The 286966-nt window shown below is 47.4% G+C and overlaps 2 protein-coding genes and 1 pseudogene across 4 annotated transcripts; 2 read left to right on the top strand and 1 right to left on the bottom strand.

Moving 5' to 3' along the window:
- Window positions 1-9151: 9151 nt before the first annotated feature.
- On the bottom strand, window positions 9152-26618 carry LOC124965495 (voltage-dependent anion-selective channel protein 2-like; annotated as a pseudogene).
- Window positions 26619-27625: 1007 nt separating this feature from the next.
- Window positions 27626-129011, top strand: Fam120a (family with sequence similarity 120A). The gene is given in 24 exon segments (XM_047526475.1): window positions 27626-28423; window positions 44500-44746; window positions 47236-47318; window positions 65836-65964; window positions 66750-66846; window positions 80801-80898; window positions 81101-81384; window positions 91261-91315; window positions 91318-91350; window positions 93793-94020; window positions 96557-96731; window positions 106809-107058; window positions 113548-113662; window positions 118727-118936; window positions 119758-119944; window positions 120500-120522; window positions 120524-120601; window positions 120603-120636; window positions 122403-122544; window positions 122957-122976; window positions 122979-123052; window positions 127128-127221; window positions 127224-127300; window positions 127302-129011. Coding segments are annotated over 24 exon segments (3345 nt in total). The 5' UTR covers window positions 27626-27949; the 3' UTR covers window positions 127440-129011.
- Window positions 129012-139252: 10241 nt separating this feature from the next.
- Window positions 139253-234215, top strand: Phf2 (PHD finger protein 2). Of its 3 annotated transcripts, none has more exons than XM_047526534.1 (22): window positions 139253-139898; window positions 190477-190562; window positions 194439-194553; window positions 205343-205503; window positions 208695-208836; window positions 212154-212340; window positions 213368-213530; window positions 214639-214726; window positions 215177-215283; window positions 215762-215853; window positions 216900-216989; window positions 218772-219140; window positions 219756-219875; window positions 220253-220368; window positions 222205-222383; window positions 222482-222552; window positions 223351-223511; window positions 227437-227711; window positions 229392-229487; window positions 229995-230104; window positions 230989-231361; window positions 232189-234215. In XM_047526534.1, exons 1-22 carry the CDS (start codon window positions 139801-139803, stop codon window positions 232275-232277), a joined length of 3288 nt encoding a protein of 1095 aa, XP_047382490.1. In that variant the 5' UTR covers window positions 139253-139800; the 3' UTR covers window positions 232278-234215. The 3 variants fall into 3 exon arrangements, with proteins under 3 accessions (XP_047382490.1, XP_047382491.1, XP_047382489.1); XM_047526535.1 differs by having other exon boundaries at window positions 139254-139898; window positions 213473-213530; window positions 223348-223511; XM_047526533.1 differs by having other exon boundaries at window positions 139263-139898; window positions 223348-223511.
- The last annotated feature ends 52751 nt before the right edge of the window (window positions 234216-286966 follow it).

Raw genomic sequence — 286966 nt, forward strand, 5'->3', positions numbered from 1 at the left:
TTTCCTACTCTCTGGCTTCCTGTCTTACACGTGATCTTATCTCTAGTGCATGTTCCTACCATGATGTCGTCTGCCATGGTGTAATGCAGTCACAGGAGCTGTGATGTGAGCCTGTGATATGTTGTTTGGACTCAGCCTCAAAAAACTAAACTTTTCTTTAAAAAGTACCCAGCCTCAGGCATCTATGATAGTAATGGAACATGGATGAATACATTTAATTTGTTATTTGCTGTTTTTGTCTGTGTGTTTGTTTTTGATAATAGCCATGCTAGTAAATGTGAAGTGGTATTTTCTTGTGGTTTTGATTCATTTCCCTAACTAATGATGCTGAGTGTTTTTTCATGTGCTTGTTGGTCATTTGTGTATTTTCTTTGAAGGAAAATCTGTTCACTTTTTTTTTTTTTGCAGTAGGGGAGCCCTGGGGATCCAGCCCAGGTATGCTTTTACCACTGAGCTACAACTCCAGTCCTTTTAAAACATTTTTATATTGAGACAGAGTCTTGCTAAGCTGCTGAGGTTGGCCTCAAACTTGTCATCCTCCTGCCTCAGCCTCCTGAATGGCTGGCATTAAAGGTATATGCCACCATACCCAGGTAGTTTGTTTTGTTCTTGTTGAGTTGAGGGAACTCTTTATATATTCCATATATTGATTCTGTAGCAATATATGACATTTCCCCCTATGCCTCATACTGCCTTTTCACTCTGTTAAATGTGTCCTTTGATGTACAAAAGTTTTTAATTTTGAAGGAGTCATTTTATCTGGGTTTATTGTTGTTGTTGTTGTTGGTGGTGGTGGTGCCTATCTTTGGGTGTCACATTCAGGAAATCTTTGCAAATCCAATGTCACAGAGCTTTTCCCATGTGTGTGTGTATGTGTGTGTGTGTGTGTGTGTGTGTGTGTGTGTGTATTTTAATAACTTTGTGGCTTTAGGTTTTATGTGTAGATCTTGTATTTTAATTTTTGTATGTAGGGCTCCATCGGGGTCCACCTTCATACCTTTATCATTGGATATCTGGTTTTCCTGTCACCATTTGTTGAAAAGACGGTCTTTTCCCCATTGAAGGATCTTTGTACGCTTGTCCCAAAATGTGAGACCTCATTTCTGGAATCTGTATTCTATTTCATTGACCCACATGGCTGCTTTGTTGCTTTGATTTCTGAAACTTTGTAGTAAGTTTTGAAATCAGAAAGTAAGTCCTCCATGGTCAAGCTTTTTCAAGATTGTTTTGGCAATTCTCAGGAGTTCCCCGAGAATCCATATTAATTTTAGGGTGAGTTTTTTCTCTTTAAAAAAAAAAAAAAAAAAAAAAGGTCATTGTGTTTTGATTGGAACTGAACTTAATCTGTGTCACTTTGGGTAGTATTGCCTTAGCAAAGTTAAGTCTGCCAATCTACAAAATTGGAATATCTTTCCATTTATTTTTGTCTTCTGTCACATGTTTTTTATTCTAATATTTTTTAATTTTTAATTTTTAAAAATTTGTTCTAATTAATTATGCATGACAGTAAAATGCATTTTGACACACTGTACACAAATGGAGCACAACTTCTCCTTCCTCTGATTGTACATGGTGAGTCTTCTGTAATTTGTGTCAGCAATATTTTGTAGTTTTTCTGTTCCTTGGTTATGTTTACTCTTAAGTATTATAATCTCTTATATGCTATTATAAGTGGAATTGTTTTCTTCATTCCCTTTCAGATTCTTTATTGTTAATGTATAGATTGTTATTATTATGTATATATGTAGCCTATTTTGTGTATCAATTCTGTATCCTTCAACTTTTCTGAATTCATTTAACAGTTCTAAAAGTTTTTTCATGGATTCCTTTGAGTTTCTTTAATTTTGTTTTTTAAACACATAATATCATATCATGTACGAATAGAGACATACTGTGCTTCATTCTTTCTACTTTGGATGTCTTTTACTCATTTTTCTTGCCTAATTGCTCTGGCAAGCTCTTCTAACCCTGGATTCAAAAGCTTTCCCGTGTGTCTTATTTCTGCTAATAGAGGGAGTGTTCACTCTTTCTCCAAAGCATATAGGGTTAGGATGGGAGATCTTAGAGAATTGTTTTAGAATTTTGCCTGCCACAAGAAGATGCAGGGTCTAGCACAAAACTGTATTTAAACAAATATCTATAAGTACTTTCTGGCCTCTCTTGCCTTTGCCCTCCAGGTCCTTGCTCCACCCTTTGCTCAGGACCCCCATAGGGCTGCTGCCCTTATGGACTCCACCAATGTATTCTTTTGTCCTCTGGCTTCCTGTTAGGTTGTAGGCAAAGGTGAGTGGGTAGGAGGACAGTGATGAAGGGTATTTATTCCCCTGTCTTCTCCCTTCTGGGTCAACAGGGGTTGAACGTGTACCTTTACTGAAGGCCTTTCATATATCCCTCTTCTACAGTTGTTCTCTGAAAATTCTGGTAACTATTTTTTCTTCTTTCATATTCAGTCCTAGGAACAGTAAAGCTGCTATACCTCCCTTTAATCCTGCCCACACCTTTGTGAACTATCCCCATAGCATTCCACCTCATTACCCCATTAGAGCTATTCCATCTGTTTCCTCTGGTGACTGTGCTGGTAAGACACCTGTATACCAGCTTCTCCAAACCACCCCTGTTCATTTATTCATCATGCAACAAATTTTTTTTGACCATCAACTATATGCTGGGCACTGTTTTAAGTATAGAGAATAAAGTACTTAATAAAAGATTAAAAACCCATTTCTTCAGACTATAAATTCAGATGGAAGATGAGTTAAAAAAAAAAAAAAGCAAAGTATATATAATTATTACAAATAAGCAAAATATATTCTCACAAATAAGTAAAATATATACCCTGATCCCAGATGTGATCAGTGCCATGAGATAGAAGTAAAAGGATAGGGGGCATGTACAAGAATTTAGATAGGGTAGTCAGGAGTGAGGTATTTTAGCAAAAATCTGAAGGAAAGGAGAGGTCATGCCACTTGGTTATTTGGAATAATATCAGATAAAAAGATCTTTTGGCAGAATCGTGCCAGGCCAGTTCCAGAAACTCAGGTGGCCAGTGTGTTGGAAGCAAAGCAAGCGAGAGTAGCAGGAGATGAAGCTGAAGCGATCAAGTCCTCAGAGTGGCTGAACTCCTCCCTAAGAACGGAACATTCAGAATAATGAAGACAAAACTCCATGGGTCACATGATTGACTTCCTGAAATCTATGTGCTTTTCTCTGTTTGGCTGATTCCAGCTCTGACATGGACCCTATCCATAAAGAGATCAGGAGCTCCAGTGGCAGAGCGCTTGCCTAGCATGTGTGAGGCACTGGGTTTGATCCTCAGCACCACATAAAAATGAGTAAATAAAATAGGGATGGGGATATAGCTCAGTTGATAGAGCGCTTGCCTCATAAGCACAAGGCCCTGGGTTCAAATCCCCAGCACCACAAAATAAATAAATAAAATAAAGGTATTGTGTCCATATACAACTAAAAAAAATTTTTTTTAAAAAAGAGAGATCAGGAGCTCACTTGACTGGCATTAGGTCAGTATTGCTTCTAGTTCAACACTGATGCTGAGATCTACTGTGATAACAAGAATGTTCCCTGTACGACTGTGGGCAAGATCTTCATTGAAGTCCACACCTGAGAGCAGGTCACTGACTTCAGCATCATTCAGAAATCCTGGTCTGGCTTCCCCCCATGAGCCCAGTTCCTTCGGTGTGGAACTCTGCTTTTAGAGAAATATAGAGCCCTATGTTCCCACCTTAGACCACTGTACCCCACTGTCCATTCCCCTGCAGGTTGACAGACACATCAGTGACCTTCACGGACCTCCTGCCCCTGCCCCCCCTACCCCCTGTTGAGTCTGTCACTGGACAGGGGTCCAAGGAATTCCCTCCAAGGAAGCAATGGGTCCTCAACTCATCCTGGGCTTGAAAGCAAGGCACAAGCAAAGATGCGCTTTAAGATGGCAAAGGCAGGATGCAGCTGTGCCTGGCCTCTCAGAGAGATGAGTGACACCCCCCGGGGTTGAGTGCTCTGATTACAGAAGTGGTGGGAAGACACGTAGGTTCTCAGGCAAGCTTCTTTGAAAGTCAGATCGCATGATGGTCATTTGATGTTTGGAGCTCATGATGTTTCTTTTTTATTAAGTCTAGTCATTAATCAGTTGTGGGTATGGAATGAAGCCTTTGCATCTGGTGATATTTACATACGTTTTTGTTCTAGTTGACTGTTACAAACACGTGCTGCGAGTATGTTCACCTAACTGAAGGAGCAAGCATGACAGGTCATGCTCACAGATCGGGGTCTCCAACTTCTAAGGGTCTCTTTTTCTCTCTCCTCAAGAACCTTCCTGACTCAGGTTCTTGCCTGTACCTGCCCCGGCCCTGCACAGCTGTCCGCTCTCTGAGTTCTTGTCACCCTGATTTGACCCATCCCATCAACTAGTCAGGTTCCAGCTGTTTTTATTCTCTAATTTTTATACCTTGTCTTCAGTGCAAGAATTTCACTTTTATTTGATGGTAAAACAAAGTTTTAAAAGTTAATACAAGGTATTAATCAGGGAAATTTGAACAATGATTGGATATTATTTTAAGTAGCAGAGTTATGTTTTAAAAATTTTTTATTGTATACTGCTCATAGGGAAGTACTTCTATGTGAAATTATACAATGCCTTAGATTTGCCTTAGAAATGTCTACAATAAAAGGAGAAGTTGTGCTCCCTTTGTGTACAATGTGTCAAAATGCATTCTACTGTCATGTATAACTAAATAGAACAAGTAAAAAAAATATCCATAATAGAGGGGAAGTGGTTACAGATAAAACACAATTGCCCGTGAGTTGGTAGTTATTGAACTGGGTGATGGGCACCAGGAAATTAATTACACTGATCTCTTTGTTTATATATATGGTTGAAATACTCCTGAATTAAAATTTTAAAAGAAATAAGGGTATTAGTGCACAGGTTACCTTGATGGAAAAAATAAAGTTAGGTACATCATACTTCATATCAGGCACCAAAGCAAATTCTAGATTAATTAAAGAATTTAATATAAGTGATACTAAGGCATAACCAGAGGAAAATATGGGTAAATGTTTAAATAAACTCAAAGTGAAAATATTATTTTAAGCATAAACTAAAGGAAAATATCAATTAATCTCACTATGTAAAAATTAAATTTCAACATGAAAAACAAAAACAAAAAAACCCTTTTCAACAAGTCAGCAAAAAAATGTAAGACAAAACATTGTTATACTTAATATAAAAGAGCTTTTAGAGAGTGATAAAAGAATAACATCTCAATATAAAAACTGTCAAAGGACATGAATGGGAAATTTATTTTAAAATACAAAGAAATGACAAAAAAAAAAATATATATATATATATATATATGAGACAAATGTATATATATATTCAACCAAGTATATATATATATATTTGACAAATACACACACACACACACACACACACACACACACACATGTGTTGTGGGCCAAACTATATGTGCCTTGACCAGACAAACTCCATTATCCTGAGACTCCATTTCATATAAGAAATGAAAACCCCACCTCTGTAACCCACCTCCTGCTAAACACACCGTTTGGCAATGCGCAGCGTCTGAAAAATGTTTCTTTTATTCTTGTGCAATGTATTCTTGTGCAGTGTACTCTGACTTGGGTTATTTCAACCTACTTCCTACTTTGCATATTTTTTTCAATTTTTAAATTTTATTTGTTCTAATTAGTTGTACATGACAGTAGAATGCATTTATACATTTTGATAGATCATACATAAATAGAGTATAATAGCCCATTTTTCTGATTGTACATATTGCAGGATCACATTGGCCATGCAGTCATACATGTGCATGAGGTAATAATGTCTGTTTTATTCTACTATCATTCCTTCCCCATACCCCTTCCCCTCCCTTCGCTCCCCTCTACCAAATATAAAGTAACTCTATTCTTCCCTATCCGCCGCCCCCCTTATGACTTACTGGTGGTTTTGGTTTGGGGCTACATAAGATGCGCTCTAACCGCTAATGGGGGTCAAAGGGAGCAAAGTCAACTTGGTCGCTGCCTCTTGGCCTGCTGGCAAATAAAGTTCCACGCCCTGCTTCAAGTCTGACTTGGTGATTTTTTCAAATGTTCCACAATATGTGTGTGTGTGTGTGTGTGTGTGTGTGTGTGTGTGTGTGCATGTGTGTGTGTGGTGTGTATAATGCAGTCTCAGTAAAATAAGAGGCACCATTGTGAATCTATCAGATGAACAAATCTTTTGAAATCAATCTTGGAGTAAGTGGATTAAAGGAACCAGGTACACCATCTCCGGTATTACTTGGTGGTATAATGCCACCTTTCCAGAGGGTAATTTGGCAACGTGCATCAGAAGATCAAGAATATTATCTTGTTGACCTGGAGATTCTATATTGAACTGTATACTTCAGAAATAAGTAGAGAGAAATACATTGATATTTGATGAGGTTTGTTAAAATGCTACTGAAAACAAATGGTAATGTCCCAAAATAATGGTTTAGTCCATTCATAAGACATGACATGGCACATTTATAGGACAGAATTCTATGCAACCATGACACAAGACACAACAAAATCTATAGGATACTCAACGTAAAAGCGTGAATGTCTTTGTGTATCCTGACATATTTGTTGGAAATGTAATTATAATGGTTATCTGGGGTTTCCCAAACACTCAAGAGTTTGGTGGAGTCATATCTTGAGATATTAAACAGCAGTTACTGCTTAGCAGTCAGGTTGATTTTGCCAACTTTCTTTATCACAATTTCTGCTTTTTACAAAATTTTGATGAGCATATAAAGTCAAAAAATAAGGCCATAACTAACACAAGACAGAAAGACAAAGAAAAGATGAATGAACATTTAATGAAACCAAAGGCATTTAGACTTAGGAAAAGATGGCCAATCAAGAGGGATCTTACGTATCCAGCAGAACTCCCCATTTGATAGGTGATGACTCCAAAGCACATGGGGGTGGACTGGTCGGGGTCCCACAGCAGCTTGATAAGCAGCTCAGGCCAGCTGCTGGCTCCAGCATCTGGTCGGTGCCTGCTTTATGGGCGCACATGGAGCCCAGTGGTTTGGTAAATGCAGTTTTATTAAGAAACACATTTGGCAAACTGCTATATTAAGATCTAACAAGTCCTTCATTTTCTTGTCCAAAACTTGGTGGATATTACAAGGTAACCAAAGTACAAAGAGCCAAAGTGCACTTATGTGGAGTCTATATTAGACCTTAAAATGCTACCTTCCATACTGGCCGAGTTATTGATAAGCCTGCTGGTGATTTTTAAATCCACTCAGGGACTCACATAGTACACAGTGATGCCCATTAGGGCTTTTTTTCCCCTGTTATTATTTTTTGCATTTTATTTTGTTTTTATTTTTAAAGAAAGTTAATTTTAATGTTTATCATTTTAATTCTGCCTATCATTTTAAACAAATAGTAATAGAAACAAAAATAGTGTCTCCTGCCCTCCCTCCCTGTTACTCTCTGGTCTTATGCAGCTGTAAGAAATCATGTTCAACCTGTGAGGTCATTTCCTCTGTAACTTACCTCCATATTCCTTAGGTGTATGTATATGCCATTATCCTGTAATCGCTTTATTTCAGATATCATCTTATGTCTTCCTCTCTTGACAGATACAGATTTAGCCCATGTGCACAGGCCCCCAGCTTTGTGTTTATGTTCTTATTTTGTATCCTGTAGATGCTGTTCATGTGAACCAGGTGGACTATGGTTCTTTTTACAAGGTGAATTATCATCTTTTAAAAAATATATTAACTTTCTTTTCTTTTTCGGTTCCAGGAATCGAACCCAGGGGTGCTTAACCACTGAGCAACACCCCCAGTTCTTTTTATTTATTTATTTTATTGTGAGACAGGGTCATGCTCTGTTGCTAAGGCTGGCTTTGAACTTGGGATCCTCCCGCCTCAGCCTCTAGAGTTCTGGGCTTACAGGTGTGAATAGGTTAGCTCTCTACCTACCCAGTCTTTTCATCTTCTGGTGTGCTGTGTCAGCCTCTCTGTAGCAGCGCATCCATTGGTTCTGTTACTTCCCATCAGTTCTCTGCCTTCTTGCTTTGGGCTGACTCGTGAGCCTCCCGGACCTGCCGCCCACTCTCTCTGAGTCCTGTCCCTGATGACCCTCACTTCCCCTGCCCTTGGTGAACACACTGAAATTCCGGGGAGTGTTTCCCTCAGTAGTATTCAAGGACAGGACAAGGACCTTGAACTTTCTTTTTTTTTTTTTTTTTTTTTGCGGTACTGGGGATTGAACTCAGGGCCTTGTGCTTGCGAGGCAAGCACTCTACCAGCTGAGCTATCTCCCCAGCCCTGGACCTTGAACTTTCGAGTGGCTGTGTCCAAAATGTCTTTGGGTTGACAGGAAGTTTGGCTGAATGTGAACTGCTAGGGTGAAAGTGTGGGCAAAGTGTGACATCACCTGGCTTCTGTGTCCTCATGTCACAGGGCTGTCAGCTTCTCTCCACCCTGTACTAAGAGACATGTGACATGTTACATTGTAGCTGCCTTAGAACAGTTAGGTTTTCTAGCAGCCACCTCAAAGTAGAAACAAACAAGTGAAATTAATTTTAATGACATTTTAACTCAGTCAAAAATACGTTGTAACTTCAACATGGGATCCATGATACACATTATTGATAAGACATTTGAATGTTTTGCCTCCAGAATCTGGCGTCTGTTCTACACTTCCAGCACCCCTCAGTTCAGACCAGCCTCCTTCCAAGTGCTCAAGAGTTACCTGATGACTAATGACTGTCACAGTGGACAGCATGACTTTGCATGCTGTCAGCATTTTCTCTTGGTCCCTTGTACACTAAGTTTCAGGTCAATATATGTCAAGATGTGTGTTCTTTGCATTGCTGTGTTCTTTCAACCTAGGCAGATACATTGCAAACCCAATCCCAAGAGATCTTATTGTGGTTTTTTTTTTTTTTTATGTATACTTGTTTTATTCATAATTTATAATGTTCTGGGATACCAAAAGTAATTTTAATGATGGATGAATTTAACAAAAAAAATCTTTTCCTTCATCTTAAAATATCTACTGATCCATCTTATTCAATGGCAATATTCAATGATAAAGGGAACATAAAAACAAACATGCACATGATTGTACAGTTTCCATAAAGGTCTATTTCATTATTGGTGGGTAGCTCATTTAACAGTTAAATACATTTAAATAATGTATAGGTGACTGCATGACTGCAGCATTGGTAACTAGATAACCAATTCAACTAGAAACCTGCTAACAAGTAACTGTCTAAATATTTAAAATACAGCTCTTGTTCAGATCATCCTTGTTTTGATCACCTTCTTGTGGGGGAAAAAAGCCTGCTGGTCACAGTGGAACTATATTAAGGCCAAGTCTTCTAATATCCATTCCCAGAGGGTTCTTTCAGCTGGATTAAGCCTCCAATTCCAGGGCAAGCCCAAGTTTGTGGCCTCCAGCATTAACGCTCTTCCCGTCTACCAGAGCTGATGGCGTAAGCTTCACACCAGGCCTTAGCATCTGAGTGTAGCCCGCTCCAATTAAACTAGTTGTTGACCTTTGCAGAAATGGAAGCAGTGGGATCCAACTGATAGTCAGCTGCAATGCCAAAACGAGTGCTCTTGGTACCTGATGTCCAAGCAAGGTTAACTGGAGTGTCAAGATCTTTACATACTTTCTGATAAATGGATCCTCCAAATTCTGTCCCATCATTGACATTAGTGTGTAGCTGGAAGTCCCCAGTCCTGTAGCCCACTGCAAAGTTATTCCTTGTCAGCTTTGATCTGGCACTGTCAAAGGTCATCTGGTACCCAGCCCTCATAACCAAAGATAGCTGAACCATGAATTGCAGGTCTAGCAAAATCAAAGACAACATCACAACCAAGGTTTATACACTCTTTCTTGTAAGGGACTTGATTCTACCACTTTTCTTTCCTGTGTTTGGTGAAAAGGTAGTATCAAATGTCAGCTTCAAACCTTGACAAATCTGGTCTTCAATTGCGATTTCTGTTCCCAGAGTGTTATCGGTGTTCCATTTTTCTGTGAAAGTCAGACCATACTCACACCATTTGTATTTGGTCTCCAAGGTCCCAGTAACTTTACCAGTGTCTGTATTAGATGGATCAGATGTTGAGGATTCCACACCACTGCATGACTTTGTTTTCATAGCCAGTTTCACCAACCCAAAGTCAAATCCTTTGCTGAAGGATATCTCTAGCAGCTTTGTGAAGGTCAGCATATGATGGATGGAGGAATACACATTGGCTGCTTGCAGCTCTCTCCATAGGTCGCCATGGCGAGGCTGCAGGAAGAGGTGATCTGGCAGTCTCCTGAGGGGCAACACAGCCCCTTGGCTTGCAGCTAAGGCCTCTGGGCTCTCTAGGATGGGGCTGAGCTGCTGGGGCTGGAGGACAAAGTGAAGGAGACACAGTTCTGCCCTCCACAATCCAGTCCTCCCCGAGATCTTATTGTTATTATGCCATTTCCACCCACCCATTTTCTTTTCTCAGTTCCTCTTTCTGATATAGGAATTGGTCAGTTATCAGACTTCTGGATAGATTTTCTAAATTAATTATTCTCTCACTACTATCCTTTCTTTCTACTTTCTTTTATTTTGAGACTGGGTCTTGCTAAGTGGCCCAGGTTGGCTTTGAACTTGAGATCCTCCCCCCTCGCCCTCTTGCATCTGGGATCACAGGCATGCATCACAGGTGCCCGGTTCTATTTTATTTTCTTTTTGTTCTGTACCCTGGGAAATTTCTTTAATATTATGTTTCAACCCTTGGTTGATGTTTCTGGTTCAACCGCCATACTTTTAAGTTCCTTGAGCTTTTTCCTTTCTCTCTTACATCATCACACCTGCTCTATCTCGTGAATGCAATGTCTTCTCTTGTTTGTCTGAGGCTTTCGAAGATTTTAAACATTTTACTCTCTTCTTATGGCCACTCCATTTCCCCTCAGTTCTTTCAGCTTTTCTTTACATAACAGTGATGCTTGTGGCCTCCCCTCATCCCTAAGGGAGTGACTGACAGCTTGTTGGGGGTGGGAGGACAGCCAGGGCTTGTCAGTTGGGGACTTTCGGCTGCAGGCTGAGCAAGCAGCTAGCCATGCATTTCCTTTTGACAGACCCCTGAAATCAGAATTTGGAGAAGTTTCCAAAGTATTTTGAGAGTTGCCTTGTAGGCTTTCCCTCTGGGCAGCCAGGGGTGTGCTGTAGCTTGACTCCCAGAAACAATCCAAGAGCAGATAAAGAAAGAGGGTGAGGATATGGAGTTCAGTATGCAGATTTCATTCCACCCTCTCTCTTTTCCTCCTCCTGCTCTCCCTCTTTCCTCTTTTTTTTTTTTTTTTTTTTTTTTCTTTTCCTGTCTTTTTCCGTCCACTTCCTTTCCTTAAGCTCAGAGCCTTGCCCCTCCTCTGTGTCTGGTCTGTGTGGGGTGCTGTCTACATAAATCTGGGGTCTTTCTCCTGGGCCAGGGGAATGGTAACCTGGTTGCACAGTTTGGGACTAGGGCAGCCAGCGCCTGTCTGGATCACCAGCCAGTCCTGGCTTACGACCGACGCTGTGTCGGGGTCCTCACACCGGAATCCCACAGGTCAGTTTCCTCTGCTCTCTGGAGTCCTCCTCCCCCAAAATTGCTAATTCCCAAGTCTGTGGATGTTCCCTTTCCTGTTTTCTTTATCATTGTAGATTTAAGGTATTTTTTATTCTGCTTTTGTAATTTTAGTGACATCTCTGGAGGAAGAGATGAAAGCAGTTGCTCTGACATCTGGAATTGGAAGTCCTCCATTAGATTTTTGGTTAGGAAAAGTAATAATTATTGCCCGCTATCAAAGCTATGTGTACACGATTCCAATATCATTTGCAAAATGGTCTATAATTATATTAGTACAATATAGAAAAACCAACAAAACAGGAAATGTTTTATTGTGCATAATTATGTAATAAACATATTTGCTCATAGCACTATCTTTTGACAGATATGAACAATATCAAAAAAACTAATACAACTGATTTTTTTCTCCTTCATGATTGCCAACACAATTTAGTTGACAGCAAACCTCCCATGAAAAATGTTCCTACCTTTGCAAAGCATCAGCGAAAATTTGGTTGTCAATTTCATCTGGAAAATTAATTTTCTACAGTAAAAAAATACAAACTAGGGCTGAGGATATAGCTCAGTTGGTAGAGTGCTTGCCTCGCAAGCACAAGGCCCTGGGTTCAATCCCCAGCACTGCAAAAAAAGAAAAAAAAAACAAAAAAAACTAAAATTCTTAGCTTTATCTTATGCAAAATTAAATATTTTTAATTTTTTCAACTGATTTAGTATTTTGTTATCTTTATTTAACTATAATTGAATAATTTTTATGTACTCATCAGAATTCTTCAGAAAATAGGGGGTGTCCTCTGATGATTCAAAGGGAGTCCCATGATAGGCCTGTTGACAGAGGTGTGGGTGGGGCTAAGGGAAGCAGCCAGGAGTGCTAAGGGACCCAGGGTCAGAGTTCTAAGATGGCAAGGGCAGGGAATGGTGCTGGGCTGTTACCTGACAGGCAGGGAGGAGTGCAGTAGGAATAACCTGGCACCACTTGCTTCTTACTCTCAGGCCTTCACCGTTAAACACATTTAGCCAAATGCAAGAGGAAAAGTCTGTGGGACGAAGCCTGCAGGGCTCAGTTCCAGGTCCAGAGCTGGAGAAGGCCATAATGAACAGGACCAGGGGAGGAAAACGGGTACAGAGAGCTGGGCCACAGTGTCGGATTGGTGGTGTGGGCTTCATCCGGAGAGAATCTGGAAGCTATTTGGTGACCATGGACACTTGGGATAATGGTATCCCCTGTTCCAGCTATGGTCCAGGTTTTTGCTTCAGTGTTCTCTTCAGGGTTAGTAATGCCTGTACTTGGTTCTGCTTGAGAGGAACTCAAATTTGCAAATGTAAAAATTTCTAAAGAGACATGAAAATTATAATCTCTTTGCAACTGAAGTAAAATGGAAATGCTTGTATTTTTCCTTAAATGCTTTCTATAGGATTAACAATGCAGTTTAAAACTTAAGAGAGAATTAATTCAATTTTCAAATCTGGATCGATGCTAACCTTCCCATTTAATTTGGCTGATGTGCAGATGTGAAAATCATCTCAGTAAAATGTTAGTGTTTTGTTTTATAAGAAGACAGTAACTTTAGCAAAGTCTTAAGCGTGCTAATAAAATTTGCTTTACTATAGTTTTTCACTTTGAGCTCTCTTGGGTTAATTTTTTGACCCTTCAGTGGGTTTATGTGCATGGAAGAACTTGAGAATTGGGTCTTTGGTTTATTTCCTAAATACTCACTTGAATTGCCTCTGCTTAGTTTTCAAAAGGTGGTTTCCTGGATCTCTATTCATCTGTACACTGTACCCTCTCTTTCCCTTTGTGAATTTGGACAATTCATACCCCTGCTTTCTCTTTGGTGTCCAGAAGTCCTGGTCTATGAAGCATTGTTGCTTAGCAACAGTTTAACGGTTCTTCCTCTCTGTGGCTATGACAAAAGAACTGATCAGAATCTCCACAACTCTTATTTATCCAGTAAAGATAGTTTCTTATGCTATTTTACTAATACTATAATTTTGTCTCTCTTTAAACTGCAACAAGATCAAAAATGTATATTTTAAATCAAACATTTTTTTAAATAGGCATACTTGTTTGCACTTGATTTTGAAACAATCTTCTTGCTTAAAAAAGATTCTTCCTGGGCTGGGGTTGTGGCTCAGTGGCAGACCACTTGCCTAGCATGTGTGAGGCACTGGGTTCAATTCTCAGCACCACATATAAACAAATAAGTAAATAAAATAAAGGTCCATTGCCAACTAAAAACATTAAAAAAAAAAAAAAGATTCTTCCTAATGAAGTAAGGTAAATCCTTTTCCCCTAAAGGAAAACCAAAGAATATAGACATAATTTTAAGCTGATTGCAAAAACTCCTGCATAGTCTTTTCTTACTCAAATTTGCCTCACATAGTATTTGGAATATAGTGATAAAAAAAATCTTCAGTCTGTCTTATGTGAACTTTGACTATTTAGGAAAAAACAATCTGGGATTTGTAAATCCAGAACTGTGACACTTTGAGAAATCAAAAGCTTTTAAAAAACATCTTTAAGAAATTCCAGAGTTAGTCTATTGATCTCTCTCCATCATCTGCTGAGCACATAGCTGTGTCATTTCAGAGAATCCCCCTTCCAGGTCTCTCCTCTCCAGGATATCCTGAGACTTCCTAGCTCCTGGAGGCTCCCTTTCCTGGTGCTCTGGCTAAATATGACCTCCCTACAGTGTTCCCTGGTTTTGCCAAAGGAACTTCTCCCAGGAAAAAATGGCAAAAAATAAACATGGATTCCCTCTGCCCCCTTCAGACCCCAGGACCACTTCCTCCTGCTTCCAGTGGCTGGAAAGTTCTGCTTTCCTTTCAGAGGTGGTAGTTCACTTTGCTAGTGCTTTGGCCTTGGCAGTACCTCATGCCTGGGGTTATTGGGACCAAGAGAGAAAGGGCAATTTGAAAAGCACGACAACTTAAAACAAAAACCCCAAACTAAACAAAACCAAGACAAAACCCAGAAGAAATTAGTGCCATGCTCTCTAGCAGCAGGGACCCCATTTTTTAAAAAGAAAGTTCCAGACTCTTTTCCCACTAGGAATGTCTTAAGAGTTCTCAGCACTTAATAATGAACAGTCTTTTAATTTCAGCCATTCTAATAGGGATGAAGTAGTCATTTCTTAAATAGCTTATTGAGACATCATTTATATGTAGTAGCTTGCCCATTTGAAGAGTACAATTTAATGTTTTTTGTTATATTGCCATTTTAATTTTTAAAAATTATGGTAAAATATATGTAACATAGGTTCCAATTTGATCACCTTCAGGTGTGACATTCAATGGCTTTAATTCCACTGACAGTGTTTTGCAACCATTTCCACCACACAGCTCCCTAATTTTCATTACCTTAAACAAATTCTGTATGATTATGCAGTAACACCCTATTCCCCTATCCCAGACCCTGGTAACCACTGATCTACTCTCTCCTCCATGAATTTGTTTAGTCTTGATATTTCCTAGAAGAAAGAGTTATATATTTGTCCTTTTGTGTCTGGCTTATTTCATTTAGCACTGTGTTTTCTAGTTTGATCATGTTGTAGCTTGTGTCAGAATTCATTCCCTTTTATAGCCAAACAACATTCCCTTGTGTGCTAGATCACGTTTTATTTACCCATTCATCTGTTTAAGGGCACTTGGGTTGTTTCTTATTTTTGCCTATTGTAAATAATGTTGTTATGGACCCTGGTGTATCCATTTGAGTCTTTGCTTTAAATTCCTTTGGGTGTACACATCTAGGAAGGGGAAGCTGGATCAGGGAGAACTAAAGGAACTAAAAAAAAAAAACAAAAAAAAAAACTGTTTTCCATAATGGATACACTATCCTATGATCCTATCAGCATGTATAAGGGCTCAAATGTCTCTATATCCTCAACAATGTCCCCCCACCCCACCCCCGCTTCCCCATTTTTAGAATTATACCATTCCTGTGCATGTATCCCCTGGTTTCGAATTGTTTCTCTGATGGCTAATACCATCATCTCCTCTCCTTACCAAAGAATTCAGTGTTAAGTATTTCCTTCTCTGCATTGCCCTAGCTGACTCCCACACAATTTGATATATTGTATTTTTGTTTTCATTCAGCAGCTCATGTCTTTTCAAATTTCTCTTGAGACTTCTTTGACCCATGAATTGTTTCGAATGTGTTATTTAGGTTTCGAGAATATGGAGAATTTCCTGTTGTCTTTATGTTATTATCTTCCAGTTTGGCCCTACTATCACCAGAAAGTACATTATGTAAGTTTTTAATTCTCTTAAAATTGTTGAGATTTGTTCACAGCCAGCATACAGCTGATCTAGGTTATATGTTCTGTGGGCACTGGGATGTACCTTCTGTTGCTGCAGGGTGGAGTATTAAATGTTGAGCAGATCTTGTTGGTTGTTGCTGTTGAGTTGTTCTATATCCTTGCTGATTTTCCGTTTAGTCCATTCATTGTTGAGAGTGAGGTGTTGTAGTTTCCAACTACAATTGTAGGTTTGTCTGTTTCTTCTATCAGGTCAGTTTTTAAAGTTGGTTTTATAAGTGAATTATAGTTATGCATGATAGTGGGGGTAATTTTGATGTAGTCATACATGCATAGAATTTCATTTGCCCCATTTCACTCCACAGCACTTCCTCTTTCCTTCCCTCACTCCCCCTCGTTTACTCTATTGGTCTTCCTTCTATTTATTTACTGTTATTGTTTAAAGTTGGTGCTCCGTTGACATACATAAATGTGGAATTCACTGCAGTGTATTCACACACACACACGCACACACAGGGTAATTTTGTTCATTCTGCATTTCCTCTCTTTTCCTCCTCCTTCCTCCCTCCCCCTCAATGGCCTTCTTCTGCTCCACTGATCTTCCTGTATTTTTTTTGTGAAATATGCCCTCTGCCTTTACATTACTCTAACTTCTTCCACGACCTGCATAGCTGAACCTGAGGAACTCTCGAGGGGCAATGGGGGATTAAGAAAAATGCACACACAGATATTAAAAGCTGGGATCAGGTGGACCACTGCACTCTGATGGAGAAACAGTGTCTGAGGAGCTGGCCCATCTAGTTTATTTATGTAGGGTCTCGTAATCAAGAAGCAATCACCCTGTGTACATGTATGATTACAGGAATGGTATGAATCTACATCGTGCCCAAGCACAGAAACGAAATGATGTACCCCATTTGTGTACAATGAATCAAAATGCAGTCTATAAAAAATAAAAATAAAACAGAAGAAATAAATACTTCTATAGGCATTGTTCTTTGTGCACTAGAAAGTTACAGGGCTAGAGATATTCTTGTAGCTATTTCCCTGTTGCAATGCTAAAAAGTTACTGTTAAGCCAGCAGGCTTGGAAGTAACAGTGCCAGTGAAACATTGTGGTTGTCTTGTCATGCTCAGAAACCTTGTATCCCAGGGAGCTCTGTGCCTGAGATCAAGGTTGAGACTGATAAGGTGATAACACGAGAGGTGCACAGAGCTTCTTTGGGTGGGCCGTCACCATAGCAACTGGGCATCCTGTACCCTTGCACAGAAACACTCCCAGGCAGCAGGGGTGCCACAGCCATGAAGCAATCAGGGACCCCCGATCTCTTGTCACTGCACTGCACAAACTTCAGCATTTGAGAGGAAACATTTGACTGTTAGAAAATAGAAAGTGTCTTATTTCAATTAGCATGATGTTCTCCAGTCCATCCATTTACAGGCACAGGCAAATGCCATAATTTCATTCTTCTTTATGGATGAGTAAAACTCCATTATGTACATATACCATGTTTTCTTAATCTATTCATCTGTCGACAGGCATCTGGACTGATTCCATTACTTGGCTATTGCGAATTGTGCATTGATGTGGCTGTATCACAACAGTATGCTGTTTTTAGTTCTTTTGGATAAATGCCAGTGGGTAGGATAGTTGTCATATGGTGATTATGTTCCTATTGAGGATCCTCCAGAAGAGTTGTACTGATTTGCAGTCCCACCAACAATGTATGAGCATACCTTTCCCCCCACGTCCTCGCCAGCATTTATTATTACTTGTATTCTTGCTGATTGCCATTCTAACTGGAGTTGGAATCTCAGTGTACTTTTGATTTGCATTTCCCTCACGGTGCAGTTTTTGATTCATATATTTTGTAGCTGTTGTTTGTACATCACACTTAGGATTACAATATCTTCTCGATTTATTTGCCCTTACATTGTTATATAAATCTTTAGTAATTTTCTTTCTGAAATCTACTTCATCTGATATTAAGAAAGAAACTCCTACTTTATGTTCACATGGTATATGATTTTGGTTCCATTCCTTTTCATCCTACCTCTATCATTATATTTTAAGTGAATTTCTTGTAGCTATCATATGGTTGGGTCTGTCATTCTCTGTCTTTAATCAGTATATTTAAACCAGAATAGATAGAAATGATAGAAAAATGGAATAATAGATTTAAATCAAACCCTGTCCACTTCCATTTTTCTATTTGCTGCATACATCCTTTATTTCTTTTCCCTTCCTTTTAAACCTTTGTTTGTTAAGAGTTTGATATTTTGTATGTTTTGGTTCATTTTCTTTTTTTGTTATTGGGGGTTGATACCAGGGGTGCCCTATTAGTGAGCTGCATCCCCAGTCCTTTTCATATATTTTTTTTTTACTTTGTGAGACAGTGTCACTAAATTGCTTAGGGTTTCACTAAGTTGCTGAGGCTGGCCTTGGATTTAGGATCCTCCTGCCTCAGCCTCCTGAATGGTTGGGACTATAGTCATGTGCCACCATGCCCTGCTTCCCTTGTTATTTTTGTAGCTGTTATTCTTTGATGCTTATTTAAGCTGATGATTTAGGGTCACATTATTATCTTTAACTCATCTTAAGTCTACTTCAAATGATACTGAATTACTTCACATAAAACAGTCTTAGGACGATAGACCTTTATTTCTCCTCTCTTCATGCTATTTTTGTCCTATGTATGTTGGTTTACTTCCACACATACTATAAACTCCATAGTCTAAAGTGCTACAGACTGAACTGTACCCTAACCCAAATGTGTATTTGGAGATAGAGCCTGTAAGGAGGTTATTAATAAGGTTCAATGAATTCACAAGGGCAAGGCCCTGATACGACGGGATTAGTGTCCATGTAAGAGACACCAGTGTAATCTCTCTCTTCCCAGCATGAGAGGACACAGTGTGAAGGTGGTCATCTGCACAGGAAAAGAACTCTCACGTGAATTTGATCATGTTGGCACCATGAGCTCAGGCTACCCACCTCCAGAACTGTATGAAACTATATCTTTATTGTTTAAGCCTCCCGGTCTATAGTTATTTTGTTATGGCAGCCCAAGCTAAAACGCATGGTTATTAGTTTGCTTTAAACTTTTGATAAAAAATTGATAAACAACAATTCCTCTGACCCTGGCAGTACTGGGGATGGAACCCAGGGCCTTGTGCATGCCAGGCAAGCAGCCTACCACTGAACTACATCCCCAGCCCTTTGGGTCTAAGTTGCCCAGTCTTGTCTCAAATTTGCAATCCTCCTTCTTCAGTCTACCAAATAGCTGAGTTTATTGAACAAAGCTCTCTTAAAGATTTTAAATAATAAGAAATTTTCATCTAGATGGGTAGTTATCATTTCTGGTTCTCTACATTCGTGTAGGCCAATTTCCATCTGGTATTATTTTCCTTCTGCCTTTGAAGAATGTCACTTAAGCCATTTCCTGCCACAAGGGATGGAAAATGAGTATAATGGCCATGATCATTTGATACAAATAAGGAAGGAGAGTTAAGGTCCCATATGCTTTTCTGGTTTGTGTACACAGTAATGGTCCAAGCCAGTGTCATGGTCCCTGGTGCTTGGACAATGGTCCATGTTCTCTTTACTCATCTTCATAGTCAGTTAAAAATGGATTCACATGAAGGTCATGGAATAAAGTATCATTATCTTCTTCCCCAGGGAAAGGGCTTAGACTTCATATGAAGTTGGGGGTAGGTGATGAACTTGGGTCTCGTGTGCTGTGGTATGATTTCAGAAAAACATTTCACGGTGCTCACTCCTACCCCTTGGAGTGTGAGAAGTAGGTGAGGGCCCTCCACCGATGAGCTGAGCCCTCCTCTCACAGGGCCAGTCAACATAGCTGCCTGGCCTGTAGGCAGGACTGACTAGTAGCCAAGACACTCAGAATGCAGACACTACCACCACCACCCTTTTGATCTGGACCACCTGTCATTTAACATTTTTTACAAGAGTCTTCTACCTTTTCCGTTTGAAAGGGTCCTTCTTTTGCCTTCACTTTTCCCCCCCAAATATATAGTTTTGGGTTGACTAGGGGTTGCTCCACTTTCTCCTGGCCTATATTATTTCTGCAAGAAGTACGCTGTCACTCTTACCCTTGATTCTCTGTACATGATGTGCATTCAGGGTGGGGGTTCCTCTTACCATTTTCTCATCTTCACTGCTTTAAACAATTTTATCATGTTGGGCTTTGGTGTGATTTTCTTCATAGTTCTTTTACAGGGGTTCATGTAGGTTCTCAGATCTGTGGGTTTATGCTTTTCATCAAATTTGAACATGACTTTTTCAGTTCACTCAATTCAGGGAATCCAATTGCATGTGTATTTGTCAACTGATATTGTTCCACACATTATACTATTGGTTTCCCCCCACTTTTTGCTGTTTCACTTTGGGTAGTTTTATTGCAATATATCTTAAGTTTTGCAATGCCTAAATCATCAATCTCATCCAATGTTCACTTCGGATACTGCAGATTTCATCTCAGAAGTTCAATCTGAATCTTTTTAAAAAATATGTTCCAACTACCCACTAACTATGTTCCTCTAACTTCTTGAATATATGGAATATAGTCACAAAACTGCTGTCAATATCCTTGTTTAATCTCACAATTTTTCTCCTTCTGGTAAACAGAAAACTATGCACCCCAAGATGCCCACATCTTTGAACCTATAAAGGTTCCTCTGAATCCATGTTATATGGCAAAAGGGATTTTACATATGTGATTGAGGGGTCTTGAAATGGGGATATTAAGGGGACCTCTGTAATCACAAAGGTTCATATAAGAGGCAGGGAGAGTTACAGAGACCAGAGTGATGTGGGACCATTAGTCAAGGAATGTGGGAAGACTCCAAAAGCTGAAAAAGTCAAGGAAAACATATCCTCCTGGGGAACTGGCAGAAGAAACACAGCCCTGAACACCCAGTGAAAACTTCTGACCTAAGGATCTGTAAAAATAATGTACTATTTTAAGTCACTACATTTAAAAAGCAATAGGAAACACTTTTCATTAGGGTTGTCGTCCAGTTTCTTTGCATGCCTGGTAATTTTTGATAAACAGACATTTTTTACCTTGTTGAGTACTGATATTTTTATATTCCTACAAATATTCTTGAGTTTGTTGTCAAGCTTTATTACAAAGGGCTACCACTGAGTCATCGTTTGGATTAATTTTATCTCATTACTGAGGCAAGATCCCTTTTGGTACTGCTTTCTTTTCTTAATTTTATTTTTATTGTAAACAAACGGGATACATGTTGATTCTCTGTTTGACTGTTAACTTCTGAATGATGTGGTTCTCCAATCTGCTGGGAACAGCGGATCGGCCTTTGATGAGTTTCAGGCACTGTACTCTCATCCTTTGCAATGTCTTTTCCCCCTTTGTCTTGTGCAGCTTCCTTGTATGCATGCACTAATCAATCCTTAACTGAATACTTAAGGAGGAACCTCTGCAGATCCCTGGTGTCCCCTTTCTGTACAGCATCCCCTTTCCAGAACCCTGCTCTCTGAATTCGTGACATTGCCCAACCCTCAACACAGGTAGACTGTGGGGATCTGCCTCATTTCCCATTTCTCACATCATGGCGTGGAAATGTTCTCCTGGCAGTGAGTTAGGTCAATTTTGAGTTCATCTTTTTTCCTAATCTTTCAAGACTCTCTGGCCTGCATTGGCTGAAGATCAAATGTCTCATATATTTTGTTTATTTTGTTCATTTGTTTCAGGTGGAAGGGTGACCCAGTGCCTATATCTTGGTTGGAAGTGAAAAGCAGAAGTTTCTATTTAAAATTAATCTTAAAATAAAATTTTCTTAATTTCATATGATCTCCTCAGGTCTATTCTCTAGTCTTTCTGCAGGCATTAATTATTAACCTTCTTGGCATTACAAGTTATATACGCATATATTTTCATCGTTTTAAACAGTTTTTTTTTTTTTTTTTTTTTTTTTTGCAGTGCTGGGGATTTGAACCCAGGGCCTTGTGCTTAGTAAGGCAAGCACTCTACCAACTGAGCTATATCCCTAACCCTTTTTAAAATAGACTGTGAGCTTCTGGTGGGAAAATAAAAAATTTAGCCCTAATATAGGACCTTACAAATATGAGAAATATGAATGCTCAATAAGCATCTACTTCATGGAACAACTAATACATAGGAACACTATTTGGCCCAGGACTTCAAGTTTTGAAGGTCATGGAAATGGTAGTGTTTTCAAAGCAGTAAGGAGATTCATGATCTTATGAGAACCTCTGTAATAAGATGTATTGATTTCTTTGTGTGTTACCTTTTTTGGAGAAAAAAGGTAAACAAATCAAATCAAAATAAGATGGTTCTTTAGACAAGTTGTCTTGGCAGTTAATCAGTTTCTAAAGAGTGGCTTAAGACTTAGAAGGCATAAGCTTTATAATTTCTGTGTCTTCTGAGGACAGGGTATATAAGAGGCTTACCATGTATGTTGTAAACATACTTTCTTTTTTTTTTTTTAATATTCAACTAAGAGAACCCAGATTTTCCTCTGAAGTTGTATACAGTTCTGGTGAGACTGTCATTCCAGGTATCTGTTTTCCCACATTAAAGAAAAAAAACTTTGGTTTTTCATTGCCAGGCCAAAGACATGTTACATAAGTTTGGTCCATTTTACTTTTTCCATGACTTTGAATCTTAGCAAATGACTACAGGGTAAGAAAAGACTGGAGATCCCTTGTGTTGTCAGCACCTGGGCTATATTACACCTACGAGTTACCACATACTTCTAATAATGGTTCTCTCGATTTCACAGATTGACTTTTGAGTTCTTAATCTTTGTAATAAATTACTTTATGCCTATATTAAGCAGAGTAATTTTTGCTGCCTGTGACCTAAAAGCAAAAAAGCTGTCATAGTATAACATGCAATATTGCATCTCAAGATGGGGGGTTCATGTGGTCTTTTCAGTTAATTTGGCTGTCTGACTAAAAGCCCAAAGTGGGCAACCTGTGAGAGATGTCTGCTGGAATGGCAATTCAGCCTTAGTCTGTACTCATAGACCTACCCAGATCTCAAGGAATAATAACTGCACAGTACTGGCCAGGCAACAAATAGACAATGTGTCTGGTGTTAGCAAGGTATTCTTAATGAACACTAACATAATCTAATATGAAGTCAGCTGGTGTAACTGCCCTTAGGAATTAAGATCTTCCAATATGATAGCCATTAGACTTATGAGGTTATTTAAGTTAAATTTAAACATTTAGTTTTTCAGTTGTTCTAGTCACACATGCTTTTGGACAGTGTACCTCAAGAAAAATGTCGGGATAAATTTATGAAATATATCTTTTTTAGTGACATAGAAAATTTGATCTTTAAACATTTCATAGTGCTTCCTAGTTTAACAAACTGGAGGTGCCTTTGTATATGATGGACTCAAGGTCTCATGAGTAACTGTGCTGAAATTCTCATTCCTGATGACACTGATGTGGTAGACGGATGACCCGGGTGCTCGGATCCCAGCTCAGGCCAGTTCTCCCTGCACCACAAGCTGTAGCTGCAGAGGTTTAGGTGGAGGCAGTTGTGAAGAGAAGAAAGCAAAGGCCATCTTGGCCTCCTCTTTCCTAGGTTCAGGGTATAGCACCACACTGAGGCAGAACTTTCTCCCTGATTAGGGAGTCTTCACTAATCCCAGGATGACTGGGTTTCTGAGTCTGAGACCCCTAAGTACGCTGTGAATCTATTTGTTTATGTCTGTATCCCCTGCTTGAGTGAGCTGCTTGAAAAATATACCATTTTCTCTATGTCCATATCCCCAGTAGCTGGCCTGCATACAGCAGGTGCTCAGTGAGTGAGCCGTTTCATTGACAACACTGACTGGACATGGCACTTTCCCCTGTCAACCTCCACATTCGGATCTCTGAAATGAGTAGGTGGGTAAAGGCCCTTCTATCTTTGAGGAGTTAAATGAAACTTACTGCTTGTGGTGGCAGTACTGAGGAATGCCCAAACCATTACTAAAGTCCCTGTTTCTTCACATCTTTCTTCTGCCTCTTGATGACATTGTAAGATCCAAGAACTCTGAAACAGAACCAACTGAGGGTTGGTTTTCCCTGGTATATTCCCTGGCATGACCCACAGGACCTACAGATGTGGCTACTAATGTTACCTTGTTGCTTCAATGCCTCTGCACACTCAGGAAAGATAATTAGGGTTGTTTTGTTTTTAGATACTTTGTTACTGACATTACAGCTTCTGGAAATCTGAAAAGAAAGAAAAGGTAATTTACACATCAATTATTTGGAATATGAAATGCATGCTGTCATGGTCTAAAGAGTCTGAATGTTGACTAGTCACTATCTCCAGGTAGCTCACCTACCCTAATTCTGGTAAATCACAGCACTGAGGAGGACTCTAAAGATCAACCACACTTCTGAACTACTGATATGCTGGGAAAGAGTGTGATTAGTTACTGATCTTCCATTTTTGATGAAGTTCCAAAGTTTGCAAACAATTTAACAATTTAGGGCTATGATATGAATCACCCTCCTTTGTTTATACTCCAGTATGGGAACTAGGAGGAAAACGAAACCATGGGTTTTATTAGGATAGCAACATACTCTTCTGAATGTCATTCATCATTTGTGGGAAAAAAGTCAGAGATCTACTGATTCAGAAGATCTTTTGTACCAGGATCCTTGTTCTAGTGCAGAGTCAGGAACTTATTCTCTTTTCCCCTTCCCTTTCTAGCCTGGCCCACAGCAATTCAAGTCAGGGAGGCTCTGGGGTAGCAGTAAAGAGCAGGATGCTGGGATCTCTAGCTGCAGCAGACAGAGATGTGGGGAGGAAGAGGTCTTGGATGCCAAGAGATGTGGGGGAGGCTTCTGGGAATTCCCATAGTGGTAGAGGGAATTTAGAAAGAGACACCAAACAGGACCCTATAGTTGTGGACAGAACAGAAGGAGCAATTGTAGTGATCAAGGGAACATAGTGATCCTTCACTAAGATGGTAAACAACTGATTATATAAATTATATAAATGAGTGTCAGCTAAGCATTTGAAGACTATATTCTTCACTAGTGCCAGAATTGTGATTTTATACAGATGCTTTAAACTTTCTCATTGAGTTAAAACTTAAAACTATAAATGTATTTTTCTTTAAAAAATTATAGTTGAAAGAGAAAATGAATTCACATCTGTAAGGAGAACAGGACTCAATCCACACAACTTAAGACAAAAAATACTTTCTAATTTTAGAGTACAAAAAGCATCAAAACATCAAAATCCTCAGACTATAGAGATAAGCTGGTGCTCTTTCAGGTAATTTAAGAGGACAATCAATTAACAGATTAGGCCTGGGGCTAGGTAAACATTAGAGGTTCAAATCCCAAGTATGGATTACTTTGTCTCTTCCATGGTCACAAAGTCCAAGCTTAGCCCCAGTCTGGTGCCCCTAACTTACACTAATGATTATATAGATAGGAGTGAGGTCTCTACCATCTTATTTGAAAAACTGAAAATTCATCTATTATTTCCAGTGAATACAGGACTCAACTAAGTGAAATATAAATTTAAGATGTCATTCTACTATAAAAAACATTGGTTTGGAAAAAGTTGAGCAATTAAAACAACAGTTTCCTGCTCTGGGCTATAGATGAATTGATCAAAAAAACCCAGCTGGTGGAAATGGTGAAAAAGCTCAAAGATATCCCCTTGGTTTGTCACATATTGATAATTTCTGCACATCCTGGGCTGGCTCTATTAATTATCACTTTTTTCTGAGTTTCCAAAATAAATAATTTTTGTGAAGCACGGGGTCATGTACTTTTTAGCATTTTTCTTTATTTTTCTCACTAGTATGGCAATCTCTTCTTGAATTTTAAAGTTTCTCCTATGATTTCCAAAGATTAAGTGGATGGAAATGAAAATCCCCAATCATTAGTTGTTCTATTGTAAACCCAAGCAGATATGACTTTTTATTAAACATTAAGTATATTTTCTTTCATTTTGAGATTTAGAAAATTTAAATATCACCCAACCCCTGAAATTTACATAGCCTCTCTAAAATGTTTTCAGTCATTAATAATGTTACTCAAAAAAGGAGTTTTTTTTTTTTTTTAAATGAAGTTCAACAGTTAAATAGGGAAAGCAAGCATAATTTATGAACATTATAAACTTTCAAAAAGTAAAATAACTGGTCCATGTTCTCAAGCATAAAGTCTACAATTGTAGTATGTGGAAATTGTACCTATAAAACCCAACATTTATTGAGCATTTGTGTAACAACCTGGGAGGTAACACCTTTGAGTATCCTTATTTTACAGATGATAAAAAACTATTAAAGGTTTTTAGAGAGAGCACAGAGTTACGATGAGACAGATTTGGTGGTCTAACTTCAGAATCTTAGCTTTCTACACTGTCTGAAGGTGAAAATAAATTTATTTCCAGAATCCCAGATAATGGCACTAGAACAATTTTTTATTTTTTAGAAACTAAAAGGTACAATATTTTAAAGAAAATGGATGGGTATGTAGCTCAGTGGTAGAGTGCTTGCCTAGCAGGTGTAAGGCCCTGGGGTCGAGCCCCAGCGCCAGGAAACAAAAACAAACCAGTGACGGAAAATATATGAAATGCCACGCTACCAACGAAGATACGAGTGACTGAAACCGCTGGGCAATCTTGTCCAACTGCTCTGGGGCGTTTTTATTTAACGTGGCTTTTTTTTTTTTTTTTTTTTTTTGCTGTACTGGGGATCGAACTCAGGGCCTTGTGCTTGCAAGGCAAGCACTCTACCAGCTGAACTATCTTCCCAGCCCTATTTAACGTGGCTTTAAATAGATAAAAACAAAACAAAACAAAACAAAAAACCTACATAATTCATCATCAATTTTATGCATGCGTGGCAAGTGAGGTTAAAGACAGCTTGTCAGAAACCAAAAGGATTTTACGTACGTACATATCCACTGGCCCGCGCCAGTTTGGCGTAGGAAACTAAAGGACACGGCTTGCCTTTTCCTGGAAGCGCCGGCGGCGGCCGCAGACCTGGCAGACCGACCCGCGGGGTGGAGCCGGCTCTGCGCGCCCGGTCACCTGGGCGTCAGGTGCATCCTGCATCTCCCGGGGTTTCTCCAGAAAAAACAGACGCAGAGTCGAAGGGCAGGCAAAACGCCGCTTTGGGGCTCTACGAACCTTCTCAGGCTTTCGTTCCTCTCAGACGTTCTGCGCGGCCCCGGGTGCACGCGCGTCGGCCTCCTTCGAGCAGCCCGCGCGCACCCGGGCTCCGCAGCCGACGTCCCCTCGGCAGCGCAGGTGCAGTGCCTGCGCGGCGCGCGGCGCCCCCTCTGGGAGCGCGGTGACTGCGGCCGCGCACGGCGGGAGCGGGCCTGCGCTCTCGGCGAGGCCCTCCGCGGTGCCCCCGCCGTGCGCCTGTGCCGAGCGCGGCGCGCCCCGCAGCCCCGCACACCTGCCTCCCGGCCGGGCCGGCCGCGCCGCGCCGCCGCCATCTTGCCGCCGCCGCCCTCCGCAGCGCCGCCCGGCCTCTCAGCGCCCGAGTCCCGCGGGCGGCGCCGGCGGCGGCCGAGGAGGAGGAGCGGGAGGCGCGGCCTCGCCTCTCGGGCCCTCAGGGCCGGCGCGGGCGGGGCGGGGCGGGGCGGCCCGCGGCCCCGGGGCGCGGCCTGCTCGGCCCGGGCGCCCCCTCAGCCCGCCCGGCCGCGGCCCCGAGCCCCGGGAAGCGAGGCCGCGCCTCCCGCTCCTCCTCCTCGGCCGCCGCCGCCCCGGGAGCCGGCCGCGTCCGGCGCCGCCTCTTCCGCCCCGCCGGCGTCCGCGCGGGCGGGCCCGACGTCAGCGCCGCCCCGCCCGGCCCAGCCTCGCCTCGGCCTCGCAGCGCGGCGGCGGCAGGTCCCTCCCCAGACATGGCCCTGGGAGGCGGCAGCACATGGCGGCCGCGGCGGCCGTGAGCGCGCCCCCGGCCCGCCCCAGCCCGCCCTAGAGGCCGCCCGCGCCGGCCCGCCACGGCCCCGCCGCCCCCCGCCCCGCCGCCGCCGGCCCCGCCGCCCGCGCGCGCCCGCCCCGCCGCCGCCATGGGCGTGCAGGGCTTCCAGGACTACATCGAGAAGCACTGCCCGAGCGCCGTGGTGCCGGTGGAGCTGCAGAAGCTGGCCCGGGGCAGCCTGGTGGGCGGCGGGCGGCAGCGGCCCCCGCAGACCCCGCTGCGCCTGCTGGTGGACGCCGACAACTGCCTGCACCGCCTGTACGGCGGCTTCTACACCGACTGGGTCAGCGGCGGCCAGTGGAACCACATGCTCGGCTACCTGGCGGCGCTGGCCAAGGCCTGCTTCGGCGGCAACATCGAGCTCTTCGTCTTCTTCAACGGCGCGCTCGAGAAGGCCCGGTTGCACGAGTGGGTCAAGCGGCAGGGCAACGAGCGCCAGACGGCGCAGCAGATCGTCAGCCATGTCCAGAACAAGGGCACGCCGCCGCCCAAGGTCTGGTTCCTGCCTCCCGTCTGCATGGCCCACTGCATCCGCCTGGCGCTCATCCGCTTCCACGTCAAGGTGCGGCCGGGCCGCGAGGCCGGGGGCCCTCGGGGCTGGGGGTCTAGGGAGGTCCTCGGTGCTCAGGTTGATGGGCCCCGGGTCCTGGGCGCCCGGGGTCAGGGCTGGGGCCGGAGTTCAGGGGAAGCCGGGCCTGGGCCCGCGGTGGTCCTCCCTCCGCAAGGACTGGGTAGTAGGCCGCACCGCCTTCCCTCCAGATCCCAGGCCTCTCCCGGGGCGCAGCGTGTCGCCAGACTGGCGCGCGGGGGACCTGGGAGAGCGTGCCTGGAGCCGGCCCAGCGGGCGCAAGATGGATGTCCGGCGGTTCGGGCAGCGCACTGTTCAAGTCCGCCCCCAGCCGTCGCTCTTCGCTGGCCTGCTCCGGCCGCACGGACATGTGAGGATACCGAGCGTCGGTGAGAGCCCTGCACCAGAGCTGGGATTGGTGGTGTCATCATCGCTAATACCTTAGTATTTCCTCCCCTTTTGGAGGTGGGCAGGCTACCCACTCGCCTTCGATTTGAACAGTATATGAGCATATGCATCTTTCGAATTTAGTCCTTTCTTTCCTAGCAACAGGTTTATGTTGGAAGTCTAAAGGATAAGCAGTAATAGTGGGGGCTTCGCCGGGGCCGGGGGGGAGAAGCAGCTGGAAATGGGCAGTGCTGCCTCCATAGCTGTGGGAGGTGAAACTTGTGTAAGGCCAGTGCCTCCGCCTCTAATTCAGAACGCAGAACCCTGCCTTGTGCCTTTGAAAATGAGATGTTGGGAGTGTGTGTGTGTGATTTCAAAGAATTGTAAAACTTGACAGGATAAGATTTTTCTCAGTTCCGTGACAGACTGTTTTTAAGCTAGTTCCATTTTGTGTATCTGATGCAGAAGGAGTTTAGAATTAGAGGTAAGAGTTTGGGGATCATGCCATTACAGGCCTGAACTTGCAGGATTTATTTTTCTGGTGCATAGCTAAATGTTCAGTGACCTTCAGCAGCGCCCTGACTGGTGGGTAATCAGAGCTCCACATTGTCAGCTTTCTGCTGTTCCTGTGGCAGAGGGTTGTGTGGCCAAAACTGGGCCAGAGGAACCTGAGGACCCATGGTTAACTAGAAAAATAATCACATAAATGATACTGAACTTCAAGTTTTGATTAGTTGCTTTTTCCTTAAAACAGGTTTTTTTTGTGTGTGTGTGGGGAGGGGGGCTCTATTTTCTTTTAGCACTTGCCACTTTGTCTTCCAGTTTGTCTTTTTTATTTCTCTTGAAACTGTGCCTTAGTTCAAAGTTGGTGAAATTCTCCCTCTTCCTGATTGCCCCCACTGCCTGTGATGAGATGGTGGTAGTTAAGCCTAAAATGATAGCGGAAGTCCCACCCAGGATCCTGTTGCAATTGGCGAAATGGATTTTGAGGCCTGGGTAGAAGCGGCTGAGGAGTGGTGATTGGCCCATGAGCCTGGCAGATACTCCATGTGCCATTCCTCAGGAAGTTCGGGTGAGAGGCCGTGTGTGCTGCTCACATTTTCTCAGTGGCAGCCTGGGCTCTCAAGAGGGAAGGTGGTGCCATTTCTCTTCTGTGATCCACTCTGGCAGAGAGAGATCCTAAGCGTTCATAGTTTTGGCTTCAGAGTTGGGAAATACCACTTAAGAGGCAGTGTGAGCTTTACTTACTTGCTTTTGGTGAGAGTACTGGCCATGGCTTTAGTCAGTGACTTTCAGGGGAACACTAAAAATATTACTTGGGCTTAGAATCAGTCTATGTATATGTGGTTGCTGTATCTTTTGAAAGAACTATCACATTTCTTTTTAACTGTAACTTCTCTTTATCTTTGTGCCCCTTGGAAGGCCTCATACACCTCGGACGTGATCAGAATTTTGATCTGTGTTTGGAAACTGGATTTAAACTGCATTTAAGATGATCTTTCCACTTAGATTTCTGGATGCAGAATAATTTTGTCTAGGTTTTGCTTTAGATGAGCTTTTGATTCACAGTATTTGCACAGATTAATATTGTAATGACTCCACCACCTGGTGGCCCCTTCCTTTGCAACCTTACCTTTTAAAAAAAATGCCTGATAAATTTGGCTCCTAGAAATGTCTCAGCAAGCAAGTGAATTGTCAGGAAGTTTAGGTACAATGACAGGAAAAAGTAGCTTTCTCTTTCCTCACTGAAGAACCCTTTCAGCTCCCACTCCCAGTCTGCCCTCTCCTTTTTAGATGTAATTTAACAAGCTTGGTTATCTATTTTCTCGACTCAGCTTGAGAAGAGGGTGAAGAGGAAAGTCTGCCAGAGGCAGGAGCACCATTAATAGCAAGCAGTGACAAGGGAGAAGATTTAAAAAGCTATAAAAAGCAGACATAATTCTGGGGCTATTTTAGAAAAAGAAAAACAGCCCTATGTACTTCAGTAGGCCCTGAGGGTAGTTCAGTGTTTGTAATGATGATTTTGAGTGAGTTAGAATTTATTTTCAGTGTTGTCTGTTGAGGCGAGTGAGGCAGTGTATACTATTATTTTTAAGATACCATTAAAATGGTTAGAAGTTTTAAACCATAATGAGATACCCCTATATGCTTATTAGAAAGGGGAAAATAAAAGACCGACAAAACCAAGTGCTAGCAAAAATGCTGAGCATATGGAATCTGTCACACTTGCTGGTAGTATTGCAAAATGATGCTGTTTCTCTAGAAAATAGTTTGGTGGTTTCATATAGAATTAAGAATTCATTATGTTATCCAGCAATCCCACTCCCAAACTGGAACAATCATATCCTTTAGTAAGTGAGCAGTTAAGCAAACTGTAGATCCATTCTCTGGGGTACTACTTCATAGTTAGAGGGAAGGCACTATTGATATGTGTCAACTTAAACACAAATCTTTTACAAAGGTTTTAGACTGAGGATAAGAAGCCAGCTTCATATGTGTGGTTCTCTTTACTGGACATTCTCGTGAAGATAAACCATAACAGTGGGGGCCAGTCAGTTGCATCAGGAGTAGAGAAGAGGAGGTGTGGACACGTGAACAGTGGAAGTGAGCTTCCTGAGGTAGTGGAACTCTTCTGTATCTTGGAGGTGGTGGAGGTAATGTGTTTTAACATAAGAACTATATATCAAAGATAAATAAAAATTTTGGTGTATGTTAATAACTTTTTTTTTTAAAAAGAAGGTTAAACATTGGCAAAGGAATTGATATGAACACTTAATTGTTGGGTAAAAGACATTTCTCTTACAAAAATTTACCATCTTATTGGTCTTCTGGTGTTCTATAAATTGACAGAAAGGTCTAAATTGCTGTTGCCCTTGCTTAGAGAAATCTTTTTTTCTAGAGTGGTGTGCTTTTTTGTTTTCCTTATGGGGAAGGGACCCAGTGGTGCACTGCCACTGAGTTACATCCCTTGGCCTTTTCATATTTTGAGACAAGGTCTTGCTAAGTTGCCCAGGCTGACCTCAAACTTGTGGTCTTCCTACCTCAGCCTCCTGAGTTGCTAGGATTACAGGCATGCACCACTATGCAGGGACCAAGAGTGTTTCTTTGATGGAGTAATAACTACTTTTTTAATAGTTATAATGGTGTTTTTTTGACCATTACATGTTCACCTATACCTGAACTAGTTTTGTTTAGAACATTGAACAGCCTAATTTGAACTTGGCTTTAGCTAATAACTGAGAGAGTTTCCTCTTGTGTGCCTTGAGTCATCATAACCTTTGAAACTTCAGTGAATGACTGATGTTTATTTTTAAATCTTGGTGGCATTAAATCACCAAAATTTTTATAAATGTTTCTTCTACAAGACTGGTGGTGTAGATGTGAGAGTACATCATGAAGTCCTTCAGATCGTACCTTGAATTTGCTTCCATTGGAATTTTGTTAAATCAGTTCTTTGGTGTGTTGCTTAGATCTTATGTAAAATGGTGCTCATGTTCTAAATTGGTGGAAGAATGTGAGATAAGACCATGGTTTCAGATTTTTTATGGTTAGCATAATAACATGTTTGTTTTTAGAGATGATGACCTCTCCTGTCCTTGTTGGGGGTAGGGTGACCAGGTGCTTGCTAGGACCTTCCACATATTTGCTATGTCATTTAGGCCTCAGGGCCTCCCTACCCCATTTTACACGTGAAGAACCGGGATCTGCTGATTCAGTGACATCTGGGGACAAGTCATTTATCATCCCTTCAAGAGGAAGTGCAGTGCTGAAGTCAGAGTGCATTTGCATTGTGTGAGTGTTTGGGGTGTGCCCACCTGTGCTGCAGTTCCCCTGGGTTCGTCCTGATAGCAGACTGCCCTGTTCTTCCGGTTATGATGGGAGCAGCAAGGTTTCTGTGCAGAAGAAAAGCACCCATTAGTAGACCCTGAGAACTGACTATATTTTTTATTCTTAGGGCTCTTTGGTTGACCAGGAAATACTTAGCGTTCAAAATTGATCATGTTATAACTCAAATCAGTCATCTCTTAAAATGGGTATTTTTCTTCAGTGTACCGGTTTTGCAGCTGTACACGTGTAGCTTAATGACAGGGAAACATTCTGACTAATGCGTTTTTAGGTGATTTCCTGGCCTACTTAAAGGATACAGCCTGTAGGCAGTATGGTAAGCCTGTTGCTTCTAGGCTACAAACCTGTAGAGAGTACTGTAGGCAGTTGTAACGCAGTCGTGTTTGTGTACCTAAACATAGAGAAGGTACAGTAAAACTGCTAGATGACAGGAAATTTTCACCCCCGTGATGATCGCAGGACCACTGTTATTTATGCAGTTCGACATTGAAATGTTATTCGGCACATGACTGTAGTCGAATCCGCTTAGGTAAATGTCTTAAGGGTTCAGTCATGTTGTAGCATGTGTTGAAATTCCGCCCTTTTTTATGCTACATAATAATCTATTGTGCATATATTTCGCATTTTATTTATTCATTTGTCCATTGATGGATATTTGAATTGCTTCCTCTTTGACTTGTGAATAATGAATAGTGCTTCTAAGAACAAGGTATTAAAAAATCTATTTGAGTGTCCCTGCTTTTAATTCTTTTGGGTATATACTCAAATGGAATTGCTGGGTTGTATGGTAATTCTGTGTTTATCCCCTGCCGCTGCCGCGCCCCCCCCCCCCCCCCCCATGCTGGGGATTTAACTGAGAGCCTCACACTTCTTTACCTAACTGGGATATGTGCAGGGTCCTGGGTTTTAACTTTTTGAAAGAATCACTACATGGTTTTAAGAGGGACTGCATAAGCCATGGGTGCTATGGGATACACTGTGTTATCTGTTATTACAATATGGTTCTAACTTTTAAAATTAATGTAATCACAGTGTTCATTATTCAGCAGTTTGCCTTTTTTATGTATAAGAAATGTTTCCATTTTTATACTTAGAATTTTCATTCTTTTTAATGCCTGTGTAGTGTTCCATAATTTGTTCAGCCCACACAGATGGTACACATTTTTTGAAAGCCATGCAAAACTTTCACATTGAGTGAACATTCTCAGATATTCATATTTTTTAAGAAAGTCAGAAATTTGGATTTTATTTGAGATCATTTGAAAAATACCAAGCCAAGCAAAACAAGGCTCCAGGCTATATTCAGTTATTAAACCACCTATTTACTATTTGAACACTGATTACCATCCTTGTCTAAATCTTTTTTTTTTTTTTTTTTTTTTTTTTAGTTTAAAGTTAGCCCTCAGAGCCCACCGTTTGCTTCTCCTGCCGTCTTGAACCCTTTTCGTGTTTTTTGTTTCCTAGGGTTACTGAAAGAACTTGGCATGCTGCAGCCCCCACCCTTCCCGTAATGCTCTCTTCCTTCTTGTGTTCGCCAACCTCCCTTTTCGCGGGGTGGATACTCTCCACCGGCCTGTGCAGTACGCGCTGGCTCCCAGGTCCACTTACTGTCGCGGAGACTCCAGCACCTGGTTTCACAGATCGTACTTGCCTTGTCCCGTGGCACAGGTGTGGCTCCTCTTGTTCCTACGCTGGCCTTCCCCGCAGTCTCCACTTGCTGTCACTATTCCCTCCCCCAGTCTCTGGTTTCACCTTCAGCCCTGACTGGTCTGAACCTCATGGCCGTTCATATTGGAGTAAGTTCCCCGCTACCCAGAGTCATCTTGCCAATTCAGCCCCCACCCCGTGGGTCCCGCAGTAGGGATGTGTCCTGCCAGTGCCGCTCCACTGTCTCCCTCCCCCGTGGCCTTCCTCACTTCCAACATCCCCACACGACCTCAGCGGAGCTCCACTCCAGGCAGCCTTGCGGGCACCCTGGCAGAGCAGGCCCTGCGTTTGCAGGGAGGCCAGCGCCTGTCGAGTCGTGTGGACACCTGTAACGGAACCCATCGCGCCCTGACTCATGTTTCATAATTTCTCTGCTTCTAAAATGCTTCCAGCCTCTGCTTATGTGGTATCCTTGTTTCTAACTAATGCTCGACTTTGGTTTGTCAGAACTTGAGTCATACTTTAGAGCCCACCTCAAACGTCAGCTTCCCCCTCGAAGTCCCTTGGGATTGGGGCGGGGTGTGCCAGAACCGCTCGCAGCCTCCGTGTGCAGTGGGTGTCGGTCTTCTGTGACCTGCTTGCTTTCCTCCCCCACTAAACTGTAAGCTGCCTGAGGAAAGGGGTCGTGTTTCACCCCGCATGGGTCCCCAGCGGGTTTAGTGTAGGCGTCATCCACTATATAGCCAGAATATTCTTGTTATTTTCTTTCAACATCTGGATCAATGACCAAAACTTAAGATTTATTTTGTTGTCATAAATTTCTTATAGTCTTCTTTTTTTTTTTTAACTTGTTTCTCAGGTGATTAATTCTCCTTTTGATAAATGCTTTGAGTGCCTGTCACTCCTGAGGTATGGGAGGTGAACAGAATAGAAAAGAGGGAAACCTTCAGGAAGAGGTCTGGTGGTGGGGTTGAGGGTGGCATTTAAATCATTTTTTCCGTGTTAATGTCTAGAACTTTCTTTGATGCCATAAAACAATATCTCTGAAGGTCTATTAGTGGTTCTCAACTGAGGTTGACAGATGAGACATTTGGCAATGTCTGGTGGCATTTTTGTTTATTATAGCTGGGGAGTAAGGGCTGTTAACTGTAGGCATTGGGTAGAGTCCCCGGGTGCTGCTAAGCATTTTGCAATGCATAGAACAGCCCTCCAGCCCCAAATTATCTGGTCCAAAATATCAGCAGTGCCAAGACAAGGAAATCCTGGTGTGGGCAAGTCAAAGAATTCTAAACCTGGGATCTTCAGAAAGCCAATTACACTAGAAAACAAACAGTACATCTTTTTTTTTTTTTTTTTTTTTTTTTTTTTTAATACCTGGGATTGAACCCAGGGTGCTTAACCACTGAGTCACATCCCCAGCCCTTTTTATTTTTTTATTTTGAGACAGGATCTCTCTAAGTTGCTTGGGCCTTGCTAAGTTGCTGAGGCTGGCTTTACTTGAGATCCTTCTGCCTCAGCCTCCAGAGCCTCTGGAAATATAGGCATGTACCACTGTGCCTGGCCAACTTATTATTATTATTATTATTATCATTATTTTTGCGGTGCTGGAAATTGAACCCAGAGCCTGTGCTTGCAAGGCAAGCACTATAATTTTCTAAATTAAAACACACACATTTGTGCACCCTTATCCCTAAACTATTTTTAGACCCACATTGCTCTTTATTTTAATTTTCTGAAATTTATGTTTTTGGAAAGAAGCTAATTAACACATACTACACATTCCAACCTCAGTAAGCTGTCAACCATAGGGTACATGTCAAATACCATGTAAAGTGAAGAAGAGATATTTTAGAATTTGAACAACTGGACTGTTTAATGGATTTATAGACAAAAATTTTTAAATAGAATTAAGTGAATCAGAGTTCAGATAAAAATATTCTTAAATTCTCTGAATTTCTTTTATAGCTCATCGTTTATTTCACTTTTGCCTTTTTTTATGTTTACCTGAGGAAGTAAGCCCCATGCAGACCTTGCCTGTTGTCTAGTCTTAGAACAATACCTGGTGTGTAACAGGTGTTCAAACAGTGTTTGTCGAACAAGTGTCCTGCACTGTAGCCCCTCACACAGGGCAGTGTGATGGCAGGAAGTGGAGGATTTCAAGTCCAGAATCCGGGCTGACTTCAGAGGTGCGGCTTGGCCACCTGGTGCAGAGGTTTTGTCTTTGATAAGCCTTTTATCCTTCTTAGGGGGCGAGTGGCGGCGAGTGGCAGGCAGAAAGGCAGGACTGCGAAGGCCAGCTGCTGCCATCTCCTGCCATCTCCTGATATCCTGATTGAGTGTGGAGCTGTCACAGCAAGTGACGGTCCTCTACAGTGCAGCACTGAAGGATCGGCAGCTTAGAGGTGGCACTTTTGTGCCCTAGTCACTTTGGCATTTCTCAGTTGTCTCAGGAATAAGTCAGCTTTGGGAGACAGAATGGATTGACCTCGTTATTGGCATTTTACCAGTTAAGTTGGGGCAGTAACTGGAGGGTTGACCCTTCACAGGCCTGAAGTACGTGGGATGGTCTTTGGAACCAGAGCATATTTGCTGAGAGCATGACACGTGGCTTCACCGAACCGGGGGATGACATTTTCCAGCAATACGTTAAATCAGTCTGATGTTCCTGTTTCTGAATTCTGGAAATTAAATGTAGACTAGAATTTAGAATTTTGTATTAAATTTCATTTATATTATTATTAATCTTTTGAGACAGGGTCTCACTGTGTTGCCTAGTCCAATCTCAGACTCCTGGGCTCAGGCTCTCCTGCCTCATCCTCTCTGAGTAGCTGGGACTGCTAGCTTGCACTGCCACACACAGCCTGGAGTGAAATCTTAAACACAAATAATCTCACTATGATTTAGCTGAGTCATTAGGAGATTAAATTAGCAAGCTATTTTAAATAGGTTACAAATATAAGAATTCCTTCTTTTATCTTTTTTAATTTTAAAGTTTATGAAGTTTAATTTGCATTTCTTTTATGACATCTGCTCCCCTAATTTTTTTTTAGAAGGGAAAGGCAGTAGGTTTATTATTGAATAAGCATTGAACCAGACTGCAGTCACACCACAAGCAATCTGATGAAGGGATTGGAAATGAAAAGCACCTCACCCTTAGATACAGACTGGGACACATGATCCCAGGCATGCATGCTGATTGTCATTATCCAAAGGGAAAATAAAACTTGTATGTTTTGATAAGTAGGAAGTTATGTCTTAGAGCCAGGTTATAGCCGAAAAGAGAAGCTTTCTGAGAAGAGTGGGAGACAGTACCCTTCCTATTTTTTAAAATGGTGGCAAAATAGGCATAATATAGTTTCCCATCTTAGCCATTTTTAAGCATTCATTTCAGAGGGATCAGGTACATTCATGGTGTTGTACAGACCCCACCACGTCACCAGCCAGACTGCCCACACCCTACAATGTTTCCTTCTTCCTGAACTGAAACTTCGCCATTAAGCAACAGCCCCTGCAACTACCACTCTCCCCTCTGACTCTGCCAGGGACCTTGTATAATGGGATCACATAGCTTTTGTCCTTTTGTGACTGGCTTATGTTCCTTTTGTAGCATCCTCAGGGTTTTTTCCATGTTGTAGCATGTGTCAGAATTTCGTGTTTTTTAAGACTGAGTAATATTCCATGGTAAGGATAGCCACAGTCTGCCTATCCATTCATGTGTAGACGGATCCTTGGGTCTCTTCCACTTTTCTGTGATTGTTGATCAGTGCTGTTGTGCACATGGGTGTGCAGTCATCTTTTTGAGACCATGCTTTCAGCCCGGAAGTGGAATACTGGATCCTAGGGTGAGTGTTTACCTCATGGGGAACTACCATGTCATTTGCCACAGTAGTTCCATAGCCTTTTACTTTCCCACCCTCGATGACCAAGAGTTCCATTTTCACCACATGCTTACCAACACTTCTTATTACCTGTTTTTAAATTAAGTTTTGGGGTGGTAATCACCCTAAAGAGTACGAGGTGCTGTCTTGGGGTTTTGGTTGCCTTTTCTTAATGACTAGTGAGGTTGAGCATCTTTTCACATGCTGTGCCCTTATTTTAAGAGAAATGCTTTTCCTTGCTTTAAAGATCAGTGCATTTAGCTTTTATGCAGCAAACAAGGTCTATGAGTTAGGATTGTTCAGCTCTGACTTCAGGTTTCCCAAGGGGAGAGGGTTCTCTTTAGAGACACTGTGATGTGTGCCCTAGCATTTGATTGCCCTTTTAAAGTGAGCAGCCACAAACGTCTCCCATCACACCCGAGTGACTTTTCTATTCTCATTCACTAGTTGGATCGCAGTAGAGAACAGAAGCCTGAGAGTTGAGTTTTACCACCTAATACCTGTTGATTAGAGTGCAGTTGAATAAAGGTCAAAGCCTGTTTTTGTTTGTTTGATTGTTTGTTTGTTTTGTGAGCAAAAGAACTGAGGTCAACTTACATCCTCTTATGATCAGGTTAATTTATGTCTCCTAACTTAGGCAGCTGTCTGGAGGATAAGTCATTTTGTTTTTGGAGCTAGTGTGAAATTGTTCAGAGGAAAAGCCACATGGGTGTTGTTCCTTGTGTTGGAAAATCTATGACAAGCCCTGGTGAAAAGTATCAAGAAACCTGTTTCATCTAGCTTCCTTAAAAGATAGTAACTGACATGTATCAAGTGTGAGGTACTAAGAGTGACGGAGCTGTTTGCATGTACTGTGTAGCTACACTGTGAGGGAGAGGACTACTGTTACTTTTACAGATGAAGAAGTGGAAGTACGGAAAGTATTAAGTAGGCAGTGGACACCCACCTGGTACCAGAGTCGTAACCTCATTGTAGCAGTGTCTTCCCTGAAGATTAGGAGTCACAACGGGGCTGTTTTACTTAGACAGGGTTGTTCCCATTATCACTTTTCAGAATTGACAAATAATTGTACTTGTCAAGTAAGGTTGGGAAATTTTTAGCCATTATTCCTTGTAAAATAGGAGATTTGATGTTTCTGTCTTTTTAAAATAATGACATTTAAAACTGTTGATAAAAAGGTTCACCCAGTATTCTGTGGTAATTTATAGTAGCATAAAATTATTATCTTAAACTAAATATAATGAATTTCCTTGGGTCCAAAAATTGGACATTCTGCTGCTGCTTAAACTTTTTAGCACTAACTGTGCCTATCCTTTCTTGGGGAGTGGATGGTGGGAGGAAGAGGCTGCGGGCTGTCCCAAACTGGAGCCTTGTGTGGGATCCTGGCTTCTCCTCACTCCGCCCCAGCTGAAGTGGATGCTCCTCTGGATGTGGACAGGAGTTCTGAGCTTACACCACTAATAATGTGGCAGATGGTCTCAGTGTTCACTGACCTGGGCTTTCCACGAGTGAGGCAGCGCCAATCCAAGTCCGTTTTACTAGCTGGGCCTGGTGACACCCCTGTAATCCCAGTGGCTGGGGGGAAAGGCTAAGGCAGGAGGATCACAAATTCCAGGCCAACCCCAGCAAGTTGCTGGTTTGATCCTGTCTCAAAAAATTCAGCTTCTTGTGGTCATGACCCTTTGAGGAGTTTGGGGGTAGAATAGCCCCGGGGGGGGGGGGGGTGGTCCCTTCTTGACACTGCAGGATCAGCTGGTTAGGGTACTCTCCCTGGCCCTCGGGAGCATCCCCTTGCTTATTTGTGGTATCCTCCTTTGGAGGCAGGCAGAGTCTGGCCCACATTCGGCTGGGGCGGTTGAGGGGGGCGATGGGATTAAACTGCTTCTGTTCTGGAAGGGATTATGCATTATTTGAATTCTTCTATAGGGAAAATTTGTCCCTTTTTCCCCCTTCCTTTATTTAATCAGCATGTAGGTCATAATTTGTTTGTCTGGGACTGTGATCCAGTCAACATTGCCACCTTGTCGCCTGCGTCGTAAAGGTCTCTGCAGCTCTGTCACGTTGCCCTGGGACACACACTGTCCTTTGGTATGGGGGCTCTTCTTACCTCTGGCCCTACAAGATGCCTCAGGTCTCATGGTTCCAGCACAGTCCTGGGCCCAGGGCGGCCTGCAGGTCCCCAGGGCCTACAGCAGCTCCACCCTTGTTTCCGTCTCTCCCGGCTCGCCTGCCAGTTCTCACCAGCATCTCCATGCTGTCCCAGCACTGCCTCTGCCCCTCTGTACCTTCCTCTGCCAGGTTCTGGCATGAGACACTTGCCAGGCAGAGTTGGGTGTTTGTCTGGCCCTAGGGCTTGTAGTCCCCCATGGCTTTCCAGTCACCCAGGCTTCCCCTTCCCTCCTTTTTCAGTGACGTTTTTTCATAGACTTTATAATGTAGTTAGATATATTCGTCAGTCTGTTCCCTCTTGGCAACCCCACTTCATGGTTGGTTTGTTTTTAAATTTGCATACAAGTTTCATTCTTTGTGATGAACAGTTGTTTGAGTTTTGACAAATGCAGAGAGTCATCTTGGCCCCACCTTGTCCCCACACCTCTGGGCTGTCAACTTTTAACTTTTTTCTTCATGCTTTTTGTGACTTTCTTTTATGGATCTTTTTCCCTCTTTAATTGAATAACTGCTGAAGCAAACTCCATTATTCACCCTTTGAGAAGGTTAACCTTGAACTGGGGAGATAGCTCAGTTGGTAGAGTGCTTGCATTGCAAGCACAAGGCCCTCGGATCAATTCCCAGCGCTGCAAAAAAAAAAAAAAAAAAAAAAAAAAAAAAAAAAAAAGAAGAGAGAGAGAGAGAGAAGGTTAACCTGTTGTTATCCTTGTGGGGGTTTTTGTTTTCTTTGTTTTTGGTGCTGCGGATTGGACCCAGGGCCTTGTACATGCTAAATATGCTTTACTGCTGAGCTACACCCCAGCCCTACCCTGTGGTTTTTAATGTCCCATTGAGTTGCATCTTCTCAGAGAAGGCCTAATGAGTTCTAACAGGGGTAGGAACGTATGAGTTCTCAAAAGTTGAAGGATCTTTGGAGCTGTCAGGCTTTACGTTGGTGGTTGGGCAGGTTATCTGGAGGTTGGGTATGGAGTCTGAACTGGAACCCAGACATTTCCACACTTCTTGGTGGCTGTGACTCACAAGATTGAGATGGAAAGAAGAGGGGAGGCCAGAGTGGGCAGGCTCTCACCTTTGAGGTAGGTTGGATGCCTGCCTTCTTGGGAGTAGCTCCTTTATCTTTTGTTCCAGAACATTAGGTCTCATAGTCAGCTGTTTATTTCATGCAGTGTGTGCTTTTGGGGAGGATTAAGGTGTTGTTAATCATTTGCAAATTAAAGTTGTAGTGACTTTTTAATGGTCTGTGCACTTTGCTTTTGAATGTCAATCTGAAATTGAATGTTCTGAATGAACAAGACATTCTGTGTGGGGAAAGGAGGTGACTCTGGAGAGATCTATACCATTTTCCTTTAATAAGGTTCTACTGGATTTCTGTCTTTACCAAAAGAGTATATCTTATTAATCTTTAATAAATCTTCAGGGACCCACAAAAATGTGACAGTTTTTACTACTTTCACTTTTTACTCTGTGTCAGGTGGTATAAGGATGCATGCATTGTGGTCCTTGTCTCTCCTGGAGAGCCAGGTCTGTAAGAGACTGCCCGAAGTGCTGTAGACGGTGAGTGTGCTTTCTAATAGGACTTCATCAGCTTTTTATTAGTTTTTTTTTTTTTCCTGAAACTTTTTAAGCATAATTTTGTCACCCTGATACAACTCCATTGGTTTTGCTTTTCCCTTTATAGACTGGTGCCATAAATACAGTTTTACATAGCTGTACATACATCATCCAATTTTGGTACAGCTGGAAGTTGATTTTGAGTTTAATTTTTCATTCAGTACAGTCACCATTTTGTATTCTGAAATGATTTAATATTTTATTGTGACATTTCCCCTAAGTTTCTCCGTAATGCACTATAGTCACAGTATGTGCCTATCTCCATAATGTTAATTTGCCTTTTTCCTATAGAAGTTACTGTGACCATTTTTATGCTTCTGAGGTTTTTATTTGGTGGTTTGGTTTTTTAGGCTCTATTTCCTGGAGTGGGGTTACTGGGTCAAAGAGTATGAGTGTTTTACAGCTCTTGAGATATATTGTCACCGTTTTATAGTGCTCACAGCATTATTTGAAAGTGATGGGTTAGACTTGACCTCTGCCAACTCTTAGATTTCATCTCTATCATTCACTCTTGATCCCAGGTGGAGTTCATTGTGTGGCTCTGCTGGGAATGTGCGTACCCACTTCTGGGTCATTGCACTTGCCCCAGATCTGTGTGGACAAGTCTCCACTCAGGGCTTCCTCTTTCTTCAGGTCTTAATTGGAAAGCCACTCTGTGTTAGAAGGCTTCCTCAGGGCTTCCTCTTTCTTCAGGTCTTAATTGGAAAGCCACTCTGTGTTAGAAGGCTTCATCTTATTCTGGTACAGCACCTGTGGACATTCTCTATCCAAGCCCCAAGACTACAGAGAGTGAGCAACTGGGAGACAAGCCATGGGCATCTGGACTCCCTCAGCATGGAGGTGGATCTGCTTTCAGACTCAGTTTCTTGGAGGAAGGGTGCTAATAAACCACCTTACAGATATAAATAAGGAATATGCTTACTCCCGTGTTTTCGTTCTGTATGAAAGGTGCAAGGTGCGTGGATCTGAGAACAAGTGGTCATCTGTCTTCTCTAGAACTCCTGGAAGGAGAAGTGGGAGTGGTGACTCACTGTCTCCTCTCATTTTAGGGCCTCTTTATAGAGTGTACAGACTTACTATTAAAGATATTTGGAAAATAGTGATTTCTAGTGATTTAAAAATACTTTAAAACACCATTCTAAATACAAAGATATGTGTAATAAAATGATTTGAGGTAAATAACTTGGACTCAGAGATTACCATTTGTGGAAGTGAGAGAACAAAACTGGCCTGATTTTAGAATTTTTTAAGCTATACTTTTCTGTCATAGCTGGTGTACAATGATTTTAGATTTAGGGGTAAAACAGCATTCTCCTATTCCAAGGAAGAGAACTCAGGAGGTTGTTCTTTCTTTAAATAAGGATCTTCCAATAGGCTTTCTTTGCCTCTCAGTGAGATTTCATTACAGCCAACATTTCAGCAAGATTTGGTCACTACTTTTGTTATGAAAGTCACTGAGAACTGAGACTGAGTGCTGTCCCATGGAATTTTCAGACACGATGGAAATGTTCTGTGATGTTCAATTACTCTGTTAGCTGCTGGTTGTGTCACTGTCAAATTCTGTAAGTTGGTTTTGAGTTTAATTTTTTATTTAGTACAGTCATGCTTTGGACATTTTAGGTTAAGAGCACACGTGTTCCTTCACTAAGGCTCTGTAGAGAGTTAATTTTCCATTGTTAACTGAATCACCTGATTTAGTGTAAGATTTTGTCCTTTAAAGTGTCTTATCTATTATAGAAACAAAAAAACCTTCCAGGATTTTAGTTGGAAAAATGAGTATAAGAAATAACAGAAAAGAAATCAATGGCCTTGGACTTGAAATATTTTAGGAGAACATTTCTTTTCAGAGTTTTGGGGTTTATTTCTGGGACTATGGAGATTCTAGAGGACTTTCTGCTTTTCAAGGCATTGCTTCTATCTTTCCTCCTTGGTGTCCTAGAAATTTGAACTGGCATATGTATGCTTCATGGTGAGAATTCAGTGGAAATAAAGACGATTTGGCTTGCATTTTTCATCACTAAAATGACAGTGATTGAGAGCTAGGTGAGGGATAATACTCGGCCTTTGTTTCTTTTAAAAACGGTTCTGATTATTGTCCCTGTCTGACACATTTGATTTATTTTGAAGAAATTGTTTTGTTTGCATGGGAGGCAAATGACTTTTTGTCATCTTCTATTCTGTTTTCCTCCCTTTTTATCTTCCATCATTCTGTTTCCCTCTCTTAATTTCTTCAAAATAGTATCATGGGTCTTTGCATATTTTCAGGCAAGGTGATCTTTGAACTTCACAAGAATGGAAAATTAATTTGTAGTCTAGATTGGGATCATAAGTTACTGACAAGGAGGTTACTTGAATCTGATTTCCCACTGAGATTTTCTATTGGAACTATATATTGTTATTAAGGACTTTTTGACTATTTGACTTTTTTGGACAGTCTGTAATTTTCCAGCTTCTGTACAAACATGTCTGCTCCTGAGCATGCTGCCAAAGTTTTACCATACATCTGATGAAGTTTTCTTCTCCTCTGCTCAGGTTGCACAGAGCATTGAGGATCACCATCAAGAAGTGATTGGTTTCTGCCGAGAGAACGGTTTCCATGGCTTGGTGGCGTATGATTCTGATTATGCACTGTGCAACATCCCCTACTACTTCAGCGCCCATGCCCTGAAGCTGAGCCGCAACGGGAAAAGTCTCACAACAAGCCAATATCTGATGCATGAAGTTGCCAAGCAACTGGACCTGAACCCAAATCGTTTTCCTATTTTTGCTGCTCTGTTAGGTAGGTGGAACATTGTGAAAAAATATACTGTGAGCATACTGATTTTTGAAATATTTCAGTACTGAAATGATTTGGTTGTATATCTTAAAAGTTCCAATAAATAGGCTCTTCCTTAGCATTCTTTACTTCATATTTTTTGGCACTACTGACAATGGGCTGTTTTTGTTCTTAAGAATTCATTTACATACTGTTGTATCCAGGATGAAAACTTACTTTGTGAATAAACTCAAAAGTTTTGGAAAAATAACATTTCTTAATTACAGGTGTTAATGTATGCCTACTATGAATGTTAGGCATTTAAGACTTTAGCATAAATTATGTTAATAATAGAAGAAAATATGCCACGGAGGTAGCACTGTTATGTTTCTCCATCATCTTTAGGATACTCACTACTTGAAAACATTTTAAAAGGAAAAACAAAAATTAAGTAAACGTATAAATTAAAATTTCTTTGTGGGAACTCTTTATGCTATAATTAATAAAGTATGAAATACATTAATTTCTTTTACTTAATAAGTTTCCAAGAGGTAATATTTCTATCTTTGACTTTGTGTCAGCTTTGTGTAGTTATTTTCTTACTTTTCTCTTTTGTCAACTACTTTCTCTTGCTTCCTGTGTGCGTGTCTCATGCTACTTTAATAGCCAGCTCTGATTTGCTGAGTGTGTAATAATTGTTTCCAAATATAAGTATGTTTAGGAGTGAGGCACTCTTGTGATTAGACTTTCTAATTCTGATGGGAGTTGGGGCTTTTTTGGGCACATGGGAGAGACCCTTTTGGAAATTGCATGGTCTTTTAGTTTGTATTCTATAGAGGTTAGCCGCCTAATCCCAGCCTGCTTGAGGGGGAAATTACATTGCAGAATTTATAGAAATTCCAAGTTGTCAGAAAGATTCCCAAAGCAGTTTTAAGTATTATTATGTAACAGCCAATCAACGAAATTCTGATTTCACAAGTTTGTTTATGTGGATCTAATTTCAAATGTAATTTTTTAGAGAGCTTGTGACTTTTGGGATTTGAAGGTTTAAAACTTCTAAGTATATTTTCAAATATTAAAATATGAAAGGATACTTCCTTTGATGTTAAAAGCGAGTATGTGGGTAGCACATTAAGTTGTGCAGAATGACTTCTGTACATTAATTGTCTTTCAAAGGATATGAAAATTGCATGTTCTTAGACTATGGATGCTTGAACTAATTTGAAATGTGAAAGATACTTTTAATATCTTATTTAAGAAAAATTGAATATGTTTTTTGGGAGGTAATAAATATCAGCTTATACTTTTCTAGCTAATTGTGAAATTTGAAATAAATGGAAAACAATAATAGTATTTCATCAGATTAATTTAAGTCTTGGAATCTCTTCAGAAAGTTTAGGCAAGTTTTAGGCAAATTTAAATTGAGTGAGCTTTTCTATTTTAGAAACTCATTTTTTTCCTTCTGTAATAGAAAGCATAAGCCATATATGTTTTTGTTTTAGGAGTTGTATGGAATAGTTGTTCATGTATTTAACTTGTTTTCAAAAAGCCTGCTGTGGATGTTAGAAGGGGTTTAATATTTTTTTTAATTTGAATCCTCACAAAAGACGTCTGACACTTTGTATTTCACAGTAAAATTCTGTGCAATCCAATAACAGAAGGAAGCAACACAAGACACAGCCAGTCTGAACAGTTTAGCTGGACATCCTGCTAGTTCATTACCTGTTTTATGTGGTTATTGTGTTTGGAATATTATGGTGCAGCAATGTTGCAAATGATCTCAGCTTGTTTTGCTTTCTGTTAGTAGCTAATTAATGAATCTGCTGTCTTAATGTGGAGGTGATTAAGTCATGTTAGAAAAATCAAAGTTGCTTAGGAAATTACTGTTTTTAAATTGCATTTAGATACTTACAGATGGTAGTGTATTGGGCATTTAAGCACAACTATGAAAGTAGAGTATTCCCTCAGAAATGCAGTTTCTCAGTTGAATGCTGTTCTTATTTGGTGACTGACAGCTCTCTAGTGATAGTTGGCACATGTGAGTGTTGTAGGGTGTGCTTTCTCACACGTAATCATGGCTGGTGGTCAGCAGTCATTGTCATTTAATCTTGCTAAGGAGGATTTTAGAATTGTGCTGATTCCACATTTGACTGTTGTACCTAAGTTCACAAAATTTTGAGCCACAGCTGTTTCATGAGAAGGTGAACACTTGGATTTAGTTGGTATTTGGCATCAGGGTGTTACCAGACTGACTTTTTGCAAATTGTTATTTGTTTAACACTGTGCTGGAAAGTTCTTTGTATTCCTAAGTTTGAATGTTGTTGCAACTATACTGGAAATTGACATTGTACTTGAGTTGGCTGTATGTTGCTTTGTGTTAAAAAGTGAAGAAATATTCTCATTTTCTTTTTGGAAGTTTCAGGTGGTATATTGACAAGCAGACATGCAGTGAGTGATTTAGACATTTCCGTGTAATTTATTACTATTTTACGCTATTCATGTTTATATTCCAGGAAATCACATACTACCTGATGAAGATCTGGCTTCCTTTCATTGGAGTTTACTTGGTCCAGAACATCCGCTAGCCTCACTGAAGGTACAGGTTTCATTTGATTTCCAGCATCTTTAACAATCAACTCTAACTTTTGCTTTTACTTTAAGCAAAAGTTAAAGTAACATCCTTAAGCAAAAGTTAAGGTACATCCTTTATTGAAGAAGGAAATAGCAGTTAGCAATGTCATGTTTCCTCGGTCTCAGGAACTGCGCAGCCTTAAAAAAACAATTATCCTTTCTTCCCCCTTTCCAACACCTGTATGTTAGTAAATTTATCAATCCCTAAATTCCCTTTGAGAAATTCCATGTGCCTATGTAGGAGGAAATCTTTGAGCTAAAGTTTCTGTGTATTAATTTTTTTATTTACAATATTAATTTTCAGCAGGTAATGTAGTTATTTGCTACTTATCAATGTCTTTTAGCATGGTTTGAGAAATTGTATAGCTTTCTTACCAGTTTTTTGTAGTTATAAAATAGTGTAATGCCCAAATTCATTAGAGAATTGGTTCGTTTGTACGTTTTAAAAATTAACAGTATATTTTCTTACCTTTCTTTCAATTTTCTCCCTGTTTGTGACAGTAATTGAACATGAGACAAGAGGTACTTCATTCTGATTTTCTGAAGTGAGGAGGTCGGTGTGTTTGATGTGAGCATAATAGTGATGAGTGAAATTAGTATGAGTCCCAGGACACTTCAGCTTGCTCTCGTAGTGATTCCTGCGATTGTAATTGTCACTTGTTGGAGACAAGTACCTTTTGTGACTTGGGGAGTTAGGAAGACAGGGATGTGGACTTTAAGTCTGCTCTAGCTCTGAAACGAGCTTCTTAGTCAGGCAAGGAGGGTAGAATGAATGGTTTCCACAGGTGTGCTTTCTTGTGAAATTCTCAATTCTGTCAGACTGGCCCTCTCTCTACAAACAGATTTAATTGGTGTTAACTTCAAATTGGAATTTTTCTTCCTGCATTTTGATTTATACTTAACTGTTGATTCCTGAAGTTTCAAGCAGACTCCTCTGCAGCATCTTTCATCTTGTTCCATTTTCATCTTTTATTGGTGTGCTGCAGTGTTCTCCGTTTTACTTTAATAGTTTTTGGTTCAAACCGTTTTCAACTTCTGTTTGAAAGTTGGCCCTTTTCCCCCTCTTGTTAGAAATCACTTGTTTTCTTTTGTCCTTGAAGGAGAAAAACTTTCTATTTGCTATGGGCAGTAGAGTCCCTCCTGTATGTTCTCAGGAGTGAAGTGATAGGGTTGGAAGTGTTGACTGTAAGCTCTCCTTGGTACCATGATCGACCTGCAGACTGGGAGAGTGCAGTCTGATCACTGGCACTCCAGAGAGCTGGGCCCGTCCGTGCTCACTGCAGCTGTTAAGCATTGTGCTTTCACAGTGGAGACACTCATGGAGGCTCACTTCTCTTTTATGGTACTGGGGATTGAACCCAGGGCACTTTACCACTGAACTGTATGCCCACGCTTTTTTTTTTTTTTTTTTTTTTGAGTCAGGGTCTCACTAAGTTGTTGAGGGTCTCCTGAACGTGCCCAGGCTAGCTTGGAACATGGGATCCTCCTGTCTTAGCCTCCTGAGTGGCTTGAATTACAAGTGTGTGTCACTGTGACGAGCAGATGGAGGCTTACTTCTTAGAATTTTTATTTTGTTTTGGAGGGCAAGAGTGAGAAACTCTCAGGGTCTCAGGCCATAAGCATGTCTCAGGCAAGCTTGTATTGCTTCATGGGTCACAAGGTTAGAGGTGAGGAGCAGTTTGAAAAATTACTAGAAAACAAGCTCAATCTATAATGTCAATATTGAGTGTTTTCCCAAACTTTTTGAAGAAAAAATTAAGTATATTAAATGTTGAAAGGATAGAAAAGTGTTTTTCCAAATGTCCACCATCTTGGCTCATTAATTGTTGACATCTTGCAATAAAGTATATATATATATATGACTGTTAGGATTTAGATGTGAGTGTCCCCCAAAGCTCCTGTGTTAATGCAGGAATATTTAAGAGGTGAAATGGTTATTTTATGAGAGCTGTAACCTATCACTTGATCCTAATTTGAATGGGTGGTAACGGTAGGCAAGTGGGGTGTGGCTGTTGGGGCTGTGCCCTGGAAGAGTGCCTCTTCCTTGTGTCCCTTTTCCCCTTCTCTGCTTCTTGGTCACCATAAACCTTGTAGTGCTCCTCCATCACACCTCTGCCATGATGTTCTGCCTCATCTTGGGGACAGAGCAGTGGAGTTGGTATTCCATGGACAAAATCTCTGAATCCATGAGCCAAAATAAACTTTTCCTTCTTTAGTTGTCTTGTCAGGTTTTTTTTTTGTTCCAACAACAAAATGCTGACTGACAGTGGGACACTGTGACACTCCCTTATAATCCCAGCAACTCTGGAGACTGAGGCACATTTGAGGCCAGACTCATTCAGCAACTTAGCAAGATCCTGACTCAAAATAAAACATAAAAAAAGGGCTAGAGATGTAGTTCAGTGTTGAAGTGCCCTGGGTTAAATCCCCAGGAATCCTCCCACCAAATAAAAAATAATGATAATATTTAAAATAAAAAGCCTTGTTGAAACTCAGACTGTTGGAATCACGTTGCAGATGTTATAACGCTTCACCTATGAAGACTTCAGTTTGTATCATCCCCACCCAAAAATGACATTCTTTGAGTCATTTTGCTGTTTGCTAATATCACATCAATTGAATTAACAGTAATTCCCTAGTACCATGAATTTGAATATTAAATCCATCTTCAAATTTTTTTCAGTTATGCTCCAAAAGTTATTTATGGTTTTTTTTTTTTTTTTTTTTTTAAGTGTCAGGATCCAGTTAAGTGTTACACATTGTTATTGCAAGTAATTTTGAAATTAGCTGGGTATTTTTATGGCATAATGGAGAAGCAGTCCAAAGGAATTTTTCCAATTACTTGATAAGTTGTAGGATTTTAGTCACATTCTGAAATATAAACACTCTGACTTCGAGATGATTTTAGAAATTGCATTTGTTGGCCACTTCTGTGGGTTTTTTAAAATAATTTTTTTAAGTTGTTGATGGACATTTGTTTTTATTTACTTATATGCAATTCTGAGAATCGAACCCAGTGCCTCACACGTGCTATGCGAGTGCTCTACCACTGAGCCACAACCCCTGCCCCACTACTTTGTTTGGACCTATTATGCACACTTTTGTGTGTAGCACCATTTTGGTCATCTTAATGTAGATAGAAGTGAGTTACATGTGATTTCCCCCCGCCCCATGCGCATTCCTAGTGTGCAGAATTGCATGTATCTCATCTGCTATTTTTTGTCAGTTATAAAATGAATTATATCTTTTGGAAAGTTATATTGTTGTTGCTTATCTTCATATATTGAGAGTTTTAATTGTTTTTTTTTTAATTGGCTTTTTAAATTAGAGCTTTTCTTCTTTCATATTAAGTTACATTTAAAACTTTGTTGATTCCTGAAGGTTTAAGCAGACCTCCTGTAGTGCTTCTTTCATTTTGTTTCTTACTATTTATTTATTTATTCTAGGTACTGGAGATTGAACTCAGAGTCACTCAACCACTGAGCCACATCCCTATCCCTATTTTATATTTTATATTTTATATGGAGACAGGGTCTCACTGAGTTGTTTAGTACCTCGCTTTTACTGAGTTGGCTTTGAACTTGGAATCCTCTTGCCCCAGCCTCCCAATCCTCTGGGATTACAGGCATGTGCCACTGGGCCTGACTTGTTCCTTACTATTTAAAACAGCTTTTCTTTTTAATCACTTATTGTGTGCTGCAGTTTAAGTGCTCTGAATTGATTAGGTAATAAATTCATATAATACCAACCTTCTGTGAATAATAATCTCTTAACAGATTGACTTTGAAAAATACTACATAGTGTAATAAAAGGCATGGGTCAGAAAAGCTCAAACTTGAGGATACAAGACCATATAGCCTTAAAATCATCCCACATATTAGGTTAAAAAAGCAGCTAATAAAATTTATGAGCAAGTTTTTTTTTTTGTACTACAGAGGAAAAATCACAAAATACTGTAGATAGGAAATCATCAGTGGTCTATAATTTATGCAGTTTAGAATCCTCTGAATCGGCAACACTGATTTTTTTCATTGTTTAAAAATTTACCTTGTGTTTAAGTAGCCTTCTTAGACTCATCATTTATTTGTTTTATTTTTTTTTTGATGTGGGGATCAAACATTTCTTTTCCCACTTTACCATATGCCTTTCCGTTCTCTGAATCTTAACCTCTTAACTTTCATCCAACCATGTGCATCAGTTAGGGACCGTGAGGTTCATTCACTGTCCACAGCTCTGGTTCTGCTAAGAGAGTGGTGTGTTTACTTTGGGACTCTCTGGCCTGAAATTGACAAAAAGGATCTGAAACGATCAGGAAAGAAAACTGAGAGGTTTAAATCATTGGATAATATTTGCAAAGAGAAAAGCTGGGGAGGGGACAAAATCTTATTTTGTGCCACCCTATTAATTAGTGGATCGTGCTTATTACTAGATTGTGAATGTAATGCTGGGCATGCTTATGACCCCAAATTGTGAGAAGGCAATAGGAAGTTAGGTGGTTATGCAAGTTTTAAGTTTTTTCCTAGTTCATTGTTAGTATTAAGAACTGCTAGTGGGGTTGGAGTTGTGACTCAGTGGTAGGGTGCTCGCCTGCCACATGTGAGGCACTGGGTTTGGTCCTCAGCACCACATAAAAATAAGTAAAATAAAGGTATTGTATCCATCTAAAACTAAAAAAAAGAAACTGCTAGTAAGGGGGTGTATATTAGTCAGCTTTGTGTCACTGTGGCCAAATAGGAAAAGTTTATTTGGGGTTCACATTTTCAGAGGTTCAGTTCATGGTCAATGGGCTCCATTGCTTGGGGCCCCAATGAGGCAGAGCGTGATGGCAGAGGATATGGTGGGGGAAAGCTGCTTGGTGCCAGGAGCAAGATAATAGTTGTTCCACCCATGCCCCACCTGCCTATGGTTACCATCCAGTAGTGCATTCAGATTATTAATTTAATTCAAATTAATTAATATTTCAGTTTGAATTATTATTCCATTAAGTGGATTAATCTACTGATAATTTTACAGCCCTCATAATCTGTAATCATTTCATTTCTGAACATTTCCACATTGCCTAACAGATGAGCTTTGTGGGGGGTGTTTTTAGATGCAGACCATAACAGTGGGCATCACCGTTTTAGATTTAGAGGTATAGAATATTCCATTTGCGTTCAGGAAAATGGAAAGCCTTTTCATGTAACTCATACAATTCTAGGACAGGGTAGGGTTAGGACCTTCTTAAGATTTGGTGAGCTCTATAATGAAAGAAAGAAAAATGGTGTTGTGTGTTACTCCTTGTTCTTCTGGAGAAGGAGGTCCCTCACTGTAATCCTGGTGGCCCGGTGACTAGGCTAGTCATGTGAGCAGGAAACCTGGCAGCAGCAGAGACACCAGACTGGGTCCAGCTGGGTGGTGCCTGAGGGCTGGTCACCCAAACCTGAGGCTGCATTTTCTTTGCTTTAGGTCAATTACTGTTTCATTGGCTCTAGAAACTTAGGATATTTTACTTACCTGGAATAGTCGAAATGTTCTGTTACTCTAAACAATGGGGAAATCCTCACATTCTTTAACTTTTTCTGATGCAAGTATTTCTAAAAAGGGTGATAGACTTAAAATAAGTGGAACATTCTCTTGGTGTGTGTTTTACTCTGTGATCATGGTGAGCCCTTGCTATATTCACAATAATGAAAACCAGGTCGATGTGTTTTGACTTTTCGAAGCGGTGCCCACTGCTATTCCTACTCTGGACTGCTGTGCCCATTTGCTTGGTCTTGGTGGGGCAGAGTGTTCTGTGAGGGTCATGGAAGACCTTGGGCAGCCTAGGTTTCAGAGAGCTGAGCTGTCAGAGCGTGGGCCTGGCCTCTGCGTTTGTCTCTTCAGATGGCACACCTTTCGCCTACTCCTGTGCCCTGTGCTAGTCCAGCCACTCTGCCTGGGTATGAAGAATAGTGACTCGGGGGTTACTGATGACCTATCACCCAGTGTGCCCGGTGCTCCACGGAGGGCTGTGAGGTGGCTGCTGTCAGCCTTGCTGCAGGGCCTCCTGCCCATAGGCACACTCTAATGAGAGCTTTTAAAAAATGTGCTTTTTGAGTTTTTTTGTTTTTTTGTTTTTAATGATTTTTATGTCCCTAATCAGATACAAGAATTTTTTATCTTGGGTGAAGGTTTTATTGTTTTAATTTTTAAAAAATATTTACTTATAGTTATCTGCTGACTTTAATTATTTTTTTAAATTGTAATTCCTAGTTGCCTTTGGTCTTCCTGAGCCTCATTTTCTAGAATGCTTGATAGGATACTTTTCTTCTGCATTTTCATTTGGATAGGAATGATGCTTAAGTCAGACTGTTACTTACAGATCATTGTTTTCATTTTAATGGTTTTGTGTCCTGAACTTTGTGTATTTTAGTTTCTGCCCCTGTCCGTTGTTCTGGAGCCCTGGTATTCCCTGCTTCCTTGTCTGGACATTCTCGTCTTGTCCTGGCTGTCCTCTACCCTTGCTTCACTGCCAGCAGTGGTTCGGCTTTCTAGGCGACTGCATCTCTGTTTTGAAGATATCCCTGTTCCACTCTTGGAGACACTGCTCCTCCGTCTCTGTGGTAGTCACAAACCCCAGACTCCTGGGGGTGCCTGTCCTTCCCTAGCCTGGGTCCTCCAGCACAGGACTCTCTTCTGCCTGACCCTCTTACCATTCTGGGAGCTCCCTCCAGCTCCTGGCCCTGGCACACCTTCCTCATCGTCTTAAGCACTTGAGTTGAGGTTTATAACTCTGCTCTCCCCGTTGCTAGTTCTCAGTCATCTCCTTTGGGAACACTATCCTGAGGGCAGTCTATCAAGGCAGAGCAGGAAAACTTTGTTTTAATTGTGCTTTACCAGAAGGCATCTCCAACTTTACATTTTTATATCTTCATTGTCTTCAAGCAGGACCAGGGTGTGGCAGTGGGTCTGGTTCTGAGTAGCAGGCAGGCTGGGCATTAGGGTCTCCAGGACCAGGGAATAGATAGCAGTCCTCACCTTGCCTTTCAGTGGGGGTTCATGGTACTTTTGGCACTTTTAACACTTTTTTGGGGGGGGGGGCAGGAGGTTCCTGGGATTGAACTCAGGGGCACTCGATCACTAAGCCACATCCCCAGGCCTAGTTTGTGTTTTATTTAGAGACAGTGAGGGTCTCCCTCCCTGGTTGCTTAGAGCCTCACCTTTGCTTAGACTGTCTTTGAACTCTCGACCCTCTTGTCTCAGCCTCCTGAGCTGCTGGGATTACAGGCGTGCACCACCATGCCGGGCACTTTTAACACTTTTAAATAGATCAAATATTTTTCCTCTTTTTCAAAAATATAACCTGAATATAGAGAAAAAACAGAGGCAGACAAGATGAGGTGGTTTGACCAAACCTCCTGATCTTATTAGTTGCTCTTGATAGTTTTCATATTTCTTTGCTGTTTTGGCTGTGAGTAGAAGTCTGAGAGTAGCTCAGGTCCATCTCTCTCGGCTTTCCCTGTGTGCTGCCAGCATGGTGCTTGCAGCCTCGTGCTTACTGTGCCTGGCTCTTGTGCAAGGAGCTGTGGCTGGAGGAGCCCATGGTCGCTGGCACTGCGTGGAGGCGCCTTCCCTCCCCAAGGAGCTGCCGACTTTCAGGTACTTTGAGGCTTTATTGTGTGAGAGCTACACTAGGTAACCTCTTGGGAGCTAGGTTGGTGATCATGTGGCTTTATCTTTCTGAAATCCTTTTGAAAATTAAGTTGAATATAAATTATAAATCAATAGAAAGATGGTCTTCTTTTGTTTCACCTTTTCATCATAGCAGGGCGCATAGTTTGACTTCATAAACCTTCCAGAGAAGGGACCATTGCTTGCTTATTAGTGTTAATTGAAGTTAATTTAATGCATTCCCTTCCCACTAAGTCATTCTGTTGTTCAGTAAGTAGAGAGCTAAGAAAAACTTCCTAAAAATCTCAGAACTTTGTGAGCTCTAGAGAAAATAATGCTAGGGGCCTGAAAGACAAGTAGATGAAATATTTGTCCCTTTTTGTTTTTCTTTTTACATAACCTGAATGTTGGGGGGGATGGAGACAGACAAGATGAGGTGGTTCAACTAATCCTTCTGATCTTATTTGTTGATCTTCATAGTTTTGACATTTGTTTTCCATTTTTACTGTCTTTAGAAGCCTGTGTTATCTTTTTTTTCCTGATTACAAAAAGAATATGAAAAAAATCGAATAACATAAAAATAGATAATGTGGAAATGAAAGCTACTTACAATCCCACTCCTGGGAAGCAACCACTTCTAATATAGCTATTTGATCTTCCAGAATTTAAAAGAAAATGTACGTCCTGCTAGTATTTGTCATTATAATTATTGTCGTGCACATTACCTACATGTTCTTAATGGTTCTTGTAAACCCTTTGGAATACAACTTGACTGTGCTGGGCTTTAAACTTTGAGTTCTTAGGAACCTTCATTTAGCAAGAAATTTATTCTTTGCTTATTTTTTATTTATATGTGGAATTGTTAAATGGAATAATTTTAAATACAAGGCCAACAAACAAGATTGCTTGTTTATACCTTCTCTGTTCCCTGTTTTAAAATAAAGGTGAAAAGCATGCAGTTCTGAGGAATCTGCTGGAATATATTAGGATGCAAGAGTAGCCTCTCTGACTATGTTTTTGTAGGTTGGGATGGGACCTCTGTCACAGTGCTGGGAAGAGAGGGGCATAGTATATCTTTCAGACGCTCCTGCGTGGGGTGGGTTGGACTTCTGTGTGGTCCTCCTCTTGAAGTGGACAGCTGACCAATAGGGGCAAGGCACCCAGGAGGAGCCCTGCTGGCCCGAGTGGGTCTGAGAGGTAGTGGGGGAGTGTAGCACAGGGGTTAGAGATGGAGCGCAGGGCCTCAGGGATGCTACGTAAGTGAGTGCAGCTCTTCAAGGCCCTGGGAGGAGACAGGAGGAAGCGAGCAGAGGAAGGCTCCATGATAGTGCTTTTACTCTCTCTGCTTATGCTAGAATGTTCTGGTTTCATTTTAAATAAGCAGCATAATATCAGTCTTAAAAATAGCTGTGTAAACATTTTCCAGCTCACTTCCTACCCTGCGAGGCTGTGACCTCTGCCCTGTACCTCCCAGGCTGCCTCTGGGACTTCCTGCTCAGAATACTCACCTGGCCCTGTATGTCATCACAGCACTGCTTCCTTGTCCCTGTCCTGCACTGCCCCCTTGTATCAGGCAGGTGACAGGTACTGCCCTCGCGCTTCAGCCACATACTGGAGGCTCCAGGGCAACTCTCACCCTGGAGAAGGTCACTCTTCTTAACACCAGACCACACGTTGACCCCCCCAGCACCAGCCCTGAGTGTGTGTTCCCTCTGACTTCCTGTCTCTTCCCACCCGCCGTGTCCCAGTTGGCTTCCCTTCCTGACCTTTTGGCCATGTCTTGGAGACATTGGCCTCTCTCACCTGTCTCTGGCACGAACTGTCTTCATCTTCATGGGGTCCCACGGCCTACAGGCTGTCTTTGCTTCCACTTTCTGTAGCAGAGTCCCTTGTTCTACTTGCCCGGGCACTAGGTGCCGTCGCACCAGCTCCCGTGGCTACTGCTAGAGTAATCCTCTCCTTTCGTTAGTAAAAGCTTTATTGAGATAGTTCACATACCATAAAGTCCAGGACTTCATACAATTTAATGGTTTTTAACATTCACAGAGTTATACAACCATTATCCATATCTAATTTTAGAATATTTTTGTTGCTCCCCAAAAAAACCATATGCTTGGTAATGTCCTTTCTTTCCCCACCCCAACCCCATGGCAACACTGGCATACTTTCTGGCTCTATGGTTCACCCGCTCTGGATGTTTCATTATAAATAGAATCACACATTGTGTGGTGTTTGTGTCACATTTCTTTCACTTGGCATAGTGCTTTCAGTTCCTCCTTGTTGTGGCATATCTCAGCACCGCATCCTTTTTATGGCTGACTAACATTCTATTGTATGGCTATGCCACATTTGATTTATCCATTCATCAGTTGGTGGTCATTTGAGTCATTTCTACTATGGAATGATTATAAATAATGCTGCCATGAACAGGTGTACACAAACTTTTGTATGGGCATATGTTTTCAGTTCTCTTGGGCGTAGACCTAGAATTGACTCTGTGGTAGCTCTGTGTTTAATGTTTCGAAGAACCACCAATCTGTTTTCCACAGCAACTGCACAGTTTACATTCCCTCCAGCAACAGTTGACCGTTCTGATTTCTCAACATCCGCATCCACACTTGCTATTGTCTGGTGTTTTATTTTAGCCACCCTGATGAGTTCAGTGAGGTTTCTCATTTTGGTGTTGATATGCTTTTCTCTGATGATAGTGCTGTCGAGCTGCTTGTGTTTAGTGGTCATTTCTTCACCTACTTTTAATAGAGTTATTTGTCTTTTTATTGAGTTGTAAGAATTTTTAATACATTCCAAATGTAAGTCTTCTATCAAATATGTGATTTAGAAATATTTTATCTCCTGTGGTTTTATTTTCTTGATGGTGTCCTCCAATAGCTCTCTGAGATGAGCTCTCTCAGCATATACTTCTGCTTCTGGGCCTACCACTCACTCAGTCCCATTTTGTCATCTATCCTCATTTCCAGCTCCCACAGCCTTTAGCCAGTGCTTGAGGTCACTAGTCCTCTGAGTTGCATCATTCTTGGTCAACTTGTCTTCACCTGGAAGGCTCCACCTCTATCCTAAACCTGAATAGCCTTCCTTTCTCTTCTGCCTCCATTGCTGGCAGAGGTGACTCTTGGTCCTGGCTTTCCAGAGGCCCTCTTAGCCTCACTGGCCTCCTGGTGGAGCATCTCAAACTGGCTATACTGCTTGTCCATCTTACCTGCCCACCCACAACCTCCACCCCCAGAGGTGCCCCAGTCTGTGCCCTCTACTCTTAGAGAACCACACACTTGAGCAGGCAGATGCTACTGTGAGGATACAGTTTAAATGAAAGAAGGGTCCAAGTGGATGAAGAGATGAACTGTCTTCGGGTGTCAGGCAATCCTGTTGTCAAGATGTTCCTTCTTCCCAGTCATATCCCAGCAAGAGTTTCTGTAGACACTGAAAATGCTGATCCAAAAATTCATGTGGAATGTCAAAGGACATGGGATAGCATTTTTCAAAATAAAAAGAATAAATTTGAATGACAATACTATCGAATTTCAAGATCACTCTAAGGCTACCATAATAATTCAGGCTGGTCATATAGATCAGTGGACCAGATTAGAGTCCAGAAGTAGACCCACATATAAATGGTCAATTTCAGAAGTCCTAAGGTAACTAAATGGGGAAAGAATCATTTTTACAACAAATGAATATCCATATGCAAAAATAAGAATACAAGAATAACTACAGGAAAACGTAACAGAATCTTTATGACCTTGAGTTACACAAAGATTTCTTAAGAATGAAAAGCAAACAACAAAGATAAAACTATTTGCAGAATGGAATATCTCTGATAAAGGACTTATATCCAAAATATATGAAGAAGGACACAACAAGAAATCAACCCAATAACAGATGATGGACACAAACTTTGAACAGGCATTTTAGAAAATGTTCAATAACTGCACAAAGAAATACTCCATACAGCCGAGGGAATGCAAAGGAAAGCCACCACGAGATCTCACAACTAACAACCAGTGGACTGAATGAAAACCTAGTGCAGATGTTGGGGAGCTCTCTCCATGGCTGTGAAGTGGAGAGCCTAAGGAGAGGTCAGTTTGAAAAGAGTTTGGTGGTGGTTTATATAGTTAGACATGCCCTCACCATATAATTAGACAATCTCACTTCTCGGTATTTACCCTGGAGAAATGAAAAGCCATGTTCACAGAGACTTGTGTCTGAATGTTCATACCAGCTTTATTCGTTATAACCAGATTCTGGAGTTAGCCCATGCATCTGTCATGTCAGCTGGTGAATGGATGGATAAATAGCAATAAAGGGAACACACTACTGATCTTGCATATGCATGAGTTTCAGGAGCATTGTCTTAAATGAAAAGTCAAATCCAAAAGGAAATACATATGGCTGCCTTTTATAAAATTCTAGCAAAGACCAAACTATAGTGATAGAAAGCAGAGCAGAGGTTGCCTGGGGTTGGAGTTGGAAGGGGTCTAAAGCATTTAGACAAATCAAATTGGTGGTACTGCAATTTCTTTTTTCTTTTCTTTTTTTAATGTATTTTTAGTTGTCAGTGGACCTTTATTTTATTTTATTATTTATATGTGGTGCTGAAGATTGAACCCAGGTCCTCACACAGGTCAGGCAAGTGCTCTACCTCTGAGCCACAACCCCAGCCCCTGGTACTGCAATTTCTTGTAAAATGCAAATGCTTCATGTAAAACTTTTGAATATATAGATATTATTACCTAATTCCTAACAGCACATTGTAAAGTTTCCAAAAAGCAAAATGAAGTATCAAATACCAAGAAATTGTCAAAGACCTTAGGAGGACCTAATTTGTTTCAAGAGAGTTGATATGTAACTGTAATCCTATTTAAACAAAAGCAGCACACATCTGTTTTTACATTTTGCATACTCATTTTTAATTTTACTTCTTAGAGTATTTGGATTTCTAACGTCAAGTTAATATTTTCTAAACATCTTTGTAAGGAGAATATTTTAGGTCTCAAGCTGCTCTGTTCACCATGACTTGATATGCTGTGAAGTACAACATAGTGTAGCTGAATGCACTCAGATTCCCAGGCTCCAGGGCCAGTGTTAGACAGCAACTGAGTATGTACTTGATAAACATTTCCACTAGATGGATTTCTAACTCATTTATGCACATGGGGAAAAACTGAAAAATCTTCCACATACTGCCTTCCCACTGCCAGGGCGTGTGCTCTCCCCCAACACACATGTGGGCAACTAAGCAGTTTTTACTACTTCATAGGCTCACAGTTAGTCACTTTAGTGTCCTGAACATCCACAAATTCCAAATTTCTACCAGTATAAAGACCCAAGGGGCTAAAATCCATATATCCTGTCTAAGGAAAAATGCCAAGGATGAAGATTATTTAAAAAATAAGTAAGACTTGATGACTCTTCTGAGCCACAGTCAGTGACATCAAACTATTTAATGTACCCTCATTTCCAGCAAGTTTCACTGGCTCTTCTTCCCTGGGAGGGGGAACTAACTTTTTGTGTTGAGAAACTCATGTATACAAATGTGTTCATCTGAGTCTTGTGGCCAACCTGATTCAGTTCTTTTTCTTTAAAAATGCAATGTGGATATAAGTAGTGGTCCCTATTCACCTGGTGAAGGACACTAAATGGTAGACAGGTTCAGTTTCTTGTGAGTACATAGTTATGAGGTGTTCTACATAGAAAAACTGACATTAACAGTTGTTTAAAGGAAAAGGGACCAAAGTGAAGAAATATTTTGAATGAGAATATCCATTCTTTAAAAAAGGGAAAGTGTGACCCAATGTAAAAATATAACATTTATTAATTTGGAAAATACTCATTTTCTTTCTTTCCTTCCTTCCTTTCCTTTCCTTTCCTTTCTTTTCTTTTCTTTTTTCTTTTTTCTTTTAACTGGGTATTGAACTCAGGGACACTTGACCACTGAGCCACATCCTCAACCCTGTTTTGTATTTTATTTAGAGACTGGACCTCACTGAGTTGTTTAGGGACTTACATTGCTGAGGCTGGCTTTGAACTCTTGATCCTACTGCCTCAGCCTCCTAAACTGCTGGGATTATAGGCATGCACCACATGCTCGTTTTCTTTGTCTTTAAAAAAAAAAAAAGCAAAAAACAATGTTCTGGATGAGGTGTTAAGGCTACTTAGAATGGAAGGAAGCATCATCTCTACAAACGTGGAACATGGTGCAGTGATTCAACTTTCTGAAGAAGTAAATCCCTGCCTAAAACAGAATGTCAATCCTGATGTATCAAAAATTCAGCATCTGGGAACCCCACTCCCAGTCTTTTTAGGGGGCCGTGCCCCTGTAAACCCTGTGAGCAGTGGAAGCAGATTCCTGGGATTAGACCTATGTGGGGAGAACCTCGTACCTCTGGAGAGGGACCTGCCATCTTGCTTTTGTGCAGAAGTGTCATGTTTTCATCATATGAAAGTCAAGACCCCTTCAAATTATTCTTTCTGATAGTAAATTTAGAAAACTTCAAAGAGTTTTTAATCCACAATATTACATGAAAAGGAATCCTGGATTTAAATGGACTCCTGAGTACTGGGCTATGATAGGCTTAATTTAACAGTTGGAATATAATTTGGTAACTTCATTTAAATGAACTCACAGATGTAGGAAAATGTTTTATTTTTCAAAATATAACCAAGAATGAGACTGCAGAATCACAAGGTGTGAACTACTTGGAAACAGTGAATAAGGACTTAAATGCTTCTTTAGTTGGCTCATCTAATACTTTGCCTTCAGGAACCTAAAAGGGGTTGCTTTCTGTGGGTTTCAGTTACAGGGTACTGTGCTCAGCTGCCCTTAATGTGGCCCTTGAAAGGCTGACATAATTGACTGAGTTCAACAGCTGTAATGAATCAAAGATCTCAATGGAAGTAGTCAGCAAATGGCTGCAGAGAGGGCTTCCTGAAGTCTCCTTTGGTGTGGTCGGGTGGCTAGGGACCACCTTGTGCTCCTGTAGTGTAGGCGCCTTCCTGTGCTCACCACCACCCTAAGGGCATCTCTGCCTCCATCCATTGATGGAAAGCCTGCTGCCTTTCGCAGGTGTGCCTGGGGATGCCCGACTGTGTGTAGATGGGCTGAAACCTCACGCCACATGGCCTCAGCAGAAGTGCCCCAGCCCAGGCCCAGGAGTGTGGCCAGCCAGTGCCCACTTCACTGTCTAACCCTATGACTCTGGTGTCCCAGGTGGTTTTTTTTTTTTTTTTTTTTTTTTTTTTAAATCTGAAATAAAGGTTGTCAAGAGTAGTCAAAGGACAGCTTATTGTGGGTGACACAAGATCATCAACCATGACCTGAGCCGGTGGCAGATTGCTAGGTCAGGTCCAATGGTGGTGCCTGTGTTTTTATAAGCACTTTCCACATTATTCTTATTTGTCAATGATATGTAGAAAATCACAGTAAAAAGATGATACCAAAAATGAAGTCTTTCACGGAAGAATATTTTTGCACAGAGGCAGTGATCATTTTCACATTAACAATGCCTATTTATTACTTAATTTTCTTGCCTGGAAGCAGAGGGTTGAATTAAATATTTTGGAGGTCTTTTCTAGCCCTAATTTTTTTTTTATTTTCTTGCAAAGCAAATAGCAGTGACATTGCCATGAAGTGCCCTGAAAAAGGCAATCATCATAAACATTTGCTGCTGCTCCCCCCGCCCCACGCTGCTGTCGATTGAACTTGGGGGTCTTTACACTGACTGCATCCCCAGGCCTTTTTACTTTTTATTTTGAGACCAGGTCTTGCACAGTTGCTCAGGCTGGTCTGGAACTTGTTCCTTCCTCAGCCTCCTAAGTTGCTGGGATTACAAGTGTGTGTCATCACCACGGTCAGCGCTTGGTTTTTAACGAAACAATTTACCTTCTATTCTAACAGAGAGAAAATACATTTGTTTCTAACTTTGGATCTGTTGCGATTTATTTGATTTTTTTTTTTTTCCTAATGTTAACTTTTTGAGCTAAAATATTTAAAAAACGAACAAAGGGAAGGAGAAAATGGAACTATTATTTAATAACCTATCTCTATGCAGCAAACACTTCAGTTACTTGGTTTTTATGAGTAGACAAGGACAGATTAACCCTCCTGTATGGTTACTGCTGATGTTGAGTCACTTGCTATTTGGGAAGATTTAGCCACATGGCTGGTGACACTTTTTTGAGTAAGCAGGTCTTGATTTTTTTTTTTTCCCTGTTGAAAGTATTTTGATAAGTAACCTTCATCTACATGGTATGTATACCTATATGCCTACCTTTATTTCAGTGTGCTAGAGAATCCTGGCACCACAGTCAGTTGTATGGTAAATCCTGAAGCTCATTGCCTGTTTGGTCATGACAAGAGCGTCATGTAGCATATGCTAGAGGCTGCATGTACACCAAGGTTGTTGGCTCTCGTGTACAGTAAAACCCTTCTAGGTCTCCCTATGACTGTGGTTTTCTGTCCGCTGGCTGCCTGCATGAGGCAGGGTGGGGACTGTAGTAGTGTGAACAGCCCTGAGGACAGTGCCTTAGAGCCCTCTTGTACAGGTTAGATCAGAGCATTCATCCTGAGCTGGATTTAGAAAGCTGGATTAGGAGCCATCCAGAGGAAAAGTGGGTGCTGGCTGCATAGTGGTCATGGAGATGGGACAGAGTGCGGCTGTGCGATCAGCACGTCATAAAGGGTGGTGTTCGCAGTGTGAGCCGAACTAATGCCTTTGGTGCCAGATAGCCGCTCAGAAAAATGTAGGGGACTCTTTAAAATTATAGAATCTGGCTGGGCACTGTGGTGTATGCCTGTAATCCTAACGACTTGGGGGGGGCTGAGACAGGAGGATCGTCGCAAATTTGAGGTCAGCCTCAGCAACTTAGCAAGACCATGAGCAACTTAGAACCTGTCTCAAAATACAAAATAAAAAGGAACTGGGGATGTAGCTCAGTGGTAAAGCACCCCTGGGTTAGTTCCCCAGTACCCCCTCCCCCAAATATATATATATAGAGAGAGAGAGAAATAGATAGGTTCACTTCAAGGGTCTTTGAGCAGCAGTGTGGTGGGGGTGTGCAGGGCAAGACTATACATGGGAACAAAAGCAGCAGATTCTGTCATTTCCTCTTGGAAGCGGGATGGTGTCAGAGCTACCCAGGCACTGAGACACATGAGTAGGTTTGCACCCCCCCCCAACAGGGAATGAAGGGGTTCATAGTTGGGCCATTTTTATGTCTAATAATTTCTTTTCTTGTGAGAACTGTCATGTATTTGTTTTTTTGTGTGAAATTAGCTAAAATGACCAGCATTTACTGTGTGCTGCAGGGTAAGGGAGTTGTTGCTGGCTTGTAGAGTTCAGGATTTGAGTGGTTAGCTGACCACGTATACACAGAGAGAGCAAGGCTGAGGCCTGGCCACCAGGGATCCTCCGCAGATGTGCCGCCCCTCCTGGGGGCATGCTTACTGGGAGTGAAGTGCCCAGTGTCTCCCAACAGGAGCAGGAGAGTAATGCAGTGCGGGGCAGCTCAAGGCCCCCATTCTGACTGCTCCTCTAGTGTCAGGGCAGCTTTCTCACTTACCTGTAGGATTGTTGAAACATCCCTCAGGAGGTAGACATGGACAGTCTGACCTAGGCTGGGCCTAGAGCACTTGCCGCCATGTGTCTGCAGTGAACATGAGTGTGAAGTGACTTTTCACATTCTGCAGAGAGGCACTGGGCTTCTAGGAATGTGTGAATGGTGGTCTACATCAACAAACATTCCATTTTTGCTTTGGAGGCCCTTATAATTCCATTTTCTTCCCCCCAGATACTAGTAACCAAAACAAAGGGAACATGTTGCCTTAGTTGAAGAGCAGCTACTCAAACACAGGGAAACATGTTCTAGAAGTCTAAACTGGTCCTCGCTGGGCTAAAGTCAAAGTATTAGTAGGCTGTTTTCCTTTTGCCAGCTTCAGGGAGAATGTTCCCTGGTCTTTGCCAGCTTTAGCAGCTACCCATATTGATGGGCTTAGGGATCCCTCCTCTATTGTCGAAGCCAACAATGGCTGGTCAGGTCTTCCTCAGGCTGCCTCACCCTGACACTAACTGCTCTGCCTCCTTTCCCACTTTGAGAGGACCCCGGTGATTACATTGGGACAGTACTCTTATTTTAAGGTCAGTTGACTAGTAACTTTAGTTCCATCTTGCCGCCCAGCGTAGCATATTCATTGGCTCTGGAGAGTGGGATGTGGTCAGTGTTTGGAGACTTATTCTGCTCACCCCAAAACTTTTATCAAATATTTTTGCCTTTTTTAACAAATCCCATAACTTTTTCTGATACCAGCTCTTCCTGGCTAATGAGATATTCCTACACTGTATTTGATGTTCTGTCACTCTTCCATAAGACATGCCCTTCATCGGGCAATGGTACCATTGTTCTACAGTTCAGAGCTAAACTTGGCCTTTTTAGTGTCTTCAGGCGCTTGGTAATTACCTTTATTCTTGTAGTTTTTCAGAGAGTCCTAAGCTAGAGCTGCTGATGGCTTCAGGGTTCTCATGGGTTGCTTTGTACTTAGCTTGTAGTGGGTCCGGGTCCTATTATCAGACTTCTCAGACTAACGAAACGTTGTCAGTACTCTTTTAATCTAATAGGGTTTAGCATCTGAATTGTATTTCATCAACTGAAAGAAAAGTCTAGTTCTTGAACTTCAGAGCATAGATAACTTAGGGAAGTTGTAGTGCCAAGATGGATGATAGGCGGCACCAGTAGGAACCTAGAAGGCAACACCATGTTGGAATTTCTGGGCCCTGCATCCTGATTTGCCCTGCTCTGTGTCCCACGCCCATGGCTGACATGTGCATTTGCTTTCCCAGGTCCGGGCCCACCAGCTGGTCTTGCCACCCTGCGATGTAGTGATCAAAGCTGTTGCTGACTACGTCCGCAACATTCAAGACACCTCTGACCTGGATGCCATAGCTAAAGATGTTTTCCAGCATTCACAGGTAAAAAAGGAAACTCATCATAGGCCTTTGCATTGGTGGTATGGCCCGTTTGTGAAGGGGATTCAGTAGGTGCAAGCTGACTGGGTATGTCTGACTGGGCCAGACGGGCCATTCTGAAGGAGCTCTTGGCTAAGGGGCCAGAGGGCTCCCACCAGGTAGTCTCAGTTACTTCACCTTGCTTATCCAAGCCTGAACAAGAAGGTTTAAAGTAGATGATTGCTGAGTTTGCTGCTTCTAGTTCTCTATCGTAGTAAGACCTGTATTCCAGAGTTGGCAGAAGATACACTGAATGAAATTGGTCAGATGGTATTGTGAATTTCTGATTTGTCTCTATCCTTAAGGGGATAGTCAGGGATTTTCTTTTTTGGAAAGTAAAACATGTGAACAAATCAGTTTTAGTAGAATAAGTGAGGTTTGGGAGCACCCCCGTATGTCTAGATCCCTGATCAGTGTGCTGCAGTCTGTTCCACCAGCTGCAGGAGGCAGGTCGAATCTCTTGGCAGGACCAGTTACTGCAGAATTGAAGTCAGAGAAGTCATAGAGCCAGAGCCCAGCTCTGCTATCAGCTCAGAGTTCTGCTTTCTAATTGCATTGCTTTAAAATAATTAATTTTGGGTTTGATTCTTCAGTAGTAATCTCTTGATTTTTCCCTGAAGGTTTTAATGTCATTCTAAATTCTTATCTAACTTGAAAGGCTACAGATTATTATACATGTGCTGAATTATAAAAATATGTTCATACAGATGATTAGTGGCATAACTAAGGTTTTCCTACATCTGTTTCAGTCTAGAACAGATGACAAAGTTATTCGATTTAAGAGAGCAATTGGATATTACTCAGCGACTAGTAAGCCTATGTCATTTCATCCACCACATTACTTAGGTAAGTAAATAAGGCCTCTCTGTGATTGGTATTGACCATGCAATAATGCAGAGGTTTGCTAACTTCATCGAATCTTGTAGGTTTGTTCTTTAGAAGTGTGATTTTCTGCATTTATGCCCATAAGTATAGCTGAACTTGCTAGTAACCCCTGATAATATTGAGGAGCAAGAGCAAACTTAACAGAAACTTAACTTAGAGAAAAGCAGGGACCATTGAAACACAGGCTGGCAGGTCTTAACTATGTGGAGGTCTTGGTGTCTCTGACCCTTTGAATACAGGAGATTCTTGGTCTTAAATGACTTAAGTGCGGTGGATTTGTAGTTTTTTAAATTTTATTTTATTTTTTTCTTTTGCAAAAGACCAGAATTCATTAGTGTCAAGATTGGAGACCCAAAGTAATGATAAGCTTGAAGCCTGCTTACATGTAATGTCTTATAGGAGGCTGCTGAGCACTGAACCATGAGTATGCTCCTCTTTCCTAAATCAAATCTGCCTTATAAAGGTCCAAAGTGGTAAAGTTAATGAAATAGTACCCCAAATCTATTGAAATTGTCATTTGTTTCATGTCTGCTGTTAACAAAAGAAGGCATGTTCAAGAGACTGTTGCAGGAATTAAACTTTTTACTGATTTCTGAAGTTTAATTCCAAGGCTGAAACTGTCCCTAAGAACTGCCCTTGACCATAGGAGCATTTTTCCACAGATTCCTGTCTAGAGCTGCCTATGTGCCAGATGCTTGGGACACAACACAGAGACTTGAAGGCTGGGGGTGAAGGAGGTGGGGCCAGAGAGCCAGGGCTGCCTGGCCATCTTTTGGCGACACAGATAGCACCAGCCTTCTGATAAGATGCTCTGCTTCATTCTTCTTCCCCTGCACTTCATTATCCTCACAGCAGCCAGAGTCATGTTCAAAAATGTGAATCAGATCATGCCTACAACCTCCATTGGCCCACTGCTCTTGGAGGAGACTACCACTCCTCACCCTGCCCAGTCCGTGGCCCAGTGCTCTTCCTGCCTTGAGTGCACTGAGCTGGCTTCTGCCTGGGGCCTTGTCACCAGTTCTTGGACCTGGAAGACTCTCTTCCCTAACTGCATGTGCTTGGGTCAGCCCAGGCTTGCTGGTTTGTCCTGCAAGGTCATTGGGTGTTCTCAGTTACTATAAACTGGCCAGCTATACTGCTTCACCCCTCCCAACCTGAGAATGTAGGAACCATTTTGTATCCCCAGTAGATGAATCCTTACTGAATAGCTTGACTGAATTGACTGTTTTTAAATCAGCAGAGTGAAATAAGGGATATTTGGGATTATTCTTGGAAGAGTATGAGGTGTTAGAAAGGGAGAGGCTATGCTTTTATGGCAGTTGGTGTCTACTGCATACCTTACACATAGAAGATGTGATAGTTTAATAAGTGCTTGTTGAGACAACAGAGAGCATGTATTTGACTCTAGAACTTGTACCTGGGCATTGGACCCCACTGTCTCCTGGCCTCAGGCTCCCTGTACTGTTAGGATGGTGTCATTATCTGAATATTAAAGAGAAAATGTATGTGAAGAACTTGTTTAATAGCAGATGCCATTATTGTTATTCTTATAACGTAAAAAGGCCCCAAATGATTGAATATTAAAGTGAATAGTTAGGAAGCCTGAGCATTGCTTACAGAGGTAGACTGGCATCCTCAAGTATCTCCATTAATATTCTCCTCCTCTTGTGTATTACTTTGTTCTTTTGCTACTATAACAAAATATCTGAAACTAGGTATCTATAAACAAGAGAGGTTTATTTAACTCACAGTTCTGGAAATTCATGGTCCTGTCATTGAGTGGCAGATGGAACCACAAGGAAAGGAGTGTTTGCTGGAGTGAGAGATCATATCACAAAACATGCAGCCAGAGGCATACTGAGGTTCTACTGTCTATTCTGAGGGCAGCAACCACAGTGGCCTAACAACCTCCCACTAAGTTCTGTCTCTTGAAAGTTGCATTGCTTCCTACACCACCAAACCGAGCACCAAGATTCTAGCATACAAACCTTTGGAAGACAAACTACATTCAAACCATAGCATATGGTACAATCTTTGTGGCATACAATTGTAGTTTAAGCAGTTGTAACAGTTCTACTTGGGAGTAGAACTTTTATTCAGGAGGGGAAAACATAGGAAAGTAAGTATGGAGAAACACTGTATAATCAGTCTGCTTATCCACAGGTTCTGTGAATTCAATCAATGAGGTCAAAAGTATTTGAAAAAAATGTCTGTACTGAATATGTACAGAAGTTTTTTTTTCTTGTTTTTATTTTCAAAGTAGTACAGAACAAAAGCTATTTACATGGTATTCTGTAAGTCATCTAGAGATGATTTAAAGTATATTGGAGAATTTGTGTAGGTTATATGCAAATTCTATGCCATTTTATATAAGGGACTTGGACCATGTGTAGTTTTGGTGTCTTTGGGGAACCAGTCCTCTGGGGATACTGAGGGACACCTAACATTTAGCAGTGATCTGGGTTAATGATAAGCAGTTGGAAGATGGTTTTGATAAGCATGTATTATTCAGCTGGTGGCACACGCGGTAATCCCAGCATCTTGGGAGGCCGAGGCAGGAGATTTGCAAAGTTGTGATCAGCCCAGGCAAGTAAGCAAGACCTTATCTCAAAATAAAAAATAAAAAGAGTTTGAGGTGCCACTCAGCAGCAGAGAGACCTCCAGGGTTCAATCTCCACTACCACAAATAATGATAAATGTTCTACAAGTGCTTTCATGTTGTTAATTAATCATTAAATGACATGGTAGGTAAGTTGTTTTATAGATAGGGTTAGCTCTGAATTGAATCTCATTTTCTCTTTAATTACACAGTGGTTTATGGAGGACAGGGGTATAATTGGTAAAGAATTTGAGATTTTAGGGTGATATTTTCAGGCAGACTAGTACAGCTGATAGCTCCCTAGAAGTCCTTCTGTACAGCTTTTCGTTATGGTTGCAGAAATCAGAATCATGCCTGTGGACCAACAGGTGCAGGCACAGAACATTGGGGTAGGGAGTGGAGTGGTGTAGAACTCAGGGTGTCTGCTGTGTGACTGGAGGTGAGACTACAGAGAGATGAGGTGAGATTAGGAAGGCAGGTTTATCCTAATTTGAAACCTGCAAAAATGGAGTCTTTGTTTTTTTCTTAAAACTCTAGAGATACAAGCAGTGTGGAGAGAGTGCTTGCTGGTTTTCACTCTGTCCCAGTGCATCCTCCCAATGAAAGCAACAGGATGAGAAGCTGCATCTAATTCCCTGGGGAGTTACTTCTTGGCATCCCATGTGAGATGAGAGGGGAGCGTTTTTATCAGTGACAGGCAGTTGTAAGTGGTTCTTGGTGAGCGCTCCTACAACAGAGCGGATGGCATCGTGCCATTCCATAGGAAGATTTTTCTGAATTTTGAACAACCCATGTGGGGGCATAATTTTCTTGTTTGTTAGAACCTGTCTTCATTGACTATTTCAGAAACTAGAATGCGTGGAGAATCTTAAAGACTTTTTAAGAAAATCATGCTAGTAGTTTGGATATCTCGGGGTGGAGGGACATGGAATGGGATGCATTGGCTCTAACCAGAGGTTTGTAAACCTGACTGGAATTATAGAGTCTCCCTCGAACTACTATATCAGGAGTTCAGTTGGGACTCAGGTATCTGTACATAATGTTCAGCTTCTTATCACTATAACAAGTAGGGAGTCTACTTATGAAGAAAAGACGCGTATGTAGCTCAGAGTTTGGTAGTTGCCAGGGCATGGTGCTGGCATTGACCCATTTCTGGTGACAGTCTTCTCAACTACATCATGTGGTGGCAGATGGCTGTGTGGGAGCGTGTGGGAGCAGGTGATCACATCTAGATACAGGAAGCCAGAGAGCTGGGTGGGGCCAGGCCAGGCTTGTATAACCACCTTCTGGAGATCACCACCAAGAGGTCACATGAGACTTACCTGCATCCTTTCCAAGGTCAGTGACCTCAGTGAACCTATGCTTTCCCTCCAGACCCCACCCATTAAAGGTCCACACCACCCTCACACCACAACCCTGGGGACCAGGCTTCTAACCTGTCGGCTTTAGCAGGGACATCCAGCATCCAAACCACAGATCTGTATTTAAAGAAGCAAAAATCTTCTTGCTCTGGCTTTCCATTCTGGCATTTGGGAATCACCACTCATCCTCCATTTCTCTCCTTTTTAACCTGTGGGTATTTTATATTGTTGAAAAGAAAACTTGGATTTCCCATCAGTTACTGAAAGTCTAAAGAAGGAAATCGGCAAGCATGTGTGCACATTTTGCTGCCCCAGCAGTGCTGTCAGGAACAATCTGGGTAGATGTGGGTTGTCTGGGTAGATGTGGGTTGTTTTGTATAGTGCTGGGGATGGAATCCAGGGCTTTGTGCGAGCTAGGCAAGTGCTTTACCACTGAGCTGCAGGTATGGGAGTATTTTTAAAATTTAATTATTGTATTTATTTTTTATTATTACTACTGTTTATTTATCATCCACCTATTATCTATCCTGTCTTTCTTTTCTTCCTTCTTTCCTTCTTCCTTTCTGTGCTGGGGATTGAATTCAGAGCCCCATGCATACTAGGCAAGTACTCTGCCACCAAGCTGCATCTCCTGCCCTTTTAACTTTGAGATAGGGTCTCACTGAGTTGCCAAGGCTCGCTTGAATTTGTAATTCTCCTGCCTCAACCTCCTGAGTAACTAGGATTATAGCTGTGCACCACCATGCTTGGCTACAAATATGGGGTGATAGAAGAAGGTGTTTGTGTCTATACTGTCTTCATGAACCCCCCAGAAATGATCTAGTCATAGACTTTTAAGAATAAGTACAGGTGTGATGGGTGCTTATTTTTTATGTGTTCACTGTCAAACAGTGTGCTGGGACCTGCTGCTCCAAGGAATGATTGTAATTTGTCCTATCACAGCACATGGTCTGCTGTATGCTCTAGCTCACCAGTAAGTCCCTCTGAATGCAAGCACAAATAAGACATTTCACAGTTGAGTTCTCAAAAGGTTTACTTTTCTGGTTAAGCCAGTACCTTCAAAATCACTGACAGAATTTTTAAAGTAACAAATAACAGGTTTTAAGGTCTCCCAGATCTGTGGATGTAGAACCTGTGAGCACAGCTGAGTCCTCACGAACACTTTAAAAATGGCACAAGCCCACTGAGGCTAAGGAAATAGCTACTATGTCTTAACTGGCCTTCCTCGTGAAGAGTAAATGAACTTCCAAGATCCACTGGTTAGAATGGCTCAAATACAAAAACTTGACAACACCAAATGCTGGTGAGGATCTGGAGCAACAGGAACTCTCTCTATTGCTGGTAAAAAGGTAAAACGGTGTTGACACTTTACAGGACAGTTGGATGATTTTTCACAAGCGAAACACACGCCTACCATATGTTCCAGTGTTAGTCAGCTTTGCATTGCTGTGACCTGACAAGAACAGCTTGGAAGAGGGAAAGTTTATTTTGGACTTGGTTTCAGAGGCTCCATCCATGGCCAGCCAAGCACATTGTTCTAGGCCTGAGGTGAGGCAAAACATCATGATGGAAGAGCCTAGCAGGGGAAAAATGCTTAGCTCAGGGCAGCCAGGAAGCAGAGTGGAAAGAGCCAGGGACAAATAATGTAATCCTCAAGGCATGCCCCAATGACACACCTCCTCCAACCATGCCCCACCTGCCCACAGTTACCACCCAGTAGTCCTTCAGGTGGATCAGTCCACTGATTAGATTGTGGCTCCTGTGACCTAAACCTTTTACCTCCTGCATTTACACAGGAGCTTTTAGGGAATACCTCATATCCAAACAGTAACATCCAACAATCATGTCACAGGGGTATTTATCCAAAGAAGTTGAAAACATATGTCCACAAAAGTCTGCACATGTATGTTTATAGCAGAGCTTTATTTATAACTGACCAAACTTGGAAGCAACCAAGTTGTTCTTAAGTAGGTAATTGGATAAAGAAACTGCCCTATGTCTGGACAATGGAATATTATTCACTACTAGAAAGAAATGAGCTATCCAACCTTGAAAAGATATGGAGAAACCGTAAGTGCACATTAGTAAGTGAAGGAAGCCAATCTGAAAAGTCTACACAACTGTGTGATTCCAACTGTGTGGCATTCTAGAAAAGGCAGAACTATGGAGACAGTAAAAAGATGAGTAATTGCCGGGTTTATGGAGAGGGAAGGATGATGGGGAGCTCAGAGCTGCACCGGCGGACAGTGCAACCAGTCTGTTTTGTTCCATAGTGGTGGATGTTTGTGCATTACACACCATCCAAAGCCACAGCAGCTCAGCACCCAAAATAAGCTCTAGTGTAAACTGTAGACTTTAATTAGCAATAAGATACCAGTATTGGCTCATCAGTTGAAACAAATGAAACACCAATGCAAAAATGTATACTTCTTACCTAAGTTTTCTGTGAACCTAAAACTACTCAAAAAAATAAAATCTACTCATTTTTTTGTTTGTTGTTGAAGTGAAACTCCTTGATTTGTTTGTTCCATGCAAGCACTGTTGTGGGTGTTGGCCACTGTAGTTAACAAGATGGTCATCATCGATGTTCTCATTGACCAAGTGTATAGGTACTAAAAAGGAATCCTATAGGAGAGAAGACAGGAAACTCAAGGAAGACCAACCTGATGTAATATGTAATTAAATTAGGGATTGATTCTGATTAATTTAATGTTGAGAGTAAGGTTTGCATATTTAGTAAGAGGTTGACAAGGTGAAGATATGGAAGGAAGTATATTCCATGCAGAGAAGATGCATGTGCAAAGGGCCTGAGGTGAGAAGACATGGTGTAAGAAAAGGAAGACCATGAATAACTGTAACCATCACACTGCAGTGTATTTGTCAGTAGAACTCTCTGTGTTCCCCACTCCCACACCATAAATTTCATACTAATCATTCTTCTTGTCTTTTTAGCATGTCTGTATCCCTGGATACTGAATAGGTTCATTTGTGTCATTAAATGAAATCCTATAGCATCCATTCTCTGACTCACTGTTCTAGCTCAATACTCTTATTACTGTGTTTCTTTCTTTTAAAAAATATTTTTAGTTGTAGATATACATAATACCTTTTTTTGTTTATTTTTATGTGGTGCTGAGGATTGAACCCCATGCCCCGTGCATGCTAGGCAAGCACTCTACCACTGAGTCACAACCCCAGCCCTATTATTGTGTTTCTTTTTCTTTAGCATAGTTGATTTTTTTTTTAACTGCTGTATAGCATTCCATTGTATTACTATGTATTACTTTTTGCTGTTAATAGAAAACTGGTTGTTTCCCCTGGATCACCATTGCAAGCAGTGTCATCTGAGCTTTCTTGTATGTGACCGGCTGTGCCCACGCACAGCACTCTGGCAGACTTGCCTGTTCATGTCTGCGCTGTTGCCCAGCATGAGTGCAATTTATTCTTCCAGAAGTAGGGTGCTCTCCAGTTACTCCACGGGCTTTACTCATCTGGTGATCGTGTAATTATGACCCAGGATGGTTTCAGTTTCATTTCCCTGGTTATTAAGGCTGAGAATCTATAACTGTTTATGAACCTGTAGTGTTACCTTATTGAAAATCATGATCATCTTGATTGCCTATGTTTCTGTTGGGTTGTTTTTCTTTTTGTGTCGATTTGTAGGAGTTCTTAATATATGTTGGATACTAGTCCTTTATCACCTTTCTAAGTTGCAAATGTAACCTCACAGTTTGTAGCTTGCATATTTCTTTCTTGATGACATACTTTGATACTAGATTCTTAGTTTTAACATCAGAAGCATATGGTTTTTTCTTTTATTTTTTGTTAAAAATCCCTCTCTTAGCCACCCTGGTGGCACATGCCTATAATTCCAGCAACCCAGGAGGGTGAGAGAGGAGGATTGCAAGTTCTAGGGAAGCCTCAGCAACCTAGTGAGACTATTGTTTAAAAAAGGGGGGGGGGGTTTGGGATGTAGCTCCGTGGTAAAGCACCTCTGGGTTCAACCCCAGTGCAAAACAAAACAAAACAACCCAATAATTCCTTTCTTGTATTTATAAATAAAGTGTTGCTATGCCTGAGGTTTGCTTCAGTCAAATGGCAGTCGGGGGAGGAGGGGCAGTTGGGCTGGGCATTCTGAAGGTGTGACAGGTGCCTGGGGCTCATTGTGCATCCCTTCACTTGTGTGTGTACTTTAGTGTTCAGAAGAATAAAAAGACAGTGTAAAGGAAGAATGCCTATCTAGTCTGAGATCACAAACATATTTTTTGTTTTCTCCTAAAAGTTTCTATGTATGGTTTTTGCCTTGAACCTACCTGCATTGGATTTCGCAGAGTTTACGTGGATGACCCGCTGCCCCAGCACTGCTGGAGAGCAGGCTGCCCGTGCTGTCCTCAGCAGAGTCTCTGCAGGTCTGCCTTGGGCCTGTTGAATTTCTGGCTGTCCCTGTGTCCCTGATACACCATCCTGTCACCTGGCCCTCGGGATAATACTGGATGTCTGATTGGGCAGTTCTGCTCACTTAATACTTCTGCAAGACCTTGAGACCATTCTTTTCTTTTTGTTGTTGAGGTTGTAGATGGGTGGAATGTGGAATGCCTTCATTTTGTTTATTTATTTTTATGTGGTGCTGAGGATCGATCCTAGTGCCTCACATGCTAGGCAAGCGCTCTGCCACTGAGCCACAGCCCCAGCCCCAGCCCCTTGAGACTGTTTTTGAGCTTTCACTTTCATATATATTTTTCAATACTTGAGTAGATTTTCATAGAGTCACACTGGCTCCACAGATCAGTTTGGAGAGAATATTTATATATTATTTAGTATATTGAAGAAAATTTTATATTTCTCTTGATTTGAATTGTCTTGAATGTCTTTATAATTTTCTTCATAAAGGTAAACTCTTTATCTTTTGTTAGATATATTGCTAAGCATTTTATTGTTGGGTGCTATTAGGTATATCTTAAATTATATTTCAAACTGCTTGTGTATTGATTGCAAACTGCTTTTGCATGTTGATTTTATATTGAACAATTTTGCTCAATACTTAATAATTTTCATAATTGGTCTGTAAATTCCTCTGGGTAATTACATTGTCTCTAGTTCAGTATCTTCCTTCTCCCTCCTTCTGAACCAGGTGTGACTTAGGAAACAATATTTATAGATGGTAGTATAGACGGTGAATAATCTTGTCTATCTCTTGGTCTTAAGGGGAGAGTTTAACATTTCACCCTGGTAACTTTTAGCATTGTCTCCCCACATTTTCCAGGCTAAGGAAATCTCCTTGCCTGAGAGTTGTGATCTAGGCAGCAGTGTGCTCAGGTGTTCGTCCTGCTCACTCTGGTTGGCATGGGCAGGGAACTCTTGCCATAGCTGAGCCCAGTCTAGTGAGAGGTAGAGGAACATGGTGACTTTTCATAAACTATGGGGAGACAGAATGACCATGCATTGAACTTGGGTGTGGATCTTAGCAGAAAAGATTCAGGGGAGAGCGCTCCCAGATTTTTGGTGTGAGCAGTTCAGGTGATTGGTATCCATTGTGAGGTAGAGACTGCTGAAGGAGAAGCAGAGGACAGTTTTGGACGTGAATCTTAATGTACATTCTAGGATCCTGGTGGAGGTGGTAAATATGTGTTGAATATATGGGTCTGTGCAGACTATGGAGTCCTGGGAGGGTGCTTCATTGGCGTATGGTGCTGGTGGAGCCCTGGTGGTGGTATAGAGGATGAGGAGCATCTGAGACTGTGGTCTAGACCAGGTATAGGAACACAGGGGGAGGGCAGACTGAAGAGTGGTGCAGCGGGGTATCCCGAGAAGAGCTTCAGGGTAGGACAGGGTGAGGCCGCAGACTGCTAGTTGGAATGTCAGAAGAATAGCCCAGGTCAGACCTTATAGGCACACGTGGCTTCCAGACCTCATGCAGGGACAAGGGGCTCCAGGAGAAATGGTATCTAGCCTTTCTCTTTCTTCAGCACTGAAAGATGTAGAAATGGGTGGGAGGGGTGGCAAACACTGGACATCCCAGTCTGCCTCAGTTCATTTCCATAAAGGTGGGAATTTTTAAATGAAAGGGAGACTTGAGCAAGTTTGAATTGCTAAGGGGTCAATTCTTCTGTCCTCCAGAGCCTAGCTTGCCCATCAGCAGGGCGGGTAGGCCAGTGTGGCAGAACCAGGGCAGAAGCGTGGGACAGCAAGACTGCTCTTGTACAGAAGAGAAAGATAAGCAAGCAGTACTGATTGAAGTAGTTGCCAGTGGCCACTGAGCACAGTCCAGACAGGAGTGGTGCCTGTGCACATGCCAGAGGAGCTCTCTGCCCTCAAGGGCCCGTGTCAGTGCGTAGTCAGCCCTGCTCCAGTTCTGAGGAAGCGCATGCTTCTGCCCACTTGAAATACCCTTCCCTAGTTTAATTTTTAGCATTGTTCCCAGTTTTTTCCATGCCACACAGAATGAGCTGCTCACTTACTTATGGCTTGACTTGTCACTTTCTTGGACTGAGCCTTCTCCAAGCTGACCACTCCTCAGGTCTTTTGGCCTTCCGACTGTGGGCCTCTTCTGGATACTGGCCTTGGCCTTCTCCCCTGGTCTGGCCAGCTCTCATGCTTTGGGCAGGCATTGGCTCCCTGGCTCAGCCTCAGCCTCCTTGGGCACTCACCATGTCCTTGTCTTGATTTGGCCTTGGCCTGTCTGGCTTTCTTATCCAGGGGTCTTCTTGCAGTCCCAGCCAAGCTCTCCCTGCTCCTTCCGCTATGCTCCAGGCCCATCCCTGCCTTTCTGGGAAGTATTTATCTGCAGTCTAATGGAACAGATTACAGGAAGGTCTCCTCTCCATAACTTCGTGCCTTCGTTTCCATTGAATATTGGTATTTAATAAATATATCCATTGAAATATGTTTAAAATACTAGAAAATGTCTGCCTTTTTTTTTTTAATCAAGCATCAAAAACTAGTGTTAGCATATATTGATTTATTTAAACTTTGAATAAAAAATTCTATTGGGGGTAATTCTAGAAAATCATGTCAGCACTTGTCCAAGTTATAGAATTTTGTTTTTTAAAAAAACTTACTTTGTTATTGTTTGTTTTGTTTAATGTAACATTTTGTTCAATGTAACATCAAGTTAATAGAAGAGTCTTTGTTAGACTGGACCGGAGTGTAACTGACTAAGGTTCTATTTTAACGGAGAGCCAAAGCTGGGCAGCTCTGTGTAGGTGTCATGAGTCACCGGAGGAGGTGGGCCTGGAGCCACGCTTAGGAATTGCAGGGAGAGAAGTCTGCCGTGGCTGCTGATTCTCTGTTGCATGCCATGGCAGTCCATAGTATTTAACAAGTGCTTTTAAAGTTATAAAAATACTTTAATATAGTATTTGGACTTTCTTGCTGTGTGTGTGTTGTGTGTGTGTTTTTCCGTCCTGTCTTTGCCTGTCTTTGGTCTGCCTACTTTTCTAACAAAAAAGGCCTGTCCCTCTAGCTTGTGTCCATGAAAGGCAGAGAATAGGGGCCAGCAGCGTTGCCTGTACTCGGCCCAGTGCGTCTTCTGAGAAAGACACTCTTGTCATGGAGAAGGGAGACACTGGTTCTGCTCAGCTGCGCGTGGCGTGGAGAACAAGAACCAATTTAGAAGAAGGCTGCAGGCTTTGGAGGCAGGCCCTGAGAGAGGAGGCATTGCTGCAACTTTCAGGAGAATGTAGACAAATCAGTTCACTTATGAGGGACGATGTCATGAGAGAAGTGACTCGCTCTGTGGAGTCAGAGGTTTGTTTGAGGTTACTGATTTCGATGTGATTTTAGAAAATATTTTTTTTCCTCAGAAATCTTTGGTTTTATGCTATAATATTATTTGTTTATTTTAAGGAAAGTTTGTGCTTTTCAGGGTGATTTAGCATGTAGTGACCAAAGTAGAATGACACAAAAATGATCATCTTCTCTTGAAAGTTGTTGCTGTGTTTTTGATGAGTCTAGCCTTGCATTTTTCTCATTGAAAAGTTAGGTGTGGCCCAACATGGTGGCACAAGCCTGTAATTCCAATGACTTAGGAGGCCAAGGCAGAAGAGTCACAAGGTCGAGGCCAGCCTCAGCAACATAGTCAGACCCTAAGCAACTTGGTGAGACCCTGTCTCAAAATAAAATAAAAAGGGCTATGGGTGTGGCTCAGAGGTAGAGCATCTCTGGATTCAGTCCCTAGTACCACAACACATGAACCCACACAAATGTTTTTTTTTTTTTTTTTTTTAAGTTTGGTGTGGAAGATCAGCTATAAGGGATTATATACCAGACCTTTTATAGTGTTGTAAATTACAGTATTAGAGCTTGGCTGAATTTTACAGTGTCCTTTGGTTCAAATCTGACTGTGATTTGGAATCACCTAAGAATAAGCCTTTCATAATCAAAGCAAATTTCACCTTACACTCAGAGGTGGAAATGAGCGGACTTGCTGCTTGATTAGGAATGCCTCCTTGTGTGCATGTGTGAGTGTGCCCTGTGAGCACACACACAGCCTCACTGTTCCCAGCTTTTTGTACCAGAGTTTTCTTTGCTGAGTGCAAAGGTGGGAGCTGTGCAGAGATTCTCTCAGTGGACTGAGATCAAAGACCCGTGGCATTGCAGACCTTGAGAGCTGCTGGCCCTCAGAGATGGGAACTCCAGCTAGGTGCCGTGTGTGAGGCCAGTGGGTCCTCAGGGTGGAAGGAAGCAGCAACAACCAGCCCTTGTCTCCTAACCTGTGGACTTGGAGCTCAGGAGACCACGGGTCCGCAGGGTCAGGACAGCGTGTCCAGGACAATGTTCACAGTCGTGGCTTCGCCATGCTCATATTAGACAGACTCTTAGCTTTGCACTGGAGTTCACTTTCAGAGAGTGACCTGGGCTCGGGGGACTTCCTGTGTTTATTTACCTGGCGGTAGGCCAGTGGTGCTGTGTGCCGTGCTCCTCTTGTCTAGTGCTGTTCACCTCAGCCCTCCTGCTGCTTAAGATGGAAGGTGGCGATCAGGGAGTTTGGCTTTATTCTATTTTTAAAGAAAGTAGAGGGGACCGTGGCCAACCATGAAGGCCCAGTCAGGGTCTGCTGTGTCTCTTCACAGGCTTTGTTCCTCTGCATCCCTGGCAGTGTGAATCTCTGGCCCTCCCCGGCTGGTTGTGTTCCCAGGCCTAGGCTCCATTGTAAATCCTGTAGGCACTCAGTACCTGGCTTGTTCAGCACAGAGTCGCAGCTCTGCAGGGCCACATGCTCACCTCGCCTGCGTTGGGGCTGCCTCCCGCATGTCACCACAGTCCTGGTGCTGTCTTAGGGGAGCCTGAGCTGCGATTTGCCACTCACTAGTTCCCTTCTGTTAGCTGATGTGGCCCTGAACTCCCTTCCTCTTCTCGGACCCCACAGGAGGGGAAGTTTCTAGGTCTGCCTATCATGGCTTTCTGCTGCTGTGTTTCAGCCGTTCTTCCATGTGGTTTTCTATTCCCAAATAGAATTCTGGAAATACAAGTTAGCATAAGAGAAATGACTAGGAAATGCCACTGTGCATCAGAACATATTTACAAAATTCCCAATCACAGATTCTTTGATGCATGTTACAGTGTATAACCTTAACATTGGTTTAGCTTAACAATTAATAACAACCCAAAAGTACAGGCATCTACTTCCACATGTTTTTTATACTTAGAAACTTGCTAGTTAGCTAAGAATTGAATTTATTGTTAAGTGATTGAGACAAAAGTTTCTCTTGCTGTAGAAGTGTAAGGGAAAGTGCTTTGTCCCTGTGATGCCTGTTGGGGCTTCTGGTTCCCATGAAATTATGGCTCAGGAGCTGTGTGTTAAACCTGTTTATAAAGATCTCTGAGAAGTGGGAACCCTGGTGTTGGCATCTGAGGCGTGTCAGACACAGGGCTGTGGGCTGGCCCCACGGATGTCCTAGAAGATGGCGTTCTGTTCACAGTTGTTTATTATTTTCCTCCTATATCGATGAAACAGCCAGACCAAATCCGTTTGGAATGCCTGGGATGGTGCCACCTTATGTTCCCCCTCAGATGCTCAACATTCCACAGACTTCTCTGCAAGCAAAGCCCATGGTAAGTCATGCCCTGAGATGGGCGGGGCAGCGGGTCTTGAGCATTTCATTTTAATGAGTGCTAAAATGGTTTCTTAAATTCTTGTAATGATATATGAGATAGGTGCCCATGTTGTTCAAATTAAAAAATTACCCAGGAGGAGGCAAACCCGACATGCCTGGGCCCAGCCAGCCTCATGCGATGTCCTGTGCCTATGCTTCAGGCCCCACAGGTGCCCAGCCCAGGGGGGGCTCCGGGCCAGGGTCCATACCCATACAGCCTCGCTGAGCCGGCCCTCACTCTGGACACGAGCGGGAAGAACCTGACAGAGCAGAACAACTACAGCAACATTCCTCACGAGGGGAAGCACACGCCGCTGTACGAGCGGTCCTCACCCATCAACCCAGCCCAGAGTGGCAGCCCCAATCACGTGGATTCCGCCTACTTCCCTGGCTCTTCTACATCATCGTCATCAGACAACGACGAGGGCAGTGGAGGGGCGACCAAGTGAGTGTGCGTGCTCACAGAGCACTCCCGGTGCCTGTGACCTGGGGGGCTCCCTCTGCCTGCAGCTGCTCGGGTGTTAACTCAGAGAGGCGGTCCACTGCAGGTAGGTGCTGCACACTGCGCCCTGGCTGTGGAGGAGAGAGGAAGAGCGGGCCGCTGTGAGGTCCAGCCTGCACCACGCCAGCACCAAGGCCCGAGCTGCTGGAAACCTTTTGGGGAGGGACTGCGCGACATGTAGAACACGGGGTTCATGTGCATCAGCCCCACCATCCCAACAGCTGTAACCTCCGGGTCCCTGGATAGAGGGAGCTCCAAATTCCTCTCCTTCTCCAAACTCAGCAGCTCATAGAACTATTCTTGAAATAACACTGTTTGCCCAAGTAAAACCACAGAAAGTTGCCTGGACCAGACTGGGATTCTTCCAAGAGAGGAGTATTGCAAATACATAGTTGGTTAAAATCTGATGGAGGAAATCTTAAATGGCTACTACCCCTTCCCTTAAATTGTCTTATGTTTCAGAAAAAGGTAAGGAAAAAAGAAACAGGAAGTGTCTTTCCTCTGAGTCTTTTTCCTTAGTTTGAACTCTGCTTTGTAGGGTGAGTGACCAGGGTTAGTTAATAATATTTCAGTTTCTAGCAGGATTGGTGGATGTTATCTCTAGCTCTGATCTCTGACAGAAGAAATTTGAGAACGTTTCCAGTCTTTGAGCAGGTTCTTGCTGATATGTCCAGTGAAGCAAGTGATGTTTCCTCTCTGTCCTGTTCCATGTGTCCACCTGTGAAATGGGAGCAAATGTCTGCTGACCGTGGTGGTGGTCAGGACAGGGTTCACTGCTACCTGGGACTGCACGTCCTTTCCGTAGCAGAGAAATATAAAATTCATAAGTGGCCTGTTGTATATGCATTCCTAAAACTCCAAAATGAAATTAAGAATTGTAATTTAGCATTCCAACTTTTAAATTGGCCTTCCAGTGGGATGATAAATTTAAGACCTTTTGAAGCAGAATTTCTTGGTTGGGACCCAGAATCTGCATTTTAAACAAGGACCTCAGTGAGTCTCAGGCTTACCTGAAAGCCCAGGAACAACTGACAAATGGTCCGAGAAGCCTTTCACTGTGTGTTTTCTTTTTTAAAATTTACTTGTGACAGCAAGATCAAAGTATCTGAACAAATTCTGAAACCTTGGCAGAAGGTAAAAAGACAAAAGAAGTGGGCTGGGGATGTAGCTCTGTTGTAGTGTGCTTGCCTAACATGTGCGAGGCTCTGGATTCATGTCCCCAGGACCCCCCACCCAAAAAAAGGCACAAGGAGTAAGCTCATACTTAAGAGTCATGTGCTGGTGGCAGAGGTGTGGAAACCAGGTTGAGGTGGTTTGTTGGGCAAGGTGGGTGGTGACCACAGACACAGAGGTTTGTAGGTGAGACCACAGGTGCCAACTGATTTGGCATGTTGCCTTCATAGGGTGAGAGCTGAACTTAGAGCGAAGACATCTGCCTGAGCCTGGCCCCTTTCTGTGCATTCAGTTGTTTCCTGTTCATAAAGGTTCTGGTCTCCCTGTGAACTCTTCAAACTCCTGATGCCTTTACCCCAGACATGGCATTTTTACCGCTTTCTGCAGCTGGGGTGTGGACTGCTCAGTCTTGTGGTTGGTGTTTTGCCATCCTCACAGTGTGAAGAGTCAGGCAGAAGAGAAGGCATGGTGCACACACAGCATCACATCAGAAGGCTGGACTCAAGATGTCCCACTCAGCAGAGATTTGATTTCCTTGAATCCTCTCCATGTTTGCTGTAATACACAAGAGGCTGTGTTAGAAGTGCAAGGAAAGCAGGCAGATGAGAAGGGTGCTCAGATTGAACTTCAGGCCCTTGACTGGGGGCGTGTTTTTCTTATGGCAGGCGCCATGGTAGAACTTAAGTTATGTGTGTGGCAGGGGCTGAGGGGAGTCAGCCTTCGTGGTTTTCAGTGAGGATTCTAGTTTATTGAATGTGTTGTGTGTGGTTTATGTGGTGTGCAGTTTACACAGTTCAGTACTGCATAAGAGAACAGAGAATTGATTTTGTAGTAAAAAAAAAAAAAAAAAACCTCAAAAGCCAGTTATAGTGGTATGTGCCTGTACTCCCAGCTAGTCAGGAGGCTGAGGCAGGAGAATCACTTAAGCCTAGGAGTTTGAGGCCAGTCTGGGCAATACATTGAAACCCTGTCTAAAGATAAAACAAAGATTTTTACATGGTGGTGCATGCCTGTAATCCCAGTAGTTCCGGAAACTGAGGCAGGAGGATCACAAATTCAAAGCCAACCTCGGCAACTTAGCGAGACCCTGTCTCAAAATAAAAAATAAAAAGGGCTTGGGGATGTGGCTCAGTGGTTAAGCACCCCTGGGTTTAATCCCCAGTACCAAAATAATAATAATAAACATAGATAAACCAAAAAACTGAGCAGGAATACCAAGTCAGGACTTTAGTTTACTTTTGGTTAGAACTTGAATTAGGACCACAGACCTACTCTGCGCTTTCAGGATGGTTTTGAGGGGAAAGGAAATTATCCTTTACTTGGCCAAGAAATACTTGAGCACTTGCTTTTTACAGTGAACAGGATGGTGGGTGTGTTCTGAGGCAGGTCAGTGAAAACAACTCGCGGAGGAGCGTGTGGGTCGAGTGCAGGAGGGCAGGGTAGGAGGTTGACAGCTGGTCACCAGGGCTGGGCCTTACACAACTGGATGCCTTCAGTGCCACAGGAAACAGCCACGAGTGTGCTCTACTGGGCCCTGGGCTGGAGAGACCTGGTGTTTCTTTGGGCATGAGTTTATTCTCAACTTTGTGCTGTTTTCCCTTGGGTCAGAAAGTCTCTGGGCAGTTGAACAGTTGATCCTCAGAGCTGTGATCTTAACCCCTTCGGCAGATTGACTGTGGAAATACGTATAAATCTCTAGACCACGAATTAGCCAATGAGAGAGGCCTTCTAGTTGCCTTGCAAGTTGTGCCCCTAAGACTGCCTGGGGGGCCAAGGGGTGCTGGATGGGACGAGTGTCCAGTAACAGAAAGCAAAGGCCAGTTTCTACAATTCAGAAATATTCCCACAGTACATGTTAAATGATGCCACAAGGAAGCAGTAAGTCAAATTCAGATTGTGGGACAATTTACAAAAGAAATGTCCTAGTTCCCCCAACAGTAAATCCATGGCATTTTTTTTTTAAGGGTGTTGGTGATGGGTGATGGGGACTGTCACAGAATAAAAGAGGCAACCAAGAAAGAAAAGTGCTTCCTACAAATTAAGATAAATGTTTTAAATGGCAAAAGATAGACGCATGCAATTCAGAGGAAATACAGACATCACTAAACACGTAAAAGGATGTTCACCCTCACTAAGAAGATCAAAGGAATGAAACTTAAAACATAAAAAGGTACCTTTTTTAAAACCCATAAAATTGTCAAACATTCGTTCTTAAACTACGGAGGGTGCCGTGGGTGGAGAGGGTGAGACGTGGCTCTCCTGGCAGGGTCCCCGTGCCCCTCAGCCCTTCCCATAGGTGTCTGAGAGCCAGGGGCACCCATCATGGAGATGTGGCTCAGTACCTGCAGGAAGGTGGGTGTGGGTCGTGTACACAGGGAGTGTCACCCCATGCTCCAGGAATGTCCTGAGAAAGGGCAGCTGCCCGGGAGGCAGCAGAGTGCAGAGGTCCCAGGTGACCACAGGGCAGACAGCCCACACTGCCAGGGGCCATCATGACATGCATTGGGTGGTCCCTGTGCTTATCCCTTTGCTTCCCTTTATGTTTTAAAGTCTCATTCAGCATTTCAGGTTCTTCAGTTGGCTTTTTCCAGATTCTGTCAAGTGGAAGTCATGACAGTTAGGCCAGGGGCTCAGAGCATGGGAGCTGTCCTGCCACACAGCTGTTGCTGTAGGTGTTTGTCCAGCAGAGACTAGAGATGAGCCATGTGGGAAGGTGTGCCTGTGGGAAGCCCAACCTGGGTCTAACTGGAACTTCTACTGTGTGCTATTTGTCCCAAGAGGAAAATGTGCCTTTGGCCATGATCAGACCAGCCAGTTACCTAGGCCCATGGCAGTTAGTTTAGCAGTAGAATAGAAAAGAAATGTGTTGTTCTCTCACTGAATAATTTTCCCTGTTCTTTTTTTCAGAGTAGCATCTGTACACACTTCTTCTATTTTTGGTTAAAATTTTTAAGTTAAGGTGATGGTCTTGTTTTTCTTCCCTATTTGGCCTCTGTCAGACTTAGTAGTCCTGTTATGGTTGAGTCCTTTTGGAGGTGCTTATTTTATATTATTTTTGTAGATTTATTTGGGCTTATGGAATTTGAATAAAAATGAAGTTGCAAAATTTTTAATTCTCTGTTTTACATTCTTCTTTTGAAATTATCATCATGATACAATGTTATATAGAATTGAAACATTGGAAGATACAATAGAGAATCTTCCATATCCCACATCTGGAGAGGTGACTCTCTTCAAGGTATTAGTGAATTTGTGCATCTTATATTTCTCTACATACACTGAAATGGAGTTTTTATAAGACTGAGGTCTTATCTTAGGGATAGCACTTGCCCTTTTCCCTTTTCTTCCTTCTTCTATATTTCATACACTTATGTGAATTTATAAGTTTACTTACTTTTAAGTGTAAATATGTATGTTACACCTGATATTGCCTCGATGTTTTTGCATGTTATTGCTGACATTTTTAAGTGGATAGATGAAAGTCCTATTCAGAGAGAGGACATTTCAACTTTGTGTAGGGTTGTTTCATTTTCTCATCCCTGGTATGTGTGCCTGAAGTGGAGAGGAGGGACCCAGTGTAGCAGGGCGTCTTGGCATACACTGTTGGTTTTGGGTTTGGCTTGCATGGTGGCATCTCCTGTGTACACTTTGCACATACTCACACCCCATAGCTCATTGTGCATGACCCCTGTAAGTCCACGTCCAGGCTGTGGAGGATGAATTGGGAAGGCAAGCTGCTTGGTGTCAGTGTCCAAGGGCCCTGGGGATCCTCTGTACCCGAGTAGTGTCAAGGGCTGACCCCCTGGTCTGTGGTTATGTGGCTTCATACTCCAGTGCACTCCCATGTCTTTGGGAGTCTACAGAATTGTTTGTGAATTATACAAACTGATGAGTGTGCATAATAAATGGCAGCCATCACTATTATTTTAAAGTTAACTATTGAAACAATATAAAACCAAATATTTGCAGCTCTATCTGTGGAACTGCAGATTGTTCCGAATATCATGGTCTTTTCCTGGAAGGGGTTTCTTAATGTATCGTTGTATCATTTTACAGATAATAAACCATTTTATTATTTTTAAAAGCCCAAAATATTGATTGGTTTTTAATGTATTATAGTTGAAGAATTTTTCATTTTGTTAGCTTTGACATGACATCCCAGGAAGTATGCTCTTGAGGTCTTTTTTCCTTTAAGGGGGGTCCAGATAATTTCCTTCCACTTTGAGTCCTTTCAGAAACCTTGTGGTCTACAAAGAGAATTACATGTTTCCCTGGTTTGGGATCTGGGGCCACCAGAGGCCAGGGCCTGAGGGAGTGGCTTACAATGAGCAGCTATGGGCTTTTCTTTTAAATTGTTGGGCTATTGTGTTGGACAGATTTCTGTTTTGACTTTTTAACACATGGTGACCTTTCTACTATCCTCTCATATAAACTGTTTTGAATTTTGGCAAAAAGTAGTTTTGATCTGTGTAGTGAGAGGGTCTGTGTGTGCTCTAGACACCCACTCCCCTCTAAGGCGTTTCTATTAATTCGTCACAGCAGCCAACATCGGCACCCTCGCTCATGGTCTGTAAGGGGCAGCACTGTGACCACACAATTCCCTGATGCCAGTGAGAAAAGGAGTGTGAGCCATGTCTCACCGTTGCCTGGGGAAGTGCTCTCTCTGTTTTCTGGTTATGTGCTGTTCAGCCCTGTTCCATGGAGAAGACTGAGCACAGGGACAATAGCATAATTAGGGACGAGGGGAGTTGTAGGTGTCTGCACGCACGGATCACTTTGCAGGCTTCCTGGTCATCAAGGTTCTGAAGGATGACACCTGACCAGACCAGGCCTCGCAGGAGAACCCTGAACACCAGTGGAGTGAGGCCAGGCCCTCCTGGCTCGTGCCTTGGGGCCCTCGCCCTCCTGCCCCACAGGTCCCAAAGACTTCTCTCCCTTGTTCTCAGTCCTGTTGAGTTAGGGAGCAGATGGCCCTGAAAACGGCTTATCAAAAGTCAGCCTTGCTAGTTTGACCACATCTGACTTTACACACACACACACTTCCAGGTATTTCTACTGTGGATTGTCTTTTACTTTCCTAAATTTAATATTTCTAATCATTGGTATGATTTGCCTTTGCTCTTCCTGTTGGTGGAGTCAGGTCCTCCATGTTCTACTCCTTCTCGTCTCCCTGACATCATACTCTGGGGCAGCGGGGTAGGCAAACCAGCTCATTTGCTCCTGGTACCACTGCCCTGCTATCTAGGGAAATGTGGGGAGGGGATCTTGCAGGGACTAGAGCAGTTTGCTACCTCTGACATGCTTTCATGCAGAAGCATCCTCAAATGTCCCTAGTGAAGCGAGACCTCGTGGCAGCTTTCTGACAACCTGCAAGGCCCGCCCTGCCCTGCTGGGCTCCCTGCTATGTGTGGTCAGGTTGCCAGAGTCCACGTGGTCTTTTCTGTTGCTCACCTGCAGTGTCTTTTTGAGTGTGTGCAGCTTCCATCCACAGCCAACTCTCCTGAGGTTGCGTGTGGTACAGTTTGGAATAATGGATCTCCTTTGAGTCCAGTGCCTTTTCCTATGTGCATGCCTCAATTAGTTCCCTTCTTGCTGAGCCTAACTTATCACCAAACGTTTTTTACTGTGGGGATGTAGATGCGGGTCCGAGGGAGCCACCCTCTGGACGTAACCCAGCACTGCACTTCCTCTTCCCCTGGGGTGGAACAGGAAGAGGTGAAACATCTGATTTAAGTACAGTTTTAAGATGTTATCAGTTGTGTAAGATGAAATATAAATGTATAAGGAAAAGTTCTGAAGTCTGATCCATCTGTTCTTCCAAGTATGGCATTTGGCACATTCATTGTTGTCTTAAGTTGTGTAGCAGTAGTCATCCCACTGAAGTATATTGGACTTCTTTGAAGATTGGCTGTTTTCAGCTGGGTGCGTTGGCACAGGCCTAAAATCCCAGTGGCTTAGGAGGCCAAAGCAGGAAGATTGAGAGTGCAAAGCCAACCTCAGTAACTTAGTGAGGCCCTAAGCAACTCAGCAAGACCCTGTCTTAAATAAAATATAAAAGGGGCTGGGAGTGTGACTCAGTGGTTAAGTGCCTCTGGGTCCAATCCCAGGTACCAAAAAAAGATTGACTGTTGTCAAGACAAGAGACTTTTTGGGAAAAATTTTAGATTTTACAGTATGTTTGTTAGAAGGTTCTGTGAGCATCTAGATGACATTATTTTCAGTTTGATCACCTATGTAGAACACTAAGACTGGCAAGTTATAGGTTCTGTGGGGTCTCTGGTGGTATGGCAGTGGGTCTGGGTTCCAGGGTCAGTAGAAGAGTGAGCCACGAAATTGTGGTGGTCAAGGCAGTTTTTTCTCACTGGTGCTCACAATGACACCAGAAAGATTTCAGACATGTCACTCAGAGTAGTAAGCATGAGTTTACTGAAGGGGTAGGAAAAAGGGAAAAGGGAACACCCCTCAGTGGGGAGGGTGGGTCATCTCAGACAGGAGGACGTTCTTTCTCCTGCCTTGCCCTCCAGTTTTTTGTGGGGGTCCCAGGGAAGTTTCCAAAGAGTCTTGTCCAGGTCCATCTCTTGACTTTTGCCTGATAGCAAGTCTCCACTGTGCAGGACAACTCTAAGTCACTTTGGCCCATGCCAACTGGTTCTCATTGGAATCTGTTCTCAGAGCATTTATAGTTGGGGCAGGTATCCTTGTCTCCCTGAATTCTGGGATGTGATTTGGGTAAACATCACATGAGTCCCCACTTTTGGCATTTTGGGCCTACATTTCTCCTGCAGATAACAGGTTTTTTGCTGAGGAATGTAACCTCTCCTGTTGGCTTTAGCCAGGCAGGGCTGCAGGTAAATTGCTTTTTTAAAAGAAACTTGTGGGGGTCTGCTAATTATTCCTTAACCCCATGTTCCCACTGCTCTGTCACCATCGCTCTCCTGACTGGTGCTTCCCTAATGCACAGCCTTCCCTGTTCCTCTGTCTGTAGTTCCTGATCCTGGGGTGCTAGTTTCCTGTGTGTTCAGTGAACATGCATAGCAGTTAGAGAATCTTGGCTGTTCTTACATCATATGCCACAGTCGTCACAACTTTAGGTGTACAGCTTGATTAAGTGACTTATCCCCCAGGTCCCCATCGCACATACCATAGCAGTTATCAAGCTGCCATGTCTGACTCCCACCCAGATAGCACACACTCAGCCAGCGTTGACAGGGATCTGCTTCCAGGAGCATTGGTCCAGGCCTCATCATGTCGGCCATTAGAGCTGCTTCCTCTTTGCTTTTTGGTGTCCTGGACCCTCACTCTCCAGGGATGCTTGCCCTGGTTTTGATGCCTCCTGGCCATTGCAGGGGTCCTCTCATTTCTTAAGTTGTACCTGAGTTTGTAGAAACCTTGCACAGGAGCAGTGGTTTCCCTTGAGACTCTGAGAACCTGGACATGAGGAGCAATCTTCTTGTGTCAGGTATGTGGTGTCCTGACTAGAAGGGCTTGTTGTGTGAGTGGGATTGAGGAGCTGGAATGAGACTCTGGGGTGTCATCTTGTGTCTTGTGGGATAGTGCTCTTGGTTTAAGATGGAGGGACAGTCTTCTCATCTGTTCTCTTTTCATACCTTCATTTAAAAACTAGGACTTAAATGAAGTTGGTTAGAAGATGGGAGAATTAATGAATATTAAAATCTGTCCATTTGTTCATGCAGGTCAGTTAGAAAGATAAGCCAGGTTTGTGTCCCATGTTGGCATGCCCTGTGGCCAGCACTGTTTTCATGTGGTCCTTTGGGCGCTTAGGCCTGCCACAGAGGACCAAGTGCAGGGTCCTCTAGAGTTGCCCTGGCCATCCCCACCTGGTGTCACCTGTCTGCTGGTTTCTAGTGCGGGCTTGTACCCTGCCCATCCTGCTCAAGGTTCCTCAGGTACCTGCAACCTATAGGATGAAGCTTTTCACTTTGCTGGGGTCCATGGCAAACCACTCCACCAACACCGTGGTCCATAAGCACAAGTCAACAAAGAACTGAGAATGACACTTACCTGACACCTTCTGATCTGTTCCATTTGCATTTTTTAACATGCTCATTCGACCCACTGCGTTGTTTTTCCAGACTATCATGGGGTCACAGCACGGTTTAGCAGATGCTGATGGTTTAGCAGATGCTGATGGAGACAGCTTAGCTGGGCCTGCCCCATCCCTTTCCCTTCCAGGTTTTTTTTTTTTTTTTGCTACTTTGCCAAATGAAACCGTTCCTCCAATAAGTTTCCATTAACTCTCTGTTCTCTGCTCACCAAGTCCATCATCTTCTCCTTCCTGTCTTGCTCTTCCCCTGTCTTCCTGATGGTCCACTTGGCATCTTCCCCAGCCTTGACCACAGAGTAGACTGGATGCCCTACGTGTATATCACCACCTTACACCTATTTATAGTTTTGCCAGGAACATTGAATCTTACGCTGCCTGATTGTTGTCACTTAAATGATGTGATTTCTTATCCCCCTTGACAACAGAAAGCTCTAGAGAATATTTCTGGGGTGGAGTAAAGCATGGGAAGAAGTATTGTTATTATTACAAGTCTGCAGACTTAGTTTGGGTCCTCTTGTCATCATGAACTTGTTTGGATAGTGGTTCACAGTAATCAGTGATGGTGTTCATTTTGCATTCAGCCACATCAGTGGGAACAAGATTGGCTGGGAGAAGACCGGAAGCCACACAGAGGCCTCAGGACACGGGGAGACCCAGGAGACCAAGCAAAGGTACAAAGTCTTTGCCTTCTGTTCTCTAAATTCTGACTCTAGGTATGTTGTCTGAGTGGTCAATTTTAAGAAAATCCTTCCTTTTAAACGAGAGGAAGTAGTTGTTGAGAGCTGCCCCCAGCCTGTCTGTCTCAGCACGCAGGGGTACCCAGTGCACCTCTCTGCTCTGGGGCAAAGTGCCTGGCCTGTCTGAGTTGCCTCTCTTGGGGGATTTCTGTGAGACCCAACTATGAAAGCACCTGGAATGTGTTCATTACAAATGGAAATAACCACCACATACACACATCTGTAATCCCAGAGATTTGGAGACTGCGTAGGGGTATTGCAAGTTCCAGGCCAGCGCTCAGCAACTTAGTGATGCTCTAAGCAACTTTTTTTTTTTTTCTGGTACCAGAGATTAAACCCAGAGGTACTTAACTACTGAACCACATCCCCAACCCTTTTTAAAAAACATTTTACTCAGAGATAGGGTCTCACTGAGTTGCTTAGCACCTCACTTTTGCTGAGGCTGACTTTGAACTCCTGATCCTCCTGCTTCAGCCTCCCAAGCGACTAAGATTACAGGTGTGTGCCACTGCACCCAGTGCCCTAAGCAACTTAATGTGACCCTGTCTCAAAAATAAAAAATAAGGAAAAATAAAAAGGACTGGGGCTGGGGTTGTGACGGAGCGCTTGCCTAGCATGTGTGAGGCCCTGGGTTCCATCCTCAGCACCACATTAAATAAACAAACATACAAACAAACAAACAAACAAATAAATAAAGTTATATTTTAAAAAGCTAAAACAGTAAATTAATCCTGGGGTTGCTGGAGATGTGACTCAATAGTTAAGTGCCCTGGGTTCAGTCCCTGGTTGCTCCCTGCCCCACAAAAGGAAATAAACCAATTCCATTTTCTCCCTTCTTATCTATTTCTACTTGTTCATAATGATCTCTAGAAATATATTTTTAATTTGCAAAGTCACACCTGTCACCTGTGGGCCCTGAGAAGGAGCAGAACACCTGCTGGAAGAGGGTTGGTTTATATACAGGGTTATCTGACTATCAGACATTCATCTGAAACTCAACTGTTACATAGTCTCGCTGTTGAAATGATTGTCCTACAAATAAGTAACAAAAATTCATGCTAGATACCTGTTATTTTCAAAGCACCTTCCAAAGCACTTTTGAGTTGCTTCTGTATTTTTATGGAAGAGGGAGAATGTAGAAACACTTATGAATTATCCATGAGTTAGTCTTTTTAAGACTAATTTTGGCACTTGTATATTAAAGGTAAAATAAGCACTTAATTGCATACCATTGTAAAGACATTTTGTTCCAAAACAGAAAATGTATGCCTTTAGGGTGGCACTAAATCAAGCAATAAAGCAATTCGTATTTCCAACTTTTATTCTGATCAGGAAAAGTTTATTGTACAAATAATAATTGCTCTTGGGCAGTTATTCAGAAGATTCAGATTATGCCAAAGCATCTCCTGCCTCTCTTCCGCCCCACCACGTGGCACTAATCCAGCGATGTGTTAATCATCTGGGGTCTCAGTGTTTCCTTTCTGTGCACACATCCCAGGTTTTGGTGGGTGGTTGTTACAAATTGGGCATTTTCCACCTAACAATAGATCTGAGCCATTCATTGTGTTTGATAGGATTGGCTTGGGTTTGTTTTGTTTCTTCTTTAATTTTTCCCTTTATGTAATTGAGTTTGGGGTTTTGTTTCTCTCTCTCTCTCTCTTTTTTTTCCCCTAAGAGTTGGGGTCTTGCTGTATTGTCCAGGCTTGCCCCAAACTCCGGGCTCAAGCGATCCTCCTGCCTCAGCCTCTGGAGTAGCTGGAACTACACCCAGCCACCACCAGCAGGATTTTGTTCTTTAAATACCAGCTGTGGCGGTGAAGAGCAAGACTTGAGTCGGGCTGGATATGAATCCAGTTCTGAGTTGTTGTTTGCAGAATGATGGTCAGGCTGGGTAGCCTCTCAGAGTGTTAGTGTCTTGATTTGTAGAAATACTAGCAAGATCTCAAGGAAAGCAGGAACATGGAAGACTGGGCTGTGTGGCGATGGTGAGTGAGAGCTGAGTGAGGTAGTGAAACAGCGCCGAGCTGGAGGTCCCAAGGGACAAGAGCAGCAGGTCAGGAGCAGCGTCTTCCCCAGTCGAGCCTCCAGGCCTCCACCCAACGCAGAGGCATGCGGGGACACAGAGGAGGAGCGGGGAGCATAGGACTCTCCTCTGTGGATGGCAATGTTAATGGCATTTCTGTGTGCAAGGCAATCCAAGGAGGGGATTAGATCAGAACTTTCTCTGGTTGCTCTGTCCCTAGTGGCACTAGACCTGGTCTCTCCAGATAGGACTCTGTACCCTCCATGGATGTCAGGTGGACAGGCACCTGGAACACTTGAGAGTGGAGATGTGACACGAACTTGTTTTTCTCCCTCCTGTCCTTTGCCCTGTAGGCAGAAGGTTCCTCCACTGCCTCTTCAGGAAGCCAGCTGGTGGAAGGCAAAGGGAGCCAGATGGGCACAGTCCAGCCAATCCCGTGCCTCCTGTCGATGCCCACCAGGAACCACATGGACATCACCACACCTCCCCTGCCCCCCATCGCACCTGAGGTGCTAAGAGTGGCCGAGCACAGGCACAAGAAGGGGCTGATGTACCCCTACATCTTCCACGTCCTGACGAAGGTATTATCCAGGGGCCCTGGAGTGATTCCCTTTATTTGACAGGTGTTTTGTCCTTTTTTCGTTTTGTGAATCATTTTTCTATCGTAGTAAAATATTTGAAATCAGAGTTTACTTTCTCCTTTCTAAGCATTAAAGAAAAGCTGAAATTTTATTCCTGTATGTACAATTTAAAAATACCTTGCAAAAAGTCTTACTTTCTTCGACTTAGTTTAAAATATTTTTGAAATTTCTAATGAAATAATGACACATTACAGTGTTTTATAACTTGTAATTTTATTCTTCTGATTTCAACTTCAGATTTTCTGCCATATTTGTGCTGTAATGTCAGATTTAATTCTGATGTGTAAGATACAACATCTAAGTTCTTTTTCATTTGTCCTTAGAAAGTAACGTTTCCCCTTATGAGTAGCTGGTAATACTTCATGTATTTTGACTTGTTCGTCTACTTCATTGAGTGCAAATTTAATCGTGCTAATAGCATTGTTGGATATAGGATCTTGTTACCAGATGCATAGTCAGAAAATGCAGTAACCTTTTTACCCAGCGTCATTATTTCACTTTACTAATATCTTTCCAAATGTATTCTTAAATATGTGCATATGGTGTGGCATTCTTTTTTAATCTTGGTGTCTCCAGTGTATCTATGTGTATTTAAATTTCCTCAGTGATCTGTAGTCTTTATGTTGGCATTTATAATCTTGGGCCCACAATTTAACAAGCTACTTCAGTGACCAGAGTTATCACGCAGGATTGGTTTGTTACTATCATGTATTATTTACGTGCTTTCCTTAATACTTGTGCTACTATATAGTAAGGCTTTTCTGCTTTTTGCAATCCATCTGTGGTTTGTAAAATGGAGTCGATAAGTTTAAAAGACTCCTATTCCACAGCACTCATGAGGTGTAAACTGTTGGTTGACTAATCCAAACATTGCTTACTTGTGTAAATTAAAGAACATGAATATTTAGCTAGTAGTATTTACTCAACTCTTTTATTTTTTAATTGTAACTACCTCCAAATCTCATCTTACTATTTGATATTAATATGCTATCACTTTTCAACATTGTGGTTGTAAAGTAAATATTATTTTGGGGTTCAGTGTAAACTAGAAAGGATAAGTGAAAAGTTACTTTGTGAAAAGGTTTTTGCTAAATAGGCTTAAGGGACCAAAATTATGGGAAATAACATGTAAAAAGATGGCACACGTTCTCTGTGGGACTCTTTGAGATGTAGGGTACCCTAGAGTCATCTGCTGTACCCACCCTGCCAATTCTGATTCCTGTCCCCAACAGCTGGTTAGGTCTACATGTAGGATGCAGGCTGTAGTTGACCCTCTTTGGTGTTACAGATTTCAAGGGGGAAATGTTGACGTAATGACTCTGAGAAAAGTAAACCTGTCTTTTCAGAGTTTAGAATGTTCAACTTTTAAAATATCTTAGGGAATAGTTAGGTTATAGTGCATACTATTTCCTACGCACTGAATAGCTCTGGTATTAAATTGTCCAGGCTGACATGTACTTACATGAAGCCTCATAGTAATGCAGAGAATTGTCAAAACTGCATAATACTGAGAGAAAATCCCTAGATGAGAGTGTTACTGGATGAATGAATATGAGAGTATTGGAGAAGGGATGACCAGTTTTGAGATTAAATTTCTATGACAGAAAAATGTTACAAAATTACTAAGTAAATAAATTTAACAGATATTGAAGATCACAAATGTATTTTAACGTTATGAATATACATAAATACAATTTTTCCACAAAATATTCTGAGGTGTATTTTGATGCCTTAAAATACCCAAGACAGTACCAAAGAATTTTGGAACAATCTGGATTGCTGAAGGCCACACAGTTGGGTCCTTTGCCTCTGGGAGGCATGTTCTTGAGTCACATGATTGGCTGGAACTTGAACAAGGTGGGATGCTTTGATCCTTTTCCGTAGTAGCTGCTCATGGCCTTGCCCACAATGAGATGTTCGTTGAGCACCTACCACACTAAGGCAGAGACCTAGTACATATGTAAAATGGAGCGTTCTCTTAGGTAGATTATTTTTAATATGTGGTCATTTTTAGTGAAAGAACCTGACAAAAAAAATCTGACCATTTCATTTTCAGAATACTGAATTCCTTGTATTGCATCAGGTCTTTGAAAATTATAAATTTTATTACATAGGACCATCTTGATCCCTTAAATAAAAAAGTTTCAAGTTCTCAACATTTTCTATTCTATTTGTTGTCTGGCTTGATCTGTTTAGCTTGTTTCAAAGACTTGGAATTTTCTTCTTCTTTTCTTTAGTTCTTGATTTTGGATTAAGAATAGAGTAATGTAGGGCCTATTTTGAGGCTCTGAGCATACATTTAGACACAAGACTGCCAAATGAACTCTCTATACATCTTGGTGTAGGCCAGTTAAGCCATTGATTTGGAATAGAATTGCAATGTCATTAATGGAGATAATACAGTATGTTTCTGTGAGTTGATTGTAAATTCATCATGAAAAATGTGCAATATTATTCTGCTTTCTTCCATGCAAAGGGTGAAATCAAAATTGCTGTTTCTATTGAAGATGAAGCCAACAAAGACCTGCCTCCGGCCGCCCTGCTCTATAGGCCAGTTCGTCAGTATGTTTACGGAGTCCTGTTTAGTTTGGCAGAAAGCAGAAAGAAAACTGAGAGACTTGCTTTTAGAAAGAACAGACTTCCACCAGAATGTATGTACTGTAACAATCCATTGTTTGTTTTCCTCGGTACCTCGTAATCTCTTGTGCATTTTCTAAAGCCTTAGAAGAATCCTGACTGAGTTGACCCAAGAGTCTGCGTGTACAGGAGGTGGGCCGGGCCGTCCACAGGGCGGTAGGCCAGGGTAGAGCCCTCAGGACAGGATGAGAAGCCAGACTTTCCTCAGTAATGTTCCAGTAATGATGCTTATTCAGTAAAATAATAAAACAGCAGGTTTACACTTTAAACTGAATGTTGATCTGAAAGCACTCTTAAATGGCCGTCACTCTCTGTAATTACCCGTCTTAGTAACTGGGACGCTTGTGTGTCTGTGCTGTGGTGTTGACAAGGTGCAGATCTGCTCTCTCCAGCAGTCCAACGTCTGGAGACAGGTCCTTCAGGGCTCTGCATCCATGGCAGAGGTTGTGGGACTTGAGTGGGTCATCACAGGATTGTACTAATTTACCTCGGAGTCTTCTGAAAAGTATCATTTGAAATATTGATCAGAGTTGAGGTCCAAAGCATTTTTTTTCCTCTGCTAGTGGGCCTGTGTCATATTTTGGGAAAAGAGGTCCTTTCTACTCTCAGTAATTTGATCTACTGATGTAAGCAATATAAAACCAGTGTACATTTACTAGGAAATAGAAAAGATCCCTAAAACATGCAGTCTAAAATAAGAATATTTTAAGTTATGGAAACTGTGAATTACTACATCATTCTTTTTTAAAGGAAAAATATTTGATTGCAGAATTCCTGCTGGATGGTGGAGAAATGCAGGCCTCATTAGGGGTGAAGCTCATGGTCAGCCCTGACTGTGGTTCTGAGTTTCAGAACTTGGTTTAAAGTTCAGTAGATTCTTAAATTTTCCGTTTGCAGTTTCTGTGCTAGAATGGTGATCCGTGAGGCTTTAGACAAAGCACCTCTCAACTGCCCTTCCTTGGAGGTGTTTGCACTGGGAACCACTGCTGAGTTGCTTGCATTACCATAGCTGATCAAAGGTGAGGCCAGACCCACAGGGTCCCTGCCTTCTACCCTCTGTCCTCAATGACTGGGAACACCAAGTGTTGGAAATGACATCTTCTCAGAGATGTGGGCACTCTTACATGTACATGTTCTCATTCTTTCCTCATATCATGATTCATTTGCTCACAAAAAAATGGCATTTCTCACGTAGCCCGGCTTGTGCTGGTGGCTGGTGATGCCTAGCCTGCCATCCTGGGAAGGAGTGCTTTGTGGTAGAAGGTATTTGGTTCATTTCTTTAAGGGTTCCAAACCTCAACTTAACTTTCCACAGCAGGCTCTCAAGGAATTTCCAGCAATCACCTGTGCCATCCCACAGAGGCAGCTTGACTGTCCCCTTTCCCTCTGGCCTAAGAGTATTGGGCATCATCATGTGTTGCAGTGCCAGCCATGCTCAGGGGGTAGTATTGACCACCCCCCGCCCCCGCCCCACTGTGGGTGTGCAACCAGCAGGTGTCACGCACAACTGACCTGCCGCTACAGTGCTAACAGGTGTGGGGCCAAACCTTCTGAAGGACTGAAGTGTGTAGAGTGCACAGGGAGTGGGTGTTGCTGGGACCCAGGCAGGGCCTCGGCCTTGGGGGTGCTTGCCTGCTCTTACCCCTGCTCCAAGCCGGCCAGCCCCTGCTGGGGTCAGAGGACATGAGAATGAGCCATCAGAGGAAGGAAAGACCAGGATGGGTCTGGGGGGACTCAGGCAGGCACGTAAGACCTCAGGTAAAGGAAGAAGGGGACATGGGTGAAAGCAAAAGGATGGGGACTACTCCAGGCATCTTCCCTTGAGAGCTGGGTGTGTCTGGTCCCTCCCTTTCCCCACCTCCTCTCTACCTCTGTTTCCTCCCTCTCTTCACCTCCTCCTCCTTGATAAGAAGGGAAATTAATTAGTTTGGTCATTATTGTGGTATTTGATCAGTAGGAAGGATTTAGTAGGGGAGAGATAAAGTGAATGTGTCAGAGAGAACAGGAAACAGAGTTATGGATAAAGACTCAATGGTGGAGGGAGAAGGAGAGGGAGGCGTCCCTATGTTGGGACTTCCATTCGTGGTGAGGGTATCTCAGACCTACTTTGGAGAAGGGAGCCAATTGGCAGCGTGCAAAAGGTTGAGACCCAGCTGGGGTTACACCAGCAATGTGGAGGAGTGAGGACTGCCACCTCCAGGTGCAATTCCGAGTTCCTCAAATAGTACATGAGAATGCAAAAATGGTTTTTAAAACATGTCCATTATTATTGGAGTGTCTAGCAGGTTATTTATAAAAGGGTGAATAATTGATATAGGGACATGGCTGTGGTTTAATGGAGGTGAAGATCTGAAATTTGGTATATTAGAAAATTAAAATTCACGTGTCAGAGAGTACATAATTACCGTGAGGTGCTTCTGAGGGTTGGTGTTGAACAAATCAGTCTTTTCTGCTCGGGTGATTTGGGGACTCTGGTTTTGACTCTTCTGTAGAGATGAGGGAGCCAGGGAAGGTTTGGTGGGAGCCATGCTTTTTAGAAAGGTGAGTTGGAAGGTAGCACACGGTCAGAACTGAAGCAGATGGGGTCATTCATCATTCAGGTGCCTTTGCTTAGGCTGAGTTCGTTAAAGCCCTTGGAATGTAAGTTTTGGGAAAAATGTATTACTGATTGCTGTTACAAATAAAAATTTGCTTCTGAGTGGAAAAGATATGTAAACTTGACCTCTGAGTTTCAGTGTGAGAGACCATAGTACTGTGAGGGCAATGGGTGAGATTTTTATGAGCAGCTTAGGAATCTCAGTCTTCATGGGGAGCTGATAAAAACAGGACTTCCTTCATCCATTACATACATTCATGAGGGGAAAATAAACCTATAAAAAGGATTTTATGTCGGTAATACATCCCCACCCATGATCACCCTAATTGGACCCCAGCTCTCCACTGGGAGATTTTCATCCTGAGACTCTCTTACATGAGTGTTATGTTTGAATGCTGTCAACTTGCTCAGAGCAAGCCTGTGTGACAGCCTTGTGAGTGGCATCTCCTAATGCTAACTGGTGCTGTGCACTAAAACGCCCGCCTCAACCTGCCCATTAGATTGCAGCTGAATAATCGGTGCACAGACCATCAGTTTAGTCTTCATTGCTCAAAATATCTATTAATTGATCACACATTTTACTAGTATTAGGGAGAATGCTGCCGCTTCTTGATGCTTCAAGTGAGAGGAGAAGGTTTGATCATGCTCCAGTGAAACCAAACTAAAAAGGTTTCCCAGGGATTCCAGGGATTCTTGGTTGACTGATGAAGTGATGTTTGTATTTCCACCTGTTGACACTTACGGTCTAACCTAGGGTCACTCCTGGACCACACGCAGACTTTACCATATCACTGGCTCATGGAAGAATAGCCGTAAGCTACAGAGGGTGGGTCCCTGTGGAGGATCATTCTTTCTATGAACTCCAGAAGGAGACTGCTGCACAGACAGCTGGCGCAGCTGTGTCTGAGGCAGTGGTCTGTGATTGGTGCTGTGCAGGTGTATGTTCCTGTTCATGGTCACCAAGAAGAAGAGAATTTTTCAAGAGGACTTTATTATCCAAGGGCATATTGAAGTCTTAAAAGGTTGTTTCAAATTATTTAACTCTCATTCAATGTAAGGCATGAGTTCATTTAGAACCTGGTCTTGATTAAGTCATGTGATCAAAGCGTTCAGTTTTCATGTGACTTAGCCTAGCTATCATTTAAGTTATTACATGGTGGAAATAGGATGTTAGGCCCTTTAAAAATTCCAGCCTTTGAAAATCTAACTGGATTACATACTGGTGTTTTATTTTCCAACCCCTAGGTTTTATCATTTTGCTTTCTTGAAATTCATCAACTCTTTGCTTACTGTGGCAGTGTGCCCCATGCAGCACTAACCCCACCCAGGTCAGGACCAGGAGCGTCTGCTGTTGGGGAACCCGAAGCCCAGGGGCCTATTTCTATTGCTGCTGGAGACAGGGCCAGGCTCTGAAGCCAGATCCTTGACTCTCGATCCTTGGCTTCACCATGGAAATGCAGAGACTCTGGCAAGTTTCCTGGACCCACTCGGGGGGCCGGTGGTTCTGTGCACTTCCTCTTCCTCCTGACCTTCCTCCTCAGAGCTCTGGCTGCCCCAGTGGCTTTTCTGCTCAGGTGCCCTGGGCCACCCCAAGTCTGTGGTTCTCCCCAAGGGTCAGGGGAGGGGATGATGAGATGCAGGGCCTAAGTTTTTAAAAAGATATAGTGCATTGTGGAGTCTCGGTTACAAAAAGAGTGAAAAACTCAGGATGTAAAGCTCAGTGATTAACTTTTTTTTTTTTTTTTTTTAATTTAACATCATCCCATCAATAATAAATTAGCCATTGTTTACTCACTTTGCATTTCTCATAACAAGTCTTTGTCAGTGCCTCCAAACTAAGTAAGTAAAAGAATCAGGCTTATAAAATAGGTGAAAGTAAGTTATATACTCATGATAAATTTATGAAACCTAGGGAGCAGTTTTCTAAGACTGAATGCTATTTTATAAAGGAGTTCCCTGTATAGGTTGAGTGTATCCTTTATTTAAAATACAGACCAGAAGTGTTTCATATTTCAGGGTTTTTCAGATTTTTGGAATATTTGCATAAACTTTGCTGGTTGAACATCTTTAATCCCAAAACTCAAAATCTGAAATGCCCCATGATCTGCAACTTTCGGGGGTTGGGGGCTTCTGGGGGGTCCAATCAAGGTCCTACAGCATTATAGCATGCTTACATGCTTTGCCACTGAGCTACATCCAAACCCAAATTTTGTGACTACGTTGAAACTCAAAAAGTTTTGAATTTCAAAGCATTTTGAATTTCAGATTTTCAGATTAGAAATGTTTAGTCTGTATTTATTTGTGAGTATGTGTGTGTATTGCTGCGGATTGAACTGAGGGCCTCCTGTATGCTAGACAAGCATCCACTGAGCTACACCCCAAGTCCTGTATTTATTCTTATACTTTTCACACTATCAAGAAAAAACGTTATTTGTTTTTCCTAGTCCTGTTTGCTTTAGAAATTTTTTTTTATGCTAACCACTAGGACTGCCAATTAAAGTAAGTCTGCCATTGTAGATTATATCATGAAACAGAGTAACTGAGCAATATTAGGTATGCTGACTTAGTGTGTACAGTATTTTTCTCAAAACCTTTGAATTGATCCAGCACAAGATATGGTTGCTTAGGATCATCACCACCACCAGAGTCTGATGTTACTCTTTTGGATTAGTATTTATTCCATAAGGCCTTGAACTTTTGAGTTGTTTTTTACTTTTTAAAAATCTGATACTGGTGATTAAGCCTTAGGCTGCTTTACCCCTGAGCTATGTCCCCCGCTTTTATTTTTTTTTTATTTTGAGACCGGGTCTCACTAAATTGCTGAGACTGCCCTCAAACTTGCAGTCCTCCTCTCCCAGCCTTCCAGGTTGTTGGGATTACAGGAGCGCACCACTGTGCCTGGCTTTCAACTTCTCATAGAACAGGAAACACATGTGCAGAGAATGAGGATTATGAACAAGTTAGCTATGTATGTGCAATATCAAGTCTACTGTATGCCTGCACCCTACTGATGAGCATGGTATTTCTGTGGACAGTGGGCTGACCCAACCTCAAATAGCAAAGTTTTAAGGAAAGCATTCTCAACCTTTCACCTTTGAGATTTATGGAGGTGCGCCAGCCTGAGTGGATAGAGAACCTTGGGGCTCCCCTGTGGCCCACAGGCTGGTGCTGCTTGGAAAGGAGCAGGCAGCTTTCCTCTTAGAAGGAGAGACCAGCTTCATTGTATCCAACTTTCTCTTCTGCCCTGAGGTGAAGGAGCTCATAACTATCCTAGGAATGCTCAGTAGCACAACAGCAGTGCCTCTTGAAACATAGGCACACATGCCCAGCAGGCTAGCCCTCCAGATCGTGGAAGTCACTCTTCTTACCGTTTCTTTTCCTCCCGTACGTGCGTACACACTGCAGCTACCTCTTCCTGAGCCCTGGGCAAGTATTGATCATCAGTGGTGGTGCCCTGGCACTGAGCTTAGGGACATACCACATAACTTGCCTTATAGGCAGCCACTGTCAGTCTGTGGGAATCAGCATACAAAGAACCATATTTTTTATTCCTAAGCTGGGATAAATTCCCCAAGTCAACATTCTAACAGATTTCCAAGGCAGTCGGTTGTCATTTCAAGTATGGTGCTAGGAAAAGATGATTAAAGTCTGATGGGAAATGTTGTTGTTTTGGAGTTTTTTGTTTTTTGTTTTTAACAGCTCAAGTATGATGGAGTTTTATGACTGAAATTGCAGTTTAAAGGGGTCCTTTCTGTAAAGAAAATGCATTCTAAATTTGGTCTCTAGTCACCTAGAAAGCTGATGTCCTAGAGTTGTTTTGCTAGTGTGGAAGTTGGGTTTAGGATAAGGTTAGGAGGATGATCTCATACTCTGTTTTGGGGCTGCAACTGTACCTCAATGGTTGAGCACTTGCCTTAGCTTGCCTGAGGCCCTGAGTTCCATCCCAGCACCACCAAAAAAAAAAAAAAAATGTTTTTTCCTGAAACTGAATTTTCTTATCAGTAGAAAAGACAAAAGAAATATTTGTTGATGGTGACACCCAAGATTTATTTGTAGATCTTCGGCTAGATGAGCAGACCTCTGGGATTCGTAGTCTTCTATTTTGAAAAGGTAGTATGTGCATGTTTTCCTGCAATACTCCCTGTACAGAATCATCTATACCACCATGCTTTTCCTGAAGCCCAATCTGTGCCCATCCAAGATGTTCTGGTGGTTCATTTCCCTGGCACCCTTCTAGGAACTCCTATGTGTCCAGAGGATTTTCCAAAAATGATAAGAATTCAGCCTCCTTACTATTAACTGACTGCTGTGAGGGAGAGCAGAGAGCTGGGGCACCTTGCTTTCTGGGCAGCAGTGATTCTCGGAGAGCAGTGGGCACAGCCAGCACACTTAGCCCAACTGCCACCCTTTAGCTGCCCACTGCAGAAACTTGCCACGCAGACAGAGCCCAGACTTTTTCTTTGACTCCCAGCACCCTTGAGGCTACTGTAGTCAACCTGAAAATTGGACATCCCTTGGAATTCTTTTATCTGTAAGCACTATTTTTAAGTTAATTTGTTGTAAGTAATATATACAATGTTGGCTGATCTCACAGTTTCCCTTTGTGGTGAGAATTACTAGGTGCTATTTACGTTTAATCATCCAGATTGTGTTGCACTGCAAGGTTGTAGCCCCTTTTTTAATCCCTGCAACCAGGCTAGATCCAAGAACCCAAGAAGGCCCTCCCTCAGGCTCACGCACATGCAGGTCACTGCCTCATCTGTGCTGCCCTAGCCCTGGCCCTGCCTGGACACAGAAGTGGCCCACTGAGTACTTGTTAAATAGTTTGCCAAAGGCTCCACAGCTGAGCTGTTGAGTGGCAGTAAACTCAGATGGTCTCCAAATTATTAGACTGTTTAAAAAGAGCTGAGCATCTTATAAGATAAAGCAAGTCCAGAGCAGCTTTGCATTTGGAGCAAGATTTGTGTTCATCGCCCCTATTTCCTCTGGTATAGACGTGTTTCTAAAGTGGATGTGAACTGTGCTTGTGAATATTGCAGAATGGCAACAGAAATGCTTAGTGCTGTGAGAGAGGGCAAGACTGTCACCTGGCACCCTCTGTGGCCCGCTGGAGTCTGGAGGGATAGCATCTGAGGCACAGTGTCAGGTGAGGCCAACTCACCTGGGAGGAGAGCTGCCAGACCCTGAGCCTGGCGGGTGTTTCTAAGGGCATCAGGCGCAAGTACCTCCCATCCCACCAAAAAGGAAATCAACATAATAAAATAAAATGATTGCTAATTATGATTAAAGAGAGGGGAGAACGTGGCTGATAAAAGGGAAAGAAATGTTGAAGAGAAAGATAGATTTAATAAGAATGCCTCTTTTGAGAAAGTCCAGGGGCTCCTAACGTTTACATTGTGTTTTTCGATTCATTAGAACCCATGGTAGTATGCATGTGTCTGGTGTGTGGACTGGTGTGATGTGTGTGTTTGTGGAGAAGTGAGGGGTACGTATGGAGGGGTGTGTGGGTGTGTGCGTGTATGCACGCTCCTGTGGAGATGTGATGGAAACAGTGCTTTGGTCACCAGCTCTTTCCGAAGCTCCTTGCTCTGCTTTCTCCTCTTGGCCCACACTTCCTGTGGGTTGGGTGCGGGAGGGAGCCAGGGAGGAGTGGGCTCCCAGGATGGCTGCTCATATGACGATGATCCTGTATGTTCTAACACTGCTGCTGGGGATGCTTCTGGAAGCTGAGCTGTGCTGGAGCTCAGTGGGAACTAGGTGGGAGGGGGCACCTTAGATTGTGCGTCTAAGGACAGGTTCTGCTTGATGGAGATTTTATTGGTTTTCTATCTGACACCTAAAAATATTAAATAAAAGCAAATAAGTGTATGTTTATGTATGCATTATCTGTGTTTTTGAGTTGATGGACTTTCACATATTTTTGAGTGTTTTAAATATCCCTTTAACATAAACACAAAGATAGCAAAATGTCGATGGAAGGAATTTGCCTAATGACAGCAGTAACACTTTTGTTAAAGGTAACTTTTCAGTGACTGCCCTGACTTGTACCCCTGATGGTCCCAGTGGGCTTCATGTTCAGAGGCACAGTCTGGAGCCCTTCCCCAAGGCATGTCCTTCCCCAAGACATGTTCCTGTGTGTGACACTGTTACCTGGCTTGTCGAATATTGAAATGTGTTTATTATTTTCTGTTGCTGATAAACTGTACATCCAAGTATCTAACTCCTGACAGTTTTCATCACATTTTAAGAGATTGCTGTATTGCCTGATTATATTTACACTCCAAGTGGAACTGGAGACCATCCAGTTATTCGTGTAACTCTGTCGCATTTCTGGAGTTTTCAGAACCTTTCACCTGCCTTAAACATTACTTTAGAAAAAATGAACCCAGGGGGATTAATGTTATTTGGATAGAAATAATGTGCTGAAGATCAAATTAGAATTCACGATACCATCCTGGTTTCTGCCCCAGCTGCTGGCCTTGTGGGCTGTGCCGTGGAGTATGATAGCCAGCAATGGTACCTTGGACTCTCATGTTGAGCACCTCACTGGGCACAGGACCATGTAGGTCCCTGCTCTGGTTCTGGTGTTTACTGAACTAAAGTGAGCCACTTGTTACTTCTGAAATGCACACCTAAACTTTACCATCCGATTGTCACCTCAGTGCAGGTGATGAGGAGTTTTAACTTGCCACTCACTGGCGGCATGGACGTCTTCATTGTATCTGCATCCTCATAGTTTTCCCCCTTAATTTACTTGGAAATGATTTGGGAAAATGTGCATGTTTCTGTGTTTGTAAGAATTAACACTGTGGATTAGAGGTCATTGTTTTGTATTATATGAACTTAGAACTTCTTGCCTTTTTTCCAAGTGAAATGTTAGAGATTCTGGTACTGTCTTGAGTCTTGCTGGATATAATCATTGTGCTGACCTCATCCAGGATTCAGAACTTGGAAAATTTTTTCTACTTGTGTCTTCCTGGCCACTCTTTAGAGTCTACTGTTTATTCAAGAAGGAAGTCCTTAAGTGAAGTGGTTACCAAATGCAAATTACTTTTCAAATCCAGTTTGTGAAAGTATTTGTGTAGAAAAAATTAGCTATCTTGGTTTCCATGTTAACACAACCAGATAATCTCATACTTCTGTGAATTTTATCTATTGGTATTACTATAACTTATAGTAGATTTAAACTATTGGCACATTTTGTTTAACATCCTTGGCTTATACACTAGGTGTATGGGAAAATCAAGTCGTGATTTACATGTGGCCTAACTACAAATCTGAACGAGCCATTAATCACAGTAGAGGACCCAAAGTACTTGAGCATGAGGGCTCTGTGCTTGGTAGTTTGCTAAGGAGAGGATGCCTCAGTTACCTGCAAGGCCATATCTCCAGGTTTGTGGTTAGAGCAGGTTGTTTTTGTGCAGGCTGAAGGTTGGTAAGTCATGTGCCTCAATGATCTTCTCTGTCTTTTTTTTTTTTTTTTTTTTACCTGTAGTCTCACCAGTGATCATTAAGGAATGGGCAGCTTACAAGGGGAAGTCTCCTCAAACCCCGGAACTAGTGGAAGCCCTGGCCTTCCGGGAGTGGACCTGCCCCAATTTGAAGAGGCTCTGGCTGGGCAAGGCGGTAGAGGACAAGAACCGCAGGATGAGGGCCTTCCTGGCCTGCATGAGGTCCGACACCCCAGCCATGCTCAACCCTGCCAACGTGCCCACTCACCTCATGGTGCTCTGCTGTGTCCTACGGTACGTGCTGGGCCATGGGCAGAGGGTGGACCCAGGGGCCAGGGGAGGGGGCAGGGCAATCAGTGTCCGACCTTCTGGGAAGGATGGAAAGTTCACTCCGTAGGAATTGCGTTGTGTGTTGAGACTTGTCCTGGTACCATATTTATATATGTTCTAGGAATATAATGCAGTTAAGGCAACATATGTTTTAACTTATACTATAGAGAATATTTATAAAATAGGTATGTTTGGCAAACATGCATGGCCTATAAATACATAATGACTTTAGACATAGTTTATTCTTTAAATGTTGACGATTTTGAAGACTGGAAGGGGAATGTATTTGGAATTCTGCTGGGAAAGTTTCTCTTTTTCCCCTTCATTTATTTAGTCATTTATTTAATTGGTATGGGCGCAAGTGTGCTCTGTAGGTCATAATCACATTTTGGGGTTTCCTGGTACTCATTGTCACACTGCCCTGGCTCTGGCCTTGGGAGCACTGTTGGCTTGGCCCTGGGTGGGGCACATGCCATCCTTCGGTTTGGGGCTCTTCCTTGCTTTCCTGCCTGGCAGGATGGTTCTGGCGTGCCTTGCATTTCCCTGTTGCAGTACCAACTAGTTGTCTGCAGGGAACCTGGCTCCCAGTCAGGAGCGGTTGGGGGAGGCGGTTGTGCTCCTGGGGCACTTCTGCTGGGGCCTGCAGCACATAGGAATGGTTGAACATGAGTTTTTAAGTTTATCTGAATTGGGATGCACACTGAATGTTTAGTAGGTTCTCAGAATTTAGTTGGATGGATGGATGGATGGATGGATTGATTGATTGGTGGTACTGGGGATTGAATTCAGGGACAATCAACCACTGAGCAACATCCCCAGCCCGTTTTTATATTTTATTTAGAGACAGAGTCTTGGTGAGTTGCTTGGGGCCTCGCTAAGTTGATGAAGCTGGCTTTGAATTTTCTCCTGCCTCAGCCTCCCAAGCTGCTGGGTTTATAGGTGTACACCACCTCACCCAGCTAGATTTTTTTTTTTTTTTTTAAATCATTTCAGAGTAGAGAGAAGTTGCAAGTACGATACAAAAAGTTGTTTTGTTTTTTGTTTTAAATTTAATCCACAGTCAGTTGTGGTGGGGCACGCCTATAATCCCGGCAGCTTGGGAGGCCAAGGCAGGAGGATCATGAGTTCAAAGCCAGCCTCATCAACTTATCAAGGCCCTAAGCAACTCAGTGAGACTCTGTCTTTAAATAAAATACAAAAATGGGCTAGGGATGGGCTCAGTGGTTAACCCCCTGGGTTTAATCCCTAGTACCAAAAAAAATAAAAATAAAATAAAATAAATCCACATACGTTAGTGTGGTTTTCTAATAAGATTATTTTCCTGTAGGACCACCACATAGCCACCAAGTGAATCCATGTGAATCCTTTAGTTCATTCCATCTTAGGCCCATTTCTCTTGTCCCAAGAGTGTCCTCCATGACAAGGGATCCACTGCAGGTCCTGTGTGCTTTCGGGGGGGTGGTATCCCCTTGGGGGTGCCAGTTTCCGTCTGCCTGGTTGGGCAGTACTCAAGTGCAGAAGGCTTGGCAGGGCATCTGCAGCTTCTCCCCGCATGTCCCACGGGGAGGTGCTCTGATCTCAGGAAATGTTCCCTTCTTTTTGGCTGTCCACATGTTTGTGTCGGTATGGACTGGCCTCCTGGGGCCTTTGGCCCGTGGTACAAGTGTTTATTTTGACACATGTCCCCATGACCTCCACAGTCTCTAACTGCCCGTCATTCTCTCGTCACCTCTTTCTCTCTGCATGTGCTCTCCTTCCTCCCTGCCTCCTTGCCTTAGCTCCAGGAGCCCCGCTTCCTGAAGCTGCCCTGGATCCCTCCAAGTGAATGGGATTGAGAAACCAGACTCCAGCCAGTGACTCCTGATGCCCCAGCCCTCCTGGTTCATGCCTGTGTGTTCTTTTTCTCATGGAAAACAGTGCATTCACCTTGGTCCCTCTGACCTGGCACAGAGTAGTGTCCTGTCCTTGTGTGTGTAACCTGTGGCCCTGACAGTGAGACTTGGGACTGGCCCTCCTGGCTCCCTGCTTGTTCATGTTCCCTGTGTGGTGTCAGTCCCTTTCAGAGGCCATCTTGTCCTCTAGTGGCATTTCATGCAGGTCCTGCTGGCCCTCTGTGCCCCACCTACTTGGCCCACACCACCTCTGTGGCTTTAGGAAGGCAGAGACAGAGCTTTATTTCTTTACTCTTTCTTTCTTTCTTTCTTTCTTTCTTTCTTTCTTTCTTTCTTTCTTTCTTTCTTTTTTTTTCTTTTTGTTCTAATTGTTATATATGTTTTCTATTCTTATTTCCTGAAGTTTCTTAAATTTATAACAAACTTCAAGGCCAATATCTTGTTGAAGATGACTTAGTGAAATAGAGGCTATCAGCTTAGAGCATAGTGTGTTGCTGGTTAACTTTCTTTGACTAGGTTGTTTTGTTTTATTTTTTTAAGAGTCTTCTGGTTTCCCGTTCTGGGAAGTTCAACTCAGAACTTTACATTAGTGAAAAATTTAAGATGAAGACTTTGGGTACTCTGAGATCAAGTCAGCAATTGACTGTTCACTGTCCACCTGACCCAAGGAGTACACCAGACCCCAAGTGGGGTACAGTGTGCAGGTGCTACTGGACATTCCTGGCCAAGAGTGGGTGGAGCTTGGCTTCTGTGCCCTGCCTATGTTTTGACGGCGGCAAGTCCCAGCGTGTGCTCCTTGGCATTGCAGCCTAGGCTACCATTGCCCTTGTGTCTTGCCTGTTCGTTCCCCCAGCCTCTCATTTGGCTAGTACCACACGGAGGCTCACTCGGTGCCTGCTCTCACCATTGCACTGGGATCTGCCAGCTGCAATGTGAACCCTTCCTTAGCGGAAGCTATCTCCTCTTCTTCTCGACGCTGTTCCCAGGAGGCGACCTGGGCAAGGCTGGTTGAATGGGAGAGGCGGTGCTCCAGTAAAAGCTGATTTACAAATGTGGGTGGCCAGCCTGCAGCTGTAGCTTTTCAACTGCTGTGTAAACTGTTCTTCATTTAGGTTTGACAGGTATTTCTTCATAATTTGATTCAGCCTGCACATTTGGGCAGAACACCCCAGAAGGGTGTGGCAGTCTTCTCATTGCTCCCAAAGGCAGTTTTTGTATTTGCTGCTGCTGTACTCTTGATCCTGTGGTAAAGATGGTTGACTTCTGTGCTAGATGTTACATTGTGGCAACAGTTGAGGTACATAAAGGAAAAGTGTCCTTCAGTCTCTAGAGTCCTCAGCAGCAGAGGAGATGGAAGGGAGCCAGAGCTGAAGTTGCCATGGCATGAGTGTGAAGGCAAAAGGTGTTTTGATTTTGTTTGTTATTTGTGGTGCCAAGGATCAAACTCATACCTCATGCATGGTAGGCAAGCGCTCAGTCACTGAGCCACATCCCAGCCCATGGGATGTTTCTTGGCGAAACATGGAGAAAATCAGTCCGGCCCTTCTTCAAAAGTGGAGAGAGCAGACATCCAACAGATTGATACTAACTGGGCAACTCCTGGAAGGGCTTTGGTCAGCCTGAGATATCAGGGAAGGCAGGCCTGAGGCACCAGAGTGGCCCTCAAGCCACTATATGTGCTTGGAGATGCTGCAGATCTTTCCAGCTGTGCTCCCTCAAACGTAGTGCAGGCCATGCTGTCCCCAGGGATGCATCAGGGGCCACTTCTCTGCTCTTGGAGCTCTGGCTTCCCACAGCTTTTCTCTTTGAAAAGGGCTATAGAATTCTCCCGAACAGTCTAGACTGCCCTTATCTTTCCATGGTAAGAAAGTAGAGACAACAAAGTTAAATAGCTTTCCCAAGGTCCTATTGCTGATAAGCTCTTCATGTAACATATTTACACTCTGCTCAGTTGCATGGAAAAGAACATCCAGAGAATCTTTCCAGAATATTCCGTAGGTAGATTTGGCAGTGTAGAAGCCATCTAAAGGCATTCTAAATGTGTAGCCTAAATAAATGAAGTACAAGTGACCTGCTGTGACTGCTGCCTGTGGTTTTCACCAGGAACCTGCGTTCATGTCTGCGTTCTGGTAACATGCACCTGATGGTCCTGTGGTGCAGAGAGCCAAATGAGGAAGCAGACCTTCTGCCCTGCAGGTGTGTCCGTGCAGCTGTGCTAGTGCTCTAGTGCTCGGAGTCTCCCTGTCAGAAAAACAGGAAGGATCTGGAGAAAACCAGCCTGTGCTGGAGCTGGTTTAGTGCTCTGAGGAATTAGTGCCTGAGGGTCAGTTTCAGGTTGGCTTTGGGAAGGTGGAGGGAGGTGATGGCTGCATGACACTGTGAATGTACCTAATGCCACTGAAATGGACACTTGACACCTGGGAAAAAGTGTACATTTAAGCTGTGTATTCTACCACAGTTTAAAAAACAAAACAAAAAAGTTAAAAGAACATAAACATGATCCTGAAAGCAAAGCACATTGTATATTGAACATAACCTCCTCCAGAGTGATTTTTTTTCAGACGACCGTGAGGACTTTCTATATATTCACAGTTTTTGTTGTTTTGTTGCTGTTGATTTGTTTTATTTTGCAGTACAGAGTACAGGGGATGCAACACAGGACCTCTTACATGGTAGGCAGTGCCTTATCACTGAGCTGGCTCTTTCTTGCATCAAGCCCTGATTAAAACTCAACTCAGAAGAACCATTGTATTTAAGACCTGTGGTGCTCAAATGGAAGAATGTGTATTTCTTCATTGCAAATGTTGACAGTTTAAATAAAACTTTTATGTCACTGTTTTATTAAAATATGATAGAAACATTTACTATTTGTTCACCTTGAAATTGCATTTTCCGGAGCTGGGTGTGGTGGTGCATGCCTGTAATCCTAGCCACTCAGGAGACTGAAACAGGAGGACCATAAGTTCAAGACTAGCCTCAGCAATTTAGCAAGGCCCTAAGCAACTTAGTGAGACCTTGTCTCAAAAAAAAAAAAAAAAGTGTGTGTTGGTGTGAGCGGGCAGCTGGCATGTGGCTCAGCGGTTAAGTGCTCCTGGTTCAATGCATGGTACTAAGAGAGAGAGAGAGAGAGAAAAATTGCATTTCCCTACTTTTGCCACATGATTTTACCATGAAGTATGTAAGCTTCCTGTGCTTCCATTTACCCAACTCCACAATGAGATGATGATCACTCTTACCTCAGAGTTGCTAGGACAGTACATGAGTTAATGTGTGAAAAATATTTAAATAAATATGTTTAACATGCTCTTAATGAGCTCATAAGATGTAGAACCTACATCTCTGCTTAGAGTATATTACCATGGATTAATTATTACAAAAATGAGTTAGGGCTCAGCACCAACTCTGACTTGGGTTTTTGTTAACTTGGTTTTAAGCCCTGAAAAAATTTACCTAGCAGGTGGGGATGGAAAGAGCTTTGTTAGGTATGTCACTGTTCTCCAGACTCCTTGGGGTTGTTCTCAGAGATCATATAGCAAACTGTCATCAGAAGTTATTTTTAGTGATCAGCTGGCAACTTGATCAGGTCTTCCCGCAGATTGGTTGAATACAGAGAATTGGACCATTGGGCTTTCAGGTTTGTGACTCAGTTGTATGGTTAGCTTTCCATTTTCTCATGCTAGGTACTACTTGGAATTGTGTCCTGTGTAGTGACCAGCGTATTTGTCTCTCGGGCAGTGTTGCTATAGAAACGGGAAGCCTGTGGCTCTTGACAGAACTGTTCTAGCTGACACTGAAGATTTGGATGTTGGTTCCCTTCAACTACCCACACCAGGGTGCTCCTCATTTGAAGGGGGTGGGCTTTGGTGAGCATCCTGTGCATTGCTTTCCTTGAGTTCCCCCCTCCTCCTCCATGGACCCGCCTGCGCCATATCCTTTGTTGGACTGCTGCTGAGAAGCCCTTCACTCACTGCTTTTACTCATGAGATAAATCTTTCTTATTGTGACCAAGGTTCTGCCTCCTGGGCATCCTGACCTGGATTAAAATGAATCAATCCTGTGAATTGGTGCCTGTAATGTACTTTAAGGTTTTAAATGCTTCACAAGAGTGAAATTGTATCAAAATCACGGACAGTGGCAGCCATGGTGATGCATGCACACGTTTGTAATCCCAGGTCCTCTAGGCACTGAGGCAGGCGGACTGAGAGCCCTAGCCTGGGTGATTCAGCAAGACACTGTCTCAAAAATACAAACCTGAGAGGATGCAGTTCAGTGTCCAAGGGCCCCTGGGTTCAATCCCCAGTACTGGGGAGTGGGGGTGGGAATCACTGACCAGGTAGTCTTCGGTGTACACAACCTAGGTGCCATTTTTAATTAAAGTAAGATCTTTCCAATCAGCTTGGATGATGACCACATTTTCATTTGTAATTGGCATCGTCTTGTGCAGACAGGCCTGATAGAAGCCTTCAGAGCTTTCTCGGCGATCACATCATCCCAGACATAATTAGAACCTCCCACTAGGCTTGTCCACTCAGTCATGCCCGGCATTTCTGTCCCTCCCCAGGTATATGGTGCAGTGGCCGGGAGCTCGCATCCTGCGGCGTCAGGAGCTGGACGCCTTCCTGGCCCAAGCGCTGTCCCCCAAACTCTACGAGCCGGACCAGCTGCAGGAGCTCAAGGTAGTGTGCCAGCCTGTCTCGGGAGTCTTGCTTTGGATTTTGGTGTAACACAGCTGACCTTTACCAGGCAGAATTGCTCTGCACCAAACTAATGCCACTGATTCATTGTGAATCGAGAGCCTTCAGGGCAACAGGGACATTCCTGTCTGGTACAGATTTGCCATCCCCAGTTGGAAATGATCAGTTCCACCTTTGTCAGAGAAGGAGTTTCCCTTTTTACCAATGGGTGTTTATTCTTGTTTTTCACATCAGGAAATAAACTTCTCTTTTTTTATTTTAAGAGGGGATTCCAAACCCTGGGAGGGCTTGATCTTAAGGATTTTCTAACATCTAGCCAGGATTCTTTTTCTTATTTCATTCCATTGTTCCTAGTTACAACTTTGGTTTTCTCTAAAACGTGTTCTTTGCCCGTCTGGTATTGTAAAATCCCTTTTAAAACAACCACTTGACGAACGACGTGGCACCGCCATCCCAGCGCCCTGTGTAGTCAGCGTTTGACACCATATTCCTTTTGATTTTGCCTTCTAGCAATTCCTTTTGTTCTTTGTTTTGACAAGATTTGTTTTCTCTAAGTTGTCACCCAGTTTTTTAGTGTGCACATCTTTTTCAGTACACTTTTATTAGTTGCTGTGTTCACAGTTGTAATTGCTTTCTAATTTCTATTAAATATTAGAATGTTCAAGACTTCAAAGTTAGCTAAATTCATAGATCTGCCTTTTCTTTTAATGTACAGGGTTTTGTTTTTTCTTTGCCATCCGTTGTTTGTTTTTTGTTTTTGTTTTTGTTTGTTTTGTTTTGTTTTTACCAAGTTTGATTTATAATCAGGTAGTTTCCTTTGACAAAATTGCCTTCGCTTTAGATCTTTTTGCTGTTCTTTATGAACGCATCTTGCCCTGCAGAGGAATTTTAGACTTGCTTTATAGATTTTCAGTATTCAACAGGTGGTGCTCAATAAATGTCTGTTTTTTCCCTAAATTACTGTGTTAAATTGCAAAATTTGGTGTGGAGTGGAGCTCACCTGAGGCTTCTGATGACTTTGAAGCCAGCTAAGTACAAAACCAAAACCTAGAAACTCCCTCAAATTGTGTTCTTTACTTTGTGGATCAACTTTTCTGTTTGTTAGACAGAAATTGTTATTGTCTTTAACGCTTTTGTTTTCGGTGTCAGGCAGTGTGGCGGGCCCCGTCAGGTCCTCCCCGGGTGCCGTCCCCACCGCGCTTGCTGCAGGCTGTGCTTCAGGGGGTGGAAACACTTTCCTAGAGTGTGGTGCCACCCCCTACCTCTCCTCCTGTTTCTCTTGTATAGATTATTCCTTCAGTACTGACATCCCAGTTCTGAAAGTCACACCGCCAGGGACCAGGTATGCCCACCAAGCTTTATTCACCATCAAGTTACTTTAACCAAAGTTCATCTTATTTCCCATACCCTTTTCATTTTCGGATCCACACACAGGATATAACTTTTGAAAACCAGTCACTCAAAGCTTTCATTTTGGTTCTTTTGAGGTCTTAGTGCCTTCATGGTTTTCTCCCGATTCTTCATCTGAGGCCAGGCGTTCTAGAGATGTATGGGACACATTCCATGTGCCGTTGCCTTCTGTCTCACTCATTGCTGCCCGGGGTCTTCTTGTGTGGAGGGCGACAGTCCCGGTATACGAGCACAGCCTACACTGGAACAGCGTCATTGTCAGGATCGGTGCAGATTCTGGAAGAGCTATGAGGAAAAGTGTCTGAGGGGAAGGCAGTCATTTGATTTTTAAAGACTAAAGATCCTCTCAGCAATCAGATTGAGTGAGAATCAATAAGAATAATCCTTATTTCAGTGCTACCAAAATTCATATGCAGAGCCAATGGTTCCAAAATTCAGTGATGGAAAATTAAAATTAAAATTGCTTTTTCACGTGGCCATTAAAGTTCTCCAGCGTAGCCAAAGCAATGCCAGTCCTTCCTGTAAGATGCCATTTCACTGTTTAAGACACAGTCGCCTCTTGACTGTCGCTGCTCCTGTGTCGGGGCCGTGACCAGTTTGTGGATTGCCCAGACCCCTCTCTCTTCTCCCCTTAGTGTCCACCACATGCTTTGCCATCAGCAGAAGAAAAGAGGAAGAACGGACCCAGTTCTGACCGCTTGGCTCTTGTTAGCTTTTCTGCTGGGAGGTTCAGTGGGAAAAGACATTGCAACCATTACCTTAAATGAATTTTTAAGAACTTCATTTCATCCATGCTTTCTCCGTCTGCCATGTTCATGAATAATTGAGAGTTCTGTGTGGTTCCTTGAACACCTGTGACAGTGACTGATGACCCTCATTTTTTTCTTTTTGTATTTTTAAGCCCTTCTCCTAGGTTAACAGCATGAGTATAATTAAGGTAAAATTAGCCCTGAGCCGGGTTTCTAGGAGGGCGGGTGAAGGACAAGGAGAAGGAACTTTGTACCGTTATAGCTTTTGTCCAGTTTCTTCTCCCTTGTTCTCGACATCCCTATAATTGCCTTAAATTCTTTTTAACAGTTTCACATGCCAAGTGCAGAATATAAAAGATGGAAAATGAAGAGCTTTAAAGACAGTATTAGGGGCGTGCAGCATGTCTGTGATACCTGTAAGAATTATTTTGCATATAGGTAAATATGACAAATTAAAGTAAGAGTCCGTTGCCAAGTAGTTAGAAGACAAAGTCACTGTGCTGGATTTTGGTTCTTGAGCTAATTAGACAGAGATTAAATTTCATGTGTGTATTTCCTATAAGGTCAAAATTTTTTTGGTCTGTTTTCTAGCTGAGGAACTTTGGATAATGTTGAATATTTTACCTCAGTTGGTATAAGAGTATGAGATTAGAATGTGAATATTATTGGCAGCTGTTTCTACAGTCAAGGGTTCAGATTCAGGTTCTCCAGTCTCTGTGACCTTGAACTCCGTGACTGTGTATACGGTGGAATACCATTAGAAGTTCATGTGTCCTACAGGTGTTGAGGTGGAAATGAGGAAGTACACATAAAAGTGCACCTTTAAAAAGGATGGTGTTCGATACATCTTTATTAAGTTCCCCATAAAAATGACATATTATTATTTGCATAATTAACATTTAGGGAAAGAAAAATACTGTGCAATGTAAGTTTTAAATAATATTCAAAGGGCTGCTGCAGTGGCACACACCTGTAATCCCAGTGACTTGGGAAGCTGAGGCAGGAGGATCTCACAAGTTGGAGGCCAGCCTGGGAAACTTAGCAAGACCCTGTCTTAAAATAAAAAGTAAAAAGTGCTGGGATGTAGCTCAGTGGTAGAGTATCGCTGGGTTCAAGCTCAGTCCTGCCCCGCTCCACACACACATTTTTAATGTAGCTTTTAAGAACTTTTCTCTTAAATTAATGCTAATTATCATTACAGAAACTGAAATTTAAACTGTAAACATCATTTTTTAAATCCATGTTAGTTTATCACCAGTATCGAGGCTGATTGATGTGTCCACGTTTCTGTATGGTGCTGCCTCTCTACCCTTCTGTGCAGGACACTTGGTGAGGCAGACCTCTTAAGAGCTCCATAGCCCTGTCACTTCTCTCCCTCATCCTTGACCCAGATCCTCTGCTCTCTGATATAGGCCAGGTGGGGGACAGAGGCCCTGGGCTGAAAGCAGTGGGCCCTCGCCCGACTGTAAGTGTTTTGTGGTCACTGTTCCAAAACTCGAGGGGCCAGGGGGCGAGTGTCCTGGAGTGGCCCTGTTTACTCATTGGGCTCCACCTCTGCTTCACCACTCTCCAGCAGAGCCAGTTCCCTCTTTCTGCCATGAGGATTTTTCTTTGTACAGCTCAGGGATAGGGTGGCTTGGATCTAAATAAATCAAGTAGATTTTCTCCATTTTGTTCCAGTTAGATCCTCTCTTTTTCCACAGTGCACATAAATAATGAATATACGTCTAAGTCCATCACCCAGGCCCCAGCTGCTTCCCAGTAACTGCATGGAGACATAGGAGCTGGTGTGATGCACAGCTGGATCAGGAAATGTAGATTGAACCACTTGTATAAATTTGTGAACAGACTTGTTTTGGAAATATAATTCATTGACTTAACATTTTTAAAAAGGTTGGAAAACAGTGTTAGCCAATAATGGGAATAGTTGACATAAACAGTAGAAAAAAGCAGCTAATCATAAATTCATTAGCATTTGGCACCAGAATGATCTGTTTTTTCCTCTTTCATGCAAAGCCATTTTACCTGCCACATTTAGGCATTACTTAGACTGATGCCCCATAAAGACCACATTCTTGAGAAGTCATCAAGGTGGGAAGACAGAAGCAAGAGCAGAGTTTAAAAACTGTTCTGGATAATCCACAAACGAGGTCCTTCGCTCAGAGGATCAAGAGTTGACTGTACTTGTGTCGGGTCTCTTGCCCAGCCTATGTTGTGAGAGGAGAGGGCTGTGGGCAGAGCAGGCATCGGTGCTCATCACAGGAAATACAAGCTGTGCAAATTCCAGTAGTGCGCATGGTTCAATACAGTATTTCTCTTGTTTTGTTCTTTCATTTTTAACCTGTCCGTGTCTCCTGAAACATTTTGACAGTTTCTGAAACATTAACATATAAAATGAAAAACAAAGTACAAATTTATTTCTGAATGAAATTATTCCAAGTTATTTTCTAATAAAACTACCCGAAAAGTGGAAAAATCTTAGAGTATTCCTTTTTGACACCCTTTCTGTTAATAATTTACCTGACCTGTGTTCAGATCTGAGGTGTCATTTCATGAAGGGATTATGGAGGTCTCAGCTGTTGAGGGGACTATACATCCTTGGTCCCCTTGTCACGTCCTCCCTTAAATGCAGTACTGTCCACCCTGGGTGATGATTTACAGATACCAGACTGAAATACTTCAGTATATTCATTAAAACACTTTCTTAATTTTAACTATGCTAAATAACAAGAAGTAATTCTATTTAAATAAGACCAGTGCTAGGTCAAGCTAGGACTACTTAGTGGTACCCTTTGTGGAATATTCTCTGTTAACTTTGGAGAGCAGTGGGACAGTGGGAGAATACTGAAGTACTCTTATTCCATAGAAATACTCTTTTCAATTAAAGATTGAGAACCTAGACCCCCGAGGAATTCAGCTGTCAGCTCTCTTCATGAGTGGAGTAGACATGGCATTGTTTGCCAATGATGCGTGTGGACAGCCCATCCCCTGGGAACACTGTTGTCCTTGGATGTATTTCGATGGGAAGCTCTTCCAGTCCAAACTCCTCAAAGCCAGCCGGGAAAAGACCCCACTCATCGACCTCTGTGATGGTCAGGTATGTTGGTCAAGATGATCTCTCTGACCTTAATAAGATACAGTGCACGGACTAACTGTGTTATCATTTATACCATATTCATCATGAAGCCTGGGAGGGCCTAGCCCAGCGTGACTGAATTATCTCTGGGCTCCCCTTGAACCACATTCCCAGTAGGCCATTGGTTCTCATTACTCACAGTAGTTGCTTCCAAAGTTCTCCTCAGACCCTGAGTTAGTGAGCGTGGACCATTTCTCCTCAGAAATCTAGGGTAGGTGCCTGCAAGATTCCGCCCTGCATCTGTGCACCAGTCAGCTTATACCTCGTTCCTAGAGGGTGTCTGCTTGTAGACACCTTGTTGACCACATGTTGTTCATCCGTGGTCCTCGCGCTCACAGCCAGCAGCACTGCAAACCCAGCTGCAGGAAACTGCTCTGACAGCTGGCACATCAAGCCCTGTGTGCACTTAGAAACCCTGGGCAGTGCTTCAGCGCTGTCCATCCTAAATACCAAAACCACCAGCAAAAGGACAGATCACAAACAGTATGTCATTAAACAGGCCACAAAGAGGACACTTATTTTCAACATGAGCTGAAACTGGCAGGTTGGTGTTGTGTCATCTCAGCTGGGGTTCAGGTGCCACCCTGCTCCACACAGGTCTGCAAATGGCCAGCAGAGTGCAAGGATTGATTTGGATGGTTCCAGATAAATGTCAGCAAGTAGGGGAGTGTGCAGATAGAGAACTTCCTAGCAGCGAGTCTACATATTCTAATTGTACTGCTCATTCATATCTGGCTAACTCTGTGAATGGAATTTTTACCTGACGGGTCCTTGACTTCCAGGCTGAGCAGGCTGCCAAGGTAGAGAAGATGCGGCAGAGTGTTCTGGAGGGGCTCAACTTCTCCCGGCAGAACCACCCGCTCCCCTTCCCGCCACCTCCCGCTCTGCCCTTCTACCCCGCGTCTGTGTATCCTCGGCACTTCGGGCCCGTCCCCCCCGTCTCAGGGCCGGGCAGAGGCTTGCAGGTGAGTCATGTGTCAGGACGCTGCTGGGTGGGGATGGGATGTGTGGTCCTGGTGGTATAGATGTGACTTGCTGTGCTGAGGCCGAGTAATTGTCAGTCTTGGGAGGTTCACAGTAGTATTTCTTCAAATTAGCAAGGCCTAGCTGGATCCCAGAGGTGATGGCAAGAACCAGCGCTGTTGCAGAGGGGTTGGTCTAAAATCTGTCAACACAACTCACAGCTCTGGGCGTTTTAAGGTTTTTTTTTTTTCTCTCGTGTGTCATGCGGGAAAGTACATCCATCTGGGTCTGAAAAGCCTCTTCCAACGCCCATTTCCTGGGACCTGGTTGTGAGCCCTGGCCAGCACCCTGTTGGTAGCTTGCTGAAGGGAGGGTGGCCTGCGGTGCTGGCCTCTGGGTACAAAGGGTCCAAGACAGGGAGGGTGGCAAGAGGGGCCAGGAAACGCCTCCCCTGCAGCTGAAGGAGACGGGTTGCTCTGCCTGGTCTCATACCCAGCGGGGCCCCTGAGCCCCGTCCCTCATGCTTCTCCCTGTCTTTCTCTACCCTGGCTCCCACAGGAGTCTGTGGCTTTGGAGGCCCCTATGGGGGAAACGGTAGCAACAGGCCCTTACCGTGCCTTCCGAGTGGCGGCAGCATCGGGACACTGCGGAGCATTCTCAGGCGGGTGACAGCAGCAGGACTAGCAAGTCCCAGGGCGGTAATTATACACCACACCCCTCCCAGAGCTTCTGCCTGCCGGCGCGTCCTGCACTCCAGCATCCGGTGCCTTCCTTGACTGTCCTTGTGAGCCACCTGCTCCAACAGAGCTCCCTTTCTCATGGGTCCCTGACCCAACCCTCTCCCTCAGGTCTCTGCACTGGCCCTGTGGTGGTCATTTCTCTTTCGGGGGTAAACCACTGAGTGTCCATGTAGAGCAGAGCTCTTCTACGCACCTGGGTGACCTGACCAGGTAGCTGCTGGCTTTGCTCAGTGGCACCTCTCTCCCAGCCGTCTCCTGGTCGAGGTGTTCACGCTGTATAGAAAACTGGTAACAGGCACAGGACTCGTGACAAAAGGCTTGTCACAGTTTATTTCATGATATAAATTAAGTTAGTTTACTTTAAATTCCTATTGCTTCTCTTTTGGTTTGTGTTAGTCTTTCCAGGGAGAGAAAAGTCTTTTAACATTTACTATCTTGTGATGGTGCTGTCATTTGAAACTTGTGACTTCAGCATTAGACTACAGGTCTAAATCTGGCCATCAAGTCACATTGCAGGATTCTGACACATTTGGAGTAACATTTAGGGTAGGCAAGCCTTTTTCTCAGTGGAGGGAGGCAGTGTTTTCCCAACTCAGTTTACCTGGGCACTTATGGAGGCCTGCTCGGAGATAGGCAGACGTGGCTGTGGCTCAGAGGCCCCTCTTCCCCTGTCTCCCAGTCTCCCATAGGACTCTTCTGTCCCATGGCTATTGCTCTTGCACCTCACAGCCCTGCATCCTCTGCTGCTTGATGTGCTTCAGCTCCTTACAGTACCTGGGCACTGAAGCTGGCTGTGATTGGGGCAAGAGTGAGGGTAGGGCAGGCACCATTCTGGACAGTGTGGGGCAATGATGGCAGAAGGAACTGCTTCCTGACCTCCCCCACTGTGTCTGAAACCCAGACCTGGGACACAGTAGCCACGCCCACTGCTGGGCACTCCAGCTGTGACCAGTGAGTGTAGATGTACGCTAGATTTCAAAGGAAAATGAGTGAAAGTAGCCCATTCGCTTTTTATCTTGATCACATGTTGAAATAATGTTATTTGGTATGTTGGGTGAAATAAGAGTAAAACTTACTTCATCTGTTTCTTTGAACTTTTTTCATGTGGCTACCAGAAAACTTAAGCCTTGTCTTGGATTTCTGTCGGCCTTTACTTACACAGCTGCTGCAGTGACCATAGCATGCCCACACCACCACGGTGGAGAGCTTGTGATAATCTGTCTCCCAGCAAAAAATAAGACATTTGGGGCTGTGGTTTGTTTTATCAGGACTTTTTCTATCAGTTACTAGTTTGAGAATTATTTTAGGTCAGAAAACTTTAGAATATGCAAGCTACTTATAATGAATAGAAGTTGGTCAATACAGGTAAATATTCTGAACCTTTGGGCTAGATTTATTGATAATTTTCTATAATGTTTGGCTAAGGAAGTAAACTTAGAAGTATTGGCATGTGAGTTGGCAGGGTCCCGTCTTAAATTTGTTTCTCTAAAGGGCCTGCACCCTTGCAGTTGGAACCTTATTCAGTTATTGTAGGTCCTTAACAACAGCTTAAAATCACAGTGTACATAGAGCCCACATACTAAAAAAGAAATCTCCGCAAATAAGATAAAATGGCTTATCTAAATAGAAACCAGAACTGCAAAGAATTTGCCTGTTTGTTTCTCTTTGCCAGTTTTACTGCTGTGATTATAAAGATTTTGTCTTCTCGTGTATTTTTTGTGCAGGAGTCCAACCTATACCTTCTCAGGGAGGGAAACTAGAAATAGCTGGCACTGTGGTCGGCCACTGGGAGGGAAGCAGGCGGGGCCGTGGGGGCCGAGGGCCCTTTCCACTGCAAGTGGTCTCTGTGGGAGGACCAGCAAGAGGGTAAGCTTGGCCAGGAAAATGTCTTTCTCTACTGCAAAACAACAGCTCTGACTTGCTTTTTTTAACTTATGAGCTTAGCCAGAATGTTTTTTATATCACTACTTTAACATCGTAGGATCTTATAATATAGCATTATGTAATTTTTTAACCATTATTAAATAATCACATGTTCAGTTAATCATTTGCCTTTTAAGCTGCTTTTTAAATTTTTAAAGTACTACTTTTTAAATCAAAACCTTGGATATGAGAAAAGTAAGATTGATTTTCTTAGAACAAATTTAGTGTGACCATATTCAATAAACTCAATGCCTTATGGAGCACAAGATCAGACACCTTCACATCCATTTGAAGTTATTACAGATGTTGTCTGTGGCAAATATTAAGAGTGTTTACTCTTGTCCTTTTCGCCTAGGCGTCCAAGAGGAGTTATTTCCACCCAGTGATACGGACGTTTGGTAGAGGTGGAAGGTACTACGGCCGAGGTTATAAAAGCCAGGGAGCAATTCAGGTAATGCCCACAGGGTTGCCATCGCTCCATACACGTGTCTCCTTTTCCAGCCAGTTCTCAGCACCTGCATTCAGACTGAGGGGTGGGTGTGCTCTGTAGCTGCTAGGTACTCTGGCACACAGGGGCTTGCTGGATGTGCTGGCCCCGGAAGCCGAGCTGTTTCCTTTCTCATCTGGGAGCCTCTTTGGCATGGCTCTGTCCTTCACCACACCCCCTGTGGCATTCAGCAGCTTCTTGTCTGGTGAGACACAAAGTCCCATACTCCCTGGGATATCACTGCACCCATAGGGACCCAGGACATCTGCTTCTATGGGTTTCTTGATTTCTTAGTAGGAAATGGCATTTCCTACTAATGGCATAGGCACCAACCCCAGGACTAGTCACAGTTCCTGGTGTTCGATTGCCGTTCTGTTTGTTTCAACATAATATACACACAACACTGGGTTTGTGGGGGCCCACTCCCTTGGGTACTGGGATGAATCCAGGTGTATTTCACCACTGAGATAAATTGCCAGTCCTTTTTTCATTTTTGAGACAGGGTCTCACTGAGGCCCAGGCTGACCTTGAATTTGTGATCCTCCTGCCTCAGCTGCCCAAATCTCTGGGATTAGAGGCATGGTCCACTGTGCCCAGTGGTTTTTCTGGGATTTTTTCTTTATTTTGTTTTTTTTTTTTAAGGATAAGATCCTCATGAATTCCTACTGTTGTTTCTTGTCCAAACAACGGGCTCTGGACTCTTATTGTTACCTCTTCTATGTCCTTGTGCCCTTCTGGACTGGTCTGTTCTTAGGTTTCTCCGATGAACAGAAGCAGAGAGGAAAGGTACATACACACCTGTGCAAGCATACCCCGTAGATTCGCACTTTATTCCTCCTCCCACCCTCAGAATCTTTGTTGAATCTTCCAGTTCCAGTTTAGAACCTAGGAATGTATTTATCCTCTACTGTAACACCTGAATGTTCTTTTTTCCATTCTGAGAATCTTGGTTCTTTAGAAACCAGGGTTAATTAAATTCAAATATCCTATAATGCATCATTGCTTTATCCCATATTGTTCACACAGGCTCAGAATACCTGTTCTCACTACTGTGACCAACGTTATTCACTGCAGACAACTAAAAAACAATGTTTGTAAGCAGGGTGTGGTGGAGTCCAGCCTCCCCCACTATCTACTACATCCCCTATTACAGTGATAACATTAATTATAACTGTCAAACACTCCTGACAGGTCATAATCACCTGCATTTTACATTAGGGCTTACTCTCAGTGTCGTACATTCATAGGTCTGATGTGTATCCACCACTGTAGTATCCCAGCCACTTGGCAGGCTGAAGCAGGAAGATCCCTTGAGCCTAGGTGTTTGAGACAAGAGAGTGAGACCATATCTCAGAAAGAAAGAAAACACTGACACTTATTGACCCTTACACACACACACACACACACACACACACACACACACAGGTTTGTTTGTTTTTGGTACCAGGGTTGAACTCAGGAACACTCAGCCACTGAGCCACATCCCCAGCCCTATTTTGTATTTTATTTAGAGACAGGGTTTCACTTTTGCTGAGGCTGGCTTTGAACTTGGTGATCCTTCTGCTTCAGCCTCCCGAGCCGCTGGATTATAGGCGTGTGCCATTGTGCTTGGCTTTACACACTGTCTTTAAAAAATAGCTGTGCTGTTCTTATCCGCTGTATCTCGAGGCAGCCATGACTACTATACTTTCCCTTTTTGCCTTGTTTTTCTTGATTCTATAAATACCTTCATATTCCATGTCCTCTCCAGGCCTGTGACTGTGCCTCTGTTCTGGTCTTTTAAAGTCTTTCCTCAATGGGTTCTGCAAGAAACGTCCTCAGGAAGGACTTGGGAAACAGCATTCAATGTGAAACAGTTTCCTTACTGGGAAACAGTTTTTCTTCTCTGTGAACTTCACATTATTTTATTTTTTGTATGTGTATAAAGCTTTACTGTCAAAGACACCTAATGCTTTTCCCTTTGAAGTCACTTGTGAAGTTGGCCTAAGCACCCAGATTGTTTTTGGCTTTCCTTGAAAGTTAGTACCTTTTCTGTCATGGCCTGGCACTAGCTGTCCTAGATCACCATGCTCAGCATGAGGGGCACTTTTTCCCACATGTAATTCAGATCTTATTCTGTTATTCTGTGTCAGAAAGTTATCTTAAATTAGGAATGTTCAGTTTTGTTTTTTATTTGGGGGTGTGTGCGCACACGCACCCTGGGCTTGAACCAGGGCCTGGTGCGTGCTGTGGGGTGTCTACCGCTGAGCTTCCCCTGCCCGTTCTGTCCCTGCCTCTGCCTTGTTTCAGCTTCAGTGCTCCCAATTGTGCTTATGCTGGATCTCCTGTGCCTGCCTTCACTCTTAATTCCTTTTTACCTCTTCCTTCCCTTCTTGATACAACTTACCTGATTAAAGTACACAATTCAGTAATTTGGTTTTTCTTTTAATTTTTTAAAGATGTTGATAGACCTTACTTTATTCATTTATTAATATGCAGTGTTGAGAAACCCAGTGCCTCACACATGCTAGGCAAGTGCTCTACCACAACTCAGCCCAGTAATTGGTTCTTTGAGGCTAGCTTTTGGCACAGTTTTTAGGTTCACAGCAAAACTTAAGAGGAAGGTGCAGGGAGTCCCATGCCTCTCCCTCCTCCAGGGCCGCCACTATCTGCTTCACCCATCAGTGGTACATTCGTTACCATTGATAAACTTACATGGCACATCATAATCAGCCAGGGTCCCTTAGGAATAGCTTGCATTGGGGCTCACTCTTGGTGTGATGCATCCTACAGGCGTGACATATGTCCACCATTGTAGTATCAAGAGAAGTTTCACTGTCCTGAAGTCCTCTGTACTCCTTAGAGTCATCCCTCCCTCTCTCCTCTAAAACCCATGGCAACCACTGATTTTTTTTACTATCCCCATGATTCTACATTTCCAGAATGTTACAAGTATGGCAGAAAGACTGGGTGTGCCTCAGTGGTGGAGTGTGTCCCTACCACGTGTGAGGCTCTGGGTTTCCTCCCTGGTACCAGCAAAACAAGTATAGACGTTGCTTCCCGAGGGTTTCTAGGCCTTCCTTTTCCTAGACTTCATTCCTATTCCACTCCCAGCACTTCTCCTCCACTGGAGAGCTTGATCCAGGTGGTCAGTTTGTAGAGGAGCTGCCAACCGGTGGAGGAGGCTGTGCTGCTTGCTCTGACGGCACGTTTGGTGATAGCAGAACTAGCTGCCTCCTGGTGGCAAAGAAAGGGTGTGGAGGAGTGCTTCCGCGTGTGGGGAAATAGCTGTTCTTAGTGTTCAATTCAGACTGGCAGTGTGGTTCAGTGGCAGAGAGAGCACTTGCCTGTCGTGCACAAGACCCTGGGTTCAATCCCAGCACCATAAACACAAAACACAGTATTTGTTTCAGAGGTCTAAGGAAACAACAGCATGGATTTGTGACAGTAGCATTGACTCGTATGGGTATTTTTGAACACCAGTGTTGGGAGCTAAAGAAAGAGGTATTGTGGAGAATGGGGAAACCCCTGTGTTTCGGCAACGGTTACTGGACATGCTCCCTCTCCTGGAGGGAGCAAGTGGACTTTGTCTGCATCAGTGCAAAGCCCTGGTTTTGAGACTAGGATGACAGGAAGATGCTGGAGGGCACCACCCTCTCCTGGCCAAGAGGGTGTGGTTAGGAGCCAGCAGGTCCTTGCTGACCCAGTTCTTCATTTTGAGGGCTTAGGGGACAGCCTCAATTTCAGAGGAGGCTCATGAGCAATACTGTTACTTTAAAAGATCGGGTGCTGTACAAAGGGTTAGTTGGAGGTCCTGAGTGGGAATCGTCCTTGTTTTCAGAACCTTAGCTACACAAATGTCCAGGGAAGGGGGCCACGCGAGGGACAGACTGAGGCAGGAGCAACCTTACCACCTGAAGGCCACTCAGGGCAGTCAGAGTCAGAGGATGTAGCTGTGTGCTTTCAGCTCTGGAATCTGTAGTCATTAGGCCAGAACCGGGGTCCTCTCTCCCACTGCTTATCCAAAGCTGCCTTACCCATTGTCCTTTCTTTTAAACAGGGCAGACCTCCTTATGCTGCTTCAGCGGAAGAAGTGGCCAAAGAGCTGAAGTCGAAATCCGGGGAATCAAAGTCCTCTGCCATGTCTTCAGACGGTCCCTGGCTGAAAATGGAGTGATGGCCGAGGAGAAGCCAGTGCCCCAGATGAATGGGAGCGCAGGCGACCCCAGGGCCCCCCAGCCACTCTGAAAGTGCCTTGAACAATGACTCTAAAACGTGCAATACAAATCCTCATTTAAATGCACTAAGTACAGACAGCGCCTGCCGCAGGGAGGCTGCTCTGGAGGCAGCTGTCTTAAATAAAGAAGAGTAAACTTATTTTTTATAGAGGGTGAAGGATGCTGGAAGGGTAAGGATCTAGGACTATCTGGAGAGAAAGAGAGCCTGCAGTTATGTACATTTTGTCCTTTCCGTAAGAGAAAAATGAGGACTTTGGAAATTCAGATCCCTCTTTGATATCAGAGATTTAAACAACACATTTTTAGTTTTAACCAGTTGTAGTCAAAATGCTACAATAAAACAAAAAAGAGAGAAAGAAAATGAAGAGCATTTGACTCCCGCACTTAAAATGAAGTACACACAAAGTTTAAACTGGTTATGACAAAAGCCTATAGTTGTATTTCTTAAACTATAAAGAAAACAAATTTTGGCAGTCTTTAAGTATATATAGCTTAAAATATAATTTTTAGCATTTGGCACCATATGTATGCCATTATATTTGATTTTGCATTACTGTTTCACAATGAAGCTTTGTTTAAGGCTTTGATTTTTATGATTATGAAAGAAATAAGACACAACCACAGTTTTTCTTTCTACTTAAATTTCATCACCGTTGATGTGGTTCTTTTGTGTTAAAAAAAAAGTGCAACTATCGAAACTAAAAAATTATAGAGTAATATTGCCGTTCTGCTGATTTTAAATATACAGTACATCATACATACTTTACAAGCAAGTTAAATGGAGATAAAGTTGAAATCATAGAGATGCAAATGACCTTTCAAAATCAACACAATGTGTTCTGAAACTTCGTGACTAATACCATGCATCTGTGATCAATGAACTATGTGGTTTTGAATCGGATGTAGACCATTAGTACTACTACTTGAGCTAAACTTCTGCATGGTTCATAATTTTTAAAGTGTGTAGTTAATATTATGCATGTTATCGTCCTTTCTTCCATTCTTACCAGTATGTGCCCATTTGCAAAACAAAAATGCTAATAATCAGTAATAGTCCTATAAAAGATGTTAACTCTGTTTAGTCATTGACTGATCTTGCTCTAACCTTAAAATTTTGTGATTATTGACCTCTGTTGCATTTATTCTAAAATCCCCCCCAAATTATCTCGCCGTTTTCGAATATCAACATTACCCTGGTGTATTCACTGCTGTATGCCTATTGTTCTTTGTTGCTGTTTTATGCCTTCTATTAGCAAATATGAAATTCTGTGAAGAAAAAAAAAAACCCTTTGATCTTTAAAAAAAAAAAAACCACCCCCTCCTTCTGTAGCAGGAAAAAAATTGCTTGTTCTTGAGAACTTTCCCATCAAGAATTTAGTAGAAGCAGTTATACTTCTATCATTTTGATGTTTTTGTTAATGTTTCCAAACAATGTACTTTGAAATCAGAATCACTTCTTATCGTTTTCATATACTTCTGATGCTCTTCATCACATTAGTGATCAGAAATGAGGTGTAATTCCCCAACCCTGCCCGCAAGAGCTAAGTAGGATCTTACTGTAAGTTGAAGGGAGTTCTGCCCTACTCATGGATTGTGAAGAATGAACTGCTGTTGGGTCTGATTGACTGTCGATGGATTGTGGTGTGGTGTATCCGGAGGCTATTGAATGCAACTTACAATGCTTAATAAAAATCTTTATTCTTTTAGTATAAAGTATGGTGTGGCTTTTAAATTCCCTTGTAAAAACATACGTTGTACAGTTTAATTCAAATCCATAGCTTCTGAAGAGGTCAATCAGATAACCCCAAATTTAGAAATATCGTGCCCTTTCAAAGTAATTCCACAGTTCTAGCTTTAGGGGAACCTGAATACATCGTTAATGTGAAAATCACGCTAACCGCGCAGCTTTTGAGTTCTGTAGTTATTTCATGCAATCAAGAGACCTTGTCTGATAAAGCAGGCTTAGAAAAAGAAAACTGTTTTTTTGTTTTTTTAAGTCCCGTGGTAGAATAAATTAGACCACGTTTTCACAACTCGGAGTTAAGATGTGTGGCCTGCTTTTCATGCCACATTTTGACCTGCAGCTTTCTCTGCAGGTGTTTGGGAGGCCCAGGACCCGGCGTGATGCGCGCGCTCCGAGTGGAGGGGCGGAGGCGGGGAGGAGGCCGCGTACCAGTCGGAGGGGCGGGGCCTTTAGGGGCGTGTTTTGCGCGGCGGACGCGCGGGTGCGGGGCGTCGCTGGCGTCGTCCCCACGCCGCCCCGCAGGCCGGGTGCGCGCGCAGCCCCGGGCGGCGCCCAGTCACTGGGGCCTGCGGCCCGCCGCGGCCTGAGGGCTTCCGCGGAGCCGGGTGACTTCGGTCCCGGATGCGGTGCCTGCGCGGTCCGCTGGGCCCAGTTCCCACAGGGAGTCTTGGCCGAGCGCTTCGGTCCCGAGCCGGCCGGCGGACCCGCCCCCAAGGAGGGCTCCGAATAGACCCGGGAGTGATCAGGCCTTCAGTGTCCCTGGAGCCCCCGCTGGACGACCGGACCGCCCTAGGGCCCCAGCTGAGCTAACGTTTTCCACAAGTCCCCGGGAGGTGTCCTGGGCCTGCCTGCGTGCAGACCCAAAACGACCCGATTCTCTTTTGCACAAGATTGGGCTTTGAGATTTGGGGGAACTAAAGCCTCACTCTGATCCTCTTCCTCACCCTGACTGTTATCTATCACTTTGACCCCCAGTGGTCTCCCAGTGGCTGAGCTTGAGTTTCGCTGCCTTTCTGTTTGCCCGCTGCCTGAGGATGTCACTCCACGAAGCCCCTTCTCAGTGCTACAGGAGCAAGGACCACTCCCGTTCTTACCCCCGTTCCAGGGAGGCCTTTGGGGAGCAAGTTTGAAACACTCTGGATCCCAAACGCCTGGTAGAAGGGCAGCTTTCTGGAAGACTTTTAAGTTCGACAGGCGTCCATCCACCTAGTGCCAGCAGTGCCACCCCCACCTCCAGTGACAACCACAAACTCCGCCATTTCTGGGTTCTCTGTAGGCTTAGGTCCATCCCCCCTGAGAACAGCCCACTGACCTGAACAGCCCTCTGGCTTGGAGAGGCGACAGAATGGGTTTCTGCACAGTTCCAAGGAGCAGGAATACAGTCATCTCAAAGATGTCCCTTCCTTGACAAGCAGGTGCCCTTTTCCTCCTCGGGGCTTTCATGTCACTTGGACAGTTGCAAGTGCTAGGCCTTGGGAGTTTACTCCAAGGAAGGTCTCTACCGGTTCCTGAAGCCCGGGAGTTGCAGATCTGAGGAGAGAATAAGGGAAAGGGTGCTGGAGGCGCCAACCCTGTGGGACTGGAACAGGGAGGTTGAGGAGCTTGGATCTAGCTAGGCTCACTGGCTGTTCTTCCCTCACCACTACAATTGCAGGGGAAGACTCATAGGTCAGTGCCAAGATGCGCCGAGGGTCTATGGCTGCAGGTGGCACTGGCCAGGGCTCAACACTGATCTGAGGTTGGTGTTGTCCCTGGACACATGGCTTCTTGGGACAGACAGGTCTCACACGCTGCTGCTGGCTTAGTGTTTATTTTCTTCCTTCTTAAAAATAGCTTTCATTGATTTTTTTCCCAAAACTATATACTTATTTTGGCAAGTTTAAAAATACAGGTAAATAAAGAGAAAAAGCCACTAGTAACTCATATCCTGAGACACTTATTGTGAAAAGTGGTCTCTCTTTTTCTATGCAATATATTAATTTTCTTCTTCAATAGAAAACAAGTCATACTGCCCATATATGTGTTGTGACATTTTCCTCACCTAGCATCCCCAACTCCTTTTTAAATTTTGAGATGGGGGAATCTCACTAAGTTGCTGAGGCTGACCTTGAACTTTTAATCCTCCTGCCTCAGTCTCCAGAATTGCTGGGATTACAGGTGTGTGCCACCACACCAGCCTCAACAAGTTCTTAAGAAGCATGTGTGTCAGGTCCTACCCTGGGCCCCAAGGAGCAGAAGGCAGGAGGACCCTGCCTTTATGGCATTTACATTTGAATGGCAGGGGCAACATACATGTGTACAATTAAAAATATTTCACGTGGGCTGGGGATGTAGTTCAGTGGTAGAGCACTTACCTAGTATTGAAGGAGGCCCTAGGTTTGATTCCCAGCATGGCACAGAGTATTTCAGGCATGAAAATGGGGAAAATGAGAGGGGTGATGGGTGAGTGACATAGCACTGAGAGGACCCAGGCCAGGAGCAGAGGATGGAGTTCTGACAGTAAGCCATGGACAGGGGAGAAGTCCAAGGTCATCCTAAGCCGAGGGTCTAGGGCATCCTGGAAAGGTTGTGAGACATGACGGGTGTGCTCAGAAGCCTGGGGACGCCAGGTGTCCATGCCACTCTGTGGGTGAATCGTTGACTGTCCGTGTCATCATTCCTGGTGAACATTTCTCCAGAAGGAGCTATTTTCACCAATGTGGGCCCAGGACACAGCATGGCATTGCCCTCCCCGCTCCCCACACCCTGCTGGGGTCCAGGAGTCATTTTCTGTAGAGGCTTACCTGCTGGCAATGTTTAGGCCACTGGCCTTTGCCAATCTGACAGGTAAAAATGGGTTTTCATTTGTGTGACTTTAATTGTTAGTGCTAGTGAACATGTGCCCTCTTACATCTAATTTGCTCTCTGTTTCTTCATTTTTCTTTTGACAGGGAACTTCAAATGTCCCCTGGTTCTTTTACGATCCCTCAGTCAGGCCAAAGGCAAGCATGTTAAGAAGTAATTCACTTAATCCATATTGTCACTTTTGAGGACCACAGGAGTGCTGGCTCAGCCTTGGGGAGCTCTCCATCCTTCCTCCAGCTCAGGGGGAGCTTGCGGCTGCCCCACAGGAACAAACATGAGACCAGTCCTTCCCTGATGGAGGGCATCCTTAGGGGGATTAGGAGGTTCTCTCTTCTATCCATTTATTCTAGCCTCACTTCTTCCACAAAGGCACTGATTTGTTATTGTTCCACTCCCATCCCCACCGGCCATATCTTGGGAGAAAAATCATTTGCTACTTGGGAGGGTGGACAAGCAGAGACCTTTTTGTCAGGAGCCTGCTGCTGGCTGACCTGCCAACCCTGCCTGCATCCTTCACACTGTGGTCCTGGGGACTGTTCGCTTATTGTCCTGCACCCTGGGGACCATGGGTGCTCAGGCCGCCTATCCTGGCCCTATGTGTCCTGCTAGCATGGCTCAGGCTAAGGTGACCCAAGGGTCTACAGGTACAGGCAGGAAGAGGCTTTTCATTAAGATGCCTCACCCTGTGCTAGGGGTTGACTGGTGTCCCCCTCCCAAATTAATATGGTAAAGTTCTGACCCCCAGTCACTCAGAATGTGGCCTTACTTGGAAATAGATTATTTGCAGATATAATTAGTTGAATTAGGATGAGGTTTTGTTGGAGTAGCTTGGACCCTCATCCAGTACAAGTGGTAACTTATAAAAAGAGAAAACTTGGACCCGGGAGAGAGACACACAGGGAGACTCCTGTGGGAAAATTGGAGTGACTACCATAGGCCAAGCAACTACCAGAAGGTGGACAGAGACCTGGGACAGATCCTTCCCTAGCACCTTGTGGGAAGCTTGGCCCTGTAGACACCTGGATCTCAGACTTCTGGCCTCCAAAATCGGAGACACTAAGGGTCTGCTGTCTAGGTCTGTGGTTCATTTTTATGCAGCCCAGGACTCTGGAACACTGAATGTGTCACTGTCCTGGAAAGTGGAGGTATCTGAGGCCTCGGTAGGGCCACCCTCCTCCCTGACCCTCAGCAGGGTTGGGGACTCAGCCAGGGGCTGCACCCATTTTTTTTCCCCTCTGGAGTCCCAGAACTGGAAGTGGCCCATACTAACCAGAATGCAAAGGGTTCCACAGATAATGAACCCACGCAGGGAGCAAGCACTGTAGCCAGCCCTGCCTCTCTGACTCATGGAGATAGGGTTTCAGGCTGAAGGCCTTAACCAGGTGACCAAAGTAAGCCCTACACAAGCACCCACAGACCATGCATCCAGAAAGACGTAGGGACTTCCTGTGAAGACAGATGTCCTTTGGGCCTTTACCACCTGCTGGTCCCTCTGGAGGGTCTGCAGGGGGCGGTGCTATGCTTACTGTCAAGGGGACAGTGTGAGAACAATGTCATCCCAGGGCTGTAGAATTTCTCCTGAGTGGGAAAGGACAGTCATGTGAAAACACATAGGAAAAAATGAATTCAAGCCAGGTGTGGTGGTGCACACCTGTAAGCCCAGCTATTCTGTAGACTGAGGCAGGAGGTTGACAAGTTCAAGGCCAGCCTCAGCAATTTAGTGAGTCCCTGTCTCAAGATAAATACATAAATAAGGCAGGGATACAGCGTAGCAGTAGATCTATTGCCTAGCATACAGGAGGCCCTGGGTTCAATGCCTTGCCCAGGGGAAAAAGAAGAAGAAATTCAAGGAAAAACACAACAGCAATGTTGGTAGATTTTTTTTTTTTTTTTTTTTTTTTTTTTTTTGATACTGGAGACTGAACCCGGGGGCTGGGGGTTAATCACTGAGCTACATCCCCAGCCCTTTTTATTTTTTATTTTGAGATAGGGTTTTGCTAAGTTGCTTAGGGCCTGGCTAAGTGGCTGAGGTTGGCCTGGAACTTGTGATCCTCCTGCCTCACATTCCCAGGTCTTTGGGATTATAGGCTGTGCTGCTGCACCCACCAGTGGTAGGAGAAAAGCTGCGGAAGTAAGGAACATACATCAGTTGGGGTGGAAAGAAGGCATCAGAGAGCCTTCATGGGGAATGACCCTGGAGGACAGGTGGTAATTACCCAGGCAGAACCAGAGTGGCTCTGAAGATCTTACACATGTACACACGCACCTTTTAGAACTAATAACTCGCATTCAACAAATCAACGTATGAAAATCAGTTTCCCCCCATACTCTAGCAATGAATGATCTAGAAAGAAAATTAAGAAAATTATTTCAGTTATAAGCATAAAAATGCTGAAGAATAAATTTTATCAAAGAAGCAAAAGACTTATCCACTGAAAATAATCAAACAGTGCTGAAAATTATAAAGATGAGAATAAATGGACAACCTGTGTTTATGGGTTAGAAACCTTAATATTGAGTTCAGTTTCTTAAAAGCAATCTACACATTCACTGTGATTCCTATAACAATTCCAATGATTTTTTTAAAAATATTTTTAATTATAGAGGGACACAGTACATTTATTTTATTTATTTTTATGTGGTACTAAGGATCAAACCCAGTGCCTCACAGATGCTACCACTGAACCACAACCTCAGTCCCAATGATCTGTTTTCGGAATTTTTGTTTTTTTTATTTGTTTAGTTGTAGATGGACACAATAACCTTTATTTTTATTTATTTATCTTTTCATGTGGTGCTGAGGATCGAACCCAGGGCCTTACAGGTGCTAGGCAAGCGCTCTACCACTGAGCCACAACCCCAGCCCGGAAATAATTTTTTTAAGAAAAAATCCAACCTAAAATTCATATGTAATCTCAAGAGACCCCAGCTAGCCAAAATTATCTTGGAAAAGAAGACGAAGTTGGAGGACTCACACTTCCCCATTTCAAAGCTTACTACAAAGCGACAGTAATCAAAACCATGTCATACTGGCATAAAAACACATACTGACAAATGAAACATAAGTGTGAGCCCAGAAATAAACCCCCACATGCACCAGAATTCTCAAAAGGGGATCAAATAGTTTTCAACATGGCCACCAGGACCATTCAGTGAGGAAAGGGCAATCTTTTCAACAAATGGTTACAGATATCTGTATTCAAAACAATCAGTTTGGAGCATTGCCTGATGCCATATTAAAAATTAACTCGAAATGGATCAAAGACCTAAACACAAGAGCTAAAACCAGAAAAATCTTAGAAGAAAACAGAGTGAGAAAAACTTCGTGATATTGGAGATGATGACATTCTCTTGCATATGAAACCAAAAGTTTGAGTAATAAAAAAATATAAAATTTAGACTACATTAAAATTAAAAACTTTTGTGCATCAGAGAACATTATCAACAGAGTAAAAAGCAAACAAAAAAACAGGAAAAAAAGTTTGCAAATCATACAGCTAGGAGATTAATATCCACAATAAATAAAGAATCCCTACAACTTAACACCCAGAAAACAACCCATTTCAAATATGGGCTAAGGATTTGAATAGATAGAGAATATCTGTAAATGACCAAAAAGCACAGGAAAAGTTGTCCAACACCATTAATCATTAAGGAAATGCAAATCAAAACTACAATAAGATACCACCTCAGACCTATTAGAGTGGCTATTACCAAACAAAAACAAACAACAAAATTAAGAGAAAAACAAAACAATGAGTGTTGGTATGGATGTGGAGAAATTAGAACTCACAAATGGCTGGTGGGAATGTAAAATGGTGCAGTCACTGCGGAAAACGGTATGGCAGTTCCTCAAAAAATAGAAATACAATCACCACACAATTCAGCAGTTTCAGTTCTGAAAATATACCCCAAGAAAGTGAATAGACATTTACTTACCAATGTTCACTGCAACCCCAAGTGTCTACCATCAGATGAATGGATGTTTAAAATGTGGTATGTGTCTATGTTTATATGTACATATGTATATGTGTATATATAGCCACACAATGAACATATACTATATATGCCATGTACATATACAGTATACACATTCACACATAAACACACATGTAATGCAATATTACTGAGTTTTAAAAAGGAGAGAAATTGGGCTGGGGTTGTGGCTCAGTGGGAGAGTACTCTCCTACCATGTGGGAGGCACCGGATTCAATTCTTAGCACTGCATATATATAAATAAATAAAAATAAAGGTGTATCAACAACTAAAAAAGTATTTTTTTAAAAAGGCAGGAAATTCTGTTATATGCTACAACGTGGATGGAACTTGAGGATATTTTACTAAGTGAAATAAGCCGGTCATGAAAAATCAAATCCTGTGTGATTCCCCTTGCATGAGGTCCCTAGAGTAGTAAAATTCATAGATATATAGAATGGCAGTTGCCAGGGACAGGAGGAGTGGACAATGGGGAGTTATTGTGTAAGACAGAAAAAGTCTCAGGGAAGATGAGAAGGCTCTGGAGAGGGTTGGTGGTGGCTGCAATAGTGTGAATGTTTGATATCAGGCAACTGCTCAGTGAACATATGGCCAGGGAGTAGCTCAGTGGTACAGCATGCAACTCACATGCATGGGAAAAAAGAAGTTAGAATGGTAAATTTTATATTATGCATCTTTAACCACAATTTCAAAGAAACCTGCACCAGCACTCAGTCCATTTTGTGCCAAGGGGCAAGTGGGTGCACGCGTGGACAGACAAAACAGGCCCTAGAACAGGTGATGTTTACCTCTGGGCTAAAGGGAAGGAAAACGGGTCTGCCTCAAGCAGCTGTGCTGCCGCTGGGGTGTCAGGGTGCAGGGGCAGTGTGGGGGCCACACGGCTAGTGAGCCCATCCTCCCTACCCTTACGACAGGTGGGGTGGAGGGGGCACCGGGTGGTGACTTTGGGACACTGGTACAGACTCATAGATGCTGAATTGCAGCTGAGCCCAAGGACATGGGGAGGGCTTGGTGGGCAGGCATTGAGGTCCAGACATCATAAGCAGCAGGATGCCCCCTGAACTTTGGGAACTACTGACCCCACTCCTCTGGGGGGTCCTCCCTACTGCCAATTGTCAGTATGGGAAGCTCCCTCTACTTCCTCTATCCTCTCTCCCAGGTCACCTTCGCAGGGGCATCTCTGCACACCCCTCAACTCATTCTTTCTCCATCCATTCACTCATATATCTGCATTTACAAAATTAAACATACACCCACCGGCTTCCTTTACTCCAGGGAGGATTCTAAAAAAGCTGAGAGTCTGCTGAGCCCTCGATGTCTAGAGTAGGTGCTCAATAAATCTCTAAACATGGGGTGTTGGGGGCAAGTGGAGAGGGGAGGAAAGGAGCGTTTGCGGGAGATGGAGAGAAAGAAGAAAACGGATTATCAGGAGCAGGGCTGTTTGAGGCTGCAGATGGCAGCTGGCCTGAAAAATTTTTGACTACCAGGAAAGGGTCAGGTGGACATGCATAGGGCAGGTGCATTGGTCACAGTCAGCTGCAGAGAGAGGACCATCCTGTGGGCAGGGAGGATGGACAGAAGCATCTCAGTGGCCAGTGCCTGAAAAACCTGCAAAGGGAGTAGGGGCTTTACCAGGCACATTCTGGAAGGAGGCAGACTGAAGCTCAGAGGCTCAGGGCCACAGGCTCAGGAAGTCTGGGCTCCTTGCTTTCTTACTTCCTCCTCCCTCTTACCAGGCAGCTCCTCTTTTGGCTAGGCATTTCATTGCTTTGGGCCTCCGTTTTCACTTCTGTAAAATGGTACCAACACTTTTCCCAAAGAGCACCATGACCCACGCACTATGGCTTAGTACTGGTAACCCCTGTGAAGAACCAGAGCCCAGTGCACTGTGTCTAGGAAGCATTTGGTAAGTGTTGGGAAACTACAATCATTATTTGTAAACAAGAAAGTGGAAGTGTTCAGAAGGGAGGACGGCCCACTGTTGCTGTTCCTGCCACACAAGGGCCTCCAGAAGTCTAGCTTTGGGTCTCTGCCACTATGCTCTAGCCTGCTTTAATACTGCTGTGGCAGGAAAGGAAGTGTGTCCATTAGGTAACGGGCAGTGCCCTCCCCACCAGGGCTCACTCTGGGCCTCCTTTCAGATTCCCCATATCTGCAGAAATTCACACCAAGGCGCTGATGCTGGACAATGGCTTAATAGTTATTCCTTTACCAGAGCCTAGGTAAGTAAAAACCCAGGAGGAAGGAAACCAAAGGTGACCAGTAGAATTCAGGCAGGAGGCCTAGTTGTGCTCATCCTGGCGGCTCAGAGGTTGGAGGTGTTGGTGGGGGCACCCCTACCCTTACTCCCAGGTTCTTTTTCCAACCCTTCACTTTCCTCATGTTTGTCCCAGAATAAGGCCCTGCCACTGAGTCAGTGGTTAAGGGCCACCTGTTTGGGGAGGGTGGTGGTCTCTGAGGGCAGATTTGGCTCTGCAGGAGGGAGGACCTTCACTGAGCTGCCTGTAATGGCACAGTGATGCCTGACGGCCTGTGAGATACCTGGAGGCCTGAGAACTTGGACTTCACTTGCGGCCATCAGCATTTCCCCACATGATGTAGACTGTGCCACAGGAGGAAAGGGAAAGCGACAGCGAGGGAGGCAGGTCTGGCAGGCAGATTTCTTACAAGGAATGTGGCCCCCGCCCAGTAGGGGTGCCCCAAGGATGCAGCAGCTAGGGAGGGGGCAAGGGCCTCCCTCCCCCAGAGGGCACCTTTTCCCTCCCACACACACCAAAGGCCCCGAACACGGCAGGTGAGGCCAGAGATCCAGTTCAGGGCAAAGGCTGAAGGGGCGAGAGCGACAGCATCGCCCTTGGTCTCTTCCTCCCCACTTCTGCGGCACAGATGCGGGTCGCTGGGCTGTCCTCCCAAACCCTAAGTCTGGGGGCTCTAACCGAGGTTTCTGGGCAGCACAAACGTCAGGTAAGCTGTCTCTCTACAGAGCTGACCCATGCCAGCACGCTCTCAGGTCCCTTGACTTTTGTCCCCGTCCTCTGGGGGCTGAGATGAGGGAAGTCCATGGGATCCCGTGAGGTAGTGGAGCAGCCCCCAGCCGGGGAGGAGGGGAAGGGGAGCTGTAGCTGAGCCAGAAACCAAGTCGGAACTCGGGATGGGAGAGAGGCGACAAGGCCCAAGAAAAGGGAGGAATAGTCCCCTCTCCGCCCCACTTTGGGGTCAGAAAAAAGTTAGGGCGAAGGAGTTGCTTCTTGGCTTTCTGGACGAGGAAGGACATCCTGCGGGCTCTACTCCCGTACCCAGGGACAGGGAGGGCTCCCAGCCTGCCTTCCCTCGGCGTCCCGGGTCCACCTTCTCCCTCCGGGGTCCCCCCAGCCCTTCTTCTTCCCTCGGAATTTCCCCGGCCCACTTTCTCCCAAGGGGTCACCCCAGCGCACCTTCTCCCCCGGGACCCTCCGGCCCACCTTCTCCCCCGGCCCGCCTTCCCGGCGGCGGGAGCGGGGCCCAGGCCGGCGGGCGGAGGCGGCGCCACCCGGGGCGCTGACGTAGAGGCCGCTCGGCGGCCGGGGGTCCCTTCGGTGGGGCCGCGGCTCCCCGCCCGCCGCCCCCGCGCGTCCATTCCCTTTTGTGTCCCGCGCGCGGCCCGGCCCCGCGCACACTCGCGCCCTGCGCCCCGCGGGCCGGCGGGCGGCTCCCGGCGCGGCCCCTCCAGCCAGCGCGCCGGCATTGTGTGGACGCGCCCGGCCGGGAGCGCGCGCGGGGGCTGTCGTGCGCCCCCGTCCCCGTCCCCTCCCGGCCGCGGCGCCGCCTGCGCCCCGCCGCCCCCGCCGCCCCCGCGCGGCCCGGCCCCCGGCCCGGCCCGGCCCGACCCGGGCAGCGCAGCGGCGGGGCGAGCGGCGGCGCGGCGCGGCAACATGGCGACGGTGCCCGTGTACTGCGTCTGCCGGCTCCCCTACGACGTTACCCGCTTCATGATCGAGTGCGACGCCTGCAAGGACTGGTTCCACGGCAGGTGAGCGCGCCGTGGCCCCCGCCTGGCCGGGCCCGGCTCCCGCCCGGCCGAGCCCCGCGCCTCCGGCTGCGCGCCCCAGGCCCGGCTCGGGGACCGGCCGCCGCCGCATTCCGGGCGCCCGGGTCTGGCCCGGCCGGGCCGCGCGCCCTTTTGTGCCCAGGGCGGGGGCGCCGGGCGCTGGGCCCGCGCCGGGCGCCCCCGGCCGCCGCGCACAAAGCAAGGCCCGCGGGCCGGGAGGTGGGCTCGCGGCGCCGGGAAGTTGGGGCTCCGGGCCCGGGCCGGGCCGGCTGACAGCGGGGCCGCGGCGGCCGCGGAGGCCGGGCACGGGAGGGAGGCCCAGGCCCGGAGCCCCCGCCGCCTCCCCCTGCGAAGTTGCAGGAACTTTCCCCGCGCGGGCTCGGGGCGGCCGGGCCGGGAGAGGCAGGCGCGCAGCCGGGCGCGGGTCCCGGGAGAGGAGCGAGTGGCGGGCTCCGGAGCTGGCAGGGCTGGGGCGGCCGAGGGGACTCTGGAGAGGTGGCGGCCAGGGCCCCCACCCTCCGCCGTGGCTCGGGAGCTCCCTGGGACCTTGTCTTGGCGGGCAGGACCCCTCCCCGGTCTCCGCGCAGCTACTGGTCCCGGCCGGCCTGCGGGCCTGGGCGGGAGTGCGGTGACAGAACGGTGTCTGTGTGTGGGGGGGTGGGGGTTGTGGCTTTGCCGCCTCCTCCCTGGCCTTCACGGTTCCCCATTTCCCTCCTCTCTGTCCCAGGCAGGGACACCCCAGTTTTGACATGACCTTATGCTCTCTAAGGAAAATGGGGAGCCGGGAAGGAGGTAAGCCCAGAGACTGAAACGCGCTCTCTTGGCCCTTGCCCATTTCCATGACCTGGCCGAGTGCCTAGTTTTCAAGAGATGAGGTCCCTTCCCACCCAGAAGTAAAAAGAGGAGGAGGAAGAGGTGATCCTCCTGCCTAAACTGCTCCAACAGGTTCTCTTGAATCTGACTTTGCCTGTGGGATGTGTTGGGGCCTGGTGGGGGGGTTGTCCAGGGGCCGGATAGGGCTGTCTGCCCTCTGGGGCTGCAGTCTTAAATGGACAGGAGCAGGCTGGAGGGAGGGGAGAGGGTGTGGTGGTGGGTGGTCCCCCATAGTCCTTCCAAAGAGGAGACCCTCCTGCTTATTCTCAACTGTGGGTCTTTAGATTGGTCAGTGGCTTTTAAAAGTGAGCCAAGGCCTCTGGTCCAGCCTGGCTCCTGAACATGTGGGGAACTGGGTGGCCAGGATGTGACCCAGCCTGGTTACATTTGTCAGCCCTGGGCCTGCGGTTTCACCTCCATGCCTGTAACAGGGATATCCCTTAGGACAGTGTTGGGCTCTATGGCTCACTGAAATCTTCTGAGCCTCCTGGGTGGCCCTCCTGAGATGTCCTGGGCTTTGGAGAACTCTCAGAACAGGGGAGACCAGGTGTGGCTCTGCCCAAAACAGGGCCACTACAGTCACCCACCAACTGCCATCCTCAGGGGTTTGTGGCCACGCGACAGTGGGTGAAAGCCTGTAGTACTCTTCAGATCTGGCCCTGAATGTCCCCAAAAGTGGGGGGGGCCCTTCCTTCCCCTGCACCCCCTCCCAGGGCCAGCTGGGTACCTGTCAGCTCCCTGTTGCTGTCTGTACTCAGTGCCAGACTGGGGCAGGCAAGAGGGCTTGGAAGATCTCTGTCATGTGCCCAGGGCGACCCTCTGGGAAGGCAAGTCTAGTTCTGGACTTCCAGGCCAGGGGAAAACCCAGGTGTAGAGGGCCAGCGGGGGAGAGGGACCCGGGTTGGTGTTTTTGCTGCACTGGCACAGGCAGAGGCAGAGGCAGAGGCAGGCATGTGATGTGGAAAGGAAGATTTGGGGGAGACCTTATCTCCTTATTACTTAGCTGAGGTTTCCCTTTTGATTCATTAAAGGCAGTTGATCGGCTGCCACCTATTTGGGGTAGTCCTGGCTTCTGAAAGGGGGTCAGCCTTGGGACATATTTTCTCATTCCTCCAATCAAGGGTCCTTTGCCCTGAGCAGGGAAAGCCCCCTGGTGGATCCCTGGTTGGCTCAGGGCAGGGGCTGCAATGGAGGGAAGGTTGGAAGTGGGGTCTAGTGGGCAGGGTAGGGCTCTGCTGCCCCCACAGCCCCTGGCAGATCCCTGGGCCTCCCTTGGCATCACTGATCATCCGTAAAATGAAGGCGTGAGGCAGCCCCGTGGGTTTCTCAGCCTCCAGGTGTTCTTGGGTGACCCAGACCTCCTTCTGGCCCTGCAGACCACCTGCCTATTGTTTACTTCATAGTTCACATTGTAACTCACTTTTTTCAAGTTTGCATGCTTTTACACTTTTTATTTTGGGGGAACTTAGACTTACAGAAGGGCTTTAAAAACGGCAGTTTCCTTACTTGTCCCCTCCACTCCACTTCCCCTAAAGTTAACATCTGACATGGTAACCACGGCGCCCGCTGGCATTGAGACCAAGGAGCGAGCCCGGGCGCACTGCTGTTGACTCAACTACAGGCTTTATTCAGATCAACTTGACCAGGTTTCCCTCCTGGATGTCCTTTTCCTGTTCCAGGATCTCACATCACATGTAATTCCCTGTGTCTCCTTACTCTGGTGAATATTTCTTTTAAAAGGAAACTTCGTATCATTGCCTGAAATAGAACATTTGTGTAACTGGCCATACACAGTAACTGTAAAAATAAATACAGTAACCGTTGAAGTAAAAAGTCTGTTTGTCCTACCTGAGGTCACATTACGTTTCTTTCAGTGAACCTTGTTTTGGGGAGAATTGAAGAAAGGGTCTCCCACACTCACAGTGGCAGCGTCTGGTGTCGAGGATATGGTGGGGCAGCCCCTTTCTAGGGCCCCATCTTGCTTCCAGTTCACCTCTGCAGGGATGCCGAGCCCCACAGCACCCCTTGAGGCATTTGGGCAGAGGAGCGGGGCAGCCCTGCTGGGCTGGGTATGTGTACCATCCCAGGGGTGGTTCGCCCTGCATTCCCTGGAAGAGACGGTGTGGGGTGCGGGGGCCGATGAGGAAGGAGGCCCTCCTTTCGGCAGATCTCTTGCCTCTTACCGGGTTTCCCCCGGGTGCATGTGTCATACCTGAGTTACCTCTTCCCCAAGTTGTTGCAAGATTCCTCCTCCAGCCTCATCTTGACCTTGGCTGGTGGTCCTGGGGCTGGGGACCTCATCAGCCCAGCTGGTCTTCGCTGACATCAATGCAGTATTGCCTGGAAATTCAGGCTTTTACTTAACAGGTATGGATTTGGGGACAGGACTTGGTAGGAGGTATTGGCGGCCAGGCGCCACCTGAGTGTCTTGTGCGCTCTGTTAGGTGGGGATGGGGATCCTTGCACAGGTGTGGGGGACCTGCCCTCTCCTTTTAGAGGTCTTACTTTCCGGCAAACTCCTTGGGTCATGGACCATTTTCCCTCCTGGTGCCTGTGCCTTCCATCTGGAAGATGAGACCAGACCCCATGTCCCCCACCCCTGCCTCAGCCATACCTAGATGACCTGGCCTCTCACCTTTTCGCTGATTTGATTGGAGCATTTGATTGGAGCATTTTAATCTCTGGAAAGAATGATTCTACCTAATATCCTTCAACCATAGCTTTCTGCTCCTCTTTCAGGTGCTAGTTCTATTGCATTTGAAGAGTTTTAGGAAACATCATTTATTAAATTGGCTTGGAAGGGCTTGCAGGCTGTGCAGGTGACTTTGGTGACAAAAGTCTCATTTATTTTTCAGTAAATATTTGTTGGCGTGTATTCTACAAGCGGCTTGGGGTTGGCCCGGAGAGCTCTGGGGTTTGCCAGGCGATCTCTTGCCTCTTGCCGGGTTTCTTACAGGGAAAGCACACTTCCGGATGGTGTCATCTCCGTCTGGTGGGTCTTGTCACAGAGGGGCAAGTGAGCGCCCTGAGAGCAGAGAATAGGGTCGGGAGACAAGGAGGGCCAGGAACTCAGCTTCCGAGACTGGAAGCCACTGGGCTTCTGAACAAAGGAGGGGTAGGAGCAGTCTGAGGTTCTGACAGGGCCCAACCTGATAGCCGACACTTGGGGGCAGCAAGCCAGTCAGGAGGCAACTGCCACCATCCAAGAGAGAGAAGACAGAGCCCCCGTAGGGTGTGGGAGGTGGTCGAGTTTTGGAAATGCTTGGAAGGTACATTATGCAAGAGTTGCCCGGCACGGCCCCTCTGATCCTGTGCGTCTGTGTGTCCCTCTGGGCTCTGCCCCCCTCCCGAGGTTCTTTCTTTGTGTTCATCTTCCTTAGGATTGAGATGGGCTGTGGGGCTGTCCTTAGGTCTACCCAGCCTTAAACTCCTTATGGTGGCGTTGTGTCTGGGTACCTGAGGACGTGGAGTGGGCTTGTGGCCATGTCCAGCAGGCCAGCTGTGTTGTTGGCCAGTGGAGTGTGTGGGAGGAGAGGAGGCCCTGCCATGGGTCAGAAGTGACTCTGAAATCTGGGTGATCGGAGCCCCAGAGGCTGAATACTAGGGCAAGGGCCCTCCCCACAGAGACAGTGTTGTGGAGTGTTTAGGAGTAATGATTAATCATTTTAAGACAAGGGCTTCTCGCTGTGTGAGTTTCTGAACTTCTGGGGGAGGTAGGAAGGACGTCTGGCCAATTTCTAGAGGAGAAAGCAGACCTCCCTAATGATGTTGTTCAAAAGAGGTGTCTCGAAGGCAGCAACTTAACATACGCCTCATCTTAATTGCCAGGATGTTTGATGTCAACCTCGGGACTGCAGTCTGCATTGTTTGGAGCCATTGGGCATCAGGTGTGGCCACACATAGCTTAAGATCTGGGCTGAGAGTTGGTATGTTTGGTGTCAACCCTGCCACTCCTGGGCACCCTCTTTTCTGTGACTGTCTCCTCATAGTACATTGCTACTTGCTAGGTTTGTCCCCTCCCACCACCCCCCACACTCCCTGTGCTGGGGACTGAACCAGGGATGTTGTACCACTGAGCTATATCCCCAGCCCTTTTTTATTTTTGAGACAGAATTTCACAAAGTTGTGAAGGCTGGCCTCGAACTTGTGATCCTCTTGCCTCAGCCTCCCAGATAGCTGGGATTACAGGTGTGCACCACCATACCCTGTTAGGGTTGCCAGGTCCTTATTTCAAAAGAATGGAGGGATTTGTTATTGGGAATAAGTGTGGGCCATCATATGATGTTCCCTGACGGAGTGCACTAGAAGAATCTAACTCCTAAAATTCAGGGTTACTGTAAAACAAAGTCCATCAGTTGGTGTGTGGAGTTACACAGGGTGACTGTCCTTGCTGCAGGGTCTGACCTTAGGGCAGTGTTCCCTGCCTTTGGAGCTCTAGTACATCCATCATCTTATTTGGTTCCCATGTCGATTCTGAGTGTAGACAGGGAAGGCCACTCCTTAATCCTCACTCTCAGCACTAACCCAGAGGCAGCCAAAGGAGATGTCACACAGCTCATGACATGCAGGTGTCAGACTCCAGGAGGTGACCTGCAGCAGGTGGATGCACTTGCTTCCCAGAGGGTGCAGGTGAGGCGGTGGCACCTGGCTTATGCTCTTCTGGCTCAAGGACCTGAATAAATGCCAGGTGCTGACCCCCGCTTGGCCCACGGTTGTGACAATGCACCGAGTGGGACTGTCACAGAGGAGGGCTGCAAGCTGTGCCAGGTAAGGGACAGGGTTCCCTCTCCAAGCAGCTACCACAGTAGCCCCGTCCAGGTCTCAGAGTCCCTCAGGGGTCCTCTCACTGTGGCGCCTCTGTCTCTGTCCCTCCTTCTGTCTGTCCACTGTGTCCACCTTAACTTCTGCTACCTCGAGTCCCAGCTTTGTGGCATAGCCACAAAGTGCTGGGGGAAACAGGAAAATGGAATTCTAGCCGGGCTTTCATCTCAGGCCTGGGAATGGAAGGTCGTGGTGCCGCCTGTCCAGGCAAATGGAGAGGTCAGTCTTACAGCTTTATTTATGTATTTATTTTAGTTTGAGGTAGAATTCAGATAACATGAAATCAGCCTTTTGAAAGTACAGGTTGGTGGCAGTTAGTGCACACATACAGTTTTGCAGCCATCACCTCTCATCCCGAAGCTTTTCATGATGCCAAAGCAGATCCCCATCCTATAAGCAGCTGTTCCCTGGCCCTTCTCTCCCTTCGGCCCTGGACGACCGCCCGCCTGCTTTCTGGCTCTTGGGGGTTCTCGTTTCTGGGTGCTTTGCGTGTCGTGTGAATAGACTCAGGTAACATGCAACCTTTTGAACTTGGCCTCTTTCACCGTGTCAGTGTTCATCCATGTTTTGGCTGAACATTATTCCACCGTATGAGGCCAAAGTGTATCCATTTATCAGTTGATGGGCGTTTGGAACCTGTCCACCCATGGCTGTTGTGAACATGTGTGCACCGGTGTTTGGTTGCACACCTGTTTTCAGTTCTTTTGTGCATGCTGACCCTGTGGGCATACAGCTGCTGAGCTACTCCGAGCCCTACATTTGACTTTTTGAGTAACCAACAGACGCTTTCCTATAGGGGCTGCCTTATTCTCCACATCCTCACCAACACTTGTTATTTTCCTTTTTTTTCTTTCCTTTGTAAGTCATCCTGGTGGGTGTGAAGTGGTATTTCATTGTGGTTTTTCACTTGCATTTCCATAGTGATTAATGATGTGAAGCCTTTTTTTTTTTTTTTTTTTTTTTTTTTTTTTTTTTCGGTACTGGAGATTTGAACCCAGGGCCTTATGCTTACAAGGCAAGCACTCAACCAACTGAGCTATATCCCCCACCCTGAAGCCTCTTTTTATTAGTGATTTTTCTTTGGAGAAATATCTAAAGTTCTTTGCCTTTCTTTTCTTTTTTTTTTTTTTTTTGTAGTGTTGGGGTGCTGGGGATTGAACCCCAATGCTTGCTAGCCAACCCCCTTGGCCCATTTTTAAATTGGATTGCTATTTTATTTATTGCTGAGCTTTAAACCATCCTTTATATATTCTAGACTATACCTTTATCAGAACATGATCGGCAAAAATTCTTTTTTTCCCAATTCTTGGACTGTCTTTTCACTTTCTTAAAAATGTCCATTGATGTACAAAGTTTTTACCTTTGATGATGTTCAGCGTATATACTTATTCTTTTGTTGCTCATGCTTTTGGTATCCTAAGAATCTGTTGCCAAATCCAGGGTTGTGAAGATTTATCCTTATGAGGTCTTCTAACCGTTTTATGGTTTTAGCTCTTCTATTAAGGTTTTGTATCCATTTTCAACTTATTTATGCAGTGGCGTGAGGTAGGATCTAGGTTCACTCTTTTGCATGTGGATATCTGGTTGTCCTAGGACCATTTGCTGAAGAATATTCTTTCTCCACTGAATGCTCTTGGCACCCTGTTGAAAATTATTTGACCATATACACAAGGGTTTATTTTTGAACTTTGAATTAGTCTATGTGCTGACCTTCTAATCAGTACCACACTATTTTGATCTTTGCAGTAGATTTTTGTATGTGTGGAGGGGGCATGTTCTGGGCATGGAACCCAGGACCTCATGCACACTAGGCAAGCTCTGTACCAACGAGCTGCACCCTTAGCCCTGTAGTAAGTTTGATATTAGGAAGTATGAGTCCTTCACCTTTGTTCCTTTGGCTGTTTGTGGCCTCTTGCAATTCCATGTGAATTTGAAGAAGGCTGTTGAAATTTTGATAAGGACTGCATTGAATCTGCAGATCGCTTTGGGTGGCATTTCCAACTTAACAGCATTAAGTCTTCTGACAACTCATGAACATGGACATGTCCCTCCATTTATGTGTGTCTTGTCTAATTTCTTTCAGCAACATTCTGTACTTTGTGTGGAGGTGGAGTACTGGTGAGTTAACCCACGGGCTCTTTACCACTGACCTACATCTGCACCCCTTTTTATTTTGAGGCAGAGTCTTGCTAAGTTGTGGAGGCTGGCCTTGAAGTTGGTGATCCTTCTATCTTGACCTCCCAGGTCACTGGACATTTTGTACTTTTTTCAGTGTTCATATCCTTCACCTCCTTGGTTAAATTTCTACCTAGGTTTGTTTGTTTGAAGTGGTTGGGGATGCTATTGTAAGTGGAAATGGTTAATTTTTAAAATTTATTCATTGCTAGTACTTTTTTTTGAACATGCTAAGGATCAAACCCAGGGCCTTGTGCATGCTAGACAGGAATTCTACCACTGAGCCACACCCCCAGCCTCATTTCTGGTGTTTTTCTCCTTCGTTGTAATCACTTTTCACCATGAGGTAACTGGGTTTCCAGAACCACACTGTGCAGGGTCCCTCCTGCCCTCCTGGTGTTCACGCACGTGCTGGGTGTGTTTCCTGCATGTCTGCGTGCTATCTTTCTTGTGTGTGTGCTGTAGATTGAACTCAGGGGATCTTTATCAATGCACTATGTCTTAGCCCTTTTATGTTTTATTTTGAGAAAGGATCTCACTAAGATGCCGATACTGGTCTTGAACTTGTGATCCTCCCGCCTCAGCCTCCTGAGTTCCTGGGGTTATAGCACATGCCACCATGCCTGGTACTGTCTTCCTTTTTGACCATAAGCATGTATCAGACCTCTCCGCCAGATGCAGGGCTGGGCATTTTCTGCACACCGGTGGGACCCCTCTTGAATGTGTTTGAGGGTCCTCTTGTACAGGTCTCCATCTCCTTCCCCTGACCACCATCCTCCCTGAGGCCTGCTTTGTGGCTGGAGGTTTGGTGGGGTGAGCCCTTGGCTTCCAAAGCTTGGGGCGAAGACAGCGAGCGGTCAATTCCACGTGGCAACACAGGGCCTCACTGATGTTCATGCAGCACTGAGAGCTTGGGGGGTTGTTGGTGAGGTGGACAAGCCAATCAACTCTCCGAGAACTCAGCTGCTAGGGTCAGCATGACAGAGCGACAGAGGAGGATGTGCAGTAGGCTACCCAAGTGGGACTCCTTCATTGATTAAAGTGACAGGAAGCTCCAGGACTGGCCAGGGGAGCCCACCAGGCTAGGAAGAGGACACTTGGAGTGTCCCAGGGGTCAGGGATACCTGCAGCTAAAGCCAGGTGGGCCAGGAGGAACAGAGCTAGTGTGTGCTTCAGCTAGAAGGTGGCAGAGGAGCCTGACCCGGCATGGGTAAGGGATGCTCCTTTGAGTCCAGACACCCAAGAAACTTGCAGGGAGGCCAGGAAGGAATGCTGAGGCCATGCCAAGCCTCATGTTGAGGGGGGACGGCCAGCATCCTTTCTCACACTGTAGCATCCATCCAAGGTTAAAGACCAGAGTAAGGGTCAGGGAGGAGAGGTACCTGACTAACTTGCTGCCAGTGAGAAGCAGGTCTTCCAACCCAGGCTGCCTGTGATCAGAGGTCGCACAGCCTGGGGGCTGGAGGGCCAGCAGGTGATGTGACGTGACCAGGGCAGCAGAAAGAGAACCTGCTGCCTGTGAGGGAGGTCCTGAGGGAGCCGCCAGGGGTAGTGGCTCAGGCCTTTGGAAGAACCATGTGCTGGGTAGGGCTGTGACTTAGGACTCTTCTGGGGCACAGTCTCTGGCTGAGAGTGCTCAAGGCTGACTCCCTGAAGTGGGAGCTGCTAGGTGGGCAGCCACAGCCCTGAGAGTGTGTAAAGCTCTCATTCCTTTATCTTGTCTTCTTGGTGGTGCTGCAGATCAAACCAGGGCCTTCCGCACGCTGGGGAAGCGCCCTACCACTGAGCTCCACCCCAGCCCTCCTCAGTCAGCTGGTGCCCAGACACTTGGGCTGGGACAAGTGCAAGGGTCTGATTGGCCTTGGAGGGTGTAAGGATCCAGGCTTTGGGGTGGGGACTGACACACCCATGTCCGGGACAGCCAGACGCAGGCACAGAACTGGACCCCAGCCCACTGCCACTGCTGACAGTTCCAGGCCCCTGTAGGACTGGCAGCAGAGCGGGCCAGACTGAAGGTCTGTGTGTGGCTCTGTGACTTCACCTTGACTTGCCTTCCCCTTAGAACAGCCCCACCAAGGAAGAGTGTGTGTGGATCTGGGAAGAGCCGGGGAGGCAGGGAGAGCCGTCGGGAAGTGCTTGCTGGGAACCTGGGAGCTGGTCTCGTGGCAGTGTTGAGAGGGGCACAGGGGCCTTTCCTGCTCTGGACCAATGGCCATCACTGGAGCAAGGACACACCCTGATCTAGGGGTTCAGACCCCATTTCCCTATAGGAGACATTAAGGCCTGGAGTCCCAAGACCCTGGGTGTCCTGGAACAATCCAGAAATGACATTCTGAGCCCTCTGCCTCCCAAATGAACTTGGCCTGGAAAGGGTCAGGAGACGGTATGGGGAGCTCCCCAGGCCCATGGGCAGAGGGGAGGATCCTGTGGTTACTCATGCAGTAGCCCACGTGGGCGTGTTGGGCAGCACAGGGACCCCCGTGATGCCCTTTGAGATGGAGTCGCTGTGTGAGAATTAGTCATTGTGGATGCTTGTGGCCTCTCTTTCCTGAAAGTGGACAGAGCAGTGCTGACCTCTGTCCAGCTGTTTTGGAGCTGCTGCCTATAATGGAGGTGTTGTAGAACCACACTTGGGAGGAGCCTTTCTTGCCTGCCGTTTGGACCAACAGGCACCTCCAACGCCACCCTGGACCTGATGGGGCTCCACAGTGGGCCCCAGATTTGAGACTGCCCAGGAGAGGCCAGCTGTGGGGAGCCCCAGCAGCCAGCCAGGTACCTGCCAATCACGAGGCCCTTACTCCTTCCATTCCAGCTAACGCACGGGCTAGATAGGGACAGTGAGGCTTTTGTCCGCTCCTGGCTGTGCTTGGTGACTGCCCATCACCCATGGGACTTGCCTTGGTCTCAGGGCCCAGGCATCCTGCACAGTCCATGCTGGGAGTCAGGAGGTGTGTGGGTGACTGACTTGGGTCCTCATCTGTCTCTAACCAGCTGGCCACATGTCCTGAACTCCTTGGGGGAGGGCCTCTGTTAGCCCCTGGGATGTAGCTGTGAGGAAGGCAGCAGGGTCAGGGTCCCTGCTACTGGGTGGCACACACCAGTAGCAGACTCCACTGGGGGAGCCGGGCTGGGATGGGAGTGGCCCATCGGGTGGGCACATCCTTGTCCAGTCATCTGGGAGGTGACCCAGAGTGCTGCTTGGAGGGGACGGCTGGTGGCTGCCCCAAGAGAGGGGAGAGGCCGTGGGTGGGAGTTTGCACTTTCTTTCCAATGCAGAAAACATGGGGTCAGGACAGTGCACGACCCTCTCGTTGGTATTTTTGCTCAGAACTCTCAGAAGGCTGCCAGGCCTGTAGACAAGATGGAGAGAGACCAGAGACCAGTTAGAAACTGACAGCTTCAGGTGAGGAATGGAAGATTCTGGGGTGAGGGATGATGGAGCCCAGGGTGGCCCTCGGATGAGGCCTGGAGGAGCCCTGGGCCCAGGGGTGGAGAGGCTGGGGTGTGGCAGGTTGCCTGCCCCCTGGGTGGTCTGAGCCAGCTCCTGCCCTGAGCTGCACTAGGGTCCACTCTGTGAGAGGCAGAGACTGGCTGCCTCTCTCATTGCTTTTGTTGTGCGGAGATGAGCCCAGGCCTCATGCTTGCTAGGCAAGCGCTTTACCACTGAGCCCCACCCCCAGTCCCAAGGCGAGCTGCCTGTGGCCTTGAGGTTCTCGGTCCTTATCTGTGTGACTTGCCCTCTGGTCTGCCCCTGGGTGCCCATTGGCCTCTCTGGCCTGTCCCCCCTGCCGTGGCCTGGTGCTATCTCAGTTGCTCCTGGGCCCTGGGTGTAAGCCACCAGTGCCCCTATCTCCCTGGCAGTCACCTGCATGAGTGGCCTGGGTGCCTGTGGCAGTCTCGAGTTTGTGAGCCTGGGGCAGCCGTGCTTCTCTCCCTGCTTCAGGCTGCAGCTCTGGCAGGCCCAGAGCTCTGAGGACCCAGTACCTGAGTTCTCCCCTCACGGTGCTGGGACGGACATTCACTCCCCGACCAGGTCTGTCTCAGGAGGGCTCCTGCGCGCCTGCGTCCTGAGCGTGGGACCTGGCAGATCACTTGCTCTCATGGGTGTAAACTGGGATCGGGTGGCTCTGCCTTCACGTACACCCTCGTGTGATGGGGACCAGGGACTGAGGGTGGAGGTGGGTAGCGCCAGGTGAACTTGGTGCCAGCCTGGGTGAGTGCTCAGTTCCTGCCTGGGGCCATGAGACACGCCCAGACCAGACGCAGCCCTCTTAGCGTGAGACACACAGACAAGTGATGAGAATAATTTGCTCTGGATGTCACAGATAAGCAGAGCCAAGCCTTGCTGGTCTTCCCCCAGTTCTTCCCACCAGCCCCATAAACTCCCTCCAAAGTGTTCGTTTGTGGCAATGTGGGGAGTGACCCCAGGGGTGTTACATTCAGGGAGGTCCCTCTGACTACCTGGGGGGACAGTGTGAGGAGGGGGGCACTTGGCAGACAGCCTAAGGTCTGGGGACCCGGGTCTAGGACTGTCCCGCCATGCCTAGAAGTATTTCCTTTCTCCAGTTCCTTCTGCAGAGTGGTCACCCCCTTCAGAGGGTGGGAAGGAACCTGGTGAGGAGAAGGAAGCGTTATAAGTAGGCACTTTGAGAACCTTTCTAGTAATTGAAACTGGCCCCCAAAGGGGCACTGCCTAGAGAAACGAGGTTCACCGTAGACCCGGCTTCAGCCTCAGCACTGTGGACCTTCTGGTCTGAGATTCTTTGTGGCAAGGCCTGTCTCATGCACTGCAGGATATTTAGTCCTGGTCTCCACCCGCCAGATGCCACAAACAGCCCCCCACGTCCCAGCTGTGACAACCAAGTGTCTCTTGATATTGCTAAATGTCCCACAGGAGATGCAATGCCCAGTTGAGGGCAAGAGGAGACTGAGCTTCTGCCGAATAGAGTGCCTTTGCCTGATGGAAAATCAAGCTCAGCAGCACCAGACTTGGCTGAAATGTATTGACTTACCTAAGAAAGAGTCTGCATCCATCCACACTAGCATTGGCCGAGAGAGAGAGAGAGAGAGAGAGAGAGAGAGAGAGAGAGAGAGAGAGAGAGAGAGAAAATATATCGCAGTGCCTCAGCCACCAGCTCCCTGTCCTCCCTGGAACCTACTCCATGTGAATGTGACCCGGCATGTGCCGCCGGGTCCTCCTCTCTCCTGCCCACCTGCGCTCCAGCAAGATGCATTTGGCTTTCGGCTTCTTTCCCCTCTTGAGCCCCCACAGCGCTGCCCAGTGCACATCCTGATCTGTACGTTTTTGTGCCTGTATTCCAAGAAGGAAGGTGGCAGGGTCAAAGGGCACAGCGTTTCCGATTTCAAAATTGCCAGCTAGCTTGGACTGAGTTCTCTACACACAGGGCAGCCTCTTTTAACCTTTGAGAGCCGAACCTAGAAAAACGGAGCCCTTCACTGTAGTTTTAGTTGCAGTGACTTAACGATTGGGCGAACTCACATTTAAATCCTCCTTCCTAGAGCCGTGGGCTTCTTCAATGGTCCCAATGTTTTCTAATGAAGACGGAAAGAACGGGTTCAGTCCTCGAGGTCAGATGGCAGGGGAGCCCTGCCCTGATGGGCTGGGATGCCCCTTCCTGCCGCGTCCTGCGCTGCCTCCTACCTGTTTGCTAAATATCCCCCTTCCTTGTTTGAATCTCGCCACTTATCAAATCTAACTGGCTTCCCCCGCCACACACTTTTAAGTTCAGAATTGTTTTACGTTTATGGAGAAGTTGCAAATCTGGTTGGAGCATCTCTGCACAGCTCTGGCCCAGGTTCCCCTGATGCTCACGTCCGTCTTACGTCACCTCAGTAGGAGCCAGTGTCCATCGCCGTCCATGAGGCTGCGGGCTCGCTTGGGGCCAAACCCTTCCTGCAGGTCCTTCCTGTGCCAAGACCCACCCCCAGGGACATGCACCTGCCCTCACATCTCCTGGCCACTTTGGGGGCTGTGGCGACCTCCTAGACTCCCTGTCACTGGTCAGACCTGAATATCCCTGGGTGGCTTCTGCTCTTTTGAGGGGCCACTTCTCCCCAGATACTCCAACACACTTCTGCGTGGCTCTCCAGGTGGCAGACTGCTGTGACCCTGAGAGGGATGTGGAGTCACTGGGCAGATGTGTGTGGTGACCAGATGTGGTGGTCTCATGACATGTGCCCATGATCTGCCGGAGCACGGGTCCCAACGGTGCCCTCCACACCAGTGTCTGCCTGGTCTTGACCATGGCCCTGATGACCATTTATGGCCATGGATGCTTTCTCCTGGCCATGGTTTCTTCTAGATTTCAAATGTATGATTTTATTAAAGTTTGAACTACTCTTTGGAAAGAGAATTCGTTACGTGGGTCTTCAGAATCTCATCTGTCACAAGTGGACTCTAGAACAGTTTGGATTGGCCCAGGCCCTCTTTAGGGAGGTTTGCTGGGTCATTGCTTCCAGGGCTGATGCCCTCTCTGTGCTCCTCTGAATGGGATGTACTGAGTCAGCCCAGGGAGCGTTTGGCCTAAGCTCCTCTTTCTGCAAATGGGAAAGGGGCCACCCAGCAAGCCCGGGGTGGGCAGGGACCACAGTCTCTGCCTTCTCTTTTGGCCTGGTGTTCTTTCCTCTGAAGGAATCACCGGCACAGAGTCCACTTACATCCTGAGAAGAGGGGGCGTCTGGGTGGGCTGCCATCGCACCCCGGGGGATGGGTGGGACTCGGGGACAAGGCCTTATTCTTGAGGTTGCCGGGAGACTCTCTGCTGGTTGTTTTCAGAGTCTATTTTCCATGCAAAAGATGCTGCTATCTGTCCGTCCATTAGTCAGGCAGTGCCAGTTACCTGAGGCAGGTGGGTATCCGAGCTGGCCTGCCAGGTGCTCCCGTCCTGTGCGCGGGCGGCGAGGACTCCGAGGCTGCGCTGCTGGAGAGCCTTGGCAGACGCGGCTGGCGCTGGAGAGCCAGCCGAGGCCTCTGCTCTGGGCCACACCGTCTACCTGGTTTTTCTTGCTGAGCTCTAGAGAGGCCCAGAGGTGCTGCCCCACCTTGCACTCTCCCGCTTGTGGAAGGGGGTCCCTTGGGAGGCACTGGCCTCACCCTGGAGGCCCATAGCACTGTCCCTGCTCCAGCCAGATCCTCAGGAGGGCAAGGCAGGTGCATGTGGAGGCCCCAGGGAGAGGGACCCCAGTTGCTTGTGCACATCCACCTTCCTAGTTCCTAACATTTGTTTCCTTGTCCTTTATGACTTAATAAACAATAACGACAGCTAAAACAGACAGGCCAAAGAACGGATGCTAGAATGTTCAGACAGGATGGGCCATAGTCAGGTACCTAGCAGTGGGGGACCTCTAGGTCCCAGAGTTATCAGGAGGGGCCTCCTGATTGTTACCTCTTTCTAATGTTGCCCAGAGAGCCACAGTGCAGAGATGTCCCTTGACCTCCTCCCCCAACCCTGCCGTAGAACAGAGGTCGGGCCTCACCTCCCTTGGTCAGGAGTCCCTATCTCTGTTAATAAGACCCTGGACCTCATTTGTTCTGTACTCAGACTTGTCTTGTCTGGGAGTTTTATCCAGATTGAAGGCTCTAACTCCTAGAGCTTCCCAGAAGAGATATTTGCTCTACATCTGCATACAACTGGTTTCCTTAGAAACCACTGGAGTAGATGTTCAGAATACCTGCTTCTGATTTTTAAAGAGACCCTGCCCTTTGTTGAGAATATCTGTAACAATTCATAGAACAGTACATACCGAGACAGTCTGGATATTCATTTAATAGGCCAGGAGTCCTCCACTGTTGAATGATAGAGCTGAGGGGCTGGTTAAGTAAACCACAGTGTACGTGTGCAGTAGGAAATGACGCCGTTGTCAGCAGCGGTGTTTTCAGGGGTTTCCATGACGTGGGGGGATGTCTATGATGTAGTAAGTGACGTGATAGTGGGTTTTCATTAGTTAAAAGAAACTGGCCTGCAAGATGAATCTCTGAATATTTTTGAGGGGTTGGGGGTGAAGCCTAGGGCCTTAAGCACACGGAGTGAGCACCCAATCACTGAGCTATACCCTCGGCCCTGAAGAATGAAGATGTTGAGAGGTCAGAATTATCAAAAGTTAAGACTGTTTTTCCTACCACTTTTGTACTTCCCTACACTTCCCAGCTGGTTTTCCAGGCCCATTATATTACTTTTATAATCAGAAGTAAAGCAGGCAAGGAAATAAGATTGTCAGAGTTTAGAGGTCAGGTCGCCTGACCTTCCCTTTGGCAGATTTTATGGACTCTGGGTTTTATAGACTCTGGGGTTTGAGAAACTCCCTGGCCCAGAGCTGCTGACACTAGGCCTCTTGACACTGAAGGCTGGGGCTGGGGTGTCCCCACCTTCCTGCACACATGCCCCCTTTTCTGCTCTGAGCCCCCCACCTACCCCATTAATGCACATTAACTTGCTACTTCCTTTTGGCCCCAGGGGGCTGCATTCAGTCCAACAGGGCCTTCCTAGCCAGCCCCTCACCTCTCTGGAACTGTCCTGCAGAGGTATCCTAGTCCCAGACTCCTGGGCCTGCAGGGTCCTCCGGCAGCCCTGTCACAGTGGGCAGCAGCAGGGCCACCCTATCAGCAGCTGTGCTGTCTCACCTTGGGTGTCCACTCTAAGTGGGGAACTCAAGTGAATGGCCAGCTGCAGAGGCCACCATGGGCCTGCATGACCCAAGCTCCACCTGGCATGTTCCCCTCCTGCTTGTGGGCAGCCGAGCACCCATCTCTGCTCCCTTTATGACACGGGGGTCAGCTGGGACCTTGTGCTGCACACACAGATTGCGGGGTGAGTCCGCTGAGGGCCCTGGGCAGCCTAGCAAACACTGGCCTTACCAAACAGGCCAAGGGCTGGGCCCATGGAGGTTAGTTCAGTTCTGGAGACTCCGTTCCTTCACATGGGGATCCTCCTTCATGGGGCTTCTAAGTACTGCTTACCGTTACCCGGGTACTTACAGAGGCGAAGGGACGGACATGGGTGTTTACAGATACCAAGCAATCACTTACGGCTCCTTAGGAACTTACACACACTAAACCATTGCAGATGCTCAGGTCCTTAGAAGGACTAGATGACCACTTACAGGTTCTGGAACACCTCCAGATGCTAAATGATGACCCACGAGGAGAGGGGCACTTGCAGATACTGAGTGATTCCTTATCAGTACTTGGGTACTCACAGGTGTTATGCAGTTACTTTATAGGTACCAGAGTGCTCACACGTGCTAACCAACTACTGATGTTCTGGTCATACGGATGCTAAGCAATTGCTTACATTGAATACTTACAGATGCTAGGTGATTCTACATAGGTACGCTGCCTGGAAGTAGAAAGTAAGGTAACCTACAGTCAAAATACAAGGAGCCACTTTGAATAGGATCTCTCTCTTTTAGGAAGGATGGTAACGAATTTCCGAACATTCAATGTAAGCCTTGAGAAATTCAGAACTTGGAGTCACAGAAAATATGTCCTATTCATTGTGTGACCCTTCACTGACACAAAGCCCAGTTCCCAAACACCTGCGGACGCACCTGCGTGTGGTGCCCAGGACCGTTCTGAGTGTGCCCGACACACCGCACAGCCGGAGAGATGCGTTCTTCCGGAGCAGGCTGCGTGGCTGCGGGGCTTGCCAGCTCTGTGTCCTTCAGAGATCTGTGCGCAGATGGTTTGCCGCTAACTATGCTCCTGTCCAGGGCTGCCTTGGTCTTGGTGGAAGTTCCCGGAGGAGGTAAGCCTGGATTTCCCCAGCCAGTCTCGTGAAACAAGAAGCCGCCCTCTTGATGCTCGGCCACCGTCTCTCCTTCAGCTGAGCAGGCGCCCTTGCGCGTCACGTTAGTGTCTGCTTCGCTCTCTTCTCAGCCGCCCGGGGCGTGCTGGGTTCAGATTTGATGACCAGTCTTAGTGTGAATTCTCATGGCCTCAGCAGCCAATGGCTTGCGTGTGTGAGGTCCTTCTGTGTGTGTGAGGCGGCTTCTCCTCCTGTGTGTTGGGTCAGGGGTGTTGGGCAGGCCACGTTGAGCGGGTGATGTCCGAAAAGCTGACTTTAGTCCAGGGTGACAACTTTGCTGACACGGGTAGGGGGGAGCCTCCCGGGACCTCCTGAGTCCAGGAGCTGAAGGGATCTGCGCCCTGGCTGCAGTGGGAGGGGCTCCATCTGCCTGTGGGACAGCAGGACTGCAGCCCCGTGCCCACCACCCTGCGCTGGGCCTGCGGGGGAGTCTCCAGAGCTCTTGGAAGGGAGGAAACCCAGCTGCCCAGAGGCACCTCCTGCCAGAGCACCAACGTCTAGGCCCTAAAAACGCGCTCTTCGGGGATTTGGTGGGAGAGCTGACCCCAGACCTTTGGGGCCTAGGCAGGCAGGAGAGGGGCTTGCTTGCCCCTCTGTGCAGGCAGCTGGCCCAGGCTCCTGAGCAGAACCAAGCAAACCCTGCCCCACTCGGAGCCTCAGCATCTCTGCCAAGTCTTAAAAACGCAGAGTGCCGGCCCTGGCTGTGGGGTCGAGCCAAGCAGCAGAGGAACCAGCATTGTGGGACCTTGGTCTGCGTTCTTCTGTCCTTCCAGAACATTCCACTCCTAGGCTCTGGGTCTGGGGAGGCTGATCTGCAGAGACCCTGCAGACCCTCTGGCCTCCGGCTTTGAGGGAATCACTGGGGAGAGTGAGGAGGGCTGACCTGCAGAGTCGGCAGAGCCCGGAGAGACAGGCAGGAGGCAGCGGGAGCAGGAAGCGGGCCGATCAGGCCTGGTCCACATTTGGGGTCTGCCAGGGGAACCTGCTGCAGTCCCCAGGCTGGTGGCTGGTCCTGGGAGCTGAGGCCCTGTCCACGGTGTCGGGGTGGCGTTGCGGGCTGCCTGCTGCTGGCCTTTTCCCCACTCCCTCTACAGCTCTGGGTCCTTTGGCCTCCCCTTCTAGAAAGGTGAGGTGTGGGAGGTGCCCTGTGGCCAGAACCGGGGTTTCTAAGGCTCTTGCCTCTCCTGGCCACTTCTCCCTGGCTTTCGAGTCCCTTCCCCTCCCCAGGAGAGCTGGACCACTCTTGCTCGGGAACCCGGTGGGCAGTGGTCTCAGGAGTGTTGCGGAGGTGGCGCCACTCCTGTAACCCAGCGGGTCCCCAGCAGGCTGTTCTGCCAGCAGCTGCATTTTGTCCTTGCTGAGTGGGCAGCAGACCCCTTGGGTGGGAGGCCTGCCAGGGGTTCGAGAATCTGGAGGCCTCTGCGGGGAGACGGGGAGAGCCTGGCCCGCGCCAGCTCGCTGCACGCGGGCACCGTTCCTCTCCGTCTCCCCCTCCTCCTCCTCTGCCTTCTCCTCCCCTCCTGCCGCTCCTCCTCCTTTGTTTCCTCCCTCACACCCAGGGGCACTCTACCACCAAGCTACACCCCAGCCCTTTGTAAATTTTTTCGAGACAGCACCTTGCTAAGTTGCTGAGTCTGGCCTGGAACTCGGGATCCTCCAGCCTCATCCTCCTGAGCTGCTGAGATTAAAGGCATGCGCCACTGCGCCTGAGGGGCCATTTATTGACAAGCGAAAGTTAGGCTTCACATTTAATGATGGCGATACTCTGGGCCTGCGACCTTGGCTGAATGCCGAAACTGTGGCTCCCATCTGACCGGAGACAGTGATCAGGAGGGACAGGGGTGTCTATGGCAGCAGGCTGTGTGCAGGGTGCTTCCAGAATGGCAGTCTCAAGAAAATAAAGCCATCAGCCCCTGCCTGAAGTGGGTCAAGCCCGGGCTGGCCCGTGGCGCTGGGCACCTTGCCACCCGTACCTGCCCTCCCCGCCTGGGGCAGGGAGAGGCCCCCAGAAGGTTGGTTGTGAGTGCTGGGGAGGCCTCAGCAGGCCCTGCTGAGGAGGAAGTGTCCAGAGAGCCCTGAGCTGGGAGGGGCGGAGGCCACGTGGACCCTGGGGCTCAGCTCCCTTGGCACAGGCCCAAGCGAGGGCCTCTCCCCTTTTAAGGTGTGATTTTCCATCACCTCCATATCATGGAGAGACACTCACCTACAAACCTGTGGCCGCATTCTGTGCAGCCCCCGCCCACGGCCCCACACTCTGTCGCTCTGCATGGCGGTGCCTCTGGTGGACCTGTTTCCTACACTCCGCGCTATCTCCTGGCAGCCCCTCCGTCCAGTGGTGTCCCTGGGGATCCGCAGCAGGGAGGTGGGCAGCTCAGGTGGTCTTCCTGTGCCCTGCAAGTCAACTTTCTTGGTCTCGCTCTTGCACGTCTTCGTAGCCGGCATCATGTTTATCTGCCAGGGACAACTAGGGTCAGGGTCAGCCGGCATGGGCCTGGCTGGAGAGCGGTGCCCGACAGAAGCGTCCCTCCGCACTCCGATGCCCCCTAGGAACCTGTTGCCCTGGCATATCCAACAAATGGGAACCCAGTGAGGCCCTGGCAGATGTTCTGGACAAATTCCAAGTGAGGCATGGCAGAGCGGGTGAGGAGACGGGGTGTGGAGGGCGGGAGCCACGACTTTAGAAGTCTGAGGGAAAGGGCGTCCATAGCCACCGAGCATCAGCGTTTCAGACGCAGGGCTGCCTGCCAGCTGGGGTGGGTAGGTGGGCCCCTGAGAGGGCCACCACCTGTCCTGGACTTTACCAAGCCACAGTGCCACACTAGTCCAGCTCTGGTGGGCTCCTGTAGCGCTGGGGCCTCAGAGCCCAAGGGGACTTGGACACGGGAGCCACACGTTGCCAGGACACCAGTTCTCCTTGTCTGACGCTCAGATTTATCTGGGGCCTGTATTTTATTTGCCAAGTCTGGTCTTCAGCTTTGCCAGTGAAGAAATTGAGGCCAGGAAGGGGGACTTGGGGGCCCTGAGCCGTTTGTGAAGGTTCAGCCCTGGCTGCCCTACCCCGAGCTGACAGCAGCAGCAGACAGCCTGGCCCTGTCAGAGGAGAGCCTTGGTGTGTGTGTGTGTGTGTGTGTGTGTGTGTTTGGTGTGTGTGTGTGGTGTGTGAGGGGTGTGTGCGTGTGTGTGTGGTGTGTGTGTGTGGTGTGTGTGAGGGGTGTGTGTGTGTGTGTGTGTGGTGTGTGTGAGGGGGTGCGTGTGTGGTGTGTGTGTGTGGTGTGTGTGAGGGGTGTGTGTGTGGTGTGTGTTTGGTGTGTGTGTGTGGTGTGTGAGGGGTGTGTGTGTGGTGTGTGTGGTGTGTGTGTGGTGTGTGTGAGGGGTGTGTGTGGTGTGTGTGTGGTGTGTGTGAGGGGTGTGTGTGGTGTGTGTGTGGTGTGTGTGAGGGGTGTGTGTGGTGTGTGTGTGGTGTGTGTGTGTGTATGTGTGTGGTGTGTGTTTGGTGTGTGTGTGTGGTGTGTGAGGGGTGTGTGTGTGTGTGGTGTGTGTGAGGGGTGTGTGTGGTGTGTGTGGTGTGTGTGAGGAGTCTTTGTGCTGGTAGTGTATGTATGTGTGTGGTGTGTATGTCGTGTTGTGCACAGTGTGTGTGTGGTGTGTACATTTGGTGTGGATACCCATGGTGTGTGTCCACTGTGTATACTCCTATGGCGTGCGGCGTGTGTGTGTGCGTGTGGTGCGAGTGTGTGGTGTGTCTGTCTGCGATGGCAAGGCGGGCCTCGTGTTGGCTTCGTCTGGCTCTCTGAGAATCTAGGGGAGGCAGTTGTCACCTGCAGGCACTGGTGCTGAAAATATTCTCTGGAAGGGAAGGAGCAGCACCCAGTGGGTGGACAGGAGCCTTGCCGCGCCGCGCCTTTGTGATCTCCCAGTCTGGAGCGCGCTTACCTGTGGGGACCCTGCGACCACCTTGTATACCCACCGCCATGCTGGTGGGAGCACAGGTGGCCCCTTCACAGCTGCTCCCCAGGAGGACCTGAGTGAGCGCCGCCCTCCCCTCCAACCCTCCCCCCCACCCCGCTCCAACCCTCCCCCCTCCAACCCTCCCCTCCCCTCCAACCCTGTCCCCCACCCCGCTCCAACCCTCCCCCCTCCAACCCTCCCCCCCACCCCGCTCCAACCCTCCCCCCCACCCCGCTCCAACCCTCCCCCCTCCAACCCTCCCCCCTCCAACCCTCCCCTCTCCTCCAACCTTCCCCTCCCCTCCAACCCTGTCCCCCCTCCAGCCATGAAAACGACAGGGCCACCCTGCAGGTTGTCTTGTGAATTGAAGTTCTGGTGCGTCCACTGTCCACTGGGCTGGGCGGATGGAGACCCTGTGTTCATGCCCTGGCTCCCTGCCAAGCTCTCAGTCCTGCCCGATGGCCCGGAGGGACTCGGCCCAAGGAGCCACACCCAGACCCCAAGCCAGCCAGACCGAGGGCTACGTGGAGACCGAGCGTTCTGACACAGGCGTTTGTCCAGTGCAGCCGAGGGACAAGGGACGGTCAACCCTAACTTTACACTCTAGGAATGTGGGAATGTGAAGAGTGAGCAGAGCAATGACAGGATCGCTTCTCCTGTACTAAGTGACAGGCCGGTGACACACTGTTGGTGGCGGGGGGAGTTCCTCGGGTGAATTTTATTAGTGAAGTGGCTTTGTCCCCTGGGCCCTCACTTGCCTTAGGAGGAAGAGAGGCGAATCGTCCTCATTTCCCCTGAATAGTTCCATCCACGTGTACGGAACTTGCATTTCCGTCCTCCAAAGCTGCCTTCGTTGGGCCGCGTGTGTGGCTTCCTGCCCACGTGCGGCCCAGGGGCCCGAGTCCAGGTGGGGCGCTCCAGTGGTCACTGAGCAGCAACAAAGACCTGTTGGCTTGGGCTTGGGAGCGAAGTCTTGTCATCTTGCTGCCTCTTCTCCCGCCTCCCACCCTGGGTGGTTTCTTCAGCTCTTTTCCCGGTTCACCAATCCCGGAATGTGCTGGAAGTATCAAGCAGAAGCGTCTAGTCTGCTGTTTAAAGTGGTCGTGGCGTTTCGCATTTTAAAATCCTTTTTCGTTTCTAGAGGGTCTTGTTGTCCAGCCCGCCTGATCGTGTCCGTGGCGTGTAAGGGTGTGCATGCCACTGTTCCTGGCTTCCTCTTCCCCCCGTCGCTTAAGACGGATCTCACCCCACCTGTCAGATGACCCTGTGGTGTTGGTGTTCAGTTTTGGGGTCTCACCGGACAGTTGCCGACTCTCCCTTGGCCCACCTTTTCCTTGGGGTTCAGTGCCACCCGCTTGGGATCGCAGCCCTGCAGCAAGGCCAGGTGCCCAGGAAGACTTTTGTAAAAAGATTTCAATTTGTTCTTTCTAGTTATACATGAAGATTTTTAAAATCATTTTCTCAGGTCTGGGTTCCTGGGCCTGTAGGGTGTTGATTTGCGCTCTGCCTCCTGGGAGGGTGGCTCGGGGCCGTGGCTGCCCAAGGGAGCCTTCCGTTTCCGCCCTCAGAGCCCGCGCCTGGACAGAGGTGGTCCCTGCCTTGTGTGGTGGGGTTTTCACTGAGGGCAGGGCCCTCTGACGGTCCTGGCCTTGTGCACGGGTGGGTTTGAGAGGATCGCGTGGCACTCACTTGCTATCTTCTGACTCATTCACATTAATCTCAAAACCTGAGATCAGGGCTGGGGATACAGCTCAGTTGATAGGGTGCTTGCCTTGCATGCACAAGGCTCTGAGTTCAAGCCCCAGGCCCACCAAAAAACAAAACAAAAACCAAAACCTGAGATCGTGGCTCTGAGGGCCCCCCACCCCCATGAACCCAGAGCGCCTGCTTACTGCCCCCCCCCCCCCATTTCCACGCCCTCTTTGCTTCCACCTTGGGAATTTCCCATCTTTTTTGTTTCTTTTTTTTTTTTTTTTTTAGGTGCTAGGGATTAAATCTGCCACTGAACTACATTCCATCCCCAGCCCTTTTTATTCTTCTTTTGGAGATAGGCCCTTGCTAAGTTGCTGAGGCTGGCCTCGAACTTTGCAATCCTCCTCCCTCAGCCTCCTGAGTGCTAGAATTACATGCATGCCCCACCGCACCCTGCAGGAACTTCCCATCTTTACTGAGAACTTGGCTGGGCATTTTTTGGGGTGTTTGCCATACTCCAACTGTGTCCCTCTGTGCTGTGTGGTTTGAGCCCACACCTGGCAGGAGAGGGCCATCCCTGCAGAGCTGCGCCGGCAGAAGCCTCGTCAGGATTTCTCTGCTGCCTGCTCCAGGCTTTGCAAGGCAAGGCCCTGCGAAGTGAGGCTCCTGGTATTGGGCCCTGGTGCCCACCCAGGTCTGGGTGAGGCCCTGCTCACACCTGCCCCCAGATGTCCGGCCCCGCCCTCCACTCTTCCTGAGACCTTCCCCCTTGCCTCCTTGGGCCTGCTTTTCTGACGAGGCCCTTGGGGCCTTGGTGTTAGGGGCTGAGCCGCGGCTGGATCGTGTAAAGATGCGTTGATCCGTCCAGACTCCCCAGCGCCATCACCACGGTAGGAGAGGAGCCCCAGCGCATCTGCAGGCACAGTTCGGCCACCAAATGGGACTCGGGTTCTCAGACTATCAACGTGAAAGCCTCAGATTTCCCCCAGGGCAGGGTAGGGTGGTGCTTCCTCTGAATCCCGGCCTCCTGCCCTCCTGCTCTGGGACCCTGGAGCACCATACGCTGCCAGAAGCATTTGAAAATGTTGGTTGGAATCGCTCTTGGGGCAGGCTCCCCGCCCCTGTCACCTGGTCGGAGGAACAGTCTTGTTTGATGGCTTTCTTGTGATGCTGCCCCTCGGAGGGTCACCGTGAGCCAGGCTGGTGAGCCTGCCCGGGTGTCGTTCTCCCCTAGCCTGAGGCTGGGGCTCTGCCTGGGCATCTTGGAAGCGGGCAGCACGGAGGACTGCAGGGGGGGGCTGGGAAGTGGACGGCTGTGCCGCTCAGCTCCCCCCGTGGGGCCCCAGGGCTGCTGAGGCAGCTGGGCCAGATGGTCACACTGGTGCTGTGTCACTCCTGGATCCCGTGTGGGTGCCCTGCGCGGCTCTCCTACGTGTCCACGGCGGGAAGGGCTGTGGGATCGAAGCCCGGGCTGGCGTTTCTAGCTGCAGAGTACAGGTGGTCTCAAGGGTAGGACTCAAGCTGTGTTCTTGGGGTTGTTTTCAGGTGCTCCTGGGTCTCCCAAAGTACTGCAGGTGTTGGACAGAGAGATTAGGACCAGCCACCAAGTGACCGGTCCTCCCTGTAGCTGGGGTCTGCAGTTAGCTTCTGGACTTCACCCGCAGTGCAGGCCCCTGTGGGGCTGGGCACACCTCCGTCTGCAGATTCCAGGAGGGAGCCCCGAGCCTGGTGTCAGGCCATGCTGGGTGCTGGCCTCTACCCTGCAGGCCTGTCTCCAGCAGGGACCCAGGGCCCTCCAGGCACACCCCTATTTGGCCTGCTGGTGCTCCTCACCTGTGCACTTGCCTGGGGAAGCCTCCCACAGCTCTCCGGGCCAGCGCCCGCCCACGGCCTCCTTGGAGGAGCCATTGGATGTGACAACCTTCCACCTGAGGGTCTTGGCCAGCACTCCCCGCCGCCCACTGTTAGCCCGAGCACCCAGGAGCTGGCTCCTGTGGGCTTTCTCCTCATCACACCTGAGGCCAGCCGTGGCCTCAGCAGCATGCGCCTGGGGTCAGAAGTGGCCTGTGTGCTCTGCTGGCTTCTGCTGGGCGGTTGTATGGGTTAGGGCACTGGCCAGCTGAGGGGCATTTCTGCTGAGTCAGACAGCAACCCGGGTTTGACCCTGGGAGGAGGCACAGCGGGGACGCTGAGATGAAGAGGTCCAGTCAACATGGGAAGGACAGGTCAACAAGTCGTAGGGAAGAGGCGTGTGGATGTGGCCCACGCAGGCCACACAGGGCAGGACTGCATGTCTGTGCTCCTGCCCTGCATGTCCAGGAGCCCCGGAGGGGGCGTGGGCTTTGGCAGGGGCAGGAGGCTTTGCCTTTTGGTTTAGCGAGATGAGAATTCTTTGCGTTTGCACAGGAGTCCATGATACCTCGCAGTTATTCCATGATTTCCTGACCCAGAAAGTCAGTATTTCTTACCTTCTCTGTCCCTTTACTTGCTCATTCTTCATCATTTTGAGTAAGATCTGAGGTAGCGTTGTTGCATTCCTAGTGTGTATTTAGAGTCACCTTCCTGAGATGCTCCCATCCGAGTAGCTTTGCCCACGTCTCCCACCCATGACACTGAGGACTCTGAATGTTCCTCTGGGGGTTTTCAGTTAGAAAGCATGTGGACTGTTTCTTTGTGATTTATTTTTGACAGACTTAACTTTTAGACCAGTTTCAGATTTGCAGAAAGATTGGGTGAAAAGAACAGACCTCCCCCTCCAAATTTCCCCATTATTTATATCTTGTATCGGGTGGTACATTTGTCATGGTCCCTGAGCCAGTACTGGGTTATTATCTTAACAAAATCCGTAGTTTGCATTAGAATTCACTCATTGTGTTAGGCAACCTGTGGGTTTCAACACCATTACAGGGTTCTACAGAATAGAATCTCCTGAAGTCCCCTGGGCTCCACCAACTCATCTCTCCCCTCTTGCCCGAATCCCTGGTAACCATAGATCTTTTTACTGTCCCCATAGTTTTGCAGAAGGTCATATAGTTGGGATCATCCAGTGCATAGCCTTTTCAAACTGGGTTCTTTTGGGCAGTAATGTGCATTCAGTTCCCTCCGTGCCTTTTCACGGCTTAATAGCTCATTTCTTTTTAGTGCTGAATAATATTCCCTTGTCTGGATCTGCCACAGTTTATTTATCCATTCATCTACCAGAGAATATCTTGGTTGCTTCCACACTTCGGCATTTATGAACAAAGCTGCTATAAACACACACGTGCAGGTTTTTGCGGTGACGTATGTATGTTTTCAGACCCTTTGGGTAAATGCCCAGGGGAACAACTGCTGAGTCACATGCCAAGAGTATGTTCAGTTTTGTGAGAAACTGCCAAACTTCCCTAGTGGCGGTGCCATTTTTCATTTCTACCAGCAACGGAAAGAGAGTTCCTGTGGCTCCACATCCTCACCAGCATTTGGCGTTGTCAGTGTTCTGGATTTTGGCCAATCTAATAGATGTGTAGTGGGAGGTCATTGTTGTAATTTGCATTTCTCTGATGATATACAATGTTGACGTCTTCTCATATCTGTAATTGCCATCTGGATATCTTCTTTGGTGCAGTGTCTGTTAAGGTCTCTGGCCCATTTTTAAGTTAGATTATTTGTTTTCTTATTGTTGAATTTTGAGAGTTCTTTACACATCTTGGATGGATACCAGTCCTTTAACAAATATGTTTTCAAATATTTTCTTCCAGTCTGGCTTGACTTCCCTCCCCACCCCCCCCCCCCCCGCCTCTCTTAACAGTGTCTTTTGCAGAGCAGAAATTTTAAATTTTAATCAAGTCCAATTTGTCAATTCTTTCATGAATCATGCTTTTGGTGTTGCATCTAAAAAGTCTTCACCAAACCCAAGGTTGTCTCCATGTTCTATGTTATCTTCAAGGAGTTGTGTAGTTTCGCGTTTTATATGTAAGTCTGTTATCTAAGTTAATTTTGGTGAAATATGCAAGTTCTGTGTCTAGATGCTTCTCCTCCTCCTCCTCCTCCCCCTGCCCACCTCATCCTTGTTCATATGTAGATGTCTGGTTGTTTCAGTGCCATTTGTTGAAAAGACTGCTTTCTCCATTGTATTGTCTTGGCTCCTGTGCCAAAAATCAGTTAATTGTATTTGTGTGGATTTATTTCTGGGTTCTTTCTGGTCTGTTGACCTGTTTTACTGTGATTTTATCTATGCCCCCACCCCCTTTTTTTTCAGTACTGGGAATTGAACCCAGGGATACTTTACTAAGGGTTGAGCTAACCTCCCTATCCCATTTTGGTTTTATATTTTGTGACAGGGTCTTGCTAAGTCACTGAGGCTGGCCTTGAACTTCTGATCCTACTCAGTAACTAGGATTTCAGGCATGCACCACCATACCCTGTTTTTACCTCACTATTTTGATCATTGTTGTTTTTTAGAAAGTCTTGAAACCAGGTGGTGTTACCCCTTGACTTTGTTCCCCTTTAATATTGTGTTGGCTGTTCTGGGCCTTTTGCCTGTTCACATAAACTTTAAAATCAGTTTATTAATCTCCACAAAATAACTCACTGGGATTGGTATCATGTCAAGTCTATAGATCAAGTTGGAAAGAACCAACATCTTGACAATATTGAGTGCCTGTCTGTGAATATGGACATGGACTATTCACTTTTTTTTTTTTTTTTTTTTTAGTTCTTTGATTTATTTCATCAGAGTATTATCCCATGTAGGTCTTCTAGATATTTTCTTATATTTCTTCTCCTTTCATTTTGGGGGGTGCTAGTGTAAATGACATTGTAATTTTTTTTTTTTGGGTGCTGGGGATCGAACCCAGGGCCTTGTGCTTGCAAGGCAAGCACTCTACCAACTGAGCTATCTCCCCAGCCCCGACATTGTAATTTTTAATTTCAAATTTCAAGTGTTCATTGCTGGTATATAAGAAAGCAATTGGTTTATGTATATTAACCTTGTATCTTGTATCCTTGCTATATCATCACTTATTAGTTCCAGAGTTCTTTTGTTGATTTCTTGGAACTTTCTACATTGATTATCATTTCATCTGTGAACAAAGACTATCTCATCTCTTCTTTCCCAATATGAATAAATTCTTTTCTTATCTTATTGCATTAGCCAGTATTTCCAGTATCATGCAGAAAAGCAATGGTGAGAAAGGACAGTCTTGTCTTTTTCTTTTATTTTTCTTGGTGTTGGGGGTTGAACCAAGGGCCTTGTGCATGTGAGGCAAGCACTCTGCCAACTGAGCTATATCCCCAGCCCGGCCAGCCCTTTTTATATTTTACTTAGAGATAGGGTCTTGCTAAGTTGCCCAGTGCCTCGCTAAGGAGCAGGGCTCAAATGCAGGTTTTTCCAGTCAAGAAGCATGACCTGCAAAGGCTGGCTTTGAACTCGTGATCCTCCTGTCTGAGCCTCCTGAGCTGCTGAAATTACAGGTGGGCACCAACATGCCCGACTTTTGTCTTTTTCTTGATCTTAATGGGCGTCTTCTAATTTCTCATGAGCATCATGTATGTTGTTAGCTGTGGGTTTTGTTGTTTTTTGTTTTCTTTTGGTAGATGTTGTTTGTCAAGTTGAGAAGTTTCCCTTTCTAGTTTGCTGAGAGTTTTTTATTTTCATGAATTGGTGTTGGCTATTTATCAAATGCTTTTTATGCATTTCTTGATATGATTTTGTGAATTTTTTTCTTTAGCCTATTGGTGTATTACAGAAACTGATTTTCAAATGTTGAACCTGCCTTGCATACTGGGGTTAATCATAGTTGTTAATGGTGTGTAATTCTTTACATACATTGCTGAATTCATGTTGTTAATATTTTGTTGAGGATTTTTGCATGTAGTGGTCTATAGTTTTCTTTTATTAGAATATCTTTGGTTTGTGTGTTAGGGTAGTGCTGGCTTCATAGCATGAGTTAGGAAGGATTTCCTCTGCTTCTATCCTCTGAAGAAGATTGTAAAAATTGGCATACTTTCTTCCTTAAATGTTTGGTAGAATTCACCAGTGAACCCTTGTGGGCCTGGGGCTGTTTTAGCAGGTTACTGATTGTTGATTCAATTTCTTTGATCAATACAAATTTCTGTGTCTTCTCGTGTGGGTTTTTCTTTCTTCCTTTTTATTTTTTTTGGGTGCTGGGGATCGAACCCAGGGCCTTGTGCTTACAAGGCAAGCACTCTACCGACTGAGCTAAATCCCCAGCCCCTCGTGTGGGTTTTGGCAAAGTATTTCTTCAAGAAATTGGTCTATTTCATCTCAGTCATTGAATTTTGGGACATAGAGATTTTCCATCCCTTTACTTTATTTTTTTGTTTTGGGTACCAGGGATTGAACTCAGGGACACTTGACCACTGAGCCCCATCCCCAGCCCTATTTTGCATTTTATTTAGAAACAGGGTCTCACTGAGTTGCTTAGACACGCTGCTTTTGCTGAGGCTGGTTTTGAACTTGGGATCCTCCTGTCTCAGCATCCTGAGCCACTGGGATTACAGGCGTGCACCACCATGCCTGGCTGCATCCCTTTACTTTTAATCTGAGTCTTCATATTTCTAAGTATTCCTTCCCATACCTTATAACATTGGTGTTACCCACTCGGCTTATCCAGAAACCATTGTCATTAGTTGCACTGTTATTATTATTTTGTACAAAATATGATCTGTTAGAGCAATTAAGAATATGAGAACTGAGACTTTTAATTTGATCCTCCCTTGTTACTTCTCTAACAATGTACATTTGAATTGCTAACTTATATTATTTTCTCTTCTATCTGAATTTTCCTTAACGTTTCTTATAAGGCAGGTCTGCTAGTGACCGGTTTTCATAATTTTTGTTTGTCTATAAAGATTTTATTTCTCCTCTGGTTGGGGCTCTCTACCACTGAGCTACATCCCAGCCCTTTTCATTTGTATTGAGACAGGGTCTTGCTAAGTTGCTAAGGGTCTCATTAAGTTGCTGAGGCTGATCCCAGACGTGTGAACCTCCTGCCTCAGCCTCCCAAGTCATTAGGATTATAGGTATATGCCACCACACCTGGCTCTCCTGTGCTTTTGAAGGATCATTTTGCTGTGTTCAGAATTCAGCACTTGAAATTCAACATTTTCAATATTTCACTCCACATCCTTCTTGTGTACATGGTTTTGGAGAAGTCTAATGTAATTCTGTCCTTACTTCTCTTCAGGTAAGGTATTTCTCCCCACCCCATGGATCTTCTCAAGATAGTCTCTTTGTGTATGTGGGTTGTTTTTTTTTTTTTTTAAAGAGTAGAAAGTAAGCTTTATTAAAGAAAAGTAAAAGCAGATTTCTCCCGGGTGGAAGAAGGAGACCCAAAGGCGAAATCTGTATGTGGGTTTTTAAAAGCATTTTAACCTTTATTTTTAAAATTTATTTATATATATGTGGTGCTGAAGATCGAACCCAATGCCTCACTTATGCTAGGCAAGTGCTCTACCACTGAACCATAACCCCCAACCCCTCTCTTTGTGTTTTGAGTTTGAAAGTGCTTAATCATGTTTTGCAATTTGAAAGTGATTTTCTCAGTTTTCTTTTCCGGTACTGGGTGTTGAACCCAGGTCCTTGCATATGCTAGGCAAATACTCTACCACTGAACTACAACCCCAGAGCTTTTGAAAAAAATACTTTGGAGACATGGTCTTGCTAAATTGCTCAGGCTGGCCTGGAACTCTTAAAATCCTCTTGCTTCAACCTCCCAAGTAGCTGGGTCAATGTAAACTTTTTTGGCACTTAAACTACTTGGTGTCCTCTGAGCTTTATGACCTTGTGGTATGATGCTGGCTATTAATTGGGGAAATTCTTCTTTTCTTTGCATTTCAGTTTTGGAAGTGTCTGTTGACAGATGTTCAAGTTCCTTGGTTCTTCCATGACCATGTTCAGTTTCCTGATGAGCCTATCAAAGGCATTCTTCACTTCTGTTCTAGTATTTTTTATTTCTAGCATTTCCTTTGGGTTCTCTATTTTTTAAATATATATAACATTATTTCATTTCTTTATTTTTTATGTGGTGCTGAGGATCAAGCCCAGTGTCTCCCATGTGCTGGGCGAGTGGTCCACCACGGAACCCCAACCCCAACCCCTTTTGGTTCTTTCTTAGAGTTTCATCTCTCTCCTTCCATTGGATCTATTCCTTAGCAAGTGAATCATAGTTGTTTTATATACCTGCTCTAATTCCAACATCCCAGCCATATCTGGGTCTGGTTCTTATACTTGCTTTGTATCTTCAGACTCTGTTTTTGTTGTTGTTGTTGTTTGTTTTTAGTATGCTTAGCAATTTTTGTTGCAACAATTTTAAAAACAAGAAGTCTAACCACCTGTACGTTGCTGTCCCAAGGAAGGTCACCTGGAAAATACCTGCATGTATTTGCCTTGTCCTGTTAGTCTTTGTGGGTGTTGAGATCATGTGAAATTGCTGGTGCTTTAGTCTCTCTGTTTCTTTGGAGTGGCATCGGAGAAGGCTTCTCCTTGGGCATGGGGTCTCCTCTGACAGTGCTAAGTGATGCTTGGTTGAAGGTGAAAGTGTCATGAGAAGTCTCCATCTTGACTTTGGTGGCCTTGTCTCACAAACCAGAGGGATGCACCGGTTGAGTAGATTCTTGATAATTCCTTTCTTATGCTGGAGAACTTCAAGTTTGACTTGTCTTAAGCTATTTACCCTGAAAGTTCTGAACATACCAGAACTTGCCTTTAACTTGCATTCTCTACAGATTGATCTTAGGGTTAGAGAGTTGTTTTTTTTTTTTTTTTTTTTGCGGTACTGGGGATCGAACTCAGGGCCTTGTGCTTGCAAGGCAAGCACTCTACCAGCTGAGCTATCTCCCCAGCCCAAGAGTATTTTTAAAAGTAAGTTTGTATTTACTTTTAAGTTCAAATAACTGATTGAAGCCAAATCAACTTGTTATGATTAAAAGTATTCTTTAAGGACTGGGGACATAGCTCAGTGGTGGAACACTTGTCTAGCATTTGTAATCCCCAGTTCTAGAGGAAAAGAAAAAAACAAACTTTTAACATTTTCACTGGGTGGATAGCCATTGATACACATAGTAAAAAATTCTACAGTTAAAACTTTGCAATGAAGAGTCTGTCCCTCCTTGCTACAGACCACAGCCTGCAGACCTCTCCAGAGATGTGTCTTTCCAGAACATTGTGATCACAGAGAAGCATGTTTTTGGATTTTCTTCAATTTCTCACAAAAAAACTGGCTACGGTTTTATACTCTTCTGCAACTTAGGCTCTTTGCTGAACTGAACCTCCTGGAGATTGTCCAGATTAGCTAGTGTAGAGTTTGTATTTCTTGGTACTCCAGTGTATCCACCTGTTTCCCATGGGGGGATGCTTACACTGGTTCTGACTTTGTTGGCTGCAGTAGATGCCCTGTGCACACGTGTGCTGCATGTCCACAGGCAGAGTCTCAGAAGAGGATATAGAACAGGTATCTGTGTTTTGGCTGCTCACACCCAAGAGCTCGTACTAATGTGGGTTCCTGCCAGGAATCAGTGAGGACATTTGTTGGTCCATAGCAACAGTCCCAGAGTTTGGATCTGGAGTGTATCCCAAAGGCCCATGTATTGAAGGCTTGATCCTCAGCCTGTGGCACTATTGGGAAGTGATGGATCCTTTTGGAGATGAGACCTAGTGGGAGGTTTTAGGTCACTGAGGATGTGCCCTTGGATGGGGTATTGGGGCCCTGGCCCCTCTACTCCCTCTTTCTTTGCTTTTTGAGGCAAACAGTCTTCCTCTGCTATGTGCTCCCACCATGATGTACCATGTTGCCACAGGCCCTAAGCAACAGGGCCAAGTAACCACTGATTCAAAGCTTTGAAACTGAGCCAAAACAAACCTTTCCTTTTTGTAAATTGGTTATCTCAAGTGTTTTGTCACAGTGATGGAAAGTTGCTACCATAAGCAGTACCACCAAGCACCCTCTGAAATCTTCGACCATTACCAGCCTGATGGGTGAGGAATCTCATTGCAGTTCCAGTGGGCATTTCTTCCTATAAGTGTTGTTGCACATCTTCTCAGATGAATGTCCTTTTCTGGAAGCTAAGTCACAACTTAAGTCAACAGTCAGATTTGTCAAAAGAAGAAATACAAATGGCCAAAAAATATATGAAAAAATGTTCAACATTTTTAGCAATCAGGGAAGTGCAAAATCAAAACTGCACTGAGATTTCATCTCACCTTAGTCAGGATGGCAACTGTCAAGAGTACAAATGAGGGGCTGGGATTGTGGCTCAGGGGTAGAACACTTGCCTAGCATGTGTGAGGGACTGGGTTCGAGTCTCAGCACCACATGTAAATAAATGAATAAAATAAAGGTCCATCAACATCTAAAAAAAAATTTTTTTAAAGTACAAATGAAGATAATTGCTGGTGAGGTGGTGGGGAAAAAGGTACACTTAGTACAACCACTCTGGAAAGCAGTATGGACATTCCTCAGAAGACTAGGAGTTGAACCACCATATGACCCAGCTACCCCACTCCTTGGTATATATATACAAAAGAACCAAAATCGGCATACTATAATGATACATGCATAACAATGTTTATAGCAGCACAATTTACAATAACCAAGTTATGGAACCAGCCCAGGTGCCCATCAGCAGCCAAATGGATGAAGAAAATGTGGTGTATATACATAATGGAGTTTTACTGAGCCATAAAGAAGAATGAAATTATGTCATTTGCTGGTAAATGGATGGAACTGGAGAACATCATGCTAAGCAAAATAAGCCAGACTCAGAAAGTCAAGGGTTGAATGTTTTCCTTCATATGTGAAAGCCAGAGGGAAAAAAATAAGTAAAAAAGGGGACCTGTGAAAACAGAAGGGAGAGCAGTAAAGTAGAAGCAGGGGACCCAGGGTGAGGGAGGAAGACAGGGGCAGAACTAGGAATAAAGTTGACCAGATTATGCCACGTGTATGTATGAGCCTACCACTCTGCGTTCCGGTTTTATATATAACCCTAATGCGCAGGTTAAAAATAAATAGAAGGAAGGAAGACCAATAGAGTAGAGGAAGGGAAACGGGGAGAGAGGAGGGAAGGGAAGGGGGTAGGTAGTAGTAGGGATTGAAGTGGAGAAAACTATGTCATATACATTTGTGAATGTCTAAATGGACCCTACAGTTGTGTGCAACTACAGTGCAGTAAAGAGAAATTACTAGGCAGGCAGAGATTTCCTTATGCTATTTTCCTACAGAAAAGCTTCTTCTTATTGTTTGCTACATCCTTAACATGCATTTCAGCACTAGGCTGAGGCCTCCCTTAGGTGCATGTAACTCATTTGCAAGCAGTCGTTCATTTAGGTCCTTGATATTTTTCAGAGTAATGGGCAGCTGCTCCATTGTCCAGAATTATCTTGATTTTTGCATCTACAATGCAGTGGAGCCCCCAGGGTCTCAGCAGAGGAGTCCCCTCCCCTCCCCACCATCACTATGGAGGTACAAGAAGTCCTAGTTCACCTGCAGATGCATTCCACAGCCATCCCTGATGTGACTTCAATTAGAGCAAAAGGCCCGTGTGCCCTGCTGACCTCTCGCCAACATATATTTATCTTAAATAAACCTACAGTTGTGTTTTTGTACTTCTAAATGCCCTAGAGACCTGATTTTCAAAAGGCTGCCCTAGAATGCCTTATTTCAGCTGAGTTACCGAGAGGGACTTGGGCCTCTGTGCCTTGGCCACTGTGGTCTGCCCGTGCTGGTTCCTGTTTGCTTCCAGCCTGGGGGATGTCTCCTGACAGAACCTCAGCTCTTCCCTGCTTCTGCTGGGAGTGCTCAAGGCTGGGGTGGGCTTTTCAGGTCTCTTGGTCACGGAACATTTACTGTCAGGGACTTCTGAGATGAGCCCAGCAAAGCCCTTGGCTTCCGAGCCAAGTGACTGGGGTTCGTCACAATAAGTGATGCACCTCTGGAGTTTAGGGGAGGTGAACCTGATTTCCACCAGTCATGCTTGGGCTTTTCTTTAACTAAACCATTTCTGAAATGTGGCTAAGAAGGAAATTCCCAGATAAGCCGGTCAAAGCCAGCACCTTGGCACAGCCTGCATGGCTGGATGCAAAGATGCCAATGGGAAAGCAAGGGTGGAGCGTGGATTGGCATGTGTCTGGGCTGCTCCTCTGTGTGGGATTTTGTGAACCCTGTAACTGAAATCCCAATGGTCATGAGAAATCGACGAGGAGTGACAGGGTCCAAGGGCCTAGGACAGTTCCTGCTGCACAGTTCTAGACCTGGCTAGACTTTAGGGACAGGCTCTGACCCACAGGACCTGGGGGCAGGGTTGGAAGTCAGGCTCCAGATTTTCTAAACCTTCCCAGACATCTCTCTGACCTGGCGTGGAATGACTTCCGGGATGCACTGCTAAGTGCAAAGCCCCCGAAACGGTAATGGGTCCACCAGGATCACCCTCAAATCAGAGCCCCTTCTTCCCATCCTGACAGCAGAGGGATTGGGAGACGCACCTCAACCAAGAGACCCCAATCCTGTGCCCAGCCGGGCAGCCTGGCCTGAGCCTGTGACCTGCACATGCAGCACCAAGCAGCACCTGGTCCAGAAATGCACCGGGTGGCATGGTCATGTGGAAACACCGTGTATGTCCAGATGGTCGTCTCTGTACAAGACCACCAGCTCAGAGCCCTCAGAAGGCCACACCGTGAAGGACAAAACCCGTCCCGGTTTAAGGAGCTCAGACGCCTGGCGACTGGGTTCTGCATGTGATCCTAGAACTGATACTGGAGTACGTACACAGATACCTGTAATGACCGTTGTGGGGACCCTGGCAAATCTGAGGAGGTACATGTCTAGATCGGAGAGCTTGTCTTGGAGGCGTCGCTTTGTCAGACAGTGGTATTGTGGTTGTGGTGGACAGTGACTTTGTTCTTAGGAAGCTGCCAACTGGTCGATTAGGGGGATGGTCCCCTAATCAGTTAAGGACCCAGCACCTTGGGACAAGTTTGAGGCCAGCCTCAGTCCTGTTTCAAAATTAAAAAAGGACTGGATGCAGCTCAGTGGTAGAAGTGCCCCTGGGTTTAGTCCCTAGTTTGGATAAACAAACAAACGAACGAACAAACAGAAACAAACACCAAAAACAAAATAAAGCAAAAACAAAATCAGAGAAAAAGCAAATAAAGCTCAATGTTAGCATCTGAGGGAAATGATGAGTATTCCTCATACTAATCTTTCTACATTTCTGTAGGTTTTAAAATTTCAAAATTAGAGGAGGATGGAGGAGTCCTCCCACTGACTAAGAGGAGGATGGAGGAGTCCTCCCAGAGGCCACTAACTAAGAGGAGGATGGAAGAGTCCTCCAGAGGCCACTGACTAAGAAGAGGATGGAGGAGTCCTCCCAGAGGCCACTAAGAGGAGGATGGAGGAGTCCTCCCACTGACTAAGAGGAGGATGGAGAGTCCTCCCGGAGGCCCCTGACATGGAGAACTGACTCCCGTCTATCCATGGCCGCTTCCTCCCCCTCACACCTCACAGTGCCAGATCAGGACGCAGCTCCTGCCTGTCCCCATGTGGCTTCTGCTTGCCCACACCCAAGGGAAAGTCTTGGGGGAGTTTGGGGTTCCATCCCTGCTCTGCTGCCAACCTTGTGCTCCCCACCTTCCACACAAGGGGAACTGTCCTGGGCTGTCAGGAGGACTGGGGAATGGCAGAGGTGTGACTCCTTGCCCGCGTCTGACCTGAGAGAATGGGGTGCATTGTCCACCGCACACCCAAGGCCCGTCCACGCAGGTCTCACTCTCTTGCAGATGCCACCCAGTGGCTGCCAGGTGGGCCTGATACTGCAGTGTCTAGTGGCTCCAGGTCCTTTTCTCGTGATTTAATCCTTACAACCTCTTTGGAGTAGGTGGTGCTGGGACCCTTTTCCAGGTGAAGGAACTGAGTCCCTTGCCCCAGGGCTGCCAGCAGAAGAGGCACGGGTCAGGTTGTGCCCTCCAATGCCAGGTCATGTCCACTGAGGAGAGGACATTGACTCACGAGGTCGTCTCCCAGCATGCGTACCCACTACCTCAGAAGAGAAGGACATGCCTACGGGGGCGCGTCTCTGGATGTTTGCTTCTGTGGTGTGTGGACCCAGTGCCACTCAGCGTGGAAAACGTGCCCTGCTTGTGGATTGTGAGAAACTGAAGATGCACAGGCTCTTGGGGCGTGGCTTCTTCACCCTTCCACAGGGCTGGTCTCCCACCTTCCCTGCCTGTGGCTTCTGTTTCCATCCTGTGCTAAAGAGAAGCTCAGAAAAGTGCACGCAAAGTCAGCATGGCCAGGAAGAAGCAGCTTTGGGCAAGGCCCCGCTCCTCAGGTGTTGCCCCACCCCGCATCTTCTCCTAGGAGTCAGAAAGCGACTGGGCTGGGGTCCGTGCAGCTCAGGGCTCTAGGAGAGGGCCCGTGGCACAGCTGGTAACAGGGAAGAGGTCTCGGCCTTCTTCCCACACAGATTCTGTTTCCCCGCTGGAGTTTTGCTCTTTTTCAGCCACTCCTTACCAGAAATGAAAGTTTTTTCCATGATCTGTTAGCCTAGCAGGGCAAGATGATGGCAGTGGTGACACTGGTGATGGTGATGGTTCTAATGGTGATGGCTATGACAGTGGTGATGGTGGAGATGATCCTGATGGTCGTGGTGATGATGGCGGCGGTGGTGATGATGATGGCATGCTTATATGGATGCCAATGGTGATGATACTGATGGTGGTGATGGTGATGATGGTGGTGATGGTGGTGATGGTGGTGATGGTGATGATGGTGGTGATGGTGATCCCGATGGTGATGATGGTGTTGATGGTGATGGTGATGATGATGATGGTGATGATGGTGATGGTAATGATGGTGATGATGGTGGTGATGGTGATGTTGATCCTGATGGTGATGGTGATGGTGATGATGGTGGTGATGGTGATCCTGATGGTGGTGGTGATGATGGTGATGGTGGTGATGGTGGTGATGGTGATCCCGATGGTGATGGTGATGGTGATGGTGATGGTAATGATGGTGGTGATGGTGATCCTGATGGTGGTGGTGATGATGGTGATGGTGGTGATGGTGGTGATTGTGATCCTGATGGTGATGATGATGGTGATGATGGTGGTGATGGTGATCCCGATGGTGATGGTGATGATGGTGATGGTGATGATGGTGATCCTGATGGTGGTGGTGATGGTGATGATGGTGATGGTGGTGATGGTGGTGGTGATGATGGTGATGGTAATGATGGTGGTGATGGTGATGATGGTGATGGTGGTGATGGTGGTGATGGTGATCCTGATGGTGATGGTGATGATGGTGGTGATGGTGATGGTGATGATGGTGGTGATGGTGATCCCGATGGTGATGGTGATCCCGATGGTGATGGTGATGGTGATGATGGTGATGGTGGTGATGGTGGTGATGGTGATGATGGTGGTGATGGTGGTGATGGTGATGGTGGTGATGGTGATGACTGTGGGGAGCAGTAACCTGTCTTTACAGGCACCTGCTGTGTGCTAGGCACTGTGGTTGGTGTGGTGTGTACAACCCCTCCTATAATTCTCTCATCAACTCTGTCAGATCTGATGGTCCACTCTTTGTGGTGAAGGAATCTGAGACTCACTGAGCCTGAATACCTCTGGTGGTCATCCTGTTGGTGGTGGCAATCACAGCCCAGGGTTTCTACGTGCTCTGGATGTCACTGGACCTGGGAAATACTCCAGGGGCTGTGCTGGGGGCCAGACCAGTGGACCTCCTGACATCCTTTGTAGCCCCTTCACGCCTCCCTCTGCCTCATCACCACCAGGCTCCTTTGGACCCCCAGGACATCTCGAACAGCAGGAACCTGTCTACCACAATTTGTCCTGAGACAGGGGTCCCCAGACTCCCTCCAGGGTGGATGGCTCAGGAGGCCTTCTCTGAGGGGCACCAGGGCACGGGAAGGAGGGAGGGGATGACTAGGAAGATGGCTGGCCTTAAAGCAGGTTTTGTGTTGCTAGATATAAAAGCTCCTTTTTGGCAATTTAGGAAAGTGGAGGGGGTTGTGTGTCATAGAAGTTAAACTTCTAAACTCACACACTTATGAGACCCATAGTTTTATTTATTTTTGACAGTGCTGGGTATCAAAGCCAGGGACTTGTGCATGCTAGGCAAGCTCTCTGCTGTTGAGCTATACCTCTAGCCCAAGATCTGTTTTCTGTCTGTCTGTATGTATACATGCATGTATGTATGTATGTCCGGGGATTGAACCCAGGGCCATTCAACCACTGAACCACATCCCCAGCCCTTTTTAATATTTTATTTAGAAACAGGGTCTTGCTAGGTTGCTTAGGTCCTCATTAAGTTGCTGAGGCTGGCTTTAAACTCATGATCCTCCTGCCTCAGCCTCCTGAGTCACAGGGATTACAGGCATGTGCCCCCACACCTGGCAAGATCTGTTTTTAAATACTCTGTGTACGAGCACAGCATGACCTGGTTACCTGGCTGTTGCTGGCTTGAGATTTACATTGTTCCTAACTTTCATTATTTAAATAACCATGAATCAGTGTGTGCATGGCTACATTCGGCCTAAGGTTTGTTGTTGTGGAATTACTGAACTGAAAGACACCACCAGTCTTTTACAGCTCTTGCCTCGTGTGGCCGGAGTTTAGGAGGCTCCTTCCCAACTTAGTACCTGACGAGGAGGCCCAGGGCACTGCCCTCCATTCCCACCTGCGTCACGAGTTGGTTTGTGGAAAGAACTTTGCCCGAGGACCATTCCTAGGAATGATCGCTGCCTTCATGCACACCTGCCACCAAGCTCCTTCCACGGTGTGTGTGAGTCCTACTCCCGACGCCACGGAAGGGCCAAAGGTCAGGGGAGGGCTCTGCCTCTCCTCTCCTGGGATTCCTTCTTTTATCTGAGAGTCAACTTATAATTAAAAAAACTATCAAAACGAGGTTGCGCGAACTGTGGTTCAGGGTAAACCAAGGCACTTAATAGCAGTGAAAAGACTCTGGCTGCCGCCGCTTGTCCCTGTCAACTGATCCCATGCCTGATCTTAAGGCGTTAAGGAGTGTGACGTGGTGAGGGCGCCCCGGCTGCGGGCCAGGGTCGGGCTCCGCCTTCCCTCCCTGGGCTCCTGGGCGGGACCCTTGAGCTCTGCTTGGAAGCAGCCCAAGACCATGTGAAGCCCTCAGGCGTCTGCGCTCTCTCGTCAGCAGCTGGCCATGGCCTGTGGGCAGGCTGTCACTGCTCAGAGCTGTTCCCCGTCACACCCGAGGCTGAGTCCCTGTCCCTGTGAGAAAGCCGCTGCACCGTCTGCAGAGTAGGGATACCTGCACAAAAGTCACCTCCTCTCTGGGGCCTCCCTGCCGGTCCCACGAGAGGGTCTCAGAGCCGCGCCGAGCCGTAGTCAGGTGTTTATACGAGGAACTGAGTGTCTCCTGGGAGCAGACGAGCTTTGTGAGAGATCTGCGTTTGGAGATTCTCTTATCTCTCGTTACTGGGCTTCTGGCCCTAAATGAGCCTTAGCCTTCTTTGGAGTTGACTCAGTTTGTGGTGCTGGGGTCACAGATGGCTCAAGTGAGACAGGCCGGCCTCCCCTAGGGGTGCAACTGAGACAAGGCACCTGCACCCGTGTCGGTAGAGCGTGGCTCCCTCCCCCGTCCTCTCCGCAGGGGCCTCCCAGGGCCGAGGTGAGGTGTGGACTGACCACACCGAAACGGACACACATGCACACACAGACCTGGACACACGTGCATGCACACACAAGCCAGCACATCTGCCCGCGTGCATGGGCGCACGCACACAGAGACACAAAGCACACACAAGGCACTCGCAGAGCGCACGGATGTACACGGATTCTCACACAAACGCCATATCCTCATTTTGTTTTGAGTTTTCCATCGACAGGAATCCTGCTGCGTTTTCTCCTGTAACGTGGATTTTTGCACTTACTGTATTGTGGATCTCTCGTCAGTATGTAAAAATGGACTCCATTCTTTTTATTGTAAGTTAGTTTAGCAGCATCTCGGCCGTTTGCGTGTATGTGTGTCTGTATGTACTAACGTCTGTGTGTACAGGTGTGTGTCTGTGTGTGGGGCGTGTGTTAAGCCACGTCCTGGATTGCGTGCTCAGGTGCCTATTAGCGTCCCTGTGGGTCTCAGAGTCCTTCCGTGGCGGCACATTGGGAGCTGCCTCTCCTGTCGTTCCCTTGGTACTTTGTTGGGACCTGCCTGTGCCCACAGTGAACTATCGGGGGCTTCTCCTTGCTCAGGGCCTCGGTAGACCCTCCCCACGTCTCATTGACTGCACGGTGCTTTGTTTTTTCTTTACAGCTCTGAGGCCTGAATCTGTGTTTGGTCCTTGTCCCATGTCCCTCAGCTGTCATGGGCGTGGAGACCCCTGCCTAGCCGTGTCCCAGCCTCTGGGAACCCCACATCTGAGACCCTGGCTCTGGGCCTGTGAGCTGGTGCAAACCTCACCCTTCCACCAGTGCCTCTGTCCTGGGGAGAAGCTGCTCAGTGCTCCCTGGGCCGGGAAGGAAGCCTCCATGGTCTGAGCCGGTGCCTGGGGTTGCTGACTCTCTGGGACATCCCACAGGATGGAGTTGTGGAGGTGGCAGTGGACGGAGCGGGAGGGTCACGGCAGGTCCAGTTCGTAGGTGGCCCAGTGGCCTGTGCTCGGGCTCTCCCTGACCCAGGCCTGCTCTGCCTCTCTCTCCCAGGGCTGAGAAGGGAGAGCCAGCGGCCGTTGTCTGTGGTGGACGTTGCTCAGCTCGGGCTCCCACGGCGGCTGGCTGTTCTGGTGTGGAGCGTGTGTCCTGGGCGATGTTCGTGTTCTGCCTGCCCCTGAGGCCTCTGGCGCCCCTGGGTCCAGATGCCACCTCTCCCAGCTCCTGGACGTCTCCCCTCTTCCCTGGGTTCTGGAAAAGCAGGTGGCTCTCGGCAAGGCCTGAAGGGCCACCCCTGAGGCTCCCTGTCTCTGCTCTTTCCCAGGGAGGACAGCTTACCTGCCTTGGCTCGTCAGAGGGAGAGCAGGCGAGGCCCAAGGGCCCTGCTGCAGGGCACAGGTGACTGGGGGCCTGGTGCACTGAACCGTCGCCTCCTGTGAGGTCCTCCTGGGGGCTCATTCTTTACTGAGCCAGTGTTTCCCCCCGGGGGAGTGGCATTAAAATCAGATAAATCTGACTGTTGAAACATTAGGTGGCCTACAAAGGGTGTCCTTCGGAGGGCACGGGAGGCGAGGGCCACTGAGGAGTGGGCGCTCGGGAGTTTCATGGAATCGTCACACAGGTTGGTCATCCATGTGTCCACTCTGCCTTTGTGAGGGCGGGCAGGGTTGGACTTGTGTGTGAGAATTGAATGCTTCTTTTCTGACTTCAAAATAGCGGCTCCATCCCACTAGGGACCACAGAGCAGTACCACTCAGCCACGTTTCCTGTTACTCAGTGAATGGTATTGGAAACTCACCAGGGATGCAGGGGCCATGGAGCCATGAAGCTGCCAAGCCCCATGCAGAATGTCGGTGTCCTTTGCTCCTGGCTTAAGAAAACTGTTTCCCACTCTGCTGGGGCTGTTGTTCTTAATCATTTCTCAGGGGATCTTGGAAAGCTTTGACTTTGGGACAATACAATAAAGTGACCAGCGTCAGCAAATAGCCTACCTAAGAGGATAGTGGGGACCATGGTGGGATCTGGGTCCTTGCGTGACCCTCTGTTCCTCAGCCTAGTTTGGGAAGCTTGGGTTTTACCCGCAGGTGGCTGTTGTCGGGGTTAGTGGCCTGGGCAGTAGGACCTGGAGTAGTGATCCAGGGTTAGGGTTCCCTTAGTGGTCTGCTCCTTCAGTGTGGTAGGAGAGCAGGAGGCCCCTGTGGTCACACCTGGGCCAGCCTGCAGGTACCATGCCTACCTCTGGCCCCCGCCCTGGCTGGCTCAGGTTGAGGGGGCACCAAGCCCTCAGTCCTGTGAGCTTATTTGGAGCAGAAGCAGAGACCCTCCTGCTGCCTCCACCTCTCCCTCTCTCTCTATTGGAGCTTTATGGTTATACGCAGCAGTTGGTTCATCCACACAGACTCGTGCCTGCTCACCCCCTCTCTTTCCCCCGTCGTTCATTCCCGGGAGCTCAAGGTGGCTGTTCTGGCTGAGGTGCGGCTGCCTTGTCACTATGCCATCAGTTCATTTCCTGGCTGCGTGGGGCGGTGGGTGGTGCTGGAAGGAGCGGGCCTGGGTGCCCCGTGGTGCAGGTGGATCCTCCCGTGGGTCCTTCCGTGACTGGTGCTCAGCCACAGTGCAGAGCGCAGGGATGCTGCTGAGAGGGCCTGGAGTGTGTGGCCCTGTGAGCCACCACCCACCTGCCCTCTGTGCCCGAGGTACACAGAACATGGTTGTGCCCTGACCTCCGGGGGGACGGTGCGCCCAGTTCCAGTGCCAGCTGTCACCTGGTTGTGCCCTTGGGCCTTGGGAGGTGGGCTCATGCTGTCTGCTGTCTCAGAGTCACAGGGATCTGCTGGAAGAGCCAGGACAGGCATGGTGGCAGCCAGGGCCGTGGAGTCCAGTGCTTTGGTGGGGAGGTGCGTCTGAAGAGCATGCTGGTTTCCATCCTTGTGGGGTGGCCTCACGCCCAGATTCCCGTGTGGCTTTTAGACAGGGCAGTCCCCTCCTCGCCTCTGGAGGCCACGTGGAAAGCCCCTCCGCTGCTTCCGTGGTGCAGCTGCCCTGGGCTGTTGCAGACATGTTGCTTGCTGGGGACGTGCCTGGTATCTGGGGCATTTGGGGGCTTTCCACAGACCAAGGTGGTCCCAGCTCTGGGGCCAGCAGGAGGCAGACGGCTCCTCTACCAGCTGACTTATTCACTGTGAATAATGGCGATAATGACAAAGGTGCTGCTCTGTGCCTCCTTTGGATGTGGCCGAGGCTCAGGGTCCTCGTGAGGGTGAGGTGTGCCCACGCCCTGGGCGGTCAGGCTGCACTCGCGCCTCCCCGGGCTCCACCTGCTGGCCGCACCTCTGTCGCCGCCCCAAGGTCTCCTCAGGGGCTGTGGCTGCAGCCTTGCTCCTGCCGGCACGTCCCCTCCCGGGCTCCTGGGGGAGCTGCTGACGTCGCGCTGACGGTAAACGTTGTCCACGGCGCGAGTCAGCTTCGTCTTGACGGCCTGGAGCCTTGTTTGAATCCGGCCGGTCTCTCTTTGCTTCCTCCCCGGTCTCTGCTTCCTGTGCGCGAGGACTGTCCCTGGCGCTCTGCTCTGGCTGGTGTGGCCCTTCGTGCCTGACTTTTTAGACGACCTGGACTTCACTTCCGTTTCTGGTTCGAGGTGGAGGCAGCTTTGTATTTTCAAAACCCTTCCCGAGAGTCTCTTTCTGGGCTTCGGGCTCTGTTGCCAGACTCGCGACCGCGACAGCTCTGGCAGAGCCACCTGCCGAGGGACGAGGCCCTGGCGCCTGGGAGGGTTGCCTTGGTTCGTTGGGCAGTAGCAGTGACCACTCCATCGATGGAGTGCTCTCCCTGGGTCGGGCCCACCTGTCCGGTTGCCTCCTTGATCTGCACCTGCGAATGCCCCAAGGGCAAGGGCGACGCTGACCCAGGAGCAGAAGACTGGGCAGGCGTTTACCCGCTTGTGCCCAGTTTCCCGAATAAACTGGGCTCATGGAGTAAATAATGCCCTCGCTGCAGTGTTGGCCACGGTGGCAGAGTTCTCGGCCTGCGCCCGTCCAAGTCGGCGAGGACGGGGCAGGAGATGGTGAAGAAGGTGAGGCAGGTGGTGGTGGTGGAGATGCTGAAGGTGGTGACGATGGCACTGGTGGGGATGGTGATGAAGGTGACAGTCATGATGGAGATCATCTCGGTGGTGACGTTATCACTCTCTCAGGGTCGGGTCTTTTTTCTCTCTCTCTTTTCTTGAGCTAAAATTCACATAACTTAAAATTAACCTTTTGAAAGTGAGCACTTAGTCGGTAGCACTTAGTCCATCCTCAATGCCCGTATCTAGTTGCAGAACAATCCCCAGGGAAACGCCATCGCCCGTAAGCAGCAGCCTCCCATCCCCCTCGATGCGCCCCCGACCTGTGGCACCGCTCCTGCGCCTCTCTAGACAGACCTGGTATGGACATTCCTCATCAGCGGAATCACACAGTGTCAGCACTTGTGTGTGTGGCATTTTCCACTGATGTAGTTTTGAGATTCGTCCACATCGTAGGATGTACTCGAACGTTATTCCTTTTCAAGGCTGCATGATATTCCACTGTATGTGGGAACACACATTGTTTGTCCATTCATTTGTCATTGGTTGTTTGGATTGTTTCCACTTTTGGTTATTGTGAATACCCTATTATTTGTGTATGAAGATTTTTTGAAGCCTATGCTCAGTTCTTTGGGGGATATACCTATGAGTGGAATTGCAGGGACATGTTGTAGTTTTATGTGTATTTTCTGAGGAAACATCAAAGTTTTTTCCTGTGGTACCTGTGCCATTTTACATTCCTTGCACTGAGGAATTGTAAGGGGGTTACAGTTTTCCCACATCCTTGTAAATACTTTCCTTAAAAAAAAAAACTATAAAAGCAAATTTATAGCATGCTAGTGGGTATGAAGTGATATGTCATTCTCTAATAACAAAGAACAGTGAACATTGTTTTGTGTGCTTGTTAGCCATTTACAGATCTTTGGGAAAGTGTCTGTTGGAGTCATTTGTCCATTTTTAAGTTGGATTATTTGTCCTTTTATTGTTGAACTATAAGTGTTCTTTATGTGGACGCTTGGGCCACATCTGGTATATGATTGGCAAACATTTCCTTTCATTCTCTCAGGTGCTTTTTCATTTTTTCATTCTGTTCTGTTGTCTCCTCCTCCTTCTCCTTCTTTTTTTTTTTTTTGGTACTGGGAATTGAATGCAAGGGTACTCTACCATTGAGCTATGTCCCCAGTCCTTTTTGGTTTTTATTTTGAGACAGGTTCTTGCTAAGTTGCTGAGGCTGTCCTCCAACTTGTGATCCTCCTTCCTCAGCCTCCCAAGTCACGGAGATTACAGGCCTGAGCCACTCTCACAGCGTTCTTTGATGCATACCAAACATTTAATTTCCATGAGGTCCGGTTTATCTGTTTTTTCTTTTGTTGCTCACTTTTTGGCATCATAGCTAGGAACCCATTGCCAAATCCAAAGACACAAAGATTTAGTCCATTTTTCTTCCAAGAGTTTTACAGTTTTACCTCTTATCTGAGCCTGTTGATTTGCTTTCAGTTAATTTTTGTATCGTGTGAGGTCGGTGTCCACGTTCATTCATTTGATGAGGCTCTTGTTTGTTGAAGAGATTATCCTTGCTCCCCTTGAATGGTCTTCAACCCTTGTCAAAAATGACTTTGTATTAAGTTTTGAAATTGGGAAGTATAAGTCCTCTTTATTTTTCTTTTTGAGGATTGTTCTGGCTATTTGGGGTTCTTTACCATTCCATGTAAGTTTAAGGATAACGATCTTCCATTTTTGAGAACAAAGGTGTTGGGATTTTGTAGGAATGACATTGACTTTCTAGATTGCTTAGGTATTATCACTAGCTTAACATTATTAAGTCTTCCAATCTGTGAACATGGGATGCATTTTCATTTATTTCTGCCTTTTAATATTTCAGTGTTATACAACCTTGCATAACTCAGGTTAAGTTTATTTCTGAACAATTTATTTTATTTTTTCCAGTAGTGGGATTTGAACCCAGGGCCTCATGCGTGTTAGGCAAGTGCTCTACCACTCCACTATAACCCTAGCCCTTTCTATTTTTATTTTGAGACAGGGTCTTGTTAAGTTGCTGAGGCTGACCTTGAACTTTGATCCTCCTACCTCGGCCTCCCAAGTAGCTCGGGATTACAGGCATGCACCACTACCCCTGGTTCTAAATATTTTTATCTTTCGGTGCTCTTGTAATTGTTCTCTCAGATTTTATTTTCAGATTATTCATTGCTAGCTTATAGAAATACAGCTAGTTTTTGTGTGTTGATCTTCTAGGACTTCTGAATGTATTCGCTCCAGCAGGTTTTTTGGGTATGTGGAATCTTTAGGAATTTCTATAGGATTATGTCATGCAGATGAAGATCATTTTACGTCTTCCTTTCCAATCTGGATGCTTTTAATTTCATTTTCTTTCCCTGACCAGGACTTCCCGCACTGCGTTCAGTAGACGTGGCGTAGCAGCCATCTGTCTCGCTCCTAGTCTTCTGGGGGACAGTTTCGGCCTCTCATCACCGTGCACAGTGTCACCATCGTGTAGAACGTTAGCCATGGGTTTCTCACGTCTGGCCTTCATCATCTGAGGGAGTTCCCTTCTATTTGGAGTTTGTGGAGTTGTTTTTTGTAATCATGAAGGTGTTGATTTTGTTAAATGTCTTTCTCTCCAGCCACGGAGAGACCCAGCGGCGTGCGGTTTTCTTCATATGCTGCGTCTTGGGAGGGAAGGGGACCAGGGGGAGAGGCGGGCATGCCGCCCAGGAGAGCGGGCCTGCTGCCCCAGCCTCCAGGGCAGGGCTGCAGGACACTTGCTCCTCGCAGTCAGCTGCGGTGCCCCAGGGGTGGAAGCGCTGGTTTCGTTCCCAAGTCCAAGGACCCTGGCATCTCTGTGATAAATCTCGCTTGGTCGCGGTGTCCAGACCCAGCAGGGTGCCGCCGGATTTTATTCGCTGGTGTTTTGTAGAGGATTTTATGCCAGTTCCTGAGGGCTGTCGGTCTGTCGTTTCTGTGCAGGGTTCGCCTGACTTTAGAGTCAGGAGGATGCTGAATTTATAAAATGAATTAGGAAATACGCCCTCCTCTTCTAATTTCTCTAGTTTGAGAGCATCGGTGCTGTTGAGTTTGTCGTTGTGGCGCTGGGGATGGAACCCAGGGCCTCATGCCCGCCAGGCAGGCACTGTACCGCTGAGCTACCTCTCCAGCCTGGGATTGGCATTATGTGTTTTCAGGTGTTTGATGGAGTTCGCTAGTGGTGGTTTTGGAGGTTTGTTTTTAGGAAGGTTTTCAATGACTGATTCAGTCTCTTTATTTGCTATGGAATTGTGTAAGATTTCTATTTTTTTTTCTTTTGAGTTACTTTTGAGAGTTTGTGTGTTCCTAGGAATTTGTCCGTTTCATCTAGGTTGCCTAATTTGTTGGCCTATACTTTTTCGTAGTGTTCTTTTACAATCCTTTTTTGTTTCCTTAGGGTCAGTAGTGCTTTCTGTAATTTGTGGTTTTAGTAATTTGAGTCTTCTCCCCTTTTTTTCGTTCAGTCTAACTAGACTTGTCAGAGAACCAACTTTTGGTTTGGTGGAGTCTCTCCAATGTTGCTGGGCTGATTTACATATATTTTACGTTCCCCTCCCAACACTCATATTGGAGGGCCCCTCATTTAGATGAGAGAACAAGCTCAAAGGATTTAAGATGTCAGGAAAAGTGTCCAACGGTTCAGACAGAGAAGAGCACAGGTTCCCCTGGAGGTGAGTCCAGCTGCCCTGCGCGTCCCTCTCCAGGAACCCGTCGACCCTGTGACTCTGGTCCAAGGTGGCCTTGGCAGCCCTTCCTGGCTTTGCCAGGGTGACTGAGTGGCCTGGAGGGCTGGGCTGGGGAGTGCGGCCTGTGTCCTCAGCAGGCGTGGGAGAGGCCAGGTGCGAGGCCGGGTCCAACATCTGCACTGAAATATGCTGCTTTCAAAATGGCTCAGGTTTGGGCAGACTGAGAGGGAAGCCATCACCCTCTCCCAGCCCGAGCCCGTCAGCGCCCAGGGGTCTGGTCTCCTCTGCACGCTGTTCCTCTCTGTGTCCAATGATCATAACCAGCTGGTAACTCACCTGTTCTCCCATGGTCTTGTCATTCCATTAGGGGGAGGGACACTAGATGGTATAGTTTGTCCCCAAAGAAAACATGTAGGCTGTTTCCAGTCCTTTTCTGACACGTAATGCTGGACAGACATTGTGGTACCTGCAATGCTTCTCCTACGGATTTTCTCAGTGTGTCTCTTGGGGTGGATGCCCTGCCCAGGGGCTGTGCTGTGGGGACCTGGGGCTCCTGCCCCGCTTCGGCAGTGTGCCCTGCCCACAGGAGTCATTCTGTCCCTGTTTCCTAGTCTCATCGCCTTTACATTTTAGTGTTTTTTAAAAAATCTACTAATTTTTTAATAGCTACGAATCTATATCAGCACCATTGAGCCCCCAAATAAAGAAATGAAACAAAAGAAAAAATTTAAAAGGTTATTCTAAATATGACTGAAAGTGGTTTAGGAAACCTGATTTTAATGGTTTGGGAGTGCCTGCCTCAGTCAAAGCCATCTGCTTGGGGTACGTTGGTGGCTTCCAGATAGGTTGTTCCTCTGAACGCCTGCTACACAGAAACCCCGGCTCTGCCTTGGGGGAAAGGCGTTTTATACAATTCCGGCTGGTTTTCTTCACCCCTTGGTTCCCTAGAAGGACACACCGAAGCATCTTCCCAGTCTGCCGAGGGCTTTTCCTTGTGGGGGTAACCCTCCCACATCCCGCCCTTTATCAGCTGGATTCTCATGTATTGCCTGCTGCAGATGCATGGCACTTTTCTGTCACTTTGAGCCAAAAAAGTAGAAGACATCAGAATGGAACCACGCGTTTCCATCTTGCTGGGTCTGATACTCTAGAAGCTTTTGATGTTTCGGGTCGTGTCCTTTGATGCTCACTGTCCTCATCCCCTATGGCTTCAGCCGGTGACCAGGCCAGTGTCTGCCTCGCAGGCAGCGCCCCCCTGGGCTGAGTGTCTGAGCAGGTTTGCAGGGCTCTGGAGGAACTCCAGGGAGGGAGGAGAGGTCACGGTTCCGGTGACCCAGGCGTCACCCCGAGCCCTCTGGGGTTCAACTGGGCAGTGGCCATGGAGTGACCTGCATGGGCTGCTGTGTGTATGTTCTGTCCCCACAGGCTGCCCCAGGGGAAGGCCTGGGGGTGACCTGGCTCTGAGATCCCCCTTCATCTTCTCTGAACCCTGGGTGACAGGCTGGTGGTGGCCTCGTTGAGGCAGGCCTGCTGGTTGTGCGGTCCATTCAGTGGGTCCACCTGGTGGTGGTCATGGCCGACACTGCGTCTGGGTCGGGGCTGCAGACCCACATCTAGGAGGGCAGCTCTGCAGCCGCCCCCAGCTCCCTCCCCAAGGACCACTGTCCCTGCACAACCCTGCTCTATCTGGCTTCAGTCCCCAGATGGTGAGCAGGGACCCTACCTCAGACTCGGTGGATGAAAGTCCGGGGCGGGGCCCTTGGATGTGGGGGTAATGACCTGTTTCCCCCTGTTTCAGCTGCGTTGGGGTGGAAGAGGAGGAGGCGCCAGACATCGACATTTACCATTGCCCGAACTGCGAGAAAACCCACGGGAAGTCCACCCGTAAGTACCTGGGAGGATCCTCTCGCCGTCTGGCATGGCGTCTACTCGTCTTGGCTGCGTGGAGGCCAGGGTTTCAGCCCTGGGACCCTGGGGCTGAAACGCCCTGGGTAGCACCAGATGGCTGTGTCGTAGCCTCAGGACTCGAATGCCAGGGAAACCCCTCCAGCCTAGCTTGCTGTCCCTTAGGCCTCACCGGCCCCTGCTGATTGGCTCCTGCCCTCAAGGCAGCTGTGAAGACCCCCACTAGATTCAAGACCCAGACAGGGGCCACATGATCGGCACCTGCAGTGGCCACACCAGCCTGAGTCTGGGGTGCAGACTTGGGAATTCAGGTGAATGATGATGAAGGATGTGTCTGGGACCCCCGGCTCAGCCAGCCCTGCTCTGCTGTCCACTGCCCACAGTGGGTGCTGGTCCTCTTTGTGAGTGTTTGTGGGTGGGCTTTGCGTGCTCCTCCAGCAACAGCACCCCTTCCTTTCCAGGGAATCTCAGAGGGCCCTGTCTTTTGCAGAGCCTGCTGTCTGTGTGTCCGAGGCTTTCCCGCCCCTCCCCCTTCCTCTGGTCCCTCTCACATGCAGGGGTTCCTGGGGGGCTCCCAAGCACAGGCTCAGCTCACATTTTGCAGGTTCATCCATGTAGGTTTTGAGCTCCAAGGCCAAGCCTGGGTTGCAGGTGGGAATCAGAGCCATGTTCTGCAAGGACCTCAGGAGAGAAGCGGCCTGGGGACAGGACCAGGGTCACATGTGTGCAAGTGTGGCCTCTGGGCTCCTGCCTGGATTGGTACTCACAGAAACTGAGGCTGGATGTGACCTTGGCTGGCTGGCTCTGTTCCAGGCCCTGGGCTGGCTGAGCTGAGTGGGATGGGGCCCTGGGTAGGTTTGGGGTCTGGGTTGGATCCAGCTGCAACCTCTCAGCATCGCTCTCCTCAAGGTTTGTCCCTCCAGGTGCCTGGTTGCAAGCTGAGTGGCCAGACCCACGGGCTCCCGTGGGATGAGCCCTATAGACACAGCGGGAATGGAGGGAGGAGGCAGGCAGTGGGAGAAAGGCCCCAGCACTCGTGTTCTGGGGTCCAGCCTGACCTAAGAGGAGCTTTGGCGGCTGGCCTGGCCCTTGGTGAAGCTGGCGCTGGGTAGAGGGAGACCTCACTGCTCTCTCTTGGCCTCTCTAGGGCTTGGCCTGTGTGTTAGTCAGCTTTTTGCTTCTGTCACCAAACTACCTGAGATACACAATTTAAAGAGGAAAAGTTTATTATTTTGGCTCATAGTTTCCATCCATGGTTGGCTGGCTGCATTGCTCTGGGCCCGAGGTGAGGCAGAGCATCCTGGTGGAAGGACGTGACAGAGAGGCACTGCTCAGCTCTTGGCAGCCAGGAAGCAGAGGTAGTGGGGAGGGTAAGGGGCCAGGGACAAGATCTAGTCCCCACAAGCAAACCCCAGTGACCTGCTTCCTGCATGCATGCCCACCAGCTTACATCCCCTCCTCCCAGGAATCCATTCAGCTTTCAGTGGACTGATCTCCCTTGAGGTCACAGCCCCATGATCCAATCACTTCCCCCAAATCCCAGCTCTGGACATTGCTCCATTGGGGGACATTCCAGATCTAAACCATACGGCCTGTGTCCATTGCTCTGAAGGTGGGGGCTGCACTGGTTCCAGACTTTGTGTCTTGCTCCCCAGCACGTCCTCAGCACCTGTTAAATGCCACCAATTCGTGGGTGAGTGAGGATGAGAAGTCCGGGGTGCTTTCTGAACTCTCTAGGCTAAGTGTGTGTCTGGGGATGCTGCAGGACTCTTAAGCTGCCTTCCTCCCCCTTTCCTTTCCCTTGGCAGCTTTGGGACAAGCTATTACCCTTCATTCTGGCGACTGCTTCAAAGCAGAATTAGGGTAGGAAGAATTATTCCTGGGTCCCAGACACCCTGCTGAACCCCCCTGGAGAGCTCAGGGCCTCCTTGTCTTTGTAATAGGAACCAGGCCTTCTGCATGAACCCAGGGCTGCACCATGGGGCTTGGGAGGGGCCAGGGCAGAGCCAGGTTGGCATCAGGAGACCCCCAGAGGTACTTCCTTGGGGTGTAGGATCTACCTACGTACTCAGGGGCTGCTGGTGAGAGTACTTGGAGGGATGTTGGGTACTGCTCTGTGCACAGGTGTTACCTGAGAAGAGCTTCCAGACTTACAGGGAAAAAGACTTGGAAGCTGCTGGCCAGGGCTCCTACTTTGACAGTCAGCGCATGTTCCAAGGTGTCTTTGCTTGGAGACTCTTGTGAGTTTAGCTGGGGGAGGCTGGTGGTGGGGTGCATAGTTGAACAGGTTACCCACATTGATGAGCACACAGTGTTGATGTCTAGCACCCCTGGGTGTCCCATGAAACACCTTTTACTCAGTGGTGACAATCCATCTGCTGTGGGGTGCATGTATACCCACTCTGCCTGGGCCCCACCCCTGTGCCTAGGGAGAGTTTGAGCCACGGTTTGGCCATCAGCTAAGACCTCACATGCAAGTACCCCTTCCCATCTCCTGCAACCCAGCCCCTAGGGAGCAATGTATGCACGTGTGTGTTTGTGTGTGTGCAGATATGTGGGTGTGTGGGTGTGTATGTATATGTGTATGCTTGCATTTTTGTTTGTGTCTGTGTGTGTATGTGTGTGTGTGTGCACTACAGTGGCTGGTGTATTAGTCCATTAGAGCTGCTGTAACAAAATGCCAGAGACTGGGTGGCTTAAATAACAGAAAATTTATTTCCCATCACTCTGGAGACTGGGAAGTCCAAGATCAAGGCTCTGGCAGATTCGGTGTCTGGTGAGTGTCCTCCTGTTCCTGGTTCAGCCTGTGTTCTGTCTGGAGCCGTCTGGAGGCCCCAGGCCTGCCTCCTCCCTTCCTGCCCCTGCTGCTCCGGCCTGGGCTAGGGCTTGCAGTGGACATTGCAAGGACAAGAGGGAGCCATGCCTGTGGCCAGGCCACCAAACTTCACCCTCTCTTTATGGAGGCCACTGTGGTGGGGATTGTGGGGCCCTTCCTCGAGCTGCCCACTGTCCTGATGTATGCCTTGGACTGATTTTGGCCTGTGAACCAGGGCCCCACAGGTTTATCTGACCAACACAGTTTTGGTGTAGCAACCTCAGGGTTCCCAGACTGCATCTTGGCAAGATGTCCCATGTGACAAAGGCACAAGAGAAGCAGGGAAGTTCCGCAGTCACCGCAGCTCTGAATTGCAGCTTTGTGACAATATGGTTACTAAAATGGTCAAACTTACTTTCCCATCTCTGTTACCATCATGCCCTGCGGGGTTGGGGTGAGAGCCTGTTTGTCCCTGGACCATCCTCACCTGCTCAGAGGGATACCGAGGGCTCCAGTGCTGGGCTTTGGGGACACCTGCACCCCCACGCCCCAGGCCATCTTCAGGGATGTGTTACAGGGGAGGGATGCACGCTGCCTGGGAGGAGGAGAGATGAGGTTCACCTTGGTGGTGGCTCTCAGGGGACAAAGGTCCCAGCAGAGAGGTAATAGGGCCTTGGTATAGGGGGGGCAGGCAGAGGTGTCATCCAACTCTGGGATGGTGGTTCCTTGACTAGGGAGCTTGCAGGAGGTGTCCCAGCTTCTGGGTCAGAGTGATGGCTGGTGGCTACCTTGGGTGACACTGTAGTTGGTGACCCCTGAGGCTGGTGGGGGGGCAGACTCCGTGTGCCTGTGTGTGTTGGGGGTAAGGGCAAGGAGGGGCTGCGTGTGGGAGGAGGGGGTGTCTGAGGCCTGAGCTTTGCCGCGCTCACGGGCTCCCTAGCTTCTTCCCAGCCCTGGAATGCCTTGCGGGGTGTGAGGTCCCGGAGGCAGGTTGCACTTGGTGACATGTCCCCCTGTCCTGTCCCGCCTTCCTCCAACAGTGAAGAAGAAGCGGACTTGGCACAAACACGGCCCGGGGCAGACGCCTGACGTGAAGCCCGTGCAGAACGGCAGCCAGCTCTTCATCAAGGAGTTGCGGAGCCGGACCTTCCCCAGGTGGGGCCCAGGGAGGGTGGGGGGCTCCCCAGAGTCTGGTCCCTCCCTACCTCCTTGCCTCCTCCCTCCATCTGTCACCACCTGCAGCCAGTGTCCATGTGCTTAGTCCCTGTTGGTCCTTCTGACTCTTGCTGGGGCTCCCTCTTCCAGCAGAGTGGGGAGTGGTCATGATTGTCCTGGAGGTCACAGAGTCCCCACCTGCAGCCCCAAGGGTGGTGGCGAGGGGGACAAGCATGACCCTTATTCCTCTGGGCAGAAGGCACCCTTCCTGCCAAGCGCTCTATCTTCATGTCACTCCTGTGGGTCGCTTTCCCTCTTTGGTACGAGGGATTGAACCAGGGGGTGCTTTCCTACTGAGCTAGATTCCCAGCCCTTTTTATGTTTTGAGTCAGGGTCTCACTAAATTGCTTAGGCCTCAGCCTCCTGGTCACCGGGAGTACACGTGTGTGCCACTGCACCTGGCTCCTTGGGTTTCTTTAGCCCTCCTTGCTTCCCATGTGGCCAGGAGGCCAGTGCCTTGAGGCTGTGGCATGGAATGGTCCCTGGTGAGAAAGGGCATTTACAAGAGGCCCCTCGGAGCCACCATGGGTGTGAGTTGGTTTCTGTATGTCAGACAAAATCCTATTTTTTCTTCTTCATCTTGGAAGGATAATTTCACTGGACAAAGCGTTTTATGTTGTGGATTTTTCTTTTGACACTTTAAATATTTTCCCCCAACTCCTTTCTTGTTTGTGTGATTTATGATGAGAAATTCAATGTCACCTTATCCTTGCTCCTCTGTGTGTAAAGTGCTTTCCTCTTTGGGCTTCTTACTTTTATCTTTTCTTCCCTTTGTTTGGCCAGAGAGAGAATTCACAGACCATAATCCATCCATTTAAAGTGCACAGTTCTGTGGTTTGTGGTGTGTTCACGATATGTACATCTTCACTGGTTTTAGAATATTTAAATCACCCCAGAAAGAAATCCCACAGCGTTTATCTCTCACCCTTATCTTCTATCTCCCTGCCACACAGCCCTAAGCAACTACTAATCTACTTTCTTTTCTCTATATATTTGCTTCCTGTGGACATTTCATATCAACAGAACTGTACAATATACGACTGGCTTCTTGTGTTCTGCGTCCTGTCTTCAAGGTTCACCCAGGTTGTAGCATGGGTCAGTGCTTTCTTCCTTTGAATGGTTGGATAATGTTCCATCGGTGCCTAGACCACATTCTCCTTATCCATTCACCAGGTGATGGGCATTTGGGTTGTTTCTGCGTGTACACGTTTTTGTGTGGTCATGTTCTCATTTTTTAGGAGTGTAATTGCTAGGTTGTGTGGTTAACTCCATGTATAATTGTTTGAGCAATTGCCAGACCATTCCCCAGAGCTGCTGTAAAATTTTACATTCCTGCAAGCAGTATATGAGGCTTCTGACTTTTCTGCATCCTCACTAGGATTTGTTATTGTTTAACTTTTTGATTCTGACCTTCCTAGTGGATGTGATATGTTATGTCATTGCATTTCTCTAATGATGAAAGATGTGGAGCATCATTTTATGTGATTATGGAACTTTGTATGTCCTGGAGAAATGCCCAGTGAGATTCTTTGCCTGTTTTATTTTTTATTTTGTGGGGGCATTATAAAGGTTTCTTGTCATACATATGATTTGCAAATATTCTCCCTTATTCTGTGGGTTGTCTTTTGTTCTCTCTCAATAGTGTCCTTTGAAGCAGAGAAGTAATTTTGATGCAGTCCAGTTTATCTAAACTTTTTTGTTACCTGTGCATATCCAAATCCATGGTCATGGATTCATAACTAAGAATTTGGTCATGAGGATTTATCCTTGTGTTCTTCTAAAAGTTTTGTCGTTGTAGCATTTACAGTTTATTCTTTAATATATTTGAATTAATTTTTTATATATGGTGTGAGGCAAAGATCTAACTTTATTTTTTTGCAAGTGGTTATCCATTTGCCCCAGTATCTTTTGTTGAAAGGACTATTCTTTTACTATTAAGTGGTCTTGAACCTGTATCAAAATCAATTTGCCATAGACGTACATGTTTATTTCTAGATGCTAATTCGATTTCACTGGTCTGTTTGTCCTCGTGCCAATACCACACAGTCTTTTTTTTCTTCTTCTGATTATTATTTTATTGGCACATGCCATTGTGGCATTTTTGCACATACATAAAAACCTAATTTGTTCAATTTCGTCATACCTTGTACCCCCTTCCCTCTTCCCTCCCTCCACCCCCATATTGATTACTGAAGTCGTAGGAAGTTTTAAAATCAAGAAGTGTGAAGCAAAGTATGACTTTGCTTTTCTTGTTCATGATTATTTTGGTCATTCTGGGTCCTGTCCTTTGCATTTTACTAAGATCAACTTGTCAATTTCTACAAAGTAGCCACTGGGATTCTGAAAGGACTGCTTTTGATCTATAGATTACTTGCAGAGCTTTCCTGTCTTAACAGTGTTAAATCTGGGGCATGAACATGGGATGCTTTTCCCTTTGTTTGGATCTTTTAAGATTTCTTTCAACAATGATTGGTAATTTTCTAAGTTTTGGACTTCTTTGGTTAAGTTTGTTTGCGTTTTGTTCTTTTTCATGCTCTTGTAAATGGAATCATTTTATTTTCAGATTGTTCGTTGCTAGTCTACAGAAATATATTTGATCTTTGTGGATCTTGTATCCTCAACCTTGCAGACTAATCTGTTAGCTCTAATTTTTTTTTTTTTTAATGAATCCCTTAGGATTTTCTCTATAAAAGATCCTGGGATTTGAAAACAGAGATGGTTTTACTTCTTTCTTTTCTTTTTGATCTGGGTGACTTCTATTTCTTTTTGTTGCCTAACTGCTCTGGCTTTGGAACCTCCCTATGATGCTGAGTGGAAGGCGCAGGGCAGGGGTGATGGGGGCCCACCAGAGCTGTGAGCATGCCGCCTCAGTGGGCTCCAGTTCCCAGCTTGGGCCAGGGGCACCAAGGCAGCCTCCGCTTCCTGCAGTACTTACTTACCCAGAGCTTAGTCTTAGCAACAGGCCGCTGGGGCAGTCGGAAATCCTGCTCCTCCAGGAGGAAAGAAGCCCTGGAGCTGGGAGCAGGTGAGGTGGAGCCTGCATTCCTGGCTGAAGGAGTGCAGAGTGGGATCTCCATCTTGCTGGCAGTGGAAGGTGGAGGGAGGGAAAGGTTTTTATTGAAATGTCACAGCCTTTCTTAATGTCTTTTTACAGATTTTCTTCATTTGCAAATGAAGAGATTTTGAATAATTGTTTTGTAAATCATTTCCCCCAGCTCCCCTATCATGCTAGGAATTGACCTCTCTCCTCTGGTTTCTTTCAGAACATTACATTTGTCTTTGGTTTTTCTGCAGTTGGAATATGATATGCCTTGGTGCAGATGTCGGCTGAGCCCTCTGGATATGCGTGTCATGTCTGCGATGTAGTAATATTCCCAGCCGTTGCTACTTTAAATACTTTTTCTGCTTCTTTATCTCTTTTCCTTCTGATATTCCCATTGTGCATATGCTATGCTTTTTGTAATTACCCTGCATTTCTTAGATACGCTCTTCTCACCCCCACACACCCCCTTCCTTTCCTGTTTTCTCTTTGGTTTTCAGGTGGTGAGTTTTTATTGACCTCACTTCAAGTCCATCCACCTTTCCCCTGCGGCTCTGAGCTATTCAGGAGCCCACCCAGACAGCTCTGTGCCTGTTACCTTGCTTTCCTCCCCACCCTCTCTATTTTGTAGCAGTTGCTTCTGGTTCTTTCTTATTTCCCTCTTTCTGCGTATATTATCCTTGTATGCTTACATGTTGTCCCTTCTATTAGTGCTCCTCACACATTAACCCCAGTCAATCTAAGTTGACTCTGATAATTCTAACATCTGTGCTGAGTTATGTTCTGGTTCTTGCTTTTGTCCCTGCAGACGCTGTTTGTTTGTTTTTCCTTTTAGTATACTTTGTAATTTTTTGCTGAAAGCTGGGCGTAGTGTGTTGGGTAAGAGGAACTGAGGTAATGTGGCTTTCAGCGTGAAGTTCGTGTTAATCTGGCCAGCGTTGGGGCCATGTTAAATCTGCTGTAGTGCTAGGTGCAGAGGCCTCACTTATTCTAGTTTCATGTTTGTTTGTTTCCCCCTGTTTTCTTTGTGTTTCCCTAAGATTTCCTGATTCAGTCGTCTGTCTTGCAGCTCTGTTATGATCAACTTGCTATGCTAATGTACGCTGTTTTTACTGGACACAGGTGTGTTTGCTCTCTACTCAAAAGCCAGTAGTTGAGAGAGGAAAGTTGGAGGAGGGGAAGTCAGGTTTATTCAAGGCCCAGGCCTGAAAGGATAGAGGGGACTGTCACTCTTGGCTGTCCCATCTTGGGGACCTCGAGTGCACAGAAGGGCTTTTATAGAGGAATGGAAGGATGTGCAGAGGGACAGTGGGCAGAAAGGTTACATCCTGAGCAGGGTCTTCACCATCTTGGTCACGTGTCCCCCGGCCTCTCCTCCCCCCCTTGACTAAAAAGTTGCAATCAACCTTGACCCCCTGGGTCTAGTTACAAACATATTTTCTGCACCTTAAACACACAGCAATTGGCTGTGTTAGTTGATGCACAGAATTAAAGAATAAGGAGGGCCCTGTTACACCTGCAGATGTTATCTGAAAATCCCCAGATGTTCTGGGTTCTTTAAACTTGGAGTCACAGTTATAGCTGTGACTATAAAGTTACAGTTGTGGAAGTGCGTGTTAACCGTAACGAAAGTTAGGTGCTGCTCTTCTTTAGAATTTAGAATGCTAGGCACAGGGAGGAGAAGGGACTCTGCAAAGGACAACTCCCCAAGGAGCAGCCACTGTTGCGGTTTGTCAACTAAGAAATCATGACCAAGGTTCAAATAAAAGCAAAGGCATTTCTACTGAGGTGCAGAATAGATCTGCAAATCAGAAAATAGAATTTCAGTTTGACCACACTCATTCCTCTGAGGGAAAGTTGGCTTGGGCTTGTGTAACCAGGAGAGCGGGAAGCAGACACAACTCGGTGCTTGTCCATCCGCGGGCCACTGGAATGCCCAGGTCAGGCGGTCAAAGCGGGTCACTCTGGCTTTCCCAAACCTTGCAAGGTATTACCAGGTTCTGGAAAATTTTTCTTTCTAACTGATTCAGTTCCCGACCTCTCTTTGCGGCAATACTCCTCCTGTTAGTAAATCTCTAAGTCTTTCACTTTGTCCGTCTATAGAGTTTTGGACTTTTATTTTATCAGGTGGTAAGGTCGTGGAGAAGGGACAGGTTCTTTAATTTCATGATTACTTCTCAGTGTTTTAGTTGGCCTGAGTTTCTGGGCTGTGACCTTCAGAAGCATTTCTCAGTTCCCCGCGCCATCCTTACCTGAGATGGGAAGGCTACAAGGGGCTGGAATTGGTTAATATCCCTTCTTCCTGTCATATGAGTCTGGAAAATGATTTCCCCTGCGTGGCAGACTTTTGTTACGGAGAACACTCTAGGTGTATTTTTAAATTATTTCTTTTCCTTTCCCCCTGCCTGAGTCAAGAAGAATTTTTTTGTTGTTGTTGTTGTTGTTGTTAACAGGGATTGAACCCAGGGGTGTTTAACCACATCCCAGACCCTTTTTAAATTTTTTATTTAGAAACAGGTTCTCACTAAGCTGCTTAGGGTCTCACTAAATTGCTGAGCCTGGCTTTGAACTTTTGATCCTCCTGCCTCAGTCTCCCAAGCTGCTGGGATTATAGGCAGGGACCCCCACACCTGGCTAAGGGGGATCTTGACTCCTAAGATGGTCTACACTCAACTTCTAGCTGTCTGTCAAAAGTTACCAGGTGGGAATTCCCACCATTAGCAGCTTCTGCTTCGAGGGAGGCAAGTCTTCCTATGATTTTCTTTCTTTTCCTGTCTCCCAGATTTGGTGGTGGTTGTTTCCCTGTAGCCCGAATTCCCTGATGAATCCGAGGAAAGGTGTTGATTTTTTTATTGTGAGAATGGGAGCTACAGCTTCCAAGCTCTTTATTTGTTGGGGTTGAAACCCGAAGTCGAACTCCACACTGTCTGAATCTCCTCATGTTAATTGGGTTGTTTATCTTTGTATAATTAAGTGTATGAGGTCTTTACATATTCCAGCTGGGCACGGTGGCACACACCTGTAATCCCAGCAACTCAAGAGGCTGAGGCAGGGTTGCAAGTTCAAGACCAGCCTTAGCAACTTAGCCAGGCCCTAAGCACCTTAGCAAGACCCTCTCTCAAAATAAAAAATAAAAAGTGCTGGGGATGTGGCTCAGTGGTTTAAGCGCCCCTGGGTTCAATCCCTGGTCCAAAAAAAGAAAAAAAAAAGTTCTATACATCTTTATGTATCCCAGATGCTCATCGCTTTTCAGATTTTCTCTCCCCTTCTACGGGTCCTCTTTTTGATTTCTTGGTAGTGTCCTTTGAGGCACTGAAGTTTCGATTTTGATGAAGTTCAGTTTCTCTGTTGTTCGTGCTGCAGGTGCCACTTCTAGAAAACATCACCTTGTACGAGACCTTTAACACTTAGGCTTGGTCTTCTACGGTTTTGTCGTCATGGCTTTTACATTTACGTCTTTGGCTCATTTTGCTCTGACTTCTACGTATTGCGAGGTGGGGGTCCTGCCATTCCCCTGCAGGCAGAGCCCCGGTTTTCCCAGCTTCTCTCTATGAGAAGACCGCCCTTTCCCCGTGATCTGTCTGGCACTGTGGTTGCAAAGCTCTTAACCGCAGACGTGAGCTTTGATCCCGGGCTCTCTGTGTTGTCCATGGCTCTGCATAGCTCTTTGTATGCGTGTGCGTGCGGTTGTCATAAGCTTTGCAGTGAATTCAGAAGTTGTGAGGTGTCCTCCACCATGTCCAGGCTGCCTCGCATTCCATTCAGCATTCCAAGTTTGGGTAGGAATTGTTGGACTGCAGAGCAGCATTCCATCCTTTGTTTTTCCTTTTTTCTTCTCTTTCATTTTCTTCTTTCTCTCGCTTTCTCTTTCTCTCTCTCTGTCTTTCTCTCTATCTCTCTTTCTCTCTTTCTCTCTCTCTCTCTCTCTCTCTGTCATTTAGAAGCCCTGGGAATTGAACCCAGGGACACTCTACCACTAAACTACATGCCCACCCCTTTTCATTTTTTCTTTTGAGAAAAGGTCTCACTGAGTTGCCCAAGCTGGCCTCAAACTTGTGATCCTTCTGCCTCAGCCTCCCAAGGAGCTGGGATTACCAGTGTGCACCACCATGGCTGGCTCTGTTGTTTCTTGAATCCTACTGCTTCCTTCTAGTTTTGATTTCCTTCTAGTTGAATGATAGCCTTTACTCGTTCTTTTAGCAAAAAGCCTATGAAAAATATACAATTTTTGTCTGATGGTGTTCTCATTTCATCCTTATTCTTGAATGATTCTAATATTCTGAAATTGATCTCTAGTTCCAGAGTTAAAGTTATTTTCCTTTTACTCTTTTTTTTTTTTTTTTTTTTTTTTGGTACTGGGGAGTGAATCCAGGGGCGCTCAATCACTGAGCCACACCCCCAGCCCTATTTTGTATTTTATTTAGAAACCGGACCTCACTGAGTTACTTAGGGCCTCACTAAGTTGCTGAGGCTGTCTTTGAACTTGTGATCCTCGTACCTCAGCCTCCTGAGCCGCTGGGATTCCAGGCTGTACCACCACACCTGGCTCCTTTTACTCTTTGAAGATTCTGTTTTATTATCTGTTGACATTTCTTGTTGCTGATGATGTCTGCCATCAGTCTTGTTGCTGGGGTTTTTGTTTTTCCTGGTAAATAATGTGGTAGTTTTCCCCCTTTGAAAACATTGACGATGGCCTTGTCTTTGATGTACCGTCATGTACTCAATAACTCTTGCACTTTTCTGTTTATCCTACTTAGAACTTTGTAGATCTCTTTTAATCTGAGAAGTCATATCTCAATTCTGTAAGTATTCTATTTTCTCTTTCAATAGCATTTCTTCCTCATTCCCTGGGCCATTTTTCAAATCTTTGAATTCACGATCTTTTGTTCAGCAAGTTGCCTTTTAACGCATCCTTTGGGTTTAAAAAATTTCAATCATATTTTTATTTCTAGAATTTCTATGCAGTTCCTTTTTGATGTTGTCTGTTCTTTTTTCATACTGCCCTGTTCTTTACCTAGTCCTTTTGTTCTCTTTTAGTGTATTCAATATGTTTTAAATTTAAACAAATTTCAATGTTTAAAATTTTCCTTTTCAGCTGTTCTACTTGCCTCAGTTCTTGAGATTTCCCTTTGCCTGGTGTCTCTACTGACTGCCTTCTGGTGTTCCCTTGCTTCTCTGAAGCACGGTTCTTCAGAGGGGTTGTTTTCCATGGTAGCTGGTAGGTCCCAGGCTGCTACTTGGCTTTGTAAGTGTCTTTTACTGTGAATTTCAGAGTTCCAGATTCCATCTGGGGTTCCTACTCTGTGGATTTAGTGTGAATTTGGAGTTCTCACCAGTGAGATGAGAACTTGGGGTTTGGATTATCAAAGGCGGCTTTCCCCTTATGGCCCCTGTAGATGAGAAGTTTCTTGGGGCTGTTGAAGCATCCTCGAGTGACCTTGGCGTTCCCCAGCGGCCTCAACATGACCGTCTACCTGCGTTTTCTCCTTTCTTACCTCTGGTCACTCCTGCCAGCTTATCTTCAACATTGTTGCCGCGTGGTTTGGCCAGTGGACCCTCCTCCATCCTGATCTTCACTGACTTTTTGGCAAAACTGAACTGGGAGCAGGGGTGCACACCTGTAATCCCAGTGACTTGGGAGACTGAGGCAGGAGGATCGCAAGTTCAAAACCAGCCTCAACGAGGTCCTAAGCAACTTAGCAAGACCCCGTATCTCAAAATAAAAAACAAAATGGGCTGTAGATGTAAGTTGGTGACGAAGCACCCCAGGGATCAGTCCTTAGTACCCCCCAAAAAAACCCAACCCCCCAAAGCCCTGGAGGCTGCAGCCCTCTTCTCATTGAAGTCCTGCCCTTTTGTGGGTCTTCCTCCCACCCGCCTGCTCTCTGCCCTGCTGACTCCTCTTCCTCTGACATCGCCTGCCAGGGATTCTGCTCTTGGCCCCCACCCTGAGGCTCCACACCTGTCTCCAGCTTCTAGCTCTTCTGAGCTCTTGTCCTGTCCATCCTGCTGGAACGTCCCCTGCAGGATCTGACACATACCTCCGACCAAATATGTCCCCAGCTCAGCCCTCCGTCTGCTCCTTGCTCCCCACTCCTGCCCCTCCTTACTCACACCAGTCCCCTGCCTCCCGCCTTGGCTGCTTCCTGTTCCCTCACCCCCATGTGATGGAGCAGTGGCTGTTGCCCCTCCTGAGCCCCCTATCCCCTCACTGCTCAGTCTCCAGGCGCCGCTGAGGTCCTGAGCCTCCTCCTGCTCCTGCCTTGGTTCTGTTGCAGTCCCCTGTTCACTTAGCAGGGGACAGAACTGCAGGCTGTCACCACCCTGCTGAAGCTTGCCTGTGCTCTGGGCCTGCACTGCGACCCATGACCAGGGTGGACAGGCCCCCAGTCCCTGGCTGCCCATCGCTCCTCACACCCGCCCTCTTCTCTACCCCTGGAGGCCTCTGTGACGCAGTTTGTCCCCACTCGCTTAGGCCCCTCAGGCCTCTGCTTCGTGGGCTGCCGTCTCTGATGGAAGCCTGTTCTCAGCGTCTCCAGGCTTCCGTCCAGCTCTAGCAGAACCTGGACACCAGGACAGTGCCCAGCGCACACAGGGGTGGGGTTGAGAAGCCATCCACCTGTGTGGCGGCTGGGGAACCCACATTCTCTTTGGGCTCCCACTTTCCCTGGAAGATTGTCAGGACATGTCCATGCTCCGAGACAGTCACTTGTCCCCTCTGCCTGTGGATCCCCTCATTTGCCTCTAGCCTTGTAGTGGCAGCAGTTCCCAGTAGGGGGCAGGCTAGGACTGGACACTTGTGAAGGTCACAGGGGCCATCCTGGTATGGCCTTGCCACCTTTTCTGGGTTGGGAGTGTGGGGCAGGCGGGGCTGGCGAGTGGGAGGTAGAAGGGGCCCTGACTTTACAGCTGCCTCTCTCTGTAGCTTTGTTCAACCCATCCATCTCCTGGGTCCCCTCTAGGGGGCTGGATCTATCCACAGTTTTGGTGACTCCTTCCCTTGTCAGCCCTGACCCTGGTGGCCACTGCTTTTGCTGGTTTGAGTCAGGCTGCCTGGAACTTGGCAAGTCCTGTCAAGGTGATGGGGAACCCAGGTCCCAAAAGGGGTGAGTGAGAGGCCTGCTAGGGCCTTCAGTGTGGCTGCCTTGGGCAGCAGCCAGGGCTCTGGCGAGGGATCCCAACCCAGGGCTGGAAGGTGATATTCTCAAAATGTTGTGTCATCATGCCATGTCCTGGGGCTGTGGTGGGAGGTGGGAATTTGACTTCAGGCCTAGGCTCACTGGGCTGCCCTGTGGGGCTCTCTCTGGACAGTGCCCAGGTGGCTCATCTTGTGGGGGCCTCCTGACCAAGCCACCTAGATGCAGTGGACTGGAGCTCGGCAGTCAGAGGGGGACCCACCCAGGCTGTGGTATCTCTTCCTCTGGATGCCATGGTAGGAAGGGCAGTGGTACATAGGGATGTGGCAGTCTCAGTGTCCCTTGTTACCATGGGCCCTGATCTCGATGATGGGACCAGGTGCCCTGCTCCTGGGTGGTGGTGGTGCTAGAGTTGGCACCAGTGTGGTGCTGTGGGCCGTCCTCCTCCAGTGACCTGGGAGGCCTACGGCCGGACGCTGCTTGGCCTCTCCTGCTGAGGCCTGTCTGGCGCTGGCAGCTGTGACATGGCCTCTGACCTGCACTTCCCCTGCAGTGCTGAAGATGTGGTGTCCCGTGTGCCCGGCAGCCAGCTCACGCTGGGCTACATGGAGGAACATGGCTTCACTGAACCCATCCTTGTTCCTAAGAAAGATGGGCTGGGCCTGGCTGTCCCGGCCCCCACCTTCTATGTCAGTGACGTTGAGAACTACGTGGGTAAGTGTTGTCCCCTTCCCATCTCCTGGGGGCCTGGAGTTGGGAGGCACTGGGCTCATCCACTGCATAGTGCAGACCATCCCAGCCCCCTGCATGTCCTGGACAAGAGCCTGGAAGGCCCCGCTCCTTCTTCATTACTCTGGCTACAAAGAGGGGCTAGTCTGGGGGCCCCTTGATTCTCCAGGCCTCGAATTCCACTGTTGTTGGGTATTAGTCGGCAGTGCCCTGCCCGGAAGCCCGGGAACTGTGGGTGCCCTCCCCTGCCCTGCCTGGAAGCCCAGCAGGGACCAGGCTTGCTTTCCCTGCTCCATGATCTGTTTCCCCACACTGCCAGGGCCACCTCCCTCTTGGATTCTGCCGTTTCTTGCTGATGCTGGTGGCAGCTGCCTTGTGTGTCCATGTGTAGCTGCAGCTTGTGACACTCTGTCAGGGCACGTGGGCAGAGGAGGGAGGGTATTGTGTGGCAGACAGGAGGCAGCACACCTGGGGTGGCCCTAGCAGGATAGGCTCCTGGGTCGCTGGACTCAGGTATTTATGGGGCTTCCTGGGGAGTGGCTGGTGGGGAAGGAGGAGAAACCCTGAAAAGACAGGGAGAGGGGAAGGGTGCCCAGGACGGGAGAGGGGAAGGGCATGGGTGGGGCCCTGCAGACAGGCAGTCTGTCTCTCTGAGCTTGACTTCTGAGAAGCCCACACTTGAGGGACGTTGGGGTTCAAGTGAAATCACCTGTATAAGTCCCCAAGCACGTGGAAGCACCCCCCAGGGAAGCCGTCATGTTCCATTTTGGCAGTAGACAGGGGCCACATGTGTACCCTGGGGCCACCCAGGCTGGGCTTCAGATTTTCGTGGGAAGAAGGACATGAACTAGGGGAGTGGTGGGGGATCTCAGAGAGGGGGTTGGGGGCCTCATCCGGGCCGAGGGTTGGCGGTGCTGGGGTCTGTGGAATCCTGGCAAGAGGGAGGGCAGACTGGCAGGCCATGGGGTCAGTGTGCTGGGCCACGCGTAGACAGGGCCCTTGGCCATTCATGGCTGCCCTGCTCCACCATGCTGGTGAGTGGCCTCATCTTGGCTGTCTCTGGGCATACTCATCCTATCAGGCACATGAGGCCAGTGCTGCGTGGCAGGGCTGCCTTCCTCGTTCTAAGGCCACGCCTGGCTGCTGACCTCATCCAGGGCTGCTCTTGCTGGGCATGGATCACCCGTGGGGGCTGCCAATACCCAATGAGCACCTGCCGAGTGCTGGACACTGTCCGAGCTCTTCCCATGCAGGAGCAAATTTCATCCCACCTGCAGCTGAGAAGTGGGGACCCCACTTTCTCACTGGGGCCCTGGCCACAAGGACCCTGGCCCCTCCACAGGTGTCCCTGAAGGAGCAGGGAAAAATGGTCCTTAGAGGTGTTTATTGCTTCTTACAGTCTGTCTTTTTTCTCTTAATTTAAAAAAAAAAAAAATGGAGTTTTAAAAAAAACACATCCAAAATGAGAGAAGTGGACAGTGAACGCCATGCACCTACCCCACTTTCTTCACCCTTGGAGTGTTTTAAAGCGAATCTCTACATACATCTTTTTGCCCATAGAAACTTCAGTACATCGCTCTAACATGATTTTTAAAAATGTGTAATCACAATTTTATCATCACAGTCTACTGTGTTAATGATAATTCCTCAATAGTATCTAAGACCCAGCGTAGATCTCCCCAGTTCCCTCAAAAGGGCCTCCTTACTTTTGTTTATATGAATCCGAATTCAAACAAAATCCACATGTTGCATTTGCACTTTGCGGTCCTCGAAGTCTCTCTTCCTCTGCGACAGCCCCTAGCTGCTTCCATTCTTTGGGTTCATTGGGGAAAGGGGTGGTGGGTCTGGCAGAATTCCTCGTTTCTGGGCCCTGGTCGTCAGTGTCCCTGTGGCGTGGCCTACTGGGTCTCTGTCCCAGGTGTTTCCTGTAACTCAAGCTCAGAGGCCTGATGAGATCCAAGCTCAGGTGTGGTCAGGTCCCCTTGTGGATGGGTTTGCCTCCATCTGTGAGGACACCTGTAGCATCTGCCATTCACCTCTGGTGATGCTGCCCTAGTGGTCCACAGGGCCTGGCATGCGACCTCCCTGTCCACAGAAATCCCAGTGGCCTTCACCTTGCTTCCGAGCAGCTGCTGCGGCCTGGCAAAGGGCCATTTTGCTTGCTCAATCTGTTTTTCTCCTCCTCCCTCTGATGATCATGAGTCTTCTATAAAGAACTTTCCCTCTTTGGTTATCCGGTAACCCTGAAGAATACACAGACTATACCTGCACTTTAGAAATTAGAAAGTCAAGAACCCTGCTTTCCTGGAGCACTGGTGTGGTTTCTGTAAATGTCTCCCAAAGACTCACGTGTTAAAGACTTGGTCCCCAGCCTGTGGCACTGTTGGGACATGGTGGAACCTTTAAAAGAGGGAAACTGCACCACAGCTCCAGAAAAGGCAGGGTAAATGTTTCCTCCCTAATCTGTCAGTTGATTGATTTTTAGAATAATGAGTGAGTATTCATATTAGTCAGCTGTCTATCACTATAACAAAATGCCTGAGCAATAAATTAAAAAGGGAAAAGGTTTATTTTGACTCGCTGGCCCATAATTTTGGACCTCTGATGAGGGTGTCATGTCACAGTGGGGAGAACTGCTATGTCACTAGTCAGCAAAGTGAGGAAGAAGGAGAGACCCAGAGTCCCACAGTTCCCTTGGAGGGCATGACCTAAGGACCTCCCACAAGGTTCCACATTTTAGAGGTTGTTCCATCTCCCATTAGTGCCACAGGCGGGGGACTACGTGGGCTTTGGGGGACACTTGTCCAATCCATGGTACTACCTTAAAAGTGAAGGGTTCTTGACTTTGTTCTTAAAGTGCAGATGCGCCCTGTGTATTAATCAGGATGTGCTTACACTAAGTGTTTGTTGATCTGAAATGCAAGTTGACTCAGCATCTGTATATTTATCTGTGAACCTGGCTACCCTTGCTGAGGCCTGAGGTTCTCCACCTCGCAATGTCTCTGGGTCCTTGTGGCAGTTGGGCACCGTGCATCCCGTAGAATCCAGAGCCTCAGGGCTGGGCCCACCCATGGCTGCTGCCACGTGCAAGGACCCTGAGAGTGTGTGTCCACCCCAGATTAAAGGGAGGCCACACCACCTCCTTGGTCTTCTCACATCCTCCTGCTGCTTGCCAGGGCCAGAGCGGAGCGTGGACGTGACAGACGTCACCAAGCAGAAGGACTGCAAGATGAAGCTGAAGGAGTTCGTGGACTATTACTACAGCACCAACCGCAAGCGAGTCCTCAATGTCACCAACCTTGAATTCTCCGACACCAGGTGACTGGGCCACCCTGGGTATGGGGCTTGAGGGGCCTGGCTTGGGGACCGACCCCTGCTGTGGGGCAGACGTCACAGGAGTGTGATGTACTGGCCGCGGCCCACGCTCCTTCTTTCTGTTTCTCTTTCCAAGTATGGAAGAGATCCACTATGAGCGGTGCAGACAAAGATAGGAAGCAAAGGAGGCCCCGCCCCCGGCCAGGGAGGCCCGGTGGTGAGCTGTGGAGAGGTCTCTTCCAGAACATGCACGACACACTCATGACACACACACAACCCCAGACACACTCACAACATCCACCCCTGGGCCACTGAGATGCCGACTGGCCGTCACACTCGCCCACCGACACCCACCACGCATCCCGGCACACTTACACCCTCCAACACACAGACATTGCATGCCGCCCGCCCTGCGCCCGCCCGCCCTGCCTCCCTGGGCCTGACTCCCCTCACTGCTTTCCTTAGGTGACGAGGTCCCACACAGGCCCTGTGGACCTCGTCCTACAGTTCCAGAGTTCCAGGTGGGGTTTTTTTGTGTGAGGGAACCCAGGACATCGGCGTGCTGGGCAGGTGCTACACCACAGAGCTGCACCCAGCACTCGGGGGTTGCTGTCTTCAGCCATAGCCACTGTGGGCAGCGGCATCCCTGTCAGGCTGGTCATGTGCTGGATCATGACTCTGCTCTGTTCCAGGACTATGTACTTGGCCATGGTCAGAGCCTGCCCACCCCACACCATCAGTTCCACTGCCCTCCGCTGGCCCCTTGGGAGAGATCTGGAACTCTCCCTCACTAGAGGCAGGAGTGACTAGGAGTGATCCTGTTCTTGCATCATTTCCACCTTGTCTACTTCCAAAAAGCACATGAGGTAACCCATGTGCATAAAGGAAGGAGGGAAAAAATCAAAGATTATTGAAAGAGAATATAGGACTATGCTAAGGGCCACAGAAGGAGAGGGACTGGATGTTGGATTTGGTTTGAGCTTTCTGACAGCAAAGGCAAAAAGGTGTGGGCTTGGTAAGACGAGCGCAGCTCCTACACGTGCATGGGGACTTTCCCGAGCCGCGCCCCGAGCTGCGCGGCACCTTGGGACCAGGAACATACCGAGTCGTATCTCTATCAGCTTCCTTGCTGCCTTGCCCTGCTCCTTCCCCTGGTGACAGAACTAGGGGGTGATGGTGTTTTGGCCTGAGGTTTCGCCTTGGGCCTCTCAGGGCCATGATTTGCCTCCTGTGTCCCCAGGTCCAGTCCATGGCTTTTGGTGAGCTCTCATGCCTGGGCATTCTCGTGGATGGGGGCCAGGGTCATGTCACAAGCCTGAGAACCCGTCCTGTACTCTCAAGAGGGCAGGAGGGTGGCCTCTGCCTCACTGGCAAGTCATCCTCCAGATGTTGGCCACAAAGATGAGGCCCAAACCCACGGGCCATCTGGGGCAGCTCTCAGGGCCTGCAGTGACCAGCGTGCCCCACGCCTCCCAGATGCCCCTGTGTGGTGGGCCGAGGGTATTGTGCCCACTGCCTGGCCTGCAAGCTTTGCTCACATCTAGACTCTATCGCGGCAGCCTCGGGGGCCACAGGACGGTTGGAATCCTCTCCAACGTGGAGAAAGGGCTGGCTCCACACCTGAGGAGCAGGCCAAGCTAAAGAGAGGACTTCTGGGGCTGTGTCAGAACGTGGAGTCAGCCGGCCAGATCTGGGTGGTGGAGACCAAGGCCGCTGAAGCAGGGCCTCTTCCTGTATGCAGGGCCTTTTACTTGGGGCAGGGACCCTCCTACAGGCCGGGACCCTCTCCTGAGTGCAGCAATATGCTCAGGGCGTGGACTGGGGACATGAGGACCCCTGTGGGAGTGGTCACAAGAAGTTTGCTGTGACTGAAGTTGTTAAAGTCAGGGAGGCAGGACCAGGCTTGTGATTGTGGCAGTGTTTTGATTTAGGGTCTTTAAGATAGAGAACTTGCTGGTGCGGTGGCACATGCCGGTCATCCCAGCAACTCAGGAGGCTGAGGCCGGAGGATTGTGAGTTCAAAGCCAGCCTCAGTAACTTAGCGAGGCCCTAAGCAACAGGATGTGGCTTAGTGGTTAAGCGCTCTACGTTCAATCCCTGGCACAAAAAAGAAAAAAGATAGAGAACTCCCTTCCACTGATTGGGAAAGACTCAGATGGAAATAAAGGTTTTATTCTGGGTCCCGGGGGCTATAGCACCTGCCTAGAAGACACACACATGGAGTTCAGAAAGCACTGGCGGGGAGAGAGAGGGGTCCAAGGTGCTGTTCAGACCAGCTTCCTGTGGGGGTTGGAGTTGGTGGCTCCAGCAGGCAGACACGGGCTCCACAGTCTTGCTGTTACTGAGAGGGGGTCACGGTAGATCTGTGTAGCCCAGGTGGGAGTAGAGGCCACCAGGGCCAGTTAAGCAGGCTGAATGTCACCGTCCCATCGGGAGGTGGTCACCAGGGCAGACTTCTGGACCAGACACATTGAGGAAGGGAGGAGACTGGGAACTGGAGACTGGAGGGGTGACTGAGGTGGCTCGTGGTGCCAGAAAGCCCAGCTTTTGTTTAAGGTGGCTGTCGAGGCAACATGAGGTTTTAAGGACTCACAGATGGTCTCCTCAGAGCTCCCTGGCCTTCACACTGAGATGGAGAACGAGACATGAAGGGCACCGTAGGAGCCCCTGATGGAGCCCTGGGGACATGAGGGACCCTGTGTGGCCTGAGGAGGTAAAAAGCTCCAAGACCTGGTTCTCCAGGGTGGCCAAAATATCACCCCTCGGGTGCTGCTGGCCTTGACATTTTGGTGCAGTATTATGCATTTTATGCAGGACAGTGACATTTAATTGAATCAAAGGCTGCCTTCACCTTTGCCCACGCTCCATGGGTACGAGTTAGCGGGATTTTTCTGTGCACTGACGTGGCAGTCACAGGCTGCCTCTTCTGGGCTCTGGAGAGCAGTGACATTTTTTCAGGTGAGGAACCCGGACTCTCGGGCCCTCCTCTGCCGCAGCGATGTCGATGTGGGCTCACCCGGAGTGGCCTGCTCTCCGTTCCTCTGGAAAGAGGTTCTCCCCCTGGGGTGGCCGGTTCCCAGGCCTTCTGCCCCCATTCTTCTGAACATGGAGGCCAGCAGTCTCAGCCTACATGCCACGGCCAGTGGGCTCATTTTGCCTTCTGCTGTCTTCGGTTTGCCTGTCTGTGAAGTGGGAGCAATGTCACGTGGCCCGCAAGCCGTGAAGTGTGTGCCATGCCTCTCAGCTCCTTGCCTGCCCCAGGCATACAAATCTGGGAGCACTGGTTCCCATCACCACTGACTGTCCTCTCCTTCCCCCAGAATGTCCAGCCTCGTGGAGCCGCCTGACATTGTGAAGAAACTGTCCTGGGTAGAAAACTACTGGCCCGATGACGCATTGCTGGCCAAGCCCAAAGTGACCAAGTACTGCCTGATCTGCGTGAAGGACAGCTACACGGACTTCCACATCGACTCGGGGGGAGCCTCTGCCTGGTACCATGTGCTCAAGGTGAGCCCAGCCCCCCGGGCACACCTCGCCTGCAGGCACCTGCGACCATTTGCAAGATGGTTTGCAGTTCCTCAGAAGTTACCCCACAGGAGGGACCCTGGAATATCTGGCCCTGGAACAGCAGGCTGTGGAGACATGTCTGGCTGGGGAGAGGAGTGCTTCTGGAACCAGTGGCATGCTGTGTCTCTGTTTGCTAATGGGACTGAGGCTCATGAGCAGTTGGGTGAGACCACCGGGTGGCAAGGGAGCAGAGAAGGCAGAGAGGTGTTGGGAAGACTTCCCGGAAGGGAGTCAGCCACAGCCAGGACTCCCACGAAGCCAGCCGAGCAGGAGCCTCCCACTGGAGGAAGCCAGAGGAACAATGAGATGCCCATGGCAACAGGCCCCCTAAGCTTTGGGCTCTACCAGCTACAGACCGAGTTTCTCCAGAGCGCCTGGGGCTTGAGTCGGGGGTGATGGCCTTGAGCCTATTGCCACCATGTCCTCTGAGCCCATCTTTGACCCGGTACACGGTCTTGGGTCTCACTGCTCAGCGTGCAAAGCCCTGCCTGGGAAATGGTAGTGGACCTTCAGTCCAGCCGGGAGCCCAGCAGCTCTCAGAGCAGAGCTGCCCAGGACTCACTGAATAGCGGGGTGCAGCTTCCTTTTCTTACTGGGTACCCACACATTGATAGTTCCACAGAAGAGTGCATGCGAGTTTACAGGGTGCTTCCCCGCAGCGGTGCCGGGGCTCATCTACCTAGAACCTCCCTAAAACACACCCCTGCATTGCAGGTAGGGGTGAGGGGCCCGGGCCAGGACCCGTCCAGCAGCCCCAGCACAGAATGGGCCTCGCTCCCTGGCACCCAGTGTCCCCAGCACTGGACGGACTCTGTCCCTCCATCGCCCATTGTAGCCGGCACGGGGGGCTCTGTTTCCCTCTTTCTCAGTGTTCCCGGCACCAGGCGGGCTGTGCGGCCCCCCGCCCCGGGTGGGAGCTGCCCCGTGGCCCTGGCGTTGTGGCTCTGCCCACGGGCTCTCTCGGCAGGGGGAGAAGATCTTCTATCTCATCAGGCCGGCCTCGGCCAACATCTCCCTGTACGAGCGCTGGCGGTCGGCCTCCAACCACAGCGAGATGTTCTTTGCCGACCAGGTGGACAAGTGCTACAAGTGCACCGTCAAGCAGGGCCAGACCCTCTTCATCCCCTCAGGTGAGCACGTGGCTCTGGGAGCGGAACTCGGGCTTGCCGCTCTCCTGGTGGTCACGGCGCTGGCCCCGTGCTGTGTCCCAGCCACTGGCCGCTGTTCCAGCCCAGTCCTTACAGAGGACCCAGCAGTGGGCTCCGTGGGAGCGGGTGGCCTGGTGCCAATCCCGTCTTGGTCAGCACTGGGACCACCTCTGGGCTGTGTGGCCTGACTCCCCAAGGCAGAGCCACCAACCTGGGAGACCGGACTCAGAGAGCCCAGGGTGGTAGGAGCAGCCAAAGTCAAGGAGGCCAGCGCTGAGGAAGGAGGGCAGTGTTCACTGAGGGGCGTGTTGAACCAGCACGGGAGAAAGCAGGTCCTGAGCAGCTGAGGGTCCCCCAGATTCTTCTGTGAGAGTAAATTCCAGACCTTCTCTTGCCTCGCTCATAAGCCATCCACTATCTGAAAGACTTCCTTCCTTTTAAAGTAACAGTTATAATCCTAGCATCCCATCTTGAAAAGTGAACAATTAAATCACAAGTTCGTGGGGTCATCAAATAGCCAGTGAGTGTTTGGATTTTCTAATGGTGATATTTCTTTTTCTATTTAAATTCAGGATCCAAATGAGTCCTAAGAGTTTGACTGAGTTCCAAGCCTCTGAATCTTTGTAATCTCCAGGGCCCCTCTTTCCCTCCCTGGCTTCCTCACTGTCATAGTTATTTCAGGAAGAGCTACGGATTTCCCGGAGTCTGGCCCTGGCTCCATCCCCAAGGATAACCTAGGGACAAATGCCAGCTCTCAGGGAGAGCAGAGGCCCCAGCTTGGTTTCCTCATGCCTCTGCATATGGAGGTCTGGGGCTTAGGCTCACTCTCTGTGTGATGCAAGGCTTGATCCAAGGGTCTGTGCTACCTCAGCCACCTTCTGTTCCCAGCCCTCAGAGGGCGGGCGGGACTGGGACCAGAGAGCTCCTAATATAAGCAGCCTGGATAGGTGGGGGCACCGAGGCATAGGCTGATAGGATGGGAGTCCATGCTGAGCAGGGGAGGCCAGCACTGGCCTGGAGCCTGAACAGGCAGCTCCTGAGTGCATGGAGCAAGGTGGAGCCTAGCCTCATCCCTGTCTGTCTCTCTCAGGCTGGATTTACGCCACGCTCACCCCTGTGGACTGCCTGGCCTTCGCTGGACATTTTCTCCACAGCCTGAGTGTGGAGATGCAGATGAGGTAGTGCCAGCAGTGCTATCCGCCCTCGGGGCTCTGCCTGGCAGGGTTCCCCTCCGGCTGGGTTGGTGTGATGGACATCTTGCATCTTGGCCTGCGTCCTGGCTGGGCCCAACCTGTGGATGGCTCTGGACACCACTGTCAGCCTTGCTGGGCCTCCTCATGCTATGGAAAGAGGGCAGATTAGCTCCGTGGTCTCACGAGTTCTCTGGGGGGGCTGGGCTGGACCATCCAGTGGTGGTTTGAGGTCATTGAAAGCTGCTGTCACCTTTCTTGGGCTTTGGCTGAGATCCCTAGGTGCTGCAGCCTCTGCGTCCACCCAAGGTGGTTGTCTTGGCTGTGTAGGGCCCAGGGGAGGCGCCGGCAGGCATGCTTGGGTGGTGTGGCCATGGCCCTCTGTAATGGCCTGCTTGTTACTCCTTGCCCTATGTGATTTCGGGCTGTGGCTTCCAGGGCGTACGAAGTGGAAAGGAGGTTGAAACTGGGCAGCCTGACTCAGTTTCCCAACTTTGAAACCGTCTGCTGGTACATGGGGAAGCACCTGCTGGAGGCATTCAAAGGTACTGGCCGTTCCAGGTCAGGCATTTGAGGTGTCCCTGTGACCGGGGGTAGACAGGCCTGGTATCAGGCACTCTGTCATTTCACGTAGCTCCATCGTAGCCCTTGGGAGTAAGAAGGAGGGGTTGGGTTGCTTGGTGCAAGTCCGCGGGGTCAGCCCCAGGCCTATCTCCAGGCATTCCCACAGTCCTTTGCTAGGGCAGGGCTGGGTGCTGGGTGGACAGGGAAGAGCCAGATGGTCTGTATCAGAAACCTGGTGGGCAAGCTGCAGGTAAGATAGCAGGAGGATGGCAGGATGGCTGACCCTTCCCCTTGCAGGGCAGGCCGCCCGGTGGGTGGGCGCCCTAGGTTCCAAGAGGAACCGTTGGCAGTTGGGCGGGTGACTGTGGGCAGAGGCCTCTGGAAGGCAGGGCCCTGGGCACCCTCCAGCCTGCTGCTGGGCTGGGTGCCCACCACACTAATGAGTTTCCTCATCCCCAGGTTCTCACAAATCTGGGAAACAGCTGCCCCCTCATTTAGTCCAAGGGGCTAAAATTCTCAATGGTGCTTTCAGGTCATGGACAAAGAAGCAGGTAGGTAGCGGGTCACTTGTGTTCTTAGGGGAGTGGGTGACAGGCAGCAGCAATACACAGGGTGTGTCCTACTCAGTGGGTAGCAGGTGGGTGGCTCTGACCTGCCCGTTCTGGCCCAGGGAGTACTTTTGTGCCACTCACAGAGAGCAGTCGCCTCCCGGGGGTGGGGTAGACACAGGTAGGTTGAGAGTGCTCCCCCATCCTGGGCTTTGGTGGGGACAGCACTAGGAACCTGGAGAGGGCAGGCGGTCCTGGGAGCAGCTGGCCCAATGACCAGGCATCTGGGTCTGGACAGAGAGTGCGGGGGACACTCTTGGGCCCTGCTATGCAGGAGCCGTGCTGCCTGGTGCAGGCGCACTCACCCTCCCCAGCCAGCTTGCTGTGACCTGGGCCATGCACCTGCTGTGGCCACCTCGCGACCCCATGGTGCTGGCCCCTGAGCAGTGGAAGCTGTTCTCAGACGGGCCCAGAGGAGCCTGCTTCCCACTTCTGTTCTCACTGCCTGGGCTGTGGCTGCAGAGAGGGGTGTCTCTGGCTCAGCCCTGGGCACCTTGGCTCTCTGCCTCCTGCTGGGTCCATGCAGAGCTCCCTGGCCAGTGCAGCTGGAGGGAGGGGGGCTGCCTCCCAGGACAGGGATCACCTCCAGGCAGGGAGCCCCGGCGTGCAGTCTGACTTGCTCATGGGTCAGGCAGGTGGGGAGAGGGCCGCCAGTGCCCTCCCAGGGCCATCCTGTGGCCACCCTCTCTCCTGGACTGGGGGTCATCCAGGGGGCCCTGCACCTCCCCTCAGCTGCCTGGCCCCATGCACCCCACAGGCTGCTCAGGGTAGCCTCTGGGGAGGACCTCGCCCCTGGGACTGTGCGGTGGGACGCACGACTCCTTGTCAGGCAGGTTCCAGGATGCTGTGCTCCATGGCACCTCTCACCCCGTGACAGGTGGGCTGGCCATGGCCCCGTCTGAGTGGGAAGGAAGGGCATAGCCTGGAGGGGGAGGGTGGGGGCCAAGGAGCCACAGAGGCAGAGCTGGCGCTGACCTCGGGTCCCGCAGGCCCTGGCCGAGCACGAGGACGAGCTTCCGGAGCACGTCAGGCCCTCTCAGCTCATCAAGGACCTGGCCAGAGAGATCCGGCTCAGCGAGGTACGGGCACGCCCAGCGCCCTGCGCTGGACCCCGGGACAAGGGCGGGCCCGTCTGTCCTTCTCAGGGTCTGTGAGCCCGCCTGGCCCAGAGCTGCCCTCCCGGGGGCTCGCCTGCTCACGGGTCCACTCCCAGGCCTGGAGCTGGGCCGGGCTCTGGTGCTGGCTCGCAGGGAGTGAGTGGTGGACGGGCCCTCCAGCTCCCACGTGGAGGGGCCCCAGCAGGAGAAGCCCCCGTGTCCAGCCCCTCAATGCCCCTGAGTCTGGCAGAGCCTGGCAACCTCCCGTGCTTGGGGAGGATGAAGAGCCTGAGCGTGTCAGGGGTCAAGTAGCTGATGGTGCCATACGATGGTGGGTGGGCGTGAGCGTGTCACAGGATGGCGTGGCGTGGGTGTGTGTCATGTGATGGTGTGTGTGTGTGTCACAGGGTGGTGTGGGGTGTGTGTGTGTCACGGTGGTGCAGGGTGGGCGTGAGTGTGTCACACAATGGGGTGCGGTGTGTGTGTGTGTCACAGGATGGTGTGGGGTATGTGTGTCACAGGATGGCGTGGAGTGGGTATGTGTCATGTGATGGTGTGAGTGTGTGTGTGTCACAGGGTGGTGTGGAGTGGGTGTGTGTCATGTGATGGTGTGGGTGTGTGTGTGTCACAGGGTGGTGTGGAGTGGGCGTGAGTGTGTCACACAATGGGGTGAGGTGTGTGTGTGTGTCACAGGATGGTGTGGGGTATGTGTGTGTCACAGGATGGCATGGAGTGGGTGTGTGTCATGTGATGGTGTGGGTGTGTGTGTCACACAATGGGGTGGGAGGTGTGTGTTGTGTCACGGTAGTGTGGAGTGGGTGTGTGTCATGTGATGGTGTGGGGTATGTGTGTGTCACGGTGGTGTGGGGTGGGCGTGAGTGTGTCACACAATGGGGTAGAGTGGGTGTGTGTCACATGATGGTGTCAGTGTGTGTGTCACAGGATGGTGTGGGATATGTGTGTGTCACAGGGTGGTGTGCGGTGGGCGTGAGTGTGTCACACAACGGGGTGGGGTGTGTGCGTCACAGGGTGGTGTGCGGTGGGCGTGAGTGTGTCACACAACGGGGTGCGGTGTGTGTGTCACAGGATGGTGTGGGGTATGTGTGTGTCACAGAATGGCGTGGAGTGGGTGTGTGTCATGTGATGGTGTGGGGTATGTGTGTGTCACAGGATGGCGTGGAGTGGGTGTGTGTCATGTGATGGTGTGGGTGTGGGTGTCACAGGGTGGTGTGGAGTGGGCGTGTGTCACACAATGGGGTGAGTTGTGTGTGTGTGTCACAGGATGGTGTGGGGTATGTGTGTGTCACAGGGTGGTGTGCGGTGGGCGTGAGTGTGTCACACAACGGGGTGGGGTGTGTGTGTCACAGGGTGGTGTGCGGTGGGTGTGAATGTGTCACACAACGGGGTGGGGTGTGTGCATCACAGTGGTGTGGAGTGGGTGTGTGTCGTGATGGTGTGGGTGTGTGTGTCACAGGGTTGTGTGGGGTATGTGTGTGTCACAGGGTGGTGTGGGGTGGGCGTGAGTGTGTCACACAACGGGGTGGGGTGTGTGCGTCACATGATGGTGGGTGGGCGTGAGTGTGTCACTCAGTGGGGTGGGTGCACATGTGTCACACGATGGCATGAGGCAGGTGTGAGTGTGGGTGTTGCACACAGGTTGCAGGGTGGTGTGGGATGGGTGTGCCTCTCTGCCTCCCTGGGTCCTGGCGTGGGGACCCTCCTGCTGTGGTCTTGGAGCAGAGTGACCCTCCTTTTCCCACCCAGAATGCCTCCAAAACCGTCCGACCAGAAGTGAATGTCATCGCCTCCTTGGATGAGGTCTGTGACGGGGACCGGGAGAAGGAGGAGCCCCCATCTCCCATTGAGGCCACCCCACCTCGATCCCTCCTGGAGAAGGTGTCCAAAAAAAAGACTCCCAAGACTGTGAAGATGCCCAAGCCATCCAAAATCCCCAAGCCCCCCAAGCCCCCCAAGCCCCCGAAGCCCCCCAAAACTTTGAAGCTCAAGGATGGAGGCAAGAAGAAGGGAAAGAAGTGCCGGGAGTCCGCCTCGCCCACCATCCCCAACTTGGACCTGCTGGAGGCCCACACCAAGGAGGCACTGACCAAGATGGAGCCGCCCAAGAAGGGCAAGGTGGGGCTGCAGTGGCCCAGCCTGCATGTCACCTGAGGCTCTGGGCACCTTCTGGGCACCAGGCTGGTGGGGACGGAGACTGGTGCCTGTGTGGGGAGGGGGCGCACTGTGAGGGTCCCAGAGGCGTGCAGGGGTCTTGCTCTGGCACGGTCTTCCCCTGGACACTCTTCCCTGCCCGCTCCAGCCCGGACTAGGCGTCCAGATCCAGGCCCTGGCAGGCAGACTGTGCCCCAGCCAGCAGTGGCAGAGGGAGGCAGCATCACTGGTGCCCTGGCAGGGGCTGCACCCGGGAGGGCCAGCCAGCGCAGGGGGAAGGGTGGTCTTCCAGGAGGGCGGCCCAGCTGGGCATCCGAGAAGCTGTTCCTGGGCTGAGGTCTGAATGTGGACAAAGTGCCCCTGCAGAAGCAGCGTGCAGAACTGGAGCAGGGGAGAGGGATGGGCCCAGCCCAGGCACCCGCTGTGCCTCCAGGGTCTTAGGTCTTAGGGTCGAATGGATGATGGACGACGGACAGATGGGTGGAGGAGGGGCTGGCTGAGCCACCACGGGCGCAGGAGGCAGGGAGTCCCACTCAGCCTCCGCATCTGCCTTTGGGTCATGAATGCTCTGTGTTCTAGGCTCCCAAGAGTGTCCTGAGTGTCCCCAACAAGGACGTGGTCCACACACAGAACGACGTGGAGCGGCTCGAGATCCGGGAGCAGACAAAGAGCAAGTCGGAGGCCAAGTGGAAGTACAAGGTGTGGCGTGTGCGTGTGCGTGTGTGCGGTGAGTGTGAGCAGAGGCTGAACCGTGATGCCCTGCGTGCGCAAGGCGTGTGCGGCCCGCACTTGCCCGGGCCCACCAGGTGCTGCCACAGACGCCTCCGCAGGCCTGGAGGGTGTGGCCCCAGGGCCACCTTCTGTGGGGCAGCACGGACGTGTTGGTGGTGTGTCCCCATCTTCACCATCAGCGCTCTGGTGTGTGCCTCTGCTCCCCGGGGGCCCGGCAGCTTCCCAGGCAGGTCCTGCCAGCCTGGGGCCGGGCAGTGGTGGGAGCTGCGAGCGACTTTCCGGTCACTGCCTCTGCCTGCCACCCTGCCCCGTGGGCTCAGCAGCGGCCCTGGTCTTGCTTTCAGAACAGCAAACCCGACTCCCTACTGAAGATGGAGGAAGAGCAGAAGTTGGAGAAGTCGCCCCTGACTGGAAACAAGGACAAGTTTTCCTTTTCTTTCTCCAACAAGAAACTCCTGGGGTATGTGAGGGCTCAGATGTTGGGGCGTGACCGCACAGGCAGCCTGCCCCCCATCCCACCCCACAGACGCCGCACACGCACACGTCACACAGGCAGATGCTGCACACACGCCCCGTGCCTCACACACGCCACGCAGGCTCCCACAGCACAGCCCTGCAGATCACAGCCCGCCCATCCTCACAGAAACCCCGGGGACACTCCCTTCCCAGCACACTGCACCACCCACCCCACGCGTGTGGACCCCACCGTGCTCACGCACATGCACACTGCATCATAACCACACACACACCACATGTGCATCTCACACGCGCGCGCACGCATCCTTTGATGGATGCACCCGCAGCTGGGCGCTTCTGCCTCCAAGCTGCTGACCTCACTCACAGCAGCTCTGCCTGGAGGAGGCAGCCTGCAGCAGGCGGGGAGGAGCCCAAGTTAACTGGCCAACGTGAAGGCACTGAGGTCCTGGCCCTCGTAGTCCCATGGCCAGTTGAAGGGGCACCATGAACCCAGCAGTCTCCTAGGTCCACCCAAAATCTTGGTGGTGATGGGTGCCATGGGGAAGGGTTTGTGGGCCCCTGGGTGTGGAGGCATGTCCTGTGCAGAGTCAGGAGGGCTTCCTAGAGAAGGTGGCACCTGCCTTGGAGCCACGCAGGCTTCAGCATGGGAGCCAGGCGTGCTGCGGGCTTGCGAGCCAGGCTGTAGGAACTTCCAGGCTCCAGCTGCAGGTGCCCAGGTCTACCCATCCTGGGCATAGACGTGTCCCCCTGAGGTGTCCCCACTGCCTGCAGGTCCTGGTGGGAGTGGCGGCCACTTTTCGGCAGTGGCCGCTGACTGACTTTAGCTGGGTCTCAGGTTCCTCAGCTGAGAAATGGGAGAAGGCCCCTCCAGTGGTGGAGAAACGGGCAGGTGCCAGGGCTGAGCCTGGTGAGAGGGTGTGCCCACAGGGGCAAGCCTGCATGTCTGGTCTTGGTGCCCTGATGCCATAGCCCTGGGCTTGCCCGCTTCTGTATGCACTGCCTGCAGGTCTCAGGGAAGCTTTCCAGTGGGGGCAGTTCCTTGAAGGTGCCATGGAGTTTAGAAGATGGGGGTGAGAAAGGTGGAGGTGACTCTAGCGTGCGTGCCCCCGTGCACACGCGTGTGTTCCGTGCCCAGCTGTCAGGCAGCAGTCTGGACCCTGCTCTTCTCCAAGAGCCCTGGAGGCTGCGGGGCTGCCCCACACACTGTCCACACGCCAGCCTTTCCCTTTGCTTGGAACTGGAGCTGCATCTAAAGTTCCCCTGCTGTCCCTGCTGTTGAGCGAGTCCTGAAGTCCCGGGGCCCAGGCTGGAGCTGCTCAGGCTGAGCCTGTGGGGTGCTTCTTGCCTGGAGCAGTCCTTCCTGGCCCCAGCAGAGATGAGTTACATATTTCTTAGACTAGGGCATGCACACCGTGGCCCTGAAGGTATCATCCCAAAATAGCTTTTCAGAAAAAGACAGCGAAGACAGGTTTCGGCATGTGTCAGGATTCCCCGGCAGGCTGGCAGAGGGCCCGTGCTTGTTAGAGGTCCCTGGAGGGCACAAGCACAGCACTCAGACCATCCTCAGAAGGGCTTTCTCTGTACCTCATGAGCTGCGTGTCAGAACCACACACCAGGCGACATGGCATTGAGGAGGTGGCCGTGGGCTTGGGGAGTGTCCCTCTCTATGGACAGGTGACTTCCTACAATGCAGACTGAGGGTCCAACAACCCCAGCCTTGTCTCCTGCCACCAACTGCTCAGCCTCCCAGCGATGCTGGGACCAGGGTCCAGCGGGAGATCCCCACGGCCTGCTGACCTGCTCCCTTCTGTCCCGCTAGCTCCAAGGCCCTCAGGCCCCCGACGAGCCCTGGTGTGTTCGGGGCCCTGCAGAACTTCAAGGAGGATAAGGCCAAGCCCGTGCGGGACGAGTACGAGTACGTGTCGGATGACGGGGAGCTTAAGATCGACGAGTTTCCCATCAGGAGGAAGAAGAACGCCCCCAAAAGGGACTTGTCCTGTGAGTGCAGCATGGCGTGGGTGGGGGACCTGAGGGAGGTCAGTGCGTGGCCAGCTCCACCCAAGGCCCTGTGGGACTCATGACCGCTCTGCTTTCAGTCTTGTTGGACAAGAAGGAGGTTCTTCCCACGCCTGTCACGAAGCCAAAGCTGGACTCAGCGGTGTACAAGGTGAGCCCCCTTCCAGGGCCAGCTCGGGGGGCCCCAGGACGGGAGCGTGTCTGGCTCTGTAGCACGGCCCCTCAGCGGAGTGGTCCTTGAGTCTCCACTCAGGTGACGAGGGGCTTCTGTCCTCACCCTGCCCTTTCCTGAGTATTCTTATGGAGAGGCTGTGGGCTGGGCTCGGGGGTGGGGTTGGCACAGGAGGGACTGGTGCCTGCCTGAGGCTTTGGCCACCTGGAGAGCTACGCCCCCAAGCCAGAGCCCCCACTCAGGGAGATAAGTGTGACAAGATGCCCCTGGGAGGAGCCTGGGGAGGGGACTGGCAGAAAGGAGATTTGGACTAAGACGACCTCCAAGAACACCGTGCAGAGACCCTCTCTAAGGACCTGGGGTCTCTGGCCCAGGAGCCACTTGCCAGGGGAGCCGACCTGGAGCTGAGGCTACTGCCAGGGGCCTGGCGTTCTTGGGGGGCTGCGGGACGCCCCATGCTCTGCCCCTCCAGCCGTGGCAGCTTCACACTGGGTCACGTGAGACCTCTTGTGTAGGAATGGTGGCAGTGTGAAGAAGACTTGGTCTCGTGGTCCTGGGTGTCCTGGAGACAGCTTGGCATCCTTGCCAGCCCTGAGTGTCTGGCTAGCTCCTCCTCCAACTCAGGGGGCCTTGGGCAGACCCCATCAATGTTCATTAGAAAAAGAGGGCTCTTTAAAAATGTCATAAACTTATTTTTCGCCCTGAAGGGAAAAAATAACCCCCCATCCTCCTTCCAAGCCCCCACCCTGACCAGCCACTTTGTCCCCCGGGCAGCAGAGTGACGACTCCTCGGATGAGGGCTCTCTGCACATCGACACAGACACCAAGCCTGGACGCAACGCCAAAGTCAAGAAGGAGAGTGGGAGCTCGGCGGCGGGCATCCTGGACCTGCTGCAGGCTAGTGAGGAGGTCGGGGCGCTCGAGTACAACCCCAACAGGTGGGCCCCGGCACGCCCCGCAGCAGCCATGGCGGCCAGACCCTAGGCCCGGGCGGGGGGCGTGCCACGAGGCAGAGACTCCGGCAACGGAATCTGCATTTGAGAGGGGCTGTGCCTGTCTCGCCACAGCTGCAGGTTCCCACACGGTTAAGGAAACAGGCTCAGAGAGCTCAGGCCCCTCACTTGCCCAGACCATAGCTCCGAGGTAGCCGAGACGGGCCTGGATCGTGGTCCACCTGATTCGGGAACTGGAGCTTTGCCAGTTCCTGAAGTGTCGGCCGGTGCCGGGCTCTGCTGTCCTGGAATGAGCCCTGGTCCCTCATCATGCCTTGGCCTGAGCAAGGCAGGGCCCTTGCAACCTGTTGTGTGCCTGCTCAGTTTCCCAGATCCACATTTTAGTCTCTCTGGTTTCCGGAGTCGACGTCCTGGGCCGTGCTGCTGACAGACAGCTCAGCGTGGCCCTCGGGGCTGCTCAGGCCAGGTGGAGGCTGAAGCCCAGGCCTGCTCTGAGATGGCAGAGGGGCTCTGGAAAGGCGGATTAAGAGCTTGATTGAGAAGGCTTGCTAATCAGTGGTCGTGTTGTGTTTCGTAAATGACTGTCTGCGTGCAGTATTACCTTCACATCAGCCAGCGCAGGCCGCTCTTTCAGTGGGAGTGAAGCATGACCGCAGGGTTCCACGGCACCTTGGGGGACAGATTTCCTGCTTGGCACGAGATCATTTCTGTTCTGTCCTGGATGCAGAGATGATTGCAGCCAGGAGGTGAAGCCTGGCCGATGGGACTCCAGTCAGGGGCTGCTTACCTTTGGAGGAGGTGTGTGCTGACTGATGCCCCCATGACTGACCTTGGGGCCTGGAGAGGCCCGTATACCCTGGAGCTCGCATGGCCTCCACAGAGAGAACTGGTGGCCAGGGGTGGGGTGAGACTGAGGCCCCCAGGATGAAGTCAGCTGGACTGAGAGTCTTGGCCTGGGCCACCAGGCACTTTGCTATGGATGCTGTGGAGAGGGGACTCTTGAGGGGCAGAGAGTGGGGACAGAGATGGGGAGGTTCTGTGCCCACATCTGCAAGGAGGTGCTGTGTCTGAGCCCAGGAGGGGGTGGCCCATCTGCTAATGTGAAACCCAGAGTGGCCCCCACCCCTGTGCCTCTTGGGAACGGGCCCCAAAGAGTCCACGTGTGTCCTCCTGCACATGCACGTGCGAGCACATGTGCCAGGGGGCCTCCGAGCCAGCGGCCCCCAGCCTGCTGTGGGCAGTCCCTCCTGAAGTCTCCCATTTGGAGTGTGGGTCAGTGTTTGATGGTCCATTTGCTCTGTTTTAAGTACTAGCTGTTTGGAAAAAAACAGCTGAAGAAAACGGAGGAAAATATGTTAATTTCTGGAGGATGGTTTGCTTATTTACCGCCGGGGAAGAGAGGAGAGGATTCTGGTATGATAATTGGAGGATTAAAGTATTATTTTCCACGCTGACTGGTTAAACTTGGCTCATCGATTCACCAGTGACCATGTGGACGGATGGGCTGGGCGTGAGGTCCCACCCTCTGGGGTCGCCCAGATGGCGTGGCTGAACGGCTCACTTCCGCGGGCTCTGGCGGGGCCTCCACCTACGTTGGGGTCCTCATGGTGGGTGTCCTGGTGTCCCTCATGGCCTAGGCGGGGGCAGGGCAGGGCCTAGTGCAGCGGGTGCAAGAGCAAATAGTTCCTGCTCAAGAGAGGTCAGTGAGGAGGGGCCGTTGAGCCAGGGGCAGCTGCTGGCCTCGGCCCCCAGCCAGGCAGTGTGCACGGGGCAGCTCTGCAGGGCAACTGCGGGCAGCCCGAGCACCCCTGAGGAGCTGTGTCGTCTGTGTGGTTCCCGAGGGTGTGGTGGTGGCCTGGGAGGCAGTTTTCATGGAGGGCTGTGGAAGCTGGTGGCTCAGGGAAGGGACCCGGAGAGGGATGTGGGCCTGGGCCTCACGCACTGTCCCTTGAAGGCAGATCTTGTGCAGGTTTGCCTGGCAACTCCACGGCACCTGCGTATGCTGTGGGCAGCATCTGCCGGGCACCCTCCGGCAGGCCCGTCTTCAGGAACTCACTTGCTTCTGAGCAGTGGTTTCTCCGGTCCCTGGTGTGGCCCTCGCTGCCCTGGCCTCTCCTCGTCTCGCGTGTGTGCTGCCTCCAAGAGGGGCTCTGGATGCACCAGCCTCCCTCCCCGACGAGGTGCAGGGCTTGACAGGGCCAGTGCGCGGCCGTCACCGCTGTGGTCAGCCTTCTGTCCTGGGCTCCACTTGCCTTCCTCACCCTGCTCGCCCTGCCTCTCAGCAGCAGGGTGGCCTTCTTCTCCCAGTGGGCAGGGGAGCGGGGAGGGAGGCTGGCTGGAGAGAGGAAGTCTCTGGGGCAGTGGGCCCAGGGAGTGGAGGAGAGGCAGCGGATACTGCCTCTGGTCTGGACCCACGGGCACCTGGACGGTGGTGGGCGAGGCTGTCCCCTCTGGTGGCAGGACCTACTCTGCAGGCTAGAGTGACCCACCCCGCCCTGGTGGGAGGGCTGCAGGGCAGTGGGCAGAGGCCTGCGTGAAGCCTGGGGCAGGCAGGCCGGCCGTCAGCTGCTGTGGTGTCTGGAGCCTGACTCCACCTCCAGGAAGGGCTCCAGGAAGGAGCTGCTCAGGCGTTTCCCGTGCAGACAGGCGGGGGTCCTTGTTGGGGTGGGACATGGGCTGGGGCCGGGCGGGACCCCACAGTGGGGGTGGTGGGAGGCTCCCAAGAATCCCAGGACTTGGCCTGGAGGGACCTTGCCATGCTGCAGCATCCAGACCCCAGCTCTGTGGAGGCACAGTGGTCCTTCTGTCCCACCTTTCCCTGAGCCTTGGAAGCTGCGTCTGGAAGGAGGGACACCAGTGCAGTCAGGAGGAGGTTCAGGCACAGGAATGGGGCAGGGGGCGATGAGGACCTGGCCTGAAGGCCAGCTGGGTGCTATGGGCATCGCTGCCTGGAGCTAGAGGGCAGCAGAGGACTGGGGATCAGGGGCCACTAGAAAGCCTGGCAGTCTGCATGAAAGCTGGAGACGGGAAGGGTTGGGCTGAGGTATAGCTGTGCCTATCCAGGTGAGGTGTAGGTGCTTGTGCAGGTGTGGGTGTGGAAGCAGGTCTAGGCATAAATGCAGGTGTGGATGCAGGTGTGGATGCAGGTGGTTGTGCAGGTGTGGGTGCAGGTGTGGATGCAGGTGGGGTGCAAGTGTGGGTGCAGGTGTGGATACAGGTGGGGTACAGGTGTGGATTCAGGTGGGGTGCAAGTGTGGATGCAAGTGTGGATACAGGTGGGGTGCAGGTGTGGATTCAGGTGGTTGTGCAGGTGGGGGTGCAGGCGCACATGCAAGTTTGGTGCAGGGGAGAGTCTGTACCCGGGAGGGGAGGCTGTTCTTTCCAGCTAGGGTGGTGAGTGGGGAGGTGCCCTGGGAAGTGAGGGGAAGGAAGGTCCCCAGCTAGGGCTGAGGTTGGGGGTCCGTGGTGGGGAGAGCAACCCAGGTGGCCTGAGGGGTGCACAGAGCTGGCAGGAGTGCAGCGGGGAGAGCTGAGTCTGCGGCCAGCCTTGAGGTGGGAAAGCCTGGTGCATGATCATGCAGGACCTGGCCCTTCCCCATCCACCATCCTCCTGTGTCTCCCTTCTGTGACCATTTCTGACCCAAGGCCTCCAGTCCTCCCCAGAGTGTGGTTGGGTAAGCGGAGGGGCTGCCTGGCCTCTGTCGGTGGTTCATCTTCAGCAACACCACCCTCTCTGCTCCACACCCCTGCGTTTTGCCAGGGCGAGCGATCATGCAGCCCAGCACTTCAAGTCCAAGTGCCCTGGGCTGGTGGCTCCAGGCTGCAGGCTTGTCCTGGGTTGAGGGCCACTGTGTGCCCCGGGCTGTGGGCCCAGGGCCTCAGCTAAGTCCCCGTCTCTCTGTGTCCCCAGCCAGCCCCCGGCCTCCCCCAGCACACAGGAAGCCATTCAGGGAATGCTGTCCATGGCCAACCTGCAGGCCTCTGACTCCTGCCTGCAGACCACGTGGGGCGCCGGCCAGGCCAAGGGCAGTTCGCTGGCGGCCCACGGCAACCGGAAGAATGGAGGTGGCAGCAAGAGCTCGGGCAAGCGGCTGTTGAAGAGATCTGCCAAGAACAGCGTGGACCTGGACGACTACGAGGAGGAGCAGGACCACCTGGACGCCTGCTTCAAGGACTCCGACTATGGTGCGTGGCGCGGTGGGCGGGGCCGCCGCGGTGGGCGGGACCTGTGGGGCTGCGCCCACCGGAGCTCATCCCGGAGGCCTGCCGAGCCAAGCCCTTCTTATTTTGAGATATAACTTCTAGATCATAAAATCCACCTTAAAACCATGCAGTTAGTGGTCTTTGGGGTGTGTGCATCCATAGCCACCATCAATTTCATCTCCCTAAAGAAAACCCTGTTCCCCCCACCAGTCACACCCGTCCCGCCCCTGGCAGCCTGTGACATGCCGTGGGTCTCCAAGGGTTTGCCTGCTCTGGACTTTTCACACCCCTGGATCATACCCATGACCTCCGTGTGTGCTCTGCTTGATTCAGCACCATGTCCTGAAGGTCCCTCCCTGCTGTGGCCTGTGCTGGGGTTCCTCCCTCTTGGAGGCCGATTGGTCCCCTGTCCTACAGATGTAGTGCCTCTTTATCTGTCCATCTGGGGACCTTGCATGGCTCTTGCTTTGGCTGCTGTGAACAGCGCTGCTGGAAACATGCGTGCACCTGCTTCTCGCGGCCCGGGCCCTCATCCCTCTGGCATGCATTCCCAGGAGGGCAGTTGCTGGGCCCCAGGTCACTGTGTGCTTGGTTCTCTGAGGACCTGCCCACCGGGTTTCCATGCAGCACTACCATTTTGTAGTGTCTCTGTGTAAGATGGAGAAACCGAGGCCCAGGGTGGCACTGTGGCCACCTCTGAGGCCCGGCAGTGAGTGAGACGCGGGCTGTGGCTCTGGCCTCCTGCCGTGACACAGCCTCCATCTGCTACCACACCATGTGGTCAGGCCGGCCTCCACAGAGCTGCCTTCAGCGCCAGCCAGAGGGCCCGAGCGCGCCTCAGGGAGGGTTCTGGGTGTGCTGGTGCAGGCCCTCTGCTCCCGGGGCCAGACATGCCTTGGCTTAGTCCACAACCTTCTTCAACACCCATACTGATGGCCAGAGGCTGGGGTCTTGCCAAGCTGGGCCACTGTGAGCTGCAGAACTCCCACACACCAGGCTGGCCAGCCCCACATCTGGTGGACAGACAGATCTGGGCCTCGCAGCTAGGCCCACACTGGCTGACAAACAGACTGACAGCTCAGGGGACTCCTGTCCCCTGCACTCGTCGGGTGTGGCGCGCGGGCTCTGGCTGCTGCCTCCAGTCGCAGGTCCTGGAGGTTCGTCCGCAGGAGGATCGTCTCCAGTCGCAGGTCTTGGAGGCTGGGGGACTGTGACCCATAGTGTGAGGGTCCCCGGCAAGTCAGTGCAGGGCAGCTCCCACTGGCCACCATGCCACTGTGCAAGGCCGGGCGTGGGGGACACAGAGCCCGCCTTGCCTGGTCTTCCATGGTGGCGGGCTGTTGGCCAGTCAGGCCGGAGCCCCTGCACTCTGCCCTCGAGCCGGCTCCCCTGGAGCTGGGCCGTCCCTCCCTGGTCTGTCTGCCACAGCTGGCCTTGGGGTGGGGCCTCTGGGGCCTCAGGCTCTGGACCCTGTTGGATGGTGGTCCTGAGAGCAGCAGGCCGGGTTTGGGGCAGACGTGGTACCTTCTTGTCTGGAGACTCTTGCGGTACCTGTGCCCACATGGGGCGCTCCTGTGCGGCAGGCCTGGGCCCGGGGCACCCGTCAGGAAGGCCTGCTGCGCCCGGCGGCTCAGGGGCCCGTCCTCCTTTTGCCTCCCTCAGTTTACCCCTCCCTGGAGTCTGATGAAGACAACCCCGTGTTCAAGTCCCGGTCGAAGAAGAGGAAAGGCTCGGACGACGCTCCCTACAGCCCCACAGGTAGTGCCGAGGGGAGCCGCCAACACCAGCCTGCACGCTGCCTCCTTGCCCATCTCTGGCCACCGAGGGTGTGGGCGTGGCTCTGTGCTGGTCCTGTCCGTGGTTGGATGGTCTGCCCTGAGGACTGGTCAGCTGCTTGCACACATGTGACTGGGGCTCTTTGGGTCTCAGGACCCCTGACCAGAGTTCCTGGAAAGCCCCTGGGCTGGGCCTCTCCTCTCTGGTTACTTCCACACGTGAGGTGGCTTGGTGGCCCCCTTGGTGGTGGCCAAGGTGGCAGCCCACCTGCCTCCCACAGGGCCCCCAAGGCCTGCCTGACCCCCAGCGTTGCCCCAAGGAAACCCGATGTGGCAGCCACCTCAGGCAGGCCCTTGAGGTCCCTCGCCCCAGGGCCTGGTGCTGGGTCCTCTGGGCCCAGGGAAGGGCTGGGCTGGGGGCGGGGCCCAGCCAGGAGGGGCAGACGGACTGCAGCTAAAGTTCTGAGGGGCTGGCCCTTCTCTTCCACAGCAAGGGTCGGCCCATCGGTGCCAAGACAGGACAGGCCTGTGCGGGAGGGGACGAGAGTGGCCTCCATTGAGACCGGGTTGGCAGCCGCTGCGGCCAAGCTGTCCCAGCAGGTAGGAGGGGGACTCCCTGAGACCAGGGCCCCTGTCACCCCAACCTCAGATATCTCTGTCCTCCATCCCCACACAGAGACCACCTGGGCTAGGGACTGTCAGGCTTGGGGACATTTGCTTATAGGGTGACCCATTCCCTCTGATCCCAAATTCTGAGTAGGGACGGGGAGCCAGTGTTGAAGGCCTGGGCCCCTCACCCTGGACGGGCACCTCTTGCTGAACCTGGGCTGCTCTCTGGTGCAGGGGGTGCCCAGAGAGATCTCCACGTCCCTCACCTTGGTGCCTCTGGGAGGGCTCTTCCCGGGGTCCTGGCATGTCCCAGCCTTCCGCACGGAGAGAGATGGTGGCCTGTCTGTACAGCTTGGCTGGCCACTTCAGCTCCTCCCAGCCCAGAGAGGGTCCTGGGCCCCAGGTCCCCACCCTCCAGGCCTGACTCCATCTGGGTGCCACCCCCAGAAGTTAGCAGGATCCAAGTGGATGTCCTTTCAGAGCTGAGAGGCCACGGCCCCTCAGTGAGGTGACAGTGCCTGGCCCCTGTGCCCACCACCAGGGGGCCGCACACCGTGTGGAGGCTGGGCCAGCAGTGGCCACGCTCCAGTGCCACATCCCAGCCACCACGTGTCCCCAGCCGGACCAGGTTCTGCCTGGAGCCCTTTCCTGCTAAGCACGGTGTGTCTGAGTGCCCACCGTGCCAAGAGGCCAGGTGGTGGTCCCTCTCCGGCCCAGCCCTCTGCCCTCCCTGCTCTTGGCCACTCCTGCCTGTAGGCCTGAGCCTCCCCACTGGCCTGCATCTGAGTGGACACTGTGCTGGCTGCTCTCGGTTCCGAGGGAATGTGTGTCTGAGGCTGCCCTGTGGCTAACGCACCTGCACATTTTGTTCAAAGGAGGAGCAGAAAAGCAGGAAGAAGAAGAGCACCAAACGGAAGCTGGCTCCCAGTACCGCCTCTCCCTCCGCCTCCGCCGGCACCACCTCGACCTCCATCACGCCGGCTTCCACCACACCGGCCTCCACCACCCCAGCCTCCACCACCCCGGCCTCCACCAGCACGGCCAGCAGCCAGGCCTCTCAAGAGGGCAGCTCACCTGAGCCCCCGCCCGAGTCACACAGCAGTAGCTTGGCTGACCACGAGTACACAGCAGCTGGCGCCTTCTCAGGGGCCCAGGCTGGCCGTGCCTCCCAGCCCATGGCCCCTGGAGTCTTTCTCACACAGAGGCGGCCTTCTGCATCATCCCCCAACAACAACACTGCTGCCAAAGGTAGCCCTGTCCTGCCCGCCCCCTGCTGCGCCCTTGGGCTGCCCCAGACTTGTAGCCCCTGCCCCACATTAGAGGACGGTACATGGCAAGGGAGGGTTCTGGCCTTGGGATGGCAGGTGCCGGGGTCTGAGTTAGTTCCTGTCTGAGCATCTGCAGGCCCCCATGCAAGGTGCAAAAGTGTTTGCAGCTAGCCTGCTTAGTGACAGGGCACAGTTGGTGTGTGAAAGAGGTGGCCCCTGCAGAGATCAGGAGATAGGGGTGCACATCAGATCGGGGCCAGGAAAGAGCCTGGGGCCCTGTGGATTAGGACCAGGTCCACAGCTCTGGGGTCTGATGTGGAGCTGGGGTGCGGTCCGCCATTTGCCAAGGGTGGGGCTGGGTCTGACCTGATGCACCAGCCTGGTTGCAGGGTCCTCAGGCCCTCCGTGTGGGTTGGGGCATCGTGGGCAGCAGGGTCCCAGGCCACCCCCCGTGTCTTCATCTCCTGCCCCTTCGGGCCTCCCTGGCCACCCCTGGCCTGCACCTTGGTCACGGCCCAGCTGGCTATGGGGACGGGAGTGTGGCACGGTTGCTGGCTTGAGATGACCTTGTTGCCAGGCAGTGAGGCCCAGGGGACCTTGAGTCCCTGAGCCTGAGTCACCCGCTGGCCAGGGCCCCTGTGGACACAGCAGCCTCCGCGCTGGAGGCCTTCTCGGGTCTGGCTGCAGCTCAGAGCTGAGGCTGCCTGGGTCCGTTTTCACAGAGGAAGGTGGGGGCTGGGGTTGCCGGCTGCACGCGCCCCCTCTGCTCTCTCAATCCTGTTTTGTGTCCCCTCCCTGCCCTCCTAGGAAAACGTACAAAAAAGGGCATGGCCACCGCCAAGCAGAGGCTCGGGAAGATTTTGAAAATTCACCGGAATGGAAAACTGCTCCTTTAAAGTTTGGAAAGCCAGGATCCTTCTGCTCTGCTCAGGACCCCCCGGAGCCCCGCTAAAACATCAGCCCCCCAGGAGGGTGGTCGCGCTGCCTCACCCAGGAGGGCCTCACTTCCTCCCGGCCACCACTCCCCCCAAACGAGCGTCTGTCCCTTGAGCAGGCGGAGCGAGCCGAGCATGGCCGTCCCTCGTTTTGAATATGGACATCCTTTCTCAAGTTGCTTAGAGTGACCAGTTCCTGAAAAGCGGCCCTGCCAGTTTGAGGATCATTCCAGTTTCAGGACAGCCTCCAGGCACCCGGAGCGTGGGTGTGATTGCGGGGCCTCCGCAGCTCTGCTGGGAGCACGAGTCCTTCGAGGAAGGTAGAGTGAGCCAATGCTCACCAGCCCCAGAGTCTGAGCTGGCCACAGGCTGGTAGCCTCCAGAGGCTTAAAAAAAAGGCAAAGAACACAGAAAGAATGAGGAGGAGCAAGCGGGATGTTCATGTGCCCCGCTTCGCTTCTCTTCCCGAGCGATTCTCAGACAAGTCCAGAGAGCACTCGGCCGGCAAGGCGAGGTCTGCCCCAGCTGGCAGGTGGCAGTCTAGATAGTGGGTGTCGCACCCGAAATGCCCAGGGGCATTTCTCTGGGGCGACTAGGATCAGCAGCTGGGTTGGTGTGTTTGCGGGTTGGGGAGCCCACATAGGATCCCCAGGGGCGGGCGAGGGCCCAGCCACGTCTTGGGGCCCGGGGGGCCCAGGCTAAGCCGCGTGGAGGAGCCCCACCTGACTGCGGGCGGGCGACACTCCGGAGAAGCACTTCTCAGCCGCGGCACCCTGCCCCGGACTGATGGGCTGGACGGCAGCCAGGTGGCTTGAGGACGCCAGGACGGGCACTGCTCTGTCCTCCCGTGTTGCGTGTGGTGTCGCGAGCACGGGCCGTCCCTGGATGGCACGTCTGCCCTGCGACACGGAGGGGCTGGATTTGTTTCTCAGGCAATCCTGTATTTTAATTTTAGATGTATTTCCTGAAGCATATTTTTCATAGAATGTAGCGTGTAAATAGCTTTTTAAATGACTTCTTTTTTATAAGAGCAAAAGTATCTTTAGGAATTTCTTTCTATAGAGTCCTCATCAGCCTTTATACGAGTTTTTTGCCGCCTACGACGGACAGTTGGGTTCCAGTGCTTTTTCCTTTTCCTTCTTTCCTTTTGTTGTTGTTCTTCTTCTTCTTTTTTCTGTTAGGAACTAAGGTATTGCCTGAAAAACAAGTGTTGTCTGTGCAGCCTTATACTCTGTCTTTACAGAAGCAAATAGTACACAAGAGATCTATTTCAGACACATTTTGAAGATGAATCTTCAACTTTCATACCAGCTCTTTGTTTTCCTTCTTGTATGACGAGGGGGTCGGGGGTACAGTTATTTTACTAGCACCTTGTGAAGTGTTTTCTGTGTTTTGTGACGCTGTAATTTATTAATGTTTGTAGCTTTTTATATTTGTACATTTCTTATGAGCTTTGTTTATATACCCATTACCTGGATGTTTCGTCCACGAGGAGAAGCAGCTTGGCGGAGGCCTTATCCACCCCCACTTGTCCTGTTCGGAGGGACGCCGTCCCCAGGGCCCGAGGCTGGGAGAGGGGAAGTCTCACAGGGCCCAGGCTTATTCAGAACTGGTGTTTTTAAAGTTTCCTTTACCCTGTCCTTGTTGAACATTTATATAATCTAACCCGGGCATCGAGCTGTTCTCTCTCTCTCTCCTCTCTCTCTCTTTCTCTCCCTCTCTTTCTCTTTTTAATTTTATTATTATTTTGGCAACATGTACATTTCTAACAAAGTTTATCGTGGCTATTAAAGTGTTTTATTTCCCAATTCATATTACTCTTGTATCGAGTCCATGAGGTCTAGGGCAACTTAGACCAAAGTTTTAAAAAAGTAAAAATATTTCAGGTTTTGTACAGAACCACGTCTGTGTCATTTCTGCCTCGTTCGCCATCCTCCCCGGTCCTCCAGCAAGGGTGGCCGGGAGGGCCAAGTCCCCGGCCCTGCCGCAAGCTGCCCACGTTCCCCGGGGAAGCCTCAACTGCACCCCAGGGCCACGGCGCCCCGAGCTGGCCAGCAGGAATGATGACCACGCTGAGGACGGTGGGCGGGACGGTCCCAAGGGTCCCGGTGACAGCTGAAGAGCAGTCCTTCCCCACCAGCAGGCCCCTCGAGGGTCCCGCCCACACGCGGTGATGTCTCCCTGAGATGCGAAGGCGCCCGGATCCAGATGAGCAGCTGGAGGCTGGAGAGACTGGCCAAGGAGCCCAAGGCCACCGGGCGTGTCGGGGTTGAGCCAAGACTGGACCTGTTTATCCACCCTCAGCAACCTCGGAGCAGATGCCAGGGAGACGCGGAGCAGAGCGCCTCGCTGCCGGCCACCACGCCACGGGCAGCCACAGCACAGCCACAGCCACGGGGCAGCCACAGCCACGGTTGTCCTGTGGACTCGCCTGGCGCCACTGGCCGGCTTCTCTCCCTGAGCTTCCACTTTCTCATGTCCCTGCTGGAAGTGCAGGGAAGACGCCTCTCCTGAGCCGTGTCGCTGAGCCTGGGGTGCCTGGGACCTCGGGCTGCAGGGGTGGGGCCCTGGGCCCGTGCTGAGCTGCGGGCTGCGCAGCGCCTCAGGTCCCGCGTGGCTCTGATGGCCTGGACCCCAGGAAGATGGGTCCCCAGAGGCGGCCCTGGAGCTCTCCATGGTGCCCGTGGCCTCTGGAGACCGTGGCCAGCCCTGCTGCTCGGTGCAGCTCCTCCAGTCTGGGGTTCTGAGCCCTCCCAACCTCAGCCCAGTGTTCTTGCAGCCGGGCTGTCTGGGTGCCAGGTGACCGACCACCCACCCTAGTGAGGACCATCAGAGAGCTGGGGCCTGGCCCTGGGAAGAGCTCCTGGAGGCCGCCCAGCACCCCCAGGGCCTCGTGCCATCTTGCACTATCCTGGCCTGTTGTGAGGCCTGGGTCCTGTGCTGGACCTCGCTCTGCCCGACAGCCTGTGCATCCTTGGACCCTGGAGGAGGGTTTTGAGCATGAGCCTGCAGCAGGGGGAACGGGGCCCTGGCCAAGGCCTTCCTGGGTCTGACACTGCTCCCTCTGCCTCTCCGTGGGTGCCAACAGGGTGGGGTCCAGGGCACAGGTGGACGGGTACACCCCAGCAGGGCCCCTCTCCACAGGGGAGGATGGGGAGACCCCCCAGGAGCCCCTCACTTGCTCCACGAGCCCCAGTTGGGGTCCTCCGGGACCCTCTCTTCTACCCTCAGTGGGCACCCAAGGTCCTCAAGCTGCCCGGGTCAGGATCGCAGCCACTCCCCAAAGGCCCCAGGATCCAAACCCAGCTGTGTCTCTCCGACCAAGAGAACTGAGACCCTCGGATCCTCCCAGGCCTGTCCCGCCTGTCCTCAGGCATCCCAGTGCGAGTCCCACGGGGAGCCGGGGAGCCTCTCTGTGGGTGGGACATTGCAGTGCCCTGGAAGTGACCCTGCTCATCATTTCTCAGCCCCTTCGTGGTGGGTGGCCGTCCTGCTGGGTTGGGGCCCACAGGATGCACAGCTGGTGTCCCCAAGTCCCACGTGGCCGAGAGCCATCCTGGAAAGCTACGGTGGATGTGGCCAGTGCCCAGTGCAGCAAATATGGAAAAGACAACAACCCACCCCTCCCGGTGGCTTCCCAAGTCCAGCGGGACTCCAGGGCCGCTGTCCAGATGCGCCCACCCCTGTCTTCACAGACGCCCACCCCCCCCAGGGAGGCGTTTCCTTCCTGCCTTTTGCTGAGGAGCCCACTGAGGCCAGAGAGGGGCCTATGCTGTCCCTCTTCCCTGTCCCCCGCAGAGCGTGGCCAGGCAGGGCAGGAAGGGCCTGCCCAGAAGGCTTCCCAGAGCAGACCAGCGGGAGGTGGAGATGCCCGCCGAGGCAGTGCCAGACCCAGGCTGGTCAGACAGCCCTGCGGGAGGAACCGAGGAGGGTCTGGAGCCAGCTTAGAGCAGCCCAGGCGCCCACAGGTACGGTGGCCCTGGGGACCCTACCGTTGGTGAGAAGTTGGAGTGGCGGGTAGGCAGAGCAAGGGGCTCCTCTGACCGCTGGCCACAGGCCCATCTTCTCCGTGCCTTGTGGGGAGCTCAGGAAGGTCTGCACGGCCCCACCTGTCTAGGTGCCCAGGTCCTGTGGGCCTGGCTGGACCCAGAGCCTGTCCCTGCACCTGCCGCGGGCAGAAAAGGGTACAAAGCAGGCATCGGGGGCAATGCCCAGAATGAACACCAGGGGGCAGGGCAGGGCCGGGAACAGGCAGCCGGGGCTCTGGGTGACTTAGCGCCTGGGGCTGGGGTGGGGGTGCCAGGGGACTGTAACCCAGGGAACAATTCAAAGCCTGCTGAGAGCGCCGGGAAGCAGTAAAATTCACCTGCGTTTAGTCGCTGACTTTTAAGCAGCAGTGCCTGTGTGGCCTGGTACAGGCCTCGCCCGCTGAGGGAGGTCCCAGGAGTACCTCTGCTTGACTGGAGGGGAAACTGAGGCACAGGGTCTCACAGCTGGTACAGCAGGATTTACGCACAGAGGGAGCAGCTTTTGAGAGAGACCCTCCCAGAGATGGCAGCCAGGAAGGCAGCCTTCAAAGCCGGCAGGAGAGGAGCCAGGCAGACACGCAGGTCTGGGGACAAGCGAGCCCCCTCTGAGGATGGCGGCAGGGGTGCTGAGCCCAGGGGGGCGTCCTCGAGGGGGCTGGGCCGCGGGGGATTCTCTAGGGTGCGTGTCCAGCACCAGTCTTGCCAGCCACCCCTTGCGCTCCCTCTGGGTCACTGCCCCCAGCTGCCCCGCCCGGCCTGGCACTGAGTCCTGAGGCCCAGCGTGTTCTGCAGATGGAGACGCTGAGGCAGGGCTCGACAGACAGGGTTCACAGCGGCTGAGGGTCTCCATGGTCGCTCGGAAGAGGGAGAGGACTCACTGTCCAGGGAGGAGACATGCCACTGACCTAAAACCAGCCTGTGATCCCCGCCTTGCACACAGAGTCCCCCCAACACTGACTCCCAGGGATCCGAGGGGCGCAGGCATTCAGAGTGCAGCACGGGGCTCCAGTGCTGAGACTGAGTGTCCTGTTCAGGGAGTCCGGGTGGTCACGTTCCTTGAACCCTACTGTGTTCTGGAAGGGCACCGCAGCTTTCGCATGGCTCTCTGACCTCTTACTGTGCTCTCTAAACTCAGGTGCACAGACAGAAGGGCCAGGGGCTGAGCCATGCATGGGCTGGGCCTGTGTCAGCCTGTCTGGGCTGGGAGGATTCTCTGAGGAGGTGCCTCTGAGCAGAGAGAGACTTGAGACCCTGAGGGAAGAGTGTTTGGTAGCAGGAACAGCCTCTGCAAAGGCCCTGGGGCAGGAGCAAGCTTGCTGAGGAGTAATGGGAGGCAGTATGAGTGGGGACTGTGGGTTGAGAGCTATCAGGGTCAGAGTGAGAGGCCTAGGCCTTCTCAGCCCTCAACAGGGCCCAGCCCAACCTGGCTGGGTGGTCTTGATGGCAGCCTCAACTTCCTCTCCTATAAAGTGGAGGGACGGCCTTGACCTCACAAAGAGATGCTCCAGGCCCAGCTCCTTCATGCCCGCCCCGTGTCCCCACTCTTGTTTCCTGGGGGAGGCACTCCCCACTTCCCTGCATCCCTGCCCGGAGGACCTGGCTTGCTATGTGGACTTGGGCAGCTTACCTTCCCTCTTTGGGTCTTATTTTCTTCCATTTCTTCCTGACAGTGGGGACATCTCCTGGACAGGGAGGAAAGGGTGCACTCACCCCTCCCTCCCTTTGACCTCGCAGCCCTATCAGGGCTCTCGTGTCCTTGATGGCCCAGGAACCATCTGCACAGGAGTCCAATGTGCAGGACAGAGGCCTGCCTCAGCTGGCCAGGCTGCCCGGGAGCCTCTGTGGTGGACGCGCCCCTAGCAGGTGTGAGGCAGGTGGCAGCTGCCCCTGGGCCTGCAGGCTGTGGGTGCCAGGAAGGCTTGGACCCAGGCGCAGGACGCCTCTGGGTGTGTGTGGTGCTTAATTAAACCCCTGCTCCTTTCCAGGTTTCAGTCTCCTTCTGTTTTGGAGTGAATCCTTTTTATATTTTTCATGATTCACAGATTCTCATCCTTGGAGTTGGTGACAGGGAATGGGTTGGTCAGGGATGCCGGGTGGAGCCACAGGCCAGTGCAGAGGGATGGCCGTGGGAGGGAGCCCTGCTGGCTGTCACGGCCTGACAAATGGCCTCCAGTAAAACCCCGGCCTCCCTGGTGAGCCGCCCACCGCCCAGCCTGAGTCCAGCCGGTCGCCTCATCCAAACAACCGCAGGGATGCCACCTCTGCAGAAAAATGATGCTGTTCCATTAACATCTGACACGGATTTGCAGGCCCCAAACAGACGAGCACGCCTGTAAACACCCGGCCCCAGCTGGGCCCTCGCCCGGCCTCAGAGCAGGAGCCTAGTAATTAATGGTCCTCCTGCTCGCCTGGTCAGGCCCTGGGCCCCAGATCCAGCCAGGGTGATTTCAAAATCAAAATCCCCCCTCGCCCCCAATGTGCGGGGTGTGCGGGAGTTGGTAGGAAGGGGCATCGAGGGAGGTGCACCCCGCTTCTGGGGCTGGTGCCAGGGTGCCTTCCCACGCGTGGCGGTGAACTCAGCTCCCCTGTGAAATGGGGCAACGGGGCCGGGCTCCTGAGCTGTCCAGAGGGAGAAGGAGTGCCTGGTGGGTGTGGGGACATGCCTGGTGGGTGTGGGGACGTGCCTGCCGGGTCTGAGCACGGCCGCCCCTCGCCTGACCCTGGGGCAGCTTTCCTGGGCTCCCTGGGCTCTGCTTCATCCTCCTCCTCTTTGGGCTCATTTCCAGGTGCCCCAGGCCCCCTCGACCCGGCAGTGCGCGCCTTTGTATGCTGACGAGGGAGCCTGACAGGACCCTGTGGACTGCAGCAGAGCCTGCGTCCGCCCCATGCCTCCCGCCTCTGTGTCACAGGGAGGCCTTACATCAGTGGACATGCAGGGTTTCCACAGGCCGCGGAGCCGCTTGCTGCGCGACAGGCCCGGGAATGTGTCCGTGTTTCCTTCCTTCCTTGGTCCCTTTCTTTAGTGGTTCAGGAAAACTGCAAGCCTCTGCCTCCAGGGGGCCATCTGGGTCACAGCTCCTCCGACCCCTCCCCTGGGGGAGGACCCCATGGACTAGGGCGTGGGGACCGGCCTGTTCACCCGCGGGCGCCACCAGGATTACAGAGATAAACCGCGTTAGCTCCGTCCAGCTCACGGGGCTGACAGGCTCACGATCGTTGCTCAAAAAGCCATCTGCTCCACCTTTACATCTGGGGCCGACCGGCCACCTCCTTCCGTACTTCTTCGCCCAGCCTGTCTCTGCCCTCCCCCTCCCCGGGCTGGGTCGTGATTCACGGCCAAGTGTGAGCCTGTCCCCTGCCCGCAGCCCGGTGAGCGGGTGTTGGGCACCCAGATCTCAGGCAGGCAAGACTCAGTTTCCCTGCCTGTGGGCGGTTTTCAGTGTGACATTTCAACGTGAGTTTGGGGTGTCCAGGGACAGCGCCAGGCCGTGGAGCGTGGCTTCCGGGAGGAGGAAGAGGTGCGGAATGTCTGGGGAACGTGGCCCCATGGTGTTGACTGGATTTGCTCTGCCCTGAGTCCAGCCCCCTGGGGAAGTCCTTGCGACTGTTGGGAAGGTGGGCCTCCCACCCACCGGGCGCTCCAGGTCCTTCAAGTGCCCAAGCCTGTGAAGCTGCCCTGCAGGGTGCTGATGGGCCTCCCAGCCAGCCATGCCTCTTCCTCCATGCAGGGCCACTGCGCACCCACCCTGGACCCTGACACCAGCCCTGGCACCTGCCTGACTCCCTCCCTCACTGCCCCCAGACGCAGCTCTGAAACCAGCCTTGTCTGGTTCCTTTCCAGCTCAACTGCCTTCCGTGGCTCCCTACTAACTGCCTTTAGGATCTCGACACTCCAGGCCTCCTGCCTCATCCTCCACACCCCAGCAGGGCAAGTCCTCCCTTGGGCGGTCAAATAGACCTCCTCGTGGCCCATTTTGCCCCGGACAGTCTCTGTGCTTGACTGTTCACCCACTGGTGCTGGTACCAGGGCAATGAGCCCACCGTGGTCCTGTCCTTTCACCCCTGCTCGCTGGGCACCCCTGAGGGACCAGGCACCTTCTCCTGGGGGAGAAGTGAGTGGAGGGAACTTTCAGAAGAGGAGCTACCTGAGCAGCTCTTTCGAGAAGTGACGGTGGCCTGCTGGGGAGGGCAGGGGAGGAAGGGGCTTCCAGCAGAGGGACCCAGGGGTTCCCAGGCCAAGGGCAGGAGTGGGATGTGGAGGGACAGGGGTTGGGTTGGCCAGGATGAGCACATAAGAGGAGCAGGTGACACCCAGCTGGACAGGTCCCTGGAGTAGGGAGGGCAGGCTGTAGAGTGGCTGGATTTGCCTGGTGGCTAGGACAGAAGAGGCTCCGGTGGCCCTCAGGGGGCCCGGGGTTATCACTGTTTCCTCCTGTGAAGCCTGTGTGAGTCATGACACAGGCAGGTGGCCAGCGGCCAGGACTGGCTGGCAGGGAGGTGGACCAGGCTGCTTTTACCCTGGTGGGCTGGGCTTTCCTGCCTGACAAGCCAGGACCTTCCGGAAGACACATCAGGGGACACATCTTGGAATTCCCCAGGCCCACCCCATTCCAGGCAACTGGCCGTTGGCTTGGATCCCACACTCCCCTGAGGGGTGGCTCCTGACCTCCTGGACAGTCGGTCTCAACCTGAAGTTGGCTGGACTCAGTGAGCTAGAACCTGCCTTCCTGGGCCACTCTGGAGAGGGACCTGGAGGGAAAGTTCCTCCTGGGCCTTGGGTCAGGTAAAAACCAGTCCCAAGGGGGGTTCTGGGGCTGCTGGTTTTTGTCCCTGGCCTCGTCTTCACAGTAAAGTGATCACGAGTGATGCAGGTGCTCGTGGCCCATCTCAAAGCAGCCGTGCCTCAGGCTTGTGGGGGAGTCAGTGCTTCCCTGCATGGCAAGCCCCGTCACCAGGGGTACTGAGAGTTACACAGGTACCTGTGGGTTGCTGAGGAGATGCTCCCTTGGGAAGCAGAAATGGGAACCGATGGTATGATTTGAGGGACCAGGAAGAAAGGAAATGGTGATAGGTCCTGAGCTGGGGCCAAAGCCAGGGTCATGGAGAAGACAAGATTTGAGAGCTGCCTAGTCCTCCTAGGAAACCCAGAAGATTAGAGAAAATGCTTAGCTAAGAGAAATGGGGCTGATGGAGGAAATACCCTCCCCTCCCCAGAGCAGGGCCCGTTCAGTAGCACTAGAGCAATGAGGGAGCTGCTCCTTCAGTACAATGGAGCACATGAAATGTGGCTAGTGTGACTAAGTTCTGAATTTTAAATTTTATTTAATTTTATTACTTCATTTAAATTCAAAGAGTCATACAAAAATCTAGGGAAACAGAAGACAGAGAAACGATAGAGAAAATCTGTGAAACCAAAAAGCAATTCCTTGAGAAGATCAATAACATTAATAAGACTCTAGCAAGATGGGCTAGGAAAAATTGGAGAAGATGTGAATTACAAACATCACAAAGAGAAGAGTGTTGGGATCATTATTTTAGCTCCAGCAGGCTTCAAAAGAATAACAAGGGGATATTGTGATCAACCTCATGCAAATAAGTTTGACAACTAAGGGTCATGAACAAATTCATTAAAAAACACAAGTAACTAAAACTGACTCAAGAAGAAAGAAAATCTGATTAGTCCTCATTTATAAATTTTTTGAGTTCATAATTAGGAGGTCTTCCAACCAAAAAAAATTCAGACCCAGAAGATTTCACTAGTGAACTCTAGCAAATATTTTATGATGATTTAATACAAAAAAATTTTCAGAAGATAGAGGATGAGGTAACACTTATCTCATTTTACAAGGCTAGCATTACCCTGGCATTAAAATTAGAGGTATTACAAAGACAACCACAAGCAAAATCCCTCATGTATACAGATACAGATTCTTTACAAAATATTAGCAAATAAAGTCCAACAACATATAAAAAGGATAATACATCATGTTTCAGTGAAGTTGATCTCAGAAAGGCAAACTGGCCTAACATTCTCAAATCAATCAATGTAATTTACTACATTAAGAGAATAAAGAAGAGAACTTCTTGATAAAATTGAGTACCAACTCTAAAAATTTTCAGGAACTTAGGAATAAAAGGTAATATGTTTACCAAAACGTATCTATGCATACTTTTTGGTGAGAAAGCTAAATGCTTTTCCCCAAGAACAGAATGAGATAAGAATATCCATGCTTTGCACTTCTGTTCAGTGTTGTACTTAGCCAGTGCACTAAGGCAAGAAAAATAAAGGCATAATGACTAGATGACATTCACAGACGGTACTGCATTCATAGAGATTCCTAAGGAATATTCAAAAGAGTTACAGGCACTATTTTGAGTAAAAACCTAGAACATGATTCAAGTTGTTGTTGTTGTTGTTGTTATTATTATTATTATTATTATTATTATTATTAATCTCCCAAAGGCAGATAAAGAGGGACAAGTGTGAAAACTGGAGGAATTTGCAAAGGGCAGTTTATCAAGGGTATAGGATGCAAGATTAGTACCAAACATTAATTACATTTCTATATGATAATAGTGAACAAATTAAAAATAAAATTATAAAGCAGCAGTTTTCACAATGGCTTAAAAAGCAAGAAATACTTAAAGATAAATTTAACAAAAATATTTGCAAGACCTATGTGAAGGATCTGGAACATCCAAAACAAATTTTAAAAAGAAGAACAAAAGTGAAGGACCATGCTGGTTGATTTCAAGACTGATGTGAAGTTATAAAGGCTTGTTAGCAAATTTTAAAAAATAGTAGATATAGAAAGATGGACCTGAATAAAATATATGGAATTAATCCACTCTGGTCAATTCATTTTATCAAAGGTACCAAGGCAATTTGATACAGAAAAGACAAGTTTTTTCAACAAATGATCCTGGAAGAACTAGATGTCTATCTAGAGGGGAAAAAGTTAACCTTGACCCTTAATTCATACTACATGCAATAATTTAGGCCAATGGGATCTGAGACCTAAACAAAATGTTAAAATAGTACATTTTCTAGAATAGAACATAGAATAAAATATTCATGAACTTGTGTAGGCAAAACATGAAAATAACTAAACACAAAATAAAAAATTGACAAATTGAAATTCAACAAAATTTTAAAATATCTCTATAAGCTTTTAATAAGAGAATTTAAAAAGCCACAAAAAGGCATAAACCTGCAGATTGAGATACCTGAATTCCAAATAGGATAAAAACAAAAGTTCAGTACTAACCAAGACACACCAGAGTTACACTTTGGAGAACTATAGACCAAGAGAAGATTTTTCTTAAGAAGTCAGAGATAGATGGCACATTACCTATAAAGAAGGACCAATTGAATGACAGCAGATTCCTCATCTGAAACCATGGAGTTCGGAAGAAAATGGTACAACAATTTTCAAGTGCTGAAAGAAAACTACTGTCAATCCCAAATCTTTTATTTACTGAAACCATAGTTCTCCACTGAAGGAGAAATAAAGATGATCTCTGATGAACACTCAGAATTCATTGATAGCACACCTATCCAACAGCTGCAATAGACTCTCTGACACAAAGAAAATAATAGCATAAGAAGACAGGTAACTTCATAAAAGAAATAAGAACAGAATAGATAAAAATAGAAGTAAATGGAATAGGTAAAAATAAAAACAAACTCTCCATCATAAGAGTCAAATCATATTTTGTTGCTGAAATAAAAGTAGCACCCTCAGATATGGTGTCCGATGTTATGTAGAGGAAATAATTAAGAAAGCTGGGACCACAAAGGAAGTCTATGTGGAAGTAAGGTTTCTATAAATCACAGACTAGTAAAACATCCATACCACCAGGCTGTGATAAGTAACAAGTGGACATGGTAATAACCTAGAGCAACCACAGAGCAAACTATACAGAGCTATATACTTAAAATTATAATCAATAAGTCAAAATGAAACTATCAAAAAAATTTAAGTAACCAACAGCAAGGCAATAAAATAGAAGCAGGAAAAAAGGAACCAATAGAAAATAATAAAATGTCAGACTTAAGCTCTAACATTGCTTTGAATGTACATAATATGAATACATCAATTGTTCCCACTGTATGTAATTCTTGAGAATTTATTTTGAACTTAATGACAAAGATAGGTTGAAAGTCAAAGGACAGAGAGAGATATGCATTGCAAGCATTAATTAAAGAAGATTAAGTGACTATGTTAATTTAACATAAAGTAGAATTAAGAGTGAAGAAAATTACTAGGGACAAAAAGAGTCATAAGAAAATAACAGAAGCATAAATCCATCAGAAAAACATGACAACTCTAGGTGTTTATTTGATAAACACCACAACTTCCAAGTCCAGAAAGCAAAAACTGATAAAGTTGAAAGAAGAAACAAATTCACAGTTATGAATGCTACTTTAACATCTGAACCTTAGCAACTGGTAGGACCTAGAACACTCCCCTGAATAAGAAAGAAATACGTATTATTTTCAGGAAGCTGTGGGACATTTAACAAGACTGACTATATTCTGTGTCATAAAACAAACCTCAGCAATTTTCTTAAAAATCAAAATTATGCACAGAATGTCCTCTAACCATATTGATTTAACTTAGAAATTAACAATGTAAAGTCAAAAGGAGCATCCCTAAACACATGGAAAGTAAACAACATATTTATATGTAATCCATGGAACAAAAAGTAGGTCTCAAAGAAAAGTCAATAATAAATGGGACAGTAGAAATTAAAACATGGCAAGTCAAAATATGGGGGCTCAGCGAAAACCATGCCAAGAGGAAAATATGTAGCATTAAATGTTTGCATTAGAAATGGGAAAAAGTTCTCAAGTCAGTAATATTCATGTACATATACAGCTGCATGACCAATGTGATCCTACAATATGTACAACCAGAAAAATGAGAAATTACGCTCCATTTATGTATGATCTGTCACAATGTACAAATGCATTCTACTGTCATGTATAACTAATTAGAACAAATAAAAATATACAATATACATTTGTTATGGACGAATGTTTCAGTTCTTCCCAAATTCATATGCTGTAATCTAAATTCTAATATGATGGCATTTGGAAGTGGGGTCTTTGGGAGGTACGTTGGTCAGGTTTTGTATTGCTGTGACCAAAAGACCTGAAAAGAATGATTAGAGGAGGAAAAGTTTATTTCATAGTTTGAGAAGTTCAGTCCATGATCAGCTGACTCCATAGATAAAGACCCGAAATGAGGCAGAACATCATGGTGGAAGGGCACGGAGGAGAAAAGCAGCTCAGGACATGACGATCAGGAAGCACAGAGAGACTCTGCTCACCAGGGACAAAATATAAACCCAAAGCCCCACCCTCCCCATGATTTACCCCCTCCAGCCACAACCCAGTTACACCCAGTTAATCCACTGATTAAGTTAAAAAAAACTCTCATAATCTGATCATTTCACCTCTGAACATTTCTTGCATTGACCTTTTGCAAGACACCACATATTCAAATCATAACAGGAGATGATTGAGTCATACGATGGAGACCTCATTAATGAAACTGGGGCCTTATAAAAGAGACAGCAGGGAGTTTTCTCACCTCTTTCCATCACATGAAGATACAATGAGAAGTCAACAGTCTAAAAACCAGGGAATGAACCCTCACTAGACCACAAATCCACCTTGACCTTGGACTTCCAGAACTTTGAGAAATTAATGTTTGTTTCAGCTATTTAGTCTATGGTATTTTTTTGTTTTTTATTTGTACTAATTAATTATACATGAAAGTAGAATGCACTTTGATACATCATACATAAATGGAGTCTAATTTCTCATTCTTCTGGTTGTACATGATATAGAATCCCACCAGTCATGTAGTTGTATATGCATAGGGTAATAATGTCTGATTCATTCTACTATCCTTCCTACCCACACACCCAGTCTATCGTATTTTTTGTTATAGTAGCTCCAACACATTAAGACAATGTTCATACCTTTAGAAATCAGCAAAAGAAGAGCAAAATATCTCTAAAATAATTTGGAGGAAGGGAATAATAAAGAGCAAGAATCTATGAAATTGAGAAGAGAAAGTCAATACAGAAAATTAGTGAAAAAAAATCACTAACATTGTTGATCTTCTAACAAAATTAAATAGAAGACCCAAAACACCAATATCAAAAATGAAATGTGGTACAACACAAAAGACTCTGTAGCCATTTAAAATTAAAAAGGGAGTCCTACAAAACAAATTTATGTTAACAAATTTGACAGCTCAAAAAAATGGACCAATTTCTTAAATACCACAAGTGACCAAACTTCAACCAAGATGAATGAGACAACAGAACAGTCCTGTTACTATCAAATAAACTGAACTGATCATTTATATCTCCTAAAAAAGAAATCTCCAGGCCAAAATGATTTCACTGGAAAAATGTACGAAACAATTAATGAAGAATTAGCATTATTGCTACTCAATCTCTTTCAGGAAATAGAAGAGAAGGAACACTTCTATACTCGTTTCATGAGATGAGTATTATACGGATTCCAAGGCCAGATAAAATTAGTTGTAGTTCAATGTAGTTCAATTTAAACAACTACAGGCTCATAAACTCCTCAACGAAATGTGAACAAAACCAGCAGCATAAAATAACAAAAATTATACACATTGACCAAATGGGATGCAAGACCAATCCAATATTTTAAATATTTTAAAGTCAATCAATACAATTCACTTTATCAACAGGTTAGTGAAGAAGAAATCATATATAAGCCTTTCACAGTGCACTCAATTTCACACCGGTCCCCACTCAGAGAGGGGTTTCAGAGTGAGACTGCAAAAGCAGTGAGCTGTCATCATTAGCTCCCTAGTTTGCTTTTCTGACCAACATCCCAGGTGTACCTGCAGGAAAGAAGCTTTTCACGGACAGCACCGACTTGCACCCCGCGTGCGTAAGAGAAAGCCAGCGTCCTCTAAGACAGCATGCATCCGGACTTTCCAGTCACGACGTTGTTGGGAAGAGAAAGCGGGTATTCAGGGACATGGTATTTTACTGTTCCCTTTTGCTTTAAGGATGTTACCACTGAGAACCCAGAAAGAGACACACACAAGTATGGCCAACTGGTTTTTGACAATGATGCACAGGCCGTTCAACGGAGGAAGGGTCGTCTTCCAACCATGTGTGCTGTTCATAGGCAAACCAATGACCTTACACAGACTCCACTCGAAACAGCTCATAGGGTTAAATGTAAAGTATAAAACCAAATCACTTTTAGGAAAAACAAGGGCAGATGGAAATCTTCAGGTATAGATCAAAGAGTTCTTAGACTTGCTGTCCAACGAACAGTCCATAAAATGAAAATTGATCAAAAATAAATACTTTTGCTTCTCTGTGAAAGATGGCATCAAAAGGGTGGAGAAAGAAGCTACAGCTGGGGATACTGCTTGCAAAGAGCTGACAAATGACGAGGATCTAAAATATATAACGACCTCCTAAAATCCAGCAATAAAATCCAAACCCAATAGAAAACAGGTAAAACTCATGAATGGACTATATGGTGTGGGGGGGGCACCCAGGTCACCTTGCAAATGTGAGGTAAGGATCTGCCACCTGGCAACACTCCCATCCCTGAACAGACACTTTGCAGAAGATGATAAGCAGAAGGCAAATAACCATAGTGCTCAATATCCACAGCCATTAGGGAAATGCAAATGAAACCCAGGATGTGACATTACTACACACCTGTCAGAACTGCTAACATGAGAAATAGCGACCACACTAAACACTGTGAGGCTGCAGAGGAACTGGGCCACTCACAGGGGGGACTATAAATGGTATCGCTACTCTGGGGAAAATTTTGGCAGTCCCATTTAGACCTAAGAATGGAGTTATCAGAAGATCCAGAGGTCGCATTCCTGGACATTTATCCCAGAGAAGTGGACATTTATTTGTATGTCAAAATTTGTTATAGAGGGATAAGAGGGGTGGGGGGGGGAAATAACAGAATGAATCAAAAATTATTACCCTGGGTCAATGTATGATTACACAAATGGTATGCCTCTACTTCATGTACAGAAAAACAAGATGAATCCCATTTTTTTTTACAATAAAATCAAATTTTAAAAAATTTGTGCAGGAAGGGCTGCAGATATAGCTTAGTAGTAAAGTGCTGGTCTGGCATGCCTAAGGCCCTGGGTTCAATCCCCTGCACTCCCCCGTATCATGCAGGAAGAGTTTATCAACTTTCTTTGTAATAAGCAGAGTCTGTAAACAACCCAGGTGACCTTCAACAAGGCAGTGTCAAATACACTGTGGTATACTCTCAGCATGGATGCTACTCCAAGATACAAAGGACTGAGTATTGACAGAGATGTGCAGGAATCCAGGGAACTATGCTGAGTGACGAAAACCAGTTCCTACAGGACATGTTCTGCAGGATTCTTGTCATATAACATTCATTAAATAATATAAATACAGAGAATGACTGATAAAAGGATAGCATGAGGGGGTCTTTGGAGATGGTACAGTTAAGTATTTTGATTCCAGTGATGGTTATGTTAATCTATCCATGATAAAATTGCATAGAGCTGCATATGCGTGTGCACGCACGCAAAAATGAGTGCATGTTTAACTGGAGAAGTTGACCAATGCCAATCTTCTCATTTTAATATGTTACCATCATTACGCAACATGAAGAGTGATGTTGGACCTCCTGAATGTTTTGCTTTTGCGAATTGCTTTGACTCTATCGTTATTCAAAAAAAAATTTTTTTAAAAGACAAGGCACATTTTGGAGGGAAGAAAATGAAACAGGATGTATAAAAGGAACTCTCACAACTCAACAAGAAAACATATACAATAAAATTGGATGCAAGATTTGAAAGACCTTTCAAGAAAATATGTAATTGGCTAATAAGCACATGAAAAGGTGTTTAGTGTTATTCATTAGGGAAATGCAAACTGAAACCATGATGCATTCATTAGCATGGCTAAGATTGAAATGACTGGCCACGTGCTGAAATGCGGGTCATCCTATGTACTGCAGGTGGCAGCGTGAAGTAGGTCCCCTGGGTGAAACATTTTGGTAGTGTCTTGTTAAGTTCGACACATACATACCATGAGACTCACCCAAGGGTTTTCACTCTTCGGTACTTTTGCTAGAGAAATGAAAACTTACAGCTAAGAGCAGCTCTATTTATAAGTTACTTTTATAGAGACAGCCCAGATATCCAGCAACAGGTGAATGGATAAGAAATCCTGGTACATCTATCTGCACATGGATCACTACTTGGTAATGAAGAATGCACTGCTAATTGCTTTTCTGCACGGAGAAATCTGAAATCACATATGGAGTCTAAGAGGTCAAATGTAAGAAAGTACACATGGGCTGGGCATGGTGGTGCACGCCTGTAATCCCAGCAGCTTGGGAGGCTGAGGCAAGGAAGATCGCAAGTGCAAGGCCCACAGGCAATTTAGTAAGGCCCTGTAATTAAAACACAAGAAAAGAGCTGAGAATGTAGCTTAGTGGTTAGCGGCATCCCTGGGTTTAATCCCTGGTACCAAAAACAAAACAAAGGAAGCACACATGCATGGCTCGGTGCATTTGAAGTTTGTGAGTGGGCATAGGGATACCAGAGGTGAAGGGCTGTCTGAGGCACGGCTGAGTGGGGTGGGATTAATCACCAAGGGAATCCAGGGAGCTTTTCAGGGAGATGGAGATGCCTAGTGTCTTCACTGTCGCAAGGGTCAAAACCATGGAACTTTGCACTTAAAATGGGTGAATTTCATGGTATGCAAATCATGTCACAATACATTTTTTTTTTTTCAGGCCTGTGGATCAAACCCAGGACCTTGTGCATGCTGGGCCACACCTCCACAGAGCCACACCGCCAGCCCAGTGTCATTGACTTTAAAACATCTTCCGTGTGTCCCCTTTTCGAAGGCTGAAGCTCAGCCAGTTAATCAACTCCAATATAGCTGTGCATGGGGTCATGGTCTTGCCATTCTCTTCCAGAACAAAATCTTACATGAAAGCATTTTCCCTCTCATCTCCTCTGGACAGACCCTTGGCCGCCCGCCTTTGGCTGCTGTCCACCCAGAGGCCCTTCCCTCTGGTTCTGCCTTGTCCTTTTCTTTTCCAGTTTCTGCTTCAGGCATTTTCCCCTCCAGGAAGTTTTCCTGGATCCCCCAGGCTGAGCAGGGCCTCCTGTGTGTCCTTTCATTCCCACGGTGTCACAGTGCTGACCTGGTGTTTCATTGTTCTAGAACCAACTCGGCTCTTGCTGGGATTTCCTCCAGGGCAGGGACCCCCATCTCCAGCACAGAACCGAGAGGCCCGGCCTGCTGGGGCTCCTACTCTGCTCTGCTCTGTGCAGGAAAGGAAACCTGCATCCAATCTCCCGAGCGAGGGCCATACCTGTGTTTGGAAATCCAAGCCTGACAGGTGGGGTGGGCCCTGCTGCCGGGGGTTCAGGGCTGATTCGTTAAAAGGTTTTACGAAAGCATGCTAAATAGACCGTGCAATTGCGAGAAGAAGTTCTTCTCTGGTGGAAATTACTCAGCCATTTGGTTTTTATTTTTGTGAATGCGGCTCAGTCCTTTTGAACACTCACTTGATATGCCTTCGCTGCCAAAGCAACAGGAAGATATGCTTTGAATTCCCTGTAAACCCCCGTGTAAACACCAGGCTTACGGGTAATTGCAACAGAACACCAGCCCCGCCTGGGAGCCTCCGCATGGCATGGCCTCTGGACTACTGCGGCTAAAGCTGCCGTGGCCTTGGGCACCCCGTGGCACGCACTCCCACGCTTCGAGGTCTGAAATGAGCCAGCTGGGCCCCCACCCGAGGCAGACAGAAGTCAGGATTTCTGGAAGGGGCTTTCTCTGGCGTGGTGGGGGGCAGGGGGCTTGCAGTGGCCTTTGGGGTTCGGTCTTTTGTGGTCAGTCCCCTGGTCATCTTTCTGTTCTGGGCTCCCAAGTCAGGTCCTCAGGAGCCTCCCTACCCCAACTTCTGGAAGCATGGCTTCCACTCTCTTGATCTCTCCTTCCTGCACAGTTGGCCGTGGCTGTTCCTTTCTGACCACACCTGCGGACCCTGGCTCCAGTGACACTGGACCCTCTGCTCCCATGACACCCACCATCCTCTCTCCTAGGGATAGTGTTTTCTGGGAAACAGTGTTTTCTGGGAAATTGACATGTGCATTCCAATTTGGAACTCAGGGTCCTGCCACGATCCAAATTTTCTGCAGGGATAACTTTCTCTCGCTGTTTGGCTTTCTTGACTCTTCTCTGGTCCCATCTGCACCCAACTGGTCCATCTCCAAGTGCTCAGGGTTGGTCTGGCACAGAGTGTGTGCCTGGGCAGCACTGGCCTGAATAACCAGACGTGGAAATGGAGGCTTCAAAGTCCCCAACACAGGCACTGCTCAAAGAAGTCAGGCTGTGGCACCCAGAGGAACCCTGGTCAAGGTTCCCATGTGGCTGAGACCTGGGGACCTGTGAGGGGGCCAGATTTCTGGGATGGACAATAATGACCCTAAGCAGACCATCACACAAAGGCCTGGCTGTAACAATGGTCAGGATCATAGGGCTGTGTGTGGCCGGGGAGGCCTCTAAATCTACCCGCCTCCCTGTAGCGCTCAGGCCCACAGAACCTGGGGTTTGGAGGGCTTGAGGGCCCCTGGTCCTGAGTTGGCCCAAGCCTAGGCTCTGTCCTGCTCAGGGCTGCCTTCCTTGCCACCCTCCCGGCCACAGCCCTCACCAGGCCCAGCGTCTCCTCCAACCTGACTGAGCTCTTACTAGGGAGACTTCATTCTGTGCACAGAGATGTCAGGGGTTTGAATTAGACACCAGGAGTGGTTCAGGGGGACAGAAACCCTGCGGCCAGGATTGGGGAGTGTTGAGCTTCTTTGCCAGATGTCACATTCCTCCGGAGTCCCATCACAGTGCAGGGGAAATGGAGCAGGCTGCTCGGAGGAGGAAGCCTCCTCCCTCCTGTTAGGCTGGGGAGTCGGGATGCTGAACTTCTGGTCAGGCATGGAGGCCTGAAACCCGTCTCCACCAGGGGCTGACCCCTGGCCACCACTTGTCCTCTTTGTTCTCAGTCTTCTCATGGGGTGCAGTTCTTGAACTTGTAGGGCTCCCGTGGGGGTGGTTATGGGGACACCCGTGAGACTCTGGGGATGCACACCAGTTACTACTGGAGTCAGTAGTTCTAGGTGGCTCAGTGGTAGAGCGTTTACCTAGCTTGTGCAAGGCCCTCGGTTTTGTCCCTAGCACTGCAAACTGTACGAAGCAGAATAGTAGGTTCCAGAAATACCCCCTAAGCTCATAGGTCCCACCTATCCAGGAGCTTGTCTCTTAGATCAGGCTTGGGGTGGGGTCTTCTATCCTCCTTGAAGGGCAAGAGAAAGACAGCCAGCCAGGAAGTTATGGGGTGCATGTTGCCCTCCAGAGGGGAGGTCCCGGCAGCACCGTCTGAGCTATCCCCCTGCCTCACCTCTGAACTCCGCCCCTGTGACAGGCTGGGTCCTGCTCTGTTGCCTTATGCTATGGTGTGAATATAGCCCCTTCAAAATCCAAGTGTGCACTGTGTAGTAGAAAGAGGTGGGTCCTTCAAGAGGTGATTAGGTGGGAGGCTCCTCCCTGGAGTGGGATTGAGGCCCTTATAAAAGACGCTTCAGCAAGGTTCAGCTGCCCTGCCCTGCTGCCTTCTGCCACATAAATAAGCAGCAGCAAAAGGCACCATGCAGAAGGCAGCCCCCACCAGACAGCTGAACCTCCCAGGCCTTGGCTCCCTAGTCTCCAGAGCTGTGAGAAAGCAATCTGTTCTTTTTAAATTACCCAGTTCCAGTTATTTTGTTATAGCAACCAAAATAGACTAAGTGCCAGGGCTTGCTGGGGAGTGTGTCCTGGCCCCAGCAGCACTGAGGGTAAGATGGGGCTCCCCACCTCTGAATTCAGTCACTCCGACTTGTTCTCAGGACCTGTGAACCCCAGACTCTGTTCCTCATCACATTTCCAGAGAGGCAGTCCAAATGCTCCAGCTGGGAACTGACATGGAAGATGCAGGCAGCTGGGGACTTCTGGAATCATCCAGAAGCTTCTTGGCTCGCATGTCTGGCTGGGGGCTGGAATGACTCTATGAGTCTTGGGCTTGCTCTCAGTGTTGGTGGTGGCTGGGTAGTGGGACTTTTATAAGGAGTCTGGCAGCTCTGCAGGAGCACTTCCAGGGAATCTAGAGAAAGCTAATTTCCTTCTGCTGCCCAGGGAGGAAGTCATAGAGCCACTTCCCCCAAGTCTGTTGGTCGAAGCCGTCACAAGCCCAGGCACAGTCCAGGGCAGAAACGCCAAGCCTGCTTGGTCAGAGAACGTGCATCCAAGTTTCACACCTGCAGAAATAGCGGTAACGAAGACGGTCATTCACAGAGCCAGCGCAGGGCTGGAGCCCCGCCCATCCACGGAGCCCCGCCCACTCCTGATGCCTGGGAGTCGGATGTTGCTACCCCAGGGACCTGGTGAGGAGGTTGGCATGGAGTGTGGTCAGGAAATGGCCCTGAGTCTTCTCCTGGGCTCTGGAGCCCCCTCCTTTCACCACCCCTGCGCCCCATGCTGCGACACAGGTTCGCTGAGTAACTAATGGCTGGTGACAGCCGAACTAGATGAGGTCCCCATTTCCTTGCGCTCACAATGGGATTGGTGAGGCAAGAAACCACAAAGACATACCCGTCCCAGGTGGGCTTAGGTGAGGGGTACAGTGAGGAGGGATCCTTTAAGGAGGATTTGTTATCTGAAACCAAGTGAGAAGAAGGCCTGAGGCCTGCGCCTGGGGAGGGGCCCTGGAGGCAGTGGGCATGGAATGTGCAAAGGCCCTGAGGTCCACTGAAGGGGAAGTGTCTGAGTGTCAAAGCAAGGACATAGATCAGAGTGAAGTGAATGGACAGCTCACCTGGAGCTGTTCTCAGGGTCCTGTGGGTCTGGGGGGACATGAGAAGGACTCATGAAGAACTCCTTGAGGCTACCTCAAACCTAGTCCCCCGCCCCCCCCACAAGCCATGGTCTTCCAGAAGGGCCTGACTCCCACAGAGACCAGGCTGGACCAGCCAGTGCCCAGGCTAGTCCCATGCCCCACCCCCTTGGTCACTGGTCGCTGTCAGGGAGCAGCAGGCGGCAGATCAAACGACCCCCCCAGGGCCCGGCCTTGCCCATGAGGGAAACATCACGCTGCTCTGGAATGAGGTGATTTCGAGCAGCCGATGCGAGGAAATGGGTATTTATGTAACGGTGGGCATGGTTTTTATTTTCCCTAATTTTCAGATTACTTTCGATTAGGCCTCTTCGGAGTAGAGAAGGCTTGAAGTGAAATCGATCCTGCCTAAATCATTATGGCCTGCCCGGCCTCAGGCCGCCTCTGCAGACAATTACCCCAGACCCTGGGGTTAGGGGGCAGACTGCAGGCAGGGCACACTTCCTCGAGCTCACCCAGCCCTGCGTGGCCCAGGGCTCTGGACGGGGCCTTTGTGCGGTGTGGCACACAGCGGCCATTGATTCCGACATCCCTCTGGCCAGAGGGGTGGGGGGAGGGAAAGAAGGGAATAATTCCCACCAACATCTGGACTCTATCTCTGCTCCCCGCCCCCAAGTCAGGACAGCGAGGGGGCGGGGAGAGGGAAAAAGGGAAAAAATGCCCAGGCCAAATTCAAATGCTTTCATAAATTTTGCACTAGAAATGTTTTGACGTGAATATTTTTGTCAGTCTCTAGTGTTTGCCAAAAGAAACCCAACTCCCCACGGCAGCTCAAGTGTAGGCTGTAGGCGACTCTGGAGCCCCTGCAAGGCAGGCAGGCTCAGCCCCAGCACGGCAGGGGCTGGCCTGGGGTGGTGGATGGAGGGTGCTGGGGACACTGGTGACATCCAGGAAAGTCACTAGCGTGGTACCCTGCAGCCAGGGGATGCCTTGCCAGTGTGCACAGGGGGAGTCCCGCACGAGGCCCAACAGACACAGGGTAGCCCTGGAGCCTCGGGGTGAAGGAAGTGTGGAGTGCCTTGGGAGGGAACTTGACACATGGTAAGAGTGGCTTCCTTCCCGGAAGTTGAAAAAATAATCACTTTTTTCTTGATCATATTTTGCACTCTTCTGCAATGAATATGAATTACTAAAAAGATTATTTAAAAATATTTCTGTTTCCCAAAAACCTAAGTGTATAATTACCATGTGATCCAGTAATTCCACTTCTGGGTATATAAGCCAAAGACCTGAAGGCAGAGACTCAAACAGATACTCTAAGTTACTGTTTTTCTGACCAATGGCAAGGTGGGAAGGAGTGGTGTGTTCCTTTTGGGATGGAGCATTTGACAGTGAGGAGAAGGCCCCCACTTTGCAGTGAAGGCCTTTGAGATGGGGGCCACTCTGCCAGCGAGAGTCGAGTTAGGTTAGCCCTCCAAACTTCCCTCCTCCAAAACGAATCACATAGGACACAAATTGTAGTAAATGATTATGATGGCCAAAAGTTCTAGGAGACTACCCAGAACACACACATACACACAACTCTGTTGTTTTAAGCCACAGAGGTATAGGGGTTGTTTGTTAGTGCAGCAGAATTGAGATGATTCTGACTGATATGAACATTGCACATAAGTATCTGGATCTCTGGATTTTGTAGAAAAAAATCAGATCTGGCTACATGCCCCCCATGACCATAAGTGTCTGAGCTGAGCAACAGCTTAATTTGGAGGCAGGGTGTCTCCAGTTTGCCTCAGGCCCCATCGGGCCCATTCATTCACTCGGGCCACCCCTCTGGCTAGTGTTGGAACGACATTGCTGTCCTCGTTTGGCTTCCCCCAGGGCCAGGCCACCCTGAGTCATCTCACTACAGAGAACTCCTGTGCCCAAACTCGGTCACCCTGATATATAAGGAAGAGCTGGTGCCTGCACACTGTTATGTCCTCAGGGCGCTTGTGTTCAATGCTTGGCAATGGGCTTGGGGTATTGGAGGTGTGCAAAGACACAGTTGAGGACGACAAACCCTCACACCAGAGTGAACGCACTTTACTAGTGGACTTCCCAGCCACAACTGGGGGTGGGAGGTGGCTGGCCACTCTCCCAGCCATGTACTCCACTTCTCTCCATCAGGCCAGGAAGATTTTATCCTAACCATGCACAAGAAGGCAGGAGGCATTTGGAGTAGGAGGACAGTGAGACCCAGAGAGAGGAGGTGGCCCGACTGAGGTCACACAGCCAGGGAGGAGAGGATGTGACTGCCCAAAGTGGATGCTCAGGGGCCTCCCTTGTGAGGGCTTCCCTGGGCACCTCCAAATGCTCCTGTGTCTCCTGCTACCCTCAAAGGTCATCAGACTTCCTAAGGGTCTCAAAGGATACTTAGCCTTACCCCTCTCCAGAAGAGAAATCCCCTCTGTACACTGCCACCAGGTGGGTGCTGGTCTCACACTTGGCCAGGGTGATCACTTCACTTGGGGCCAGGGGCGGGGCTGGGGAGGCCACTTCTTGACACTTCCATCACACATTTTTGGAGGGAACACACAGACCAAGAGAAATGAGCTCTGTCAGGGCACTCACTGCAAGAACACTGAAGGAAACGGGCCAACCACTGTAAAGTCTTTCTCAAATGAGTCGAAAGCTGATGCGTCATGGCTAACCAGGCACTTGCCTGGAGCAGAGTCCAGTGGCACCCTCTGTGAGCCGAGGAGGGATGAGGAAGCCCAGGCCGAGAGGGATGACTGGACCAAAGGTGAGCAGGGAGCTGGGCCAGAGATTGGAGCAAACCTTCTGCTTCCACATCCAGAGTCTGTGCCTGGAGAAGCTTCCCTTCCATGCCTGAAAATCAGTAGGAAATACTCACAGGCAGATCTGGATTCTGCACTAGACGGGGCCATGTGCTGTAATTATGAGCCAGTCCTAGTCTCCCAGAAACCGGGTTCTTTCTTTGTGCTGTGGGGCATGCATACCCTTTCATGGTGCCTGGGGACTAGTTAATTAAGACTGTGTGAGGCTCATGCAGCGAAGCTTGGTTATGCTACCCACTCACAACCTAGGTGATTCCCAGAGCTACTCTACTCAGAAAGTGGATTTTTCCCTGTGAAATCCTAGGATTTCCATCTGGAAGTCGAATGAGTGTTTTCTGTTCACTTGAAGAATTAAGATGGTGAGAACTGAAGGAACTTTCCTTCTTTGGGAATTAGTATATCTTTCTGTTTACTTTGGAAGTGAATGTATCTAGCCCGAGAGCACGATTTGTGTGAGTCCTACGTCTGGAAAGGCAAAAATCCAGTTACCTGGCACTGTTAGGCTGTCAGGCTGGCCAGGCCTCGACCTCCTCTCCTTCCCTCATTTCTTTCTTTAGTTGCTCCCTCTCTCCCTTTATTGATATATATATTTTTATAACCAAATATGCACAATAAAATTTACCATTTTTACCATTTTTAAGTTCATTGCCATTAAGCAAATTCACAGTGTTGTGTGACCATTGCCACCATCCATCTCTGGAACTTTTATTTTGTCCCCATTAACATTTTTACTCCCCAGTTCCTGGAACCACCACGCTCCTCTCTGTGGATTCATCTATTTAAGCTGCTTCACATAACTAGAATCATACAGCATAGATATGAGGTGGCCCCCAAAACTCGTGTGTGAAACAAGGCTAGAATTTTCAGAGGTGAGATTGTGAGAGTTGTAACCTATTCAGAGGATTAATCCACTGATATGGATTAACTGGGTGGTAACTGTAGGCAGGTAGGGTGTGGCTGGAGGAGGCAAATCACAGAGAGTGTGCCTTTAGGGTTCTGCCTTGTATGCCTGGCTTATTTCACTCAGTTTAATGTCTTCAAGTTCATCCCTGTGGTAGCATATGTCCAAATTTCCTTCCTTTTTTTAAATGGCTGAATAATATTGCTTTCTATATCTATACCATGTTTTAGTTAGCTTTTTAGTCCTAACCAAAAATCTTGACCAGAACAATGTAGAGGAGGAGAAGTTTATTTTGTCTCATAGTTTCAGAGTTTCAGTTCATGGTCTGCAGACTCCATAGCTCTGGGCTCCAAGTGAGGCAGAACATCATGGCAGAAGGGCATGGTGGAGGAAAACAGCTCAGAACATTGCAATCAGGAAGGAGAGGGAGAGGAAGACAGAGAAGGAGAGGGAGAGGGGGAGGGGAAGGGTGCGGGAGGAGGAGAGAGAGGGCAATCTCTCTTCAAATTTCTGTCTTCAGATCTTTGCGGGATATGACCAGAAGTGGAATTTCTGGGTTATACGGTAATTCAGCATTTAACTTTTGGAGGAACCACCATACTATATTCTTTGCCACCTCTACTATTTTACATCCCTATCAGCAATGCACAAGAGTATTCAATTTCTCCCATCCTGGCCAACACTTGTTATTTTCCATGTTTTAAAATAATATCTGTCCTCTCGGGCATGAAGTGGCATTTCATTGTAGTTTCGATTTGCATTTCCTTAATTATTAATGGTTTGAGGCATTTTTTCATGTGTTTGTTGACCATTTACATATATTCTTTGGACAAAATATCTATTCAATCCTTTACCCATTTTTGAATTGGGTTGTTTGATTTCTGTTCTAGAGTGCTAGTAGATTTTTAATGTATTTTGGATATTAATTCTTTATTAGATAAATGATTTGAAAACATTTTCTTCCACTATGTGGGTTGTCTTTTCATTCTTTTGATGAAGAATGAAGTTTTAAAAAATTTTTATACTCCAAATCTGTCTATTTTTGTTTTTTTGCCTGGGCTTTTGATGTTGTATAAAAAAACCATCAAATCCAATGTCATGAAGATTATCCCTATGTTTCCTTCTAAGAGTTTTATAGTTTTAGCTCTCTTAAGTTTAGGCCTTTGATTCATTCTGAGTAAATTTTTGTATGTAGTATAAGATAAGGTTCCAACATCATTCTGTTGCCTAGGATATCTAGTTTCCCCAACATTATCTGTTGAAAAGACTGCTCTTTCCCCATTAAATGGTCTTGGCACCCTGTGGAAAATCACTTGGCCATGTATGTGAGGGTTTATTTCTGGGCCTTCCACTGAATTCCATTGGTCTATGTCTGTCCTTTTGCTGGACTGTGCTGTTTTGATTACTGTAGCTTTTTAATAGTTTTGAAATTAGGAAGTCTGGGTCCTCCAACTTTGATCTTTTACAAAGTATTTTGTCTGTTTGGGTTTCCTTGAGATTCCATGTGAATTTTAGAGTAGTTTTTTGTTTGTTTGTTTGTTTTCCATTTCTGTAAAAAGTACCATAGAGTTTGCACCAAACCAGTAGATCGCTTTTGTTAAAACTGACATCTTGGCAATCTTATCTTCCAAAAGGCTTAATAAGCATGGAATGTCTTTGCATTTATGTATTCTGTAGTTTTTTTGGCAATGTTTTATAATTTTGAGTGTACAGGTCTTTTATGCCCTTTGTTAATTTTGTCCCTAAGTATTTTATTCTTTTTGATGCTATTGTAAATAAAATTATTTTTCTACTTTCCTTTTCATTGTTAATATATAGAAATGCAATTAATTTTGGCATGTTGATTTTGCACCCTGTAACTTTGTTGAATTCATTTATTATCTCGGATAGTTTTTGTTTTTTATGTTGGGGGTGCAAAGTTTAGCATTTTTACATATAGGATCATATGATTTTTGAATAGAAATTTTACTCTTTTCTTTCCAATTTATTTCTTTCTCTTGTCTAATTGCTCTGGCCAGGACTTCTAACAATATAATAAACAGAAATGTTGAAAGCAAGCATCCTTGTCCTGTTACTGATGTAAAAGCTTTCAATTTTCATCACTGTGAAGTATTTAGGGCCTTTATCAGTTTGAAGAAGTTCATTCTATTCCTAATTTGTTGAATGTTTTTACAGTAAAAATGTATTTTTCTGCAACAATTGAGGTGATTGTTTTTTCCCTCTTTATTCTATTAATGTGGTGCATTTCATTGTTTGATTTTCATATGTCTATCAGTCTGTTTTCCATTGCTATAATGAAATACCTGAATCTGGGTACTTATTTTTAAAAATGAGTTTGGGGGGATGAAAATCCAAGATCAAATGACTCTATCAATTAATTATGCCATCATCATGGCAGGAGTATGTGTGAGAGGGAGAAATCGTATGGCATGACAGAAAGCCAGAGAAAAATTCAGGGATCAGGATTGTTCTTTTTGACAACTTCTTCTCATGCTTCATATACTTTGGGCTTCGGTTGTTTGATGCATGTATGTTTATAATTGCTATATATTCTTGATGAATTGACCCTTTTATCAATATGAAATGTCTCTCTTTGTCTCTTGTAACAGTTTCTGACTTAGACTATTTGTGTGATATTAATGTAGCTATCCTGACTCTTTTCCTCACTATTTGCCTAGAGTATTTTTTCATCCTATCACTTTTGATCTATTGGTCTCTTTAGATCTAAAGTGAGACTCCTCTAGACAGTACATAGTTGAATCATTTTTATTCTTTTTGTCAATCTGCCTTTTTTTTTTTTAGACAAGTCTCACTATATTGCCTAGGTTGACTGTGAACTTGTGGTCCTTTTGCCTCAGCAGCCGAAGTAGCTGGGATTAGAGGTCTGTGCCCCTGTGCCAGTTTCAATCTGCCTTTTGATTGGAGAATTTAATCCATTTATCTCTAAGTAATTACTGATGAGGAAGGACTTGCTCTTGCCATTTTGTTTTTTGTTTTTGGTACAGTTTACAGCTTTGTGTTTCTCATGCCCTCATTACTACTTTCTTTTGTGTTTAGGTAACTTTTTCTTTTGCAGTGAAATGTTTTAATTCCCTATTTATTTCTTAGTAGATTTTATAGATATTTACTTTGTGATTACTCCACATGGGGCTTACCTTTAACATCTTAATGTTGTAACACTGTAATTCATATTGATGGAAATTTAATTTCCATAGTATATCACTCTGTGCTTCTACATAGCTTTGTCTACCCTTTTAAGTTATTGATTCCATGAATTACACATTTGTACATTGCTATAGTTTGGATAAGTGTCCTTAAAGGCTCCTATGCTAAAGGCTTGGTTCCCAGTCTGTGATGCCATTGGGAGGTGGTAGAACCTTTAGGAGCAGATCAAGTGGGAAGAAGTGAGGTGACTGGATATGTGTCCTTGAAGGGGATATTGGGACCCTGGCTCCTCTTTTTGTTTCCTGGCCTCCATGAGGTAAAAGATCTCCTCCACAATGCACTTCTGCCATGATGTCCTGTACTCACAGACCCAAAGCAACAGGGCCAAGACCATAGAACAAAACTGTGTGCCAAAAATAAACCTTTTCTTCTTATAAGTTGATTATTTTGGTTATTTTTTTTACAGCATTGGAAAGCTAACACATACATGTGTGCTCAATAACGTAGATTTACATAATTTTATTCATTTATCTTTAAATCATGTAGAAAATAAAAAGTGGAACTATACCAAAATTAAAATAATATGGAGATTTTATATTTTCCCATGAATTTACCTTTATTGGAGATCTTTAGTTTTATACAACTCAAGTTATATTTGGGATCTTTTTATTTCAGCCTTAGGACTCCCTTTAGCATTTCTTACATGGAAGGTCTAGTGACTCTCTCAACCTGTTTTGCTTTTTTATTTTTTTCAACCTGACAATGTAAATGGTCTGTCTCGTTTGAAAGAACCATTTTTTTGATTATAGAATTCTTGGTTGACAATGTTTTCCATACAGCACTTAAATATAATCATCTCATTGTGTTCTGGTTTCTGTGGTTTAAGGTGAGAAATTGATTTATAATCAGATTATGAATTCCTTTTATCATGTGACATGTGGTTCTCTCTTCCTGCTTTGAAGATTCTTTGTCTTTGGGTTTTGATGCTTTAATTATGTGTCTTAGCGTGGGTCTCTGAGTTTTGGAATCCTCACAATAAAAATGTTGATGTGCTTGATAGTATCTCACAGGTCACTCAGGCTGTTTACTTTCTTCATTGTTTTTCCTCCTGTTCTTCATATTCAATAATTTTAGTTGCTCTATCTTCAGACTCGCTAATTCTTTGTTTTACACATTCAAAGATGTTGTTGAACCTTCTAGTAGATTTTTCAAATTTTGGATATTATTCTTTACAGGATTTCTATTTGGTTCCTTTTTATAATTTCTCTTTCATTTTGTTCCTATGTCTGTTCCCTGATCTCCTCTAGTCATTTTCCCTTACTTTTATTTAGCTGTTGGTCCATATTTAAAACACTTATTTTAAAGTCTTCACCTAGTAAGGCTAACTTCTGAGCTTACTTGGACAGTTTCTATTGGTTTATTTTGTTCCTTCAAATGGGTCATATTTCTTGTTTCTTTGTGCATTTTGTGGTTTTTATGTTGTTTTTGTTTTGAAAAATGGGCATTTGACTACTATAATGGTAACTCTGGAAATAAGATTCTCTTTTTTCCTCTGGGGTTTCCTGTTTTGTTTTTTATTGTTGAGGGCTATAGTAGTATGTTTGTTTTGATGCTTTTCCAAATAGTTTTACTAAAGACTATTCCTCATGTGTGGTCACCAAAGCCTCTGTTCCTTTAGCTCATGTTCAGTTAATATTTTGATAGTGATTTCCTCTATTGCAAGGAGTTTCTCTCTCACTTGCACCTCTCTCTCTCTCTCTCTCTCTCTCTCTCTCTCTCTCATTCACACACATTAAAATCCAAGTTCTAGGACTAACTTTGATCTTTAAATTTAAGGAAATTGAAACTCAGAGAGATTCACACAACTGGTCCACCAGGGAGTTGGGTCTTGGAACCAGAATTTAGTGCTCCATGATTCTATATTCTGATTATATATTGTGGCATAGCAAACAACACCAAAACTTCATAACTCAAAATAACAATAATTTTATTATTCTCATAGATTCTCTGTATCAGAAATTGGAAAGGGCACAGTAGAGACAGCTGTTCGTTCTACAAACACTGGTGCTTCTGCTGGGAAGACCGAAGTGTTGTGTGTGACCCAACGGGGGGGGGGGGGCTGGAATTGCTGAGCAGGCAGGTGCATTTTAAAGTGTCATTTTGACTCCATCAGCAGGGCTGGGATGGACAAGGGAAAGACCAGCAGCGACTGTTGACTGTAGTGTCTACCCATGGCTCTCAGTATGGATTGGACTTCCTTACATCATGGTAGCCCCAGACCAGTGGACCTTCTTACGTAGCAGCCAGGACTCCCAGTGTGGGTTTTCCAGTGAGCAAGGTGGAAGCCGCACTATCTTCTGGGACCTTTGGAACATACAGTGTCATTTCCCCTTCTTATTGGTCAAAGCAGGTACAGCCCAACCAGACACAAAGAGGAATCTCGATAGTGCAATCTTAGATAGTTTGTGGTCATATTTAAAAACCATATACTTGTTCCTGAAGTCATATTCTTTGTGCTGGTACCAGCTTCCTGACGGACCTTCCCAGGTTCCAAAGAGGAAAGTGTGTGGTGGTGGTCCTGACTGTGTTTTAAGGGGACCAGGAGATTTGGAGCAGTGACAAGGACCACTCTGCCATATCTGGGCAACATCCTCCTGAAGGACATCACAGAATGAGTGAACCTGAGCTGGTGGATGGGAAGCAGTTCTGAGCCGACCATCACCACAGAGGAAAACAGAGGTGCTCTCTCGATTATTAAGCATCTACTGTGTGCCAAGCAGCTATGTCCAGCCCCGGAGGGTGGCATCACAGGGTATTGGAAACAGAGCAGAATCAGCGGTACAGGAGTGTTTATTATTAGAATTATTGTCATTATGACTTCATGTCTCCCAAAGGAAGCCCTATGGACCCCTTACCCCAGAAGTATTCTCAAGAGAGAAAATAGTGCTCTCAATGCCCCCTGCATGTCAAGCCACTGCTCCACATCTCAGTGAGCAGCTCCAGCCCCTCTCTGGGCCTTGGTTTCCCTGACTGATGCCCCTGTCAACTCCTGCTGCCTTTGGAGCTAGGAGGCTGCTGGGAGGGGAGAGGGCCCTTCCCTTTTCTTCTGGTGAATCTCGGGCACCCACTTCACCTCTCTGGGCTCCAGTTTCTTCATCTGAGCATAGAGGAGAGTTGGTGGTGTCTGTGTCTTTCCGGTTGGAAACCAGATGCGGTTGCATCCCCCACAATGGCCCGATAGCCTCTGAGAAGAGGCCGTGTGGTTATTTTGGACCTTCTTTGTCTCTGTGTCTATCTCTCCTGACAAGGCCTCCTGGGAAATCTAAGAATGGATCCAACCAGGCTTAGCTGCAGCAGGCCCCAAACCTGCCACAGTCACAGATGCAAGCTGCCTGCTTGCACCCAGGAACCCAACGGGACAGCGGCCAGGACACAGGCTGTGCCCGGGGTCCTCACGCCTGCTCCAGCTGCCCTTCCTGCTCTGTCTGACGGAAAATCAGGGCATTCGGGGGAGATGGCTAGACAGGACCATGAGTGTCTGTGCTTGCTGTTGCCTCTGGGCCCAAGAATCAGGATGGGGACTGTGAAGAAAGCTGCTCAGAATGAGGGAACCCTGCCCTGTGATGGGGACCAGGCTCAGCCATGAGCTTACTGTGTGAGCTTCATCAAGTTGCTGCTCCTCTCTGTCTCCAGTGGGTGACCCCACTCTTCCTGGTGCTGATCTATGTCCTAGTTCAGGTTCAGTAGCGGGGCGACCCTGGGTCCCCTCCTCACGGTGCCCCATCTGTCATCTAGCTTCCTATTTATCATCTGTCGGCCTATCTTTCTATATTCCTGTCATTTATCATCCATCTATGTCTACACTTATCATTTATTTATTATCTATCCATCTATCATCCAAATGTGACTGGAGCCCAACTCAATATGCTGCTTCAGGATATCTGGGGTGACGTCTGCCACTTGTTTATTTGTTCCCTGAGGCTCTGGGTGCCTTGCTGTCCGGGAGAGAAGATAAGAGCAATGCTATTCTTGTGGTTCTACCTCTAGCTCGGCCATGCCTGCCCTCTGTTTAAAAAATGGGGACGCGCAGCCATCTCTGTGGAGAGACCCTCCTCTCCATGGTGCATGGTTTAGAGACACCCAGCCGCTCTCCTCCATTGCTGTTGTGATTGTCTGTTGTCTTGTTTTCTGACTACACATCTCTGGCAGAGGGTCAGATGCAGGGCAGCTCCGATCCAGCTTCCTGACCTGGGGTCCCATTCCTAAGCAGGATCATGTGCCCTGCTCATTGCTGACTGAATGTCTCCTGGGTCTGTGGCCTTTCACCTCACTGCCCTGAGCCCCTCTCCCTCCTGCCCAGCAGGGTGTTTCCCCAGGGCTACTCTTTTCTGCCTGTTGCTGTTTCCCAGGTGAAGCCATTCCTGGTTCCAAGTGTGCAGCGGGTGAGGGAGGGGTTGTCTGGGTTGACGAATGCACTGTCAGTGTGGGCAACAGTGTGTTGCATGAACATACATGTGTGACGTGTCTGTGTGTGCATATGGATTGTGTGCTTTTCCACAACTGAGAACAAACTTGTGCACACTGTTCTAGATCATGGGCCCAGAGTTCCATCATAGTCTTGCAGGGTCTGGGACCCCTGTGTACTTAGATCCTATTCTGTCAGGACTCTTTTTCCTCAAAGCTTACATCATGATATGCATTGGCTTCTGCAACCATCACATTGCCTGTTGTCAGTTTTTACAAGTCTTCTTAGTTTTATGTTTTACCTTTAATTTAGTGACCCTTAGAGTTAATTTTTGTATTCAAAGTGAAGTTCGGATCAAGGTTCATTTTTGCCTATGGATGTGTAATTGCTCCAAAACTATTAATTGAAAAAAAAAATCCTTCCTCCACCAAATTGCTTTTGCACTTTTGTCAAAACCACTTGGCCATCCTCTTTCTGGGTTCTTTGTTCCATGCCTCCAGCAGCGTTGCAATGTCTTCCTCAATGTAGCTGTGGAGTAAGCCTTAATATTGAGTACAGGGATTCCTTCTACTCTATTCCTTTGTTCACAGTGCTTTGGTTTTGCAAGGTCTGTGCTTTTCCATATACATTTTAGAATAAGTTTGTGTAAGTCTACCAAAATCCTTCATGGGATTGTGGAAGGAATTGCATCCAACTTATAGATCCATTTTGGAGGACTGATATCTTTAACAAGTTGAGTCTTCTAATTCATGAACATGGTATACCTCTTTAGTTATTTAGACCTTTAAAGAATTTCTTTCCTCAACATTTTGTAATCGTCAGCATTTCATATCCTGTCTCTATTACATTTATACCTAAGTAGTTCATTTTCTTTGGGGTGAGTGAGTGTACATGGTGTTGTTTTTAATTTCAATTTTCACATGTTTGTTTTTAGAAATGTAATTGATTTTTCTGTCAACAAACATATGAAAAAATGTTCATCATCTCTTGCAATTAGAGAAATGCAAATCAAAACTGCTCCAAGATTTCATTGCACTCCAGCCAGAACTGCAATCATCAAGGATACAAGCAATAATAAGTGTTGGCAAGGATGTGGGGGAAAAGGTACACGCAAACATTTTTGGTGGAATTGCAGATTGGTGCAACCACTTTGGAAAGCAGTATGGAGATTCCTCAGAAAACTTGGAATGGACCCACCATTCCACCCAGCTATCCCACTCCTTGGTTTATACCCAAAGGACTTAAAATCAGCATACTACAGTGATGCAGCCACATCAATGTTTAAAGCAGTTCAAGTCACAATAGCTAGATTGTGGAACCAACCTAGGTGTCCTTCAATAAATGAATGGATAAAGAAACTGTGGTATATATACACAAGGGGATATTACTCAGCCATAAAGAAGAATAAAATTATGGCATTTGCAGGTAAATGGATGGAGTTGGAGAATATCATGCTAAGTGAAGAAAGCCAATCCCCCAAAATCAAAGGCCGAAAGTTCTTTCTAATAAGTGGATGCTGATACATAATGGGAGTTAGGGAGAGGGGGTAAGGGAAGAATGGAGGAATGTTGGATTGTGTAGAGGGAAATGAGGGGAGGGGAGGGGGCAAGGGGAAGGAAAGATGGTAGAATGAGACAGACATCATTACCCTATGTACATGTATGATTACACAAATGACAACATTGTGCACAACCAGAGAAATGAAAAGTTGTACTCCATTTATGTCCAATGATAAAAAAGAAATGTGATTGATTTTTATATGTTGTTTTTGTATCCTACGACCTGGATGAACTCGTTTATTCTAGGATATTTTGGTAGACCCCTTTGGCTTTTCTATGCAGACAATCATATAATTTGTAAAGAGGAACAGTCTCATGTTTTTCTTCATAAGTGCTTTTCCCAATCCCTGGCCTTATCACTGTGGTAAGAGCTTCCAAAAACATGTAGAATAAAACTAATGAGAATGAACATTGTTCCCAAACTCAGAGGAAAGGCATTCAGCCCTTCACCTTGAAGTTCAATGTTAGTTGTAGGTTTTTGTGAAGTTATTTGAGTTCCCCTCTATTTCTAGTTTAAATTTTTGTCATAAATCGATGTTGAATTTTGTTAAATGCCTTTCCTGCACCAATTGATGTAGTCATATGGTTTTTCTCCCTTAACCTGCTGATATGGTGGATTATATTGATTGATTTTAAAATATTGAACCAAACTTAGATTTATGAAACATATTCCAGTTGGATTTATAGTGTTTACTCTTTTGTATGGCTGGATTCTATTTGCTACATTTTGTTGAGTGTTTTTTGGATCTGAGTTCCTTAGAGGTATTTGTAGCTTTTTTGTTTGTTTTTGTTTTTTGGTGCTGTATTTTTCTGGTCTTAGTGTCAGAGTACTTAGCTTAAGTCTTAGCTTTCAGATAATTTCATAACTAATATTTGTCTTTTTTTCATTCATGGTGTGATTTTCCTAGTTCTTGGAATATTAAAAGAATTTTTTGGTATTGTGGACCTTTGGGATATCATATTATGTCACTCTGAAGTCTGTTGATCTCTTTCTTTAGTGGTAGGCCTCTTTTGTTCATATGTAATAAAAGGCCAGGTGAGTATGTAAGTTTAGTTTTCTCTTGGGCCTGGCTGGTGAAGTTTTTTTGGGTCTTCTAAATATAGAATCATGTTATTGGAAAACAAAGATAATTTTAGCTCTTCTTTTCCTATCTGTTTCCTTTTAATTTCTTTCTTTTTCCTAATTTCTTAGCTAGAGATTCAAGGACCATGTTGAATAGAAGTGGTGAAAAGGGGTTTCCCTGTCTTTTTCCTGTTTTATAGAGGAATTTTTCTCCATTTCGAATGGTGTTGGCCTTTGGTTCACTATATATAACTTTTACAATGTTGGGATAGAATGTTCCTTCTATCCCTATGTTTTTTAGTGTTTTAATCACGAATAGATGCTGTATTTTGTCAGATGCTTTTTCTGTATCTATTGAGATAATCATGTGATTCTTGCCTTTAAGTCTATTTATGTGATAAATTACATTTATTGATTTCCGTATGTTCAACCAACCTTACATCCCTGGAATGAACCCCACTTTATCATGGTGCCCTGTCTTTTTAATGTATTTTGTCTGCAATTTGCCAGCATTTCACTGAGAACTTTTGCATCTGTGTTCATTGGGGATATTGGTCTGAAGTTTTCTTTCTTTGGTGTGTCTTTGTCTGGTTTCGGTATCAGGGTAATACTAGCTTCATAAAATGTGTTTGGAAGAGTTCCCTCCTTTTCTATTTCATGGAATAATTTGAGGAGGATTGTCATTAGTTCTTCTTTAAAGGTCTGGTAGAACTTGGCTGAGAATTCATCTGGTCCTGGGTTTTTCTTTGTTGGTAAGCTTTTAATGGCTTCTTCAATTTCATTACTTAAAATTGATCTGTGTAAATTTTCTATATCCTCCTTGTTCAAATTCCTATAGGAATTTGTTGATGTTTTCAAGATTTTATAGCTTACTGGAGTATAAATTTTCTCAACACAGCTTCTGATTATCCTCTGTATTTCAGAAACTCCACCAGAAAAAAGCACTCAGCAAAGTAGCAGGATACAAAATTGACACTCATAAATCAGTTGCATTCCTATACTCCAATGACAAATCAGCTGAAAGAGAAATTAGGAAAAACATCCCACTTATAATAGCCTTAAAAAAATTCTTGGCAATCAATCTAACAAAAGAGGCAAAGGACCTCCACAATAAAGACTACAGGAAACTGGAAATCCATATGTAGTAGAATGAAATTTAACTCCTATCTATTACCCTGCACAAAACTCAAGTTGATCAAGGACCTAGGTATTAGACAGAAGAGTCTTTGCCCCTACTAAAAGAAAACGTAGGCCTGGTTGATACCTTCTTGACACCATCTCATCTACATCATTGACCTTTTTTTTTTTTTTTTGTGGTGCTGGGGATCGAACCCAGGGCCTTGTGCTTGCAAGGCAAGCACTCTACCGACTGAGCTATCTCCCCAGCCCCTCTTTTTTCTTTTTTTTTTAAGTACTAAAAATCGAAACCAGGGGTGACCTACCACACAGCTCCAGGTCTTTTTGTTTTTTAGTTTTAGACAAGGTCTTGCTAAAGTGCCGAGGCCAGCATTGAGTTTGTAATCCTCCTTCCTCAGCCTCCCTGGTCTCTGGGATTACAGGCGTGTGCTGGTGTGCTTGGCTCATTGACTCAGTGGAGATACAAGACCACTTCCCTGATGCTTCCTGCTTATACCAGGGATGGGGGAGGTAGAGGGCTGACTTAAATTACTCTGTTGCTACAAGCAGGATCGCAAGCTTACCACCCCAGAGACCTCAGTGACACCAGGAGCCTGACTTGGATCACTGTGTTCAGTCTCATTGATTCTGGAGATGATGCAGGCACAGCTCGCTAACGCTGTTGGCAGGAGAATCAGATCACTTGCTTCTTCAGGGCAGGGAATGGAAAATGAGCAGCCGACTTGATACCAAACCCAAACTATTTCCTTTCGTCTTTGATTGGAGTAAGATGGGTATTACCAAAAAAAATTCATCTGTTATAAAGTTATCCTATTTTGGTATGTATATATCGAATGTGACATGTATATTTATACATATAAATATATTATATAATTATATTATTCATGTATATAATATATGTTATAATGTATGTATTTATGTCTTTCTATTTTTATATAATTATAAATATATAACATATCTGTACATATAAATATATATTTACATAAATCTATACATTTATATATTGTATATTTTAATATTTTATATAACATGCATTTAAAATATATTTTATATTATATAATATATTATATATCTTTAAAATTACATATTATATATTTATGTATATGAAGTCTATTTCTCTAGCCAAAAGCATATATACGTATATATATGTATGTGTGTGTGTGCTTGTAAAATACATGTGACACAATCTACCACTAGTGACATTTAATTCATGTACAATGTTGTATATCCATCAGTATTATCAAATTCTAGAACATCTCCACTGACCCTAAAAGAAAACCTTATCCCCTTCAAGCAATCGTTCCGGATCTCTCCTCTTCCTTCCCTGTCAAACATTAGTCATCCTTGCGTCTTAATGGATATATCTGTTCTGCATGTTTCACCCAAATGGAATCATGCAGTAGTGACTTTGTGTCTGGTAATGTCTTCAGGGATCAGCAGTGTAGCAGTGCTTCTTTCCCACTTAGGGATGAATACTATCCCATTGTCTGCGTGTGCTACATTGTGTTTATCCACTCCTCCATTGCTAGACATTCGGGATGTTTCTGTTTCTTGGTTTTGTGAACGATGCTGCTCTGACACTCATCTATAAGGTTTTGTTTGAACAGGATTTTCAGTGCTTTTCAGGTTAGACATGGGATTGAAATTTCTGGGCCACATGGTAATTCTGTTTTTGACTTTTTGAAGAAGTAGCACATTGTTTTAAGTAGCAATTGCACTATTTTAAATTCCACTGGCAACCAGAGTTCCAGTTACTCCATGCCCTTGCTAATACGGATTGATTTCTATGTTTTTTCTTAATTCTAGCCATCGGAAGGCCTGGGATGTGATCTCCCTCAGTGGTTTGGACTTGCATTTTCCCTATCACTTTTGGTGTGGATCACTTATTCATGTGTTTACTGGCTGTTCGAGTAGCTTTTTCAGAGATATGCCTATTTAAGTCTTTTACTAATTAAAAAAAATTTTTTTTTGAATTTTTGTTGTTGAGTTGTAAGAGTTCTGTGTTTATTATGAATATTAGCCCCTAATCAGATATAGGAGTGTTCTGGGAGTTGTCTTTTCACTTTCTTGAAAGGGTCTTTTGGTGCACGAAATTATTTAATTTTGTCAAAGTCCAGTTTACTCTTATTGCTTCTTTTGCATGTGCACCTGTTGGTGTCCCTTTGAGGTTGATCCCATGACTCTTCTCACTTACACAGAACACACTGGGGCCCAGGGAGTCCGGTGATTTGCTTAAGGCCATTTTGTGCATAGATGGTGGAGCCAGGTGTGGAAGCCGGGCAGTCCCGCTGCAGAGTTCACGCTCTTTCAGACACATAACGCTGAAGACTGCCATGGGGTGATGAGCTGTGGCTCAGTGTGTGTGTGTGTGTGTGTGTGTGTGTGCGCGCACGCGTGTGTGTGCGTGTGAGTGTGTGAGTATGTATGCATGAGTATGTGTGTGTGTGTGCGTGTGAGTGTGTGTGTGTGCATGTGTGTGAGTGCGTGTGTATATGTGTGTGAGTGTGATTGTTGTGTGCGAGTGTGTGTGTGAGTGTGTGAGTGCGTGTTTGCATGTGTGTGTATGTGTGTGTGTGTGTGTGAGCATGTGTGTGTGTAAAAATCAACTTCCTCAATGTAAGGAAACAAATTAATGCTATCAGAAAGTCCAATTAATTTGCAGTCATGTAATAATTTATCTATTATGTACATAAAATTCTAACCCTGCAATTTCATGGCAGTTACCTGCCCACTAAAATTTAAGACACCTAGTGGTCAATAATGCACAAATGAATGGATGAACAGTTTTGGAAATATACTTGCCATCCATATAATTTGATCTGGGTCAAATTCCAAATAAGTTTACTCTCCCGGAAAGAAGCAAAATCACCAAGGTGTTCGTCAAAGATGGCTTCAAATAAAACTTGGAAACCTTTAAATTTTGAATGTAATTTATTTTTTATTTTAAAAAATGGTAATACCTTCTATTATTCAAAATTCAGTAGATAAAAAGGGAGCATGGAAATCCCTCCCCTCCCTATGCAGTCCTATTCCTCCACCCTGTTTCTTGCACATCTTTCCAGAATTTCCAGGTAATTTAATCTCTGAATTATTTCATTTTAAAATAACTACTTTTCAGGTGTACAAATGTACATGGAGTTCTTTGTTTTCACTTCCTATGTACCTTGGAGACCAGTCGTCAGGACTATGTAAGGAGCTTCCTTATTCTATGACTTGCCCTCATCCTCTCTTCTCCTTGCCTTTCTTTAAGTCTTTGGAAGGCAGGGCAGAGGGCAGTGGCCACAGCAGCTCTGTCAACACCTGAGTCCTGTCTAAATTCCCCCCAGCTCCAAGAACATGGTTCTCTTGCCAACTGGCTCTGTGGAAACTCTGGGGAAGCTCAGGGCCCCACTAAGATTTTGGGGGCCCTTTTGTGCCTTCCAGGATGGAGCTGGAAACAGCAGCGGGAGAGGAAGAGAAAGACTGAGGTGGGGGCGTCTAACCAGATTTGGAGGAGGAAAGACAATTTCCTTCCTTCCCTCGACAGGGCCCACCATGGGCTGAGTTCACCCCAAGTACCTGGCCATGATCTCCTGCCACCTTCCGTAGCCCTGTTTAGGTAAAACACTCCCAAATCTTGCAGGTGAGGAGATGGATGCAAGGATCAGGACCGGCCAGGCTCTCAAGCTGACCAGCAACTGGGAATGTCTTCAACTCTGCCCTGTGAGAATCGCTGAATTTGTTCCTCCATGTTTGTGGCTCCTTGGAAAGCACACAGCCAGTTCCCCTGCCAAGTCCAAACTCTGCAGCTAGACAGCCCTCACGGGAGCTCGGGCCCCACCCAAGCAGGCATGCACCCCTTTGGCTGCAATGTCTGCATCTGGTAGACCCCAGGGGGAAGGAGGATTCCAGACACATTCCGCAGGTCAGGGGTTTGAAGCAGCCAGCGGTGTTAGGAGGCCCCGCAGACTGGGTGTGGAGTGCTCTGGCTGTTTCTGGAAGGCAGCCCTCCTTCTTCCCGCTTTTTAACAGGTCACAGAGCTCCCTGACTTGCCCCTTCTCAGAATGTTGGCTGCCCTTCCACATGTAGCTGATCCTTGGCACAGGTGCATGATCTCAGGTGCCTTCAGGAGGGTCCCCTCTGCTCCTGCCCGGCTCTGTGAGAGCACAGCTGGGCATTGTCAGGCATGGTCCCCCGCCAGGTCCTGAGGCTTGCTGGAAGCTGGACCTGTGGAAAGGCACAGGGCGGATTCAGAGTCCTCTGGGGATGGCTTTCTTACCCACGTTCATCTTCAAGGGGCAGGTTGTAGAGCAATCCCACAGGATTGCGGCCCGCCCCAACACCCCTAGCTGGTGAGGAGGACGTGGCAGCCGCAGCCGTTCCTGCTGTCTGCCTCCATCTTTCCATCTCCTGCCTTTCTTTGGAGTTCACATCTCTCTCTCCTGATCCAGGTGGTTTGGGTGGAGCCAACCCTGCGACCCAGCACTGGTCAGTAGATCATGGCCTGCCCTGGCGGCATGATGAGCTCAGGTGTGGACATAAGGTTGCATCGTCGCTGGGCAAAGTGGATAAAAATAGATCACACAGCTGTTTCTGTTTACAAGCACTTACTTCAACTTCAGTGACATAGGAGGTTAGAAGTGAAAGATTGGAAAAGATAGCATCATAAACATTAATTTTGTAAAAGCAGGAGTTTTTATATAAATATCAGATAAAGAAGACTTCAAAGCAAGAAAAAATACTGGAGACAAAGAAAGGACACATAACGAGACAAAGATCGATTCACCAGCCAGGCACAGTGACACATACCCGTAATTCCAGTGACTCTGGAGGCTGAGACAGGAGGACGGCAAGTTCAAGACCAGCATCAACATCTTAGTGAGACCCTCAGCAATTTAGCAAGACCTTGTCTCAAAGAAAAAGGAATAGGGCTGTAGTTCAGTGGTAAGGTGCCCTTGGGTTCAAGCCCCAGTACCAAGAAAACAAAAACAAAAACAAAAACACAATTTCCAGGAAGACGTAATAGTCTTCACTAGATAGCAGAGCCTCAAAACACATGAAGAAAAATTGGTACTGCTTAAAAGAGAAATAAACTGCATTAGTGAGGGTTCTCTAGAGGAACGGAACTAACAGGATCATATAGTTTCTGTGATTATATGCTTGTGTACTTTATGTGATTATAAAAGAGGGATTTATTCCATTGGCTTATAGGATCAGAAGCCGGGTATCTCCTACAATGGCGGTCTGCAGGCTGGATTGCTGCAGGAACCAGTAGTTGCTCACTCCAACTAGTTGGAACCTCGGAAGAAGGACCATGATTCAATCCCAGCCTGAGATGGAAGGTCTGGAGAGTTGCTGGTTAGAGTCTGCTTTGGAAGAGGACAGGAGCTGGAGCCTGGTGTCCTCAGGCAATGGCAGCAGCAGAGCTTGCATCTGTGTTGGCTTCTTCCTTCTTCCACCTTTCTTCCCGATTACTGGACAGTGCTGCCCACATTCAGGACAGTTATCTCCGCTTCCTCCTCAGTTTGCTGTCTCACATGCCAAACATCTCCGGAAACACCCTCATCCACACACACTGAAGTCTTTTAATCTGAGGCGCCTCTAATCCAGTCCAGTTGACAATCCAGATTAACCATCACATTGCATCTTATATTAAAATCATTTTTAGTTGTAGATGGACACAATATATTTTATTTGTTTATTTTTATGTGGTGCTGAGGATGGAACCCAGTGCCTCGTATGTGCTAGGCAAGTGCTTTACCACTGAGCTACAACCCCAGCCCCACACTGCATCTTAATCTGCAATTAAGGAGATGTCAACTATCTAACTCAGCAACCGATGGAACTACCAAACAGAAAATCAGCAGCGATGTAGAGAAGCTGAACCCATCAACCAGCAGAATCCAGTCAACATTTATAGAAGACTCCAACCAACACAGCAGAACACAAGTGCTTTTCAAGTACCCATGGGACGGTCACTAAAAATAGACATATCTCGAGCCATCAGAACTACTTTTAACAAGTTTCTAAAAATAGAATTCATACAGAGTGTGTTCTCTAGCCAAAACAGAATAAAACTAGAAGTCAATGCATTCCGGTGCCACATAATGACACATGAACATCAGACTGCATACACCACAGTGGTCCTATGAGATGTTATCGGAGCCGGAAATTCCTGTTGCCTAGTGATAATGTAGCTGTCATAACACAGTTAGCACAATGTACGACTCATACGTTGGTTATTATATTTGAATAAACAAGTCTACTGTCCTATCAGTTGTATAAAACTGTAACATAAAATTATGTACAGTGCCTCATACTTGATAATGGTAAGCAATTATGTTAACTGGAATGACTTTATTACAGCATACTATACTTTTGTCATTAGTTTTGAGGGCAACGTATTCTACTTATAAAAAAGTTAACTGTGAAACCCTGTGCCATGTTATCCTGCCAGCAGCTTCATAATCTCATGTTTACTGTCACTTGATTGTATTAAGAAGCCATGCTGAATGATTGACCCGTATCACCTAGTTTTGGCAAGAACACTGTGAAGTTCACACAAATGAACAAAAGAACCTAAAGGTGAATTTCACAGAATGTGTCCTTGTTGTTGAATGATGTGTGATTGTAAGAAAACAACAACAGGAAATCTTTAGCCCTTAAGAAATTAAACTACACACTTTTAAATAATTTATGGGTCAAAGAGGAAGTTTCAAAGAAAAAATAAAATAAAAAGGTATGCGATTCAAAGGTACTGAAGGGAAATTTGTACATTAGAAAGGAAAAAATGGTCTCAAGTCAATAAAACATGTTTCTACATGAGAATTTAGTAAAATTGAAAATATAAAAAATAGAAAAGAATTAATAAAACAAAAGCTTATTCTATGAAAAAAATCAATTAAACTAATAAACCTGTAGGAAGATTGACAAAAATAAAGAGATGAGACACAATCGCCAGGGTTAATGGAAAAAGGGGACATCACTAGAGAACCTCCCTCAGTCCCTAAGAGGCTAGTAAAGGAACACTATGAACAACTTTATGCCCATAAGTCCAACAATTTAGTTCCTTGAACACCACAAACTGTGAAAATGCAATCAAGATTAAACAAATAACATCAAAAGTCTAATAAGCACACGTAAGTCGAACCTGTGATTAAAAATCTCCTAAACTAGAAACGTCTAGCACCAGATGGTTTCACTAGAAAATTCTACCAAATATTTAAAGAAGAATGAACACGAATACTACTAAATCCCTCTACTCTCTGGCAGAAAACAGAAATAGAGGGAACATTTTCCACCTTGCTGTAGGAGGCCTTGGACAGCCAATGGCTAAACACACTGGCCCAAGCAGCATACCAGGGAATACTTCTTAGCAGTAAAAGGAAATGAACTATCAGTAACCAACGACTGGACGAATCTCTAGGGTATTATGCTGAGCAAAAAAGTCAACATGAAGGTTACATATTACGTGATTGCTTTTATATATTTTTATTAAAATGACAAAATTATAGAAATTGGAAAAGAGATTAGTAATTTCCAGGGGCAAAAGGACAGGTGTGGGATGGGAAGTGAGCACAGCTGTAAATGGGCAGGACAGGACCCTTCTGTCTCACCTGTGTTGGTAGAGTCACGAACCTACACAAGGGGTAAAACTGTAGTACTACCCACGTGCCCACAGGCATGCACACACAAATAGGTAAAAATAAAACTAAGGAAGTCCGAATAAGACTGGTTGATTTTTTTCAGTGTTAATATACTGGTTGTGATGTTCTACAAAATATTGCTACTGGGAAAAAATAGGAAAATAAGGTACATAGAAGCTGTCTGCATTAGTTCTTATGACTCCACCCAATTCAGTGCTCAGTGATCTTAGTAAAATATTCAATTGAAAAATAATAAGATAATAACAGTACTTCTGGAGAATTTTGACAAAGAGACCAAAACCACATATGCAACTTTATTCAAATAGGTTAAAAAAAAAGAGTGAACATTCAGATCTCATAGAAAAAGAAACAAAATCCATCTAATAATAGTTGCTTACAAACAATATTATATTGTCTTCGCTTCCACCAGTGGTTCTTGTTGGAGAGTGACTGTCAATGTGGCGGTCTTTGGCCTGCAAAAGTTTCTCTCAGGTGTATATTTTAAAGCCAAATTTCTACTTACTAGATGTCATTTTTTTATTTCACCCTCTTGGTGTGTTTTTCTCTTCACCATTTGCTTTGACTAGGTAATTTCTAGTATGACTCATTCTGACTTTATTCAAGATTGAGGGATTTATAATCATTTTACTGCAAACATGAATCACACATTTAAATGTGCCATATGTATATTATTGGACCATTATCTCTGGTTGAACTGCAGGTGGTTTTAGAAAAACAGAATTTACAGATAAGTTTGCTGAACTAGTTCTGGATTTTCTAAAAATTGACTAGTTTTAGTAGATCTAAAGGTGCTAATGACCCTATTTTCCATGACAAGGAAGTCAAAGTTGGTCCATGTCAAGATGTGGCAAAATATTCAGCTTATTACAGTTGGATATTCGTAACCCAATACCTGTACTCTGAGGGTGTGCACGTAACCAAGCACTAGGTAGTATTTGCTGCCTTAGCACATTTTAGTCAAAATAAAGAATGACATTACGTGCTCTTTAATATGCTGAAGAAAGTAGAGGAAAGAAAATAATATCAGGCTTCATATTCCCAGCTCAAACTCTGCATTAATGACCTTCTGTCATCTATAACTATCCTGAAATCCTTATCTCCTATGGCCGCTGGGCTGAGATTCCTGGAAACCAAGTCCAGAATCTCATTCTGTGAGTGGCTGAGATACAAAGCAAATTGAATTCTTAACTTTGTGCTGTCTTTGGTATTAAAGTGAGGGTACTGATGAGGAAGGAAACCTGAAAATTAGAATGGGTCATATGGAAAGATCTTGAAGCTGAGGACATCAAACCTCTAAAGTCTGTTGAGTTTTCTTTGTCAGTAGAGACAACCCTTCTACCTGTCTAAAAAGGTTAACCTCCTTTGCCTGCAGAACCTGAAGCCCCCTCCCACTGACCCCAGGTAGCTGTTCTGCAAGACACTACTTTTCCTCAGGACTCCCCTATCTTTGCTCATAAATCTATAACTATTCAAATCAACCCCCAAAGGTAAGGTATGAAGTGTGATCTATGAGGAAATATGCTACACTCAAAAAATAATCAGATGAAGTAAATACAAGAAAGTTAAAGTTACTTTCTTAATCTCCATAGTGTGCACTAGGTAAAATACACTAATGCCACTGGGTGAATTAGGGAAAAGGAAATTATCAGATTTTGGGGGGATTCTCAAACTGACAGTGATTCCAGGAGACTCAACATGTCACTTTGGGACTAGAGATGTAACTCAGTGGTACAATGCTTGCCTTGTAAGCATGAGGCCCTGGGTTAGATTCCCAGCACCACAAAACAATAACTCCCCAATCCCTTTGGTCCATCAGAGAAGGGTCACATGGAATCAGGTGATCAAAAGATTTAGCTCACTGTCTTACAGAGGGTCCAGTGGGTCTCCACGTCCACCCTGTCATTAATTCTTCAGTTCCAGAATGCACAATTGGAATAGACAGACTCAGTGACTGGCAAAATCCCCACGTTTCCTGATTCACTAAGTGAGAGATATTATGGTGAGAAAAACCGAGCAGAAGCCACTAGAAATGCCACTATCTTCAAAATAGTAAACCAAAAGCAATTCTCTGAGAGACTGCCCAGATAGAGTGCCACCATGAAGGACTTGAAAGAGACAGAAGTGGTGATTCCCAACACATCCCCGCTGGTCTCCTGTTTGGTCTGTGTAGAAGACAGACGGATCCTGGAGAAGGACTGTGGATTCTCAGAAGCTTAACCAAGTGGTGACTCCAATTGCAGCTGCCATTCCAGAGGTGGATTTATTGTTGGAGCAAATGAATCCTTCCCTGGTACCTGGCATGTGGCTGTTGGTGTGGGAAACGCCTCTTCCGACGTTCCTGTCCATTAGGACCACCAGGATTAGTTTGCTTTCAGCTGGGAAGGCCAGCAATATACCTTCACGGTCCCACCTCAGGGGCAAGTCCACCCTCCAGCCCTGTGTCACAATTTGGTTCTTGATAGCATTTCCTACCACAGTACATCATACTGGCCGAGTACATGATGTCACTGTGTTGATTGCACCCAGTGGATGTGAAGTAGCCCTACTCTAAACTTATTCGCAAGATGATAGAGGATAGAAAAATAAGTGTGCCAAAATTCCAGGGCCTTCTACCTCAGTCAACTTTCTAGGGGTCACTATTCTTCACTGGGGTAAGTTCCTCCAGCCCATTTTATGAGTGACCCAAAAAGCTGCTAATTTTTTTTTTTTTTTTGTATTGGGGATGGAACCAGGAACCCAGGGGCACTTTACCACTGAGCTACATCCATAGTTCCTTTCATTTTTTATTTTGAGACAGGCCTCACTTCGTTGCTGAGGCTGGCCTTGAACTTGCATTCCTTGTGCCTCAGCCTCCTGAGTTGCTGGGATTACAGGTGTGGGTCACCATTCCCTGCTAGCTGCTAGATTTTGGTTGTGGTTCTGCAATAGGCCAGGCCTCTATGCAAGCTGCTGTCACTTGGGCCACAATGTCCAGCAGATCTAGCTATGCTTCAGGTGTGAACAGCAGACGGAAATGCTGTTTGGAACCTTTGGCAGGCCCCCGCAGGTGAATCCCAGTATGTGTCATTACCAATTCAGAGCAAGGCCCTAATGCCATCTGTAGATAACTATTTCCTTTGGGAGACCACTTTTGGCCTAGTCCTGAGTCTTAGTATAAACTGAATGATTGACCATGGGCCACTAAGTCACCATGTGACTTGAGCTGCCCACCATGAACTGGGCATTGTCTGTCCCTCCAAGCCATAAAGTTGGGTGTACACAGCAGCACTCCATGTAGTGCCAACCATAATCCCAAAAGACACAATTCTAAATGGCGTAATTCTGTGTATTATTTTTTTTTTTCCACAGTGCTGGGGATTGAACCCAGGGCCTTGTGCTTGCAAGGCAAGCATTCTACCAACTGAGCTATATCCCCAGCCCCCCAAGTGTCATAATTCTGAATATTGAAATCCTAAAAAATCAAAATCCCTGTCTAAAATCCCCTAAATCACAATTCCAAAAGACTAAACCCCAAAGGTTGAAATTGAAAGCCAAAATCCAAACAACTGCAATTCCCAAGGAAGAAAAAAAAGTTAAATAACAGTGTAGACAACTAAGTGTTGGGGGAAGGGAAAGGGTTGGCCACATGATTCAGCAATGATGAAAACTTCAGCTTCAAAATGCGTGTGTCATTTGTCTGCACTAGCTTTCCTTCCAGCTGATGAAATGCGGGGAGTGTTTAATGAATTAAAGCTGCACTTGCCTGAAGAAGCTGGTGAAGTTACTGAATGGCTCAAAAATCATTACGTTTATGGTGGGACAAGAGGACCTTTATGCAATGGTTTTGCTGTTCCATTCCCAGAATTGTTTCTGGGGTCCGCATGTGATGGCACGTGTGTTTCCACATACCCAAAACAATACAGAAGCGAGCACTGAAAATGGGGAGACTGAACAGCAAGTCTCCTGTTGGTGTTTATCAAATCACAGAAAAAACTCAAAACGAGGAACATCGGGGAAAATGAACGTGTGTGTGTTCTTTGGAGTGATCTGTACCCTTGAAGAATAAGAAGTCATGATGAAGCAAGATTTTAAAATACAGTCAGAAGCATGAATGTCAATCAGCTCGTCTGTGGGCTTCCTGCATTCAGTCCTCTGCCGTCTACCCCGCTCATCCACTTTTTGGTAAGCTGAATTTTCTTCTTAGATTTTTCTGGTTTTCCCCTCTCTTTGGCTCTTTCCCTCCCCTGTTTTAAATGACTGGCATTATTTTTTACAATTTGCTATTTGGGATTATGGCTTTCAGGATTGCGTCTTTTGGGATTCTGATCAGCAGTGGGATTTGCCTTCCTTGCATGGACTGCCTGTGCTGAGACTACCATATGTGGACACAACGATCCTTATCCACAGCCACAGTGCTCCACCCAGCTCCGCTTCTGACCAGGGGATGCACTTCAGAGCCCAGGACGTGCGGCTCACAGGCTTCACTAATCTTAACACGTTTCCCCCACCCCGGAGCAGCTGATTGACAAAAGGGTGGAATTGCCTTTCGAAGTCCTCATTACAGCACCAGCTAGGTGGCAGTACCTTGCTGGGCTGGGGCAAGGTTCTCCAGAATGCCTGTGCTCTCAACCAGAGCTCCTGGCCTTTGAGTGAGTGGAACGGCCAGGGGCACACTCTTCTGCGTCGGGTTACTTTATGCTCAACAGTCTGTCGCTGGGATTCTTCCATGTTACCTGCAGGCCAAGACTTGACTTTCTCCTTGTGGTGTCCTAGTCCATCTGCTCAATCAGCTGCCTTGCAGCGGAGATGCTTCTGTTTGGGCGATGGTGAGGAAGCTGCTCCAGTCTTCTGGTTCTAAGTGTGTCTGCTCTTCGGAGGTTCTGGCAGGGAAAGGGGCAGTGGGGCCTGAGGTCCCAGAGGGCTGAGCCCAGGCCAAGAAAAGAGAACTGGGCGTAGAGGGGTACATGTCAGGCTCCAAGAGATACTTCTCAGGCAGTGTGGAGCTGGCTTTGTGATCAGGAGGGGACACTGGGCAGCTGCTGTCACTGAACCAAACTGCATCCCTTGGGAAAGGTGCTTCCCAACATCTGTATAGCAGAGCTACTTTCTGTTCTAGGGCACATGCTATAGACACTCACCTGAATCCCCTTGCCTTCCACATCAGTGATTGCTGGAAACGTCCATGCCAGACCCTCTTTTCTCAGCTGAGGGGTCCCTCTGGCTCCAAAGTCTGTTTTTCCCACTTGCACAGGGTGTCAGGGTGCTAAGGATCACCCGCACCCTGTACTCTAGCAATATTGGATCAGTGTCTGTTGGGAATGGGAAGCTAAACATCCACATCCTCGCTGCTGGGGAACGGACCCTGAGGAGCTGGTCTGCCCAGCTGCAGGGCCAGGGAGGACCTCCATGTGGTGGTGTGCTGCCACCATTCTGTGCCTCTTAGGGTCACTCGCCTCGCTGCCTCCTGAACAGGTGTCCTTGCTCTAGGCTCTGCTTCTGGGAAGATGAGGCTAGGACATAGAGAAGACATATATTTGGGATGACTTTTGACCAAAGACAGATATTAAACAGACAATTGCTCACTCTTCCTCTCACACACTATCCCAGCTTCCTGTGTGGGCAGCAACATGGTATTCAGCAGCTTTCTATTGCTATGATAAAATACCTGAGATAAACAACTTAAAAGGAGGACAAGTTTATTTTGGCTCACAGTTTCAGAGAATTCAGTCCATGGCTGCTTGGACTGAGCATGTGGCAGGAGCATGTGGAAGAGGAGACATCTCAACTCGTGGCAGCTGGGAAGCCAAGAGAGAGACAGGAAAAGGCCAGAGACCCAATATACCTTCAAGGGCACGCGTTACATGACCTCACTTCCTTCCATGAGGCCCGCCTCCTGAAGATTTCAGCACCTCTCTACAGTGGCCCAGGCTGCCAGGCCAACCTTTGGCATGTGGACCTTTGGGCAATATTTAAGATACAAACCACAACACACCTGCACTATTCCATGGCAAGACCACTGCACAGTTCCTCCTTTGGAACTGGACTGGGGTCTTCATATACAAATTACTGAACAGAAATCTGAAGGAGGCTCTTGTACCCTGAGTCTGTACTGACGGCAGTTATAGAAGGACATGCTGCTGAATCACATACTGTAGTCTGTGTGGGTTCACTTTCAGTGACAGGCCATCCAGAGCAGTCAGAAAATACTCCGTGGAAAGTTCCAGAAATAAACACATTTTAAATTACACGAAATCTTGAACTGTCCCATTCTATCCCACCCAGGATGTGAATCATCCCTTTGTCCAGCATGTGCTTGCTTATACTCTACCCGCCCATTAGTCACTTAACAGACATCTCAGTTCTCAGATCAACTCTCTTGGTACTGAAGGGCTTGTGGGTGGGGTTTAGTAATGATTTCAGGCACTCACTGGGGATCTTGGAACATATTCTCCATGGATAAAGGGGGACTTCCATAATATACAACAGTAGAACACAGAATGATGTATGATAGAGTAATGTGGAGTATCATTATATTATAAAGTATATGATAATTATTATGTGATGATATATTATACATAGTGAAAGTTGTCAGAATCAAAAAGAAATCTCCTGTGTCAACCCTAACAAAAAAATGTAGATAAAGCCAGGAGGTTACGAAAGAAGAGTTCTTACATGTGATCACTTTATAATAACTTTCACACAAGATTATTCTGGAACCACAAGCTTGGAAGAGGCCAGCGCAACTTCATACGAGATGTGCTTTTACAAGAAGATCTGCCAACAATGACCTGTTCAACCTCAGGTGGATGCTACCCTTGTTATTAATCATTGATTAATTAACCAAAGACTATTGTTTTAAAACATCTGTGTAATCCTCATTTTTGCTTTAAAACCTCTTTGCCTCAATCTTTGAAAATTTCCATTGCAATGCTCTGGTACTTCCCCCCAAAATCAGTATTTTGGGGGGAATGTCTCTCTAATTTTGTTTAGTTTGACAGCATTATAATAATATAATATATAAACATGTATAAATATATTTATTTATCTGTAAAACGGGGCTCGCAGTCACCTAACAATCTTGAGCCCAGCACGCTCACCCAAAACCTCACTGCTTCTCAGGACCCCGAGTCCTCACCCAGGACTCCTCTGGAGGAAGAGCTGTTGGGGAGGAAGCAAGCTCTGTGGTTTTCACTGCGACAGCACTGGCCTCACCCCTGGCTCCTGCCCACTTCTTTTGGCCATGGTACCCATTTTCTTCTAGGGCTCACCTTTCCCCACTGAAGTGGAAATGGTCACCCAACCTGGACCCATCATCCACTGCCTGGCCCTGAGGGAATGGTTCTGAGTAAGTGGTCTCAGCTGTCCAATCAGGGTGAGCCTGGGGAGTGGAATCTCAGCTGTCCAATCACAGTGAGTCTGGGGAGAAGGTGGTCACAGCCGTCCAATCAGAGTGAGCCTGGGGAGCAGGGGCTCTCAGCTGTCCAATCACAGTAAGCCAGGGGGTGTGGGCCAGTGCAGAGCTTATCTCTGCCTTTCCCCCCAGGCACATCCCCTCTGGCACTGGGCAAAAGTTAGTTAGGTCTCTATCACCTGTGCTACACACTCACCATGGGAACTGGGTGAGGTCATGAGTGACATCTCTGACCCTCCTCTTGCTCATCTATAGATCATACAATCATCTTGGGGTGTAATGGTGAGAGCTAAGTAAGATTACAGATATAAAGGACCCTAACACTGGCCTCTCACATGGTCAGTGCTCAAGTGGGAGCTCCCTGACCTTAGACTCAGAAAAGGAGACCAAGTCCCAGAGTGAGGAGGCGGTAGAGGCACCTGATGTGTGTGGGAGTCCCAAGGCATGTTCCCAGGCTTGGTGTGCTGGATGAGAGGTGTCAGAGCCACGGATCCAGAGCTTCATTTTCAGGGGCCCTTCCAAGTGTTCAGAATGGTGTGTGAGAACTCTGATAGCAGAACCTAGACTATAGGGAAACACAGTCTCCTTTGCGAATTGTTATTGTGTTTGGCTATAGTGAACCCAAAAGTAAAAATTATAGTCGCTTAAGATAAATCATTTTTTTTCCTCCCTCATAAAAAAATGCAGTGGTGGGCATAAGGGACCCCAGCATCTCTGTCTTTCTGCTCAGCCTTCTTCAACCCACATCTTCAATCTTCTGGTTAAATATGGCTGCTTGAGTGCCATCCATCAGAACTGCCATTCCAGCAAGCTAGAAGTAAAGTAAAGGGCAAAGAAGCATTTAGCCTCCTATTTATATCACTAGTCCTGTATGACACTTGTGCTAAGATCTCATTGGCCAGCACTCATGTGTGTAACCATATCTAACCACATGGGAGGCTGGGAAATGTAGATATATCCAGGTATGATTCTGTGTGTTTAGGAGGGGAGGGAGCTTGATCTTGGGCATGCAGCCATCCCTGCCACTCCTCCAGCTTAGGTGGGCTCTGAGCCCTGTGCATGTGTCCATTGTCATTTCTGAGCCATTACTGAATCCATTCTCATTGTTTTGGTCTTTGCTGTGCTCGGGAAAGCCAAGGAACATGCCCTGTGACTGAGAGCAGAGGACTTAGCAGAATACACCCAGGGTGAAAGGCCTTATCCCTGGTAAGGAGCTGGTCCAATATGATCTGGTCCCTGTCCATAGCCACCCTGGATGTGAGCACCTTTCCTCAAACCCATGCTCACTTCTGAGGCTCCACCCACAACTGACAGCTGTTTGTTACCCAGGAGCCTGTGTTACTGCAACAGGGAAAACCCAGGACTCCAGCCAGCCAGACTCAGGTTGGAATCCCAACTCTGCAGTCCACCTGCTGGGTGCACAGGGGGCGGGGCGGCGAAGGTTCCACCAGCTTTCCAGCTGCAGCTTAGTCTGCAAAGTGGAAGAAGGATCCTCAACAGTGCAGGGGTATAGGCAGCAGATGGACCGCACATTTACCTAGCCACTCGTGTACTTAGGAAGCACCAATGTACATCAGATATTTGCTTGTCACCAAGGATAAGAGCAAGGAGGTCGCAAATGAACCCAATAGAAACTGCCCTTGCCTGTGGCCTTCCAGTCCAGTCAAGTGAAAGGACAGCAAAAACAACTCCAAGTGGAGCTGCAGTCCCCAGGACCTGAGCAACAAAGACAGAGCCACCCCATATTCCACCAACCTCCTGTTATTCTCCTACACTGGTCAGGGTTATGTGTGATCAAATGCATGAGTCTCCTAGGGCCATCAGAACAAAATACTGCAAACAGGATGGCTTAAAGTGACAGAAGTTTATTTGTTCACAGTTCTGGGATCCAGGACTCTGGAATCAAGATGTCAGCCAGGTCTGTTCCTTCTGGACACTCTGAAGGAAAGCCCATTCCAGGCCTATCTCCCAGCTTCTGGTATGGTCAGCAATCCTTGGTCTGTTAGTCAGCTTTCTATTACTCTGACAAAGTGCCTGAGATAAACAACTTAAAAGAAGGAAAGGTTTATTTTGGCTCATGGTTTCAGTCTGTGGTCATTTGACCCTGCTGCTTTGAACCTGTGGTAACACGGATCATGGTGGGAGCACTTGGTGAGGAGGAGACCTGTTCTCTTCATGCCAGTCAGGAGGCAGAGAGAGAGAGAGAGAGAGAGAGAGAGAGAGAGAGAGAGAGAGAGAGAGAGAGAGAGAGATGGGAAGGGACTGGGATTGCGATATTCCCTTTAAGCACACACCTCCAAAGTCCTAACTTCCTTCCATTAGGCTCCATCTCCTAAAGGATCCACTACCACCACCAAACAGTGTTCCTTGTGAATCAAGCCTTAAATTCGTAGTTCTTTAGGGCACAGTCTAGGCCCAAAGTGTAGCACTTGGCTTATAGATATACCACCCCGACCTGCGCCCCATCATCAGATGGTCTTCTGGCCTCCCTTCTGT

The sequence above is a fragment of the Sciurus carolinensis genome, chromosome 15 (assembly GCF_902686445.1).
Source record: "Sciurus carolinensis chromosome 15, mSciCar1.2, whole genome shotgun sequence".
Taxonomy (NCBI): Eukaryota; Metazoa; Chordata; class Mammalia; order Rodentia; family Sciuridae; genus Sciurus; species Sciurus carolinensis.

Coding starts and splice junctions, on each gene's coding strand:
- Phf2 (XM_047526533.1), top strand. CDS start 139,801: ATGGCGACGGTGCCCGTGTACTGCGTCTGCCGGCTCCCCTACGACGTT. Junction 190,563..194,438: donor AACCCACGGGAAGTCCACCC/GTAAGTACCTGG, acceptor TTCCTCCAACAG/TGAAGAAGAAGCGGACTTGG. Junction 215,854..216,899: donor GGTCATGGACAAAGAAGCAG/GTAGGTAGCGGG, acceptor CGGGTCCCGCAG/GCCCTGGCCGAGCACGAGGA.